This window comes from Bos indicus x Bos taurus, chromosome 13 (assembly GCF_003369695.1).
Source record: "Bos indicus x Bos taurus breed Angus x Brahman F1 hybrid chromosome 13, Bos_hybrid_MaternalHap_v2.0, whole genome shotgun sequence".
NCBI classification, from domain to species: domain Eukaryota; kingdom Metazoa; phylum Chordata; class Mammalia; order Artiodactyla; family Bovidae; genus Bos; species Bos indicus x Bos taurus.
The window spans coordinates 48876453-49141181 of record NC_040088.1 but is presented as its reverse complement, the minus strand read 5'-3'; the positions used below and the strand labels follow the sequence as shown (position 1 = coordinate 49141181).

Sequence of the window (264729 nt, the reverse complement as noted above, 5' to 3'; positions counted from 1 at the left end):
AGCCTGGTGCACTGCAGTGCTTAGGAAAGATGTTTGAATGAATGAATGAAAAATCAATAACATTTGCCTTACACTGAGATGCTCCTATGTTGGGTGTATATATATATACACATATACATATATATATATACACACACACACACACACGCAATTGTTATAGCTTCTTCTTGGATTGATCCCTTGATCATTATGTAGTATCCTGTTTTTTCACCTGTAACAGTCTTTAAAATCTATTTTGGCTGATATAAGTATTGCTACTCCAGCTTCCTTCTAATTTCCATTTGCATGGAATGCCCTTTTCTATCCCCTCACTTTCAGTTTATATATGTCTCAGCCATGGAAAAAAAATGAAATAATGCCATTGCAGCAACATAGATGGAGATTATCATACTATGTGAAGTAAGCCAGGCAGAGACAAATATGTGATATCACTTATAGGTGCAATCTAAAAAGAAAAAAAGTGATACAAGTTAACTTACTTGGAAAACAGAAATACACCCAGAGACATAGAAAACAAGCTTATGGTTATCAAAGGGAAAAGGTGGAGGGAGGGATAAATTAGGAGATTGGGATTAACATATACACAACTATGTATAAAATATCAATAGATAATCAATAAGGACCTTTTGTATAGCACAGAGAACTGTACTCAATATTTTGTAATAATCTATAAGGGAAAAGAATCTGAAAAAGAATGGAGATTATATATATGTGTGTGTGTGTGTGTGTGACTATATAATGTGCATATCCTAAAGGAAATCAGTCCTGGGTGTTCATTGGAAGGACTGATGCTGAAGCTGAAACTCCAATACTTTGGCCACCTCATGCAAAGAGTTGACTCATTGGAAAAGACCCTGATGCTGAGAAGGATTAGGGGCAGGAGGAGAAGGGGACGACAGAGGATAAGATGGCTGGATGGCATCACCGACTTGATGGATGTGAGTTTGAGTGAACTCCGGGAGTTGGTGATGGACAGGGAGGCCTGGTGTGCTGTGATTCATGAGGTCACAAAGAGTCGGACACGACTGAGTGACTGAACTGAACTGAACTGAATGTGCATATTATTACGTATATCATCACATAGAATATCTTCTATTATTATATATTATATAATGATATATAATATGTTATATGTAATAATTGGCTTCCCTGGTAGCTCAGCTGGTAAAGAATCTGCCTGCAATGCAGGAGACCCCAGTTTGATTCCTGGGTCAGGAAGATCCACTGGAGAAGGGATAAGCTACCCACTTTAGTATTATTGGGCTTCCTTGGTGTTTCAGCTGGCATAGAATCCACCCACAATGTGGGAGACCTGGGTTAAATCCCTGGGTTGGGAAGATTCCCTGGAGAAGGGAATGGCTACCCTCTCCAGTATTCTGGCCTGGAGAATTCCAGGGACTGTATAGTCCATGGGGTTGCAAAGAGTTAGACACGACTGAGCGACTTTCACTTTCATATGTAATAACATATCATATATAATAATATATATAATATCATATATATATATATAACTGAAACTTTTTCTGTACACCAGAAGCTAACATTGCATTGTAAATCAACTGTATTTCAACTTAAAAAATTAATAAAAGTCCCTTTGGTACATCTCTGGTCCCCTTGCAGAACTTCTCTTCAGTGCCAGGCAACCTCACCTCTCTCTCCTTCCCTGCTCTTCACAGCTCTGGGCTGGCCTTTCTACTTCTGGCAACTCCCCAGCATCCTCCCCTCTGATACCTCCCTTCCTCATGCAGAGCTGCAGGTTCTCTCACAGCTGGCATCCCCACACCCAGCACCTCCCCCTAAGCAGACCCTTAACAACCTGCCTGCCTTCTAAAGCAGCTGGTGAAAAAACAAGGAACTTATCTGTCTCACAAATAAAATGGTCCCATCACTCATGCATGCACCATACTCCTGCTCCCGGGAAGGAGTACTCTTTGAAGGCAGGCCCCTTGCCTTTCACTTAGAATTCAGTATGCTCCATGTGAGTTTGTGTGTGTGTAGGGAGGACTATCGATGTCACACCTTTGGATATTTTGTGAGTCCCAGCGCAACACCCAAACCTCAGACATATTAATACTGAGTTTAAAAATGGGTGTGTTGGCAACAGGGGGAATTAAGTTCTTACTTTGTTTCCCGATAGAGAGAAGGCCTCTTAAGGGAAGTGGGATTTCCTAGACTTTGAGTAAGGAAACATAAGTTTTCTTTTCTTAAGACCATAATCTAATGAGTATAAACATTCATTTAGGCAGACTGTGTGACAGCTCTGTAATTCTTTCCAGTAACATGCAAAGAGAAAAAGGAAATTTCTATTTTGCTAGCTCTTTTCTCTTACCTCTTCCTAATATTCTCCATCCATTTCCCCTCCCTACACACACACACACACACACACACACACACACACACACACACAGAAACAGAGGGGAGATGTGTTAAAGTGAGCAGATAGAGAATTCCAAGCCAAAGCTGTGTGATTTACGGTTGATAAATCTATTTCTCTGTACCATTTTCTGCTTAAAAGCCAGTTCCAATAACTCAGCTCCTTTTCAAATGGACTTTGTGCAGTAATGTTGTGTATCTCCATTCCATCCCCTGGAACTTAATTTTTATTTGATTTTATTGATGCTGCTCGATTGGAATGTGTATCACTTGAGCCCCCATGGAGAACCGAGCAGGTGTGAGTTAAGCCAAGCATCTTTTGTTAATAGAAGTACACCCTGGGAGTTCATGGAGACGCTATAACTTCAATTGCCTTTATGAAAATTCTGTAAATTCCCGTGTTGTGAATTTCAAATGGAGCTTGGGAGACCAACAGCCTTTAATACCAGCCAAAGATATGGGTATTTCTATTACTGAAATAAATGTTCTGCTTTCTTTCTTCTAAAAAAATAAAGCCAGGTATTTAATTAGAATGTTAAGCCAGTAGAAAATCATATTAGCTTTAAAGTTTGGCTCTCGTAGCGAAAATGGAACTCTTACTGTGGTCAGCCTACAGAAAGATGACTTGGGGTTTCCCAGGTAACTTCTCTAGATAAAGGAGTGCCCACCCCACTTTCTTTGGGGTCCAGAATGACTTCTAGCATTGCCCATTTTCAGTCCAAATCTTCACACACGTTTATATTTGGAAACCAAGGAAACGGGAACAGATTCCCCAAAAATCTCAACTTAAGGGGGTGGTGTCTAAATTCTCCGTCTGCCTCTTAGATCAGCTGCTGCAGAGAATCCAGGGGTGAAGCCAGGCCCAACTTTCCTTCTGATTTGGGGCCAGACTCGGCTGATGCTGCCTTCTCCCAAGCTGGAAGGAAAGACGTAAGCTCGGTCTATTACAAAATTGCATGTGTCATTAGACAAAGATGTCAGAGTGCTTTATTTAAAACTTTGTTTTCTCAGGTTGTGTTGCCCAAGTGTATCTTGGCACAGACAACCTCAGCTTCAAAAATTCCAAGATCTATAAAGAGGTTCACATAGCTGAAGCTATTATCCTTGGTTATTTGCCATCACACCTTTCTCCCCTTCATTCTTGCAGAGGAGTGAAGTGATGACTGCATTTCTACTTAAAAAAAAGTCATTCTCTCCTTCTTGCAACATGAGATCTATTCTTGACAGAATCATTTGTCTGCTCCAAAAAGGAAAATGGGGAGTTCATGGTGATGCAGGACCCTTGGGGATTTTTTGGACAAAACCTTCGAAGTCAAAGCTCTCACCATTCCAGGACAACTTGCAGAAGTATTATCTAACAGCCTGCCCTGGTAAACTTGCCAAATTGCTTGTCCTTGGCTAGAAACCACGGGTGCTTGTTAGTCTTTTTTTTTCCCCCTATAGAGCAATAGAGCATCACTTGACGGAAGGTAAGCACCCTTGTGTGATGGCTCTGGGAGCTTTTTCAGGCTGGATAAACTCTTGTAAAGGACTTGTTTCACCTGCCAGCTAGACATCCTCACATCCACTTATGGAGAAGAACAGATGTGTCTTTTTTAAACACAAGTTTTGCTTGGTTTCCAATGCTACTTGGTAACTGAGTGGAGAAACAAAAAGGGCGTTGATTATTTTTTCCCCAAACTTTAGACTGTTATGGGCCATGGCTATTCTTAAGTGGAAAGGTTCTGATAGACTTGAGGATCCTCCTGTGCAACCACTTCCCTGGGGATGGTCCTCCTGGGCAGGGACTGAGTCTCATTTCCCAGGAAGTCCCCAACTCTGTCCATCAGCTCAGCACAAGGACTGGGACCAGGCTGAGTGTTGCCACATCTGTCCCTGGGACCTCTCTGTATTTCCAAGCTGCATGACCTCAGCTCCTCAAAATTAGCACAAGCAATGTTGGAATTTATTTTTGATGCCCTTGGCCACACTGAATAAGAACATTTGCTAGAAAATAATAAATCGGAATCCAAACAATGATGTTCAGTAATCAGTCAACAGGGAGTAAGAGATCCAACATGTTGCTTTCCTGAGGGTTTAAGATCTGCCACCAACACTGATTCTAAGTGACTCGTAATTCGAATATGCCAACAAAATGGTGTGATGCCTAAAAGGAGCCGTCTGTTGACTGGGGGATAAGGAAAAGAATAGGAGGCTATTCACAGGCCCAGCTTTGCCTGGTATACAAGTCTCACGAGTCAAATGCTCTCCTTCGACCAACTGGAGCCAAACCAGCTCAGGTACAGGTGGAAGAGAAGGGGCAACGAGTTAGGAAATCCAAGATCAAGGTGCAGAGCTCCCCTAAATGAGTCCTGTGCCCTCGGGTAAGTAACGGTAATCGTCAGTGTCCTTTCTCTCCACCAAGAGGTCTAGACAGGACCTGAGTGGCTCTTCTGTCCTGGGATGTGAATCTTCCCACATCTGTCTTCATGCTGTACTGCTCACGATGGCTGACCCCACTATCCTTCCCAGCTCAGGTCGCCCCAGGAAGGGAGTAGGCAGCCCTGGGAAGTCCAGCAGTCAGTGTGCTGGGCTTCTGGTAAGGGACCAGGGATCTTGGGCTTCAGAGAACACATACATGGGATCAGGAAAGCCGATATTTGAGGCTGGCTCCACCTCCCACCCAGGAAAGAAAGATGCCAATGAGATGCCTCCTCTCACTGGCATCTCAGCTACTGGAACCAACACACCCAACCTGGATCCTACGGCAGGAAGAGTTGACATTATCCAGCTGTGTCCTTATAGCACTCTCCCAGCTCCTGCCTCTCTCTCCCCTGCTGACGGCAGAAACGCTGGCTTTAAAACAATGTGAATTGCAATCCTTTAGGTAAACATATTCACATCTATGCCTAATTACCAAGCAACACAATAGCGATTATATGTGTTATAGACATTGTAATCCTAATGAGATCTATTCAGTGAAAACACTGTGCGTGGCCAGTTCGTGGATGTTCAGTCTTCAGAGATTAGGGGAAGGATTGGATTGCTTTTCTCATTTATCCTCCAGGCACCCACATTTCTAGATAACAAAACCTAAACCAGTGCTTCTCTGTTATTAATATGTAGAAGAATGTGAGAGATTTGGAGTTGTTGTTAAAAATGCAGATTCCTGCTCTGAAAAGAAATGATACAAATGAATTTACAAAACAGAGAATTCCAGACTTAGAGAATGAACTTATGACTGCTGGGGCGGGGTGGGGGGGTGGTGGCTGTGGTGGAGTTGAGGGTCAGGGGGAGAATGGTGGGAAGGAATGATTAGGGAGTTTAGGATGGCCATGTACATACACACGGCTATATTTAAAACAGATAACCAACAAGGACCTGCTGTATAGCACAGGGAACTCTGCTCAATGTTATGTGGCAGCCTAGATCGAAGGGGAGTTTGGGGGTGAATGGATACATGTATATGTATGACTGAGTCCCTTGCTGTTCACCTGAAATTATCACAACATTGTTAATCGCCTATACCTCAATACAAAATAAAAAGTTTTTTAAAAAACGTGCAGATTCCTGGGTGTCACCACCAGGAGTCCTGGGTTAGTAGGTCTGGGGAGGAGCCCAGGAAGGTGCCCTCTTAACTAGGATGCCAGATAAGTCCAGTGCTCTGTGGTCGGAGGAGATGACTCTGGGGAGATACAGACTGAAACCCTGCCCTTCTGCTGGCTCCCCTGACCTGAATGCCTGTCACCTGTTTCAGACCTTGGCTGGCTCTTGCCTCCCATCCCCAAGCTTAGAAAACACGAGTTTCCTGAGTTTCCAGAGCACCATCCTGGCTGTGTTGCCAAACATCTTCCCTGGTGGCTCAAGAATCACCTCCGATAAACTTGAGTTCCAGTCTTTGCTGTTACATCCTTTATCTTTCCTGTCAGCCTCATCGCTTATTGTACTGAGCTAAAAAGTGGTACCCAGCATGTTTCTACTGGTACATCATTTGTGTTTATATGGTTCAGTGGATAAATAATCTGCCTGCAATGCAGGAGACACAGGAGATGCAGCTTCAGTCTCTGGGTTGGTTAGGAAGGTCCTCTGGAGTAGGAAATAGCAACCCACTCTAGTATTCTTGCCTGGATAATCCCATAGACAGAAGAGCCTGGTCGGCTGCAGTTCATGGGGTCGCAGAAGAATCAGACATGACTGAGTGACTAAGCACAAGCATACACCCTAAAATTTCCTTTGGAAAAATGCCTACCAGTTCTAACGTGGGATTCCAGAGTCTCTTTTCACAGAGCAAAGACTCTAGGGGTTCCTGGGTTACCCCCACACTTCCTGGATGATGGCAACAGGGTCCTCTCTCTTCCAGGACTCAGTGGGAAGTTTGTAGGGAGGGAGCTGCCTGGGGGAGGGGAGTGGGGTCACTCCAGCCTCCAGACAGCAATCCCCTGGGCTGTTTCTCTGCCTGAGGCCTAATTCTTTTCTTTTTTCCAAGAATTCTTGGGTTTGTCCCATGGCTTTGATTTCTACTGCGCCCACCTGTTTCTTGGGATCAAGGTTTCCTTCCTTCTCTGGCTCCTAAACCTTGGGATCAGCCATAAGTACCCTCCTACTCTCCAGCTCCTAAAGTCAACCACAATCCGTTAATCCTTTTGAAGTTGGAAACAGCTGGAAACAGGCCGAGGGTAAAAAGGAGCAGAAACTCGGGATGTTAAGTCCAAAGTCTCCCAAGCTGCCTTGTCCTCAGGCCCCTGGGGTTGTAACTGGAGCTGAGTCTGGGATGATGACCTGGCTCCTCTGAGGCCCCTCCCTTGATGCCTGAATCCCAGGGAGGAAGGGGCAGGGAGCTAATCTTCCTCTATTTCTTTCTTCAACAGTCCTTCCTGTTTCAATTTGTTACTTACTCATTTCTTGTCCCCCCCATCCCCAGGCCCTCCAGGAAAGAAGAAAATTGGGAAAATGCAAATGATGGAATTTAGGGCTCCCAAAGATGCCCAGGAAGACCCCTTTGTACACTCATCCCTAATCATCCCTGGAGGATTGGTTTCCAAACACCCATGGATACCAGTATTCGTGGATGTGCAAGTCCCTTACGTACAATGACACAGTATTTGCCTGTAACCCACACACATCCTCCTGTACATTTTAAATTATCTCTAGATGTAAATGCTGGCAATACTTAATGCAGCAAATTCAAGTTTTGCTTTTTGGAATGTTCTGGAGCATTTTTGTCTTTTTTTTTCATAGTCTTTTAAGTTGATATGTTATATTTTCATTTTTTAAAATTTAACTCAAGAAATTCCCCCGTCCCCCTCCTTGAAGCATGTGGGATCTTAGTTCCCTGACCAGAAGTCAAACCCACGTTCCCAGAAGTGGAAGCTCAGAGTCTTAACCACTGGACTGCCAGGGAAGTCCCTGGAATTTCTTTTTCTGGAGATTTTTGATCCATAGTTGGTTGATTCTGTGTAAGAGGGATCCACAGATATGGAGGACCAAGTATACTAGATGTTGTCTAAGCACTACCCTTACTATTATAATTTTGCTTCCAACTACCTTGCTCACTGCTTATTTCTCAGTTTTCCTCCAAGATGCCCAGCACTTTAGTTCATACCATAGTTCTCTTTCCAACAGTCAAAAGCAACCTGTTTCTTAGCAAGTCGCTTTGCAATTTCCCTAAAAAGTATCCAGTTTTTTGACGCCACCTTGATCACATCAGATGACCTACAATGCAAGTTAACTCCTGTGCAGCTTATCGGCAGTAAGGTTAGCAGGACCCAGGATTGCACAGGTTCATGATCTCTTCCTGGGCAAGTGGTAATGTTACCACAGCAGTAGAATGAAAACCTTCAGCAGAAAAGATTAAATAGCTTAAGAACCACACTAATTGCACTGCTGCTGCTGCTGCTGCTGTTTCAGTCGTGTCCAACTTTGTGTGACCCCATAGACGGCAGCCCACCAAGCTCCCGCATCCCTGGGATTCTCCAGGCAAGAACACTGGAGTGGGATGCCATTTCCTTCTCCAGTGCATGAAAGTGAAAAGTGAAAGTGAAGTCGCACAGTCGTGTCTGACTCCTAGCAACCCCATGGACTGCAGCCCACCAGGCTCCTCGGTCCATGGGATTTTCCAGGCAAGAGTACTGGAGTGGGGTGCCATTGCCTTCTCCAACTAATTGCACTAGGAACCTACAAACTGTATCTTTAAGAAAATAGCCATTGTGGGCCTCTAAGAGACCCTCCCCTAGAAGTAAGACCAAACCTGTGTGGTTCTCACCTTGCGACAGTAGCAGGGCCTGGGGTGCCCACCTTCACAGCAGCCGACAGCCTCCTCTGCCTGCCCTGCCAGCTCTGTTTGGTTATAAATGTTGCCAGTGATGTCACTCTGTTGTCTGTGGCATTTTCAGTACTCCCTGAGAGTTGCCTAAGGGCTCTTGAGATCATTGTTCCAGGAACCATCTTTTGTCTTTATGCTGCTTTGGCTACAAAGTATAGTTTTGAGGGGCCTGCTCCAACTCCGGAGAAGGCAATGGCACCCCACTCCAGTACTCTTGCCTGGAAAATCCCATGGACAGAGGAGCCTGGTGGGCTGCAGTCCATGGGGTCGCTAGGAGTCGGACACGACTGTGCGACTTCACTTTCACTTTTCACTTTCATGCACTGGAGAAGGAAATGGCAACCCACTCCAGTATTCTTGCCTGGAGAATCCCAGGGATGGGGGAGCCTGGTGAGCTGCCGTCTATGGAGTCGCACAGAGTCAGACACGACTGAAGCAACTTAGCAGCCGCAGCAGCAGCAGCAGCTCCAACTCCCCTCAACCCCCGCCACCCCCCGCCCCCCATGCATGCTCAGTCCTGTCAGTACTCTTTGCAACCCCTTGGACTGTATCCCGCCAGGCTTCTCTGTCCATTGAATTTCCCAGGCAATAATACTGGAGTGGGTTGCCATGCCCTCTTCCAGGGGTCTTCCCAACCCAGGAATTGAACTTGCATCTCTGATATCTCCTACTTTGTCAGGCAGGCGGATTCTTTACCACTCACACCACCTGGGAAGCTCCAACCTTATTTCTTCTAAATTCAGTTCCTTTAGTAAACCATTTTTTAGAGCAGCGACACCTGTCTTACATTTACCTTGAACACACGTTTCAATAAATAATTTTGATGTGTCTTCATGATCACTGTAAATAGATTACAAGGCCTTTAAATCTTGAAGTTACCAAAAAGAAAATGTAGATTTTCATTTGCCTGGAAATAAGATGCCCTTCTAATACCCTTTCACCTAAGGTAGCCTGAATTCAGTGTTTACTAGTTTCTACAATCAGGTGTAGATACCATGTAGACTTCAGTTTCTGAGCTTCATGTTGATATCTTTATGAAACCATTTTATTTTCCTATCTTGTTCATTCACTCTCATGGTTTCTCTGTCTCCCTGCCTCTCTCTCCTCCTTTTCTTGTCACTCTTGGAGAGGATGACTAATTAAGCCTCTTTCTCAGTGACTGGTTAGTTTTCAGTTTTGTCAGTGTGATCCATCATGCTAAGATAAGAAGATATTTTATATTCTTAGAAAAAGAAATGAAAGAAGATACACCATATTAATAATATGAGCTTATCTACCTGTCAATATTTAGCACAGGCCTCAGTTACCTTGTCATGTGATGTGTGAGTCATCTGTTCTTAGCGATTATGACATCAAATCAGGAACACTTAGCTAGTGTGCATACAGAGTATACCCCTTGCTACTATGAATCACATACAGATCAAATCCTTGTTATAATGTTGATTGAACACTTATTTTCTTTATATACATTAGGTAATTTAAAAATCATAATAACAGCTAACAAATTTTAGCCAGTTTTTTATTAACTTATTTTATTTAAATATAGTTGATTTCCAATGTTGTGTTTCATATATTTATATGTATACATATATTTGTAGATATCAAGATACATATATGTGTGTGTATATATCTATATCATTCTTCTCTCTCTCTCTCTTTAATATCCTGTTAAACCAGCCATTGTTATTTTAAGGCTTGCTAAGTGCCAAGTATTCTTAAGCATGTGAATGCTTTTAACTCATTTAATCCTCCAATCATGCCCTAGAAGATAAATACTCTGATTATGCTCATTTTTTCAGGAAAGGAAACTGAGAAAGGTTACTGGGCCTAAGGTCATACAGCTGGGGCATGGTGAAGCCAAAACTGAAGCCAGGCATTCTGATTCCAGAGCCTGCAGGGTAAACATCCCCTGCCCTCAACATGCTGGCCCAGAGAGGAAAGAAATGCCATTCCCATTATACAGTTGAAGAAACTGAGGCTTGGAAAGATAACCTTGTCCAAAGCTGCAGATGTGCAGGAATAGAACAGAGATTTGAACTAAAAGCTTAAGCCCTTGACCGCTTCAGTTCTTCTTGAATTTTTCTCCTTCTCTGTCGTCTCTGGCTCCTATTCCTCCATTAGATCCCCTTGTCTCTTGAATATTTTTAAGACTTCAGGTGGAAAAGCCTCAGTGCTTTTCATTTATTCTCTTTAAACTTGCATATTTATCACTTACTTCTCAAGCGTATGTAGAAATAAGAATATCTGGTTTAAACAGGAAGGTTTTAGCAAAAAAGATATCAATTTGAAGGCGTTCTCAAAAAAGTTCTCAAATGTGCAAACACTTTTTTTTTCCATTTAAAAACTCTTCTGAATTAACATGGCAGAAAACTGGCCAATCCTCCTAGCTTTGAGAATCCTCCCAATTTCTCTTTAAAATTCTGGGGAAGATAAACAAAAAGATTGGCAGTGGAAACTAAAGCTGAGGAGACCGTATACAAAAGACCAGCCCAACTGTCCTCACCCAGAGGGTTCTATGGAAGAACAGGCTTTTGGATTAAAAGGCACACACTCCAAAGTCTGAACCAGAACAAGACAGATACTCCCGAAGGAGACTGGACAAGCTTCTGACTCATGCGTTCTGTTATGGTGATACACCAGGTTGGCATTAAGAAGAAAAATAGGCAGTGTCCCCAACTTTTGAATCTGTGAGAGCCACACTTCTGTCTCCTGCCTACCAAGGTCTGCTTCCTACCAAGGTCTCCTTCCTACCAATGTCTCCTTCCTTATTTTTACCAATTTCTTCAGCTCTTCACCTATGGCTGCAACAGTGGTAGAAGTTGGGGTTGGGAGAAGGGAATCAGGGTTTTGGAGAAACTAAAAGTTCAGCAGCTCCCAGTGGAAGAATCCTTTGCAGATAAAGGAGTATGTTGTTCCCAGAAGAAAACAAAATGGGATTAGGCTGATAAAACCTGAGAGGGTTCCAGAAGATCTGCCCTCAATGAATACTAGACTTGATGAACTGAGCTGGATTCTCCAAATCAATCATACTCTCCACCCTGCAGAGGAGGGAGGCACTTACCAGTGTCCAGACCCCCAATCCCAGGCCAGGCCATCCGACCTCCAGGTGCCACAAGCTGAACCCTCCTCCAGACTTGATAGGAACTGCCTCAGCTGGAAAGGCAGAGAAGACTACATCCTCCCCTAGTCATTACACATGGCTAACAACCCATACTGTGCTAAGGGGTCAGCCCCTTGTACAAGGTCAGACAACCTGTGGGACTGTTCACACTCCAGGGCTTCCCGTGGGCTCACACTGAGGCTGGACTTCAAATCAAATCAGCATGTTCACCTGGCTTCTCCCTCAGCCTCATCCTGGGCCCTTCACTGTCACACAGGTTTTACCTGCAAACTCTCACTAAGTCCCCTGCACAACAGCCCCCATCTCAGGCTCTGCTTCTAGGGACAATGGCCTCAGAAAATCTCCTCAACTAACTAATAGCCATCCTAAGCTCACTGAATATCATGTAAATAAAAATGCCACAAAAACATGTATACCTGTAGTTTTTCTCTATTTATATAGATTTCAAATTCAATTCCCCAAACTACACAGTCAGAATACTTTGTAACTCTAGAAATGCATTGCCAGATTATTTTTTTTGAAACTGTCCCAATAGTGCTGAGCTCCGGCCATGTTTCAGAGCCGAGAGAACAACAAAGCGGCCAGCCCTCAGAACCAGCATCGTTCCAAACTCTGAAGGTTATCGCCGCTGCTTTCATCTGTGTGTCTTGGATCGCTAACGTGGCTGAACATTCCTCATATTTGTTTGCTCACCGAAGCCCTTTCATAGGTGCATTTCCAATCTGAGAAGAGAATCACATGCCAGGTTTCCAAAGGTTTCAATGCCATGAGATTAATCTCATCATGTGTGAGGGCTTTTGGGTCCCATGTAAGACAATTCCAAGTTTAAAAACTGGTCCAAGTCATCAGGACTGTTTTTCCTGTGGAGAAAGGTTAAGGCAAAGCAGATGTGAAGTGGCCTCACGTCTCTTTTCTCACACTGCGTTATTTGTCAGGGAGTGTTAACTCCTGAACCTGCATGCAAAAAGAGGCTGAAGAAATCATTTAATAGTCATTAAAATGACTTTTCATGTCATTTTAAAAAAGAAAAACAAGTGTACTCCATATAACCTGGGCTTCCCTGTGATAAACGACCTCATTGGCCTTCCTCCCAAGGCTCCCCTGGCAAACCCTCCTTGTTTTCCTCACTAACTTGTTCCCTTTCTTCTCCTCAAGTGCCCTGAAGGTAGGCGTTCCCTCAGATCTCTGTTGAGGGGCCTTTGATGCTTCCTCCTCTACCTTCTCTTACGGTGATTAATGTACAGCATGAAATAAAACCATCCAAAGTGGTTTTACCAACTCTTTCTTTTCCCCTCAGAAGTGTGGAACTCCTCAGTTACCCACAAACACAGCAGGGCTCTCCCGGTGACGGGACCTTCACTGGGAGAAGACACACAGTTCACTAGGAAACCATGATGAAGACACACATTCGCTAGGAAATGCCACGGAGATAATGTAGGTGTTTTTATGTAATTCTTATACAACCTCCTGGCCACTGACCGGAGTGAAAGACAATTGCTTGCCACAGTCTAAGGGCTTCTTGTTATGGGCACAAAACAAGTTGTTGATACACTAAGCCCCAAGATACGGGTTTCTAGCCTGTGTTAAGACTTTAATTTACTTACCAATATCTAAAAACTGAGATTTCTTATCTGATTTCTAGATTCTCTTTAAAAATGATTTAACATTAGACTTCAGATTCCTGCATGAGTAGAATCTACAAAAACTTGGTAATGGCTTCCCTCTTTAATGAAGCATGTACCCTCCAGGTTACCATCGTCCGTACCTCTTCCTTAAACCTCCTCATACTTCTTTGCCTCTTTGCTTAATATCCTTTTCCCCTCATTCTATCTTTCCATTTTTCCTTCCTCCCATCCATCCATCCTTCCTTCCTTCTACCCATCTATCCATCCATCCTTCCATTCATCCATCCATCCAACCATCCTTCCTCCATCTTTCCTTTTTTCTTTCCTTCCTTTCTCCCTCCCTTCCTAATAAGTCTTTTCCTAGGAGTCTCTGCCTTCATGCTTCCTTTATCTTACCCCCTTTCATGGCACAGCCAATTCAGTTGTATAATCCTGTTTGCTATCACCTCTTCTGTAAAGGTTTTCCTGCCTGCCCACTATCCCTACTACCTAGTTAATCACTGACTGTTCTCTAGTTACTCTCTCTAACATATATATCTGCATGTATTCCTCTATAAATATTGGGCAACCAATGTCTGTTGACGGACTAGCATGCAATTGGCACTCAGCCGGGGGCTGCACATGTAAAATCAAATACAATATAGTCCATGGAAGCATGGACTGCGCAGTGTGTGGAAGGTCCACAGAGTGTTGTGGAGAAGGGAGGAAAGGCCCCTTCATCCAGGCTCTCCATCTGGACCAGGCTCTCCAAAGCAAGGGACTGGCTAGATCCGAGATTGGAAGGGCAAGGAACTATTTACTTAGCTAATAAATCTAGGGAAAGTGAATTTAAGGGGAGGACACCATAATCTGAGAAGGCACATAACCTAAAGGGAACTGCAATCAGCTCTTTCTTTTTACAGATAAGCATGCATTTCATGAGGTAGCAAAAAAATGAGACAAGAATCCTTTTAGCCCACTCTCTTTATTCAGAATCATGGTCTCCTTTGACTCCATTTTAACTGGTAGAATTGATTAAGGGTCACAATTAAATAAAAATGATTATATTTTAGAAGAAAGACAGTTTTTAACTTAGTCCTACATTTTTCATCTTATTTTTGTGATTTTATGTGCCTGTGGAGCCTGCTCTTCAGCTTTCTTTGGAAGAGTTTAGATGGGATTTTGGATTTTGGAAGCAAGAACACAATACAGGCCATTTTTAACATCAAGCCAATCATGCTGCTTTGTTTTCAGACACAAATAGAAAAATTAAAGAGAAAAGTTTTGTAAATGCAGTCAGTGAAAATCGGACGACTGACTTATTTGGGGTAAAATAAGTTCTTTGGACTTTTCCAAATTATGCTCTGAAAGTTACAACAAAAGCAAATTTGATTCCCCAAATCTTCTCCTGGGAATTGTTTGGCAAATATGAAATGTGAGTGAGGAAAAAATTCTTCACAAACTTCCAAATGGAGTTTTCTGCCATAGTATCAGGAAAATATTACCTGAATTTATCTTGCAGGCAGACTAGATGTTATTTTACCCCTTCTCCCTCCCCGCACCCTCCCCCGCCCCCGCGAAATCACTTTCATGGATTAAGTCAGAAAAAGAAGAGATTATTTTGTACCAATGATAAATTCTCCCTGGGGCTGGATTTTGGTTATCACTGCCCGAAGTATACATAACACACATTAACATTGGTGCTTAGTGCTTAAAATTTCAGGTTCCACCTCCAAAGTTCCAAATATATCTGCCAAATATGACAAACCCCAGTGAAAGTTACTCATTTTGAAAGTTTGAATGGCTCATTTCCTTGATGTTCTAAAAATAAGGACCCCTGAATTCTTTAGCCAAATGTCTTTCCTTTTGATAACTAGTAAACTTAAGGAAAGAACTTAAGAACTTTATCGTGAACATTCAAATACTCACAAAGGAAGGCGTGTACTCTAGCACTTTCCACGAGGTTGGCTACCTTGGCAATGACATGAGCAGTTCTCATAGACTGCTGGGCAGGGTTTTAGATGCTCACCAGTGAAAAACTCATTTTTTATTTTTCCTGCTGAATTCTTCACTGTCAATCCAGTATTCCCAGAGCATCATCCGTGCACATTCCAATCAAAATTTTTTAAGCTCATTTGTTCAGAAGAATTTTGACAGGGCTTCAAAGGTATTATGGGTTTGATTATAGCCCTGAAGTCTTGAGAAACAGTTCTGTCCTTCCATGCCATCTTTAACCACAAGTCAGTCATAAAGAAATGGTGTAGCACAGTGCTCTCTAGGGCAGTCGTAAGACACAAACTAAGGGGAAGGATTATGGTTTTCTTCGAGTCCATGTCCAGGAGTGGGGTTGCTGGGTCATACGGTAGCTCAATTTTTATTTTTTCAAGGAACATCCAGACTGCAGAGACGTGGATGGACCTAGAGTCTGTCATACAGAGGGAAGTAAGTCAGAAAGAAAAAACATGTATTAACACATATATGTGGAATCTAGCAGGTACAGATGAACCTGCTTGCAAAGCGGAAATAGAGACACAGATGTAGAGAAAAAAATGTCTGGACACAAAGCAGGGAAGCAGGGGTGGGATGAATTGTGAGGTTGGGATTGACATGTATACACTACTCCGTAGAAAATAACTAATGAGAACCTACTGCATAGCCAGGGAACTCTCTACTTAATGCTCTGTAATGACCTGAATGGGAAGGAAATCCAAAAAAAGAGAGGGGATATATGTTTGCATATAGCTGGTTCACTTCTGTGTACAATAGAAACTAACACAACATTGTAAAACAACTATGGTCCAATAAAAATTAAAAAACAAAACTAGAGGGAGGAAAAGGCCAGGATTTGATGTGAAACGTGTGGTATCAGCAGGTAAGACTGTCTAATTCTTGACTATAGAATTCAAGAAAAAAATTCTGGAATAGTTGAGAAATATCCTCTCAAATAAACTTTTGGCAGTCCTCAGAATGCATCATTCCCTGAAACTCTCCAGATTGTGAAGTTTGGTCAGTCAGTGATTAAGAGAGATACTTTATGTAAAATCATTTACAGTTTCTGTTAATATGTTCTAATATTATTTAGTATGATATGCCACAGAGAATTGCACTCTAATAATAAGATCTACCCATATTAAAATAGGGGCTTCTTAGGTGGTGCTAGTGGTAAAGAACCTGCTTCCCAATGCAGGAGACAGACATGGGTTTGATCCCTGGGCTGGGAATATGCCCTGGAAGAGGAAATGGCAACCCACTCCAGTATTCTTGTCTGGAGAATCCCATGGATAGAGGAGCCTGGCAGGCTACAGTTCATAGGGTCGCAAAGAGTCGGACATGCAAGCAACTTAGGCGTGCGTAGCATACATATAAAAATAAGGGTTTGTGTGAATCTGATTTAAATGCCATGATAAATTAGGAGTTTGGGATTAATATACACACTACTGTATGTAAAATAAATAATTACCAAGGACCTTCTGTATAGCACCGGGAACTCTACTCAGTATTCTATAATAGCCTATGTGGGAAAAGAATCCAAAAAAGAATGAATGTATATATGTGTGTGTGACTGAATCACTTTGCTGGACACCTGAAACCAACACAACATTATAAATCCCCTATGTGTGTGCTCAGTGCTCAATCACGTCCGACTCTGTGTTTGCATGGACTGTGGCCCACCAGGCTCCTCTGCCCATGGAATCCTCCAGAAAAGAATACTGGAATAGGTTACCATTTTCTTCTCCAGGGGATCTTCCCGAGTCAGGGATTGAACCCACATCTTGCATCTCTTGCACTGGCAGGAGGATTTTTTTACCAAGCATCACCTATACTCCAATATAAAATAAAAATTAAATTAAAAAATAAATGCTTTGATAGCTGAGGTGGGGGCTACATGTTTGATCAGTGTTCTTAGGCATAAAAAAGTTGAACGCTTGTTCTCTGTAATAAGCCTGGCTTCAACCTTGATATATAAGTGAGCCTCATCAGATTTGTGTTTTGGCTGCCATCTTCAGTTGCCTTATAGAAAAGAAATATTTTTTTAATGAGTATTTTCAAGAGTGACAAGCTGGTTTTGAAGAGTCAGGTGATGCTGATGGCAGAAGATGATCCCCTAGTTCTGCTCATACCTGAGCCCAGGAAGCAAAATGCTTTGTGTATATACCTGTGTCAGCCTGAAGCATGCCACTGTTTAATGGAGACTTCGATAAGATTTAAAGTAGTTCTACGATTCTCTGATTTCTTTATTTTTGACTGGGCTGGGTCTTCTTTGCTGCGAGTGCTTTTCTCTAGTTGAGGCAAGCAGGGGGCTATTCTCTGGTTGTGGTGTGGGGACTTCTCATTGCAGTGGCTTCTCTTGCGGACCACAGGCTCTAGGCATGCGCACTTCAGTAGCTGTGGCATGTGGGCTCAGTATTCGAAGTTCTGCGGCTCTAGAGTGCAGGCTAAATAGTTGTGGCCCACAGGCTTACTTGTTTCATGGCATGTGGGATCTTCCTGGACCAGGGATAGAACTGGCGTCTTCTGCATTGGCAGGCAGATTCTTTACCACTGAGCCACCAGGGAAGCTTGATTCTCTGATTTCTTATTTGTCATTGGACTAAACTTCATTGTCAAACAATATAGCCCACCAGGCTCCTCTGTCCATGGGATTCTCCAGGCAAGAATACTGGAGTGGGTTGCCCTGCCCTCCTCCAGGGGATCTTCCCAACCCAAGGTTCGAACCCATATCTCTTACATTGGCAGCTGGGTTCTTTACTACTAGTGCCACCTGGGAAGCCCATACATATTAATATCAACACACAAATACATAGTGTTTTTATTTTATAAAAGTAGTGCTATATATTGCCAGAGAAGGCAATGGCACCCCACTCCAGTACTCTTGCCTGGAAAATCCCATGGACGGAGGAGCCTGGTAGGCTGCAGTCCATGGGGTCGAGAAGAGTCGGACGCTACCAAGCGACTTCACTTTCACTTTTCACTTTCATGCATTGCAGAAGGAAATGGCAACCCACTCCAGTGTTCTTGCCTGGAGAATCCCAGGGACAGGGGACCTGGTGGGCTGCCAACTATGGGGTCACACAGAGCCGGACACGACTGAAGCGACTTAGCAGCAACAGCAGCATATATTGCACATTTTCCTGCAACTTGCTTTATCGTTTACGAGCTTCTCATGGATGATCCCCGCTGATCCATAAAGACAAATAATTTCTTTTCAATTTAAAGAACACCAGAAACTTAAGATTCTGATTTAGTTTGCATTAGGTAAGGGGCGGCAGCCGAGACGAGCTACCACACGTCCAGGGAGTGGCAGCTGCACAGGCGCAGGAGGGCCAAGAGGAGCTATTCCACGTTCAAGGTCAGGAGGGGCAGCAGTGAGGAGATACCCCTCTTCCAAGGTAAGGAGCAGCAGCTGTGCTTTGCTGGTGCAGCCATGAAGAGATACCCCACGTTCAACGTAAGAGAAACCCAAGTGAAACGGTAGGTTTTGCAAGAGGGCATCAGAGGGCAGACACATTGAAACCATAATCACAGAAAACTAGCCAATCTGTTCACATGGACCACAGCCTTGTCTAACTCAATGAAACTAAGCCATGCCGTGTGGGGCCACCTAAGACGGGGGGCTCATGGTGGAGAGGTCTGACAGAATGTGGTCCACTGGAGAAGGGACTGGCAAACCACTTCAGTACTTTTGCCTTGAGAACCCCATGAACAGTATGAAAAGGCAAAATGATAGGATACTGAAAGAGGAACTCCCCAGGTCAGTAGGTGCCAAATATGCTACTGGAGATCAGTGGAGAAATAACTCCAGAAAGAATGAAGGGATGTGGGGGGTGCAAAGCAAAAACAATACCCAGTTGTGGATGTGACTGGTGATAGAAGCAAGGTCTGATGCTTTAAAGAGCAATATTGCATAGGAACCTGGAATGTTAGGTCCATGAATCAAGGCAAATTGGAAGTGGTCAAACAGGAGATGGCAAGAGTGAACGTCAACATTCTAGGAATCAGCGAACTAAAATGGACTGGAATGGGGGAATTTAACTCAGATGACCATTATATCTACTACTGTGGGCAGGAATCCCGTAGAAGAAATGGAGTAGCCATCAATTTTGGACATCAAAAGAGTCCAAAATTCAGTACTTGGATGCAATCTCAAAAACGACAGAATAATCTCTGTTCATTTCCAAGGCAAACCATTCAATATCATCGTAAACCAAGCCTATGCCCCAACCAGTAACACTGAAGAAGCTGAAGTTGAACGGTTCTATGAAGACCTACAAGACCTTTTAGAACTAACACCCAAAAAAGATGTCCTTTTCATTATAGGGGACTGGAATGCAAAAGTAGGAAGTCAAGAAACACCTGGGGTAACAGGCAAATTTGGCCTTGGAATACGGAATGAAGCAGGGCAAAGGCTAATAGAGTTTTGCCAAGAGAATGCACTGGTCATGGCAAACACCCTCTTCCAAGAACACGAGAGAAGACTCTACACATGGACATCACCAGATGGTCAACACCGAAATCAGACTGATTATATTCTTTGCAGTCAAAGATGGAGAAGCTCTATACAGTCAGCAGAAACAAGCCCGGGAGTGGACTGTGGCTCAGACCATGAACTCCTTCTTGCCAAATTCAGACTTAAATTGAAGAAAGTAGGGAAAATCACTAGACCATCCAGGTATGACCTAAATCAAATCCCTTATGATTCTATAGTGGAAGTGAGAAATAGAATTAAGGGACTAGATCTGATTGATAGAGTGCCTGATGAACTATGGATGGAGGTTCATGACATTGTACAGGAGACAGGGATCAAGACCATCCCCATGGAAAAGAAATGCAAAAAAGCAAAATGGTTGTCTGGGGAGACCTTACAAATAGCTGTGAAAAGAAGAGAAGCAAAAAGCAAAGGAGAAAAGGAAAGATATAAGCATCTGAATGCAGAGTTCCAAAGAATAGCAAGAAGAGATAAGAAAGCCTTCCTCAGTGATCAATGCAAAGAAATAAAGGAAAACAACAGAATGGGAAAGACTAGAGGTCTCTTCAAGAAAATTAGAGATACCAAGGGAACATTTCATGCAAAGATGGGCTCGATAAAGGACAGAAATGATATGGACCTAACAGAAGCAGAAGATATTAAGAAGAGGTGGCAAGAATACACAGAACTGTACAAAAAAGATCTTCACGACCAAGATAATCATGATGGTGGGATCACTCATCTAGAGCCAGACATCCTGGAACGTGAAGTCAAGTGGGCCTTAGAAAGCATCACTATGAACAAAGCTAGTGGAGGTGATGGAATTCCAGTTGAGCTATTTCAAATCCTGAAAGATGATGTTGTGAAAGTGCTACACTCAATATGCCAGCAAATTTGGAAAACTCAGCAGTGGCCACAGGACTGGGAAAGGTGAGTTTTCATTCCAATCCCAAAGAAAGGCAATACCAAAGAGTGCTCAAACTACTGCACAATTGCACTTATCTCACACGCTAGTAAAGTAATGCTCAAAATTCTCCAAGCCAGGCTTCAGCAATACGTGAACTGTGAACTTCCTGATGTTCAAGCTGGTTTTAGAAAAGGCAGAGGAACCAGAGATCAAATTGCCAACATCTGCTGAATCATCGAAAAAGCAAGAGAGTTCCAGAAAAACTATTTCTGCTTTATTGACTATGCCAAAGCCTTTGACTGTGTGGATCACAATAAACTGTGGAAAATTGTGAAAGAGATGGGAATACCAGACCACCTGACCTGCCGCCTGAGAAACCTGTATGCAGGTCAGGAAGCCACAGTTAGAACTGGACATGGAGCAACAGACTGATTCCAAAAAGGAAAAGGAGTACATCAAGGCTGTATATTGTCACCCTGCTTATTTAACTTATATGCAGAGTACATCATGAGAAACGCTGGGCTGGAAGAAGCACAAGCTGGAATCAAGATTGCTGGGAGAAATATCAATAACCTCAGATATGCAGATGACACCACCCTTATGGCAGGAAGTGAAGAGGAACTAAAAAGCGTCTTGATGAAAGTGAAAGTGGAGAGTGAAGAAGTTGGCTTAAAGCTCAACATTCAGAAAACGAAGATCATGGCATCTGGTCCCATCACTTCCTGGGAAATAGATGGGGAAACAGTGGAAACAGTGTCAGACTTTATTTTTGGGGGCTCCAAATCACTTGGAGCCATGGATTGTGATTGAAGCCATGAAATTAAAGACGCTTACTCCTTGGAAGGAAAGTTATGACCAACCTAGATAGCATATTAAAAAGCAGAGACATTACTTTGCCAACAAAGGTCCATCTAGTCAAGGCTATGATTTTCCCAGTGGTCATGTATGGATGTGAGAGTTGGACTGTGAAGAAAGCTGAGCGCCAAAGAATTGATGCTTTTGAACTGTGGTGTTGGAGAAGACTCTTGAGAGTTCCTTGGACTGCAAGAAGATCCAACCAGACCATCCTAAAGGAGATCAATCCAGGGTGTTCATTGGAAGGACTGATGCTGAAGCTGAAACTCCAATACTTTGGCCACCTCATGCAAAGAGTTGACTCATTGGAAAAGATTCTGATGCTGGAAGGGATTGGGGGCAGGAGGGGAAGGGAATGACAGAGGATGAGATGGCTGGATGGCATCACTGACTTGATGCCATCGTGAGTTTGGGTGAACTCCAGGTGTTGGTGATGGACAGGGAGGCCTGGTGTGCTGCAGTTCATGGGGTTGGAAAGAGTCGGACACAACTGAGCAACTGAACTGAACTGAACTGAACATGTATTAAATTGGGGAAGAAATTTTTAAATCACACCATATTTCCATCTAGTAGCTTTAGTTTTCACTTATCAGTTGTTGGTTGTTTTTGTTTGTTTGTTTTAGGGCCGTGAGGCTTTTGGGATCTTAGTTTCCTGACCGAGAATTGAACCCAGGCCACAGCAATGAAAGCCCGAGATCCCAAACACTAGGTCATCAGGGAACTTGCTTATTAAGGTTTTATTTTACATCTTTCAAGGGAGAGGAAAAAAAAAAAAAAGATTTTTCATTTAGCTCTTGTAATTCTTTGTTAATTTATTTTTAGATTTTTTTAAAAAACTGCTGTGAAAAGGTTTGTATTTTCCATTTATCTTTAACTGGTTATCAGTAGTATGGTAGATTATATTATTGGTCATTATCTACCCCCTCCATGGTAAGAGAGGGTATGCCTGTTGTTGTGTCTTCTTGGAGATGAAACATGCTTACATGCTATCCCCACTTGGGTTGGCCATGTGACTTGTTTTGGCCATTGAATATATGATTAAAACACATCAAACAGAAGCTTGAGATTCAATTGTGTGTTTATACTTGTCCTCTTGAGCTTCTGCTCTCTGGCATGAACACGTCCAACTCTGGGCTATTTCTTCCGCCTAGATCCTGGAATGAGATTGTCTGTGAAGCAGACCTGCAGCCAACTCATAGCTTGGAGCAAAGTAGCTGCCAACTGTCAAGGACTGTGAAGGGTGTCATAGTTTGCTTTCAAGCTAAAGTGTTCATTTGCCACTTGCACGGATGCTACCAGAAGACATTTAACTCCTAGGTCAGAGACAGAAGATAGCAGCCAGAGGGAGTGTCAGCAGGTTCACCATATCTTCACATGGGGGCCCAGATGGATGCCTGAACACAAAGTCAGTTGCATTACAGGAGAGGGACACTGAACTTGAGATCCCACCATGTCTTCGCAGGCACTGAGCAAGCCTGCCCTGTGCCCCAGAGGTAGATATTACCTCCTCCCTCAGTCACTCTGAAAAGTCAATCCTGAGGAATGGCTGAGTTTAAAAAAAAAAAAAATCAGGGTTTTAAAGGCTTAGCGTACTCAGCAGGATATGTAGGGACATAAGAGATTCAAGGAATAATGTCTCCCATCACCAATCCTCGGTCCTTATGGAGTGTCAGTGAGAAATAAATGTTTCCTATTGATTGTATCAGGGTTAATTGATGCAACAAGAACAAAGAACCATCCATTGATATCTGTATATTTACCTCATATCTTGCCACCTTATCTTAATTTTTTATTTTAAAAAGTAATCTAGTATAGTTTCTTGAATTCTCTAACTATAACAACATCTTGTGCAAATAAAGTGAATTCTCTCTGCCCTCCCCCAGTATTTCTGTTGACTGTTATTGACCATTTTGTTTTCTTACCTTCAGCATTAACCCGCATGTCTAATTTTTGAGTAATAATGATGATAGCAAATATGGGACTTATTAAGCTTTATCTCTTCATCCCAAACTTACCCTTTGATGCTTTGCTTATGATACAGGGGATGGAATTTGGCAAACCATGTTTTGACTTTTAACAAATTGACTCCATGTTAAACTCTGCAGAGCCCACAAGCGGGAAAAGGAAGAGGGGATTGTTCCTTCCTGTTTGTTTCCTGGTGTCTTTTTATTTGCTTCCTATTCTGTGAGCATTATCCCATGAACAGTTTTCTAATGTGTGTAGAAACCACCTCATTTCACCCTGGACTCAGATATACAAGAGACATCTGCATTTCATTTCCATAAGGCCTTTCCCCAAGCTTCTAAGTTTTAATAAATCCAACCTCTCTTCTTGACAGCTGCTTTCTGCAGTTGCTACTCTGTGATCCCAAGTTCTCTTTTTGTTTTTTAAATTACGTTGTTAATTTGACACCTAGTTAATAATTCTTTATGTTAAATTCTCTCTGCTAAAATAACTGCCGTGGTTTCTGCCTCTTGACTGACCTCAGGTTGATAAAGGAATCTGTTTTCTGATTTTTAATGATGATGCTTTATCCATTTGCCTTTTAGCACTATGACTGCTGGGTTTTGGTTTTCAGTTGATTGTTGCTGAAGTTTATCAAGTGTGCTTCCTGCATATATTGAAAAAATGCATTTTTCTTTCTTGTTATTGTAGAAAACTAGATATTTTTCATAACGTAGAATCATCCTTATATTTCTGGAATAAATAGCTAATAATTAAAAGATTTGTAGCACTTACTACATATGTTCCAGCAATTTCATATGTATGAATTCATTTAATAAACCTATGTGATCATGGATCATAATTACATTGCCAAATTTGAATTGCCAAATGTTTATTTAGAACTTATGTTTAAACTGTAATTGAACACTATTTAGTTCTATATCTTGTATTATTATTATTTGTTCCCACTATATTATCACCACAGAACTAAAATCAATGCCTTACTATATAGTCAGTATCAGTATCTTGCAAGAATATGTGATTGATGCTTGTTGAATGATTAAACACACTTAATAGAGCTAAAGTATGTCTACTTTTTGAAAATTAACATTTATTCTGTAATATAAATTCTGATTTCACACATTTAAAAATATTTGTAAGAAATTAAAATACATAAAAATGGATATTGTTAATATTACTTAAACTAGATTTTTCTGGACATATGTATGCATTTCAGACCTCTAACATTTTAAAAATTGGTGCTTATCCTGTCTCCTTAAATGTCTTTTCATAGAGTTAAAATTCTCCAACATTTAGTTAATAGCAATAATTACTTTTGTATACTTTTGGGTTCCTGCATTTATGTTTGGGGATGTAGATTATATCAAAATTATTTCTTTTTCCAGAAGATTAAAGACAAATTAGTAGAAGATATGCATCAAGGGTTCTTAATGTATGAAACCATTTTCAACAAAATGCTTTTTATTTAAGTCAAAATTGGATTTCCATGGTTTAGAGCTTCAGGGTTTCTAAGCCATTGCTCCCACAGATTTAACATTTGAACTAGACATCAAAGGTTATCATGTGGCCCCTTCAAGGCACCAGCTAAAGGATTTGGCAACTGCTTTCTATGGTTTAGGTTTGCTTGAATCCTTCCCCAAAGCAGCTGTTGCTACATCATTGAGATTAAATTTAAGAACAAGATGTGTTATTATTTATGTGTGTTTTTTCAGTTGTATTTTAAAGAACTTCTGTGCACACAGGAGAATACTGGCAGACAGGTAAGTTAAAACATATCTTTTACCACCAAGGATTGTGCAATATAAGGGGGAAACAACATACAGACCCACTTATCATACAGAAAAAAACAATGTAGGACAAACTTTCTTTTGCAATCCCAAAGCAATATGAAAAACAACCTCTCACAATGAGGGGAGCACAGAGCTAAACTGGCACCCTGAGGATTTTTTCCTTCTTTGTTTTTGCTATTGTTTTACTTCTAGCTTCTGATTTTATGTGATTTGGGGGGTAATGATTGGGCAGTTATGATCATGATCACAAAGGATCTTTTTCTCACCTCCTCTTGTCATGTTTGGAAGCAATATTGTAAACCATGGTAATAGAAATTACTTTACTATTATTTATTTTTTCACCATCTCTGATACCCTAAAATTTATAATTCTAACTTTCATGAGAAGGAATAACATATATATGTCATATATATATTATATATAAACATATATGTATTTGTATATATAAGGGATATATATATATCCTTTTTACTGAAACAGTAGTTTTATAAAGTTTGGGCTGGATTTATCTGAAAAAAATACTCTAATTTATTATATAGTCTTTTTAATAAAGCTTAACTTTATATGCAGAGTACATCATGAGAAACGCTGGGCTGGAAGAAGCACAAGCTGAAATCAAGATTGCTGGGAGAAATATCAATAACCTCGGATATGCAGATGACACCACCCTTATGGCAGAAAGTGAAAGTGAAGTCACTCAGTCGTGTCTGACTCTTTGCGACCCCATGGACACCAGGCTCCTCCATCCATGGGATTTTCTAGGCAAGAGTACTGGAGTGGGTTGCCATTTACTTCTCCAATGGCAGAAAGTGAAGAGGAACTAAAAAGCCTCTTGATGAAAGTGAAAGAGGAGAGTCAAAAAGTTGACTTAAAGCTCAACATTCAGAAAACTAAGATCATGGCATTTGGTCCCATCACTTCATGGGAAATAGATGGGGAAACAGTGGAAACAGTGTCAGACTTTATTTTTTGGGGCTCCAAATCACTGCAGATGGTGACTGCAGCCATGAAATTAAAAGACGCTTACTCCTTGGAAGGAAAGTTATGACCAACCTAGATAGCATATTCAAAAGCAGAGACATTACTTTGCCAACAAAGGTCCATCTAGTCAAGGCTATGGTTTTTCCAGTGGTCATGTATGGATGTGAGAGTTGGACTGTGAAGAAAGCTGAGTGCCGAAGAATTGATGCTTTTGAACTGTGGTGTTGGAGAAGACTCTTGAGAGTCCCTTGGACTGCAAGGAGATCCAACCAGTCCATCCTAAAGGAGATCAATCCTGGGTGTTCATTGGAAGGACTGATGCTGAAGCTGAAACTCCAATACTTTGGCCACCTCATGCAAAGAGTTGACTCATTGGAAAAGACTCTGATGCTGGGAGGGATTGGGGGCAGGAGGGGAAGGGGACAACAGAGGATGAGATGGCTGGATGGCACCACCGACTCGATGCACATGAGTTTGGGTGAACTCCGAGAGTTGGTGATGGACAGGGAGGCCTGGCGTGCTGCAATTCATGGGGTCGCAGAGAGTTGGACACGACTGAGCGACTGAACTGAACTGAACTGAACTTTATGAAAATGACCTAAAATTCATACTGAGTTTGATTTATCTTGGCATGTGTGGTTTCTCTGTGTGTGTATCATTGTCCTAATGGTGGCAAAATCCTATAGTTTTGAAAACTACAAATATAAAGAGCTATTTTGATGACTGTGTAATTTTAGAAGCAAATTATGGCATTGAACTACAGTCTGACTATGTTGTGTATATTTTCCATTACTATCCTATATTTCTATCTCAATTTTCACTTTACCTTTGAATATAGATTCTTCTTTTCATAGATTTTCATGCATTATGATTTAGAGACAAGGAAATTAGGAATGCATATAGTTTATAGGGTGTTAAGTGACAGACATGAGGATCTATTTCAGGAAATTAAAATGGCAACCTGGGCAGGAATTTGTTTTTCTATAAATTAGATTTATTAAGAAATACAAATTTTCTCATTCATACCAATTACATGATATTTGGAAACGCTAGAAAGTTGGTAGTTTAAAATTTCACACAATTGACTTAAAGATGTGGTTTGTTCACAGTGAAACTCTCCGGAATGCTAATCACAGGATTAAACATAAGACATACTACCTATTTTTAATCTGATGTTAGTAGCCCCTTCATTGTGAGGTTTAAGAACTGTTCAATTTTCTGTACAGTTTTTGATTGTTTTTTAATGTCTTTTTATTTTTGTTATTTCATTCTTTTTAAAATGTTGATGCTATTTTCACAGGGAAAAAAAAGAGCATAAACCAAAAATTATGTTGGGCAAATGTTAATGAAAATTGACTTAAGGGTGTAAAATCGAAGTGGAAACTTTTCAGCTGAGAAGTCTTGAGTTTTGTTTTATTATCATCAAAACTTCTCAGATTTTATGAGAGCGATTGAAATCAGGAGATGATCCCGAAGGAAGAATTGGGGGGAAAAAGTGACAATGGAATATTTCAGTTGCACAGCAACATCTTTTCTGTTTTGAAAATAAATCTTTGCAGGTGTGGTTCCAATCTTGCTTTCTTGCTCAAGGAAGAATGTTTATCATTTTCTGAATTTACCAGCAACTGGTTGTGCTGAGGGCTCATTTATTTCTTACAAAATGTCGCTAACTCACTCCTGTCCTCTTAAATTTAAAACAGCTGCTACCCACTGGCAGGATCTAAATCTTAACAGAGACAGAATTCCAGACTCTCTGGATGCCTGTATTACACTCTTGTTAATAACAATCTCTGTCCATCAAGGTGATGAGAGGACAGTGTGGGTTTATACACATATTTTTTCTGTTCATATGTAAAAAACTAAAGCTTTTATTCTGTTAACAAAAAACCCAGGATCTAATTGAAAAAACCCCTCTCATTATTGGTGTCATTTGAAGCACTACAATTTAGTTTTGCTTGAAGCCTCCTAACTTCCAAAGTTATTTCCTTTCTGTGCAGTTATATTTTTAATATTATCTGGGAGTTAGAGTAGCTTAGTTACTGAAAGTAGCAGGGGATCCAAACTCAGTGTTAAGAGGTGAGGCAAATTTGGGGAAAGAAACATATTCTTTAGTTTTCAATTGTTTAGAACCTTATTTTCAGATTCCATTTTCACGTTGTAGAATTTACAATCTCAACATTTACTTGTAAAGAAGACAACAATTCCAACTTTTTCAATGACTGCCTTACTATTTAACATAAGGATTTTGACATAAGCTTTAAATACTGAATTTTTGAGTCAGAGATACAATACTTTTTTTTTTTTTTACCCTGTTTTTACCTTACCAGAAAGAAATAATTTTGTTTTTCTTAGGTTTTCATGCAGAACAACTGTTCAATTTCTATAAAGAGAGATTCATGTGTTTTGAAAAAGGCTAAAGATTTATTTTCATGCATAAGATAAATCCTTGAAAGAGACAGTAAAGAATTCAAAATGTACTTCATGTTCTACCAGAGCAAAATCCAAATCCTTCTTCCCTACAGTGAATTCATGGTTTCCTGCAAGATAAGATCTCATCCTATTAAGGACTTCATCTTTGAAGAAAAGAGAACATCGTCTCTCGAGGGAACTCCAGGATCATAATTCACAAAATCAAATATATTGATAAACATGGCTCTTACTTTAAAACAGTCATCCAAGTCTCTGGAACCTAGAGTCTAAACTATTGATGTTAAATTTAATATTATAATAATAACATAAAGCTGTTAAAGAGAACAAACAATTGTTTAATTATGTAAAAGTTTTCATTTTCATGAATAAAATTTAAATGCTCAGCAATCCTTAATTAATACATTTCCAATCCCTTTCTCAGTGACAAGAATTAACTTTGCAGTTTAATTCACCACTTTACCATGTGAAAAAGAAAGATAAAAAATAAGCCTCTTGGGAATGGGAAGAAAATTTCTAGTCTCTTACCAGCCAATCCAACTTTTAATGGGCACTCTCTGCCATCACCCCTTCTCCTGAAATTGCTGGCATTTCCACACTATTCCGCCCCATTGCTGTTTTACAAACATAAAACTGTACAGATCTGAGGTTTGGATTTCATTTCACCTTTAAGTGTTTGCCTAGATTTGTTTTACCGATTCATGTGGTTGTCCAGAACACACACACACACACACAAAGATTTTTAAAAAATAATAGACTCTGCTAAAGAAATATTCTAAATAGAAGGTGCCAAGAACCAAGTATAGCAAAAATTTTTTAATGTTTAATACTTTGCTTTTTACAGTGCCTGGGTTATCTTTGTATTTATTATTCACTCATTCACCAAAAATGTACTGAAAATCTAAAATCCACTGAAGATGGCATACAGACCCAGAATCTAGTCTTTGCCTAGAGGAACTCACAATTTAGTAGTAGGGTCAAAGTAAACAAGTAAGTTTCAAGATTAGATGGTAAATTTTCATGTCAAGGGTTGCATGGTGGTGTTGGGGAAACAATAAGACTTCTCAGAGGAGCTGACATCTGACCCAAGGCAGAACAGAAGGATAAGCAGAAGGTGGGATATTTATCCTTGGAAGAGAGATGACCACACCCAGAGAAGGAGTCTGGAGAGCTTGAGGACACAGATGCATGTTGTCCGAAGGTCCGAGTCAATGGTGACAGAGCAAACTGACAACAGAGAGATGGATTGCAGCCCAGCCTAGGAAAGCCTTTGTAGGCCAAATTAGAGTTAATACTTAAAAAAAAAAATTATTTTTTGGCTGCATCACGTGGCATGTGGATCTTCATTCCCCAACCACTGTGCCCCCTGCAGTGGAAGTGTGGCGTCTTAACCACTGCAGGGACTAAATAGTCTGGAGGCAAAGGATTTTAAGCAGAGGAATGACATAATCAGCTTTAAGATGATCAGAGATAGACTCCCTTAAGAAATAGTCACCCAAACCCTGATATTTGCATGCACCATTCAGATGGGGAGTAATTTGGGGAACTGAACCTGTAAGAGAGTGAAGCTGGGGAGGGATGGGAAGAGGCGGGTGTTGTGGAGCCAGGCACATTCATCCTGGGCTGCAACTGACCCCATGCAGAGTTCGGGAGCTGAAATGGCCATTCAAGGTTATCACATCTTTTTGTTTTTAAATTTTTTTTGCCATGCCCCATGATACGTGGGGTCTCATTTCCCTGACCAGAGGTCAAACCTGCACCTTCTGCATTGGAAGCACGGAGTCTTAGTCCCACCAGGTGGCCAGACCTCCTTACTCACAATAAGAAGTCACGGGATGTGAGCTGTCCTCAAGGAGAAGTCTAGGCTTGAGCAAGGCTGATTCCTGCAGGTGAGGGCAATTCCTGGTGAGGGACACAGCTGGGAGCCATCCCCAACCCGCATATCTGGCAGCTGGATTAGTGTCTCCATCCTGAAGAGGGAGCTAAGTGATGTGTCACAGAATCCACTACAGGGTTTTTTGGTTCAGTTCAGTTCAGTTGCTCAGTCTTGTCCGACTCTTTATGACCCCATGGACTGCAGCACGCCAGGCTTCCCTGTCCATCACCAACTCCCGGAGTTTACCCAAATTCATGTCCATTGAGTCAGTGATGCCATCCAACCATTTCATCCTCTGTTGTCTCCTCCTCCTGCCTTCAATCTTTCCCAGCATCAGGGTCTTTTCAAATGAGTCAGCTCTTCGCATGAGGTGGCCAAAGGATTGGAGTTTCAGCTTCAATATCAGTCCTTCCAATGAACACTCAGGATTGATCTCCTTTAGGATGGACTGGTTGGATCTCCTTGCAGTCCACGGGACTCTCAAGAGTCTTCTCCAACACCACAGTTCAAAAGCATCAATTCTTTGGTGCTTAGCTTTCTTTATAGTCCAACTCTCACATCCATACTTGACTACTGGGAAAACCATAGCCTTGACTAGACGGACCTTCGTTGGCAAAGTAATGTCTCTGCTTTTTAATATGCTGTCTATGGGCTTTTAAAAGTTGAAATATAGTTGATTTATAATGTTGTTTTAATTTCAGTCGTTACAGCAAAGTAATTCAGTTATATAAGTTAAGATTCTTTTCCCTTATAGGTTATTTCTACTTTTGCTTCATTGACTACACTAAAGCTTTTTTTTTTAATTTAATTTAATTTAATTTTTTAACTTTACAATATTGTATTGGTTTTGCCATATATCAATATGAATCCACCATAGGTATACATGTGTTCCCCATCCTGAACCCTCCTCCCTCCTCTAAAGCTTTTGACTGTGTGGATCACAACAAACTGGGGAAAATTCTTAAAGAGATGGGGATACCAGAGCACTTTACCTGTCTCTTGAGAAACATGTATGCAGGTCAACAAGCAACAATAAAACTAGACATGGAACTAGACTGGTTCAAAATTGGGAAAGGAGTACATCAAGGCTGTATATTGTCACCCAACTTATTTAAATTATATGCAGAGTACATCATGCAAAATGCTGATGAAGTACAAGCTGGAATCAAGATTATGGGGAGAAATATCAGTAATCTCAGATATGCAGATGACACCACCCTTATGGCAGAAGGGGATTCCTTGGTAGCTCAGCTGGTAAAGAATCCTCCTGCAGTGCAGGAGTGCAGGAGACCCTGGGTTGGGAAGATCCACTGGAGAAAGGAACCGCTGTCCACTCCAGTATTCTGGCCTGGAGAATTCGTCCGTGGGGTCGCAAAGAGTCAGGCATGACTGAGCAACTTTCACTTTCACTTTATGGCAGAAAACTAAGAGGAATTAAAGAGTCCCTTGATGAAGGTGAAAGAGGAGAGTGAAAAATCTGGCTTAAATGCAGCATTCAAAAAACGATCATTGCATCTGGTCCCATCACTTCATGCAAATAGATGGGGAAACAATGGAAACAGTGACAGACTTTATATTGGGGTGGAGGGTTCCAAAATCACTGTAGATGGTGACTGCAGCCATGAAATTAAAAGGCACTTGCTCCTTGGAAGAAAAGCATTGACAAATTTAGACAGTGTATTAAAGAGCAGAGACATTACTTTGCCAACGAAGGTCCATATAGTCAAAGTTGTGGTTTTCCCAGTAGTCACGTACAGGTGTGAGAGCTGGACAATAAAAAAGGCTGAGCGCCAAAGGGTTGATGCTTTCCCGCTGTGCTGGAGAAGACTCTTTAAAGTCCCCTGGACAGCAAGGAGACCAAACCAGTCAGTCCTAAAGGAATTCAACCCTGAATATGCATTGGAAAGACTGACGCTGAAACTGAAGCTTCAATACTTTGGCCACCTGATGTGAAGAGCCAACTCATCAGAAAAGACCCTAATGCTGGGAAAGATTGAAGCAGGAGCCGAAGGGGACGACAGAAGGGGACGATGAGATGGTTGAATGGCATCATTAACTCAATGGACATGAGTTTGAGCAAACTCTGGGAGTTGGTGATGGACAGGGAGGCCTGCGTGCTGCTGTCCCTGGGATCCCGAAGAATTGGACGTCACTGAGCAACTGAACAACAACAATAGGGTATTTCCTGCACATATTTCAAATTTTGTCACATCCATAATTTAGTCCCATGATACCCAATTCAGAAGAACTACCACATTTCTTCAATTTTTCTAAATTAAATCCAATCTGACTTAGCTTCTACCCTAGAGAGGCAGAAAATGCTACCATCAATCTACCTATCCATCTACTTTCCTCATTCCTATTTCCTTCCTTGGGTTGTACACAAACCACAAAACAATGCAGAAGCACCTCTCTAGACTTCAGTCCCATGTGGCTGCCACTCCTGGTCACCTCTGCCCATGGGTCTGTGCAATCCGTTCATAGATATAAAGCCTCATGCCTCTGGATCAAGTTTAACTCAAGTTTAATCCTGGGGTAAAATGGGGTTAGCTAGATGTTTCCAAATTGATTTGGAAACATCTAACTTCCTTGAACACACATACTCCTTGGGGCCCTGTGTATAGGTGAGCCACTGACGCAACCTACAACTCATGTGGATCCCTCCCCAAAAGCTCCCCTCCAGCCCCCCAACTTTCAGTCCCTCTTTCACCTTTGCAACTGTTCTTCAAGCATGGATCCTGGACCAGCTGCATCACCTGAGAAGTGCTTTACATTTTATTACTTATTTATTTTCATTTTTATTTGGCCTAATGGCATGCTGGTGATGGACAGGGAGGCCTGGCGTGCTGCAATTCATGGGGTCGCAAAGAGTCGGACACGACTGAGCGACTGAACTGAACTGAACCAAATGGCATGGAGGATCTTAGTTCCCCTCAGCAGGGATTGAACCCTTGCCCCCTTCAGTAGAAGTGCAGAGTCTTAACCACTGGACAACCAGAGATATCTCTGCTTTATATTTTAATAATTTTATTTATTTACTTATTTTTGCCTGTGATGGATCTTTGTTGCTGGGTGGGCCTTTTCTCTAGTTATGTCAATCGGGGGCTACTCTTCTTTGCGGTGTGCTGGCTTCTCTTGTCATGGAGCATGGGCTCTAGGGTGCACAGACTTCAGTAGTTGCGGCAAGTGGGTTCAATAGTTGTAGTTTCAGGCTCTGGAGTACATGCTCAATAGCTGTGGTCCACAGGCTTAGTTGCTCTGTGGCATGTAGGATCTTCCCAGATCAGAGATCAAACCTGTGTCTCCTGCATTGGCAGGTGGATACTTTACCACTAGACCACTCAGGGAAGCCCCCCTGCTTTACATTTTAAAGTTTACACAGCTTTCATATGTCATCAGGATGGAGAATCACTGTCCTAGATTTCAGAACAATGATGATAATAGACATGTTGGGAATGCATGTACCATGAATGCATTTTAAAGTATTTCAATGATTGAAGTCTATTACAAGTAGGTTTTAATTGTATTGAGAAATTATCGGTCTAGTTGCTTAATTAGCTGAGAAAATCTTCTTGGGAAAAGTGATCTTTATGGAGTATAACTGCTGTATATTCTGAATTTTCTTCCTGCCAACTGGCAGGGGGGTGGAGGAGGGGTCCTGTAGCCTGGCTGCCATTTTGGATAGTAACTTTGTGAATGTAGGTTAAGTATGACTGAGCAACAAAATGTGAAGAGCCTGAATCCCTGTCACCAGCATGGGTGAACTGGTCCCACTGGACTACCTATGTCCAGACATTTTTACACCTTAAGAGATTATCCTCAGGCTTGTTTAAGCCTGTTATCTCGGGGGTTTTATCTTGCAACCATACCTAATCCTGACTAATGTCAATGGCAGTACTTACCATATGACTAGACAAGAGAACCTCTCCCAAATAATAGACTAATTAAATACCCACATTCTATACAGCCTCAGAGCTCACTTTTAAGTATAATTTAAAGGTGACAAGACTACCATTTGTGGTATAGAACAAAATGTGAACGTGATAATTAACAGAATAATTAATTTTCCTTTTCCCATGTTGCTACCTGAGAACAGAGGCCAAGGGAAGGAAAGAAACTTCAGTGACTCTCTGCTGGGTAAGCCAGTGCATTCTGTGACTGCAGTTAAGACCACAGTCACATACGCCCGGCCATAGTGTGCACCTAGGCTTCTATTTTGCACTTCAGTTTTTCTTAAGTATTTTTTGTTGTTGTTGTTTAAATACCAAAAAGCCATATCTTATTGGAAAAATCTCTAATGAACAAAAAGTTTATTCTCTAGAAGACACATACAGACATGGTGAAAAAAATATAGCTATTGAAAATTATTAATTCACTGAGAGCATTACTGGATTTCTGAGCAAAGCTGCTTATTTTGCAGGTTTTATGGTCTTTCTTAACTCCAGGAGATAGTGAGGGACAGGGAGGTCTGGCATGCTACAGTCCATGGGGGTCACAAAAAGTCAGACATGACTTAGCAACTGAACAACAACAACAGTATCTTTCTTAAGCTAAAGACTTAAATGATCAAGCCCTTCACTTTGAAGATCTTCGTAAACTCAAGTGTCTTCAGGGGCATGTGGTAGATTAAATAGCACCCAAGTGAGGAGATGAGAAAACAGGAACCATCTCTGTGTCTTTGAACTGGGTTGACTGGGGGACTAACATCATCAGGGCCTTTGATTTTTTGGAAGAAGTCAAAATATTTGTTTTTATTTTTCTTTTTAAATTTTCTAATAATAAAGATTTTAAGTAATTTATTTTAATTGGCTGTGCTGGGTCTTAGTTATGGCGTGTGGTATCTTTGATCTTCCTTGTGGCAGGTGGGCTCTTTCTTGAGTTGCAGTATATGGGGTCTAGTTCTCTGACCCAAAGATCGAACCCTGGATCCCCTGCATTGGGAGTGCAGAGTCTCAGCCACTGGACCACCAGGGAAGTCCCAAGACTTGCTTTTTAAATTTTATCTTCTGATATCAATTCAAAAATTTAAAAATATTTAAATCGAACCAAATGGAACACCTCAGTGAGCTGAGTCCTATCTCAGTCTTTAAGCCTAGATGTAATTGGATCTGAGTTTGTGAAATCAGATTTTAAAATTTATTTTAATTTGGCCTTATTATATTGCTTTAGCTGATTACAAATTGCCTGAACCCAACATTACAGTGTTGTGTTAGCTTCTGCTATACAGCAAAGTGAATCAGCCACACATATACATATACCCTCCCTTCCTTGGATTTCTCCAGAAAGGTATTTAAGGCTGAAATTGGGAGTCGGATAACTTTAAGCTTGTGACCTGGGGCAAGTACTCAACCTCACTTTTACCCTCTTCTTTAAACAAGTAAAAACAGTACCTAGATTGAAGAGTTTTTGTGAAGAGTAAATAAAAATTTCACATAGAATGCTGACCAGTGATTTAGATGTAAGTGCCAAAAAGGCTGGCAGTTATTAGCAGAGGCAATCAATGATAGAACTTGAACTTGAAGAGAGACTAGATCTTTTCTAATAGATGGGCTTCCCACCTGGCACAGTGGTAAAGAATCTGCCTGCCACTGCAAGAGACACAGGAGACTTGGGTTCAATCCCTTGGTCAGGAAGATCCCCTGGAGAAGGAAATGGTAACCCACGCCAGTCTTCTTGCCTGGAAAATTCCATGGACAGAAGAGCAAACGTATTTTGTATTGGAACATTTTTACTGCATTTTGTATGTACTTCTTGATCATTTCCATTCCATCAAAGGACAGATGATGTTTATGTATGCCTATAGGTGTATCTAGAATCTCATTAAAAAAGAATTTCAATTTTGGGATGATATACATAAACATTTTATAAGCATGTAATTAAAGAAATTAACAACTGAAAGTTTTCTTAAATTGTTTTTTAACAAGGAAAAAACAAATATTGCTATTTTTTCAATGTGTAGAATTTTAGATTTTTTTCTAATATTTAGAATTTTGAAAAGTGCTAATTTTTCTATAACTCTGCTCCACAGAACAAAAACCTTCTTATCTACAAACTTTATAAATTTCTTTCATCTTATGATAGTGATCATTAACATTTGTGTGTGTTAGTCCCTTAGTTGTCTCTGACTCTTGACGACCACATGAACTACAGCCGGCCATGCTCCTCTGTCCATGGAATTCTCCAGGCAAGAATACTGGAGTGAGTTGTCATTTCCTTCTCCAGGGGATCTTCCTGACCCAGGGATCGAACCTGGGTCCCTGCTCCTGCATTGCAGGCAGAGTCTCTACTGTCTGAGCTACCAGGGAAGCCCAATTAAAACTTTGTATGATATAGTAAGGTAAACCATACAAATAATATCCAAGTCAGAAACTTTTATAAACTTTAATTACTTAAGTGTATTTTCCCTGAATAATACGTTTATTTTTAACCAGCCCAGATGTCAAGAGTTAAAGGCTAACAGTCCCTGTCATCTTCATCACTCTTTCCTATAAAAATACTACAGTATTTTCAATGAGAGTGTAAACAAACCATTGTTTCAGGTTTTATTTACACTCGAGCTGTCTGGCAAAATTCCATGCTTGATCTAGCTATTTGTCGTGATTCCAAGTTTTAAAAAGTGATCCTTTCTCTCTTCAGTACTTCCTCCTTGGCGTCTACTTCCAAGACCTCCTTTCCCCAGTCTTTATTTCTCCCCAAGACGTAGTTGTTTGAGTTACTTTTTAGGATAAAGTGTTATTTTCTTTCCTGACTGTAAGACTAATAGAAAAATCCTATAAGCCAGAAATAAATGTTTAACATATTGCTGTCGGTTCTTCGAGCTTTCAGTTTTCCTTTGACTAAGCCATCTTTTAACCAGAAAAGAGCATAAAATAGGAGCAGAGACCAGGGCTGGAGCAGGAAAATGTCACCAGGTGAGGAGGAGGTGGAAAGTTTACACGAGCGAAGACGCATAAATATTTTGTATATACAGATCATCGTCTGCTAAAGCTAATATAGTGGAACCGGTGCAAAAGTTGGAAATCTAGTAGGAAGAGGAAAGACTAAAAACTCAAGGAAAACGTTACAACAGCCGCCAGGACAGGGTGGGGTCGCGGGGCGCCGGTCCTGCCTCCAGTAGTAGCCGGAAGGGCGGACCCCCCAGGGGGCGGGGCCAGGTGGAGGGGGGTGGTCCGATTGGGGAGGAGTATACTGGGGGTGGGCGGGGCCGACTACTTGGGGCGGAGTCGGGGCGGGGCGGCATAGGAGCAAGGGCTGGTGGGAGACCTGAGCGCTCCCGGCGAAGGGACCGCAGCACCTGATGGACAGCAAATGGCTGCTTCCGCACGTGGAGAACTTTTAACGAACACGTGAGGGAAGAAAGGCAAAGTCTGTGGAAAATTTACCTCACAACTCTGGCGTCCAGCCCTAGCCCCTTAGCGACACCCTGTTTGCTGTGGGTCTTTGCCCACTCCCATTGTTGCCTCGCCCCCGGCCCCACGGCTAGAGCACAGCTCTCTCGAGCAGCCCCCGCCCTCGGCGACCTGGTTTGGGAAGCCCTCCAGGAGGCAGCCACGCGGGCCGTCTGCGCCTGCTCCGCGCCCGGGGCCCCGCGGCGGGGCGGGGCCGTTGAGGAAGGGGCGTGTCTCCCGTCGGCGCGCGGGGGGCGGTGCCCGCGGCCTGACCTGCCCAGGCGCCGGGTCCTCTGACGTCACCTCGCCGTGACGCGAACGCGGTAGGAAAACTGTAAGTTTCTGAGGATTCCTGAAGCTGCTTGGGCCTCCGGGGCTCCCCCAGCTGTTCGCACCCCGGGAGTCGGTGGTGGCCTTGGGTTCCGCCCCTGGGGCGGTCCGGGGAGCCGCCGAACGCGGTGACGGGACAGGTACCCGCCCGGGGCGGGAGCGCGCTCTCCGTGGCGGGCGGGGCGGCAGTGCGAGCAGGCGAGGCCGCGCCCGGGGAGACTCGCACGGCCTCCCTTGGGACCGCAGTAGAGGCCAGAGAACGGGGAGTCCAAGGGAAGAGCCTCTTTTCATTCTTCCTCCTAGAGAGGACTGAATTCGATCTGTCTTGGAGTTTGACATGTTGAGTCAGCGGTGCAGGGTTCCTGCAGAGACCCCCGCATATCTGGGCTTCCTTTGGGGTCCCAGCAGCTTCAAGATAGGTGAGGGCGAGCTGCAGGGATGGCCACTTGCTGCCTCAGTTTCCTTTTTGTGTAAAATGGAGGCATAGCGGCCTCTAACCTCCCTAATGGGCATCTCCCAGGGCCGGGAGCATTGTGAGAGGTAACCTTGCCAGGAGAAAACTTAAGACAGTCGGTTATTCTGAGAATGTGGTGACCAGAGGCCTTGTAGGTAGGGAATGTTTTCAAAATTTTGCCTTCTTTCCTTCTGCCCATCTAGTCACGGACAACACTTGAACCGGACCACAGATCTGAACTCTTGTCTCTGAGCTTGGTGGACAGGAGTCAAGACATCACTGGTATCAGTATCACAATGTTCTCAGCAATTAAAACGCCCCCTTGTCTGGTGTTGTAGAGAAAACTGAGCGTCCTGGAATGAGCACAGTATACTCAACAGACACACTGTGTTTTAGGGGTTGTTCTGTCAGTTTGGAATTTCACCTCATCATATGTTACTGTTTGACTTTCTTGGCTTGTCAGAGGTTGGTGCATTTTTGATGAGTTAGTGCTATACTATGAAACTTCTCAAATTCAGGAGCAAGTGTTTGTTAAGAACTTTGAAAGGAAGAATATTGGGTGCCCCTAGGGTGTATTTATTCAGGAAATTGAATACAAACATTTCTGTAAATTTAGCTCAGGGGCCCAATACCCATCCATCCTAGTTTGAAGAGCCTTAGAAAGCGAGGATTCTGATTTTTGTTTCTGATAGTTACTAGCTTTGTGTCCAAAGAGAAGTCACCCAAGCTGGGAACTTTTTCTCCCCAAAATGGGAGGTGATAGTATATGTACTGTTTGTTTTTTGAGGATCAGATGTGATCATGAAAATGAAAGGCTGGCTAAGTATTGTTATTAAGAAACTCCGGCTGGTCCTCTAACCTGGTTAGGAGATGTGTACTTTCAAAGTCAGGTTCTGAGTCAGAACTACACATAGAGCAGCAAATAACATGAAGTTGCCAACCTGGTGGAGCTCATGGTCCAGGAGGGTATCAGACATCAAAGAATAAGTACGTAATGTTATTTCAGATGGTGGTAAGTGCAGTGAAGTCAAGGAAGATAAGAACAACAGTGGGAGTACAGGGCGGGTTGTTTGACATGGGGTCCATCAGGGAATACATTGCAGAGGAAGAACCTGAGGTAATAAATTTTTAGGCAGGCATAATCGTAGCCGTAAACCCTAACCTAGAGCTAACTATGTGAGGCATTCTTCTAAACACTAAATTAGATTTTTACAACCTGAGATGTGTATTCATATCTCCATTTTTTGTTATAGAGGAGGATACCAGTGCACAGAAATGTTACACATGTGCTCATGGCTTCCCAGGTGACTCAGTGATAAAGAACCCACCTGCCAATGCAGGAGACGTGGGTTCTATGCTTGGGTTGGAAAGATCCCTTAGAGTAGGAAATGGAAACCCACTTCAGTATTCTTGCCTGGAAAATTCCATGGGGGGCTGCAGTCTATGGGGTCGCGAAGAGTCGGACACAGCTGAACGACTGAGCATACATGCTTGCAGACAGAGCTAAAATGTGATAGGGACAGTATTTGAATGTGGGTAACTCGACCTCAGAGTTCAGACTTCAGAGGATTGTATGGTACTGTCTTGCGACAGCAGTGGTCTGAGCTGGAAGCAAGCCTGAGGTGTCCAAGGCGTGGCAAGGGGAGAGTGTTTAGAACAAGGCAAGGAAGGGAGAAGGTGGTGGTAAGTGATACTGGAGGGCCAGCAACTAGGGGGACCCTTGTGGGTTAAAGGGGCAGGGGTGTGTGAAGACGCTACTCTGAATGTGATGGGAAACTACAGGGAGCCTTGCATCAAGGGGATAGCATCTAATTGCAGTTTTCTTGGAGGGAGAATTAGCAGTAGGGTTGTGGAATGGGGAGTATTGAAAGCGGGGAGATGGAGTCTCTTACTGTTGCCTGGGGAGAGATGGCAGGGGTTTGGGCTAGGGGAGATAGTTGGTGAGATGATGGTATATGGTCAAAGTCATAGTATACTTTTGATGCTAGAAGTTGGAGTGTGAGAAGAAGGAGAAGTAATGATTTCTCTGGTTTTAGGCTGAAACAGCTGGAGGGACAGTGGTGCTATTTCCTGAGAAGGGAGGAAGGGGTTTAGGAGGACAACCATGAATTCTGTTTTGGACAAGTTATAGATGCTCCATAGACATAGTAACAGGCTTCCCAGGTGGCACTCGTGGTAAAGAACCCGCCTGCCAGTGCAGGAAATGTAAGAGATGTGGATTTGATTTCCTGGGTTGGGAGGATCTCCTGGAGGATGGGATGGCAACCCACTCCAGTATTCTTGCCTGGAGAATCCCATGGACAGAGGAGCCTGGAGGGCTACAGTCCAGAGTTTGCAAAGAGTTGGACACAACTGAAGTGACATAGCATGCGCATGCATGCAGACATAGTAACAGCAGTCCCAGTGCTGGTAATAGCAGTAATCTCCATGTCAGTGTGAACTGTGTGTTTGGCTGGTTTTAAGCACTTTTACACATGTGAATACATATAATTCTTATGACAGTTTTGTGTGTGGAGGAGCCACTAAAGAAGCCTGCCATCTCCTAGCTTGGGAGTGATGGAGCTGGGATTCAGACTCAGGCAATCTTGTTTCAGAATCCGTGCAATTCATCCCTGTAACTCCCACTAGATTGACACATTGAATAGGCTCTTGGATGTAGGAATATGGAACTCAGAGGAATGGTCAGGGCTGAAGACACACATTTGTATTTCTGAAAAGAAAGCCTGCTTTTTTTCCTCATTGTCTTGATTCAACATCACAGTAATTCAACATCACATTAATCCAAAGCTATGCCCCAACCATTAATGCCAAAGAAGCTAAAGTTGAATGATTTTGATTCTGTGAAGGTCTACAAGACCTTCTAGAACTAACACCAAAAAAAGATGTCCTTTTCATCATAGGGGGTTGGGAGGCAAAAGTAGGAAGTTAAGAGGTATCTGGAGAGGAGAGGGTGTGGAGAAAAGGGAACCCTCTTACACTGTTGGTGGGAATGCAAACTAGTACAGCCACTATGGAGAACAATGTAGAGATTCCTTAAAAAACTGGAAATAGAACTGCCATACGACCCAGCAAGCCCACTGCTGGGCATACACACCAAGGAAACCAGAATTGAAAGAGACACGTGTACCCCAATGTTCATCGCAGCACTGTTTACAATAGCCAGGACATGGAAGCAATCTAGATGTACATCAGCAGACGAATGGATAAGAAAGCTGTGGTACATATACACAATGGAGTATTACTCAGCCATTAAAAAGAATGCATTTGAATCAGTTCTAATGAGGTGGATGAAACTGGAGCCTATTATACAGAGTGAAGTAAGCCAGAAAGAAAAAACACCAGTACAGTATACTAACGCATATATATGGAATTTAGAAAGGTGGTAACGATAACGCCACATGCAAGACGGCAAAAGGACACAGATGTATAGAACAATCTTTTGGATTCTGTGGGAGAGGGCGAGGGGGATATAATTTGGGAGAATGGCATTGAAACATGTATATTATCATACGTGAAAAGGATTGCCAGTCCAGGTTCGATGCATGAGACAGGGTCCTTGGGGCTGGTGCACTGGGATGACCCAAAGGGATGGGATGGGGAGGGAGGTGGGAGGGGGTTCAAGATGGGGAACACATGTACACCCATGGCATATCCATGTCAGTGTATAGCAAAATCACTACAATATTGTAAAGTAATTAGCCTCCAATTAAATAAATTTATATTAAGAAAATGCAAAAGTAAAAAATAAGTTTTTACTCTCTGTGGTGGGCAGAACTCTAAAAAAAAAAGAGAGAGTTACCTGGAGAAACAGGCAAGTTTGGCCTTGGAGTAAAATGAAGCAGGGCAAAGGCTAACAGAGTTTTGCCAAGAGAATGCACTGGTCATAGCACGAGACAGCTCTTCCAACAACATGAGACAGCTCTACACATGGACATCACCAGATGGTCAATACTGAAGTCAGATTGATTATATTCTTTGCAGCCGAAGATGGAGAAGCTCTATACAGTTAGCAAAAACAAGCCCCGGACATGACTGTGGCTCAGATCATGAACTCATTACAAAATTCAGGCTTAAGTTGAAGAAAGTAGGGAAAACCACTAGACCACTCAGGTATGACCTAAATCAAATCCCTTGTGATCATACAGTGGAGGTGATGAATAGATTCAAGGGATTAGATCTGGTAGACAGAATGCCTGAAGAACCGTGGACATAGGTTTATAACATTGTACAGGAGGCAGTGACCAAAACTATCCCCAAGAAAAAGAAATGCAAGAAGGCAAAGCAGTTATCTTAGGAGGCCTTAGAAATAGCTGAGAAAAGAGAAACGAAAGGCAAAGGAGAAAGGGAAAGATACACCAACTGAATGCAGAGTACCATAGGATAGCAAGGAGAGATATGAAAGCCTTCTTACAGTGAACAATGCAAAGAAACAGAGGAAAACAATAGAATGGGAGAGACTAGTGATCTCTTGAAGAAAATTGGAGATACCAAAGGACAGGGAAGCCTGGCATGCTGCAGTCCATGGGGTCGCAAAGAGTCAGACACAACTGAGTGACTGAACAATAACCACCACCACCAAGGGAGATGGGCACTGTAAAAGACAGAAACAGTAAGGAGCTAACAGAAGCAAAAGAGATTAAGAAGAGGTAAGAATACACAGAGGACCCTGATGCAGCCCTCAGATTATATGAAAAACCTCACCTCTGGAGGATCCCAGGTGACCATCAAGGACCCTACCCCACAAGGTTACTATAGTCAGATGGCATCAAGATCCTTCTGAGGGCCAAAATTTGTATGTGGGCAGATGCTGTTGTCAAAAACCGATTATGCTTTCTGGCAAATCACTCACCGTATATAAATCCGTATATGTAAACCCCGTGTTAATTTATTAAATTTCAGTTGGAAAGGAGGCATTGTGTATGATGAAATATATGTAGGGAGTCAGGCTGTCCAGTGTGCAAACTCCAAGGCAGTTGGTGTAATTGGATTCAGAGACTAGATGAGGCATAGAATACTACTCGTATGTGTGCAATTGCATAAATATTAAATTATGTTTTTGAAGTCCATTTTCATTCCTGGAGCTCAGATTTCATTTGCTATTGCTGTATACTTTATATACCCAAGGACATCGCCTCAGGGTTGTAAGCTCTTTAAGGAGATTTTATGCTTATATCCATGTATTATATAGAAAAATAAAAATTGAGTTTACTTAAAAAAAAAGAATACACAGAGGAACTATAAAAAAGGGTCTTAATGACCTGGATGACCACGATGGTGTGATCACTCACCTAGAGCCAAACGTCCTGGAGTGTGAAGTCAAGTGGGCCTTAGGAAGCCTTTCTACAAACAAAGCTAGTGGAGGTGATGAAATTCCAGCTGAGCTATTTCAAATCCTAAAATGATGATGCTATTAAAGTGCTGTGCTCAATATATGAGCAAATTTGTAAAACTCAGTAGAGGCCACAGGACTGGAAAAGGTCAGTTTTCATTCCAGTCCCAAAGAAGGGCAATGACAAAGAACATTCAGACTACTGTACAGTTGTGCTCACATGCTAGCAAGGTAATATTCCAAATCCTTCAAGCCGGGCTTCAGTAGCTTGTGAACTAAGAAATCCCAGATGTGCGAGCTGGATTTAGAAGAAACAGAGGAACCAGAGATGAAGTTACCAACATCTGTCCGATCATAGAAAAAGCAGGGGAATTCCAGAAAAACAACTACTTCTGCTTCATTGACTATGCTAAAGCCTTTGACTGTGTGGATCACAACAAACAGAAAAATTCTCAGAGATGGAAATACCAGACCACCTTACCTGTCTTCCAAGAAACCTGTATGCAGGTCAAGAAGCAGCAGATAGGACTGGATTTGGAACAATGGACTGGTTCAAAATTGGGAAAGGAGTACATCAAGACTGTATGTTGTCACCCTGTTTATTTAGCTTATATGCAGAGTACATCATGAGAAATGCCAGATTGGATGAATCACATGCTGGAATCAAGATTGCCAGGAGAAATATCAACAACCTCAAATAACCAGATGATACAGAGGATGAGATGGTTGGATGGCATCACTGACTTAATGGACATGAGTTTGAGTAAACTCTGGGAGTTGGTGATGGACAGGGAGGCCTGGTGTGCTTTGGTCCACGGGGTTGCAAAGAGTTGGACACAACTGAGTGACTGAACTGAACTGAACCAATCTAATGGCAGAAAGTGAAGAGGAACTAAATAGCCTCTAGATGAGGGTGAAAGAGGAGAGTGAAAAACCCAGCTTAAAACTCAGCATTCAAAAAACTGAGGTCATGGCATCCAGTCCCATCATTTCATGGCAAATAGATAGGGGAAAAGTGGAAACAGTAACAGACTTTATTTTCTTGGGCTCCAAAATCACTGTGGATGGTGACTGCAGCCTTGAAATCATAAAAGACACTTGTACATTGAAAGAAAAGCTATGACAAATCTAGACAGTATTAAAAAGCATAGACATCACTTTCATGACAAAGATCCATCAAGTCAAAGCTATGGTTTTTCCTGTAGTCTTGTATGAATGTGAGAGTTGGCCCATAAAGAAGGCTGAGTGCTGAAGAATTGATGCTTTCCAACTGTGGTGCTGGAGAAGACTCTTGAGAGTCTCTTGGACAGCAAGGAGATCAAACCAGTCAATCCTAAAGGAAATCAACCCAGAATATTCATTGAAAGGACTGATGCTGATGCTGAATCTCTAGTACTTTGGCCATCTGATGCAAAAAGCCAACTCACTGAAAAAGACCCTGATGCTGGGAAAAAAAGATTAAAGGCAGGAGGAGAAGAGGTGACAGAGGATGAGATTGTTAGATGGTGTCACTCATTGTACAGGAGTTTGAGCAAACTCTGGGAGATAGTGAAGGATAGGGAAACCTGGTGTTCATGGCATCTCAAAGAGCTGGACAGGACTTAGGGACTGAAAAACAACAAGAAGCCTTGAATGGCAAGAGGAGAAAGGAACACAGGCTAACTGGCCTTTCATTACTTGTTTCTGTTCAGGCAGCCCCTGTCCCATACTCCCTTTCTGTGAGGTTCCAGAGGGTGAGGTCTGTATTTCTTCTTCTCCATCTCTAGTCCCTGCCGTGGAGTAGATATTAGGGATGACTTTATATGCAGAACATTGGCTAGGTGTGAGGAGTTCAGAAATGAATAAAACATAGCTCTCCTCTGGAGGAGCAGAGTGTGCAGAAGGACCTGTGGGAATACAACTAGAGGCTAAATGCAGAAACGCATGCCGATGAGTTCATCCTGGAACATGCGTGAGGGGTGGGGCGGGAAGGGGTCAGAGGAGAGAAGGAATGCCTCAGCAATCGCAGGATCAATTCGAGGCTCCCCAGGAGTCTGTTTCAAGAAAAGAATGACTCGAAACCTAAGCCTAGTATACTATATTTGCATTAGTTTTATTTGGCAACTGTGTAATTATTGCCAAATGAAATACAATTTGATATTTGAATATCATGGTGGAGTGATGAGTTTTTCCAGTTCTATTACCTCAGTGTTGACAGGGCTCACTAGTGAAATAAAGGAGTTGGCCTGAAATGTTGCAGTTTGCATAACAGGACCACGGAGGGGTTGTGTGAAGTATTTAGGCAGGTTTCCACTGATTTCAGTGAATTGTGCCAAAGTTCCACACATTGTAGTAAGTTTGAGTTTCTCTGCTGATCCTCTTTAACATTGAGTTAGATTTTTTTGTCTGAGAAAGAGGATCTGGTGATATTTGTCGTGAGCAGAACTATAGATTACATCTCTTATATGTGGAACAATGTGGAAACGTAGGAATTTGAACAATACACACAAAAATAGGTATCGTATTTCCATGAGTCTCTTTCAGGGCCTACTATAATCTACACACATTTATCACATTGTATTACTTCCTAATATGCATATTTCAAATTCAAACCATGAAAGATTATATAAATTTATACCATTGTAGATTTCATGATTAATTTCCGAGCTTTTCTGCTACAACATATACAATTATATTTTGTTTAGCTTTTTTAGCTTTCAGCAGCAGAATTGATCTGAATAACAAAGTCCACCAGAACTCTAAACAGGAACCCACCACAAGTTTAAAAGTAAAAGATGTGCTGTCTCGTGTTGCAGCTCACTGAATTTTAACTCTGCTATTGCAGTATCTCTAAATTTAGTGGAGTTGATGTGATTATTATTATTTTTTTAAACCACAATTGCAGTTAGCTTCCTTAAGAACATTAGACATGGTATAAAGTAGAATTGTGTCTATTGATGGCCTATTGATGGCTCATGCTTTGTCATTTTTTAAGTTCAGGCTCTGGGAGAGCAGGCTGTTGGGTGCATGCTAAGTTGCTTCAGTTGTATCCAACTCTTTGTGAGCCCATGGACTGTAACTCTCCAGGTTCCTCTGCATGAGATTCTCTAGGCAAGAATACTGGAGTGGATTGCCATGCCCTCGTCCAAGTGATCTTCCTGACCCAGGGATCAAACCTGCATGTCTTACATCTCCTGCATTGGCAGCCAGGTTCTTTACCACTAGTACCACCTGGGCAGCCCTGGAGAGCAGGCTGACGGTTATTTGTATCAGGTAGCTCCCAGCAGAGGGGGAGTGGTGGTCAGCTATTGTATTTGATGACAACAGAAGTCATTCTCACACTGACCAGGTGAAATATAGCATCCTAGGTAACTTACTGTGATTCCTTTTAAAATTTATATTTACCTAGGCAAAATTAACGGGCTTCCCTGGTGGTTCAGATGGTAAAAAATCTGCAATGCGTGAGACCCAGGTTCGATCCCTGGGTCGGGAAGACCCCCTGGAGAAGGCAATGGCTACCCACTCTAGCATTCTTGCCTGGAGAAGTCCATGGATTGAGGAGTCTTTTGGGGCACAGTCTGTGGAGTCGCAAAGAGTCAGACATTACTGAGCGACCAACACTTTCACTACTATGTTAAGAGTACCAATGTAAGTAGATGGAAATTATTTCTTGTAGAAAACCATGTGTCTCACCCAGTGATGGTGTATACTAGGCATTTAATGTAATTCTTAAAATTCTGCTTCTTGTGGTTTCTTTTTGCATTTTACCATCAACATATATGTATTAAACATCTATAGTAATTAGCTGAATACTAATTTGTGTATTTTTACTTAATATTTTAAATGTTTGACTACATTTAATAATTTATGTAGATAAGTAGCACTTAATTTTGTTTCATTTCATATTTGGTTGCTTAGAAATCAAAATCTTGAGGCATGATTTTTTTTCCCATATAATCACTAATTAATAATAATTAGTAAGTCTGGTAGAGACTAAGCTTTGGTGACTGGTTAACTAAGTTGTTACCCCAGAAGAACTCCCAAGAAGGAAATTCTTAGAGAGAATTAAGCAAAAAAACAGCATGTTGATGGAAGAGAATTAAACCATAACTCCCTCCTGTACCTATAATTCTCCTATAGACAGCATTCTTTTACTGAGCTCTTATACTGCAAAACTGTTAGCTCCCAACTGCATTCTAATTTATCAGTCTCAGAATGTGGTCCACTGGAGAAGGGAATGGCAAACCACTTCAGTATTCTTGCCTAGAGAACCCCATGAACAGTATGAAAAGGCAAAAAGGTAGGACACTGAAAGATGAACTCCCCAGGTTGGTTGGTGCCCTATATGCTACTGGAGACAGGGGAGAAATAACTCCAGAAAGAATGAAGGGATGGAGCCAAAGCAAAAACAACACCCAGTTGTGTATGTGACTGGTGATAGAGGCAAGGTCCAATGCTTTAAAGAGCAATATTGCATAGGAACCTGGAATGTTAGGTCCATGAATCAAGGCAAATTGGAAGTGGTCAAACAGGAGATGGCAAGAGTGAATGTCAACATTCTAGGAATCAGCGAACTGAAATGGACTGGAATAGGTGAATTTCACTCAGATGACCATTATATCTACTACTGAGGGCAGGAATCCCTTAGAAAAAATGGAGTAGCCATCATGGCCAACAAAAGAGTCTGAAATGCAGTACTTGGATGCAGTCTCAAAAACGACAGAATGATTTCTGTTCATTTCCAAGGCAAACCATTCAATATCTTGGTAATTCAAGTCTATGCCCCGACCAGTAACGTTGAAGAAGCTGAAGTTGAATGGTTCTATGAAGACCTACAAGACCTTTTAGAACTAACACCCAAAAAAGATGTCCTTTTCATTATAGAGGACTGGAATGCGAAAGTAGGAAGTCAAGAAACACCTTGGAGTAACAGGCAAATTTGGCCTTGGAGTACAGAATGAAGCAGGGCAAAGGCTAATAGAGTTTTGCCAAGAGAATGCACTGATAATAGCAAACACCCTCTTCCTACAACACAAGCGAGGACTCTGCACATGGACATCACCAAATGGCCAACACCGAAATCAGATTGGTTATATTCTTTGCACCCAAAGATGGACAAGCACTATACAGTCAGCAGAAACAAGACCAGGAGCTGACTGTGGCTCAGATCATGAACTCCTTCTTGCCAAATTCAGACTTAAATTGAAGAAAGTGGGGAAAACCATTAGACCATTCAGGTATAACCTAAATCAAATCCCTTATGATTATACAGTGGAAGTGAGAAATAGATTTAAGGGACTAGATCTGATAGACAGAGTGCCTGATGAACTATGGACGGAGGTTCGTGACATTGTACAGAAAACCGGGATCAACACCATCCCCAAGAAAAAGAAACGCAAAAAAGCAAACTGGCTGTCTGAGGAGACCTCACAAATAGCTATGAAAAGAAGCAAAAAGCAAAGGAGGAAAGGAAAGATATAAGCATCTGAATGCAGAGTTCCAAAGAATAGCAAGGAGAGGTTAAGAAAGCCTTCCTCAGCAATTAATGCAAAGAAATAGAGGAAAACAACAGAATGGGAAAGACTAAAGATCTCTTCAAGAAAATAGAAATGCCAAGGGAACATTTCATGCAAAGATGGGCAATAAAGGACAGAGATGGTACAGACCTAACAGAAGAAGAAGATATTAAGAAGAGGTGGCAAGAATATACAGAACTGTACAAAAAAGATCTTCACAACCCAGATAATGATAATGGTGTGATCACTCACTTAGAGCCAGAAATCCTGGAATGTGAAGTCAAGTGGGCCTTAGGAAACATTACTACGAACAAGCTAGTGGAGGTGATGGAATTCCAGTTGAGCTATTTCAAATCCTAAAGTGATGATGCTGTGAAAGTGCTGCACTCAATATGCCAGCAAATTTGGAAAACTCAGCAGTGGCCACAGGACTGAAAAAGGTCAGTTTTCATTCCAATCCCAAAGAAGGGCAATGCCAAAGAATGCTCAAACTACTGCACAGTTGCACTCATCTCACATGCTAGTAAAGTAATGCTCAAAATTCTCCAAGCCAGGTTTCAGCAATACCTGAACTGTGAACTTCCAGATGTTCAAGCTGGTTTTAGAAAAGGCAGAGGAACCAGAGACCAAATTGCCAACATCTGCTGGATCATGAAAAAAGCAAGAGAGTTCCAGAAAACCATCTATTTCTGCTTTATTGACTATGCCAAAGCCTTTGACTGTGTGGATCACAATAAACTGTGGAAAATTGTGAAAGAGATGGGAATACCAGACCACCTGACCTGCCTCTTGAGAAACCTATATGCAGGTCAGGAAGCAACAGTTAGAATTGGACATGGAACAACAGACTGGTTCCAAATAGGAAAAGGAGTATGTCAAGGCTGTATATTGTCACCCTGCTTATTTAACTTATATGCAGAGTACATGATGAGAAATGCTGGGCTGGAAGAAGCACAAGCTGGAATCAAGATTGCTGGGAGAAATATCAATAACCTCAGATATGCAGATGATACCACCCATGTGGCAGAAAGTGAAGAAGAACTGAAGAGCCTCTTGATGAAAGTGAAAGTGGAGAGTGAAAAAGTTGGCTTAAAGCTCAACATTCAGAAAACTAAGATCATGGCATCCGATCCTGTCACTTCATGGCAAATAGATGGGGAAACAGTGGCTGATTTTATTTTTTGGGGCTCCAAAATCACTGCAGATGGTGACTGCAGCCATGAGATTAAAAGACAGTTACTCCTTGGAAGGAAAGTTATGACCAACCTAGACAGCATATTAAAAAGCAGAGACATTACTTTGTCAACAAAGATCCGTCTATTCAAGGCTATGGGTTTTCCAGTAGTTATGTATGGATGTGAGAGTTGGACTATAAAGAAAGCTGAGTGCTGAAGAATTGATGCTTTTGAACTGTTTTGTTGGAGAAGACTCTTGAGAGTTCCTTGGACTGCAAGGAGATCCAAACAGTCCATCCTAAAGGAGATCCGTCCTGAGTGTTCACTGGAAGGCCTCATGTTGAAGCTGAAATTCCAATACTTTGGCCACCTGATGCAAAGAGCCGACTCATTTGAAAAGACCCTGATGCTGGGAAAGATTGAAGGCAGGAGGAGAAGGGGACGACAGGATGAGATGGTTGGATGGCATCACCGACTCAATGGACATGAGTTTGGGTAAACTCTGGGAGTTGGTGATGGACAGGGAGGCCTGGTGTGCTGTGGTTCATGGGGTTGCGAAGAGTCGGACACGACTGAGAGACTGGACTGAACTGAGAGAGTGAAAGTGAAAGTCACTCAGTCGTGTCCAACTCTTTGTGACCCCATGGACTATACAGTCCATGGAATTTTCCTGGCCAGGATACTGAAGTGGGTAGCCTTTCCCTTCTCCGGGGGATCTTCCCAACCCGGGGATCAAACCCAGGTCTCTCGTGTTGCAGGCGGATTCTTTACCAGTAGAGCCACAAGGGGAGCCCCAGATATGAAATAAATACTGAAATGTTGTAGTGAGGCTATAGCTCAGTGAATCTAAGCTGGGGATGACTTTGTCCCCTCCCCCAACTTACCCTGGGGACATTTGGCAAAGGCTGGAGGCATTTTTAGTTGTCCCAACTCTGTATATGTTGGCGGGTTGGAGGGGGGGCACATTGCTCCTGGCATCTAGTTAGTGGAGGCCAGAGAAGCACCTCAATAACCTACAGTACCCAGGGCGACCTCAACATCAAAAAATTATTTAGGTTAGGAACTTCCCTCATGGTCCAATGATTAAGAATCTACCTTCCAATGCAGGGCATGGGGTTCAATCCCTGGTTTGGGAACTAAGAGCCCACGTGCTTCGGGGCAGCTAAGTTCACAAGCCACAGTGAAGACCCAGTACAACTAAAATAAATAAATAAACTAAAAAGGACTCCTTTTTTTTTTTTATTATCTAAGTTAAAATGTCAACGCTGCTAATGTTGAGAAACCCTGCAGTGTATAGCTTGCTTTCTTTTTCTCTTTTTCCTGTTGCTTTAGAAATTGAAGTAGTAGTTGTAAATGACAAACACCTGACTTGAACAAAAGATGTTGTTGAACTGCTTTTAGTTCTTTGGAGAGCTGAGGTCATTTGGTTCATTTATTGCATGGAAAAGAATTCTTGTAGCTCATAGCCATGTGGTGGTCAGTGTGTCTAGCATTTGGGGTATGATTTTAGGCATGACATTTTTTCCTTATTAAAATTAATTTGATTGGGGTATTATATAATCCTGGATTTTAATAGGTTTGCTCGTATGAATCCTCTTCATTTTTGTATGTATAGAATTAATTATCTCCCAGTTACATGGGTTTTTGTATGTTTGAAAAATCCTTTTCTGATTCATTTTCATAAGTGATGGTTATACATACTCCAGAAAATGTGTAGGGTATCCATTCCCCAACTATTTGACAGATCAGGAAACAGATTTAGATCAAATGACTTGTCATGTGTGTTATATAGCAAGTTAGTTACCAGACCAAAGTAGGTAGAGGCCTCAGAGATCTGGTTGTTAAGACCTTTTTTTTTTTTTTTAATGAATAGGAATGTGTATTTTTAATTAATTAATTTATATTTATTTACTTATGTTTTGGCTGCACTGCACAGCCTGTGGGATCTAGTTCCCCGACCAGGGTTCAGACTCACGCCCCCCACATTGGGAGCTGAGTCTTAACCACTGGACCACCAGGGAAGTCCTCTTAGGACATTTAAAAAAGTACTAGTTATGTGTATCTCTTTTAATCTTTCTGATAGTCCTGTGAAATAATTCCTATTTTATAGAGGAGGAAATGGTGTTCGGAGATACTGAGCAACTTATTCAAGGTCACCAAACACATCATAGAGTTTTTACTGTTTCCACCAAGCTGTACTGCCTCTCGTTGGATTCTTCTCTGTAAATGAATTTGACAGTTTCTGTATAAATTCACCAAGTCTCTGCCTAACCTTACTAAGTTAGGCCTCTTGACCCTGCAGGTGAGGGAAGATTCTCCTCCACCCTCTTTGGGTCTCTGGCTGGGCCTGAGGACTAAACTGACATAAAACAGATTAACAGGAGAAAACCATACACATTTTGTTGAACTTTGACATATACACAGGGGCCATCACAAGAGAATGAAGACCTAAAGAAGTAACCAGAGCCAGAAACTTTTGCACGTTTTAGACACACAATAAATTTGTGAAGAATTGACAAGACAAAGCTGGTGTGGGGCAGAGATAGCAAGTGGTGAAGAGATAATGGCAAGATAAGGGTTACTGTCATAAGATTTGTTCGTACAGCTTTCCCAGCCCCCAGTCCCCCACCTCTGCTGATAAGAATGTCTTCCTTCCTTCTGCTATGGGGAAGGTATCTTTCACTTGGGAGTTTTATCTCGCTCTCAGGAAGGACAAGAAGTCTCAGAGTGTCCTTCTGCACCTGCTATTTCTTAAATGTCTTTAATTCAAAATAATGTGTCAAGATTATTTTAGGGTGACATGGTTTCCTTCAACACCTAGTCAAATGTTCATGTTGGCACTTGAATCAATTAGTATTTCAGTGTTTGTAATCCTAAATTCTGAAAGAGATGGGAATACCAGACCACCTGACCTGCCTCTTGAGAAACCTATATGTAGGTCAGGAAGCAACAGTTAGAACTGGACATGGAACAACAGACTGGTTCCAAATAGGAAGGCTGTATATTATCACCCTGCTTATTTAACTTATATGCAGAGTACATCATGAGAAACGCTGGACTGGAAGAAGCACAAGCTGGAATCAAGATTGCTGGGAGAAATATCAATAACCTCAGATATGCAGATGACACCACCCTTATGGCAGAAAGTGAAGAGGAACTAAAGAGCCTCTTGATGAAAGTGAAAGAGGAGAATGAAAAAGTTGGCTTAAAGCTCAACATTCAGAAAACGAAGATCATGGCATCTGGTCCCATCACTTCATGGGAAATAGATGGGGAAACAGTGGGAACAGTATCAGACTTTATTTTTGGGGGCTCCAAAATCACTACAGATGGTGACTGCAGCCATGAAATTAAAAGATGCTTACTCCTTGGAAGGAAAGTTATGACCAACCTAGATAGCATATTCAAAAGCAGAGACATTACTTTGCCAACAAAGGTCCATCTAGTCAAGGCTATGGTTTTTCCAGTGGTCATGTATGGATGTGAGAGTTGGACTGTGAAGAAAGCTGAGCACCAAAGAATTGATGCTTTTGAACTGTGGTGTTGGAGAAGACTCTTGAGAGTCCCTTGGACTGCAAGGAGATCCAACCAGTCCATTCTGAAGGAGATCAGCCCTGGGATTTCTTTGGAAGGAGTGATGCTAAAGCTGAAACTCCAGTACTTTGGCCACCTCATGCGAAGAGTTGACTCATTGGGAAAGACTCTGATGCTGGGAGGGATTGGGGGCAGGAGGAAAAGGAGACGGCAGAGGATGAGATGGCTGGAGGGCATCACCGACTAGATGGACATGAGCTTGAGTGAACTCCAGGAGATGGTGATGGACAGGGAGGCCTGGCGTGCTGCGATTCATGAGGTCGCAAAGAGTCGGACATGACTGAGCAACTGAACTGAACTGAACTGAACTGAATCCTACTTTGATCAGACTTGAGTGGATGCTTCACTGAGCTTTGAGAAACCATAAGGTAGCAGTATTGGCTATTTAGAATTTATTTTTTGAGAACACTAAGGCCAAAAGCAGTGCAAAGACAGCTCTCAGCCATATTTGAGTATATTTGGGTCATGCAACCCTCTTGCACAATTCACTTTGCCTATCTGATTAGAGGGATTTCTATTTGGGATAGGATTCCCGTTCATTCTAATATTCTAATTAGAACCCTATTACTCTGTTTTGTTGTTGTTGTTCAGTCACTAAGTCATGTCTGACTCTTTATGACCCCATGGACTGCAGCTTGCCAGGCTTCCCTGTCTTTTACTATATCCCTGAGTTTGCTCCATCTCACATCCATTGAGTTGGTGATGCCATCCAACCATCTCATCCTCTGTCTCCCCACTTCTCCTCTTGCCTTCAATCTTTCCCAGCATCAGATTCTTTGCCAGTGAGTCGGCTCTTTGCATCAGGTGGCCAAAGTACTGGGGTTTCAGCTTCAGCCTTAGTCCTAGTGAATATTCAGTGTTGATTTCCTTTAGGATTGACTGGTTTGATCTCCTTGCAGTTCAAGGGACTCTCAAGAGTCTTCTCCAACACCACAGTTTGAAAGCATCATATCTTGATGCTCATCAGCCTTCTTTAGGGCTTCCCTCATAGCTCAGTCGGTAAAGAATCTGCCTGCAATGCAGGAGACCTGGGTTCGATTCCTGGGTTGAGAAGATTCCCTGGAGGAGGAAATGGCAACCCAGTCCAGTATTCTTGCCTGGAGAATCCCATGAACAGAGGAGCTTGACAGGCTATAATCCATGGGGTCCGCAAGAGTCCAACATGACTTAGCGACTAAACCAACAGCCTTCTCTAGAATACTGATGTCTCACATCAGTACATGACTACTTGAAAAACTATAACTTTGACTATACAGACCTTTGTCAGCAAAGTGTTGTCTTTGCTTTTTAATATATTTTCTAGGTTTGTCATTTTTCTTCCAAGGAGCAAGTGTCTCAATTTTGTGGCTGCAGTCACCGTCCACAGTGATTTTGGAGCCCAGGAAAATGAAATCCGACACTGTTTCCACGTTTCCCCCATTTATTTGCCATGAAGTGATGGGCCAGCATGCCATGATTTTTGTTTTTTGAATATTGAGTTTTAAGCCGAGTTTTTCACTTTCCTTTCACTTTCATCAAGAGGCTCTTTAGTTCCTCTTCACTTTCTGCCATTAAAGTAGAATCATCTGCATATCTGAGGTTGTTGATATTTCTCTCAGCAATCTTGGTTCCGGCTTGTGAGTCATCCAGCCCAGCATTTCCTATGATGTACTCTGCATATAAGTTAAATAAGCAGGGTGACAATATACAGCCTTGATGTACTCCTTTCCCAATTTGGAACCAGTTTGTTGTTCCATGTCCCATTCTAACTGTTGCTTCTTGTTCTACATACAGGTTTCTCAGGAGGTAAGGTGATCTGGTATTCTCATCTCTTTAAGAATTTTCCAGTTTGCTGTGATCCACACAGTCAAAGGCTTTAGTGTAGTCAGTGAAGCAGAAGTAGTTGTTTTTCTGGAATTCCCCTGCTTTTTAATACTGTGTCCAGGTTTGTCATAGCTTTTCTTCCAAGTTGCAAGTGTCTTTTAATTTCATGGTTGCAGTCACCATACCCAGTGATTTTGGAGCCCAAGAAAATAAAGTCTGTAACTGTTTCCACTTTTCCCCCATCTATTTGCCATGAAGTGATGGGACTGGATGCCATGACCTTAGTTTTTTGAATGTTGAGTTTTAAGTCAGGTTTTTCAGTCTCCTCTTTCACCCTTATCTAGAGGCTCTTCAGTTCCTCTTTAGTTTTTGCCATTAGATTGGTATCATCTGGTTATTTGAGGTTGTTGATATTTCTCCTGGCAATCTTGATTCCAGCATGTGATTCATCCAATCTGGCATTTTGCATGATGTACTCTGCATATAAGTTAAATAAACAGGGTGACAACATAGAGCCTTGTTGAACTCCTTTCCCAATTTTGAACTAGTCCATTGTTCCATGTCCAGTTCTAACTGCTGCTTCTTGACCTGCATACGGGTTTCTCAGGAGATGGGTAAGGTGGTCTGGTATTCCCATCTCTAAGAATTTTTCAATTTGTTGTGATCCACACAGTCAAAGGCTTTGGCATAGTCAATAAGCAGAAGTAGATGTTTTTTTGGAATTGCCCTGCTTTTTCTGTGATCCAGCAGATGTTGGCAATTTCATCTCTGGTTCCTCTGCTTTTTCTAAATCCAGCTTATACATCTGGAAGTTTTTAGTTCAGGTACTGTTGAATCCTAGCTTGGAGGATTTTGAGCATTACCTTGCTAGCGTGTGAAATGAGTGCAATTTTATGGTCATTTGAACATTCTTTGGCATTGCCTTTTTGGTATTGAAATGAAAACTGCCCTTTCCAGTCTTGTGGCCACTACTGAGTTTTCCAAATTTGCTGGCTTTTTGAGTGTAGCTCTTTAACAACATCCTCTTTTAGGATTTGAAATAGCTCAGCTGGAATTTCATCACTTCTACTAGCTTTGTTCATGGTAATGCTTCCTAAGGCCTATTTCATTCTCCGGGATGTCTGGCTCTAGGTGAGTGACCATAGCATTGTGGTTATCTGGGTCATTAAGAGCTTTTTTTTTTGTACAGTTCATCTGTGTATTCTTATCACCTCTTCTTAATCTCTTGTGCTTCTGTTAGGTCCTTGCCATTTTTGTGCTTTATTGTGCCCATCTTTGCATGAAGTGTTCCATCTTTAGCCGTTTTTTTATGTCAAATTGAGACAGTTCCTCTTACCTTTTCTCCCTGCTGACCTAAACCTCAAGCTGACTTGACTTCAGCAACAAACAAAATATGATAATGTAATGGTTGGGCTTGTTTTCCTTTCTGAAACATTTAGAGTTCATCATACTCTAGATGAGTACATACAACATTTTTGTGAGGTAGTAGGAGCTGGGTATAGTCACTTTGTTTTCTAGATTGAAAAATTGAAGATGAGATGATCCATTTACCCAGATAATTAAATTGCAAAGGTAGGATTTAGAATTTAGGTTTTCAGATTTTAAAAAACCAAGCCACACTGTCATTTCTGTTAGATCAAAGGGAATGTCTACTTAAGTTTTTGATAACTTATCTTTTTGTTTGAAGACTATTTGATGATATTCACTTCTCTCTCTTTTTTTTTGGCTACACCATAGGATCTTAATTTCCTGATCAGGGTTCAAGCCTGCATCCACCCCACTGCAAGGCATATTCTTAAGTACTGGACCACTAGGGAACTCCCCATAATGATATTCAATTATTGATACACATTTGACTAATTGGAAATATTAGTGTTTAATGAATTCATTGGCTGGATGCTGACCATTGATGGTATGAGATTATTGGTCTGGCAATCAGAGGAGAAGGAAAAGGATCCCTTTGTTAGTACAGTTGTATATTGGGCAAAAATGACTATATTTAGACTTAAAAGGTGAAGATTCTCAAGTTTCCATAAAATTGAATTATTATAACAAAAAGATTTTTCTTTCCTCCATGAAGAAAAATGGTAATAACCAAGTAACCCTCATATTTATTCTATTGTTGAAGAAAGAGACTACCCAAGTGTAGCTGGATGAAAGCTGAATTTCACACTTGCTGAACAAGGGAGAACTATACTTGCAGAATATGGTCCTCAAGACATGCAGAGACTTACGTAGGATTTTGAGGAAACGTGGAATTTTTAGGATTGTTTCTTTCCAAAATGAGTTTGGGACCCTAAACTTGGAGGTTAGGGACCGGCAAGCTATGAGGAGGAAGGGTCTTGAAGCAGGGTAGTTCCTAATCAGAACTGACTCTCCCAACTGTGTATGTAAGTGGAGATATTGATTAGCGTTTAAGGATTGCTTGATGGGGCATATTTAAAACCTGTTCTTTGTTTACTTGTTTCCAGCTTAGGACAAGAGCCAAAGAATAATCTTTTCCTGTCTTGAAGTTGGAGATTAGTTACTTTAAATTTTCTGTGTTTATGTCAAACCTTAATGTTAGCACTTGTGCTAATACAGCACTTGTGATTGTGCTTTTCTTCTGAAATTAAAAAAAAAAAAAAAAAGTGGAGTGACTATCATTTGTTTTCCTGCCTACCAGTTTCAAGATTCTGTGATATTTGGGATCCAGGCAGTCACAAGGATTTGTTTTATATAGTTGAAAAGGTAATAGTGATTTATGGATTACTTTAATGCTTTAAACATTATGGTGAAAACTGTGTTACTTTTATGTTTATCTTTCTCTCTTGTGGGGGTGTGTTGTGTCGTATACCTGCCAAAAGTAGTCCTGATGGATGCTGTATTATAGATCTAAAGTTTGTTGTTTTTGCTGTTGTTAGAGGTACATGTAGAAGGGATTACCTTTTGAAAGTTAACTAGCAATTATTCTTACCAACATTTTAGAATGTTTAGGATTATATTGCATGCCTTTTCTATAAGGTAGGCAGAATCATGTTAGTGTCTGTGAATCATTTTATCACAACTGCTATATCATAGTACCATTTTTATAAAGTATTTTGGTTTAGTGTTTATTTTAAAATATTCTTATACTTTAGAATGAAGTAAAGAGCTATTTATGAGTATTTCCAGGAACTGTGACAAAAAAGTAGGCCTTTTTCTAAATTGATCTCTCACAGTAATATTTTAGTTTTAAAAAATGTTTTCCTATGGAGATGTTAAAGTCAGAGGGCATTATTTTCCTAGAAGTTCAAGAAGGCAAAATAAGTTGTTGGTATACTTTATTTTTTGTATTGAAATTTTATTTAAAATGAAGAGGTGGCAAGAATACATAGAAGAACTGTACAAAAAAGGTCTTCACGACCAAGATAATCATGATGGTGTGATCACTTACCTAGAGCCAGACATCCTGGAATGTAAAGTCAAGTGAGCCTTAGAAAGCATCACTACGAACAAAGCTAGTGGAGGTGATGGAATTCCAGTTGAGCTGTTTCAAATCCTGAAAGATGATGCTGTGAAAGTGCTACACTCAATATGCCAGCAAATTTGGAAAACTCAGCAGTGGCTACAGGACTGGGAAAGATCCGTTTTCATTCCAATCCCAAAGAAAGGCAATGCCAAAGAATGCTCAAACTACCGCACAATTGCACTCATCTCACATGCTAGTAAAGTAATGCTCAAAATTCTCTAAGCCAGGCTTCAGCAATACCTGAACTGTGAACGTCCAGATGTTCAAGCTGGTTTTAGAAAAGGCAGAGGAACCAGAGATCAAATTGCCAACATCTGCTGGATCATCAAAAGAGCTAGAGAGTTCCAGAAAACCATCTATTTCTGCTTTATTGACTATGCCAAAGCCTTTGACTGTGTGGATCACAATAAACTGTGGAAAATTGTGAAAGAGATGGGAATACCAGACCACCTGACCTGCCTCCTGAGAAATCTGTATGCAGGTCAGGAAGCAACAGTTAAAACTGGACATGGAACAACAGACTGGTTCCAAATAGGAAAAGGAGTATGTCAAGGCTGTATATTGTCACCCTGCTAATTTAACTTATACACAGAATACATCATGAGAAACGCTGGACTGGAAGAAGCACAAGCTGGAATCAAGATTGCTGGGAGAAATATCAATCACCTCAGATATGCAGATGACACCACCCTTATGGCAGAAAGTGAAGAGGAACTCAAAAGCCTCTTGATGAAAGTGAAAGAGGAGAGTGAAAAAGTTGGCTTAAAGCTCAACATTCAGAAAACGAAGATCATGGCATCTGGTCCCATCACTTCATGGGAAATAGATGGGGAAACAGTGGAAACAGTGTCAGACTTTATTTTTCTGGGCTCCAAAATCACTGCAGATGGTGACTGCAGCCATGAAATTAAAAGACAGTTACTCCTTGGAAGGAAAGTTATGACCAACCTAGATAGCATATTCAAAAGCAGAGACATTACTTTGCCAACAAAGGTCCGTCTAGTCAAGACTGTGGTTTTTCCAGTGGTCATGTATGGATGTGAGAGTTGGACTGTGAAGAAGGCTGAGCACCGAAGAATTGATGCTTTTGAAGTGTGGTGTTGGAGAAGACTCTTGAGAGTCCCTTGGACTGCAAGGAGATCCAACCAGTCCATTCTGAAGGAGATCAGCCCTGGAATTTCTTTGGAAGGAATGATGCTAAAGCTGAAACTCCAATACTTTGGCCACCTCATGCGAAGAGTTGACTCATTGGAAAAGACTCTGATGCTGGGAGGGATTGGGGGCAGGAGGAGAAGGGGACGACAGAGGATGAGATGGCTGGATGGCATCACTGACTCGATGGATGTGAGTCTGGGTGAACTCCGGGAGTTGGTGATGGACAGGGAGGCCTGGCGTGCTGCAATTCATGGGGTCGCAAAGAGTCAGACACAACTGAGTGACTGAACTGAACTGACATGCTGTATTCACAGGAAATAAGCTCATCTTACTTAAAAAAGAATGGATGCTGTGTATATTCTATTTATATTCTGCCTATATTTCCATTCTTAACCTATAGCTTTTGTGTCTTCTACCATGCAGATGGGTACCATCCAGTGCTAAAGCAATATTTGTGATTTAGATAAAGCATATTAATGTGAAACCTCTTTGAAAATGTCAAGCATGGTCCTTGTTTTTGTTTACAGTCCAAGTTTCTGACCTGCTGTGAGAGCTAACCTTAAGAGGTTAATCTTCACCTAGTATCAAAATTGATGTTATAATATTCTTTATGAAAGAGCAGTTGATTAACTACTAAATGATACTCAGGTGTATTCATTCTTAACATTTTACTCTATAAATTTATTCTAAATAGGTAAGTTTTCTGGCAGAGTCTTCTGTGCCTGACTGTGGATTGATGTTTGTTGTTTAGTCACTAAGTCATGTTTGACTCTTGTGACCCCATGGGCTGTAACCCGCCGGGCTCTTCTGTCCATGTAATTCTTCCCAGGCAAAAATACTGGACTGGGTTGCCATTTCCTTCTCCAGGGAATCTTCCCCACCCAGGAAAGGAATCCGTGTCTTGTGTTTAATGGGCTCTCCTGGTAGCTCAATTAGTAAAGCATCCGCCTGCAATGCTGGAGACCCCAGTTCAATTCCTGAGTCCGGAAGATGTGCTGGAGAAGGGATAGACTCCCCACTCCAGTATTCTTGGGCTTCCCTTGTGGCTCAGCTGGTAAAGAATCCTCCTGCAATGCGGGAGACCTGGGTTCAATCCCTGGGTTGGGAAGATCCCCTGGAGAAGGGAAAGGCTACCCAGTCCAGTATTCTGGCCTGGAGAAGTCCATGGACTATAGTCCATGGGGTTGCAAAGAGTTGGACACCACTGAGCGACTTTCACTTCACTTTCACTCCTGCTTGGCAGGCAGATTTTTTTACCCCGAGCCACCTGGGCAGCCTGCCTGACCATGGTTATTGGGATTATTCCATAGTGTCTATAGTATGAAATAATGACTTTGAAATGTGGTTTTTCTCTGTGCACATGCAGTGAACAGTTGGGCTTTTATTGCCTAATGGTATGGTCAAAAAAGGAATCTTAGTCTAGGTGATCTTTTGTAGTAAATTGGGGAAAAAAACAGGTTTATGTGCTCTTCAATAAAAGCTTTGTTTTCTGGATTTTTCTAACATAATGGTTATAAAATGGTTTGTCATGAATTTAATTTACATTTCTTTGATTACTAGTGAGGCTCAACTTCTCTTTATTCACTTGCTAGCTACATGGATTTCATCTCCAGTTGCCAGATTTAGCAAATAAAAATACAGGACACTCTATTAAATTTGAATTTCAAGTAACAGTTTTTTAGTGTAAGTATATACTATGTAATTGTCAGGCCATACTTATACTGAATTTTTTTCACTATGTATCTTTAATTTAAACTTAATAGGGCATCCTGTATTTTATTTGACCACTTTAATTTTGTTTATCGGTGAATTGTCTGCTTGCTCTTACCCAATATTCAATTCTTGGTGTAGGGAGGCTATTAAATCCTTCCCCCCCTTTTTTTTAGATGTTGTGAATACATAATCCCAGTCTTTGGCTGTTTGTTAGTTTTGTCTAGAATGTCCTTTGTTGAATTTTGAGGTCCTTCATTTTGAGGCACTTGTTGTTATTACTTGTTAAATTCCATCAAAATTTCCCCATGGCCAGGTAAAGGTACACTTAAAAATACAAAGTCTCAGTTCCCTACAACAACAAAGGTTTAGTTCTTACTCATGACATGGCTGTGGCTGTGTTCCACACCCTCTGTTACATAAAGCCAAAGGAATAGGCTTTTTGGAGATGTTGCTGTTCTGTGGCTGAAGGGACAGCATGTGGCAGAATCAGGAGCTGGGACATGGCATGTATTGTTTTTCTTCATACTTTATTGGCCAAAGCAAACAAAATGGTTGAAGCTTGAAATCAGTCAGGCAAGAAGAATGGTCTTGAAGTCACGTGGCCTGCCCTGATGTCATTGGGATGTGGTGGTGGAATCTTCCTGTCTTGAGTCACACAACCTCCAGGTAGGTAGCTCACCTTAACTTGAAGGAGAGAAAGATGGACCTGCCACAGAAGCCAGCGAAGGAAGGAGGAGAAATGACAAGCTTTGTATCTACGACCAGACTAATGTGGTTGCTTTCATGCGGTGCTGATTGAAGGCAAACAGGCCTGTTGCATTTTTGAGAGGATTGTATTGTGGCATTGTCAAAGATGCCACAAGTTTGGCTTAGAAAAACCTGTGGTGGTTTGACACTGACATCTAAAGCAACCGTTGACCTCCAAATTGGCCACCAGCTCTTTGCCACATCTTTGGAGCACTTGCTTTTCTATATCTACTTCATATATGGCTAGAAAGGATGGCAAACAATGGAAACAGTGACAGACTTTATTTTTTTGGGCTCCAAAATCACTGCAGGTGGTAACTGCAGCCATGAAATTAAAAGACACTTGCTCCTTGGAAGAAAAGTTGTGACCAACCTAGACAGAATATTAAAAAGTAAAGACGTTACTTTGCCAACAAAGGTCTGTCTAGTCAAAGCTATGGTTTTTCCAGTAGTTATGTATGGTTGTGAGAATTGGACTATAAAGAAAGCTGAGCACCAAAGAATTGATGCTTTTGAACTGTGGTGATGGAGAAGACTCTTGAGAGTCCCTTGGACTGCAAGGAGATCCAACCAGTCCATCCTAAAGGAAGTGAGTTCTGAGTGTTCATTGGAAGGGCTGATGCTGAAGTTGAAACCAATATTTTGGCCACGTGATGTGAAGAACTGACTCATTTGAAAACAGCCTGATGCTGGGAAAGATTGAAGTTGGGAAGAGAAGGGGACGACAGAGGATGAGATGGTTGGATGGCATCACCAACCCAATGAACATGAGTTTGAGTAAGCTCGGGAAGTTGGTGATGGACAGGGAGGCCTGGCATGCTGCAGTCCATGGGGTCGCAAAGAGTTGGACACGACTGAGCGACTGAACTGAACTGAGAAAGAATCATGGAAAAAAAGAAAGAATCTTCCAGAGGCAAAACCAGCCTCTATCAGACACACTGACAAAAGGGATCCTCCCTTCCCCCCAGAGAACAGGACTGAGTTTAATTGAGGGCCTGTTTTCCCTGGTGGAGTGGGGAGTCTTTGCCTTTCTTGTCTAGCTGTATCTCATCATTGGTAGGGATATGTCTTTGCCATTCTTTACAGGGTGGGAGACTTAACTGCATTCATCTTATTTTTGGCCCATTGTGTATTGGGTGTGAGGGTGGTGTTAAGTCGATGTTAAGTCGCTTGCTCAGTCGTGTCCGACTCTTTGCGACCCTGTGGACTGTAGCACACCAGGCTCCTCCGTCCATGGGATTCTCCAGGCAAGAATACTGGAGTGGTATTTCCTTCTCCAGGGGATCTTTCCGACCCAGGGATCGAACTCAGGTCTCCTGCATTGCAGACAGACACTTTAACCTCTGAGGTAGTGGAGAGCAAAAGATACCTGTCTGTTAGTTTGTGGATCACTGGGCTGGGCTGGGCTGGAGCCACTTTGATATCTGTTGAAGAGATTATGCGTTGCTCAAAAATTGTAGACTGAGCTGAATCCAGTTTATTCCTTTAGGAAGATGACTGCCCAGAGTGGGAAAGAAGGTACCCTCCCACCTCTTGACATTTAGCTTGGCCTGTAGTCCCTATGTAGAAATTGTATTTCTTAGGCCTCTTGTAGGCATATGGACCACATGTCTGAATTTCGACCAGTAGATGGTAGTGGAAATAACGTGTGTGACTTCTAAATCATACTTGTATTCAAGTCTGCTTTAGTCATATTCTTTTCCCCACCTCCATGAGCAAAGTGTTGTAAGTCAGCTTCTGTCACAGAGACCAAGGCAGTGTTCCCAGGGAGTGGGGGAACTAGATAGAAGGAACCTCAGTGTCTGGACTTTTCTGGGACCACTTGTCTGTTCTGAACTATTACATGGGAGAGAAACTTTTCTTTCATTTGAGCCACTGTATTCTTGGTTTTGTCACAGCAGATTAACCTATAGCCTAGTTAATACAGATGGCAGTGAGGTAAACAGGAAACAAACAGGGAAAGTTAGATTTGAAATTGTTCTTAGTGATTTTTTTTTCAGTTGAAGCTTTTCATTAATGTATTCTTTCTACGAAAATTTATTTTTCAAATTGTTTAGCAAAGAGTTTAGAAATAAGCTCTTTTACTTGAACATTGTCCTCTGATAGTTATGATATATTCCTTTTTATTTCCTGTGCATATGTTTTACATATCTATATACAATTCTGTATCTTGATATTTTCATGTAATACTTGTTGTCTCTGTTGCTGTAGAGTTCTTATACTTGCACGGTTATTGCGGTGTTCAGTTTTACCGTGCTTTAAAGTAATTACTGTGGGCTACTATGGACTGAATTGTGCCTCCCCTCCAAGTCATGTGGAAGGCCTTAAACCCCCATGAGACTGACTGGATTGGACATTGGGCTTTTGAGGGGGCGATTAGGGCTAGATGAGATCTTCAGCTTGGATCCTGATCCTATAGAACTGGTGCCCTCACAGGAAGTGGAAGAGACCCCAGAGCGCTCTCTGCCATGTGAGAGCAGGATGGGAAGGAGGCTGTCTGGAACCCAGGGAGAGAGGTCTCATCAGGACCCACCATGCTGGGCTGTGGTCATAAAAATACCCAGAGAGTGATGGTGGGGGGCGGGGGGTGGTGGTGTGGAGCTGTGATGGGCTGGCGGCCTCTTCTGGGGGAGGGATAGGGTCCTGCCTCTTGATAAGGTTTCAGGTTACACAGGTGTATGCCCTTGTCAGAATATATTAACTAGTACACTGAAGATTGGTGTGTTTCATGCATGTTCAAAAGAGGGGAAAAAAATGTAATACTCAACTTGAGTTAGGAGTTATGTGAGTGCTGAAATATTTAGAGGGAAGAGAAACATTTGCAACTTAGCAATGCATACAATGCATTAAAAAAATTCAGAATGACTGGGTAGCTCAGAAATCACCAGGATTTTGGGGAGAACAAATTTATGTTTGCAGGCAAAATCCAGATCTCAAAGGATCGAGTAGTCAAAGGGAATTGTAAAAATAATGAGTTGAAGCTGTATTACAAGACACTTGACTCTGAAGAGAAAGGGGCAAATAGGACTGGCAGGAGAGAGGCAGATGTCTGGGGAGGAATATTAGTTTTCTTTGTTCATTTGTTTTCTTTTTTTTTTTTAATTAATTTTATTTTTAAACTTTACATAATTGTATTAGTTTTGCCAAATATCTTTAAAAAAAATTAATTTATTTGGTGCTGCTGCTGCTAAGTCACTTCAGTCGTGTCCGATTCTGTGCGACCCCATAGACGGCAGCCCGCCAGGCTCCCCCGTCCCTGAGATTCTCCAGGCAAGAACACCGGAGTGGGTTGCCATTTCCTTCTCTGATGCCTGAAAGTGAAAAGTGAAAGTGAAGTCACTCAGTCGTGTCTGACCCTCAGTGACCCCTTGGACTGCAGCCTTCCAGGCTCCTCTGTCCATGGGATTTTCCAGGCAAGAGTACTGGAGTGGGGTGCCACTGCCTTCTCCGTCATTGGGTCCTAATTGTAACAAGTGGGATCCTTGTTGCGGTGTGTGGACTTAGTTGCCCCATGGCATGTGGAATCTTGGTTCCCTGACCAGGAATCAAACCTGTGTCCCCAGCATTGGGAGGCAGATTCTTAACCACTGGACCACTAGGGAAGCCCCTGTTCATTTGTATTCTGATGGGAGAGATTTGAACGTGTATGTGCTGTGGAGGAAAAGCCTGATGAGAAGGGGAAGGTAAAGGTGAGGGGGTGGAAGTGGATCAGGGATAGGGGAGATCCCTAAGGAGAGGGGCTAGATGGCGTGTTTTAGAGCTCTGGTTCAAAGTTACCTTTGGACAGGAAGAGGTACATCCTTCCTCCACGCTGCCAGGAAGGAGGTAAGAGTGGGTGTGTGGCCGTTGTTAGGGGGATGGAGGAAGCTGAGGGAGTCTGACCTATTGACCTCTCTTTTGTTCCTGTGGAGGTGATGTAATTTACTGAGTGGATGGGAGAGTAAGAAGTGTGAAGACATGGATGAAATTTTTTCTGTGGGCGGAGAGCGAGCCCTAAGAAATGGATGGGCTACGGATTGGGAATGGATTGGGAACTCCGGAAAAATGAATGTCCCCTGATAGGGGACCGTGTGTTTGCGGAGCCCCCAGTCACCACAGCTGGGGCTTTTCATAACACTGATTTCTGGATGGCTGGGGTGTGGGACTAAAGAAGTAGATCCTTTGATTTGATTAGGGGAAGGACAGGCCAGCAAGAAAGTTCAGAGTTTAGGCAAAGGAGTGGCTGCAACATGGGGTGATCGGATCCAAGATGACAGTGCACAAGAGGTAAAGCTTGGGGCATGGTTGGTGGGTCAGGAATGAAATCAGAGAGAGGTGTGGGGAAAAACTGGAGCCCTAAACATACTTCAGATCAACTATGACTTCTTCATTCCTTCAAAAATATTGAACATTTTTCTTCCAAACACTGTTCTCAGTGGTCTGGCTCCTGAGATCAAACAGAGATCAAAACAAAGTCTGTACCCTGGTAGAGCTTCCTCCTAGCAGGGAGGTAGAGAGATAATTTCGGATGGTAAGACAGTGTTAAAGAGAAAAACAAAGATGGGTCAAAGGTCAGCAGGTGACAGTGTGAGCAAGTGAAGTGACTTCTGGGCAGACTTGACACGGAAGGCAGAGCTCTGGCCAGGGCTGGGAATCGGGAGTGAGGCGCGGAGAGGGGCATGTGGCGTCCAGGCTTCGCTGCGGACTTAGGATTTGATTCAGGTGTCCTGGGAAGGAGGACACCACCAGTCAGAAGAGGGACCGTCTGCCTTCTGAGGGTTCATATTGGCTGCTTTTCCAGGAATTGATTGGCAGTGGGAGGCAAGGAATCTGGGGAGCCAGAAGGAGGAGGTCCTGGGCCCCGCAGGCAGCATGTGGAGTTGAAGGTTTGAGTAGCCGCGTGCTTCCTGATGAAGGATCCCGGACTGTGCTCCTTTAAGCAGACGCGCCTGCTCCACAATAGGCATTCTTTTCAGTGGAGAAAGGCCCGACCCTGACCCTGACCCTGACCCTGGCTTATTCCGCACCCTTTCCTGTTTTTGACTCTGCTCCCCGGCAGCTTCATTATTCATTCTCCCCTTTTGTCCTCACCTCATCTTTCAGATCTGATGCACATTGTTGTCTGCTTGGCCAAGACTTCCTCTAGACTTAGGTGGTCAGACCTTTTCGTTGCAGTCTGATTTCAGGCTTCAGAAGACGTCCGTGGAGGCCTAGTATGTAAGACAGGTCAAGTGCAGTGCCCGGCTCCTCACAGCTCTTCTCTGACCCCTAGAGCAATCAATCCTGAGATGCCTCCAAAAAATGCCTGGTGTCCCCTTCACACTGTGGAAAAGCCCTGCCTTGAACCGTGGTGCTGTCTCTTGCACAGGCCCTTCCTGGGTCACCTGGGGTCGTGCTCCCAGCTCAGCTGTGCCTTCTTAATCCTCCGGCACCTCCAGCCAGAGGGAGTCTGGGGACCTCCAGTTACAAAGTAGCGTGCTGAGGGCACTCAGAACTATGAAGCGGGCATGGCATGTCTTCCCAGTATTAGTTTTACTTGCTGGCTGTTACTTGATTTACTAAATTTGCACAGCAGAGATGGATGGAGTTCTAATAATAAGCCATGAATTCTGTCTTGCCTTCTCACCAAATCCTTATATTGACCCTAATTAATAGAATGGTAAATGCCTTTTTATAACAAAAGAGCATAGATATGTTATGATATAGAATATACCATTAGTGGGAACTCTTTAAGAGAAAAAAACACCAGTTTGAGAAATTTAAAGTTTGCCTGGGCTACTTAGGGGCTGGACTTTCAGTCTTGTGAGGATTATTTGGCCCATCTGCTCTGCATTGGGAATACGTTGGTAGACAAGGCTAGAGCTCCCTTTGTATGGTGGTGGATTTTTGTACTATGTTTTTGCTTTTATTTTTAATGGAGCTATCATAATATTTTTGTTTGGTACGGAGTAGGAACTGGTCAAGATAGAGTCTTGGACATTCAGGTTTTTCTGATTGAAGGTAAAAGTATGAGTATTTTCCTCCTCTAGTCAAGTTTCATTTTGACCAATATTGTTAAAGTAAGCATTCAGTTCAGTTCAGTCAGTCAGTTCAGTCGCTCAGTAGTGTCCAACTCTTTGCGACCCCATGAATTGCAGCATGCCAGGCCTCCTTGTCCATCACCAACTCCCGGAGTTCACTCAAACTCATGTCCATTGACTCGGTGATGCCATCCAGCCATCTCATCCTCTGTCATCCCCTTCTCCTCCTGCCCCCAATCCCTCCCAGCATCAGAGTCTTTTCCAATGAGTCAACTCTTCGCGTGAGGTGGCCAAAGTATTGGAGTTTCAGCTTTAGCATCAGTCCTTACAATGAACACCCAGGACTGATCTCCTTCAGAATGGACTGGTTGGATCTCCTTGCAGTCCAAGGGACTCTCAAGAGTCTTCTCCAACACCACACTTCAAAAGCATCAATTCTTTGGTGCTCAGCCTTCTTCACAGTCCAACTCTCACATCCATACATGACCACTGGAAAAACCATAGCCTTGACTAGACAGACCTTTGTTGGCAAAGTAATGTCTCTGCTTTTGAATATGCTATCTAGGTTGGTCATAACTTTCCTTCCAAGGAGTAACTGTCTTTTAATTTCATGGCTGCAGTCACCATCTGCAGTGATTTTGGAGCCCAGAAAAATAAAGTCTGACACTGTTTCCACTGTTTCCCCATCTATTTCCCATGAAGTGATGGGACCAGATGCCATGATCTTCGTTTTCTGAATGTTGAACTTTAAGCCAACTTTTTCACTCTCCTCTTTCACTTTCATCATTGCAGCATTATAAAAAGGATTTGCAAGTGATGGCCTATTAAGGTCAGTACTCAAAACAAGGTCATTTGAGGCCACAAAATAGTTTGGCTCTTTGGATTATTTTAAAAACCAGAATATCGCCTATTTTAAAAGCTGTCATGTTTCTTCTGAGTTGAGGGTGGATCTTTAAGTGTTAAGATGAAAAATTTCTTTCTTTGGATTGTTTGCTGTTAAGAAATTGATTTTGGGCTAGGAATTCTTCATCGTCCTGCCAAATTATCAGGCTAATGAGAACAAAGATTTGGTCTCATGAATGCATCCTGAGCTAAGAGTCAGTTATTGTGCCTGCTATATAACACTTCATAACACTGCATCTTTGATATGACTTGGAGAGCATATTGTCTGATTATCCATACAGGACAGCATCAGGGTTGAACTGGGGGAGACTCCTTGGATGTTCTGTCCCAATATTGTTACCTGTATGTGGCCACCTTAAGTTAATAAAAACAGGAACTCTCGAGTCTGACAGTTCTTAAGTCTGTTTAATCCCATGACATGCCACTTCTATCTGTACAATGGGAATGGCAACAGAGCATCTGTTTATTTAGTGCAAGTAGCTGCACTGAGATGATATAAAGAAAAATTATATATCTGATAATCTACTTGTACCAAGAATTTATACAGAATGCTTATAACTCAGTAATAAAAAGGACAGATAACCCAATTTAAAAATTGGCAAAGCTGAATAGACATTTCTTCAAAGAGGACTTACAAATGGCTAGTAAGCACATAAAAGATGTTCAACATCATTAGTCATGGGGTATGCAGATCACCACAGAAGATAGCCGCCACAGCCACTACCTGACTGTAATCAAAGATAGGTGATGAGAAGGGTTGATAAGAATGTGGAGAAGTTGGAATGTTCGTACATTGCTGGTGGGAATGTATAAAGGGGCAGCCACTTTAGGAAACAGCATGGAAGTTCTTTAAGGGTTAAAATGTGGAATTACCATAGTTACACAGCAATTCCATTCCTAGGTATATACCTCAAAGATATGAAAACACATTCACACAAATACTTGCACATGAGTGTTGATGATGCAATTATTCCTTCCTAACAGTTAAAAAGTAGAGACAACCCAGATGTCCATCAAGTGATGAATAAACAAAATATATCCATGCAATGGAATTTTATTCAGTAATAAAAAAGGAAAAGTGCTGATACATGCTGTAACATGGGTGACTCTCGAAACATCATTGTATATACCTTGATTGCGTTTGTATGAAATGTCCAGGATAGGTCAGTCATAGGGACAGAGAGTAGATTAGTGGGCTGGGGTGATGTATAAGGAGTTTCTTTTCGGGATGATGAAAATGGTCTGAAATGGTTTGTGGTAATGGTTGTACAACTCTGTGAATATACTCAAGTCAGTGAAGAGTGTACTTTTAAAGGGTGAATTGTAGAGTAGGTGAGTTACATCTCAATAAAGCTGTTAAAAAAAGAATAAATGAGGTAATACGTAGGGATATACTTTGAGCTATTTGAGAAGATACTAGTAATATTATAGTTTGACTGTAAGGCTTTTAAATAGTAGCAGGATGACTTAGTTATTTTTCATCACTTGCAGGTCTGTGATTTTAGGCCATGACTCAACTTTATAAGGCCATAACTCAGCAATATAAAATGTTGAAAATGTCGAAGCATAAAATGAAAACTGCTTGGCTTACTATTTTTATTTAATAGGATTTTCTGAATCAGTTAATTGGCAATAAGTAGAATGTGTCATTAAGGAATTAGGTTTTAGAGTCATAAAATTTTAGAGCTGAAAGAAACTTTAGAAGTCGTCTATTTGAGCCACCCTCATATTGTTTTGTAAGTAAGAAAACTTGAGTCCTACAGAAGCTAACTGAGGTATCCGGTCACAGAGTTGAGTAAGTGCTAGAACTGAGTCACTGTTCTTTGTTGATTGTTGTTGTTTAGCCGCTAAGTCATGTCCAACTCTTTTGTGACCCCATGGACTGTAGCTCACCAGGCTCCTCTGTTCCATGGGATTTCCCAGGAAAGAATACTGGACTGGGTTGCCATTTCCTTCTCCAAGGAGTCTTACCAACCCAGGGATCAAACCCATGTCTCCTGCGTTGGCAGTTGGGTTGTTCACCACTGAGCCACCAGGGAAGCCCTCTCTGTTGATGACTGTTGGTTTTAGTGCTATTACAGTATCAATAGCAGCTATTTCAATGCTTTCTTTGGTGACTTCCTTGGTGGTCCAATGTTTAGGACTCCACGCTTCCACTGCAGGGAGCAGGATTTGATCTCTGGTCCTGCAGTCCATGGCAACCAACCCCCACACCCTCCTATACATAAAAAAAGCAAAAGAAAAAAACCATAAATACTTACTATTTATGTGCTTTGCATTGTTGGGTACTTTATGTGTGTTATCCTGGTTAATCTGCCCAACAGTCTGTGCAGATGATTTGTTTCACCTGTGTGTGAGGGTCCTGTTGCTGCTGTAACAAATGAAACAAAAACATAATGGCTTGAAACAGCGCAAATGAATTTTCTTCCAGTTCTAGAGGTCAGAAGCCTGAAATGGGTGTCCCCGAGGGTTCCTAGTGGAGAAGGCGATGTCACCCCACTCCAGTACTCTTGCCTGGAAAATCCCGTGGATGGAGGAGCCTGGTGGCTGCCGTCTATGGGGTTGCACAGAGTCAGACACGACTGAAGTGACTTAGCAGCAGCAGCAGCAGCAGAGGGTTGCTAGGGCTGCTTCCTTCCTGGAGGCTTTAGAGAAGGTCCATGTTCTTGTCTTTTCCATCCTCTAGAGGCTGCCTGCCCTTCTTGGAGCACCTCCTCCTTCCATCTTCAGTATAGGAACAGGTCTTTCAAACACGGTTCTCAGGTTCTGACTCTTCTTCATCCCTCTTCCCTTTCAGACCCATCTCAATTATCCAGGATACTCTCTTTAATTTTAAGGTCAGTTGTTGGGACTTGCGATCTTAGTTCCCCTTGTTATGTAACCTACCATCTTCACAGGTTTCAGGGATTAGGATGTGGAAATCCTTGTGGGGAGGTGTCATCATTCTGCCTCCACAATCTGTTACGTAGGGAGTTTGAGGTTCAGAGAAGTTAGATAGATAGTCCAGGGTCTCAACTCTTGTATATGAAGGAGCTCGAGTTTAACCCAGTCTATTATGTAGCATATCTCTCACAATGACCCAGCCTTTTCCACAAATGCCATTTGATCCTTTTCCACAAATGCCATTAGGGTAAGTAGGATGGTTGACAGTTTTCAAACAGTAAATAGTTATGTCTTCATAAAGCAAAATCCCATTTACTTTAGCAGTATCAAGAAATAGGCTGTATTACTATGAAGCAATTAAAAGTGTGGTAGAGAATTCTATTTATTGATGTGGGAAAGTCTTTATGACTCCTCAAGACTTTCGGTTCATTACCCCGTCTCCCCTCTGCCATTTCTCTGTATTGCTGAGTTCCCTTGGTCGGTCATCAGTCCTTCCTTATCCAGCCTTCTCCCACCCCAGTTCAGTTCCTCACCTGCGGATGCCCACCATTCCTTTGCACTCCTTTGATCTCCTCCTGTCTGGTAAACGCTCAGGACTGAATGAACCCCACTACCTGCCTGGTTTTGCGTTAATGACCCACTTGGCTGCCTCACAATTGGCAGCAGTCTCCCCAGGTGTCTTGTATCTCCCTGCCCACAGCGTCCCTCCTGCGGGCTTCCAGACCTTACCCTCCTGTGTTGCTTGGCATGTCAGCAGTTCTCCATGCAGGGACCTCAGCTGCATAGTGCTTCCTTTTGGGAACCCTCTGCCTTTTTCACACCACCCTTTCCTGGCTTTCCTTTTCCCATTCTGGCTGGTTCTTCTCAGTCTTCTGTGCTGGTTCTTCCACTTCTGCTTCACTTCTCAATGGAGTTCTTCAAGGTTTAGTCCTCTTTTATACTCACCTTGCCCTTTTGATTTAAAAATGATCTATTTGAGTCAGTCTTCCATATTTGTGTTTCTCACCCTCGGCACTAGTGACCTTTGGGGTGGGATGACAGTCTGTTCCAGGGCTGTCTTGTGCATTGTAGAATGTGTAGCAGCATCTCTGGCCTCTACCCTCTAGATGCCAGTACACCTCCCTCTGTCCCCGATGTGACAATCAGAAATGTCTCCACTCATTGCTGAGTGTCTCCTGGGGGATAGAATCACCCCCAGTTGAGAATCACTTATCAAGTCTGAAGTCCCTTCTGAGGATCAAAAGATGATGCATTTTTGGCAGCCTTGTGCATTTTGAATTCTCGTAACAAATTTAACAGAACCAGAATGGACTCTTGTTCTTTCTGTGGATTTCCTGTCCTCTAGCTTTCTTCATTTCAGATCATTTATGACCTTGCAGGGCATTAGAGGTGGTTTGGCTTTTGTTCCGAGTGAACTTGTAAGCCCTCAGAGAGTTTTGGGCTAAGAAATGGTAGGATCTCACTTAGGTCAGATCTTTGTTGAGAGTAGACTGTGAGTTGAAGGGTTGAAGCAGGAAGACTAGTTTAGAAACTACTGTGGTGATCCAGGTGAAAAGATGGTAGGAGCTTGCAAACGGTGGTAGAGGATGTGGTAAGCAGTGGTATCTTCATAATTCTAAAAGGTACATGCACCCTGATATTCAAAGCAGCACTGTTCACAATAGCCAGACAAGGAAGCAACCTAAATGTCCAAAAACAGAGGAATGGATAAAGAAGATGTAGAATATATGTGTGATGGAATATTATTCAGCCATTAAAAAGAATGAGATAACGCCATTTGCAGCAACATGGATGGAACTAGAGATTGTTATACAGAGTGAAGTAAATCAGAAAGAGAAAAAGTCAGAAAGTAAATTATCAGTTGTATGTGGAATCTAGAAAAATGATACAGATAAACGTATTTGCAAAGCAGAAATAGAGATATAGAATAGAGAACAAATTTATGGTTGCCAAGGGAGAAGAGGGGGGTAGGGTGAATTGGGAGACTGGGATTGAAATATACACACTGCTGCTGCTGCTGCTAAGTCGCTTCAGTCGTGTCCGACTCTGTGCGACCCCATAGTCGGCAGCCCACCAGGCTCCCCCGTCCCTGGGATTTTCCTGGCAAGAGTACTGGAGTGGGGTGCCATTGCCTTCTCCAATGCGTGAAAATGAAAAGTGAAAGGGAAGTCGCTCAGTCGTGTCCGACTCTTAGCAACCCCATGGACTGCAGCCTACAAGGCTCCGCCGTCCATGGGATTTTCCAGGCTAGAGTACTGGAGTGGGGTGCCATTGCCTTCTCCATATGCACACTACAATGGCACCCCACTCCAGTACTTTTGCCTGGAAAATCCCATGGATGGAGGAGCATGGTAGGCTGCAGTCCATGGGGTCGCCAAGAGCTGGACACGACTGAGCGACTTCGCTTTCACTTTTCACTTTCACACATTGGAGAAGGAAATGGTAACCCACTCCAGTGTTCTTGCCTGGAAAATCCCAGGGACGGGGGAGCCCGGTGGGCTGCCATCTATGGGGTCACACAGAGTTGGACACGACTGAAGTGACTTAGCATAGCATAGCATAGCATGCATAAAATAGATAACTAATGAGAACCAACTGTATAGCACAGCACAGGGAACTCTACTCAATGGTAGGGTGGTGACCTAGATGGAAAGGAAGCCTAAAAAAGAGGGGATGCGTGTATACATACAGCTGGTTCAGTTTTCTGTATAGCAGAAACTTAACACAAACATTGTAAAGCAACTATACTCCAATAAAAATTAATAAAAAAGAAGTGGTATCTTTGGTTGAAGCCTTAAGTACCAGTAGCCTTCAGAAGAGGAATGCATTGTGTCATCATGAGAATATCTTCATGTGATTTGTTTATCATGTATTTTCTAAGATCTCAAAGGAAGCAGATGTTGGTGGATCAGAGTGAGAAGAGAGTAGCAAGAACCCAGGCACTTACATGTTTACTGTCCTCAGTATGTACCTTAAAATATGCTTAATTCTGAATTCTGTTATAGAGGGTGTGGATGTCTCAGGGCCATCTCTTAAGAGAGTGCAGAGGATACCTGCTCTAGCCGCTCCTGTCCCAACCTTGTGATGTGGTGGAATTTGAATTGAAATGGGTGAGGCCTTGGGATGAAAGGGAATTCCCTGGCTGGATTTTAGCAAAAGGATGGGAGTAGGACTGGAAGAGGGAGGTTAATGATTTATGTGAATGTTTATGCACATCATGTCTTTATCAGGTCCAGCTAGTATCAAGAGCTAAATATGTTTAAAATCACATTTGAGAAAAAGGAATAGAGTGTACTCTTTATTGGATTTGTGGGGAAAAAAAATCATTAACTCAAGAATTGGAGCAATGACAGACTCCCCAAAGAAAAGATCACCAGTTTGAATATATAAAATTTAAGACTTTTTCACAATGAAAAAAAAATAATATAACAGACTGGAGGAAATGCTCATATCATGTGTGACTGAGTGCTAATTATCTGTAATACCTGAAGGATTCTCTCAAACTTAATGAGGAAAAATAATGTCAAGATTTAGTATATTAGTGGACAGAGAATTTTAGCAGATTAATAAGTAATACAGTTAGTGATAAAAATGGGTAATCAAAGAAATGCATTTTAAATCAGCCTTGAGTTATCCCTTCTCATCTCTCAGAAGTACTGAAGTTCAGATAACTCCCTGTTCTAGTGAGGTTTTAAGGGACTGGGGCCATTTGCTTGTTACTGTTTCTTATGCTGTAGCTACTTCCTGCTGCTGCCTTTCCCTCAACATGACGCAGCGATTTCAGACTCCTCTCTTGTCCTCTCTCTGTCTTCTTCCTGAGCTCTTCCCTGGAGAACAAATGTTGGGGGGGGCCTCCCACCCAAGTCAGTGCTGCCGCTGAGCAGCCCTCTGAGTGGCACACAGCACTGCACTGCAGTCTGGGGTGTGTGAGTCACCCCTGCCACTTGCCTGGGGTTTCTTGAGCTTAGGGCTGGGCAGTTGTGCCTCAGAGCCTTGTACACAGTAGTTGTTCAGTAAATGGTGAATGAAAGGATTGAAATTTGATGAATGTTTTAATGGACTGCGGTATGTTTTAGTGGACAGTCGTGTTAGTTCCATCATTCTAATATGGTCACTCTAATTATGAGTATAATTTATGGCGAAATTTTGTAACCAAGTACAAAATGGTATATTTAGCGTGATTTCAGCTGCATTTGAAAGCTTTTATAATATGGGATTACCATGTACACAACAAGCACACATTGCTATATATAAAATAGGTAATCACCAAGGACCTACTTTATAGCACAGGGAGCTCTCTTCAATACTCTGTAATAACTTATATGGGAAAAGAATCTGCAAAAGAATATATATATATATATATAACTGAATCACTTTGCTGTACATGTGAAAGTAACACAACACTGTAAGTCAACTATCCTCCAGTATAAAATAAAAAATTTTTTAAACACTTTAAAAAAGTAGTATACAAAATGAAAATTGAAAGATTTTAAATTGTAGGTAAAATTTAGTTTTTTTTTAATATATAAAGATAACTCTTTGATCTTTATGATAAGATGTATAATTAAAAAAATCAGCTGGCAGACTTGAACTTCTTCCCATCCAAGGCTAAACTCTTTGTCCTGTCCCATTATCTAGTGTATGTATCAGGAAACAACTGGGCCTCCCTGGCCTCCCTGGAATGTGGGCTCAGAAGGATGGCTGCATTTATGTGAATGTGAATTAGGTCTCCAAACATATTTGAACGTTTACTATGCCAGGATGTATACAGCTTGAGAGATATTTTCATTAAAAATTAAAAAAAAAAATTGATTCCTTCTTGTAGGTGTATATATGGTACTTAGTACTTTGCAGTTTATAAATGTATTTGCATTATCAATGACCAGTTTTATAGCTTTTGATGATGTCAGGTATAAATGGCAATTGACTTTTTTTTAACAATTTAAAAAATAATTTTCTTGATTTATTTTTGGCTGTACTGGGTCTTTGTCGCTGTGTGGGCTTTCCTCAAGTTGGAGCAATCAGGGGCTACTCTTTCACTTGTGGTGCACAGGCTTCTTGTTGCGGTGGCTTCTCTTGTTGCAGAGCACAAGCTCTAGGTCACGGGGCCTTTAGTAGTTGCAGCTCCTGGACTCTAGAGCACAGGCTCAGTAGTTGTGGTGCATGGACTTGGTTCCTCCACGGCATACGGAATCTTTCCGGATCAGTGTTTGAACCCATGTCTCTGGCATTGGCAGGAGGATTCTTTACCACGGGACCACCAAGGAAGCCTAGCACTTGACTTCCGTAACAGGTTTTGAATATCTATTAATACCGTCTGCTAGTGCTTGAGATCTCTAGTCTTTCCCATTCTGTTGTTTTCCTCTATTTCTTTGCATTGATCGCTGAGGAAGGCTTTCTTATCTCCTCTTGCTAGTCTTTGGAACTCTGCATTCAGATGCTTATATCTTTTCTTTTCTCCTATGCTTTTTGCTTCTCTTCTTTTCACAGCTATTTGTAAGGCCTCCCCAGACAGCCATTATGCTTTTTTGCATTTCTTTTCCATGGGGACGGTCTTGATCCCTGTCTCCTATACAGTGTCACGAACCTCTTTCCATAGTTCATCAATGTAAAGAAATAGAGGAAAACAACAGAATGGGAAAGGCTAGAGATCTCTTCAAGAAAATTAGAGATACCAAGGGAACATTTCATGCAAAGATGGGCTCGATAAAGGACAGAAATGGTATGGACCTAACAGAAGCAGAAGATATTAAGAAGAGGTGGCAAGAATACACAGAAGAACTGTACAAAAAAGATCTTCATGACCCAGATAATCACGATGATGTGATCACTGACCTAGAGCCAGACATCCTGGAATGTGAAGTCAAGTGGGCCTTAGAAAGCATCACTATGAACAAAGCTAGTGGAGGTGATGGAATTCCAGTTGAGCTGTTTCAAATCCTGAAAGAGGATGCTGTGAAAGTGCTACACTCAATATGCCAGCAAATTTGGAAAACTCAGCAGTGGCCACTGGACTGGAAAAGGTCAGTTTTCATTCCAATCCCAAAGAAAGGCAATGCCAAAGAATGCTCAAACTACTGCACAATTGCACTCATATCACATGCTAGTAAAGTAATGCTCAAAATTCTCCAAGCCAGGCTTCAGCAATATGTGAACCGTGAACTTCCACATGTTCAAGCTGGTTTTAGAAAAGGCAGAGAAACCAGAGACCAAATTGCCAACATCCGCTGGATCATGGAAAAAGCAAGAGAGTTCCAGAAAACCATCTATTTCTGCTTTATTGACTATGCCAAAGCCTTTGACTGTGTGGATCACAATAAACTGTGGAAAATTGTGAAAGAGATGGGAATACCAGACCACCTGACCTGCCTCCTGAGAAATCTGTATGCAGGTCAGGAAGCAACAGTTAAAACTGGACATGGAACAACAGACTGGTTCCAAATAGGAAAAGGAGTATGTCAAGGCTGTATATTGTCACCCTGCTTATTTAACTTATATGCAGAGTACATCATGAGAAACGCTGGACTGGAAGAAGCACAAGTTGGAATCAAGATTGCTGGGAGAAATATCAATAAACTCAGATATGCAGATGACACCACCCTTATGGCAGAAAGTGAAGAGGAACTCAAAAGCCTGTTGATGAAAGTGAAAGTGGAGAGTGAAAAAGTTGGCTTAAAGGTCAACATTCAGAAAACGAAGATCATGGCATCTGGTCCCATCACTTCATGGGAAATAGATGGGAAAACAGTGGAAACAGTGTCAGACTTTATTTTTCTGGGCTCCAAAATCACTGCAGATGGTGACTGCAGCCATGAAATTAAAAGACGCTTACTCCTTGGAAGGAAAGTTATGACCAAACTAGATAGCATATTCAAAAGCAGAGACATTACTTTGCCAACAAAGGTCCGTCTAGTCAAGGCGATGGTTTTTCCAGTGGTCATGTATGGATGTGAGAGTTGGACTGTGAAGAAGGCTGAGCACCGAAGAATTGATGCTTTTGAACTGTGGTGTTGGAGAAGACTCTTGAGAGTCCCTTGGACTGCAAGGAGATCCAACCAGTCCATTCTGAAGGAGATCAGCCCTGGAATTTCTTTGGAAGGAATGATGCTAAAGCTGAAACTCTGGTACTTTGGCCACCTCATGCGAAGAGTTGACTCATTGGGAAAGACTCTGATGCTGGGAGGGATTGGGGGCAGGAGGAGAAGGGGACGACAGAGGATGAGATGGCTGGATGGCATCGCTGACTCGATGGACATTGAGTCTGAGTGAACTTCGGGAGTTGGTGATGGACAGGGAGGCCTGGCGTGCTGTGATTCATGGGGTCACAAAGAGTCGGACATGACTGAGCGACTGAACTGAACTGAGTGCTTGAGATACAGCATGCCTTTAGGGAAGCCCTTGTCTGGCAGGAATAATAGACAGCCATCATCAGTGTGGAGATTATGACAAGGAGACAGGAGAAGTGTAGTTCCGAATCTCCTATTTATTTTTGCATCCTTTCTCATGTGACCCTTTCTGTGATCATCCCTAGATTATAGATTGCAAAATAGATAAGACAAGCTTTATATTATGTTCAGCTCCACCCAACCTGCCACATGGTCTGTCTCAAAATTCATAGCTGTACAACTATGTCTCGTTTTATATTCTGGGTGAAAGTTGATGATTAGAGGAATGAGATGGGCTAAGAGGTCATTACAGTGTTCCAGACAAGAGGTGATGGCTTATATTAGAGCAGAGATAACAGACATGGATGGGAAGGAGTGTATTTGGAACATGTTCCTATGTAGACTTAGTGACAGCTTTGATATGTGGGGGTAGGGAGAACGAGGAATTGTGGATCAGTGCTTCTCAATTCTTAGTGTGAATGTGAATTGCCTGGGGATTTTGTTGAAAGGTAGATCCTGATTCAGCAGATCTGAGGTGGGGACACAGATTTCTGGGTTTCCAGGAGATAAGCAACATTGTTGGTCATGGACCAGTCGTTAAGTGGCAGGGGTGAGTTAACTTAAGTGTCAAGCTCCAGTGACTGGAAGATGATGTGAATATCTCAGATGGGAAACACTGGAGAAAAGAAAGGTTGAGGAGGATCTGGAAGGTGGAGTGAAGTCCTTGTGGAACATTCAGGTTGAAAATTACAGATAGCTGAAAATTTGGAGCTTCAGCATAAGAGAGTGTTAGGCCTAGAGATACAAATTTGGAAATCAGTTACAGTTAAGTAAAGGCACAAGAATGAACATTACCTGCAAGAAAGAGATAAAGGTATTATTAGAAAATGTGCTTATTCTGTTTGCTAGAATTTTAATGTTCCATTTAAGTTACTTTATAAGCCAGCAAGAGGAAAGAAATTGGATAGGTGAGCTTCCTGCATGTGAACCAGCTGTGGGTATAAATTCAGAAGTGGACAAATCTTCTTTGGAAAACCCCTTTAATCCTCTGTTTTGACCGTAGACCAGGTTAACTGTTCCTTGCTGTGCTGCTTCTGTTTAGTTGCTAGGTCATGTCTGACTCTTTGCGACCCCATCGACTGTAGCCCACCAGGCTCCTCTGTCCATGGAATTCTCCAGGCAAGAATACTGGAATGAATAGCCGTTCCTTTCTCCAGGGGATTTTCCCAACCCAGGGATCAAACGCAGGTCTCCTATTTGGCAGGCAGATTCTTTACCACTGAGTGGGAAACACGAAAAGTGGGTAGAGTGCAGTGTGATGAATACAGTGGTGGGGAGGGGTAGCAGGGACCCATGACTCAATGGGAGGACACAGGACAGCTTTCCTGAGAAAGTAGTGTTTAGACTGAGACCAGCAGGCTGAGTGGAGGTGATCATAAAGAGGACAGGAAGGGTATAACAGCAATGACTTGGAGGGGAGAAGGCCCTGCAGGTTGAAGGAGCCTGGTGTGTCTGGACTGCAGAGTGAGAGATGAGGCTGGAGAGGATCCATGACAAGGCCCATTCCCTTGGGACTTGGTCGAGGGAGTGTGGAGGGAGAAAATGATGTATTTTCCAAAGGAAAAAGTGGTTCAAACAATAGTCCTATGCATATGGTTTTATAAGGCTTTTATGGACTGGCCTAGTAATGGAATGACTCATAGAAACATGGTTCCCGTCGGAAAATGTTTTGGGTTTCAAAAATTTAGTTTAACTTGCAAATTTTTTTCACTGTTTGGGAACTACTTGCATAGGCACATACCTAGTGCTGTTTGTTATTTGTGCTCCAACTGCTTTCTCTGGTATTTATCTGTATGGCTACAGTGTTTACTTTACACCCTCTGATAGGAATCAAAAGTATCATTCCACAGATCAAGGAACAGATTTAGAAAATATATGGAAATAAAAATAGAAATCTTATTACAAATTGTTTGGTTTTTGGAGTTTGTCCCTTAAAGTTAAGGATTCCTCTGTAAACTATATTTGTATAGTGTTGTGTATATGACAATATGAAAAATGAAACTGACATGAAAACTGTTATAAACAGAAAGTAAGAGAGATTGGTATGGCTTCTTTATTGAAGTCAGATGGAATGCTTAAGGTAAACAGTACATGGGTAAAATACCTACCTTTTAAAAAATACTTTAATAACCATGAACTTTAGCTTATCATCATCAAAATTATCATCATTATCTTCATTACTGGCTATTGTTATCACTAGAAATACTAGATTTTTTAAAGCAGAAGAGACATGTTAAGTTCACTCCCTTTATAAATTAGAACTACATGAGCTTCATTTTGTTTAATAAGGCAGAACTTTAGGCAGAAACTCCTTCAGATTCCCAGGTCTTCAATTGGCTAAGATAGTAAAGAACCTACCTGCAATGCAGAAGAGCTGGGTTCGCTCCCTGGGTTGGGAGGATCCCCTGGAGAAAGGAATGGTCTCTAATAGGCAAAGTTAATGTTATTTACACCCATCTTGTGAAAATCTTTCTTTCTATATCAGAATGCTTTCAGCTGGTAAAAAACAGGTGACTGAGTTGTAAATGGCTTAAAAAATAAGTAAATTTAATAATCTCATATAAATAGAACTCTGAAAGAAAGATGATTTTGTAGTTGGTTCATGTAGCAGCTAACTGCTATCGTTAGGCTCTTTGGATGTTTCTGTCTTTCTGTTCTGCCATCATGGTTGAGTTAGCCTTTGTCCTCTAGCTAGCTTATCCCTTTCTAGTCTTGAGGTGGCAGGCAGCTATAGCTCCAAGATTTACATCTTCGTATCAAAGTATCCAAGATTGAAACAAGAGGTGCTATAACAAAATGCTATGTAGTGGGTGGCTACATTAATTCGGCTGCTATAACAAAATGCTATGTAGTGGGTGGCTTAAACTACAGACATTGTATGTCTCACAGTTATGGAGTCTGGGAAGTCCAGGATCAAGGTGCCTGAAGACTTGATTCTTCATGAGCTTGCAGACAGCTCTCTGTTTTCTAGTTTCCTCACATGGTGGAGAGGAGAAATAACCTCTCCACCTTGTCTCTTATTTTATGTGGACCATGAAATTAAAAGATGCTTACTCCTTGGAAGGAAAGTTATGACCAACCTAGACAGCATATTAAAAAGCAGAGACATTACTTTGTCAACAAAGGTCTATCTAGTCAAGGCTATGATTTTTCCAAATAGTCATGTATGGACGTGAGAGTTGGATTATAAAGAAAGCTGAGCGCTAAAGAATTGATGCTTTTGAACTATGGTGTTGGAGAAGACTCTTGAGAGTCCCTTGGACTGCAAGGAGATCACACCAGTCCATCCCAAAGGAAATCAGTCCTGAATATTTATTGGAAGGACTGATGCTAAAGCTGAAACTCCAGTGCTTTGGCCACCTGATGAGAGCAGCTGACTCATTGGAAAAGACTCTGATGCTGGGAGGGATTGGGGGCAGGAGGAGAAAGGGACGACAGAGGATGAGATTGTTGGATGGCATCACTGACTCAATAGACATGAGTTTGGGTAAACTCCGGGAGTTGGTGATAGACAGGGAGTCCTGGAGTGCTGTGGTTCTTGGAGTCGCAGAGTCAGACACAACTGAGTGACTGAACTGAACTGAATCTCATTATGGGACTCCATCCTCATAACCTAACGAACGCTAATAGCCTCCAAAGACCTCACCTCCACATACCATTACAGTGGGGATTAAGGCTTTAATATATGGTCTTGGGGGAACATAGACGTTTAGACCTTAGCATCTTTGTTTCTTTTTTGAAAAAAAAATTTTATTGGAGTAAAGTTGCTCCAGTGGTCATGTATGGTTGTGAGAGCTGAACTATAAAGAAGACAGAGCATCAAAGAATTGATGCCATTGAACTGAGGTGCTGAAGAAGACTCCTGAGAGTCCCTTGGGCAACAGGGAGATCAAAGCAGTCAATCTTAAGGGAAATCAACCCTGAATACTCATTGGAAAGATTGGTGCTAAAGCTGAAGCTCCAGTATTTTGGTCACCTGATGTGAACAGACGACTTGCTGGAAAAGACCCTGATGCTGGGAAAAATTGAGGACAGGAGGAGAAGAGGAAGTCAGAGGATGAGATGGCTGGATGGCCTCACCAACTCAATGGACATGAGTTTGAGCAAACTCCAGGAGACAGTGAAGGCCAGGGGAGCCTGGCATGCTGCAGTCCAGGGGATTGCAAAGAGCTGGACACGACTGGGCAGCTAAACAACAGCATAGTTGCTTTACAATGTTGTGTTAGTTTCTGCTGTATAGTAAAGTGAATCAGCTCTATGTTTACATATACCCCCTCTTTTTGGATTTCCTTCCTATTTAAGGAATGACCTTTATTTATTTATTTTTTAATTTATTTTTAATTTGAGGGAAATTGCTTTACAGTATTGTGTTGGTTTCTGCCATACAACAACACGAATCAGCCATAATTACACATATATCACCTCCTCCTTGAGCCTGCCTCCCCTGCCTCCGTCCCACACCTCTGGGTCATCACAGGGCGCCAGGCTGGGCTCCCTGTGTTATGTAGCAACTCCTCACCAGCTATCTATTTTACACGTGGTCATAGCATCTTCCTTACGTCTTTTTCGTTGTTACTGTTAAAATATTTATTTATTTGCTGTGCCCGGTCTTAATTGTGGCACACGGGATTTTTAGTTGCAGCATGTGAACTCTCAGTTGCAGCTGGAGGATCTAGTTCCCTGACCAGAGTTCAAACCCTGGGCCCACCTGCATTGGGAGCGTGGAGTCTTAGCCACTAGATCACCAGGGAAGTCGCTTATGTGTTTTTATCAGAGTGAAAAAAAGTAGCCTCCCAGAAGACTTGACTTCACTAGCCAAATCTACATCCTATATCCCATTTCTAAACCAGTCAGTGGCAGGGGGTACAAAAGTCCTGTGATTGGCTTTGACTACTCAGGATTCATGGTCCACCCCCCGCCTTCCCTGAGAAGAACACAATTAGGATTCTGTTATCCAGGATGGAAAGTGGACTGGGAGGCAGCCCCTCTTGCCCACCATCCCTTCCAAGCCCAGCTTCTCTGCCTGGGCTCTGAATCCATTCCTGCCTCTTGGAGGACCTTATTCTGTTGATCATTTTTTACTCATCTTTATTTCTAGTCTGTATTCTCTTTGTCTTTAAGCTTATTGGAAGAAGGGTCTATGTGTGCTGTCTCCATTTCTTTTCTTCCAGTTTATTCCTTAAATCTCCTGTAACTTGAGTTCTGCTGCTCCCCTAATAGACCCCCCCTCTGACATGATCAGTGCCCACCCATTGCCCAGGACTTTGCCAGCATCATTAACTAGTGTTGGGTGAGACCAGAGCTTCTCCAGATTCTCCAGGTTTAGTGTATTACCAGAATCATTTGGAGGGTGATGGAAGTACAAACCCCTGGTTTCCATCCTGAGTTTCTGAGTCAGTTAAGTCTGAGCTGGGGCTTGTAGAACTGAGCTTACTTAACATCTCTGGTGGTTTTCTGGTAGTCATGTATGGATGTGAGAGTTGGAGTATAAAGAAAGCTGAGTCCCAAAGAATTGATGCTTTTGAACTGTGATGTTGGAGAAGACTCTTGAGAGTCTCTTGGACTGCAAGGAGATCAAACCAGTGCATCCTAAAGGAAATCAGTCCTGAATATTGATTGGAAGGACTGATGCTAAAGCTGAAACTCCAATGCTTTGGCCACCTGATGAGAGCAGCTGACTCATTGGAAAAGACCCTGATGCTGGGAAAGACTAAAGTTGGGAGGAGAATGGGATGACAGAGGATGAGATGGTTGGATGGCATCACCAACTTTATGGACCTGAATTTGAGTAGGCTCTGGGAGTTGGTGATGGCCAGGGAAGCCTGGCGCACTCCTGTTCATGGAGTCACAAAGAGTCGGACATGACTGAGCGACTCAACTGAACTGAACCTCTCTGGGGACATTTGATACGAATTTTACTAACTACTACCTTCTTTCTGAGTTTCAGAACTCAAAATCAGACCTGCAATTCTTATTCCTCCTGTGTTCTCTTTCTCTTTTTAAAGTTGATGAATGGCAGTGTTCTTTTTCTCAAGTAGGAAACCTGAAACTCATTGTAATTCTTTATTCTTCCTTACCCCCATCTACAGTCAATTCATGTTCCACACTCTAAATATCCCTCTGAGCGCATCGTTTTGTCTCCCTCTCTATTGTCTCTGCTTTAGTTTGAGCCATTTCTTTTCACCATGTTGCTATCATGCTCTCCAAAAGTGCTTGTCTAGCTCCAATCTCAGACTTTCTTGTATTTATACTTCATACTTGAGCACAGTGAGTTTTTTTTTAAAAGATGCAAGCCTAATTACATTATTCCTGAGCTCAAAATTCTTTGGCCTCCCACACCTTCTAGATAAAATCCAGACTCCCTCCCATGCAAGCAGAGGGCTTCAAAACCAGGTCTCTGCCTGCCTGTCTAGTGTTTGCTCCTCTTCCTTCTCCACTCTTCCTGGGCTTTAGGACTGAACTGGCCTTGATTCTGAGTTCTCTTGGGCTTTTGGACCTTTGCCTGAAACACTTTTCTCCCTTTAGTGCTTATCTTCTAGAACTTAGCTCAGGGTTACCTCTCCTATCGCCCCACTTCCCTGGTCCCTTTTCTGTCCCTGGAAATTAGATGCTCCTTTTCTGTACAGCCATGAGGTATGTAAATTGTACTCATTTAGCTGTTAAACACACTACTCAGTTCTAGAGGTTTATTTGGTGCTTGTCCTCCTCTAGACTATGATTTCTTTAAGGACAAAGATTGTACTTTTCTTGTTTCTTAATATAGCTTCTAACATCATAATTAATTAATGTTTGTTGAGTGATTGAATGTTAAAGACTTTTCAGTGATAAAAGCTGGTCATAAAACCCAGTCTGGAAAAGTTAGGACCCACTCTGGGGAACACTTTGGAAGGTGACAAAAACACTGTAGACTTCACATCTGGTTGGATTTGTTCAAGATTCTGGAGGAATTGGTATTTCTTGGAGTCTGTGACAGAGTGGGCATGGGAGTTGGTGATGTATTACAGCAGTCACTTCAGTGATGTTGTCATTTTCATTTCTTTTATAACTTGGGTGAAATCTGGAAATAAAATTGCTCTTAAGAGATCTTTAGCATATTCAGAACTCTGCCAGTAAGACAGAAACATGTGGTTCCAAACTTTCCTCATATACCTACGTCTGTATCTGTGTTTACATAGACATATTTGTTTATTTCTTGTTCTTTGAGAAGTTTATGCAAACTTAAAAACAATTTGTGGTCGTCACAAGCTGCCATCTTTGTGATACATAAATTTTATTTCTAAGTTTTAGATGACACCACCCTTATGGCAGAAAGTGAAGAATAACTAAAGAGCCTTTTAATGAAAATGAAAGAGGAGAGTAAAAATGTTGGCTTAAAGCTCAACATTCGGAAAACTAAGATCATGGCATCTGGTCCCATCACTTCGTGATGGGGAAACAGTGGGAACAGTGGCTGACTTTATATTTTTGTGCTCCAAAATCACTGCAGATGGTGATTGCAGCAATGAAATTAAAAGACACTTCCTCCTTGGAAGGAAAGTTATGACCAACCTAGACAACATATTACAAAGCAGAGACATTACTTTGCCAACAAAGGTGTGTCTAGTCAAGGCTATGGTTTTTCCAGTGGTCATGTATGGATGGGAGAGTTGGACTGTAAAGAAAGCTGAGCGCCGAAGAATTTATGCTTTTGATCCGTGGTGTTGAAGAAGACTCTTGAGAGTCCCTTGGACTGCAAGGAGATCCAACCAGTCCATCCTAAAGGAGATCAGTCCTGGGTGTTCATTGGAAGGCCTGATATTGAAGCTGAAACTCTAATACTTTGGACACCTGATGCGAAGAGCCGACTCACTTGAAAAGACCCTGATGCTGGGAAAGATTGAGGGCAGGAGGAGAAGGGCATGACAGAGGATGAGGTGGTTGGATGGCATCACCGACTCAATGGACATGGGTTTGGGTAGACTCCAGGAGTTCTTGATGGACAGGGAGGCCTGGTGTGCTGCAGTTCACGGGGTCAGAAAAAGTCGGACATGACTGAGCAACTGAACTGAACTGAAGTTTTAGAAATTGAATATTTAATTGACCATAAATGTATTATGGTTTTCATTTGTATTTCCCTAGTGACAAATGGAGAAGGAAATGGCAACCCACTCCAATGTTCTTGCCTGGAGAATCCCAGGGACGGGAGCCTGGTGGGCTGCCGTCTCTGGGGTTGCACAGAGTCGGACACGACTGAAGTGACTTAGCAGCAGCAGCAGTGACAGATGACATTGAGCATGTTCTCATGTGTTTGTTAGCCATTTGTAAATCTTCTTTGGAGAAGTGCCTATTCCAATCCTTTGCTAATTTAAAATTTTTTAATTATGAAAATAATTTGGATTATATAATTGTTTACCTTCTTATTAAAGATTTACAAGTTCATTATAACTGATACAAGTCCCTCTTCAGGTATGTGATATATGATTATTTACTCCTGTCTGTGTTTCTCCCCCCACTTTCTTTATAGTATCATTTGCAGCACAAAAGTTTTTAATTTAGATGTGTCCCAGTTAATCTGTTTTTTCTTTTGTCACTTGTACTTATGGTATCATATTTAACAAACCATTGCCTAATCCAAGACCATAAAGAATTACTGCTCTTTTGTCTTCTCAGAGTTTTGTAATTTTAGCACTTAATTTGAAGTCTCAGATTCATTTCTAATTAATTTTTATGCAAGAAAATGTCCAACATTGTTATTATTTTTTGCATGTGGATATTCAGTCGTCCCTACACCATTTGTTGAAGAGGCTGTACTTTGCCATTGTTTTGGATGGCACAGTTTGTCAAACTAGATTATAAACGTAGGAGTTTATTTCTGAATTCTTGATTCTCTTCCATTGTTTTACATACTTGTCTTTGTGTCAGTACTGTACTGTATTGATCACTGTAACTATATAGTAAGTTTTGAAATTGGGAAATGTGAATCTTCCAACTCTGTTCTCCTTTTTCTAAGCCTGTTTGGCTATTCTGAGTTCTTTGCATATCTGAATTAGTTTTAGGATCAATTTTTCCTTAAATAGCTGCAGAAAAAGGCAGCTTGGATCATAGTAGTAATTGTGCTGAATATATAAATGAATCCGGAGTATTGACATCCAAACAATATTAATTCTTGATAACCCATGAATATAGCATGTTTTATCTATAATTTCTTCCAACAATGTTTTGTAGTTTCCAGTGAGCGAGTCTTATACTATCTTTGTTAAATATATGCCTTCTGAGTACTTTATTCTTTTTGAAGTGATTGTAAATGCAGCTGTTTTCTTAATTTCATTCTTTCACTTTTGATTTGGTCATTGCTGTTGTATGCAAATAGATCGAATTTTATTTTATTCTTGGATGCTGCAACCTTGCTGAACCTGGTGACTTGTGTTTAATTTTTTTTACTAGATTCCTTAGAATTTTCTGCAAAATCATATTATCTCTGAATTGTTGTTGTTTAGTTGCTCAGTTGTGTCTGACTCTTTGCCACCCAACAGACTGCAGCACGCCAGGCTTCCCTGTCCTTCACCAACTCCTGGAGCTTGCTCAAACTCATGTCCATTGATTCAGTGATGCCATCCAACCATCTCATCCTCTGTCGTCCCCTTCTTCTCCCACCTTCAGTCTTTCCCAGCATTAGGGTCTTTTCCAATGAGTCAGTTCTTCGCATCGGGTAGCCAAAGCATTGGAGTTTCAGCTTCAGCATTAGTCCTTCCAATGAATATTCAGGACTAATTTCCTGTAGAATTGAATGGTTTGATCTCCTTGCAGTCCAAGGGACTCTCAATAAGTCTTCTCCAACACTACAGTTCAAAAGCATCAATTCTTTGGCAGTCAGCTTTCTTTATAGTCCAACTCTCACATCTGTATATGACTACTGGAAAAACCATAGCTTTGACTAGACGGACCTTTGTCGGAAAAGTAATGTCTCTGTTTTTTAGGTTGTCTCGGTTGCTGTCTAGGTTGGTCATAGCTTTTCTTCCAAGGAGCAAGCATCTTTTAATTTTATGGCTTCAGTCACCATCCGCAGTGATTTTGGAGCCCAAGAAAATAAAGTCTCTCACCGTTTCCATTGTTTCCCCATCTGTTTGTCATGAAGAGATAGGACTGGATGCCATGATCTTAGTTTTTTGAATGTTGAGTTTTAAGCCAGCTTTTTCTATGAATAGGGACAGTTATACTTATTCCTTTCCAACTCTGGGTGCTGAGGTTTTTTTTTTTCTTACCTAATTGTATTGGTTAGAACCTGGCGTGAAATGTTGAGTAGAAATGGTAAGAAATAGGACTTTATTTTCTTATTCCTAGTTTTAGGAGGGATACATTCAGTGTTTTTCTATTCCTGATTTGTTGAATGCTTTTTATGACAAGAGGGTATTGGATTTGGGGAAATACCCTTTCTGTCTGTCGATATGATCATGTGGTTTTTATTTTTTATTTGTATGGTTGATATAGTGATTTTTTGTGTGTGTGGTTTGAGCTAACCTTGCATTCTTAGGGTAAATCCCACTTGGTTGTCTTCTATAATACTTCTGTATATTGCTGGATTTTAGTTTGCTAATATTTTGTTGAAGATTTTTGCCTCTGTAGCCATAAAAAATATTGGTAGTTATTGCATGATATCTTTTTCTAGTTTTGGTTATCAGAGTACTGCTGGCCTCATAGAAGTGTTATCTCCTTTTTTTTTTGAGGGGGGGAGAATTTGTCAATGATTGGTATTAATTCTCATTTAAATGTTTGGTAGAATTCACCTGTGAAGCCTTCTGAGTTAGAAGTGTTTTTAATCACCAATTCAGTCTCTTTACTTGTTTTAAGTTTATTCAGAGATTCTGTTTTTCCTTCAGTAAGTTTTAGTTTTTTGTGTTTTTCTAGGAATTTGTTCTTTCCTTCTAAATTATCCAATTTGTTGGTTTACAGTTGTTCATAGTATTCCTATGCAATATGTTTTATTTCTGTATGGCTAATAGTAATGTCTTTTTGTTCATTTCTTATTCTGGTAATTTGTGTCTTCTGCTATTTTTATCTTGATCACTATAACTAAACGTGGGAGACCCAGGTTTGATCTCTGGGTTGTGAAGATCCCCTGGAGAAGGGGATGGCTTCCCACTCCAGTATTCTTGCCTGGAGAATTCCATGGATAGAGGATCCTGGTGGGCTGTAGTCTATGGGATCACAAAGAGTCAGAAATGACTGGCAACTAACACTTTCAAAACTAAAAGGGTGTTAACTTTGGGGATCTTTCCAAAGAAACAGCTTTCGTTTTCATTGATTTTCTATCTTTTTTCTAGTCTCTATTTCATCTATTGGCACTTGAATCTATATTATATCCTTCCTCCTGTTTGCTTAAGTTTAGATTGTTTTTTTTTCTTGGCTCTTAAGATGAAAGATAGGTTATTAATTTAAGATCATTCTTCTTTTCTAATATCAGCATTTACAACTATAAAATTTCTCTAAGCACTGCTTTCTTTATCTATCAGATCAGATCGGTCTCTCAGTCGTGTCCGACTCTTTGCGATCCCATGAATCGCAGCACGCCAGGCCTCCCTGTCCATCACCAACTCCCGGAGTTCACTCAGACTCACGTCCATCGAGTCAGTGATGCAATCCAGCCATCTCATCCTCTGTCGTCCCCTTCTCCTCTTGACCCCAATCCCTCCCAGCATCAGAGTCTTTTCCAGTGAGTCAACTCTTCCGATGAGGTGGCCAAAGTACCGGAGTTTCAGCTTTAGCATCATTCCTTCCAAAGAACACCCAGGACTGATCTCCTTCAGAAGGGACTGGTTGGATCTCCTTGCAGTCCAAGGGACTCTCAAGAGTCTTCTCCAACACCACAGTTCAAAAGCATCAATTCTTCGGCGCTCAGCCTTCTTCACAGTCCAACTCTCACATCCCTACATGACCACAGGAAAAACGATAGCTTTGACTAGACGAACCTTTGTTGGCAAAGTAATGTCTCTGCTTTTGAATATGCTCTCTAGGTTGGTCATAACTTTCCTTCCAAGGAGTAAGCGTCTTTTAATTTCATGGCTGCAGTCACCATCTGCAGTGATTTTGGAGCCCAGAAAAATAAAGTCTGACACTGTTTCCGCTGTTTCCCCATCTATTTCCCATGAAGTGATGGGACCGGATGCCATGATCTTCGTTTTCTGAATGTTGAGCTTTAAGCCAACTTTTTCACTCTCCACTTTCACTTTCATCAAGAGGCTTTTGAGTTCCTCTTCACTTTCTGCCATAAGGGTGGTGTCATCTGCATATCTGAGGTGATTGATATTTCTCCTGGCAATCTTGATTCCAGCTTGTGTTTCTTCCAGTCCAGCGTTTCTCATGATGTACTCTGCATATAAGTTAAATAAACAGGGTGACAATATACAACCTTGACGAACTCCTTTTCCTATTTGGAACCAGTCTGTTGTTCCATGTCCAGTTTTAGCTGTTGCTTCCTGACCTGCATACAAATTTCTCAAGAGGTAGATCAGGTGGTCTGGTATTCCCATCTCTTTCAGAATTTTCCAGTTTATTGTGATCCACACAGTCAAAGGCTTTGGCATAGTCAATAAAGCAGAAATAGATGTTTTTCTGGAACTCTCTTGCTTTTTCCATGATTCAGCGGATGTTGGCAATTTGGTCTCTGGTTCCTCTGCCTTTTCTAAAATCAGCTTGAACATCAGGAAGTTCACGGTTCACATATTGCTGAAGCCTGGGTTTATCTATACCCCATGAATTTTGGTATGTTGTATTTTAACTTTCATTCATCTCAGGGTGTTTTCTAATTTCCTTTATGATTTCTTCTTTGGTTCATTGGTTATTTACCAGTATATTGTTTTATTTCCATGTATTTGTGAATTTCCAGAATTTCCTTCTGTTACTGATTTCTGATACGCATTCCATTGTGGTCATAGAACATTCTTGACGTGATATTAATCACTTTAAATTATGAGGGCTGTTCATGGTCTAGAGTATGGTCTGTTTTAGAGAATGTTTAATGTACACTTGATTGGAATGTATACTGTGTTGTTGGGTGAAGTGTACAGAGATCTGGCAGGTCTAGTTGGCTTATAGTTTTATTCCAATCTTCTATTTCTCTATTGATTTTCTTCCTGGTTGTTCTATCCAGTATTGAAATGGGATAAAGAAATCTCTCATTATAATTTTTGAATTGTTTATTCTTTCAGTTCTTCTTTGCTATTGTTGTGGTTTTAAAGTCTGTTTTGTCTGATTCTCCTATGGTTGCTGTTTGCATAGTGTGTTACTATGTATCTTTCTACTTTCATCAAACCTAAAATGTGTCTCCTATAAACAACATATGGTGCAATTTTTAAATGCAATGAGATAATCTCCAACTTTTGGTTGGATTGTTTAACCTGTTCACATTTAATATTATTGATATGGTTTGATTTAAACCTGCCATTTTGCTTTTTGTTTTCCATAGGTCTTATGCCTTTCTTTGTTCTTTTTTTTTTTTTTAATTTTATTTTATTTTTAAACTTTACATAATTGTATTAGTTCTGCCAAACATCAAAATAAATCCGCCACAGGCACACATGTGTTCCCCATCCTGAACCCTCCTCCCTCCTCCCTCCCCATACCACCCCTCTGGGTCGTCCCAGTGCACTAGCCCCAAGCATCCAGTATCGTGCATCGAACCTGGACTGGCATCTCGTTTCTTACGTGATATTTTACATGTTTCAATGTCATTCTCCCAAATCTTCCCACCCTCTCCCTCTCCCACAGAGTCCATAGGACCGTTCTATACATCAGTGTCTCTTTTGCTGTCTCGTACACCGGGTTATTGTTACCATCTTTCTAAATTCCATATATATGCGTTAGTATACTGTATTTATGTTTTTCCTTCTGGCTTACTTCACTCTGTATAATAGGCTCCAGTTTCATCCACCTCATTAGAACTGATTCAAATGTATTCTTTTTAATGGCTGAGTAATACTCCATTGTGTATATGTACCACAGCTTTCTTATCCATTCATCTGCTGATGGACATCTAGGTTGCTTCCATGTCCTGGCTATTATAAACAGTGCTGCGATGAACATTGGGGTACACGTGTCTCTTTCCCTTCTGGTTTCCTCAGTGTGTATGCCCAGCAGTGGGATTGCTGGATCATAAGGTAGTTCTATTTCCAGTTTTTTAAGGAATCTCCACACTGTTCTCCATAGTGGCTGTACTAGTTTGCATTCCCACCAACAGTGTAAGAGGGTTCCCTTTTCTCCACACCCTCTCCAGCATTTATTATTTGTAGACTTTTGGATCACAGCCATTCTGACTGGTGTGAAATGGTACCTCATAGTGGTTTTGATTTGCATTTCTCTGATAATGAGTGATGTTGAGCATCTTTTCATGTGTTTGTTAGCCATCTGTATGTCTTCTTTGGAGAAATGTCTGTTTAGTTCTTTGGCCCATTTTTTGATTGGGTCATTTATTTTTCTGGAGTTGAGCTGTAGGAGTTGCTTGTATATTTTTGAGATTAGTTGTTTGTCAGTTGCTTCATTTGCTATTATTTTCTCCCATTCTGAAGGCTGTCTTTTCACCTTGCTAATAGTTTCCTTTGATGTGCAGAAGCTTTTAAGTTTAATTAGGTCCCATTTGTTTATTTTTGCTTTTATTTCCAATATTCTGGGAGGTGGGTCATAGAGGATCCTGCTGTGATGTATGTCAGAGAGTGTTTTGCCTATGTTCTCCTCTAGGAGTTTTATAGTTTCTGGTCTTACGTTTAGATCTTTAATCCATTTTGAGTTCATTTTTGTGTATGGTGTTAGAAAGTGGTCTAGTTTCATTCTTTTACAAGTGGTTGACCAGATTTCCCAGCACCACTTGTTAAACAGATTGTCTTTAATCCATTGTATATTCTTGCCTCCTTTATCAAAGATAAGGTGTCCATATGTGCGTGGATTTATCTCTGGGCTTTCTATTTTATTCCATTGATCTATATTTCTGTCTTTGTGCCAGTACCATACTGTCTTGATAACTGTGGCGTTGTAGTAGAGCCTGAAGTCAGGTAGGTTGATTCCTCCAGTTCCATTCTTCTTTCTCAAGATAGCTTTGGCTATTCGAGGTTTTTTGTACTTCCATACAAATTGTGAAATTATTTGTTCTAGCTCTGTGAAGAATACCGTTTTTAAATAAGCGAATCTCTTCCAGTGTGGTGTCTTAGCTCCTTTAATAATTTTAAAATTAAACATTTTGAATTATTTCATTAGTGTTTGTTCTAGGACTTTCTATACAGATCTTAAAAGAATCTACTTCTGATATTTACCTAGTTTCAGCAAAAGACATTTCAGTATAGCTGTTTCTTTCCCCCCTCTTTTGCTACTCTTGTTATTCATATTATGTCTGTATATTTTAGAAACCCAACAACATATTGTTATAATTTTTACTTTATATAAATCTTTAAAAAAAAACTTAAGTCTTTTAAAGCAGCTAAGAGAAGTAAGGAGAATAGGTACATATTTATGGAGTTACAATAATTTTTCTATTTTTCATTTGCTTCATGTATTCTGTGGATTTAAGTTACCATCTGGTGTTATTTCCTTCTCTAATGCAGCTTTGCTCTCATCTCTGCTTCTTTTTTTTTTATCAAATATATAAAACTTTATATCTTATTAGCCCAACAATACAATTGTATACTTATTGTTTTATTGAGTTGCTCTTTAAATCAGTTAAGAGAAGGGAAGGAAATGTATAGTTATAGTTTTACATAATTACCTTTATTGGCAGTCTTGTTTTTTGTGTGGATTCAAATTACCATTTGGTGTCATTTGCTTTCAGCCTGAAGAATTCTCCAGTATTTCTTATAAAATAGATCTTCTAGCAACACATTCTCTCAGTTTTTGTTTTTCTGGGAATGTGTTGCTTTCACCTTCATAGATGAGAGAGAGTTTTGTTAGACATAAGATCTTAATTCACAGTGTTTTATCTTCAGCACTTTGAATACTCAGTCCTACTGCCTTCTAGTTTCTTCTGCTTCTGATGATAAGTCAGTCAGCTGTTAGTCTTATTGGTATCCCTTTTATGTGATGAGTCATTTTTCTCTTGCTAATTTCAAGATTTTTTTCTTTTTTCTTAACACTTTGATTATATTTTGTCTGGGTGTATATCTCTTTATATTTATCTGGTTTGGAGTTTGTTGAACTTCTTAATGTATAGATTACTAATGTTTTCATCAAATTTGGGAAGATTTCAGCCTTTATTTAAATCTTTTTTCTGCCCCTTTCTCTTTTTCTGTGATGGTCTGTTCACTCCTTTCATTTTTTTCGGTCCATCCTTCAAATTGTACAATATCTATTGACTCATGTATGCTGTTGAGTTCCTACAGTGAATTTTCCACTTCAGTTATTGTACTTCTTCAGTTATTGTACAATTTCAGATTTTCTATTTGGCTCTTTTTTTATCATTTTTATATCTTTATTGATATTCATTGTACTTTCTTTTAATTCTTTTTACATGATTTCCTTTAGTTCTATGTGAAACTGAAAGTTGCTCAGTGGTGTCCAACTCTTTGCGACCCCATGGACTATACAGTCCATGAAATTTTCTAGGCCAGAATACTGGAATGGGTAACCTTTCCCTTCTCCAGGGGATCTTTCCAACCCAGGGATCGAACTCAGGTCTCCTGCATTGCAGGCAGACTCTTTACCAGCTGAGCCACAAGGGAAGCCCAGAAGTACTGGAGTGGGTGGCTTAGCCTTTTCCAGCACATCTTCCCAACCCAGAAATCAAATGGGGTCTCCTGCATTGCAGGCGGATTCTTTACCAACTGAGTTATCAGGGAAGCCCAACTTATTATAATAGCTGATTTGAAGTCTGTATCTGTTAAGTCTAACATCTAGCCCCTTTAAAATCAATTTATATTGCCTGTCTTCTTTCCTGCAAATGGGTTTTCTGTTTCTTTGCACATTTTGCCATATTTGTTGAAAACTGGAAAATTTAAATAACACATAGCAACTCTGTGGACTTATCACCTTGGAGCTGGGGGTTAATGTTGTTTGCTTAGTTATTTATGTATTTTTTACTGACTTGGCTGAACTGACAACGTGAAGGTATTTCCCTCAGTGGACAGCATTGGATGCCTGTACTCAAATTTATTTTCTTGTTTTTTTCTTTTACCTTCACTACTTAAGGGTCACCCCTTGGTTAATATAAACCACTTGTTGTTTTAAAGCTGTGCTTATACCCTCATAGCCAGTTAGACTTTTACTCATTACCATTAGATGTGTGTGTTGCGAATGCTATCCTAGTTGAAAGAATTTAGGTATTACAGTTCATAAAGGAAAGACAGGACAAATTCTTGCAGTTTTTCTTTGACTTAATGGTTTTTAAGATATGTAATTGGTTCTCTATCATTTCTTGAAAGTGACCAATTTTTTTAAAAAAATCATAAATTCTTAGAATTAAACATATTTGATGAGTTTTAATCCATCTCAATTATTGTCATTAATGAAGCTCAAATTATTCCATCTTTGCCCAGTGGAAGCCTTTTGAAATTGGCTCCTGAGTCCCAGAATTAGCCATTTCTCTAAGAAGCTCTGGTCTCTTAAGGAATGCTCAGTGATGCTGGTTTGGTCTTTATAGGCCTTTTCGGTCATCAGAGCTCAGAAATATACGCACATATTTAAGATACAATAAAATACCTCACATGTTCATATTGATGCTTCCAATAAAACTCTAGACTACAGTGCAATTGAATCTTCCTTTTACATCTCCTTTTGTCTATGCCAAGAATCCTGGTTTTGAAAGATTTAAGTAATTATAGAATTAGAAAATCCCATAATCACTCATTTTTATCCCATATTACACATGCAGCAATCTCAGAATGACAACAGTAATACTACTGAAAACATGATTATTGAAAACATTAAAAAAACACATTTTTTATGTTCTGTCACCATCTTTATAGCACTTAGGACTGACAATGTCTTCTGAGACATTGTTTGTTTAGCAAAATGAAATGTTTGCCAAGTAGCACTTTAGAACACTTTATCTTTCTCAGACTTCCTGTTAGAACGGTGATGAAAAAGAGAAGGAAGACATAACCTTGTTCCTTAAAACCTGGGTTGTTGGGTTATCTGGTATCATTCTGGTATAGAAAGATGTGGCCCTAAAATCTGAGATTTTATTCTTCTTTAAAGGTACTGTTAATGATTTGACTGCATGCTTCCTGAGATGAAACTTTCATTTTCTACTTTTATCAGGGAGTAGCTTCCATGGGGTGGAGGTGCTTGACACTTCTGATGGTCTCTTACCTAGTGTATTTGGTTGTGCAGAGAAATGCAAGTAGCAGGAGATATAGCTGTCTATGCTATCATAGCTTTTGTGAGTGCACGATAGATAGATGATAGGTAGATAGACTGATAGACAGATGATAGATACACAATAGAAATAAAGAGAGAAAGAAAGAAAGGGCTTTCCTGGTGGTTGAGTGGTTAAGAATTTGCCTGCCAGTGCAGGTAACACAGGTTCGATTACTGGTCCAGGAAGAGGCCACATGCCACAACTAGAGTTCGCATGCTGGCACTGAATGGCCTCACATTCTGCATCTAAGACCCAGCACAGCCAATAAATAGAAAGAAAGATGGATAGGGAGAAAGAGATTTTATGTTAAGGAACTGGCTCACATGATTGTGGGAGCTAGCAAGTGTGATACTTGTAGAGTAGGCCAACAGGCAGAAATTTTAGGTAAAAGTTGATGATGTAACCTTGAGTCAGAATTTGCAGGGCAGTTCAGCAGACTGGAAACTCAGGCAAGGTTTCTTTGTTGGTCTTGAGACAGAATTAATTGCTTCTTCCTTGGGAAAGTTCAGTCTTTACTATTAAGGCCTTAAACTGTTTGGATGAGGTCCCCCATATTATGGAGAATAATCTGTTTGAAGTTAGCTGGTTGTAATTGTTAATCACATCCACAGGACCTTCACTGCAACATGTAGACTAGTGTTAGATCAAACTAGCCAAGTTGACACATAAAGTTAACCACCACAGTTGGGTTAACCATTTATTACCCAAACTGAAGATTCTTTCTGAAAATAAGTACTAAAAAATAATGAAATAATATGATTTTATTTGTTGATTGACAGATTATTTTTATTTGAGCTATGGTTTTTCCAGTGGTCGTGTATGGATGTGAGAGTTGGACTGTGAAGAAAGCTGAGTGCCAAAGAATTGATGCTTTTGAACTGTGGTGTTGGGGAAGACTCTTGAGAGTCCCTTGGACTGCAAGGAGATCCAACCAGTCCATTCTGAACGAGATCAGTCCTGGGTGTTCTTTGGAAGGAATGATGCTAAAGCTGAAACTCCAGTACTTTGGCCACCTCATTCGAAGAGTTGACTCATTGGAAAAGACTCTGACGCTGGGAGGGATTGGGGTCAAGAGGAGAAGGGGACGACAGAGGATGAGATGGCTGGATGGCATCACTGACTCGATGGACGTGAGTCTGAGTGAACTCCGGGAGTTGGTGATGGACAGGGAGGCCTGGCGTGCTGCGATTCTTGGGGTCACAAAGAGTTGGACATGACTGAGTGACTGAACTGAACTGACTGAAGAAGTTATTTTAAAATAAATTTATTTCTGAAAAATATTAACATATTTCCATGTTAATATAAAAAACCCAAATCATTGAGACAAATATCAAAGCAAAACAAAACTGTTTCATGCTGAATTTTTTCCACTTTAAAAAGAACATAAATAGAATTCTCAGTAAAAGTTCATATGCATTATTTAGTTTCTTCATCGTAATTTGTTTGTAGTCCTGGGTCTCTGTATTTTTCTGAAAGAAATGTAGTTTTGAAACATGGTTGTATTATTTTTGTTTCCTAAAATTGTAGTCTTCACAGTTTCATTTTTGATTACCAAGCTTGAAATTGTTTATTTTTTCAATAGTTATTACTTGCTGTAAATCATAAATTTTTAACTTTGAGAGTATAACATCTGTGTAGGTACTAAGGTACCTGGTAAGTTAAAGCAAATTCTACTTAATTGGGGTCATTGTAAATTATTTTTTTAAATAGTTTAACATGAAAATATTCTAGCCCGTATATTTTCATAGGCACAGTCTTTTTTTACTCTATTTAGAGTACCTTTATTCAATGAAATTTTTACAAGAGAAAACTTGTCAGATAAGTTGTATCTGACAAAAAAGTTAGAAATCTTTTTTGAACATTTTACCAAATTTAGATGCTGCTGTTAATAGATTGTCAGCATTTGAAATCCATTTTATCCTGGTACAAAATATAAACATATCTAAGTAAAAAGCCCTGGTTCTCTGTGTAGATTAAATCTGAATTAAAGATTTCCAACTAACTGAACAAAATGAAGCCAATATTTATTTTTAAAATTTTTAGTGGAGTATAGATGCTTTTCTGTATTGTTAGTTTCTACTGTACAGCAAAGTAAACCAGCCACACATGTACATATATCCCCTATCTTTTGAATTTCCTTCCCATTTAGGTCACCACAGAGCATTGAGTAGAGTTCCCTGTGCTATACAGTAGGTTCTCATTAGTTATTTTATACATAGTAGCGTATATAAACATCAATCCTGATTTCCCAATTCACTCCACCCCCCTTCCCTCTTGTCCATATGTTTATTATGAAGCCAATATTTAAAGTGCTCAACTGAAAAAAATTCCACGCTATTGATGATTTTACTGAGTTTTAAAAACCTTAAAGATTGGTTTTTAAAACTCAGTAAAATCATCAATAGCGTGGAATTTTTTTCAGTTGAGCACTTTAAATATTGGCTTCATAATAAAATCTGGGAGTTGGTGATGGACAAGAAAACCTGGCGTGCTGTAGTCTAGGGGGCTACAAAGAATCGGACTTGACTAAGCAACTGAACTGATAGCAAAAAGAGAAAATATGTACTGCCACGTTGGAGTAGTTTTTATTCAACATCATATTTGTCAAAAAATATTCTAGTTCACTTTCTTTAACTGTGTGTGTGTGTGTATATATAAATATTTGTCAGTGTTGTTTGGTAGACTGTCTTTGGTGAATGTAATTGTGGGATGTGTTTGCATCTACTTAAACGTCATATATTGCCATTTACATGGTATGGTTGTGAATTAGGTGTTAATCACAACCATATTCAAGCTAGTTTCTGTTCTGTGCTTTATAAATTAATAAGAACATTGATTTTTACTCTGTGATAGTGTGCTCAACCAAAGTTTGTGTTATCACTGTAAAATCAAATACAGTGTCTGCTCATTATTTACGATTTCCATTTTGTGAATTCTCCCTGCTCACAAAAAAATTAATTGAAACCCTCAAAGCAGTATTCTTGGCCCTTTTCTGGTTATTTAGGGCCATAGTAACGTGGCACCCCACTCCAGTACTCTTGCCTGGAAAATCCCATGGATGGAGGAGCCTGGTAGGCTGCAGTCCATGGGGGTCGCTAAGAGTCAGACACGACTGAGCGACTTCATTTTCACTTTTCACTTTTCATGCATTGGAGAAGGAAATGGCAACCCACTCCAGTATTCTTGCCTGAAGAATCCCAGGGACGGGGGAGCCTGGTGGGCTGCATCTCTGGGGTCACACAGAGTTGGACACAACTGAAGTGACTTAGCAGCAACAGAAAATTTGAGTTGCTCAACCTACTTGTTCCCAGCTCAGGTAAAGCAAAGGTTTCTTTCAGCTCTCACACTCTCACAGTATACACCTTTCAGGGTGCCATTTTTTTCTTTTCTTTTTTGGTAATTTCACTGTTTACAGTAGCTCCAAGGCATACTGTTGAAGTGCTATATACAGTGTTCCTAAGTGCGAGAAGGCTACTATGTGATGTATTTTACAGAGAAAATACATGTCTTGCTATGCTATGCTAAGTCACTTCAGTCGTGTCCGACTCTGTGCGACCCCATAGACGGCAGCCCACCAGGCTCCCCCGTCCCTGGGATTCTCCAGGCAAGAACACTGGAGTGGGTTGCCATTTCCTTCTCCAATGTGTGAAAGTGAAAAGTGAAAGTGAAGTCGCTCACTAGCGTCCGACTCTTAGCGGCCCCATTGATTGCAGCCTAACAGGCTCCTCCGTCCATGGGATTTTCCAAGCAAGAGTACTGGAGTGGGGTGCCATTGCCTTCTCCGATACATGTCTTAAATAAGCTTTATTCAGGCATGAGTTAGTGCTATGGACTCTGAGTTCAGTGTTAATGAATCAATAATATATATTAAATATAGTGTCTTTATATAGAAACATGTAAAACACAAGGTTTTGTTGATTAATTGATGAAACTGTTGTAGCCAGAGGCTCACAGGAACCTAACTCTGTGTTTCCTCTAAGAGCAGTAGTTTGGTGTTTGCTAGTTAAAGTTCAAAAGCATCAATTCTTCGGCACTCATCTTTCTTCACAGTCCAACTGTCACATCCATATGTGACCACTGGAAAAAACCATAGCCTTGGCTAGATGGACCTTTGTTGGCAAAGTAATGTCTCTGCTTTTAAAAATACTATCTAGGTTGGTCATAACTTTCCTTCCAAGGAGTAAGCGTCTTTTAATTTCATGGCTGCAGTCACTATCTGCAGTGATTTTGGAGCCCCCCAAAATAAAGTCTGACACTGTTTCCACTGTTTCCCCATCTATTTCCCATGAAGTGATGGGACCAGATGCCATGATCTTCGTTTTCTGAATGTTGAGCTTTAAGCCAACTTTTTCACTCTCCACTTTCACTTTCATCAAGACGCTTTTGAGTTCCTCTTCACTTTCTGCCATAAGGGTGGTGTCATCTGCATATTTGAGGTTATTGATATTTCTCCTGGCAATCTTGATTCCAGCTTGTGCTTCTTCCAGCCCAGCATTTCTCATCATGTACTCTGCATATAAGTTAAATAAGCAGGGTGACAATACAGCCTTGACATACTCCTTTTCCTGTTTGGAACCAGTCTGTTGTTCCATGTCCAGTTCTAACTGTTGCTTCCTGACCTGCATACAGGTTTCTTAAGAGGCAGGTCAGGTGGTCTGGTATTTCCATCTCTTGAAGAATTTTCCACAGTTTATTGTGATCCACACAGTCAAAGGCTTTGGCATAGTCAATAAAGCAGAAATAGATGTTTTTCTGGAACTCTCTTGCTTTTTTCATGATCCAGCAGATGTTGGCAATTTGGTCTCTAGTTCCTCTGCCTTTTCTAAAACCAGCTTGAACATGTGGAAGTTCACGGTTCACGTATTGCTGAAGCCTGGCTTGGAGAATTTTGAGCATTACTTTACTAGAATGTGAGATGAGTGCAATTGTGCGGTAGTTTGAGCATTCTTTGGCATTGCCTTTCTTTGGGATTGGAATGACAACTGACCTTTTCCAGTCCTGTGGCCACTGCTGAGTTTTCCAGATTTGCTGGCATATTGAGTGTAGCACTTTCACAGCATCATCATTTTAGGATTTGAAAGAGCTCAACTGGAATTCCATCACCTCCGCTAGCTTTGCTCGTAGTGATGCTTTCTAAGGCCCACTTGACTTCACATTCCAGGATGTCCGGCTCTAGGTGAGTGATCACACCGTTGTGATTATCTAAGGCCCACTTGACTTCACATTCCAGGATGTCTGGCTCTAGGTGAGTGATTATACCATCGTGATGATCTGGGTCATGAAGATCTTTTTTGTACAGTTCTTCTGTGTATTCTTGCCACCTCTTCTTAATATCTTCTGCTTCTGTTAGGTCCATACCATTTCTGTCCTTTATTGAACACATCTTTGCATGAAATGTTCCCTTGGTATCTCTCAATTTTCTTGATGAGATCACTAGTCTTTCCCATTCTGTTGTTTTCCTCTATTTCTTTGCACTGATCGCTGAGAAAGGCTTTCTTATCTCTCCTCAGTAGTGTTGGAGAAGACTCTTGAGAGTCGCTTGGACTGCAGGGAGATCCAACCAGTCCATTCTAAAGGAGATCAGTCCTGGGTGTACATTGGAAGGACTGATGCTAAAGCTGAAACTCCAATACTTTGAACATCTCATGCGAAGAGTTGCCTCATTGGAAAAGACCCTGATGCTGGGAGGGATTGGGGGCAGGAGGAGAAGGGGATGACAGAGGATGAGATGGCTGGATGGCATCACCGACTCGATGGACATGAGTTTGAGTGAACTCCGGGAGTTGATGATGGACAGGGAGGCCTGGCATGCTGCAATTCATGGGGTCGCAAAGAGTTGGACACGACTGAGCGACTGAACTGAACTGAACTGAATTTAGCGTTCATGATGACTTTGTAGAACTTAATTACTGTGACTAATGAGAACTAACTATAGTTTTATCTTTGTTTTTGAACTTCTTAACTGAATTGGAATAGCAGCTATGCAGTGTCAGGTGTACTACATAGTACAGAATAAACTTCCAAAGGCTCTATGTTGATTCCATAAATTGGATGAAAACAGTCAAACCATTTTTGGAATTAACTGATTTCTTCTATTTGATGTATTAATATCTCCTCACAACTGATAGAAAGCTGGCATCATTTAACTGTGAATTTCTTCTCTATTAGAGCCAAGAGAATAATAATTGTCAATTAACTTTGTAAACAAGATACTTTGTAATCAGAACTGAGCACCATTAATCTCAAGACCAGTCATTTGATCTAAATGAAGAGTCATGGTTTGTAGATCAATATTGTGTATAAAACATTTTTTTCCATCTGCTTTTCTTAAATTAATACCTTCAATGTAGTTACAGCTGGGGCAGCAGCATTGACTATTTCTCCCACCTCCACCCAAGACTGAAGGAAGGATTGAGCCGTCTCTTGGCTACTGCTGTCCAAGTGCACTTCCCTTTTCTGCTCATGGTTCAGATGCTGACTCTGTGAATGAGATGTCAGTTACAGCCCATCCAGCAATGGGTTACTGCTCAGGGTCTTCACATTTAACCACAGGCTAAATTGACAGCTAGGCTAAGGGTGCAGGCATCTCACACTGCTCAATGAGATCAGGGCAGAGCGTGGAAGTAAATGTTCTGGCTTGCTATAATGCTCTCATTAAAAGTCACCAGGAAGTGGAAAATCCAAGACAAATAATAAATTGGATGGGACATTGCAACAATGGACATAAGTTGGGACTGTCTCAGTCAAAATGCCACACATGGATGCTTTACCAGGCACGTGTCTTCTCAAAAATCTCCTAATCCTCAACTCCTGGTTACTGTTTTCCACTCACCAAGGCTGTGCCCTCAATGTGATTCACTTGTTTGTGACCAGTTAGTAATTTCCACAGCATTATGCACATGGAAAAGAATGTGAAGCATTTTTCTTAGTCAGTTTTATTCATTGTGGTACTCCTTTTTTGTCTAGAACATTTTCTATTCATCTTAAAACTTGTATTAAATTTTGCATGCCTTCATTTTTAAACTAAAGATGTAATACATTTATGAAATTGTTCCTCACATTAGTTCTTTTGTAACCTTAAAAAATACCATACTATAATTTAGAGTGAAATTTGAGGATGAAAGGAATACAGTTGTTGCTTATATTTGATAAAAATGGATTATCCGAATATGATTGTGATAACATTTTATATTATATTTAATATTTATATTTGATTTATATTCTATTACAGGACTAATGAAAAGGATTCACCATATCTTAGGACTTTTTATGGAGCCTTAAGAGACAGGTAAGTGCCAAGCATTTTTTGAAAAGATACATTTGAAACATTAAATAATTTGAGTGTATCGGTTCCTGACAAAAATAGGCAAAGGAGTATATTTTACTTAAGCAATTTACCTTTTATTCTTCTCAGTAAAAATAGTGTAAATACCATGTTTACATTAATTTAATGTAACATTCTCTGGTATCCAATAAATCACACTTTCCAGGGAGCCTTAGATTTATTTTCTGTAATAATTATAATGAGAACATTGTTAATAAGATGAACAAGTTAGGCATATTTCAGAACTTAAAGTCCTAAAAAGAAATCATTAAATGCAAAGTGGTGCCCTGGCTTGGATCTCAGGACTGAAAAAAGACATTAGTGGAAAAACAGGTGAAATCCAGATAAAGTCTGTAGCTTAGTCAATAGTAATGTACCAACATCCTTTTCTTAACAGAGACAAATGTACCATGGTAATGTAAGATGCTAACTTTAGGTGGAATTTGGTAAAAGGAACATGAAAACTTTATAGTACCTTTGCAACTGTCCTGTAAATCTAAAATTATTCCAAGGTAAAAAGTTTTAATTAAAGCCAAAAAATCAAGATTTATTTGAAAATTATACTTCTATAGGAAATTATAGTAGTAGCTTTTCTGTGTAACAGTTTGAAAAATCAAAATGGCTGCTTTTAGAAAAACCCAGATTCCATGCAATAGAGATGCAGGGAAATATGATACTCTAGGTTTCATTTTACAGTTCATGGGAGGTGTGGGATTTCGTTTTCTGGACATTGACCTGGTGTCCGTGAACATCTCCTTGAACTCGGTTATAGACTTGCTCTTCAGTTCCTTTAAGGTACATATGTGTTCTTCAGTGGTTTAGTACAGCTCTTTCTATTAATATAAGCAGGACCCTTACATGGTTCACAGACTACTACGTTTTTCTTTTCTTTGGTATATCTGTTAGAAGCAAAAACACCAGTGATGTGACTCAGTGGTTTGGAGTTGAGATCCTTTTAGGGTGGTTTTGTTCAGTCATAGCTACTTGAGCTTCTAGGTCAAGTGCTAGACACAGTTGACCTGTCATGAAAGAGTATGAATAAAGATGAGCATAACTCTTACATAGCCATTTCTGTAGTTGAGCTGAAATAATTGATTGCTGTCAGATAATTGAAATTCTCAGTTTCCAAAATGAACTCTAGCATCTAGCAGTATAACTCTTTTAAATTTCTATAAATATTAAAGGACTATAAGAAAGAAGCTCTGTAGTTTGCTGAAACTATTATATAACTTTTCATTAATAAAATTAAATAGCCCTGCTGGCCTTATAAATGGTCTCCTGCTGCTGTTGCCAACTTTAGTGATTTTAGTTAAACTTAAATTTCATCAAGGGAAATAGAAATATATTGTACTTAGAGGATATAGACATTTAAAACAACAGACCCAGACCTGAATGACTTTTGCAGAATAATCATTGGCCTTGAAGAGTTCTTTTGCTTGATGATATTTTTTCAGAATTGGTGTTATCAATATCATATCAATAGACTTTGCATCTTTACTTCCTAATTATGTAACATACTTGTGCCAGCCTTTGTAGGAAAGTTTTTAAAAAGGGAGGAACATTCTTTTAGGACAAGTTGAAATTTCATTATAGTTCACACAGACAAAACAAAAAAGTCTTTTTATTGTTTTTCTGTGCTCAAAGAGCATTAAAAATGTTGTTTCTGGAAACATGCTTTACCATTCAGCTGGCTGGCTGTCGTTTTACCTAACGTATAAATGAAGGTAGTACATAGGTACTGCATACTTTCTGTGTACCCTTTTTACTTTTTGTTTACGATGGTCTCATTTAATCTTCACAAACACCGATGAGCTAGTTTGGAATTCCCATTGTAGATGAGGTCAGAGGATAAGAGATGTCTCCAGGCCAACCCTGAGGGAGTGAGGAAGAACGACTCGGTGCCCATGGTGTTCAGTACCTACAGTCTGGTTCCTAATGTTACCAGCTTCCAGGGAGCCCTGAGTCCAAGGACACATGGTAAACTTCCCATTACTGCAGCTTGTCTGGGTTAAGGATGTCTAATCCCTCTGGTGACCTAGAGCAGAATCCCCCAGGGTTACAGGCGTGGAGTAGAGTCTGCTGGTCCCCATTCCAGCCTTGCCTTGGCTCATCCTCTGGCTCCTGAGCTTGTCAGTTGTTGTTCTCTGTCACCTGATTAATTGCCGAACACTCACTCATTGTGTGCTCCATTGATCAGATGCCAAGAACTCTTGGCAGCTCTGCGGAACATGATCTCAGTGTGCCTCCTGGTCAGTGCTGGGCAACTTGAAGTGGTTAGTGGGGGTGAGAACTTGGATTCAGAAGCCAGGACCTGTGCCAGAAGCCAGGGATGGGTAATTGAGTGGCTGGCACGTGAAATGGAGTGCTCCAGACTCATCAGTAGTCTGGGAGGCAGAAGGGGAACTGCACATGACTTTGAAAGGTGGTCTTTGAAGATCTTGATGGCTGGCTGTGGATTTTGTAGTTTGTAGATATAAAATCTAGTTGCTTTTTGAGGAAGAATGAGAATGTTGCCAGCTTATTCATTATATTGCTCATTACACTGGGCAGAGATCTCTCTGTAACTTTTACCCATCAGTTCCAGCTGTGTCCTTCTGTGGTTCTAAAACTCCAGTCCTTCTTACACTTGAAAGCATAACATACAAATACAATTACAAAATCTCGTTTGCAGTCTCCTCTTCTTCAGTCTCAGGAAGTTGCCTTTCTTTAGTCAGTTCATGACTGCTTTCTCCATTTTTTCTCTATGTGATCTCCTGTATCCTTCACGCTAAATATCATCTGGCCCCCTTGTTTATTTCTTTACCTCGATCTTTCCCATGAGCTCCAGGCTCCTATCTATGTCCCCCTGTCCAACATCTCTATTTAGAAGTATAATAAAATTTCAAACTTAATGGATCTGCATAGAACTCTTAGACTGAAACTTCTGGCTGCTGCCAATGACAGTGGGATCTGTCACTGACAGTGTCAAGTTGAAGCTTATCAGCCTCAGCTTTTCAAACCCCAGTGTATATATGAATCCCTTGGGTAGTTTGTTAAAATGTAGATTTTGATTAAGTCTGTCGTGGGGCCCAAGGTTCTGCACTTCTAACAAGCTCCCAGGTACTGATAATGCTGCTGATCCATGGACCCCACTCTGAGCAGCAGGGAATGTAAGTGTGTTCAGAGTAAATGCTTGTCAAGACAGGTCTGGGGCTGGGGGAGGTAAATGGAGTCCTGCAGGTCCCTCCCTCATCTCACCATTGTCCCATCCCCGCTTAAGAATCATGTTATATACAGCAAAAACTAGCACATATTGTGAAGCAACTATACACTAATAAAAGTTTTTTAAAAAAAGAAAAGTAGAATCATGTTTCTAAACACACAACTCTCAGTTATGCTTATAATTAAAAGGAAATTTAAAAAGTGGTATCCGTACTATTATTTCAATTTAAATTAACAAAGGTGTGTGTGTGTGTGTGTGTGTGTATACATGTATATGCTTAGCCAAACTCTGTGAGGACACATGCCAAATGTTAACAGTTGTTAATCTTCTAAGTGATAGATTTACAGATGGCATATATTTTCATCTTTATATATGTGGCCTTTTCCAATTTTCAGTAGTGAGCATAATTTTCTAGATATAGTTTATGATGATTAATGTTATTACAACTGTCAGGTATACTCCAGCTTAGTTCATCACAACGTCGCCTTGGATGAAACATTTGCCTTCTACCACTCAATCACCTCTCTTCACCCTTCCCCCAAACATCTGCTCTTTTTTTTTTTTCCCTCAATAAATGTATTAGCTCTTTAATGGTTTAGTGAGGGCTTCATATTAGGGCTGTAGTTCAGTATCTACCAATACAGTTAATAGAATAAGGGTAATTAAATAAGTACTTTTTTATATTCAATTTTTGTAATTTTTTTGTGTGTTCAATTAAAAAAAGAACTAAAGAAATACCCTTTTTCTCGCCTCTCCCTCCTAGGAAGGTGAGCTCAGCAGGTTTCTTGGAGGGAGCTTAGTTTTCCTTTCAACTTTAAAATTCAGTAACCAAATTTAAAAGTGAAGTACCTGTCTCTTGCTATGGAACAGGGAAGGAAGTAACAAAGATACAGGATAGAAAAGCCTGATATATTTAAAATCTCACCTTCTTAAAAAGGTGAGTGTTGGACAAAGAAAGAATTTCTGAAATACACATAAAGGTGCCCCCGCAGATCTGGTAAACACCAAACCATGCATGCATAGGATAAAACTTGCAAAAGCTTGCAAGGACAATCTCCTGAGAAATGAAAAATTACCAGGTCACTGTAAGAAAAGCCCTAGAGTAAAGGTTGCTCTATACAAACCCTAAAAGAACTTAAAACTAAGCCTCAAAAGAATCATATTAATCCTCAAGTATCAACTGCCAGAAACCCAACACTTTTTAAACAAATACAAGAAATCGAGCATTCAGCTGCATAAAATTCACAGTGAATTTCATCCAATCAAACATCATAGATAAACAAAGAAGCAGGAGAAAAATCCCATAACTAGGAGCCAATAGAAATAGACCCAGAAACGACAGATGATAGAACTAGCATACACGTACTTTAAAATAGCTATTGTAAATATGGTTCGTGTAGATAGACATAATGAGAAATGAAATAAAAGATAGAAAAAAAATATTGGAACATTAGAGATTTAAAAAAATACAGTATTTGAAATGAAAATTGTACTAGTATGGGACTAAGCACAGATTAGATCTTTCAGGAGAGAAGTTCAGTGAACTTGAAAACATGGTGAGAATTTAACCAAAAGCATCGAGAGAAGAAAGGTTGAAAAAGTATGCCCATCTCCACCATGCTGCTGCTGCTAAGTTGCTCAGTCATGTCCGGTGCTTTGCAACCCCATGGACTGTGGCCCATCAGGCTCCTCTGCCCATGGGCTTCTCCAGGCAAGAATATTGGAGTGGGTTGCCATGCCATCCTCCAGGGAATCTTCCTGACCCAGGGATCAAACCCAAGTCTCTTGCACTGCAAGCAGATTCTTGACCATCTGAGGCACCATCTAATTCTATAACGGAGAATTATTATATATTGTATCGCCTGTTATTGCCTGTATTGTAACAGGCAATACAAAGAAGCAAATGACATACATATTGGCAGCGTAGAAATAAAAGGTCTTTATTTGTAGACAATATAATCATGTATAGAGAAAATGCTAAGAAACTCCAAAAAATCGCTAGTATTTGTCATTTAATTTAGCAAGCTTGATGGACACAAAGCAGATACACAAATTTTGAAGTGAAAGTTGCTCGGTCATGTTTAACTCTTTGCGACTCGACTATACAGGGTATATGTAGTCCGTGGGGACTGTATAGTCCATGGAATTCTTCAGGCCAGAATACTGGAGTGGGTAGCCTTTCCCTTCTTCTCCAGGGGATCTTCCCAACCCAGGGATCGAACCCAGCACTTGCACATTGTGGGCGGATTCTTTACCAGCTGAGCCACCAGGGAAGCGTAAGAATACTGGAGTGGGTAGCTTATCTTCCTCTCCAGTGGATCTTCCCAACCTAGGAATTGAACCCGGGTCTCCTGCATTGCAGAAGGTTTCTTTACCAGCTGAGCTACCAGGTATAACCAAGATACACAAAATCAGTTGTAATTTTATATACCAGCAATGAAAAATTAGAAATTGAAAGTCAATATTTGTATCAAAAAAGAACGGACCTGAAAAAAGAAAAAAAATTCACAAGAACAATATTGGAAGGTTTCTAGTACCTAATCTCAGGACTTCCTCTGCATTTTAAAGGTCCTTCTTTAAAGCTACAGTGATCAAGGCAGTGTTCGTCTAAGGTAAACATATACGTCAATGGAATAAAATAGAGAATCCAGAAATAGATGCACACTATTAATGGTCAGCTGACTTCTTCTGACAGTGATGCCAGGTTAATTCAATGGGGACAAGATAGTCTTTTTAACATATGGTACTGGAACACCTGAATATTCAATGTAAAAAAATTAACCTCAACCCTTACTTCTTCTGTATATAAAAATAACTTGAAAAGAATCATGGATCTAAATATAAAAGACTAACACTATAAAACTTCAAGAAAAAATTGCAGGAGAAAATATTCGTGAACTTGGGATAGGCAAAGATTTTTTTGGGCCCAAAATGCATGAACCATACAAGAAAAATTGACAAATGGGATTCCTTCAAAATTTAAAACTTCTGTTCTTCCAAAGAGATCGTTAAGAAAATGAAAAGGCAATCTGTAAACAGAATATATTCACAATACATATACCTGACAGATGACTTGTGGCCAGAATATATAAAGAACTCTTAGAGCTCATTAGTAATATGACAGCCCAGTTAGAAATCTAGGCATAAGAAAATAACAAATGGCCAGTTTTGCATAGGAAAAGGTCTTCAACATCATTAGACATCAGAAAAATGTAAACCCAAACAATGAGATACCATTGGATATTCATCAGAATAGCTAATACTTAAAAAGTGTTAGAATGGACGTTTCATATTTTGCTGGTAGGAAATCTAAATGATAAACCATTTAAACAGTTTGGCAGTGTGTTATAAGTTAAGCATATTAATACTGCATGATCCAGCAATTTTCTACTAAATGTTTACCTAAGAGAAATGAAAACATGTTTAAACACATACTTGCACAGAAATGTCCATGGCAGGTTTATTCATAATAGCCTCAAACTGGAAGCAACTTGAATTCCATCAGGTAGTGAATGGATGAACATGTTGTGGCATACCTGTGCAGGGGTATACTACTCAGAACTTAAGGTAGTAATACATTTAGCAACATGAATGAATCTCAGAAACATTATGCTGAGTTCAATAAGCCAGACACAAAAGAATACAAGCTCTGTGATTCCATTTACTACCCACAACTATTATACCAAAAATACTAGGAAAAAAAATTTAATCTGTCGTGACAATAAACAAACACATTGTCGTTTGCAGCTGAAACTGGAGTGTGATTGACTTGGATGAGGCACAAGGGGACCTTTTGGTTTGGTCCCTGTGTTCTATATCCTGACTGTGGTGGTGATTATATGGCTATATATGTGTTTATAAAATTCACTGAAATGTACACTAAAAATGTACATATTTTATTGTATATAAACTATATCTCAATAATGTTGTTTTGAAAAAATTCCAAAAATTTGAATGTTATTTTACTAACAACAGGTTATTGGTGGTGGTTTAGTTGCTAAGTCGTGTCCAGCTCTTGTGACCCCATGGACATTAGCCTGCCAGGCTCCTCTGTCCATGGGATTCTCCAGGCAAGAGTACTAGAGTGGTTGCCATTTCCTTCTCTAGGGGATCTTCCCAACTCAGGAATCGAACCCAGGTCTCCTGCATTGCAGACAGATTCTTTACCAACTGAGCTATAAGGGAAGCCCAACAAAAGGTTAACTTCTGTCTAATGTTAGAAGACCTCTGTGTAAGGCTGAGTTGACCCCAAAATTCCATTTAGATAAACCAGTATACACAATATAAATAATAATACATGAGTTAAATATCCTTAAACATGAAAAGAGAGTAGATAAATCAGTTTAGTTAACCTATGATTTGATTTATTGGAATGGGACCCTAGCATCCTTGGAAGTCATTGACATATCTTTTTAATTTCTTTAATTGATAATATCTTTGGCACTAAGAAGAATCCAGCTGAATGAAGTAATTATGAACAATCCACTCTTGGTTTTCTTTTATTGTTCTTTTCATTTTTTTTTTAACTGATAAGACTATGTGGAAGATATTCCAGTGTCCCTTAGAATCTGTTCTTGCTTTTAGGAGTAGTACTCCTAGATTTTGCCTGAGCACATACATGGCTGTCCTTCTAAAATCAACATTTCTCTGCTTCTCTTTCAGCAGGGTGTGGCTTTGGACTAAGGAGAGGTGACTGGTGATGTGTTTAAGGTTACCTCATTAAGGACAAGCCGCTTAACCTAGATTTTCTCTTTTCCTTTCCTGCTGGCTAAGGTGTAACATCAGGCACAGCAGACTATGTCAGTCCAGAGATGGAAGCCACGTGGAAGTTGATGGACCCAGCCTGGGTTCCTGAATGATCTTGTGACCACGCCTCTCCCTGTACCCCACACTGGGACAGGAAAAAGAAAAGTCTGTAATTTTGGCTGTTGTATTTTTGAGTCTTTCTGTTATGGCAGAAAGTTTATACCCTAAGACAAATTGGACAAATTGGAAAGCATTTAAGATTTTTAAGTTTTTCTCTGTGTGCTGTTTGGTCATAGCTAATATATTTTGCTGTGTATTCTCAAGTAAAATAATTTCTAAAATAGTATATGATTTCATGCCAATAGTTCTTTTTGACCCAGTAGTTATTTAGGAGAGTGTTTCTCAAATTTATGAGTTACTTTTAAACTTTAGGTACTAATTATTAGTAAATGGAGACACAGCATTCAGCTTTTCTAATTTTTAAATGTGTTTATGGGCTAATTTATGATCAATTTTGGTAAAATTCCACAGATCTTTTTAACGAAGTTGCCTTCTTGGTAAGATACCAAAATATTTATTTATTGTGTTACTTAACTTTTCTGTAATTATTTTTTTATCTGATCTAATAAAGGTTTAGAGATTTAAATCAGTGATTTCTTCCATTAATTTTTCTTTATATTTCTGTCTGTTCTGATATCTGTGTTCATGTGTTACTTAATTGTCAGCAGCTCAGTTGAGAATTGTACCTTTTATCAGAATAATGTGACTTTTTTCCTAATTTATATCTTATGCTTTGTGTTTTAGCTGACATTAATATGCTACTTTAGTTTATATGTCCCTGTATTTCTTACTTTATCTATCCTTTCTTTATCTTTATTTATATTTATCCTTTATTTATCTTTCTGTCATTTCTTTAAGATATGTTTTCTATAACTGGAGCATAGTTGGATTTTTTTAACCTATTGGGAAGAACCTTTGTCTTTTAACAGATATTATAACTCATTTATATTTATTATCAAAATTGATCTTTAACTGATTTTATTTCATTGATCTTGTTTTTGTTATAATGTCTTTGGTTTTTCCATTATGTTTTAGACTTTTTACTGTTTGATTTAAATTTTGTTTTTGTTTAATTTGGTTTTGAATTTTGCCTGCTTTGAAATATTATTTTTTAAGATTTTTTGAAAACTTAAATCTATATAGTGCCTACATAGATTTTTCCAGGGGGAAAAAGAAATTGAAAAAAAAATCAAATGAAGTTAATATATCAAATTTTATATTTGATGAGACTGTGTTTGGGATTATTAAATATAGTGGATTTCATGGTGATGGGTGGGGAATATTATTTACCGATGATCTTGTTTTCTGTGCTGTCCCTGTCAGTTACTGTATCCACAGCACAGGGCATGGCATTTACATGCTCACTAATGTTTGCTCAGTGTCAGAGTCTGTCCTTCTGCTCAACACTCTGATAGGCTTTTTCCCTACCTTGGATGCTCCTAGCCCTTTGACCTTCTCAAGTGGACGTCATCTCCATTCTGTCTCTATAATAAGTGTGCTTGTATATGGGGCTTTCCCATGTTTTTCAGAGTATACTTGAGGACTATTTAGGGAAGTGGCTCTTGGAGGACATGCAGCCTTGTCTTGGAAATAGTGTGGAGGGAACAAGCCTGTAGCAGTTGCAAGAGAGAATATCTTTAAGAAAATAATGAGGTTGCTAAGTTACTTTGCGAGGGAAGGCTTGTCTTTCTCATATTTTTTTAACTGATAATTATGTAGCTGGACTACCAAGATGCAGGGAGTGAGGGGAAGTCAGCTCTCCAGTCTCTCCAGGGCTGCGGGTCAGGGTGAAGTTCTTGGCCAGCGACTCATGTCTGTGTGGTATGTGGAAAGCAAATGGGCTGAGGCGGCAGGAATACTGTTATTCTAGCTTTGGTTCTGTTTTCCTTTGTGACCATGGCAAACCTCTCAGCTCTTCTGGGCCTCAGGCTCGACCTGTTAAATGAGAAAGATGACTCTCCAAGATGCTTTCTAACTTTGAAACTCCATGCCTGATCAGGGCACCAGGGATAACCAGGGGATTTCCACTTGACAGCATTTTTATTTTTAATTTCATTTAAGTAGGGAAGTCAGCTTCATTTCATCTTGTACAGTCAAGAGGAATAAATCACTTCTCTTGCTGCCTTGAGTAAGGAGAACTAGAAGGGTCATGTGTGACTCGTGTACGTATGACCTGACCTAATATTAGCAAGTGACACACACGGTGGTGGACTGCCCCACTTACAACACCTGGAAGTGATCTGGTGATAGAATGACTCAGAGGACTGTGAAATTACCATCTTTCCCTGAGAAAACTGAGGTGTTTATTTAGACTCCCAGAAGGTTCTTGCCTTTGTCCCTGGTGTGTGTGTGTGTGTCTTGAGACTGAGGGTCCTGGGAGATAGATCCGCCGTGTGACCTTCAGCTGTTACAGACCATGGTTTTTGGCCTTCCCAAATCAACAGAAGTTGATAAGAGGCTAGGTGAGAAATTCAGGCAAGGCTTTATTGGGGCCCCTGCTACAGCTGAGGGCAGAGAAAATAACATGTGCCCTTGCTTGCTTCCTGAGGTGGGTTGAACTAGTTCCTTATATGGGGTGAGGGTAGGGGCAGCAGGTCCAGGAGTTGGGCCAGAGGGATGGCTTAGGTGTTTTGCCCACCCCTTTGGTGGTGTTGCGTGCAGGGAGCATGTGTGCAGTACCCTGCTTTTGGTCCCAACACTCTGCTCTTGCTCCTCCCTCCTCAGAAGTGGCAGTTGGGTTCTTTTTGGTCTTTGTGTATCTTCTTGTCCATAATTTGCCCTAGCTATGCATGCACACAGTTATTTTTAGTCCCTTATAGTTTTTTGTATTTTGTGGCTTGAGGAGACTTTTGTCCAGGTGTGAGCCCTGTAGCAAAGGGTCCCAGGTCCCAGCTTGTCTCACAAGCAGGCATCAGACCTGAAGGTCACAGTGCAGATCCTTCATTGATGAGCTCCTGAGTGATCCAAAAGCTGTTCATACTGAAATCTTGTTTCACAAGGTCAGCAATGGGGGCTGCCCAAGCTGGCTTTTTGTCAAAAACTGAGCTGGGCATGATCACAAGTAGGGTAGGCAGAGAGAGTTTTCAGATAATGAACATGTCACAATTGTGAAAGAGCAAGGACACAGCACTGACTGAATGAAATCTGTGCAACAGTCAAAGGGTGACTGTTTCTGAAGAAGGGCTTTGTTTTGGCTCAGTTCTGGAGGATGATTCCACAAAGGCGCCATCCAGAACAGTGTGGAGAAAAGATCATTGCTTCTCTTTGCTGTAGTCATCGCTCTGAGGACTAAAAAGTTATTGAAAAGTTTTATTTTCCGCTCTAGAAGAGCTTCTGGGGGAGAAAAAAAGAGAATCATTTCATTTCAGAAATGCTTTTTTTTTTTCAGTAAATAGATGCTGTGAATAAGTCAAATAAAATGCAGAATAAATTTGAAACTTGGATAAAAAATGTAGATGATAGGCTTTTATTAAGTGCCACTGTGTGGTAGGCCTCTGGGGTACAGAGACCAACATTCAGTAGCCTCTCTTCACAGGAAGTGAACTTGAATGAGGCTGATAGATAGATGGCTAATACTATGTTTCCACTGCGTTTTTATAGAGCAGTTACTCTGGAGATGCTGCATCAGATGCCGAGACTACAGGTGAAGTAGATAGAGTCTCTGTTCTCAAGACATTTAGAATTCACAGTGAAATGCATCACCAGGTATGCAGAGCACCAGTTGTGCAGAGACATGTAGGAAGACATCAGTAGTTAGAATGCACAGGAGAGAATGATACAGGAAATTTGAACCTGCTCTAAGAAAAGAACTAAGCAGTCTCAAGGCACCTGTTCCTTCAGTGGTTGTTGTAAGCTGTGCTCATTAACTTTCTGGCCCCAGAGGTACACATTCCTGATGTTAAAAATAATAATAGCCCAGAATTGTACAGTGCTTTGCTTTGTGTTGGGCACAGTCTAGTGCTTTACGTACAACAACTTGTTGTTCAGTTGCCAAGTCACGTCCAGCTGTTTGAGACCCCCATGGACTGCAGCACACCAAGCTTCCCTGTACTTCACTGTCTCTCAGAGTTTGCTCAAACTCATGTGCATTGAGTCAGTGATGCCATCCAACCATCTCATTGTTGCCCACTTCTGCCTTCAATCTTTCCCAACATCAGCGTCTTTTCCAGTTAGTGGGCGCTTCGAATCAGGTGGCCAAAGTATTGGAGCTTCAGCTTCAGCATCAGTCCTTCTAATGAATATTCAGAGTTGATTTCCTTTAGGATTGATTGGCTAGATCTCCTTGCAGTCCATGGGACTCTAAAGAATCTTCTCCAGCACCATAATTTGAAAGCATCAATTCTTTGGCACTCAGCCTTCTTTATGGTCCAACTCTCCATGCATGACTACTGGAAAAACTATAGATTTGACTAGACGGACCTTGGTTGGCAAAGTGATGTCTCTGTGTTTTTAATACACCGTCTAGGTTTGTCATAGTTTTTCTTCCAAGGAGCAAGCATCTTTTAATTTCATGGCTGTATTCACTATCTGCAGTGATTTTGGAGCCTAAGAAAATAAAATCTGTTACTGTTTCCACTGTTTCCTATTTGCCATAAAGTGATGGGACAGATGCCATGATCTTCATTTCTTGAGTGTTGAGTTTTAAGCCAGCTTTTTCACTCTCCTCTTTCACCCTCTTTAAGAGGCTTTTTAGTTCCTCTTCGCTTTCTGCCATAAGGGTGGTGTCACCTGCATATCTGAGGTTATTGATATTTCAGCCAGCAATCTTGACTCCAGCTTGAGCTTCATTCAGCATAGCATTTCGCATGTTACCCTGCATGTAAGTTAAATAAGCAGGGTGACAGGATACAGCCTTGACATTCTCTTTTCTCAGTTTTGAACCAGTCCTTTGTTCCATGTCTGATTTTACCTGTTGTTTCTTGACCTGCCTACTGGTTTCTCAGGAGGCAGGTAAGGTGGTTTGATAGTCCCATCTCTTTAAGAATTTTCACAGTATGTATATACAAACTATACAAATTATACCTAGAATTTTTTATTTGAAATTATAGAAAGATCCCTTTTGATCAAATACTATCCCCCATTTATTTACAGAGAAAGGCTTTCTTGAATTATAAATATATCTAAAAGAGATCACATTGCCTCCCACAAACACTGAATCCACAGCTCTTTGAGGTGTGGTTTTCTGTTCAGCTTAATGTCCTCCTGGTCAAATAAGAGGCTGCTTTCTCTGTCTTCTCATCTGTTGAAATGTCTGTCCCTTTTTACAGCACTAGAGGTCTTTAATTTATAAGCTGGATTTGTAAATTGCAGGGTCCCAGCTGGTTGGGCCTGTGGTCCTTCCATGCCTGAACCACAGGAGGCCTGCTATTTGCTTCTCTGAGGAAGTTAATAAGAGCTTTTGTGACCTGGTTTGAGTACAATTTACAGGCGCCCATTTAGGTGATCTGGAGGAAGAAAAATGGGATGAAAAAGTCAAAGTTATGATTGTGAACAAGAAGGAAAGTTAGAATTTTAAAACCAGCATCAAAATGGTACAGACAAAGAATTAGAAGTTAGGAAGAGCCTAGGAGGAGAGGTTTTTAATTAGAGCAACCCTCAAGACATTGGAAATTGTTATGATGGTTTTAAGTAGGCAACTCTTTGGCCTTAAAGTGAATCCACAACTTGACTTTCTGTATGTGGTTTATGAGATATAAACACACACAGAGTGTGAGGCAAAAAGGTAATTGTTTTATGTAAAGCTGTTTTGATGTATGGCTTCTTTTATATTGAAAGCCTCCTTGGATCTTAATTAAATACATTGAATGGTTTTAAAAGTTAATAAAATTGTAAGGAATTTTTTTTTTTTTTTTTTTTGCACAGACAGTTATTTTCAGTTTGGTGAACAGGACTATCATTAGGAAGATTGTTGAAAGCAGTCTGTGATATAAAGCTTGAATGGTGTTAGTAAAGAACAGGAGCTTTAGAACCTCACTTGGACCCTATCTACAAATAAAATAAACTTTTTCATGTAATACTGAAATCAGCAATGCAATTGAAAATACAATAATACTTTGTATAATTTTATTATTCTATTTTGCTTTCTTTAAAATTAATTTTATTGATACAAGGAATTCATAATTTTTTTTTAAAACCTTAAACATGAGATTTAAATTACCTTTGACCATCTCAGTCCCAGGGTCATCTCTTGCCATTTATTCTTCCAAATCTTGTTCTGAATACTTAAATACATGTATTTATATGTCTAGAAGAGATACTTGTGTTTTGTGTAGGTGTTAAACAATAACCCACAAATGTATTACGTTTTGCTGGTTCACTTAAGTGTGACCTTCCATTATACCTTTTGTGTTTAACAGCAGTAATGTTGCTGATCACAGCTGACATTTACTGAGTAGTTACTATGTGCTAGGCAAGATGTTTAGCATCTTTCATGTGTTTTGTCTCCCAGTCTTCATAATAGGCTTCAGAGGTGAGTAAAAACTGATTTTATATGAGTAAAATTCCAACGTTATTCTATCTCACATTTACATTAAATTACTGATGTAATTTAATCATCACTCTTTAGTACAACTTCAAAAATAAAGCAGAATGATTGCTTTTAATTGTTAAGAATATAACTTTTATTTCTGTGAGATTCATTCTTCTGTGCCATTGGTCTCTCCAGCCAGCCCGAAAGGTATGTGTCTCTGCTAAGCCAGAGGCTGGGGGTATGCTCACCTTTCAGGAATGAGCTGGTCATACATGTGTCATGATTGACTCATCCTAAAGGAAGAACAGACACCCCAGACATTTCCTCAGTAGTTAATGATTTTCAGAGCCCATGCCTGTGATGATGTCCTTATTTGGGGGTCAATTATAGGGTACAAGTCCTAGGTGTGAGCAGGATTTTTTTTTTAATTAATTTATTTTTGCTTGAAGGATAGTTGCTTTGTTGGTTTATGCTGTACATCAGTGTGAATCAGTCATAGGGTATACACAGAGGTTAAATTTTGAAAGATGCTTTTCACCGTGCTCTTGGCCATGCTGGTAAAAGCTACAGTTGCAGAAACTCTGATCATTTTTATGGCAGTTTGTAGACAGGGAGTGGTTGTTGGGTGGGTTGAGGAAAAAAAAATCTGCTTATTATGTGTACTCTGAGTTTAGAATTTGGATAAAGATATTTTCAAGATTTCTTGACAAAATAAAGATCTTTACTATGTGGGACAGCTGTCAGAAGGTTTAGATCTCAGCTCTGCTGCTCAGCTAGCTGGGAAAACTTGAAAAGGCCACTTAGTGATATTCAGTGAAATGATAATAATATCCATTTGTGTTGTTCAGTTGCTAAGTCATGTCGACTCTTTGTGACCCCATGGGCTGCAACACGCCAGGCCTCTGTGTCCCTCACTATCTCCCAGAGTTTGCCCAAGTTCATGTCCGTAGAATCAGTAATGCTATCCAGCCATCTCATCCTCTGCTGCCCTCTTCTTCTTAATATCCACTTAGTAAAGTTGAGGTGAAATTACATGGAGTGTCTTATACATTGTGAAGCGTTGTGTGAATGTGCAAATATCGGGTGATGCTTCTGTCATTTTGTCATCTGAACTGTTGTCGAGGTCGTCTGCAGTTTGCCTTTTTCACTGTTGCCTCTGTCCTAAGAATGTAACTGCTTTCCTCTGTCCTTTATTCCATGGAAGAGAACACCGTATCAGAGCTCTGTAATCTTCAGGGTGGGAGCTGGGGCCCTATTGCTGAACGTGAAAGTGTTAGTTATTTAGTCGTGTCTGATTCTTTGCAACCCCGTGGACTGTAGCCCACCAGGCTTCTCTGCCCATGGGATTCTCCAGGCAAGAATACTGAAGTGGGTAGCCATTCCCTTCCCCAGGGGATCTTCCTGACCCAGGGATCGAACCCAAATCTCCTGCACTGCAGGCAGATTCTTTACCGTCTGAGCTACCAGGGAAGGCCTAAACAAACATTGAAGTACAGCCAGCATTTCTTCAGGCCTAGTGTAAGAACTGAAAAGATCATCTGCAGTAACTCATGGAAGAGACATACCCAGTGTCCCAAGAAATATCTTTTCATTGTAATTAATACATAGTGTTTGTAAACATTTTGGCCTTTTTGTCTTGAAAAGTAAACAGGTGTTAATTAATATCTGTCTATATAGGAAAGTATTTGTTAATAAATTCTGTTGCAGTAGAACATGGTTTGAAAAAACCATCAGAAATTACCTTGCTGTGTCTTCTTTTTGGTTGCAGCACTTAAATTATCCTCAAATCTCATCATTCAAAGAGGGCATGAGGTTTTTTTATGTTTGTCAGAAGGAGACATGGGGTTAAAATGATGAAGAGACCTTCCAAGTCAGCTCTCAATTCTGGATAAGGAGAGAGCACCATTGATTTTCCATTTGGTCTAGTCTGTGATGAGAACTGATCCTTGCTTAGAAGCTGTGAAAATCTCAGTTGCTCTTTGGGTGACCTGCCGTTCACTGTGTGTGTGTGTGTCTCCTGTGTGGGTGTCCTGCGTGTGTGTGTGACCTGCCACTCACCCTGTGTGTGTGTGTGTCTGACTCTTTTGAGTGACCCTTTTGACTGCAGCCTGCCAGTCCATGGGATTTTTAGGTGAGAAGATTGGAGCAGGTTGACATTTACTTCTGCAGGGGATCTTCCCCACCCAGGAATGGAACCCACATCTCCTGCATTAGCAGGCAGATTCTTTACCACTGAGCCATCAGGAAAGCCCACCAGTCACCATACAGGATCACTACTGGTATAGTTTGCTGCTTGAGGAAGATATGTGTACTTTGGAGGAGGCACACTGCTGAAAAAAAAAATTCTCTGGTTTTACTGTTCCCTCTTCTGGATAGTTCCAAAAACCCAAGCCTTTTAATTTTCATTGGTGATTTGCTTTGTCATCTCTGTATTCACTTTCATTGGTTTCTTGACCTACTCTTTGTGGTAGACCGTCCCTAACCTGGTTATACCAATGGAAAAAGTGAAATCTTATTTCAGGGTAACCTGTAAAATTCCATTCCATACTTTAGACTTAGACTACTGAAGATATTTTCCCCTTCATTTTATCTTACTCCCCCTATGTATTCTTACTGTCTTGAGCGCCATGGGGTTTTTTAGTTGTTTGTTGTTGTTTTATTTTTTAATGAATCTCCTTCAGACTCACTATTTATAGAAGCTGAACATTTCCTCCTTTCTCAGAGGCAGTTGTGGCTAGAGTAGCTTTGCTTCTTGAGATCCTAACCAGGGGGGTCTCTGAAGGAGTCCAGAATCTGCAAGTCACACTTGCTTTTCCATAATTAGCAACTAGAAATATTTTAATGTGCCTTGACTATACCTAAGCAACTCTTTAAAAAAATAGTTTGCAATCAGTTGAATTCTCTAAGCTTCTGGCTTACAATACAGAAGAAACTTCTACAGAGAGTAGATAAAGGATGGGGTAAGAATTTTCCGATTTGATTGCATATTATTTATTGTGGAAAGAATGTTTTCCCTACAGACTGACTAGGAACAAGATGTTTAAACATAAGCCAGGGTGGAGACCTGTTTGTTTGGTCAGCTTCAGAGGAGCCACGTTTCTCTACTTGTGAAGAGTCTGCCAAATCTTCCATCCTCCCCACCCCCGCCTGATTCTTCAAGTTTCTTTGGGACTTTTACTTAGGGCCCTTGTTGGATAAGGCAGTGATGGAGTGCATATGTGGCAGTTAGAAAGGCTAAAGGCTTTTTTTCTGGAGGGACATGATTTTATCATGTCATCATAAATTTATGCTGTGCTGTTTGTGTGTGTGTGTATAAAATGGCTTTTTCCCAGGCCCCCTCTGTAGTTGGCTTGTGTATTCACATAGCTGGGTGGCTGCAGGACCTCATTTATCACACAGGCAGTGGGAGCGGGCACGGAGATATGAAAGGGTTACTGTTCACATTTCCTGTGTAATTCCCTCTGATCTTACTGAGCTGTAATTCCTCTCTTGATGTTAAACATTCCCAGGCTCCTATAACCTTCTCACCAGTTTGTGCTAGCCAAGTTTGTCCCAGGTGATCATGTATGTAGGGGGACCTCCTGCTTCTAAAGATTAGAAACCCCTTCTTGGTCCATGCGATAGGCTAGCTGTTCTCATTAATTTGCAGCCCAGAAGAAATGCCTTTGATTTAAAACAAGAACAGAGCACTAACGGATTAGTTTTAAAATTCACATTAGCAGCCAACAACCAAATCTGTTGTCATATTAGATTTAAAAATCTTCTGATTCCTGGACTGGTGAATTTCTAGGTAAACCAAAGCCCTATGGATCTAGCGGAGATTACCTTTTTCCTTCTAAAAGCACATTTGAAAAGTGGGTTCTGATTGGAAAAAGGTAAATTTTGATGCCACCATCTTACTTTTAGCTTATGTGATCGGTAGAGTGTTTTTAGTTATGTCATGTAAAGCCACTTAGCTGAAATGGCAACATTTCTGCTTCAATTCAGGACGTAGTAGCTGAGCGTAGGGTGGTATTTATTTTCTACTTTTTGTCTGGTTTTTAAAGTATATAGCAGCTCATTTTTGTTCCACAACTTTTAAAATGTATATTTTTGTGGTTGGCAAAAGGTTTTCTATTTTTCCCTTTCCCCCTAAAGTTTTGGGAGCAAATGACATGTTCCTGTGAAGCACTGTATGTGTCAGCAGCTACTGATGGATAGGGACACAGTACCTATTCCAGCCCTGGCCTCATCCGTGAGGAGCTTCCCTCTAACACAGCTCAGGGTAAGTCTGCTCCTGTTGCTTGGAGCACATTGCCGTGTTCCCACCGTCCAACTCGGGAACCTAAGGATTCAGGGATGGACAGAAATGAAACATTGTCTCTTGGAAGGGGTTTCTAGGATAATTAAAGTTTGCCAGTGTTTAGGCCAAGTAGACTGTTTACATGGCTTCAGGTAGTGAGATAAAATACTTTTTATGCACCTTATCCATGGCTTCCCATGGAGGCAGGTAGAGGAACTTTTAGATTGATTTCGTTTGGATCTGCCTTAGAAAGCCAATGTGACTCGTTGTTGTCTCTCATTCTCCCTTCAGTTTCCCAGAGCCTGAGGTAGCCTGTCACACGGACGGCTTTCAGTAGAGGTTTGTTTGAATACATGTGAAGTAGACATTACTTGTGTAGATTCTAAATTGGTCTGTATGTGTGTCATTAAGCACGTGTCTAATAGTTTAACTCTCACTTTTCCAATTCGTCTCTAATGATAGATCCTGTTCAGAGTTTTTTGTTATTAGACAGTTAATTCCTCACAACAGTCTGTGTCCAAGTCCCTAAGTGCTTTCCACCTGGCTGGCTAACTGTGGCACTGCTCAGTCATAGAGAAAAATGACATTTAGTCACAAATTACTTAAATTATAGGCTGTTAATATTTCCTAAAACCAGTAAGCCCATTTATTATTGTAATGATGGAAGAATGCTTATATTTTCTCCCAAATAGTTATTCCTTAGGACCGTCCTAGAGCACTGAATAGTAATGTTAATCAGTGGACAAATACTTAGAGAATGATGACGTACACAGCATCGTGCCTGGTACCATGTGTTCTGCAAAGATGTGTACGACCTTGGTCCTACCACCTCGAATCTAGGCTTCTCCACAAATAGGTGCTTTACACCAGTCAGCGTAAGGCCATCAGAATGGATATGGGCCGAGAGCCCTGAATGAGAATCAGGTGAGTCCTCTTTCAGTGCATTAGATGCAGGAGATGCAGGTTCAGTCCCTGGGTCAAGAAGACACCCTGGAGAAAGGCATGGCAGCTCATTCCAGTATTCTTACCTGGAGAATCCCATGAACAGAGGAGCCTGATGGGCTACAGTCTGTGGGGTTGCACAGAGACTGAGCACACACGCATATATGCACACACTGGCACCAGGCACTCTCCCGTTTACAAAGATAGGAATGTCAACATGCACATACACATACACGTGTGCGTTATACATATATGTTATCCCCTTAGTAACGGCTACTACCTGGTCTGGACTTCGTAATTTATGTTAACACACCAGTATTTCTTTATGTTCTCTTTTTAAATCACTGCTTGAGACTACTACAAATGGTGTTAATTTTATATTTGTAATTCTCGTTGGGTTTTAATCACGAGTAAGAGTCTAAATAAGCATTTGTTAAATGAACTAAAGGACAACCTGTGTGTGCATGTTTTGGCTTAATTATATACAAACAGTAGCTTATTTAGTAAGATGAAAATGGTTGGTTTTCATTGCAGCAACTTGGTTGAAGTTTGTCATGTTTGGAAAATTGTTTTATAGTATCTCTGAGAATATTGGCCTTTTTATCTCTAACAAATAATTTTACCTTATAATGAACTTTGCAAATTACTTCTGAGTAAGACCTGGGTCTAGGCTTCCTTTTCCAGTTTGGTAGTAGAGGCTAGACACAGGACATTGTGAGTCCTGCAACAGCCTAGGTAAATTACAAAATAACATTATTTTAGTGATCTGTTATTACATAATTAATTGCCTCAACACTGAGTGGTTTGTTCTGGATAGCTCATGGTTCTGTGGGTTGGGAGTTCAGACAAGTCTCAGTTGGGTAATTTTTCTATTCCACATTGCACTGACTAAGATCACTGGATGGTATTCATTTGGTAGATGGATTAGATGCTCTGGAGGATCTAGGATATCTTTATGCACGTATATGGTGTGTGGACAAAGGTAGAAGATGTGTCTATATGACCTTTTTAGCAGAGTCTCAAGGGAGTCAGACTTGTCCTGTTGTGGTTTAGGACTCCTAGAGAGAATTTTCCAAGAGATGGGAAGGATGATGCTATAGAGGAAGGTCTAAAACTGGAAACTGGCCCCACATCACTTCTACCATATTGTGTTGGTCAAAGCAGTGCCAGAGCCCCCCAGTTTCAGTGAGATGCGACATAGAGTGGCCTTTCAGTGGAAGAGGTATCAGAGAATGTGTGGCCATCTTACTCTGCTACAGTTCACCCTCTGGCCACAGATGATTTACATTCCTCCTATATTCTAAATGTACTCAGCCCCTTCTGAGAATCCGAAGTTGTCATCCGTCTATGGCTTTATTCTCAAGCTTCAGGTCCAGGACCTTGTCATTTAAGTCAGGTCCAAACGTGCAGAAAGCTCGCCTGGTGTAGTTGCCTCAAGAGACAAGTTATTTATTCGGCATATGTTAGAGAGGCAGGCATAGAATCACTGCAATAAGCATTTCCATTCAGAATCAGGAAGCAAGAGGTGCATAGCTTTCACTGGTTCATAGTAATTTTGAAATCCTAATGCTGTCATTTCTTTACTAACATTATTTTTACTCCCTGGAAATGATTATCCATGGCTCCTGACTTCACCCTAGCAACTCTGAGTCATCCATCATTTTATATAAAAAATGGTTCATGTTTACAACTGGATAGTCTTGCCAGCCTTGCTTCCTGCTGGCAGAAATTTGAGAGTTCGGAAGCATCTTTTCAGTTTTTTTCTCTTTCTGTTCCTGTCAGCCCTATATGACATAATTCTTTTAAAAACTTTGTGAAATTCCTGTGTATCAAATTATAGTCCACTCTGTTAGACAGAAGCCACATTCACATTTGTTTTGAGATATATTTTTTTCTACTTCAGACTGTGAGTAAAGGCATTATAAGATGATACCCATAAGATTCTGTGAAGCTTTTCTGTTTGAAAGAGAGTCCAAAAGGGACACCCTCAAAATTCCTATAGGTTTTTTATCTAAAAAAGATAGTCTTATGAGGCACACACTCTTAAGATTCTTAGAACTGAATTAGATATAACATGTAATCATGGTATTTTACAGTCACATTCTAGAAAGTTTTGTCCCAAAACCATGCTTTACTGACAGCCCTAAACTTGACTTTTTACTTTGAAGCTATATCTTAGTTTTCTGTCTAGGCAGAATGGGGACGAGGAAATGTTTTGTTTTAGAAAAGAGCAAGTCCTGGCTCCTTAAATTCCTGAAAGTGAAATGGTTCTTTTATTAGCTCTAAATTCTGCTTGAAAATGGAAGAGTTCTTTTGTTAACTTACCTTTCTCTTTGAATCCCGTATTATACTAGGCTAAAAGAGACTAATACTTTGACCTTCTGCCTGGCAATCTCCTTAGCCAAATCTACCACTTTATTGGGCACGTTTTCTCTTTTCTTTTTTATGCAAGGAATAGTGTTGCACAATTTCCACCACCATGTAAGAGGGCTTGTCATTTCTCCATCTGTTAACATTTTCACTAATGTCCTTCAGGCTTTCATTAACAGTGTTTTTAAGGACCTCCCTGTTTCTGCTCACCACTTGGTCCCAAAGCCAATGTCAGTATTTTAAGATTTTTATTACAGAGCCCCCACTTCCATGTGCCAGTATCTGTTATGATTATCTAATTCTGTTACAAATTACCTAAAAACTTACAGTCTTAGAAAAACAGTCATTTTGTTGTACTTCACAGTCTGTAAGTCAGTGCAAAGGGCAGGCTCAGCTGGTGGTTATTCTTCATGTAGCATCAGCTGAGGTTAGTTGGTGGCATTCAGCTGAAGGATGAGCTGGTTGCAAGTCTCTAAGACAGCTTCATATTTACATTTCTGGTACTTTGATAAGAATCATTCAAAAGCTAATTTTGGCTGAGGCTGTCAGTCAGAGTGCTTACACCTACCTTCTCCAGGATGACAGTCTTACTATAGTTAAATGATGGTAACAGTAGCACAAAAGACAGGAAGAAAGGAATAGATATCTTCTGTTGTAAAATTCTTATTTCTGAAGTGGTAAAATTGTCTGAGTCACCAGGGAAGTCCAAAATATTATTAAAACTTAGGTTGTGGTAAGTTAAAGCTCTGTAGTTTAAACACCAGAGCAATAAAACTGCAAAAGAAACAGGTACATCTAATAAGCCAACAGGGAAGATAAAGTAAAATACTAAAAAATATTCAGTCACAGATAAGGCAAGAAAAAATGCGAAAAGGAAACAAAGAATAGATTAGAAAATAGCTAGATGATTATTTCAGATTCAGCCATATAAATAGTTACATTACGTATAAATGATTTAAATGCTCTGAAGACAGATCATCAGGCTAGATAAAAAAGCAAGACCTAACTACATACTGTTCACAAGAAATCCTATTCAAATATGAACACAAGTTATGAGTAAAAGAATTGAAGAAGATATACCATGCAAACACTAATCACTAAGAAAACTGGATTGGCTATATTAATTACAACAACAGGCTTCAGAACAGAGACTATTACTAGCAATATTGAGACATATTTCATAATGATGAATCAATTTATCAAAAAAAATAACAATCCTAAATATCTATGAGTCCATTAACAGAGCTTCAAAATACTTGAAATAAAAATTTACAGAACATAAAGGATGTTGTTGTTCAGCCGCTCAGTCATGTCTGACTCTTTGCAACCCCATAGACTGCAGCACACCAGGCTTCCCTGTCCTTCACCATCTCCCGGAGTTTGCTCAAACTCATGTCCTTTGAGTTAGTGATACCATCCAACCATCTCATCCTCTGTCATCCCCTTCTGCTGCCTTCAGTCTTTCCCAGCATCAGGGTGTTATCTGATGAGTTGGCTCTTTGCATCAGGTGGCCAAAGTGTTGGAGCTTCAGCTTCAGCATTAGTCCTTCCAGTGAATATTCAGGTTGATTTCCTTTAGGATTGACTGGTTTGATCTCCTTGCTCTCCAAGGGACTCTCAAAAGTCTTCTGCTGTACCACTATTCGAAGGCATCTTTTTTTAAGTGCTCAGCCGTCTCTGTGGTCCAGTTCTCACATCCATATGTGACTACGGGAAAAACCATAGCTTTGACTCTACGGATCTTTGTCAGCAAAGAAATGTCTCTGCTTTTGAATACATTGCCTAGATTTGTCATAGCTTTTCTTCTAAGAAGCAAGCATCTTTTAATTTCATGGCTGCAGTCACCATCCAAAGTGATTTTGGAGCCCAAGAAAATAAAATCTTCCAATTTTTCTCCATCTGTTTGCCATGAAGTGATGGGACCGGAGGGATGCCCGTGGTCTTCATTTTTTTTTTCCAGTTTTTAAAAATGTATTTATTTTTTGTTGAAGGATAATTGTTTTACAGAATTTTGTTGTTTTCTGTCAAACTTCAACATGAGTCAGTCATAGGTGTACATATATCCCCTCCCTTTTGAACCTCCCTCCTATCTCCCTCCCCATCCCATCTCTCTAGACTGGTACAGAGCCATTTTTTGAGTGTTGAGTTTTTAGCCAGCTTTTTTCACTCTCCTCTTTCACCTTCATCAAGAGTCTCTTTAATTCCTTTTCACTTTCTGCCATAAGGATGGTGTCATCTGCATATCTGAGGTTATTAATATTTCTCCTGGCAGTCTTAATTCCAGCTTGTGCTTCATCCAGCTTGGTGTTTTGCATGATGAACTCTGCATATATGTTAAATAAGCACAGTGACATATACTGCCTTGTTACCCTTGAACATAAAGGATAAATAGGCAAAACTACAGTTGTAGTTAGTCTCAAACACTTCTCTCTCAGCATTTGATTTATAAGTAGGCAAAATATTAATAAAAAAGAAATCTGGAACAACACTGTTAACCCGTTGGAGTTAATTGACATTTATAGAATCTTGCACTCAACAATAGAAGAATACACATTCTTTTCAAGAACACATGAAATTTTCATCAAGGTAGGTCATATGTTAGATCATAAAACAAGTCTCAATATATTTTAAAAGATTAAAACTATGCAGGACATGTTCTTTCACTGTTTCTAAATTGTATTAGAAATGAATAGCAATAGAATATCTAGAATTCCTTCCCCAAATATTTAGAGATTAAATAGCACACTTTTAAATAAAGCATGGTTCCATGAAATTACAAGAAAAAGTAGAAAATATTTTTAACTCAATAAAAAATGAAAACACATGGGAACAATATTTATGCACCAAAAGCTGTGATTAGAGGAAAATGTATAGCTTTAAGATACAGATGTTAAAACAGAAGAAAAGTCTGAAACCAGTTATCTAAGCTTTCACTTTTGGAAGCTGGAAAATTAAAATGAACCCAAAGTAAGTTGAAGGTAGAAAACAAGAAATAGAAATCAATAAAATAGAATATTATAAAACAGACAAATGATGGAGAAAAATTGGTGAAAACAAAAGCTTTTTAATCGATAAGATTAGTTGGCTCTCTTTAGTGGCAGTTCAGTGCCTTCCATATATTCCTAGATATAAGAGGTTAAAATTTCCATGTCTCTTAAGTTCTAGACCCAAAAACTGGTGTCTTATCATAGCCACCATATTTTATTGGTCAAAGAGGCCATTCAGATTCAAAACTTGGAAAGTACATGTGTACCCACTTCTCAATGGGAGGAGTTTCAAAATATTTGTGTCACTCAAGCACAGTCATATTTTTGAAGAGCTTATGAATGAAAAGAATACTGAATGAACTGAAGTAACAAAAATGGAAGAGCACCTATGAGATGAGACTGTTAGAAGTCCTCTTTCCTGAGTGTGTGTGCTCAAAATGAACACTGGCTAAGGATCAAGATTGCTGTATAAGAGACTCTATGAGGGAAAAGAGAAACCGTGGAAGTTTTGGTTATCACATAGTCTGACATATTGAACTGGAACCTGGGGAGTCTTCAGACACACAGCTGCTTTTCCCCATAGGTTGTTTACTGAGCCTTGAGACAGGATGGGAGGTTGGCAAGTTGAGCTGGAAATATGCAGTGATGTCTTCTGCAGTCTTGCAGTGCTTAGGAGACAGTCTCTTTGTGGTAGGGTTAGGGTGCAGCTGCAATAAGCACAATTAATTTCACCTTTGAGATGTTTTACACCAGAAGTAAAATAATTAGATGGACGTGAACAGCTCCTTACCCTACCAGTCTAATAGAGGGAAGGATGGACCCTCACTGGGAGAAAATAATGTCAGCCACAGTTTTATGGCTATTACATTCAAAATATTGAGAATACAGTAAAATGTTATATGACATGTAAAAAGTAAAAATATATATATATGTTCAAAGAAGATAAATAGAAGCAGATCTGCCAGTGATACAGATCTAGAAGTTACCAAACAAATATTTTATAGTTGTTGTAAATGTGCTAAAGGAAATGAAGCAGTTAGAAAAATGGATGAAAAGATGAACAATATTAATAGAAAGGTGGAAATATTTAAAAAATAATCAAATGGATATCCTAGGGCTGAAAAATATGACATCTGAAATTAAGATTTGAGTTTAAGAGCAAAGTAGGCACAACAAAAAATAAATAACTAGAACTAGTGAACTAAAGGACAGTTCAGTGGGAAAATGTACAATCTCAGAAAGGAAAAAGAATGGAAAGAACAAAACAGCTTAGGAGACATAAGATCAAGTCACTTCATCTAACGTTCATGTGGTTGGAGTCCCCAGAGGAGAGAATGAGAAAAGCAATATTTGAGAAAATAATGACCAGAGGTTTTCCAAACTGATTAAAGATAGCAATCCACAAATTCAAGGAGCACAGGAAACTTAGTGAACCCCAAGCAAGATTAATATGAAGAAAATCACACCTAGGTACAACTTGGTGAGACTTGTGAAAACCAGCTATAAAGAAAAAATCTTGAAACAATCGAAGTAAGCTCCACTACCTTCAAAGGAACAGCAGTAAGGTGGCTGACTGTCCTACAGACATTATTAAAACCAGAACATTAAGGAATGACATCCGTAAATACTTGCAGAAAGGAAAAATACTGCCAACCTGAACCTCTGTACCCAGCAAAAATATTTTTTTAATGAAAGCAGAAAAAAAATGTTTTTAGACAAAAGGTGGGAGATTTTATCACAAGTAGAACCATAGTGCAAAAATACTAAAGGAAGTTATTCAGTCTGAAGAAAAGTGATCCCAGATGAGCCATAGGACCTCAGGAAAAGTGAGGAGCCTAGGAAAGCCTATGAATAAATATAAAAGATTTCAGACCATTGAAAGCAACAATATTAATGTTTTGTGGGGCTTTAAACATAATTAGAAATGAAATATTTAAAATCAGTGGAACAAAGGGTTAGTAGGTGTAAGTGAAGTTAAACTAACATTTTTTTGTCTAACCCAGGAAGTGGTAAAAGTCATCTGAAATCAAGGAAGTATTTTTAATCTCTAAGATAATTGCTAGAAATATTACAAAGATGTTTAAACAAAAAGTTTACCAAAGGTAAAATAAAATAATTTAAAAAATTGGGTATCAAAAAAAGAACAGAAGGAATGAATAGAAAGTTAATAACATGAAAGTATCTTTAAGTATAATTAAATTACATAAATTGGCTTCTTCTTCCAATTAAAACCAGAAATTTTTGGACTAGATTTTTAAAAAAAGACAACAATGTATAGTTAAGACATAAGACATATTTCACATAAAAGGATATGGAAAAAAATAAAAGGTACACTATAACAAATACTGACTAAGGAAATCTTATATGTTAATATCAGACAGAGTAATCCTTACGGAAGAATGAATTATGGAATGCTCTATAATGATAAATGATCAATGCAGTAGGAAGACAGAACAGTGCTAAATTTATATGTTCCTAACAGCATAACTTGAAAATACATAAAGCTAAAATTGACAGGACAAAAAGGAGAACAGATGAATCATAGTTGCAGAATTTTGCAACCTTCTTTCAACCACTAGTGTAACAAGCAGATTTTTAACATGATTGTTAAAAGTGTAAGGTGATAGAATATTTAAACAAGGTTATTAACTTGACCTATTGCTATTCATAGAATATTATTCCCAACAACTGCAGAATACACATTCTTTTCAAGCATGCAAGGAATTTTTACCAAAATAGAACATGTACTAAGCCAAAAAGCAAATCTCAACAGATTTCAAAGGATAACATATAGTATATGTTCCGCAGTAGAATTAAATTAGAAATATATAACTGAAACATAAAAAAGCCTATATTTGCATGGAAAATAAATAGTATGCTTTTAAATAATCCAAGGGTCAAAGAAATACAACCATGGTCAAAATATGTTGAACAGTATCAAAACTTGTGAGACACAAAGTAATGCCTAGGGAGTATTCAGTTCAGTTCAGTCACTCAGTTGTGTCCGACTCTTTGTGACCCCATGAATCACAGCACACCAGGCCTCCCTGTCCATCACCAACTCCCAGAGTTCACTCAAACTCACGTCCATCGAGTCAGTGATGCCATCCAGCCATCTCATCCTCTGCCGTCCCTTTTTCCTCCTGCTCCCAATCCCTCCCATCATCAGAATCTTTTCCAGTGAGTCAACTCTTCTCATGAGGTGGCCAAAGTACTGGAGTTTCAGCTTTAGCATCATTCCTTCCAAAGAAATCCCAGGGCTGATCTCCTTCAGAAGGGACTGGTTGGATCTCCTTGCAGTCCAAGGGACTCTCAAGAGTCTTCTTCAACACCACAGTTCAAAAGCATCAATTCTTCGGCGCTCAGCCTTCTTCGCAGTCCAACTCTCACATCCATACATGACCACTTGAAAAACCATAGCCTTGACTAGACTGACCTTTGTTGGCAAAGTAATCTCTGCTTTTGAATATGCTGTCTAGGTTGGTCATAACTTTTCTTCCAAGGAGTAAGCGTCTTTTAATTTCATGGCTGTGGTCACCATCTGCAGTGATTTTGGAGCCCAAAAAGATAAAGTCTGACACTGTTTCCACTGTTTATCCATCTATTTCCCATGAAGTGATGGGAACAGATGCCATGATCTTCATTTTCTGAATGTTGAGCTTTAAGCCAACTTTTTCACTCTCCACTTTCATTTTCATCAAGAGGTTTTTTAGTTCCTCTTCACTTTCTGCCAAAAGGGTGGTGTCATCTGCATATCTGAGGTTATTGATAGTATTGGATAACTTTAAATGCATATGTTTTCAACATAAGGTATAATTTTCCATCTCAAAAAGCTACAAAAAGATGTGCAAACTAAATTCAAATAAACTAGAGAAAGCTCAGATTAAACAATATGTCTTTTTTTTTTTTTAATATGATGCTGTTAATTTGAGCTTTCTCTTTCTTTCTTAGTAAGCGTTTGTCAGCTTTATTAACATTTTCAAAGAAACACAGCATGTGAGATCTTAGTTCCCTGACCAGGGATTGAACTCAGCACGCCCCGCCCCTCCCCGCTGGCATTGGAAGCATGGAATCTTAACCATTGGACCACCAGGGAAGTCCCTATAACTTTGATCTTACCCCCAGATTTCTTCCCTTTCCTCCCCAGGAATTTAAACCTGGCTTTTGTAGGTAGTGCCAGTTTTGTTTTGTTTTGTTTTCCACAACCATCTCAAGAAAATTTTTTTTTTAATTTTTCTAAGTCTATAGATTTTAAAGGGAGGGTGATGTGTTCCTTTGCTCTCCACTGTCAATTCAGGATCAAGGTGCCACCTTGTGTGTCAGTTCCTTTTCTGCTAAGTCTTATGCTGCCATCTCCCATTTCGAAGGCTTGTTATTGGTTGATTTCCAAGAGGGCCACCACTCTAACTTCCTCAATCATGTCAGCATCACACTTGAAACTGTCCTTTGCACACCACACTGTGTGATTATATCTGTTTCTTCTAATTCATGTTTTGGGATTTCTGATACTCAGAACTCATTATTCTTTAAGTTGCTCAGTTCTGTCAGTCAGAATCATTTAAAGATCTCAGATGCTGAAAGCCCCTTTCTCTTCTCTAACTTTTTTCTTTTAAGCCCTTAAATTCAGATATTCTTCATTTATGTACTGTTTCTCCACCTCTCCTTCCCTCCCTAACTTCCTTCCTCTCTATCACAGTAAATGGCCTTGTTATTGACCTTAACTCCCTCAATTTTACACCCTTACACACAATAATTTTTATCCATATCCATCACCCATCCTTTCTTCCATTTCTAACCATGAAGAAAGAACAATTTCTCTTCTTAACATGGCTAACTCTACCTTCTCTTGACTTTGCTTCATTATTAATCCCTTTTCCTTCCTTTTACTCTCATTAAAAAGAAAATAGTAACTCTTATTGAAGATTCAGGTTTACATTCAAACTATGCAAGGCCTCTTAAAAGAATAATGTTTGATAATTAATTCCATTTCTCCTTTTTCTTTAATTCTTCCATTTTTTTGTTTTCTTTTATTGCCCTCCTGAAATTTCTTTCTAAGATCATGAGTGACTGTTAAGTTATTCTTAGTCCTCCTTCTGCTCTGAAAACACAAGACAGGGTGCTTCGTTCTTTGGCTGTTCTTCTTTGACTTCATTGATAGACATCAGTTTTTTGTGGAAAGCCTGCTTATCAAATAAATAAACCTTTTGGAGATAAGTAGACTTCCCTATTGACTTGCTATAGCAAGAGTGACCACACAGATATGGGGGTAGGTAGGGGGCTGCTTTAGGAAACGAGTGTAGGGTTTTTATTGATTATGTTTGGGCTTTCAAGTTCTAGGGTGAGATGCCAGAAGTCAGGTGAGTCTTTTGGAGTGGTCAGTTTCTTTAAGGGATGCACACAACGCATGGTTGTGATTGAAAGGCAAAGTCTGTGGAGGCTGAGGATGCTGCACTAGTGACTGTCTGACTGGATGGTGGTAACTGGTCCAGCTCTCAGTCCTGCCTACCTTATGGGGTGGTTATTCTGGTTCTCATTTTCAAGCACACTTTTATTGTATTTTTGATTTTTTAATTCCATTGCTGTTGCCCTGGTTTCTTCTTATCCTGACTGTTGTAGTAACAAAACAGGTCTCACTGCCTTTTCAGTCTTCTTGTAGTAACTCTAAAAGCAGAACCATCTTTCTAGAATATAAATTTGAATGAGTTTTCTACTGAAAACCCTTGATGGCTCTTTTTATGTACAAGATAAAACCACATATACTGAAGGTAGTATTTAGCCCTTTCACAGTAGGACCTGGAGCCCGCATTGCAGTCCTTGTTTGTCTGCTGCTCTGTGGGTCTCCTGTCCCTCTCTCCCTCCTGCTTTCCCCTCCCCCTACCTCCCCCACCTACTTTTCTCATCCTCTCCACCAAACAATGCTCTTGTTACAGAAGCATACTGACTTTCCCAAGCTCACACACTGTATTGTGGCTTCTGTGCCTAAAATATAGTTTTTGTTTCTTCTTGGAATATTGTTTCCAAACCTTACCTTTATCTGATTGCTAAAAGTCCTATCTCTTTTAAAACTGAATTTAAGTGTCACCATTACAGACTATTGGAGAAGGAAATGGCAACCCACTCCAGTGTTCTTGCCTGGAGAATCCCAGGGACGGGGGAGCCTGGTGAGCTGCCGTCTATGGGGTCGCACAGAGTCAGACACGACTAAAGCGACTTGGCAGCAGCATTACAGACTATGTTACTTTGCCAGGACTACATAACAAAATATTATAGACCAGTGACTTCAACAACAGAAATCTGTCTGCTCAGTCTTGGAAACCAGGCCTCTGAGATCTCGGTGTCTGCAGGCTTGATTTCCCTGGGGCTCCTCTCCTTAGCTTCCAGATGCCCATCATTTTGCTGTGTCCAAATGTGGTCTTTCTCCTGGTGTGTCTCTGTGTTTCCTAACTTCTTCCTACTATAGGACACCAGTCACATTGGATTAGAGCCCACCCTAAAGGCCTCACCTTAGTCACCTTTTAAAGGGCCTTATCTCCAAATACAATCACACCCTGAGGTTCTAGGGCATTGGGGCTTCAACACATTAATTGGAGGGGGGAAGGGATTGGAAGACACAGTTCAGTCCATAATACAAAGCCGTCACATATGTTCCCTGTAGTAAGTATGGATGTGAGAGTTGGACTGTGAAGAAGGCTGAGCACCGAAGAATTGATGCTTTTGAACTGTGGTGTTGGAGAAGACTCTTGAGAGTCCCTTGGACTGCAAGGAGATCCAACCAGTCCCTTCTGAAGGAGATCAGCCCTGGGATTTCTTTGGAAGAAATGATGCTAAAGCTGAAACTCCAGTACTTTGGCCACCTCACGCGAAGAGTTGACTCATTGGAAAAGACTCTGACGCTGGGAGGGATTGGGGGCAGGAGGAGAAGGGGATGACAGAGGATGAGATGGCTGGATGGCATCACCGACTCGATGGATGTAAGTTTGAGTGAACTCCGGGAGTTGGTGATGGACAGGGAGGCCTGGCGTGCTGCGATTCACGGGGTCGCAAAGAGTCGGACACAATTGAGCGACTGAACTGAACTAACACCCCCTGCCCCCTCCAAATCCAGTAGCACTTTGTACCATTTTTAGCATTTACCGTGTGTGCCTTGATGTGGAGTTATTCATGTTTGTCTGTCTCTGGTGGTTTGTGGGTTTCCTGAGGACGGGAGCTATATCTTAACTCAACTTCACCTCTCCCTGCTGTCCATGATATAGTACTGAGTAGGGCTTGATTGGTGGCTAGATTTTAAATGATCTATTGTAAATCAAGCTTAAATATATTATTTTCCAGAACTTTTAGGAGATTGACATAAAAACATAGGAAGAAAATGTTATACCTCCTATTTTAGAAGTCTTTGAGCATAGCTTGAATTTTTATTTTAGGTTCTTAAATTATACCTAAGTATCAGTTTTCTAGAACTAAATATAACTCTTATGATCTTTAGGTGCAGTCATCTAATTAGCTTCTGTAAGCTACCTATCAATTCTTTCATACTTCCATTACATTTGTTTTCAGATAAAAATGAATGCCATGTCTCAGCCAGCACTGAAAACGTGAAGTTTAGAAGACATTTGCTAAGTCGAGTCAACTCATGTAAGTCCACCCACATCGCTCAGCACCAGTTTAAGACTGATTTAAAATGTGAAGAATTAAGTTCACCACCTTTGATGATTTCTCAAGGCTCAATTGTTCAGAATATCTTATAGTTCCCTTGTATATTGAATCACTGGTCTTGGAAGATATTGGAGAGATGATTACTCACTAAATCTCATGTGCTTGTTGAAAATATAATGTTTAAATTCAAGATATTACTTTAAAAATTAGAGTAGCACCTCATGACCAACCTTTATTTTGTACCAAGTCTAGGTATCAATTCCCAACTATGGGCCAAACTTAATGTTTGTAAAATGGTTTTCCATTGTAGCAAATATATTTTCAGTTTCTAAGTCTGGCTTTTCTGAATATGTTCTTGATAATTAAAGGGAGATGTTTAGTAATTATCACTGGAACCATAAATACATAGCTATTTATCCAAAAACCTAGCTTTGAGGTGTCATCTTAACCAATCCCAACTATTATAATTATCTCCTCATGGTCTTTGTCTTCATTCTGTCGTCTATCCTATTTTTGCTGCCTTATAGATATGCATGTAGAGCCACTCCAATAATTTAAAAACCCTTCAGTGGCTCCTCGCTCACTGCTGATAGAATCCATGCCTTTGCCGGCATTCAGAGCCCTCAAGCAAGCTCCTAAAATGTCCCCATCTTTAGCCAGCTGAGCTTTCTTCCTGTTCTCTGAAATCTCCTTGTTGTTCTTGCCTCTACATCTCGACTTGGACTGTTTTTGTTAGTGTTTCTCTGTAATGTCCCCTGCTCCTCCCTTTCTGGTTTCTCTGCCTGTTGAAGTCTTGTGCAAACCTTCAAGGTTGAGCTCAGGTGTGGAGTGCTCCACGAAGCTTCCCCTGATCACTCTAGCTAGAAGCATGAGCTTTCTTTCTCTCTGCTGACTTCACCCAGGATTTTCTTTATCATTGTTTCAGCATATTTTACCTTGCCACGTCAGTGTGTGTGTGTGTTGGTGTCTATCTTAGGACCAGAAAATCAAACATTTTGTCTAATGTAGTTTTGTCTTGCACAGCGTTCAGCGTAGCCTTTAACGATGCTCAGTATTTGTTTAACAAATTAAGAATGTGCCTGGGCTTTTCTCCCATCCTCCCCTCTATCTTACATCCTTACAGACACACATGGTCCATATTCATGGCAACCATTCATCCTCGTCTTGTCCCCCTGGCAGACCACCATGCTGCCATCTTGCCCTGGGAAAACTGGCCGTGGTGTAATTAGCAAGACACAGTCATTTCCCAGCCTCAGAAATAAACTGTGGTCCCAAAGTTCATGTCCAGTTCCATTGTTTGGAATGCAGAAAAAATTTTTCCACAAAAACAGTTATAAATAGTCATTAAGTTTCTCAGTCTGCCCTCCCAAGATTGTTTAACTCATAAGTACTGGTGCAGCCACCACATATCACACTGTTTGTAGAGCAGGGATCCCCAACACATGGGCCACTGGTACCAGTCCACAGCCTGATAGGAACTGGGCCAGACAGCTGAAGGTCAGCCACAGGCAAGTGAGTGAAGCTTCATCTGTGTTTATAGCTTCTTCCCATCGCTCCCATCGGAGAAGGCCATGGCACCCCACTCCAGTACTTTTGCCTGGAAAATCCCATGGACAGAGGAGCCTGGTAGGCTGCAGTCCATGGGGTCACGAAGAGTCGGACACGACTGAGCGACTTCACTTTCACTTTCACTTTCATGCATTGGAGAAGGAAACGGCAACCCACTCCAGTGTTCTTGTCTGGAGAATCCCAGGGACGGGGGAGCCTGGTGGGCTGCTGTCTATGGGGTCACACAGAGTCGGACACGACTGAAGTGACTTAGCAGCAGCAGCAGCAGCATCACTCCCATTATTGGCTGAGCTCAGGAAGGCAAGCTCAGGGCTCCCACTGATTCTGCATTTTGGTGAGCTGTATAATTATTTCATTATATATCACAATGTAATAATAATAGAAATAAATGTAATGTGTTTAATCACCCAAAAACCATCCACCTGCCCCATTCTGTCAAAAAATTGTCTTCCCCCAAACCTGTCCCTGATGCTGTAAAGTTTAGGGACCGCTGTTGTAGAGAACCTCTGACTCTGGATATGGAAGCATATCTCTCATGTCCTGGAAGCAAAATAGGGACTTCTTGGGCAGCCTGAGCAGTAGGAAGTCTGAGCAGGGGCTCTGGCAGGGCGCCCCCCCACCATTAAACACCCTCATGACAGGAGCTTTTGGGTTTCCAATATTTGCATAAGAAACATTTAGCTCTAGGTCACTGGTACTCTCATGAGCTCTGAACTGAGGGCAAGGAGGCTCTTGTTCTGCTGACCCTCCCCACAGTAGATGAGGATGGTAAACAGTGCTTCAGTTGTCTTGTCACATGGGGGGTCATTTTTAATTTGGGTGTCTGGGAGTTGACGATATCTTTCTTGAGCTTGGCATGATTTGTTTTATGAACCTATTACACCACTTCACCCTCATTAGTGTGATCTCTTTTCTCTCACAGCCTGGCAACTTATACAGTAATTTCCCACAGTTTGCATTTAATGGAAGGAGACCATTGTCTGCTCATGGACCAAGTCTAACTCATAATCGTAACTGAAGTTATGTGCAGGAGGAATACGACCTTTAGCTTAAGCATAAAGCGTTTAATAACCACCCACACATGCAATAACATAACCCCAGTTCTGCGGGATTGTGCCAATAGCCAGAGTCACATACACCATACTTATTGGCACATAATTCTCCAGCATCTCATTGAAATTTGAAGCAGTAGTCTAAATTATGCTATGCACTTTAATATTTTTAGCATTGAATTTGATAGTTGCTTCATTTTTCTGGTAGCAGACCCATGCCTGCTTCCTGACAGGAGCAGCTATCCTTGCTCTGAATTTGTGCTCGTCTCCTGCCCGTTTCTGCAGCCCCCCACCTCCTCTCTGGGCCCATCCCCTGCTGGGGTTGGTCCATGAGCACCCGCACCCCATCTTCACCCAGGGGAGCCAGCAGATAGGAGATGAAAGGAGTTAGAATTTTAGTTCTCCTGTGACACTGACACCCCAGGTAATCCTGGGGGCTGATGTGGGACGAGAAGGCTGCCAGGGTATCCACACTCAGAACTCTCAAATTTTGCATTAGTTGAACACATTTCTCATCTCTTTGGTGTGTTTTAAATAATTTATGTTTGGCAACAGTGGGCCTTGTTTATTAGATGGCAGAGAATAAATTCAAGATGAGATGTTTTGATGTGACCTGTCTCCTTTAAAAAAGGATTCAACATCATGGATTAAAAAAAAAAAAAAGAACCACTCTCTTGGCTGTTTTGTAATAGTGCTTATGTGACAGCACTTTCTGCTGTGGCCTTGTTTGCCTGTGACAATTTATTGTTGTGTTGTCAATAGCTCCACTTTTTTACTATATAAAACTTAGGTTTTTCACTAATCATCCAAATGTTTAACCAGATGATGAATGGTCTGCTTAGACTTGAAGGAGCCTGTACAAGAAAGGGGAGAGAGGAGAAATTAAATCTGTTGAGTACTGCTCTGCACCATGTCCTTTATGTGTCTTTTAGGATCTTAACTCCATTTTACAATGGAGGAATTTGGGCTTGAGAAATGTTTAAAAAATGAATCTGAGGTCAGAGGTCTAGTCGGTGATAGATCTGGGTTTCAATCCCAAATCTGATCGTCTCACTAATTGAACAGCCTGATCCTACAAGCCCATGTGCCTTTTATTTGTTGAGAAAGATCAGTGACTTGAAATTGGAGGTTGGAGGCAGATTTGGGTGTAGTAAGGTTCTCCTTCCCCACTGACAACCAAAGCTGCTCTCAGGTTCAGTTCCCTTGGCTGTCCTACGGGACTAAAACCCGTTTTACTGACCATTTGATACTGTTGTGAGAATAATAAGCTAGTGAATTTCGGTATGATTTTATAGGTATAAAACCCAATGGAAGAAGAGAGATTTTTAAGTCAAGAGAAAAACTAGTAAAAACCTTAAAACATTAAATGAGATGACTTGGACAGATTTTGTGGTATTTCACATCTTAACATTGCTCTATAAAGCTTCCAAAATGACATTTGTCAGTTTTATAATCCCTACCACCATCATGTGCAAGCTGCATCCCTGAATTAGGTATCTCATCCCTGATTTAGGTATCTCAGGTGCAGCGGAGAGAGTCCTGGCAGCATCCCAGGGACCCCCTTTCATTCACCAGAAGAGATGATTCATTTCTGCACCATATCAAACAGGTTTGGACTCTAGTAGATACTGAAGAAATGTTTGTAGCCAGTGAGGACCTGGAAAATTCTCAGGCTGTTGAATAGTCATAGATGTGTCAGACTAGCAATAATGTTAATGTTCTCAGAACAGTTTATATTTTTGAAGTTTTTAGTAAGCCCAAGTATGAAAGTCACATTTTGTAAACGTGCTTTCACAGAATTGCTGTTCAAAAGTGGTTCCAGGTTTCTGGGCACCTTTCATAGATTACAGGATGGTGAATACTGAAAGACAGCTCTGAGCTCTGAGTTGTCATCCAGTTACGCTTCTTTCAAGTATACAGAGAAGAGATAAGAAAGGTAGGGAACTCATTAAGTTATAAGGACAAGACTATGAATGAAGTGTCTGTGAGCCTGGGAAGTACCAAGGTCATGTCCTAGGCTTAACCCAAACTTTTACCCCATTAAAGCCCTAGGTCTAAAGATAAATGCTTTCAGAAGACCAGCTGAGACCATTGGAAGGATGGTATTAGAACAGTGCTCAGATATGGATCGAGAAGTCTGCACTCAGTCAGCCTTGGAGCAGATGTGTGTAGGACTCTTCCCCATCTGCCACACATCCCAAGAAGGGTCCCTGGTCCTGAGGTGCTGACTCCCACTGCTTCTTGGGCCAACCCTGAACCTGCTTCCTAGGTGTGGTGGCTGGAGGCCTCCAGAATGGGAAAGGAGACCTAGGAAGCAAAGAGTGCACACACACAGCAGACACTGTGGCCCAATTTGGTCCATCGCTATGGACCACATTTGGCTTGTACAGTGTTTGTTTTCAACATGAATAACATTATTAACTGGTGTTATTCCAACTAGTTTCTAATTGGATTTTCTGTTAACCCCTTTAATGTGCACACCCAGATTTCTGGGTTTTCTGGAAAACTGTAAGATGTGACAGCTTTAGGCCTGCCATTCGAAGTGACTGTCGTCCATTAGAGCTAGTGAGGAGCTGCCTCTATGAGATGAGTGAGAACTTTCCAGGTCTCACAACCTACCCCCTGCAACCCCTGCCCTTCACTATTGGTTTTCTTTAAATAGAATTAAGAGGAAAGTTAAATGTTACCCACTCTGCCATTTGTGTTAAAACTGAAAATAACAGGTTGAGAGGATAGCATGTTTCAATATACCTGAGAGACTGTTATTCTCCTAGGACTATTGTGTGTAACAATGTACCATAAACTGGGTGGCTTTAAACAACAGCAATTTTTACTCTCACTGTTTTGGAGGCAAGAAAACTGAAATCCAGGTGCTGGCAGAGCCTTGCTCCTGCAAAGGCCTCTTGGATCCATAGCTTCAGGTGGCACCACGTGTTCCTTGCTTTGTGGCTGCATCACTCCACCCTCTACCCCATCTTCTCATTACTGTCTTCCCTGTGTCCAGCCTTTCTTCCCGTAAGAACAGCCATCATATTGTAATAGGACCTACCCTATTCCAGGACAGGGCTTCCCTGTTGGCTCAGTGGTAAAGAATCTGCCTGCTAATGCAGGAGACATGGTTCGATCCCTGGGTTGGAAAGATCCCCTGGAGAAAGAAATGGCAACTCACTCCGGTATCTTTGCCTGGAAAAATTCCATGGACAGAAGAGCCTGGCGGGCCAGAGTCCCTAGGGTCACGGGCTTACGACCTCAGCATAACATTTTGGGGAACACAATTCAGCCCATAACTGATGGCGTGTTTCTTGGTGGAGCACAGAATAGTTGTTTAAGGGCAGAGGTCCTTGGAACAAAGTACCTGGAGTCATACTTATACCTTGTTTGCTCTCTCATCTGGGCAGTTGCTCACCCTTCTCAGTGCCTCCTCGCCCTCATCTGCAAAATGAGGATGAGGGTACCCACCTTCCCCCTCCCACCTTATAGGCTTGAAGTGAAGACAGACCCTATAAAGCCCTTGGAACAGTGCGTGGCACATACTCAGTTTCAATGAACTGAACTATTAATTATCTTCATTGTTATCTGTGTTTACTCAGACACAATTTCTATGCATACAAGGAGTTTCTATGCCAAAAAGCTATTATTTAAGATAGCATTATGAAGCAAACCATGGTGAAAGTAGGAATAAGAGATAGAAATGCTTCATGAAAAAAAGTAAGTCAATAAAAGAGAGTGCGAGAGACTGGAATATTAATACGATTTATTTTTCATACAAATAAAATAATTATAATACATTAATAATGTTTAGCCTCCTCGTGCTGTTGGATTACCTGCATGGCTTCTAGATGCACTTGAAACTGATAAAAGACCCAGATAGGAACTTTAGACTCAGAGGCTCAAACGTTGACTGTGGGCTGGGTGAGCACAGTGCCCCGGAGGTGATATTGGAGAGCTTAGTCCAGGAGGAGCATCCAGAGACACAGGACTTCTAAGCATCCCTCTTGCTTCCTTGGAAGCATGTTATTACTCTCTCCCTCTTTCCCATAAACCCTTGCATTGAAATTATCCTGGTATCCAGGCTCTAGATCAGAGATTGAGGCTAAATAATTATTTACATTTAAACCTTACTTTTCTTTCAAAGGGAACAAATATTTTGAGATACATTATTTTGTTTTTCCACATAACTTTTATGCAAGACAGCCATAAAACTTGAAGTTTATTATAAACTAAGAGCCCTGATAGAGAAGGTTTAAAGAGATGATAAGACTTTTTGAAGTCCCTGGATGAAATTTGTTCTGCAAGTTAGGGGCTATTGGGTTTGTAAAACTATAGTACATATATATATATAAAATCTTTCTCCAAGGTACACTGCCCTGAAAAATGAGAATATTCAGATAAAATCAAAGTATCTTACCTAAATGGCGAAAGGGACATATGGGTGTATGATTTGTGATTTTATTTTAGTAAAAGAGGTTAGGCTGTTTAATTTTTGGCAAAGAAGTGGTATTGTATCATTCAACTGTTAGTAATTTGGAACACTTCAATTAAATGATGAATTCATCAGAACTCCTTCGGTTGCAAATGCATGAAGGCCAGCTCAAGCCAGCATATGCAAATCAAAGGAACTTAATTGTTTATATAACTATGGTTTCCAGAGGTGCATCTGGCGTCAGGCATGACTGCAGCCAGGAACTTAGATGATCTCAGCTGGACTCTTTCGGCTCTGCCGGTTTCTTTGTTCGTCATTCTCCAGACAGCATGTGATCAGTAAGATGACTGGCCGGCAGCAACTTGGGACTGTCATCTTCCCAGTTTAGCAGACCCAATGGAAAGATAATTCATTGGGCCAAATGCCTCACTACCTGCCTTAAGGAAGATGCGAATCAACTCTCCTTAACCCCATTTGATGAATGATCACTGAGTCCTAGCCAAGGACTTGTATTCCCGGTTCTGCAGTAGAGGAGTGTGTGTGTACCCAGGGACTGAAGGCCCCCCTTGAGTCTCCTGGAGTGAGAGAGGCTTTCTCCAAAGGAATTCAAAGAAGGGCAATGGAAGCAAGTGCTCAGCAGACCAAAACTATAGTGGCCTCAGACTGTGACACACGATGTGTGAAGTCATGTAAAGACTGTAGGTTCTGATTTTAAGATGCAAAGAATGTTCTGCCTTCTCTTATTACAAAATCCATCCAAAACGAAGGAAATAAAAAATTCCAGCTCTATCTTTGATAAAAGGTAGATGACATCACTAACCCTAATCCACTGACGTGAACAGAAAGTTGTGATGCTGTGACTTAGCAGAGGAAGGTGAAAATCTGAGCTCCCACAGAGAGTAACAGGAAAGGAAACAGTTTTGCCTTGCAGAACCTTGGGAGGTCCTGTGATTACAGTTATCAGGTCAGGCTGGAGGAATAGTTAGAAACACAGACTCAGTTGAAAGTCTGTAAAAGGACCAGTTGGACACACGGGTCCTTGTCTCAACCCAGCTGGATACCCACCTTCCCCAGAGGATGAGACGTTTATTCTCTGGAGATGTTGAGTCTTAAGAGAACCTAGGCTTGGGAACATGGGAGCTCCGAGAGTGGGGTTACGTAGACATCTGCCCTGCACTTTGAGCACCAGGAGCCAAACTTCTAAGTCCCCATTCAGGTGCTAGGAGTTTCTCTAGAGAAGCTAACTGTTTGCAGAAAAACTCCTTACAGGGGTTCCCCACAGGGAAAACCAGCTGGCTGCTTTTCAATAAAGAGCACCTTCAACAAGCTCAGTCCACAGACAGAGCTGCCATCTTGCTTTGCTGGTAATTTCCCACTTAAATGGAAAAGACAGCCAAAGATCAACAGATATGTGGAAATGCCTCCCACAGGAAAGCAGAAATTAAGAGCAACAGAGAACTCTAAGACAGAACTGTAGAGACAGAAATAGGAAACTTAAGAAATGGACTAGAAGTACTGTCTCTGAAAATGTGAGATTTTGCATGGATAACAGAGTCCTTTTTAAAAAGGAGAAGAAAAGAAAGGAAAATTAAAGAACAAAAAGAAACCCACAAAAATTAAGAATATGATGGTTGAAACAAATTTCTTACAGGGATTGCTTATTTAACTTACGTGCAGAGTGCATCATGTGAAATGCTGAGCTGGATAAAGTACAAACTGTAATCAAGATTTCTGGGAGAAATATCAATAACCTGAGATATGTAGATGATACCACCCTTACGGCAGAAAGCAAAGAACTAAGGAGTCTCTTGATGAAAGTGAAAGAGGAGAGTGAAAAAAGTTGGCTTAAAACTCAACATTCAGAAAACTAAGATCATGGCATCCGGTCCCATCACTTCATGGGAAATAGATGGAGAAACAATGGAAATAGTGAGAGACTTTATTTTCTTGGGCTCCAAAATCACTGCATATGGTGACTGCAGCCATGAATTTAAAAGACACCTTCTCCTTGGAAGGAAAGCTATGACCAACTTAGACAGCATATTCACATTACTTTTCCAACAAAGGTCTGTCTAGTCAAAGCTGTGGTTTTTCCAGTAATTGTGTATGGATGTGAGAGTTGGATTATAAAGAAAGCTGAGCAACGAAGAATTGATGCTTTTGATCTGTGGTATTGGAGAAGACTCTTGAGAGTCCCTTGGACTGCAAGGAGATCCAGTCATTCAATCCTAATAGAAATCAGCCCTAAATATTCATTAGAAGGACTGATGCTGAAGCTGAAACTCCAATCCTTTGGCCACCTGATGCGAAGAGCTGACTTATTTGAAAAGACCCTGATGCTGGGAAAGATTGAAGGTGGGAGGAGAAGGGGACGACAGAGAATGAGATGGTTGGATGGCATCACTGAATCAATGGACATGAGTTTGAGCAAGCTCTGGGAGATGGTGAAGGACAGGGAGGCCTGGCATGCTGCAGTCCATGGGGTCACAAAGAGTCAGACATGACTGAGTGACTGAACTGACGGACTGACAGGGATTGACATAATCCAGAAAGTTCAGTCACTCACTTAATCCAAGAGAAAATGGGAGAAAGTTATCAGAGAAATAATACAAGACACTCTCCCAGAATCCAGAGAAGAAAAATTGTCATATACAAAGTATTCTGCATAAGAACAAACAAGAGACTTCTCAACATCAGTACTTATGTGTAAACATAAATTTTTGAAACAGTCTCTTAAGGGATAATTTTTATCATTAAAAAAGTTGTGATACTGTGACTTAGCAGAGGAAGGTGAAAATCTTCTTTTACCTCAGAGTTACTGTCAAGTATCTCTAAATAATTTCCTTAGAGATATTCCTTAGAATATTCCTTTGTAATATTCCACTTACAAATTTTACATTATTTAAACTTATTTATATCTTTTATATAATCTAAAGTATGCCTTCAAATTTGTGTTTTAGAGATTCAGAGTATTTTATGGTGCTTATTTTAGTTCCTTATTGTTTTATTCACTCAAAAGATAATTGAATAATCTTTTCTCAAAGCACTGTAAAGTTTATATTCCTTGTTTTATATGGTAGTGCAACATCTGGTCCATAGCTTTGTAGTCAGTGACAATAAATAACTGATTTAGAAACTCACTGGTATTAAGGTATGTGATAGCATGATCTGCAAAATGTTGGCTGTTTTTTCTTTATCCAGCATATAGTGATTTGAAGTGACAAATGTTTGGCTCTTATTTTTATACGTGTATATTGTTGTCTAGTCGCTATATTGTGTCCAACTCTTTTGCAACCCCATGGACTGTAACCTGCCAGGCTCCTCTGTCCATGGGATTTCCCAGGCAATAATACTAGAGTGGGTTGCCACTTCTTTCTCCAGGGGATCTTCCTGACCCAGAGATTGAACCTAGATCTCCTGCTTGGTAGGCAGATTCTTTACCACTGAACCATCAGGTTATCCTTACACATGTATAAAACTATTAATTATGAGTAACACAATATCTATGTAGGATATTGGGGGTTTTTTTAGTTAAAAAAAATTGGACTATAATTGCTATACAGTGTAGTATTTGTTTCTGCTGTACAGCAGTGTGAATCAGCCATATGTATACATACATCCCCTCCCTCTTGAGCTTCTCTCCCCGCCCACCCTCCAGGCCATCACAGAGCTGAGCTCCCTGTGCTTTACAGCAGCTTCCCACCAGCTATCTGTTTTATACATGGTAGTGTATATATGTCATTGCTACGCTATTTAAAATAGCCAGGACATGAAAGCAGCCTAAATGTCTGTAGGCAGATCAATCTATAAATAAATTGTGGTACATATATACAATGGAATACTACTCAGCCATAAAAATGAATGAAATTGGGTCACCTAGAGTCTGTAATGCAGAGTGAAGTCAGAAAGAGAAAAACAAATATTGAATATTAGTGAGTTGAGAATGTAGCATGAAATATTACTTTTTGTCTTTTATCAGTGAAGAAGATAGTCTCGAGTGTTATTTTCTTCCAGAAATTAGAAGCATCAAAAGTTAAAATTTAGCAGACATGTTTTCCACATTTTAATTAGTGTGAATTAATTTAAAATTGTTAAAATTAATATTTGAAAAAATAATATTTTTAAGATTCAGTGCATACTGACTGTATAATAAAATATAGTTTTATGGTATTTTTTTAGATGGAAAGTTTTCTCTAAATTGCATTTTGGTTTTTAAAACATTCTGAAATTTAGTTTGTAAATATTACAAAGAATTGAAATTTCTTTTTTTTTTTTAATTTTTTTCTTTGTGTTCCTTTTTTTTAAATTTATTTATTTTAATTGGAGGCTAATTACTTTACAATATTGTAGTGGTTTTTGCCATACATTGACAAGAATCAGCCATGGTTGTATATGTGTTCCCCATCCTGAACCCCCCTCCCTCTTCCCTCCCCATCCCATCCCTCTGGGTCATCCCAGTGCATCAGCCCTGAGTACCCTGTCTCATGCATCAAACCTGGACTGACGATCTGCAATATAGCTCCCCTCTTTTTGGATTAGTTTTGAACGCCTAATGAAATGGAAGGCAGGTTTCTTTTTCCCTTAAAAAGGGCTATATTTTATTCCTTAATGTACTATAATGAGAGCAAAATAATATAGAAAAATCAAGAAATGAAAAAGTGCCAAGATCCTTCTTGCCAATATAACTTTTTAGAATTGTGCTGAGTTGCTTCTGCTGTAAAAACCAGACTCACTTGTCTATTATGGATTCTCCAGGTAATGACATTTTGTAGAGGATTTTTGTAGTTCTTTTGGCTCAGCAAGGTCAAGAATTTTAAATTAGAATTACAGAACTGGAAGGCATCCTCATCTTCATTTTACAAATGAAGGAACTGAAGTCCAGAGGAATCATGATTTATCCAGGGTCACACACTTAATAGTGAAGGTTGGATGAGAATCATGGCCTCCTGGCAGGCAACTCAGTGATCTTTGTAAAAGACTCTTTGGGTTTATTCTCACCACCATCACATTATATGCAGTGTTCATAATTTATTGTATTAGGCCCAAGTAGCAGGTTATGAGTTTGTGTTTAATTTTCTGAAGCTAAGTGAGCATTTAGAATTAGGAATATTGACAGTGACCAAAAAATAAATAAAAATGGCAAGAAGCGTTTGGAAGATCTCTCATCCAGGGTAGAAGATGTCCCTTGATTAGACTCTGGCCCTGCTCTCCAGATGAAAATTCTTTGTACATTATTCTCTAGGACCTGAATCTATCTACTGGAAGGTTCTCTGCTCATCTTCTTCCAAGCCCACAGTTACGTGGTCCTTGAAAAATATACCTCTTTGGGGGCTATTTGGGCATTTCTGGTAGCTCAGCTAGTAAAGAATCCTCCTGCAATGCAGGATACCTGATTTCAATCCTTGTGTTGGGAAGATTCCCTGGAGGAGGGCATGGCAATCCACTCCAGTATTCTTGCCTGTAAAATCCCCATGGACAGAGGAGCTTGGTGGGCTGCAGTCCATGGGGTTGAAATGAGTTGGACATGACTGAGCGACTCAGCATGCAGCACATACTGGGGGCTATGTAACCTTTTTCCCTACTCTCTGACCTTGCAATTTTGGCAGCTTGCACATTGTTTGCAGAGTCAGCCAGCGGCTTAGAGGCAAAGCTTGTGAAGTTTTGGGGCTTGTTGTGCCCTCAGAAACTTTGGCTTCTAATCCGCCTTCTTGTAGTTGACTCCATTTGCCAGTAAGAGAAGGACTGGGTGTCCCAGTCTGGCAGGGACAGTCTCAGTTTATATTAATAGTGCTCATGCATATTAAGTAATAATGCCCTCTTTCACTCTCAAAACTATCCCAGCTTGGACAATAAATTATGTACTGTCACTCTAGCCAAAAGAGCACACCAGAGGATCCCACACCTAATTTATTCCTTTGTTTCCTCTCTGCAATTCCCCTGTCTCTCAACTTACAAGGGTCCTTGGTTGGCCAATTGAAATAGGTTTCATGGGAAGTTCATGTGCTCATCCTGATCTACAGCAAGGCTGACTTCCCTCCATTCACAATAGAAAATGTAAAAGGCCATTTTTGCTCAAAGCATTTTTCAGTCTCCTCTTTTACTGTGTATAGTCCAGAAGCAATCAAATTTTCTAACTCTGGGAGCCTCCAGATTTCTGGATTCTCTGCTCCCTTTCAGTTTTGCCCTCAGACCTCTTATTTCTTGCCCATGCAGATTTCTTTCTTGTAAATTCTCAATAAATACAGCAAGTAATAATGTTATTCTAATGTTCTGCTTTCTGTCTCTTTTCCCTTACAGCTATAGGCTTAGTTGGCCTTCCCAGGTGGTGCTAGTGGTAAAGAACCTGCCGCAGTGCAGGTGACCTAAGGGACACTGGTTCGATCCCTCGGTCGGAAAGATCCCCTTGAGGAGGGCATGGCAACCCACTCCAGTATTCTTCCTGGAGAATCTCATGGACAGAGGAGCCTGGTGGGCTATAGTCCACGGGGTCCCAAGGAATCAGACATGACTGAAGCGACTGAGCACACATGCATAGTCTTAGTTAGACACTTGTTGGGCCTTTGAAGCTATCTCATGCATTTTCAGAAATTGAGGTATAATTTACATACAATAAACACACAGCTTTCAGTTTAATGAGTTTTGACAGTTGTATACCCCCATGTAAACCACCTCCAAGAATAAGATAGAGAGCATTTCCATTATCCCTAATGCAAGCCGCTTTCTAGCTATTTCACTTTGATTTGCTCCCTCTGAGGCACAACCACTTTTATGACTTCTGTCACCACGGATTCCTTTCCACAACCCAGCACTTGTATTAATATTAAAAGTTTTGTGACTGGGACTTCCCTGGTTATCCAGGGGTTAAGACTTTGCCTTTCAGCGCAGGGGTTGCAAGTTTGATCCCTAGTTGGGGAGCTAAGATCCTACATGCTTCACGGCCAAAAAACTGAAACATAAAAGAGAACAATATTGTAACAAGTTCAGTCAAGACTTTAAAAATGGTCCACATCAAAAAAAATCTTTTTTAAACAATTGATTAAAAAAAGAAAATTTGTGACTGTGTGACATGACTGTTTCTGTCTTTTCCTTGGTTTCTCTCTTTCCTGCTGCTGGGCCTCTAAGCAGTTCTCATCTATTTTAGATTTTTTGTTTGGCTTGTACTTCACTTAAAGGTAGCATTTTTTATGTTACTTGGGAAAAGCTAAGTGCTATAGTAAATGAACTACAAAAAACATAATAGCTTCAACCTAATTAAAATATATTTATTGCTATTGAGCAGTACACTGAACGTGTTCTTGATCAGTAGATGATGGTCTATATCCTGGACCTTTGAATCCTCCAGCAACTGAGAAAGGAGCAGGAACCCACCTTACCTGCTTCTGAAAAGCCTCAAACTGAGGTCTGACATTCAGTCCCCTCCCACTGATGTTGTTTTACGGGAAAACTATGCACAAGACCACCTCTGGCACAAGAGAGAAGGGTTTGGAATTGGGGACTCTGGCTTGGCAGCTACTTGGCAATGACAGCTCCATACCATGAACTGAAAGAAAAGTCTGTTAATTGTCTACAGGTAACAAAGGTCAGCATCAAAACTTTTATTTTCTTTTAGTGACATAATACTGTATTGCTTTTCTTTTTTTGTCATGTTAGTTTATGTAGTATATCTTTTTATGCTTTTCAAATAAACATGTTAGTATTAGAAAATTTTTAAAAATTGTATTGCAATCTCTATGATATAAATGTTCAAAGCAAAAGCAATTTATTTTCCTTACATTATTCTGGTGAAATTAAAATAATCACTGGCCATAAGCAGATATAATTTAACTCTTAAAAGGTAAAGATCCATGATATCACCATGTCTATTCAGTATTGTACCAGAGATCCTAGCCAGCAGAGTGAAATGTTGCAAGTGGGTGAACCTTAAAAAAAAAAAAAAAAAAAGATGTAGGAATGGAAAGGAAGAAAAAAATGGTCACTATTGGTAAATAATAAAGAACAGAAATGGTATGGACCTAACAGAAGCCAAAGATATTAAGAAGAGGTGGCAAGAATACACAGAACTGTACAAAAAAGATCTTCATGACCCAGATAATCACGATGGTGTGATCACTCACCTAGAGCCAGATATCCTGGAATGTGAAGTCAAGTGGGCCTTAGAAAGCATCACTACGAGTAAAGCTAGTGGAGGTGATGGAATTCCAGTTGAGCTCTTTCAAATCCTGAAAGATGATGCTGTGAAAGTGCTACACTCAATATGCCAGAAAATCTGGAAAACTCAGCAGTGGCCACAGGACTGGAAAAGGTCAGTTTTCATTCCAATCCCAAAGAAAGGCAATGCCAAAGAATGCTCAAACTACCACACAATTGCACTCATTTCACACGCTAGTAAAGTAATGCTCAAAATTCTCCAAGCCAGGCTTCAGCAATATGTGAACTGTGAACTTCCAGTTGTTCAAGCTGGTTTTAGAAAAGGCAGAGGAACCAGAGATCAAATTGCCAACATCTGCTGGATCATGGAAAAAGCAAGAGAGTTCCAGAAAACCATCTATTTCTGTTTTATTGACTATGCCAAAGCCTTTGACTGTGTGGATCACAATAAACTGTGGAAAATTCTGAAAGAGATGGGAATACCAGACCCCTGACCTGCCTCTTGAGAAATCTGTATGCAGGTCAGGAAGCAACAGTTAGAACTGGACATGGAACAACAGACTGGTTCCAAACAGGAAAAGGAGTACGTCAAGGCTGTATATTGTCACCCTGCTTATTTAACTTTTATGCAGAGTACATCATGAGAAACACTGGGCTGAATGAACCACAAGCTGGAAGCAAGATTGCCGGGAGAAATATCAATCACATCAGATATGCAGATGACACCACCCTTATGGCAGAAAGTGAAGAGGAACTCAAAAGCGTGTTGATGAAGGTGAAAGTGTAGAGTGAAAAAGTTGGCTTAAAACTCAGCATTCAGAAAACGAAGATCATGGCATCTGGCCCCGTCACTTCATGGGAAATAGATGGGGAAACAGTGGAAACAGTGTCAGACTTTATTTTTCTGGGCTCCAGAATCACTGCAGATGGTGACTACAGCCATGAAATTAAAAGATGATTACTCCTTGGAAGGAAAGTTATGACCAACCTAGATAGCATATTCAAAAGCAGAGACATTACTTGGCCAACAAAGGTTTGTCTAGTCAAGGCTATGGTTTTTCCAGTGGTCATGTATGGATGTGAGAGTCGGACTGTGAAGAAAGCTGAATGCCGAAGAATTGATGCTTTTGAACTGTGGTGTTGGAGAAGACTCTTGAGAGTCCCATGGACTGCAAGGAGATCCAACCAGTCCATTCTAAAGGAGATCAGCCCTGGGATTTCTTTGGAAGGAATGATGCTAAAGCTGAAACTCCAGTACTTTGGCCGCCTCATGTGAAGAGTTGACTCATTGGAAAAGACTCTGATGCTGGGAGGGATTGGGGGCAGGAGGAAAAGGGGATGACAGAGGATGAGATGGCTGGATGGCATCACTGACTCAATGGACGTGAGTTTGAGTGAACTCCGGGAGTTGGTGATGGACAGGGAGGCCTGGTGTGCTGCGATTCATGGGGTTGTAAAGAGTCGGACACTACTGAGCGACTGAACTGATAATTGTCTATGTAGAAATTTTACAGAACTCTGCAGCTAAATTCTTAGCATTAACTAGAGAGTTTAGCGAGGTTTTTGGATACAAGATGAGTATAGAAAAGCCAGTTGCATTTCTGTGGACCGCCAACAACAAAAAAAAAATAGAGGAGGTAATTTTTAAGAACATTTTATTTTGAAATAATTAACATCCTATAACATCCTAAACATGGTTTAACTTCTCAAGCTAAGAAATTAACATTGATACAATAATGTTAACTGAACTATGCCTTTATTCACATTTTCCTCAGTTTTTCTACCCTTGCCCTTTTCTCTCTTTCGTGATCAAACTCCATGTAACTGTTAACTCTAGTCTATTTCAGTTTACATCAATTTCTTGCTCTTTTCTTTCTAGGACCTGGCGCTTGGAAGGACAGTGGTCTGATCTTTTGTAGAATGGACCTCAGTTGGGGTGTTTGTGTGTGTAAGTCACTCAGTCATGTCTGACTCTTTGTGACCCCATGGACTGTAGCTTGCCAGGCTCCTACGTTCATGGAATTCTCCAGGCAGGAATACTGGAGTGGGTAGCACTCCCTTCCCTAGGGGATCTTCCCAACCCAGGGATCAAACCTGGGTCTTCTGCATTGCAGGCATATTCTTTACTGCCTGAGCCACCAGGGAAGGGGTTTGGCTGATGTTTTCTCATGATTGTATCACATCCTGTCCACATGACATCACTAGCGATGTTAATCTTCATCATTTGGTGTTGTCAGGTTTCTCCACAGCAGAGTTACTACAGAAAGGGCAATTTTAAAAATATAAAGTTTTATGATAGAGGCACAATATAAACAGCATTTGAATAAATATAGTGTCAACAACCTTTATTGACAAACATAAACTTTTATCGAAAGACGTTAACTACAAACCAGCTTAATGGAGAGAAACACTGTATTAATGGTTTCTAAAACTCATTGTTGCAAAGATGCTAATTCTCTCAATACACCTAGAATCAAATTCCTAATAGACTTTCGGATTTTAACGTTACTACTACTAACAAAGGTCCATATAGACAAAGCTGTGGTTTTTCCAGTAGTTATGTATGGATGTGAGAGTTGGACCATAAAGAAGGCTGAGTGCTGAAGAATTGATGCTTTTGAACTGTGATGTTGGAGAAGACTCTTGAGAGTCCCTTGGACTGCAAGGAGATCCAACCGGTCAATCCTGAATATTCATTGGAAGGGCTGATGCTGAAGCTGAAACTCCAATACTTTGGACACTTGATACGAAGAGATGACTCATTGGAAAAGACCCTGATTCTGGGAAAGATTGAGGGCAGGACGATAAGGGGACAGTGGGGAACAAGATGATTGGATAGCATCACTGACTCAGTGGACGTGAGTTTGAGTAAGCTTCGGGAGTTGGTGATGAACAGGGAAGCCTGGCATGCTGCAGTCAGTGGGGTCACAAAGAGTCAGACATGACTGAGCAGCTTAACAACAACAATTAGTGTTCATCTTTATTGTTATTTTGGTGATACATAACATTGTAATGATGGCCTTAGAAAGCAGCACTACGAACAAAGCTAGTGAAGGTGATAGAATTCCAGTTGAGCTATTCCAAATCCTGAAAGATGATGCTGTGGAAGTGCTACACTCAATATGCCAGAAAATTTGGAAAACTCAGCAGTGGCCACAGGACTGGAAAAGGTCAGTTGTCATTCCAATCCCAAAGAAAGGCAATGCCAAAGAATGCTCAAGCTACCACACAATTGCACTCATCTCACACGCTAGTAAAGTAATGCTCAAAATTCTCCAAGCCAGGCTTCAGCAATATGTGAACCGTGAACTTCCACATGTTCAAGCTGGTTTTAGAAAAGGCAGAGGAACCAGAGACCAAATTGCCAACATCTGCTGGATCATGGAAAAAGCAAGAGAGTTCCAGAAAACCATCTATTTCTGCTTTATTGACTATGCCAAAGCCTTTGACTGTGTGGATCATAATAAACTGTGGAAAATTCTGAAAGAGATGGGAATACCAGACCCCTGACCTGCCTCTTGAGAAATCTGTATGCAGGTCAGGAAGCAACAGTTAGAACTGGACATGGAACAACAGACTGGTTCCAAACAGGAAAAGGAGTACGTCAAGGCTGTATATTGTCACCCTGTTTATTTAACTTATATGCAGGGTACATCATGAGAAACGCTGGACTGGAAGAAACACAAGCTGGAATCAAGATTGCCGGGAGAAATATCAATAACCTCAGATATGCAGATGACACCACCCTTATGGCAGAAAGTGAAGAGGAACTCAAAAGCCTCTTGATGAAAGTGAAAGTGGAGAGTGAAAAAGTTGGCTTAAAGCTCAACATTTAGGAAACGAAGATCATGGCATCTTGTCCCATCACTTCATGGGAAATAGATGGGGAAACAGTGGAAACAGTAGCAGACTTTATTTTTCTGGGCTCCAAAATCACTGCAGATGGTGACTGCAGCCATGAAATTAAAAGACGCTTACTCCTTGGAAGGAAAGTTATGACCAACCTAGACAGCATATTGAAAAGCAGAGACGTTACTTTGCCAACAAAGGTCCGTCTAAGCAAGACTGTGGTTTTTCCAGTGGTCATGTATGGATGTGAGAGTTGGACTGTGAAGAAGGCTGAGCACCGAAGAATTGATGCTTTTGAACTGTGGTGTTGGAGAAGACTCTTGAGAGTCCCTTGGACTGCAAGGAGATCCAACCAGTCTATTCTGAAGGAGATCAGTCCTGGGATTTCTTTGGAAGGAATGATGCTAAAGCTGAAACTCCAGTACTTTGGCCACCTCATGCGAAGAGTTGACTCATTGGAAAAGACTCTGATGCTGGGAGGGACTGGGGGCAAGAGGAGAAGGGGACGACAGAGGATGAGATGGCTGGATGGCATCACTGACTTGATGGACATGAGTCTGAGTGAACTCCGGGAGTTGATGATGGACAGGGAGGCTTGGCGAGCTGCAATTCATGGGGTCGCAAAGAGTTGGACACAACTGAGCAACTGATCTGATCTGATATGATCTGAACATTGTAATTCTGAACTTAAACGGTAAAGGAGTGGTCCAAAAATTGTGAAGACAAAGTGTCTTTCTTGCCTTTTATTGTGACTTAATATGAAATTATAATAATTAAGCCAGTGTATGGTACAAAGATACACAAATTGGCCAATAGAAAGAATTGAGAATTCAGAAACAGATCCATCTATATATATGGGGCCTAGATTTATAACAAAACTGGTATTATAGACCAGTGGGGGAAAGGATAAATAGATTTTTCAATATATCAAGTTGGGGTAAGAGATGCTCATGTGAAAGAGTATGTTATTTAATTCCTATGTCATATCACACACAAAATGGGAAATGGTTCAATTATAAGTTACAAATGAATAGTTATAGTTAAGTTTAATTATAAAATTAGAGGGCTTCTCTGGTGGCTCAGACAGTAAAGAATCTGCCCGCAATGCGGGAGACTTAGGTTCAATCCCTGGGTTGGGAAGATCCCCTGGAGGAGGGCATGGCAACCCACTCCAGTATTCTTGCCAGAAGAATCTACATGGACAGAGGAGCCTGGTGGGCTACAGTATATGGGGTCTCAAAGAGTCTGACATGACTGAGCAACTAAGCGCACACACATGAAATCAGAAGCACAATTCAGAAAAAAACAGTTGAAGAAAAAAACTACCAAAGGAATGTAAACGAAATTGGAAGGAGTGCAAAGGAAAAGAAATGATACAGAAAAAAAAAAATGAGGTCATAGAAATGAGTGAGCCAAGTCAAATACACATTGAAAAGATGATGTAATACCTGTGATTTTAAAATATCAGTGTTTACAATATGCCAGAACTGCATCGTCTATTAACTTTTTTTTATCCTTAGTTACATGCCAGAAATCTAAAAGTGATCAATAAATTATTTCAGTGATCTGTCTACTGGCAACTCCATTACTCAGTCATTTTTGGAAAACAAAGAATTGGAAACATCTGACTTTGTTTTTTTTTTTTTTTTTAAATTTTATTTTATTTTTAAACTTTACAATATTGTATTGGTTTTGCCAAATATCGAAATGAATCCACCACAGGTATACATGTGTTCCCCATCCTGAACCCTCCTCCCTCCTCCCTCCCCATACCATCCCTCTGGGTCGTCCCTGTGCACCAGCCCCAAGCATCCAACATCTGACTTTGAAGGGGATTTATTTTTACTTTCTCAGTTTGAGGACGTTTATCAAAAAAGGCTTAACTAAGATTTACCAAATGACTGTTTTGTTACTCTTTTACTTAGAGGCACCTTGTTTAGCCCAATATACTTACAAAGTGTTATTTAGAAAAATGAATTTTAATATATATTTACTAACATGCAGTTGGTTTTTAGAGAAACTTTTTGTCTTAACATGTATCTGAAATGTGCTTTTATCATCAGCACCTTGAAGCTGTAATATACATCACTCAATTTAGGGAAAATGATTGCCATTTAATCTCATTGACAGAGCTTAGTTGTCAATTTTAAACTCATCTTCCAAATCAGACTTCCTTCTGTCCGTAAAAATCCAACTTGATTTTTCAGCCCAAATAAATATGTTAATGTATGTCTCCATGACAACCATCACACAGCTGAATTCTAATTCTAATGTAGATAAATAGATAAGCACAGAGACTTACCACGTGTTGCCTGGATACGGTGATACTGCTGCCTTCAAGATTTCTTGCTTTGCACTCACTAAAGTCTCCTAGAGTTGAGTTGTGTATCTTTTACAATAATAAAAGTATTGGAAGGTAAGGTCCTTAAGTAAAAACACTCTCACTACTGCTTCATTCTACTATGTATCTGAATTTGTAATATACTAACATGGGCCCACATACTCCGTCCCTTAATAAAATATGTATGTTTTATGTATGATGGGGATAGAACAAATCCTTATTGTGGTGCTTTGATTAAAGGAGCACTTACAGGCTTGGCTTCCTGGAGGGTTTTTACATTCCAGGGCAGTGCACTAGCCAGGATTAAGTGAGTGGTCTTCATTCCTTTTATAAAGTGGGAAACGAGTGATTCTGAAGGCGGGGTAGAGAAGAAGGCTGATGTGGTACCTTAGCTTCAGGTACACTGCAGAAAGGATCAGTAATAGGAAGATGAGGATCTGGAATTTGATTGCCTTTAAACAATCTGTGCCTACATATCTCTTAGTCATCATACGGTTCCAATTTGTAGACTGTTGATACTGAAGACAGGAAGAGCAGGGCCATCATATATCTAATTGTAAATACAGGACACCCAAACTAATGAAATAAATCCCATTTTTAGAGAGTAAGCTCTTCTGAAATAAAAGACAACTAGAACCTGCATATTCAAGGGGCATCCTGTGTGTCAGTACCGAGCAAAATTGTTGGACTTGAGGTCAAGAGCCATTCCTTTTGGGAGCCAGGCAGATATGTTGAAATTTTTATAAGGGGGAAATTATATTGGCCTCAGCTTTCAATCAGTGCAAGAAAATGGAATATACTTTAAAGATTTGGAAGGAAAGATTAAGTAACTTAGAGATTGTTATCTGTCTAAACAATCCTTCAAGTATAAGTCAACAGGCAAATAGTTTTGAACTTAAAATTTTTTCAAAAATTATTCCTTTGGGCCTTTATGAGGCAATAATAGAGAACAGATTTAAAAAACAAAAATGAAAGAAAGAAAAAAAAACACACACACAAAACCTGACTTTGCAGAATAAAGATGTATTTAGAGATGCCAGAACAGGATTTGGCAAGACTTGGATTTCCTTGTCCTACAGTGGAGTGTGCGTGCTCAGTCACTCAGTTGTGTCTGACTTTTTGTGATGCTATGGCCTATAGGCCACTAGGCTCCTCTGTTCATGGAATTTTCAGGCAGGAATATGGAGTGGGTTGCCATTTCCTCCTCCAGAGGATCTTCCCAACCCAGCGATTGAACCTGCATCTCCTGCATTGACAGGTGAATTCTTTACTACTGAGCCATCTGGGAAGACTTCCTTATCCCAGTAGTAGAAGTTTTTTATTATTTGTAACAGACTTTGACAGATGAACTCTTGTGTCCTGATGGTATTACCTATGAGAGAACTTATATATTTCTCAGGCCTTTGGTTTTCTGAGAATTAGAAAAGAATCATGACTTTTCAGCAGTCTCATCATTGATGGAAAGGGCCTGAGACAGGATGTTTGAGAGGGTCAGCCTCATAAATGTACTTGTTTGCATACATATCCAACTATTACAAGGATAAAGTAATTAATGTTTATGGTACCATTCTCTAAAGGTTAGTTCATGATGAAGTACAAATCTTGGGCACGGACTTTGCTGACACTGAATGCTATTATTTAAAAAAAAAAAAAACAACTTTCTAAAATACATTGACTTTGCCTTTTTCTAGGTTAAACAAGTCAAATACCTTATACCTTGAGCACTTAATTTTGAAATCTCTGAATATGTTTGAGTTGGTTAGGAAAGTAAAACATAACACTGCTGTCCCTTTGAAATAAAACTACGAAGGTTTTGAGCTAAAGTAAGAAATAAGTATCCTCTGTTCTTTTTGAGAAGCATTATATTTTTTTTTTTCCAGTTGTTGAGAGGTTCAGTCTTTAAACTGAGTTTCCTATTGCCTATACTTTGGTATTTCTAGTCTCAACTTCTGTGGTTGACAGCAGGAGATAGGAAAAATGCAAGTCTGTAATAAGTTTATCTTCAAGAGAGCAAACAGTGCTCCTTGCTACTGAGACTGCAGCCAGGGTGTTGGATATTCAGGCCATGAATTGAGTTCTTCAGTTTGATTACCCAGAGGAGGCCAACTCATATTCACAAAGCATACAGACCTGCCAGGTAGATGATGAAGCTTTATTAATTTTGCTTCCCTCAGAAGAAAAAAAGGATTGTGCAGCAACTTCTTGAGTAGAAAGTGCCTATGTAGGAAATAAAAAATCAATTCAGAAAAATGTATGGACATGTAGAAAAGAAAAAAAAAAAAAAAAAAGAACTGGAGTCATCTTTAGCCCAAGATCCACAATGAAAAGAAAGAGGTTGGATCTTTTGTTTCTTTCATACGTAAGTATATCTGATAAAGGATGAAGGGTCATTGATTTGAACAAGTTAAGTTTACCCAAATATGCTGTATTTCTTGATCTTACTGTGAGCAACTCCTTGGATAAGGTTTCTTCAGAAGGTGTAGAAACACTTGACCAAAGAATTGTTAATGAGCCTAAGACTCTATTCCTCAGCAATGACCAAGTAGAAGAATTTAAAGCTTATTTCAGTGAGAAATGTCCATCCTTAAGTAAGGTAGAAGTGGAAGAGGAAGAATACAAACCAGTGATTGGTGTTAATAAAGAGGAGCAAGAGAGGCAAGTGAGGCAGAAAGTGGAAGAAAAGATGATAAAACCCAAAGGGCCTCAGACTCAGCCTTCTCCTAGTACTGATGAGGCACACACACACACAAAAAAAATCAAGGAAATCACAGAAACTAAAAAGTTATGAAACATTTTAAGTGAATAAGAAAATAACACTGATGAAGGGAAGTTAGTTCACCAAGGCCACCCATGCAGCAGTCCATTGTGAAGGACACAAGGATCAAGACAATTCCAGATAGGAGTGGTCACATAGAACCCCCTTCCTGCCCCATCACAGTATACTTACAGTGAGTGGATTAACAAAATTTTTCTATTCCATTTCCATCATGTGTGTTCTTGGACTCTTTCCATTCCTTTATCTCACTGCCAAGTCATGGAATCCTTGTCCCATTTTTAGAAGTTCTTGTTTTGCTTAGTGTATAGAAGGTAAATAAATACGAGTATTTTTGAATTGAGATTATCAATAAAATACCTATTTCCCATTTTTAATAAAAGCACAACATCTAGGAATAAAATTAACCAAAGACATGCAAAAATTTCTACTTTGGAAATAATAAAACATTACTGAGAAAAAGAAGCCTTGAGTAAATGAAGCAGAATGACAGGTCATGGATTGACTCAGTTAGATGACAGTTCTCCCCAAACTGAGCTATAGATTTAACTTAATTTCTGTCATAATCCCACAGGTTTTGTTGTTGTTGTTGTAAAATTAACAAACTGATTCTAAAAGTTACATGGAAATATAAAAGACTGAGAATATCCCATAAACAATTTCAGAATCATAGCTGAAGGAGTTGACTTCATAACATGACCATAAAGATGCAATCACCAAGACAGTGTGGTGCTGCCATAAAGATCCACGGGCAGATTGATGCAACTGAACAGAGAGGCTGGAAGAGACCCACAGTTACATGGTCGTTGGATTTCCAACAAAAATCCAAACCCATTGGGGAGAGGAAAGTTTTTCAACAAATGGTGCTGGAATAACTAAATATCCATTGGGAAGAAAGGAATCTCAATTCCTACCTTGTGCCATGCACAAAAACTAATTTGAGATGGATCACATTACAAAATGTAAAAGCTCAAACCATAAGGGTTTTAGAAAAAAAAGCATCAGAGAATCTCTTCATGCTTTGCAGGTAGGCAAAGATTTAAATGTAGAAAGCAATAACCATAGGAGAAAAAATTTATGACTTAGACTTTATCAGAATTAAAAAAAAAAATCTTAGGCTTATCAAAAGACACTTATTGTTAAGGAAAAATGAGGAGCCACAGATTGGGGAAAATATATTCACAAAACCTGTACTTGTCAAGGGTATGCATAGGTAAAGAATTCATACAACTCCATAACAGAAGCACAGATGATCAGAAATGAAAAAGTGGGGTAGGGGGACAAATGCTTTGAAAAGCCACTTTATAACACCAGCACTCCACAACAGAAGATATTGGGATGGTCAGTGAACCTATACTCAGCAGGGAAATGCAAGTTAAAATGATGAGATGCCCACCTGCATGGCTGAAATTAAATCGCTTGGTAGCACCAAATTTTAACAGGGACGTAGAGCAACTGGAAGTCTTATACACTGTGCAGGAGGGTTAAATGGTACAATGTCTTAGGAAAAAGATTTGGAAGTTTCTTAAAAAGCTAGACATACTTTCCTGATGACTCAGCAGTTCTACTCCTAGATATCTATCTACCTAAGAAAAAGGAAAATATAAGTTCACAAAATAAGATGTACACAAGAAGTACATAATATATGTAACTTCATTCATAGTAGCCAAAAACTAGAGAGAGCCCCCAGGTGTCCATCAGTAGGAGAATGGATAAGCAGACTTGTGTACTCGTAAAGTGAAGTACTACTCCAAGAGAAAGAAGGCGCTGATACCAGCAACAGCATGGACGAATGTCATCATACCTAACTGAAAGAAACCTTATTCAAAAGAATACATACAGTTTTTCTCCAATTTTATGAAGGTTTAGAATAAGCAAAATTTGTGAGAGAAAATAATAAGGGTGGTTGCCTCCAGGGAATGGAGCAGGGAATGACTAGAATGGTTATGAGGGCTCTTTCTTTGAGGTGTGATTATGGTTTGGGTTATAAAATACATACATTTGTAAAAACTCATGGGATGGTACACTTCTGATTGGTACATGTTATATGCAAATTTTGCTCCAAAAGAGAGGCGGGGGGAAACAGCTTTAAAAAATATTTCCAAAAGAAAAATATTTCAAGAAGATACTATTGTATATCCACCAGATTGGAGAAAGTGGTGGCAAGGCAGTGGGGCCCCCGACCCCTCTGTCCCCTCTGGTGGTGTCAGTTGGATCAACCGTGAAACAGTTTGTCAGTATTAACAACTTGTGCATATACAAACACAGCAGTTCTACTCCAAGGCATAAAAGCTCTTGCAAACATACACAAAGAAACTCGTATGACAGTGTTCTTGAAAATCAGAAAGAAGTTGGATAGCCATCAGCAAGAGAAGACATAGATTGTCCCATATTGTAGCATACCACCACAGACGAACCTCATGAACATATGAAAATGATATGATTTGAACCAGTATAATTCCATCCCAAATCTTGCAAAATCAAACAATAATTTGATTAGGGATACCTATGGTAACACTAGAAAGGAAAGCAGGGGAATAAAGTTCAGGATGTTTGGGTAGAAGGCGTGGCAAGAAGGAGTGGGATTGGATGGGAAAGGCCGAAAAACCGACTTCAGAGTTATTAGCAATGTTCTGTTCCCTAAACTCGGTAGTGGCAAGACAGGTGTTCATTTTATTATTTTTCTTTACAACTTACACATACGTTAAAATGCTGTTTGGTGTATATTTGATATTTAATAATTTCATGAAAGATAATCTGATTTTTATTTTATTTTGAACCATATTTATGTGTACAGTCCAGTGGCACTGAGTACATTCACATTATTGTGCCATTCTCACCATCATCCATTTTCCAAATTTTCACCTTCCTAAATGGAAACTCTGCACCCATCAAACACTGACTTCCCATCCTCCCCCTCCCCACCCCTGGCCCCTGGCATCTACCAGTATACTTTCTGACTCTGAACTTAACTATACTAGGTACTTCGTATAAATGGAATTGAGTAGCATTTGTCTGCATCTAATGTATAATGCATTTTTAAGGGTAACTTAGTATTGTCCTACAAACAGACTGTACCTTCTTTTTTTTTCCTTCTGTGCTCTACAGTAGACCCTAACCAGCAATCTATTTCATACATATTAGTGTATATATGTCAATCCCAGTCTTCCATTGTACATTTTAAAATTAAGTAATCTTTGAGCATTCTTTATTAGCAACAATATAATACATACAGTTTAAGAAGTTGTCATTCTGATATCATTAATTCAGTCATTTATTCAAATGTTTGTACATAGCCTGATAGGGCTACAATATTGGTTAAGCCTTTATTTGGAGGCTAAGGTTTCAGAAAGTGGAAGTGAAAGTTGCTCAGTCGTGTCCGACTCTTTGCGACCCCAAAGGACTGTACAGTCCGTGGAATTCTCCAGGCCAGAATACTGGAGTGGGTAGCCTTTCCCTTCTCCAGGGGATCTTCCCAACCCAGGGATCAAACCCAGGTCTCCTGCACTGCAGGCAGATTGTTTACCATCTGAGCCACCAGGGAAGCCCAAGAATACTGAAGTAGGTAGCTTATCCCTTCTCCAGGGGATCTTCCCGACCTAAGAATTGAACCAGGGTCTCCTGCATTGCAGGTGGATTCTTTACCAACTGAGCTATCAGGGAAGCCCATGGTTTCAGAAGCTGTATCCTAAAATAAATTAGAAAAATAACTGAAATCTAAAATGATTACAGTCTTATAGGACAATTTTGACCTCAATCTCCTAATGCTAGTCCAGAGAATGTCTGAAGGCATGCTTTTAAGAATTGAAATGTCCCCTCAACTGATCATTGACCAGTCGTTAGGTTTACCTTACAGTCAGGTCATGGAGAATGCCTCCCGTAAGTTATCTTCTCAAAATGTAACTGTGATCAAAATTCTCAGATGCTCTGGCTCACACTTAGACCTTGTTCTTCTGTTGAATCTTAAGCAGTTTCAAGGTATTTATGGATTTTTTCATATCAACATTTCCTGCAAAAGTTTGTGAGTAATTTTCATTAAATGAACTCACCAGAAAATAAATGTTGAACTCTGTAGCTCTAACATGGTCCTAAATTCTTAGCTTAAAGTGAAAAGGGCTTACCCCAATCCTTAACTTTTTATAAGTATTCAGACATTCCTTTGGATGCCAAATAATAAATTTATAATGCTAGGTGCCCAGCAAGATGACAGTCCAGTTGCCTATGTACAGTACTTAAATAAACCGATTGCAATTCCACAACCTTATTGCTTCATTTATCAAAAGAAGTGCCAGAGTTCTGAAATCTTTTGTAAGGAGAGCAACTTTGCTTGTGTGAATTCTCACAGGAATTACCAAGAATATTATGCCAATTCAATCCTAAGTATTGAAGTTAGAGTTCTAAATGACATTTAATAGTATGATTTATTTTCTATCTTAAACTTTATAGGTCACAAAAACAAGATCCTATCCTTTCATATTGCTTTTTATTGTTAAAGTGGCTGAGTGATGATAAAAATCTAAGCTTAAGAACTGTCAGATGATTTATGATATTTCATTTATTTTTCAAAGGATTGAGGTGTCACCAGTAAGCCCATTAGAATTGTAGGTTTAAAGTTCCTCAATTTTAAAAAAGACCAGCTGCATAAACAAGTGTGTTAGCTTTGTAATTTAATTCTGTGTGATTTTTTTTAATACTTCAAAGTTCCAAAGGAGGCAGCTTTTCTTAGGTCATAAATACTTATTTATGTCATTATGATCTCTAACTTTCAAGTACATTTCAAGATCTGCTTTTTAAAAAATTGATGTTTTTATTGTGTTCTTTACAACCTCAAAACATTTCTCCTTCTGTCGACCTGAATGTGCCTTTCTTCATGGGCTGACATCAAAAATGTGGAATGTGGATGAACTAGAGAAAAACTACTTTAAAAAAAATCAGAATTCTGTAGTCAAGATGGATCATCTAAACTATCTTTTTGACAGAGTGCTGTCAGCACTGTAAAGCTTTTTTTTTTTTGGTTATTAGATTTTAAATTGAGGGTAATTGGTAGTTCACAGCAGTTAGAAGAAATAATATGTACCCCCATGTGCAATTTACATGTAAGAGTTTCTCCCAAATGTAATATCCGAGATACTAGCATCAATGCAATCCAGATCCTGGGCTTCCCTGATAGCTCATTTGGTAAAGAATCTGCCTGCAGTGCAGGAGACCCTGGTTCGATTCCTAGTTCGGGAAGATCCCCTGGAGAAGGGAAAGGCTACCCACTCCAGTATTCTGGCCTGGAGAATTCCATGGACTGTATAGTCCATAGGGTCACAAAGGGTCGGACTTGACTGAGCGACTTTCACTAATGCAGATCCCACTCAAATTTTCCTCATTTTACTTGAACTCATTTGTGTATGTATATATTTAGTTTTTATGCACTTTGTATCTCATGTATAGCTTCTTGTGTCTGCTATAGTCAGGACCCACAATAGTTCCATCACAAGGATTTCTCTTGTTGCCATATTATAACCACACTCACCTACCTCCCTCACTTCCCAGCCCTAACCCTGTCAACCACTACTGCTACCGCTAAGTCACTTTAGTCGTTTCCGACTCTGTGCGACCCCATAGACGGCAGCCCACCAGGCTCCCCCGTCCCTGGGATTCTCCAGGCAAGAATACTGGAGTGGGTTACCATTTCCTTCTCCAATGCAGGAAAGTGAAAAGTGAAAGTGAAGTAGCTCAATCGTGTCCGACCCTCAGCAACCCCATGGACTGCAGCCGTCCAGGCTCCTCCACCCATGGGATTTTCCAGGCGAGAGTACTGGAGTGGGGTGCCATTACACTGTCCTCTATTTCTATAATTTTGTCATGTCAATAATACTATATAAATGGAATCTTAGAGTATATAACCTTTAGTATTGACTTTTCCATGTAGCATAATTCCCTTCAGATCCATCCATATTGTGTGAACTAGTAGTCTGTTTCTGTTTATCACTGAGTGGTATTCCACCAAAATTTAGTTTTCATATGTACATGCATGTAAAATATGAGATCATTAAAATATCAGTTTAAAAGTGGTTTAAGACATGTTACAATTAACCTACCCATTAAAATTCCAGGTAAGTTTTTAGTATCCTCATCGTCATTTCCATTGGTCTTGTCTATGTCTTAATGTACTTAGACCAGGTCGATTGCCAGCTGTACACTGAAAACATATTTACAGTAGAAAATAAAAGATAGTTCTATTCCCTAACAATAACTGATTCTAATAAAAACTGGCAAGATTGGATAAAAGACAGTAGCTGCTACCATGTAAGACAGGTCCTCATTTTGATTTCAGCAGATTTACTGTTTAGTTTCTTTTTTTCTTTCATTCAGTCTATGATTACCCAACTCACTCTTTTCATAAAGCTTATTATACAAGTAGCTCTCCTTGCCCTTATGCTTGTGTGTGTTAAATGTGATAAGTAAAGCTGTAGATGAGATCTCCTAGGGAAAGACTGTGAAGTGAGACCCGATGTTTACCTTGAAGGGCTCCAAGACCGAATGGCCAAGAAATGGTCAGAAAGGCAGCAGGAAAAAAACAGGGGCTGAAGCCAAGAGGAAAGAGGGTACAAAGAAGAAATAGCCTCAGTTGACTCTTCTTCCCCACTTTGACATGTGGTAACAGTGCTCTGGATCTCAGGAAGGCCTTCTGCATTCAGGCATGGTTTGAATGCAGAGAGTTCACTTCTCAAGGAGTGCTCAGTGGGACTATGGAGCCTCAGGAACTAATGTGAAAGAAGATCTAGCCAGGCACACTGTATGTATAAGGATAAATGTACCTGCCAGCACCTTAATTTTGGTCATGAAGACAGTTTCAGAAATCTCTCTGCATCCCGATTATTATCACTGCCATCCATGTGTACCATAGTTGTGTGGATATACCGTGACATGGTTATCAGTATTGGAAGAAGGCATGATGTACCAGCATGGCAAATATATTTTAAGAATCACTCCTGTGTTTCATAATGGTTACCGTGACTGCATAAGCCACAGTTCCTTTTAAAATGCCTTCATGATACTTAACTTTCTCACATGCAGTTAAATAATATAGTTAAGTCATTAATTGGGAATGGAAAACACCCTTCTATCATTAACACTACCTCAAAATGTAGAAGTCTGAAAATGGCTCATGATGCAGTATCAAGAAGTAAAATGCTTTTTTTACTTTCAGGAGAAGGCAATGGCACCCCACTCCAGTACTCTTGCCTGGAAAATCCCATGGATGGAAGAGCCTGGTAGGCCGCAGTCCATGAGGTCGCTGAGAGTCAGACATGACTGAGTGACTTCACTTTCACTTTTCACTTTCCCGCCTTGGAGAAGGAAATGGCAACCCACTCCAGTGTTCTTGCCTGAAGAATCCCAGAGCCTGGTGGGCTGCTGTCTATGGGGTCGCACAGAGTCAGAAACGACTGAAGCAACTTAGCAGCAGCAGCAGCAGAGGACATAGGCTATAAAGGTTCATGGTGAAAATGAAGAAGAGTAAGTCAGATGAGGACTAGGAGAAGCACATAGAATAATTATTTTCTGAGATTTTATCACTTGAAAGGTGTTAGGTTTGGACTTTGAGTTCTGTTTTTTTAGAAATATAAAATCTCAGCCCCAAATCAAGATCTCTGCATTTTAGACAGAAACTCATGATCTGTTTTAGAGTCGAATTTTCCTGTTGCCCAAGTAAAGATGGCAATGATTTAGTAGCATCTCATGGATGTTACAGGCTTCCCTGGTAGCTCAGCTGGTAAAGAATCCGCCTGCAAGTTCCCCTGGAGAAGGGATAAGCTACCCACTCCATTATTTGGGGGCTTCCCTGGTGACTCAGATGATAAAAGAATCCTCCTGCAATGTGGGAGACCTGGGTTCGATCCCTGGGTTGGGAAGATCCCCTGGAGGAGGGCATGGCAACCCGCTCCAGCGTTCTTGCCTGGAGAATCCCATGGACGGAGGAGCCCGGCGGGCTGCAGCCCATGGGGTTGCTAAGGGTCAGACACTACTGAGCGACTAAGCACAGCACACAGCAGGATGTTATATGTGAATTACTGAGTGTTGACTATGTGATAATCAGAACCAAAAGTTAAGCATATCTTTGGATTTGTAACCTTGATGAAAGTGAAAGAGGAGAGTGAAAAAGCTGGCTTAAAGGTCAACATTCAGAAAACTAAGATCATGGCATCTGGTCCCATTACTTCATGGCAAATAGATGGGAAAACAGTGGAAACAGTGACAGACTTTATTTTGGGGGGCTCAAAAATCACTGCAGATGGTGACTGTAGCCATGAAATTAAAAGACGCTTACTTCTTGGAAGGAAAGTTACGGTCAACCTAGACAGCTTATTAAAAAGCAGAGACATTACTTTGCCAACAAAGATCCGTCTAGTCAAGGCTATGGTTTTTCTAGTAGTCATGTATGGATGTGAGAGTTGGACTCTAAAGAAAGCTGAGCACCAAAGAATTGGTACTTTTGAACTGTGGTGTTGAAGAAGACTTGAGAGTCCCTTGGACTGCAAGGAGATCCATCCATTCAGTCCTAAAGGAAATCAGTCCTGAATATTCATTGGAAAGACTGATGTTGAAGCTGAAACTCCAATACTTTGGCCACCTGATGCAAAGAACTGACTCATTGGAAAAGACCCTGATGCTGGGAATGATTGAGGGCAGGAGGAAAAGGGGATGACACAGGATGAGATGGTTGAATGGGAGTTGATGATGGACAGGGAGGCCTGACGTGCTGCAGTCCGTGGGGTCGCAAAGAGTTAGACATGACTGAGCAACTGAACTGAACTGATGTTTCAGTAGTCATTATTTAGGTCATATTTGCATACATATACATTTGAAAAATCTTAGTCCATTACAGAGTGGTAAGCTTTTTACACAGTAGAATAAGGAAAATATTTTTATGGTTTTTACTTAAGATTCTAAATACTCTTTTTGTCAATAAATGTAAGTATGACCTTCATGTTGTACAAATAATACTGTTTTGCATTTTCATCTCAAGTTTTAAAATTCAATTATCTTTTCCAAGTGTGATGAAGAACATCAACAAATATTCTCTTCTACACACTTTGAGAGAAATAACCATAAACCTCATACAAGAATAATGCAAAGGTTTTATTAGAAAAATTTTGCACATTGACATCAGAATCATAATTTCCAAATTTGCCTTTAAGGCTTATTTTTTAAAAGTCAGCATGGATGCTACTTCTAGAGTCTGTTTCATAAATGAAGTTTGTTAATCATGAAATTTTTTTTCCTATATCAGGCAAAATATGATCTTTCCTTCAAAAAGTGCTTGGGCAAACTAAATTTCAGTATTAGTTATTTAGAGTAGCATTTTCACAGTTCACTGTGCACTTGTACTAACTTTTTATTTGCAGGGTGTTTGCAATCATTTATTTATACCATAGCTATGAGATAGATACAAGATTAATCAGGAAAGATAGAACAGCTGTGTTTATTTCCTACCTTGCTCTCCTTAGAGTTCTTCAAAATAAAATGTGTTTAAGGGCAAATCTGAAGTAAAGACTTCAGTGTGTGTACCTCTTACCATTAGGGTGATATTAAGTGGAATGGTAAACACTTAACAAAGGTAAATCAACTAGACCTAAGAGCTACATAAAGAGCATTCCACTCACCACGAGCAAGGTACACATTCTTCCCAATGCATATGGCTCCATCTCCTCGATAGACTACCCATTCGGCCATAAAACAAGCCTCAGTAAATGTAAAAACGATCAGAATCATAAAAGTATGTTCTCTGACTAAAGTAGAATGCAGTTAGGAATAAATAGCAGAAGGAAATTTGGGAAATTCACAGGTATGTGGAAATTGAACAGCACACTCCTAAGTAGCCAGTGAGTCAAAGAAGACATCACAGGGAAAATTAGAAATACCTTGATGTAAAGTAACTTAACACATTATTGACTGGGGGATTTTTGCAGAAACTAAAGCCCTTGGCTGGCAGTTTGTTAACCTAAGTGACTTTTGAAACACTTCAGTCAAAGGCTGCTGCTGCTGCTGCTAAGTTGCTTCAGTCGTGTCCAACTCTATGTGACCCCATAGACGACAGCCCAGCAGGCTCCCCCGTCCCTGATATTCTCCAGGCAAGAACACTGGAGTGGGTTGCCATTTCCTTCTCCAATGCATGAAAATGAAAAGTGAAAGTGAATTCGCTCAGCCGTGTCTGACTCTTAGCGACCTCATGGACTGCAGCCTACCAGGCTCCTCCGTCCATAGGATTTTCCAGGCAAGAGTACTGGAGTGGGTTGCCATTGCCTTCTCCGTCAGTCAAAGGCACTCAGTAACAAAAGATGCATTAATACCTCTCTGGCCAATAAGTTGTTACAGTGTAACCCACCAGAATTTATAGGATGCAACTAAAGAAAACAGTGTTTAGAGGAAAATTTATAGCCATAAGTGCCTATATTTTTTCAAAGACCACATGTCACATGATTTTATTTATATGAAATTTCCAAAATAAGCAAATCTACAGAGACAGAAGATAGATCAGTGATTTCTAGGGACAGGCAGTGGGGCAGAGTGATAGAATATTTTGGCATTAGATGGTGGAGAGAGTTGTACAACTTTGTGAATGTATTAAAAACTCTAAAATGTACAGTTTAAAGGGTGAATTTTATGATATGTGAATTATATCACAAATATGCATGCTAGGTAGCCTCAGTCATGTCTGATTCTTTGCAGCCCTATGAACTGTAGCTGTGTCTGTCCATGTGATTTCCCAGGCAAAAGTATTGGAGTGGGTTGCCATGTTCTCCTCCAGGGGATCTTCCCAACCCAGGGATCAAACCCATGTCTCCTGTATTAGCAAGTGGGGTCTTTACCACTGTGCCATCTGGTAAGCCCACAAATACATCACAGCTATAAATAAGTAAGCAAGCCCCTTCTTGGGTGTCCTGTTCCTTTGCTAGATGCTTCAGGTGCCATGTGAACCCAAAGGGATGTGAACCTAGCCTTCTAAAGCTGCTTGTCTGTTGCGGGTAGTGAAAGTGAAAGTCGCTCAGTCGTGTCCAGCTCTTTGCGACCCCATGGACTATACAGTCCATGGAATTCTCCAGGCCAGAATACTGGAGTGGGTAGCCTTTCCTTTCTCGAGGGGATTAGACATGAGCTAAGTAAAATTACAGTTGTAGTCGGTGATCTGAGGAAAAAAGATACGTGTTCGTTTTTTTTTTTAATTATTTGAGCCAGGTCTTAGTTGCAGTGCCCGGGATCTTCTATCTTCATTAGCAGGATCTAGTTCCCTGACCAGGGATTGAACCTGGGCTGTCTATATTGAGTGAGGAGTCTTAGCCACTGGATCACCAGAGAAGTCCGCAGTACTTGTTCATTATTAACTGGGGTATCTGAGCTAGACGAGATCAAAAGACATTCTCCTAAGGGGGAGTGACACTGTCTTGTGATCTGAAGGACAAATTCAGATTATGGAAAAGAAAATCAGCATCGCAGGGAGAGGCCCATGTATGTAGATTGTTGATGACAGAGCCACTGTGTGGAGACTGAGAGAAGGCCAGTGTGGCTGGACAGAATAGGGGAGAGCAGTGCAGGGTGAGGCAGAGAAATGGGCCAAGACCAGACCATGTAAAACCTCATGGACGTGTTAAGGCGCGTAGTGGTTTTCATTCTGGGTGGTGCGCGCTGTGCTGTGAGAGCATCGCTGTGGCCATGTGGGCTGGAGGAGCAGTAGAAGCAGGTAGAAGAGTATCCAGTGGTCCTGCCAGGGGGCGATAGAGCAACTGATGCCAGGTGATTGGCAGTAGATTTCAGAAGTGGAGATTTCTGAACTGAGTGACTGACACTTTCACTCTTCACTTTTCAGAAGTGGGTGTATATGGGGGCTTTTTAAGAGAGAAAATTGATATATTTGGTGAAAGCCTAGAGATGGGAAGTGAAGGAGAGGGGTACAAGGCATGGCTCATGATGCTGGGAAAGTGAGGGTCAAAGAGCCATTTCTGAACTGAAGATTTTCCTCAGTCACACTGTGTATGAACAACTTCAAGTAACATGAATGGATACTTTTTTTTTTTTTGAAAACTAGATCTTTCTTACCAAGGCAGTCACATGTTATGTAAAGCTATGCAATCATTGAAAAAGCAAGAGAGTTCCAGAAAAACATCTATTTCTGCTTTATTGACTATGCCAAAGCCTTTGACTGTGTGGATCACAATAAACTGTGGAAAATTCTGAAAGAGATGGGAATACCAGACCACCTGACCTGCCTCTTGAGAAACTTGTATGCAAGTCAGGAAGCAACAGTTAGAACTGGACATGGAACAACAGACTGGTTCCAAATAGGAAAAGGAGTACGTCAAGGCTGTATATTGTCACCCTGCTTATTTAACTTATATGCAGAGTACATCATGAGAAACACTGGGCTGGGTGAAGCACAAGCTGGAATCAAGATTGACGGGAGAAATATCAATAACCTCAGATATGCAGATGACACCTCCCTTATGGCAGAAAGTGAAGAAGAACTAAAGAGCCTCTTGATGAAAGTGAAAGAGGAGAGAAAAAGTTGGCTTAAAGCTCAGCATTCAGAAAACGAAGATCATGGCATCTGGTCCCATCACTTCATGGGAAATAGATGGGGAAACAGTGGAAACAGTAGCTGACTTTATTTTTTGGGGTTCCAAGATCACTGCAGATGGTGACTGCAGCCATGAAATCAAAAGACGCTTACTTCTTGGAAGGAAAGTTATGACCAACCTAGGTAGCATATTAAAAAGCAGAGACATTACTTTGTCAATAAAGGTCCATCTAGTCAAGGCTATGGTTTTTCCAGTAGTCATGTATGGATGTGAGAGTTGGACTATAAAGAAAGCTGAACGCAGAAGAATTGATGCTTTTGAATGGTGGTGTTGGAGAAGACCCTTGAGAGTCCCTTGGACTGCAAGGAGATCAACCAGTCCATCCTAAAGGAAATCAGTCTTGGGTGTTCCTTGGAAGGACTGATGCTAAAGCTGAAACTCCAATATTTTGGCCACCTGATGTGAAGAACTGACTCATTGGAAAAGACCCTGATATTGGGAAAGATTGAAGGCAGGAGGAGAAGGGGATGACAGAGGATAAGATGGTTAGATGGCATCACTGACTCAATAGACATGAGTTTGTGTAAACTCCAGGAGTTGGTGATGGACAGGGAGGCCTGGCGTGCTGCAGTTCATGGAGTCGCAAAGAGTCAGACACGACTGAGTGACTGAACTGACTGACTGATGCAATTTACTGATAGCAAATATTTAGGGAAAGTTTAAAAAAAATTGAGGAAACTAGACACATGCCAAATGAGTTTTACCCTTGGAGTCTCTTGTGGCCTAGCCTGCATCTTCAGGGTCTTATAATGTACTTGGCCTTGCTGATGGTCCCCAAAGATATAGAGATCATCTGTCATTTGAAGTACCTCATTTTGATTTAAGTATTGAAAATAGATTCTGAAATTATTTTCTGGCAAGTAACTACCTACCAGTGAGGAATAACTGGAATGAATTCAGTTTTAGCAATTCTTATTTCCTTGGCCAGCCAAAGTCTTAAAATGTCAAGTTCTTCAGAGATGTTTTTATTCTGCAGTTATATGGAGTGATAATGTTTTATTATAATTTCTAAAAGCCACTTCAGCAATTTAAGACTACACAGAAATAAATTTTAATCTATACCCTAAAATTTTTTTCAAATGACCTGTGAAGAGTTAGTTATTTGGGCATTCACTTGCATTTGGAATGTCAGCGTACAGAACCAGCAGGCAAAAACCTGATGAAGAAAACAGATCATGCCAAGAGGCTGTGGTTTAAATTTTACCGTAACATTACAAGAAAGGTGTCACTGCTTATAGTGTTTATTGCTGTGTGTGCGTTAGTCACTCAATTGTGTCTGACTTTTTGCGACTCCATGGACTGTAGCCCACCAGGTTCCTCTATAGCCATGAAATTCTCCAGGCAAGAAAATTGGAGTGGGTAGCAATTCCCTTCTCCATGGAGTTTTCCGGACCCAGGGATCAAATCTGGGTATCCTGCATTGCAGGCAGATTGTTTACCATCTGAGCCACCAGGGAGGCCCCATGTGTTTATTGCTAATGTATCAGTAATAGACAAACCTTACAAACCTATAAATGCCCTTTGTATGCAGCATAGCAGGAGGCAAATTTAAGTTAGGAGAATTTTAAAAAGTCATTTAAAGAAAATAGTAGTGACCTGCCTTTTACAGGCCTCTTCCAGGGCATTTTCGCTAATCTTTGTCCTCATGGGCCAACACACACAGGAGGGAGTCAGACTGTTGTTCACACATTTTCCATGAAGCTTACATTGATTTAAATCAAGTTTCCATTTTTCTTACTAGCAATATAGGCTCCATCTAAGGATTAGCACTTTACTGAGAAGCATTAACTGTATTGTTTTCCACGTGTGGAAAACTGTATTGTTTTCCATGTGTTCTTACTCTATTGTGCATTTTAATTTCTGAGAATTATTCTTAAAATGGGAACTTTAAGTAGAGAAGAGGGAAATTTTGGAGGTTAGAGGCAGTTGTGATTAAAAGCAGAACCTAGCAGAACCTACTACCTATCTTGAAACCTCAGCTTTACCATTTACTAACTGTGTGAACTTAGGTAAGTTATTTAACCTCTCTGTGCCTAATTCCTTATACATGAAAGGGTGATTATAACATATTCATCCCAAGGCTGTGGTGACAATTAAATAAATTAACACACATTTAAAATACCTAGAGCACTGTTTGGAAGATAGTAAGCTCAAAATAAATGTTAGTTGCTGCAGCTGTTATATTGATAGTCTTGTCAATATTTGAATTTTAATAGCTAACTCTCACCTGTAGAAGGGGGTGACAGAGGATGAGATGGTTGAATAGCATCACTGACTCAATGGACATGAGTTTAAGCCAACTCATGTCCTAGTGTGCTATAGTCCATGGAGTCAGACACAACTTAGCAACTGAACAACAATAACAATTCTCACTTGAAAATTCAAATATTATAATTCAGTTATGGTGGTTGTTTTTGTTGAATATTCATATTTTCTCTGGCTGCTTTCATGCCACCAGAAGAAAGGAAAAGCTATATAGAGACTGTAAGGTTCATAAAACGGAAAATATTTACTGTATGATCCTTTACATAAAGCAGGTTCTATTGCCTGGCTTGTGGGGTTATTAGTTATGTGATTGAATGAATGAACTATCCTGCTTTGACAAAAGATGTAAGCTTGCATAGGAAAGTATATGACTTTAGTTATCCTTGTGGCCAGAACACTTCTTTTGTTTTGATTTGATTTAGAAAAAGTATAACTTTCCAGTTTGGTTTCAATTTTGTTGAAACTAACATACAAGTTCATGAGTAGACTTAACTGTAGTAGATTGCATAAGTGTAGACATGCCAAAATACATACTTATTCAGTAAAAAGTATTAAGACTTGGATTTCTCTCAAGAATTGTCAAAACAAAAGTTCAGTTGTGTGCATTTGTATGTAAGGATATTTGCCATCTCATCAGTTCAGTCGCTCAGTCGTGTCTGACTTTTTGTGACCCAGTGGACTGCAGCACACCAGGCTTCCCTGTCCATCATCAACTCCCAGAGCTTGCTCAAACTCATGTCCATCAAGTCGATGACACCATCCAACCATCTCATCCTCTATTGTCCTCTTCTCCTCCTGCCTTCAGTTTTTCCCAGCATCAGGGTCTTTTCCAGTGAGTAAGTTCTTCCCATCAGGTGGCCAAAGTATTGGAGTTTCAGCTTCAACATCAATCCTTCCAATGAATATTCAGGACTGATTTCCTTTAGGATGGACTGGTTGGATCTCCTTATAGTCCAAGGGACTCTCAAGAGTCTTCTGCAACACCACAGTTCAAAAGCATCAGTTCTTTGACGCTCAGCTTTCTTTATAGTCCAACTGTCACATCCATACGTGACTACTGGAAAAACCATAGCTTCGACTAGATGGACCTTCGTTGGCAAAGAATGCCATCTCATAAATATTTTAAAAAGATTATTGAAAAAGAATTCTGAAACACTGTGCTAATAAGATGAATTTTACAGTAATAATATACCTTAAGAGTATCATGTTATAATCCCACTTCAGGAATTACTTGTAGTTAGTTTTCTCAAGGCTTTGGCTGTGTGACTCAGAACCTAGTATTTCCATGGCAGCCAAAACTCTGGAACTCTTGGCAACTGAGCCTGGAGCACATATGCTTTGATTTTGTCACACGGGTCATTTAAGCAAATAACCTTATCTTCTTTCTTGATGCAATTTTTGACGACGTGGATCTTTTTTGTTTGTTTCATTATATAACCTTTATTAAGGATCTGTTTTGCTCTTGAATATCTGTAAATCTTGCAACTCCTTTTGTTTAGGTTTACATCTTTCAAAGTATATTCATGAAATACTTTTGAAAGATGTCTCTCCTCCAGGGCCCCAGGGCTACTGGGAACAGGACAGGGTTGGACCCTGCCCTTGGAGAGTGTCAGGACGATAAATGTTAAATTAATGTAAGTACCATCGGTGTTGGGAAAGAATTAAATTGTGTAATGGACTCATAAACTAAGAAGACCTAAACTCATCAGGGGAAGTCAGAGAAGATTGCTTCTTTGGATTCTTTTTTTTTTTTTACATTTTTTTAAGTTTTGTACTATATTTAAAAATCTGTTCTCAACCAATGTCTGTTGCTTAAGCTGAAATTATTTTGGGTTTAGAAAATGCATTGAAATAAGAACTTTAAGAAATTAATGGCCCCCTTATTGATTTAGGCACAACCTACTAATTAGTATTTATTGATAGACATTAGATGGTTGAATGATGAACCTTGTGCGTTTGATTTTGACAGAAAATTTCTAATTAAGTGTAACCATCACGGTAAATTTGAAATGAGGAAAATACAAAGTGAGAAAAGACTGCCATTTAGTTTGTTAATTACCATTTGAAAATCAAAATACCTGTTTATCCTTCTTGAACAGAAACATGTTTAAAAGTGGCATCTGTCTTAATTTTTTCTCTCTTCTGGAACAGTTTTGTTTATAATGTAAAATAGATGGTCACACAGTTTACATGTGTGTGTGTGTGTGTGTTTGTGTGTATGCATAGGCCCTGTGTTTATGTATATGTTGGTGTGTGTATAAACACACACCAAAAATGTACAAAGAAAAAAGGGACTTTTCACCACCCCAAGTCCTAAAGGTGACCACTGTTGACAATTTGATGTTTCTCTTGGGAGTACAACTCTTTTTTTTTTTTAAAGACAGATGGCATCAGAGTATGCGCACTGTTCCACAATTTGCTTCACTTAAGATTATTTCCTGCACGTCTTTCCCTGCCAGTGTTTACTGAAGACCACCTGCCTCTCCAGATCTACTTCACTCTTGTTGTTGTCATTGATAATGTTATTTTAAGTAGTCCATCCACAGGGTAAAATATTCAGAAGGTTTACAAAAGAGTACACAGTGGAAGTCAGTCTCTCTCAAATGTGCCTCCCAGTTCTCTTTCCAGAGGCAGCCACCCTTAGCAGTATCTTATCCTCTGGGTTTTTTCCTTTATTTTTATGTGCTTTTACTTGGTGCGCCTAAAATTAACCCCCTGCGCAGTCATTTATAGGGAAGCGGAATGCTTAGTGAATTGACAGCAGCAACCCATTGATCTTGTAATGTCAGTGTTTAAGACTGCATATCAAAATGAGAAAAGACCCCATTAGTTGGATTTCAGTTTGGGATTTCATGCCTTATGATTGTTTGGAGGCTGTAATCTGTAGGTGTACAGTCTTTGCCAGTGTTTTAGCTCCTTAGTGCGTAACTGAATGTTCCCAGCAGAAGCCCCACAAGGCCCTACGTGGCCCAGAGCACCTCCTCCCACTTGCCCTGACCTCACCCACACATGTCTGCTGTCTCACTGTCTAGGCTGTGAATATAGCCCCAGGTCTTGGGTGACCGAAGAATAAATGGCCTTGTTGCTTTTGTTTCAGAGCTAATGGAGGGATTTGTGGCTAATCTCTGAGATGCCTATGGTTATTTTAATCTGCAACCACTTGGGTTAACTTCATTCCTGAAACTTAATTTTGATAGTGCCAGAGCCTGAGGAGGAGAGAGGTGTGGCTAGTGGGGACAGTGGATTAACGGGGGTATGGGCAGCGCTCACTCTGCCTGAGCCAACCTGGGGCTGAGATGTTATTTAGTGAAGCACTTTTCCCTGTTAACACTGGGTCTTTTGTCAGCTGCTGACACTAAAGTAGCCTAATGAACAGAGATTGTCTAGAAACCCCTGCCTCTCAAACTGCACCAGAGAAAATGGGGTGATAACATGTTTTGGGGAAATGGAAGTAAGACTGGGTTCATTCTTGAGAGTGGCTATGTTGACAGGCTTATGGCCTGAGAAGCCCTAAGCTGGTAATTCCTATTTATGGGCAGTATTTACCTCTGTATAAAATACGTTCCTCAAAAAAACACACTGAAATACATAATGCTGTATAAGAAGATTCTGTCACCAGAGAACAAGTTAAAAAAAAAAAATGCAGTTCCTTAATACATCATGCCTTTTCACATAGATGTATGTGTAATATAAATATTATATCTTTTATAAATATTCTTTAATTTTATTATTTTTCTTTACAATGGAAGACATATATGCCTCACTAAAGTCCACTGTTGGAGAAAGCAATGGCACCCCACTCCAGTACTCTTGCCTGGAAAATCCCATGGATGGAGGAGCCTAGTAGGCTGCAGTCCATGGGATCGCTAAGAGTCGGACACGACCAAGCAACTTCACTTTCACTTTTCACTTTCATGCATTGGAGAAGGAAATGGAACCCACTCCAGTGTTCTTGCCTGGAGAATCCCACAGACGGGGGAGCCTGGTGGGCTTCCGTCTGTGGGGTCGCACAGAGTCGGACACGACTGAAGCAACTTAGTAGCAGCAGCAGCAAAGTCCACTGTGCTTCCAATATAGGTTAAAGATTTGCCCACTTAAAATGTCCTGAACGTTTGCCATCTTTGCATAAATTTATATAGGTCACAAGGCTTACGCTCCTTGTCACTAATATAATCACATTCACTTTTTAAAAATTGTGAAAAAAAAGCATAACATAAAACTTATCATCTTTCCCATCTTTAAGTGTACAGCTCAGTAGTGTTAATTATATTCATATAGCTGTGCAACCAATCTCTAGAACTTTCTCATTTTGCAAAACTGAAACCATAAACCAGTTAAACAATAAATCCCTGTCTTTCCCTCCCCACAACTCCTGGCAACCACCATTATACTTCCTGCTTATATTAATTTGACTACTCCAGATATAGCATATAAGTAGAATCACAGAGCATGTGTCTATTTTCTCCCCCTCTGGCTTATTTCACTAAGCTTAATGTCCTCAAGGTTCATCATACTGTAGCAGGTGTCAGAATTTCCTTCCTTTTTAAGACTAAACAATATTCCATTGTGTGTGCATACTACATTTTGTTTATCCATTCATCTGTTGATAGGTAACTTGGGTTGCTTCTTGGCTATTATGAGTAGTGCTGCTATGAATATGAGCGTGCATATATCTCTTTGAGATCTTGTTTTCATTTCTTTCGCATATATGCCCAGAAGTGGAATTGCTGAAGCTTATGGTAATTCTAGTCTTTAGTTTTTTGAGGAACTGCCACACTGTTTTCTATAGCAGCTGTACCATTTTTTATTCCCATCAACAATGTACAGTGGTTCCAACTCCTCCACATCCTTGCTGACAGTTAAAATTTCCCATTTGGGGGGATAGTAGCCTACATCTTAATGGATGTAAGGTGATATCTGATCATGGTTTTGATATGCATTCTTCTATGAATAAGTAATATTGAACATCTTTTCATATACTTTGTGACTGACTATATGTATCTCCTCTGGACAAGTTTCTGTTCACTTCCTTTTCTCATTTTTAATCAGTTCATTTGGTTTGTTGTTGTTGAGTTGTAGGAGTTCTTTATATATTCTGAATATTAACCCTTTATCAGAAAAATGATTTGCAAGTATTTTCTCCCATGCTGTAGGCTGTTCTTTGACTCTGTTTGATTGCTTTCTTCGATGCACAGAAACCTTCAGTTTTTATATAGGACAGTTTATTTGTCTACTTTTGTTACCTATGCTTTTGATATCATATTATTCATATTTACCTTTAATCTTTTGAGCTCCACTAATTTTTCTAAAATACAAGAGCAAAATGTATTGAAATATTTAAATAATCATAAAACCATTGCACAGACATAGTTGAACACAACTTCAGAATGAACACTTGGTTGCCAGTTGGCACCATCATACACTGGCTTAAAAAATTGCTTCCCTGGTGGTACAGTGCATAGGAGCCCGCCTGCCAATGTAGGGGACACAGGTTTGATATCTGGTCTGGGAAGATTCCACATGCCATGGAACAGCTGAGCCCATGCACCACAACTACTGAGCCTGCACTCCAGAGCCCACAAGCCAGAACTACTGAGCCCTCATGCTGCAACTACACTAGCCCATGTGCCTAGAGCCCGCTTTGCTCCGCAGCAAGAAAAGCCACCACAATGAGAAGCCCGTGCACTGCAACTAGAGAGTAGCCCCGCTCTCCGCAACTAGAAAAAAGCCTGTGCAGCAATGAAGACCCAGTACAACCAAAAATTAAAATGAGTAAATAATTTTTTAAAATTGCTTCACTCGCTGATGTGACACTATACACTTGGAGCACAAAAAGCAGTTTGAGATGCAAATAAAAAAGTGTGAAGGAATAAATTTGGGACCATGGTCAAGTACATGATAACAAAGGATTAGAAAACACTACTAATCAGATCCTTTGATTTGGAGTTCCTGTGTGTACAATGAACCTTTGTAGAGAGGCTTGCAAGACAAAGGCCGCCCTACTTCTTTCCACCCTCTTCTGTTTCTCATCTTTCCTATGAGGTGATGCCTCATAGTCAACACCTCTAAACAAATAGAGATAACGTGAAAGCTTTATTCAAAGCCTAACTTTCAAATTTAGAGAAGTAGAAGATGCTCTTAAAATATTTAACTTCATTTAGCTCACTTTAAATTTTAATAAGCTGTTGCCATTAATCAACAAGAAGATCATTTAACAACCAGTTGATGGTTATTGACTGCTTAGACAACTGGCAATGCACACAGAGTCTGTAGGTGTCTTTCTGGCTGTAGTAGAGAAGGGAAGAACTGGCTCTTAACTGATTCTCTGTATCTTCTGAGATATTTAAGGAACCTGGAATTTAAGTGCTTTTTATTTCCCTCCCATGCCATTTCTCTTTCTAAAATAATGTTGCCATTGTTCCTGTTTTCCCCCCACTTGCTTTTTCTTTCTTGTGTGGTTTATACTCATTCCTCTTTCCTCTGCTTGTCAGTCCCACGAGGATGTTTGTAGCTCATCTTGTTGCCTGACTTTCCCTTCCCACCCACCCAAACTCATCATTCAGTGTCCTCAACCCTCCCCTCTCTTGCAGCATTTATAGGATTAAAACAGGCCCAATGGTGGGCTCTAGAGCAGTAGTGCTCCACGTTGAGAAGCCCTCATGCTGCAACTTGAGAAAGCCTTCACAGCCAAAAGTAAAAAGTACATATAAAAATTAAAAAAAGAAAAGGTTGGAAGGAGCTGCTTTAAAAAAAAAACAAGCCCAGTGGCGTCTCCATGGATATCATTCAGATTTCCGGTCACTAACACACAGCAGATACTTCCTAAGTACCAGGTCTGGTGGCTTCCTCTTTCACCTGGTGCCCAGGTATTGGTCAAGCAACTACCAGAAAATCCTTAAGCTTCACTGTGGCCTCTTGACATCTTATCCTCCAAACATCTAAAGAAAGCAGTTTGAGCCTTAGAAACTTAAGCAGAAAAAAGAAGCTACTGAGATACCCACTCCCCTTTATGTACTTTTAGATGTGAAAGTGAAAGTCGCTCAGTCACCTCTGACTGCGACCCCATGGACTATACAGTCTATGGAATTTTCCAGGCCAGAATACTGGAGTGGGTAGCCTTTCCCTTCTCCAGGGGATCTTCCTAACCCAGGGATTGAACCCAAGTCTCCCACGTTGCAGGTGGATTCTTTACCAGCTGAGCCACAATGGAAGCCTGAGAATACTGGAGTGGGTAGCCTATCCCTTCTCCAGTGGATCTTCCCGACCCAGGAATTGAACCAGGGTCTCCTGCATTGCAGGCGGATTCTTTACCAACTGAGCTATCATGGCAGCCCCTCTTTTAGCTATAAATACATCGAAATAGTTATGAGCAAGCCTTCAGTTGGTGAAATAGACAACTGAAGACAGCCCATTGCAGATAAGACTCATGATTCAGTATTCTACTCACCTCAGGATTTTCCTCCTTAAATACAGCTTTGTAACAGATACAGAATTTTCTGCAAAAGCATTCCATGTACACTTATTAAACTTTTCACTTCAGCTTTAGGTGAGTGAGGAATTCAGGTTATTGAGTGGTGACTTAGTCCTAGCAGTCCTCTGGCACATGATTTTGTTATGTGAGAGGATGCAGTAATCTTGTTTGAGAAGGTTTATTCATTAACAAAAGGTACCGAAATAAATTTAGCTGGGGTCATAGCATTTAATTTAATAGTATTACAATAATAACTACCATAATTAGTTTCAGATTTGCCTTCCTTCCCAGAGGACAAGATTTTTTAGTTTTTTGATGCCTATTTAAAGCATGAGAATGACAAGAAAATTAATGTCACGACCTTTAGAGCCTGTTTATGGTTTTTCCTAGTCATACCCTAAAGGATTCAGGGAGTTGTGTGCATCTAAAATAAACCACTTAGTAAGGACAAGTAAAAATTGGGTTAATTGGGTTCACCTGATCCTCAATTGTAGCACCTCATCGAAGACCCCCATTTCATCTTAGACAAAGGACCACCCTTTTTGCACTATAAAATTATCTCTTAAACTACACCTGTACATTCTGTGATGTCTTAAAAAGAGAAACTTTTTTTTTTTAAGGCCAGTTTAGAATTTCTTTCCCTCCTATAACTTTATCTGGCTTGTCTTTCTCAATTAGGAAATCACTTTGTCTGTCCACTTTCCTAGCAAGAATGGGCTGACACCAACTCATGGGCTACGTTCCCTGGCCCTCTTGCCCACTTCGTGTAGGTGATGCAGGGCAGACGCACGGACTTGTTTTCCCTTCTCTAGTCTGTCAGGGACTTCCTGTAAATGATCATTCTTCCAGATCCTCGAGAGATGAAACTTGGTTTTCATTTTATTGTCAGAGTTTGTGTATTTCAGCAAAGAGAAATATTTGTCTATTCAACTAGAATTAAGAAAACTATCTAGGTATGCTGGAGTCTTTGAAGCTTTTGGATAGTTGATTGAAAACTTGTGGCAAATTTAGCAAATAGTGAAGACTTCCCTGGTGATCAAGTGGCCAAGACTTCACCTTCCATAGAGGGGGTGCAGGTTCTATCTCTTGTCAGGAAACTAAGAGCCCATGTGCCTCATGGCCAAAAAACCAAAACATTAAAAAAAAATAGAAGCAATATTATAACAAATTCAATACAGACTTTAAAAATGGCTCACATTTTTTAAAAAATGGCAGATAGTAGTTTGGAAGCACTTTCATGCATCATTGGATAAGTCAGTACAAGTTCCTTGAATGACAATATGGTAATATCCATAACAATTTTAAATTGGCCCAGAAATTTCTTAATGTGACTTCACTGTTCAGATGGACTCACACGTGCTAACAGGGTTGTGAGTATATGAATGCATGCCGAAGTTTTGTGTGTAAGAGCAGAAGGCTGAGAATAGTCTCTTTGTCAATTGGCAGGTGGCTGGTTAATAAACTGTGGTTCTTTGCAGTGAGGTACTATACAATCTTTGCAGAGAATGAAGGGGATCCATGAGTATTGACATGGAGAGCTGAAAACATATTAAGCAAGAGAGTAGCGGGTGTAATCTGCTCAGTTTGGGGAGGGGAGAATGGGTGATACAGCCTGTTTGTACACTTGTTGGCTTGTCTACATACAGACTGTTACTAGAAGGATTCCCTTGGTGCTAAGAATTGTTGCCTCCAAGTAGGGAAGTTGGGGTGACAGGACAAGAGTCAGGCTTTTGTTCACTTTGGTTTTGCTTTTTCCGTGTTGAAGATAATCATTTTTGAAAACCTAAGTGACAGACCATAGCCATCTGTGACAGGAAATTTAAAAAATTAGGTAATGCTGCAGAGGTAAACCTGCGACTGGGGTGCTCCAGGGAAATGGTGAAAAAATTATTTTAGAAGAGGAGAGGCTTCCCTGGTGGCTTAGACACTGAAGAATCTGCCTGCAGTGTGGGAGACCCAGGTTCGATCAATCCCTGGGTCGGGAAGATCCCCTGGAGAAGGAAATGGCTACCCACTCCAGTATTCTTGCCTGGAGAATTCCATGGACAGAGGAGCAGGCTGCAGTACGTGGGGTACATGGGGTTACAAAGAGTCTGATACACTTTGTGAAAAGGAAGAAAAATCATCAGAATCATTTATGAAGTAGTAGTTCACACACAAAAAAACATGAAAAACTACAGAACATAGATGAAGTTAGCAGGAAACAGCAGAGCAGTGGGTTTGGTTGCTTTTTTAATTGAGCAGTCTTTATAAAGGTAATTGATGGGATTTTAATTCAGTGTGGACCCTAGAGAAGAAAAGAGCTAGAGATGGGACAGGGCTAAGAGAGGAAGGGGCCATCCTGGCAGTGCTGTGGGGAAGTTAGAATTCCCCAATACAGGCAGGTGGTAGAAACACTGAGTTGGCCAAAGAGTTCTTTCAGGTTTTTCTTTTAACATCTTATGGGGATACCCAAGTGATTTTGGCCAACCCAGTAGTTGTTGAAAGTACACCAGTTGGTCTGTGGTGATGCCACCAAAACTCTTTGGTGCTTGGAAGCCAAAAAAGAACCTGAGAATCCAAAAATGATCTCCAAAGTCTTCAAAGTAGATCTGTTTTCTCTAAACCTAGAGATGATTGTCACTGAAAGTAGATAAGAGTGGTGAAAATGATCATTTCAAAGTAATAAATTAAATCCCAAATGGAGAGTAATACTACCACCAGGCTGATGGAAGGAAGCAAAATACTGACCAATCTCACAGTGTGTGTAAGTGACAGCCTTTTTATTTAATGCAGTATGTCATTTGTTACCAAACGGTACAGTTCTCTTTTGAAATGCTTTCATCTTCATCATGATGGTAACCTCACAGGCCTGAACAATCCATTCTTTTAGCATTGAGAATCCAGGCTGGAAATTCCAAAGATGCTCTGTTTGGTATAGAAAGAGGCAACTGTTTTTCTTACACCTTTATCATTCACATTTGAATGAATAAGGAATGGAAGAATGCCTGTTTGTTAAAACTTGCCTAAAACTTGGGTCGTTTTAGATTTAACTAAAATTCACTGAGGCCTTTTAACAGGAAAGCAGCAACGTCAAATTACTGCTTTTATAGATATTTTTGGGAATTATTGTTTTCTAGGTTTATTTATTTGGAAATTATTGTTTTTAGCAGTTAATGACACTTAAAAATGTTGACATATATGAAACATCCGAAGCCTGCTACTAGAGAAACTGAAGACACTAGGATATTCTTTACCTTTGCATAATATAATTTTTAAGTCATTTTAGGAGTGGGTCAAGTCCTTCTAAAAACACGGCCAGGCAATCTGTAGAGATCGAAGGAAATGTATTACTGAAAAAATTAACCTAATAATTTATCTGTCACTCTAAGTTATGGAAAAGTATAGTAGTGGCAAAATTAATAAGATATTACTTCACATTTCAAAAATCACTATTCATTTTAAAAATAACTCCGAATTTTAGAAGCCCATCTGTTGAAAATAAAAGATTCAAGTGGTATGAAAAGTACTTGATGGGACCATGCAAGTATTGTTAAATAATTTTTAGCAGTCTTATTTTTACAGGATTCTTGACATATATTTATCCAATAATCATTTGTTAAACCTTATTACAAGCCAGTCACTTCTAGGTTCTGGAAATACAAAGATAAATATGGAATTTTTGTCCCTGATGTCATAAAACTTGCAAATTTAAAGGGAATATGGACAGAGTTAAACAGATGCTACTTTCTAAGAGAGCCAGTCAAAGTGTGTTGGAGGATAATGGACAGATCAACAGAAATGTCTTGAATTGGCCAGGTAGACATTGCGGAGGAAGTGAGTAGGAATTATGTAGCAAGGCTGGGGCAAGAAGGCGATTCCATGAAGAATTGTGGAGGCGACTAAGAGCCGGCCTATAACGTGACTGTTGAGATGCAGCTCTTAACAAATGTAGTGGTGACAGCCACACAGGCTAGTGTGTGAAATCTTCGTGCTGGACTGAAGAGGTCTGGCTGTATCTCGTGGAAAACAAGAAGCCACTGATGGGCTTGAAACCTGGGGAAAACATGATGATCATTAGATCTGCATGAAAAAGACCCTTCACAGACTACTGGGTGAAGATGTCCAGTGGAACTGAATTAAAACACTAAAAGATAAAGTTAAGGGATTTTTCCAGAAAGAGCAAAAATAAAAGAAGTAAAACATGTAAAAAAGGGAAAAGAGGTTTAACAGTCCAGGGAGGGTAAACATCTGAATAAGAAGAGTTCAAGGGGAAAAGAACAGAGAAAAATATATTAGGAAGTCTCAGAAAAATAATTGAAGAAAATATCCCAGGATCTAGAGTTTCCAGATTGAAAAGGCCCACCAGCCACTTGGCAAATGGTTGAAAGTAGACTAAGACACTTCACTGTGAAATTTCTAAACTTTGTTTCCATAGAGAGAAAAAAAAAAAAAGATTGCATATAAAGGATCACAAATAGCTTCAGGTTTCTTAACAGCAACATTAGAAACCAGAAGACAGTGGAAATTTCAACTTGGAATTCCATGCTCAGGAAAATTATTGAGCAAGCATGTTATTGATTGAGGATAGAAATAGAGATAAATCTTCATCTTTCACAGTGGGGCACCAGTAGATACTGCCTAACACTGAACAGTCAAGAAGTAAGATTATAAGCATGTTATTGACAGAATAGAGGTATAAATACCAGAACAGTCAGCTCTAAGAATTCAAAGTGCTTATTTCTGGGGAAGATAAGATGAATAAATCCTGGGGATCTAATATACAGCATGGTGACTGCAGCTAGTAATACTGTGTCGTGTTCTTGAAATCTGCCAGGAGAGTAAACCTTAAGTGTTCTTACCACAACTTAAGTATTCTTACCACAGAGGGGTGAAAAAAGTAACTTTGTGAGGTGATGGCCAATTACCTGACTATGGTAACCATTTCACAAAGTCTGCCTGTGTCATCACATTGTACACATTCAGCACATACAATTTCGTTCGTCATTTAATTACACCTCAATGAATTTTAAAAAATTTAGTTTTGGAAACAGGAACTGCCTTTAGTTTGCAGGTAGCCAAGTGGAGCTGTGTATAATAGTAAGCTGAGAACATTTCACCGTGGAATTTGGAAACTAGAAATACAAATTTATAGGTGTGGTTAGATCTCAGGAGTTGAAGTAATTTTATAGAAAATCTGTTGAAGGGAGAAAAAAAAAGATCTAAGGCTAGAACATACTTTCCTGGTATGTTTTTATTAAGGTAGAAGAATGCCCTCCTAAATACTGTAACCTGCCTGGTCTGGTCACGTGTGGCGCACATGTGAAAGAGCGCAGATATCAATGTGTGCTCCCACTTTAAGAGGGTAAATGATTAGATCTTACCATGGAAAATAATATGACTTGTATTTCAAAGTCTGTTCTAGTATATTCCTTTGTTTTTCTTGGAAATGCCAGAGATAATAGTAACCTTTTTTTTTTTTTCCTTTTGGAAGAATCCTGCAGACCTCGACTACCATAAGTAATACCTTGTTTTTTAAATAGTTCTTTTTTAACCAAGTATTGTCAACACATAGTATTCTAGTTTAATCCTTTCATCAGCCAAATGGGTTAAGTAATATTAGCTCTCCCTTTCTAACATAAGGAAACTGAAACAGACAAAAAGATTCAGTGACTTGTTCAGAGTCACATGGTGAGACATTTTGGTTAAAAGTATACATCTCCCTACTCTGTTCGTGGATCCTTCTACAACTTTTGAATGCATTGCACAGCTGAGATGGGACTAGAATGGGGTCCTGAAAACTAAAGGTCAGTCTTGTCTTTTAGGGTTTTTGTTGGGAAACTGCAGTGAGTATCTGGTAAGATCACCGAAGCAACAGATCTAAAATCAGGGGAAATTGGGTGACTGCCAGACTTTCCCCAATTCTCGGTAGAAAAGTTGCCTCAGAGGGTCTTAAACAAACTAGTCCCCCAGGATGACTCTGTAAAGCATTTACTGGCTGACATTCAGAAATATCTGAATTTAAAGAGGCACTGTTTTATTGAACTTGATAGCAGTGTGCAACCATTTGGGCGGAAGACGATTGTCAAAGATATTAATGAAATATTAATATAAGCAGTTAATTTTCAAAGTGGGTCAGAATTTATGCTGTAGATTTTCTTTCACCTGTTCTAATTCTTTCCCACCAGTTTGAGAATTTTATAACATTTGTTTCTTAAAATTATTTGTTCCGTAAGTAAGACAAATTGAGATAGGAATAAGCATTTGGTTATAACTGAGCAAATTAGTCAGAATTTGGGTACTGGTGGCTCAGACAGTAAAGTGTCTGCCTGCAATGCCGGAGACCCAGGTTTCGATCCCTGGGATGGGAAAATCCCCTGGAGAAGGAAATAGCAACCCACTCCAGTATTCTGCCTTGGAACTCCCATGGACAGAAGAACCCAGTGGGCTACAGTCCATGGGGTCACAAAGAGTTGGACACGACTGAGCAACTTCACTTCAAGATTATATTATTTTGATAAAATTGAGCTTTAAGATACTGGGTCCTCTTATTTATATAAAAATCTTAAGAAACTTGAATTCTAGCAATGCTTTAAAAAGGTTATTTTTTTAAAATCAATGAAATATAGTACAGCTGCTTTAAAAAACAGGCAGTTGCTTGTAGTTATACCACTCAGCAGTTTCATGCTAGGCAGTTTCACCCTAGAGATATGAACATGTTTATTTACACAAAGACTTGGACACAAATATTTATAGCAATTTTATTCATGAGAGCCAAAAACTGATCACAGCTCAGATGCTCAGCCATGGGTGAATGGATGGACAAATTGCATTCTAGTCATAGGATGGAATCCATTCAGCAACAGAAAGAAATGATCTGCTGATCTACATAATAAAATGATAACATACTGTTTGATTTATATGAAATGATACAAAATTCTAGAACAGGCAAAGCTAATTCATGGTGACAAAAAGTGTCAGTAGTTGCCTGGGGCCAGGAAAGAGAGGTGGGGATTGACCATAAAAGAGCACAAGGGGACTCTTTCAGATAATGAGGGGACTTTTGATGTTCATGTCTATATTTCTTGTAACATAACTGGGATTTTGTTTTCATTGGGTATGGTAGGGTTACAGACAGAGCCAACTGCCTTTGAAAGAAGAAGTTATTTCTTACAGTTCCCAAGAGAGGGGGTGTGCCAGGCATTCAGGGCCACATGGGAGGTTCCAGGGCTGGTCAACAGGGAAGAGGGATGGGCAAGCATGGCCTGATGCCTTTATCGTGGTCTCCCTGGGAAAGGCAGGGTAGAGCAAGAGATCATTTTAGATTGCCTAGTTTGAACAGTTTCAGTGGTTTCAGGCTACATGATAGTCCTAGCTGTCCAACACCTGGTCCTGGGGTGGCTGAAGCCTGGGAAAATGTTGACTCACGTGTGAAGTTCCATAAAGGAGGAGGTTGGGGATATGGACTTGGCATTGAAAGGTGTGCTCCCCAGGGTTTGTCTAGGATTATCTAGCCCTGGAAGTGGCATGCTTCCCTGGTGACTCAGTGGTAAAGAATCCACCTGCCAATGCAGGAGATGTGGGTTTGATCCCTGGGTCGGGAAGATCCCCTGGAGAAGGAAATGGCAACCCGTTCTTTGCCTGGGAAATCCCATGGACAGAGGAGCCTGGCGGGTTACAGAGTCATACCCACCTTAGCAACAAAATAAGAACAGAAGGGGCACTCTGTCCAGCCAGCCAGCCCCTAGTATATCAGAACATTATAAATTGCAGAAAAAAGACTGATTGCTACACAGATATATATGTCTGCTGTATGTAAATTATACCTCAGTAAAGTCGATTTGAAAAGTTTTTTAAAATAGTGAAGTATATGGTGAAATTTCATGTGCCCATGAAATTAAACAGGGTAGGAAAATTCATCCTCAAATGCATTAAACATTTTGAAACAATACCCATGTCCGTAAAAGGACAAGGGCAGCACTGAATACTTCACAGGTTTTTTCGGGCTGTTCCTTCCACTTCCTCCGCTGGGTCATGACCCTTTCCTTAATTCAGTGAAAAAAAAAAAAAAGGCAGCTTTTTCACTTAGATAATGTCTGGGGTTATACAGCCTCTCTGAGTCCTTTGCTGCCATATTGCTAAAGTCTGTGATGACAGTTAGGGCTGGGTAAACAGCTTCGAGCCAGCTTCTCCTTCAGCGTTTCCAGTGACAGAGTTCAGTGTTTCATACAGCACGTTACGGAGTGGTTTCCTAGTGGAGCATAAGTGGTCACGGAAAGTGCTGCCTTGTGTTCACATGACATTGGTTTCCTTGTACCTGGTCTCCCTTCCTGGTTGGACTGTGCACTCAGGTTACATAGCATTCCTCTCATCCTTCTTCCATGTCACTTCTCTTCAGATGTTTCAAGATGACTTTCAGATATTTCAAGATGACTATCATTTCCCGCTGAGTTCTTTCATTTCCCAAGTTCACTCCTTTCCCAGCTTATCTAACTCACTTTTTTTCATTTCCTTGGTTCCCATTCTTTATTTCACTGATTTTCCTTTAATTCTGATTTCCAGCAACAAACTTTCTCTATTTCCATTGACTTGGTACACACTTGTACAGGCGTTCACGAGAGAGAAAAGTGGAGGCAAGATAGTGGGAAAGGAAGACTGAACGCAGTAAAATAGGAGTGTGTATATGAGTTTAAGAACCAGACACACCTGGAGAATCAGTTCTGGCTCATCCTAATGACCTCGAGCAAGTTACTTAATTTCTTTGGGCCTCAGTTTTTTACTTGAAAGATTTTGACAGTGCTGATTCTCTCCTGAGGATAGAGGGGTGTGTGTGTGTGTGTGTGTGTATCACTTTGTAGGTCTAGCATGTAGTAAGCGCTCAGTGTAGAAGAGGGCAAGGTGTTTTCTGTAAATTCACCAACTCTAGCTCTAGCCTCAAACCTAAAATCTGTGGGCCAATCACTGTGCAGTGCTTTAAAATCCAGAGCCACAAGATCACTGTAAAATCAAAACTGGAGGAAGGCCTGGGAGAAGAACAGCTGCCTAGTCAGTGGTAGGTTAGTAGTGTTATCTTAATATATAAAGAAGAGCCTGTTACAAGTAACCAATGGCTATACACCCAAAGACTTTTCACCTTGTTCAATTTTTTCATGCTTTATGTTCTTCTGACCAAATTCGTTATGTTATGGCATCTATCTGAATAGCAATGTTTATTCTGTAGGAAATAGTTCCCCTGGAAATAACTCCGTAAAATTAATCAGATAATATTAAGTTCCCTTAATAATCTAGAGTAACTCGACATTGCAGCTCTGAGTGGTGCCCAAATACACACACAAGAACACACTTTTAAATACATACTCCCACTCTGGGTTAACGGTAATAAGCTTATGGAACATGGAGCAAAGTTTTTTCATATAAGATTTTTTCATGTAAGATTCTTTCTAAATGTATTTTTAGGAACCTTGTCAAGGCAGTATAGCAAAGAGAAGGCATGATGTACCTTAGGTTTCCTCAACCAGGAATAAATGGAAGATTTCCATTTCTAGCACCATTGAGCTGTCACTTCCCATATAACCAATTCACCTAATTTTCATTTTTAATCAACTCAGTTTAAAAATGACATATTAACTAAAATGAAAAGTAACCATATGAGTGATTTATAAAACATTTTGTCTTGCTATAATCGATGGCGTTCATTCATTGCGTTCTTTAATTTTTGTTCCTTTCTGATAAATTTTTCTACTTAATGTACTTTTCAGCATGCAAGTAAGAAAAGCCAGGTTATAATGATCAGAGATTCTCTGGACTGTGAAGGACACAGTGGCTGCTAGTGCTGTATCATGGTACCCTGAGTCAAGATGGCCTTGGTTTTGCTTGTGTAATATTTGAAAAATGCTGATAGAACTTATGTGACTTTTTAATGTATCTTTTCCTCTAGAACATTTATATAATGACCTTTTATTTCCAACCCAATCAGAGGATACAATATTGTGATTCTTCAGGTGCTTTTTAAAATAAGCATTAGGTGTATTTATGACACAATTTTTTCATTTTTCATAATTACAATAGAATTAAATACTATCATGTCTTATGTGGCAGAAGATAACAGACTCCATTTTAGTGAATTACCTATTTTAAATACCATGATATTGGGGGGAAAGTATTTTAATGGCAATCCTTATCTAATATAGCATTCCAGAGCAATTAAAATAAAACTTTTTGTTCTGCTTTTTTTTTTCAATTTCAGAGACAGTATTTTTTCATTGGGGAAACTTAGTAATATATCCATAAGCATAAGGAAAGTTAAAGGACTGCCCTGATGGTCTAGTGGTTAATAATCCACTTTCCAGTGCCAGGGACACAGGTTCAATCCCTGGTCAGACAACTAAGATCCCACATGCTGCAGGGCACCTAGGCTCACATGAGGCAGCTACCGAGCCCATGCACTGCAACTAGGGAAACCTGGGCACTGCAGCTAGAGAGCCCACGTCCTGCAGTGAAGACCCAGCTCAGCCAAAACTAAAAAGAAAGGGAAAGTTAAATAGCAGTTTAATTCCTCACTCAGAGGTAGCCACTTTTACTGTTTGGTAGTTTCCCTTATGTGAATATTCAGGGAAATAATTGAACCATACCACTCCATAACCAACCCCTCTCATACAAAAATGTGTAGTAAGCATTTTTCATAATTTTAAATATCCTAAGAAACAGTCTTTATAATAGTTTCATTATAAAGATAGATAGACAGATAGATCCTCATTTACTTAGGGACTTTATATTTTGTGTGTATATTAAATGGTACCCTGAAGAATTTTAAAAAGGTAACGTGGATGATGATAGTGAAGATGGTAGTATGTAGCTCTGCACATTTATCATGATTTTCTGAAGGGTAAGGACAGTCTGGATCAAAAGGAGTGCAGAACTATAAGGCTTAGGGTGCATCTTGCAAAAATACCTACCAGTTTGCATGTACATCTCTGCAGACTTTTTCCAAGCATGCATTTTGTTTGTTTTTGCCAATTTGTAGGCAAAGAAATTTTATTTTTGAAATTTGCATTTATTTAATTATAAGGCTGAACATTCTGATGATTACTAGTTTGTCCTCTTTCATGTTTCTGGAGTCTGCTAGTTTTATGTTTTATGGAGAGGTTTCTCATTATTTATACCAGATCCAAGCACAAGGACCCTGTCTACCATGTCCTTGCATAGTCACACCTCAAAGACTGTTAAATGAATAACTGTATAACTATATATCTGTTGTGAGTTTTCTGATTTTTCCCAATAAATTTGCCTTAATTTTTGACAGCTATTTTAAGATGTAACTGGCATACAAAAATTTCACATATTTAAAGTGAAATTTGATGCAGTTTGCTGTATGTAAGTAATGCCTGTGACACTGTCACCACAATCAAGATAATCAATATGTTGTTCATCCTAATGGGTGGATATATGTTCCTCATGCCCAAGTAGGTACTTCATTCCAACCCTCCTTGTTTCCTTGCGCTCAGGCAACTATTAATCAGCTTTTTGTCACTATAATATGCATTTTCTAAAAGTTTATAAAACTCAGGTCATAAAATATATACCTTCTTTTATCTGTCTTCTTTCATACAGCATGATGTTTTTGCAGATTCATCCGTACTGTAGTGCAGATCAGTAATTTATCCTTTTACATTGCCAAGGAATGTTACATTGAATGGGTGTATCACAGTTTGTTTAAACTCTCACCTGTTGTTGAACATTTGGATTGCTTCTGGTTTGGGGCTACTATAAATAAAGCTGCTGTGAACATTCTTTGTGAACGTGATCTTTTTTTCTCTTGAATAAGTAGGAAGGGATTGGCTGAATCATATGGTAGGTGTATCTTTATCTTATGAAGAAAATGCCTGACTTTCTTCTAAGTAATTGTACCGTTTTACATTACCACCAGCAGGGTATAAGACTTCCACTTCCTCCTCATTCTTGTCAGCACTTGGTATAGTCTTGAGAAATTTTTTAGCCATTCTAATAGGTTTGTGATTATATCTCTTTGTGGTTTTAATTTACATTTCTTTAATAACTAATGATGTTGAGCATCTTTTTATGTCCTTATTTGCAAGCCACATCTTTTTTTTTTTGGTGAAATATTTCTTTAGATCTTTTGCTTGTCTTTGAAATTGCATGTTTGTGTTCTTATTATTAAGCTTTGAGAGTACTTTATTCTGGATATAAGGTCTTTCTATGTGTATTATTTACAATCATTTTTCTCCCACTCTGTGGCTTGTTTTTTCCTTCTCTTAATAGTGTTTTTTAAAGAGCAGAAGTCTTTAATTTTGGAGTCTACTTATTAGTTAGCTACTCTGTGGATTGTGCTTTAGATGTCCCATATAAGATATCTTTGCTTGATAAAAAACCAGAGTGCTTTAGAAGTTTTGTAGTTTTAGGTTTTACATTCAGATATGTGATGCACTTTGGATTTATATGTGGTGTGAGGTATGTCTCACAGTGTTGTTGTCATTTTTTGCATATGGATGTCCAGTAGTCCAAGTACCATTTGTTAAAGTGACGCTTTTTCCTGTGTTGATTTCCCTCTGCACCTTCATGAAAAATCAGTCAGCCATATATGTGTGGGTTTATTTCTGAACTCTGTATTCTGTTCCATTGATCTATTTGTTTTTTTTAATATAAATTTATTTATTTTAATTGGAGGCTAATTACTATACAATATTGTATTGGTTTTGCCATAACATCAACATGAATTTATCTTTAAACTGTCTTCATACTTTTGGCTTTATAATAATCTTGAAATTAGAGTAGTATTTTCCTTCCACTTTTGTCTTATTTTTAAAAATGATTTTGGCTATCCTAAGTTCTTTGCATTTCCATGTGAATTTCTGCAAAATGTCTGTTGGTAGTTTTATTAAGCTTATATTAAATCTATAACACCTGTTTGCAGAGAATTACCATTTTAACAATATTGAATCTTCTGACCTATGAACATGGTATATATCTCTCCATTCACTTAGGTCTTTAAAAATTTCTCTTATCATTGTTTTGTAGTTTTCAGTATTTTACATCTTTTTGTTAGATTTACCCTCAGTTATTTCATATTTGTGATGTCATTACAAATAGTATTTTAAATTTTATTTTCTGATTTATTGTTTCAGTTTCTGATTGTTATTTGTATATGAAATGTAATTGATTTTTGTATATTGGTCTTGTATTCTTTAAGCTTGTTGAACTCAGTTATTTTTATAGATTCCATTGAATTTTCTACATAGACAATCATTCCATCTGCAAATAAAGACTGTTTTATGTCTTGTTTTTCAGTATGGATGCATTTTATTCATTTTCACTTTATTGCACTGGCTGGAACTTCCAATGCAATATTGAATCAACGTTGTAATAGTAGATATCCTCCTCTTGTTTGTAAATTTAGAGGGAAAGCATCCAGTTCTTTTCTGTTTGGCATGATACTAGCTGTAGATTTTTCACAGATATCCTTTTACCAAGTTGACGAAGTTTCCTTCTATTCTTATTTTTCCAAATGATCATTTTTTAATGGATGTTGGATTTTGTCACATGTGTTTTCTGCATCTATTGATATGATCATACAGTTTTCCTTTTTTCACTTCACAAATACAATGAATTACATTGATTCTGAATATTAAACAAGTGTGCATTCCCAGGATAACCTTACATGGTCAAGGTGTGTCATACTGTTGGATTTGATTTGCTAACATCTTAAAATTTTTGCATCTGTGTTAAGGAGAGATTTTGATCTGGAGGTTTCTTTCCTTCTCATGGTTTTTTGTCTGATTTTGGTATCTGGATAATGCTGGCTCATTGAATTAGGTAGTTACAATTCCCTCCTTTTCAGTTTTCCAAAAGAATTTGCTTATAATTGGTATTATTTCTTCCTTAAATATTTGTTAGAATTCTCCAAAGAAACTTTCTGGACCTACAGTTCTTTGATGGGTGATTTTGAACTAAAACTTCGATTTCTTTGAAAATACAGGGCTCACTTTTTGAATGAGCTTTGGTAGCTTGTGTCTTTCAGAATAATTATTCATTTTATTTAAATTATCAAATGTATTGCCAGGTATTTTTAAATAGCAGTGATATCTGTAGTGGTGTCACCTCTGTCATCTAAAGGGTTATATTTCAAAGAAATTTGAGTATCAAGACAAAAACCTTATATGCTTACCATGAAGTTCCTGTTTCTAGTATTGAAATATTCCTTTCTGTGTATAGATCTATATTCTAATCAGGTATCCTGTTCCTTCTGCTTAAAAGACATCATTTTACATTCCTTGTAGGTGGGCTCATAATGAATTCCTTTAGCTTCTGTATGAACAAAAATGACTTTGTTTCTCTCCTATTTTTGAAAGATAGGTTCTATGAACATAGAATTCTAGATTACAGATTTTTTTTTCTTTCAGTACTTTAAACATGCTGCTCCACTTGTCTTCTCAGTTGCATCACCTCACTTTAAATTTTTCCTTTTTTCAGTAGTTTTGGACAGTTTGGTCATGATATGCATTGGTGTAGTTTTCATGTTTCTTGTGCTTTAGGGTTTGGTTTTTTTTTTTTTTTTTTTTTTAGCTTTTCAGATATGTTTATAGCTTTATTCAAATTTGGAAGTTTCTGCCACTATTTCTTAAAAAATAATTTTTTTGATTTTGCATGTCTTTCTTCTCCAGTTACTGGATCTATTAGGTGGCTTAAAGTTGTCCTAGAGCACAAATGATGATCTGTCCTGATGATCTGGTTTGTTTTGTTTTTTTCTTTTCACTCCTTTCTTCCTGAGTTTCATTTTGGACAGTCTCAATTTCTATCCCTCCAAGTTTTCCAGTATTTTTCTTCCAACACGTCTAATATGCTGATAATCCTATCTGGTGTACTTTTTAATTTTATGTATTGTAATTTACATCTCTGGAAACTTTATTTGGGTCATTTTTATATCTTTCCTGTTCATACTTAAATTTTTGAACACATGAAATACAGGTTATACACTTAATGTCCTTGTCTGCTATTTCTAACATCTATGTCAGATCAGGATCAGTTATTATTTTTTTCACTGTCACTTGCATTTTCCTACCTCTTTGATAATTCTTTGTCAGCTGTCAAAATTCATGTCAGCTGAATTTTACTTTGTTGGATGATGGATATTTTTGTCTTTCTATAAATATTTTTGAGCTTTGCTCTTAATACACAGCTAGGACACTTGGAAATAGTTTGATCCTTTTCGGTCTCTCTTTAAGATATGTTTTGTAAAACCAAAGAAATGCTTAGTATAGGGTCAATTATTCCCCCTTACTAAAGCAGGATTCTTCTTCATACTCTACCCAGTGTCCCATGATTTCAGAGATTTTCCAGTCTGACTGGTAAGAGCAGGTGATATGCCTGTTCTTCCGTGAGTGTTCGGCACTGTGGATCTTTCCCGGCCTCAGGTGGTTTCCTCCATGGTATGTGCTTATAGGTGCACAAGTGAACACCTGATAAGGACGCTCTTCATTCCTTTCTTTCCTTCTCTCTCCAGCTCTTTTCCTCATTACTCTGGATGTTTCCGTCAACGTTCTCCTTTCCTGTAACAGAAAACAAATGTTTTCTCTCTCTCAAAAGTTCTTTGTGACTTGAGGGTCACTGTTTTGAAATATTATTTCACGTATTTTGTCTGTGTCTTGATTGTTTCAGGAAGGAGGGAAAATCTGGCCTCTGTTATTCTGTCTTGGCTGGAAGTAGAAGTCATGCCCTTTTATTTTACCTAGTTTTCTACTTTAAAAACATTTAAAATTTTCACTGGAAAAATTCATCAGTCTCTACCTTAATGTCTTTGTCTTTGGCATCATACTTAGAAACATGGCAGTTTTTGAAGTGCACAAAAAATATTTACCTGTATTTTTCCAAAGACTTTGTCTTATTTTTATATACATTTGCATAGCTTATTAACATGGAACCCACATTCTATATAATTTGGAAAATATCTAAAATGGAAGGGAAAACAACTCTAATTACATCACCAAAACAAAAGAAATATACATATTAACATATTTCCTGTCATGCATTTTTCTGTGCCTTTGTTTTTAGCTGTAATCCTAGTGTGTCGGTCATTTGGTGTGTTCATCCAGTATATTATATCATCAGTATTTACCATGCTGCTGCATAATCTTCAAAATTGCATTTTAATGACTGAATTATGTTTCATCAAATGATTATATTGTAGTTATACTTCCTTTACCTACATTGTTAAACATTTTAGTTATTTCTTAAATAGAACCTAAAATATAATTATCAGGCAGGACATATTTAGGGAACCTCAGCTTTGCCTACTTGCACATTTCCCTGACACCAGGAGGGCAGGGAGATGGATACAATTCACTCTTAATGTGTCACATTACTCCCTCTCCAAGCCCATACCTGAGCAGTCAGTAAAATCCTGTGTCTATGAGAAAGGAATAAAACTTTAATTCCTAATAGTTCACTCCATTTCTTATTACTCATATAAATAAAGACTTTTTATTTAAAAAATAAAGCTTGTAATTTATGTTTTTGTACATTTTCACATGGCATCTCAGTTCTTTCCTAATTATTACTTGTCTTGGTTAATTTTAGGACAGCTGTTATTCAAGTCAACGACATCATCATGCAGAGTTCATTTTCAGTACCACCGAAAGATCAAGGTAAGATAAGCTATGCCAGGGAAAATGGTAATGTGTGTGTTATAAGGAGTTTTAATTGATAAATTTAATGTCACTGCCTACTAACCAAACGGTGACTTATTTCTGGAACTAAGAACAAAAATTCTAATTCTATATGAAGGTTTATTTATTTTGGTAAATTACTTGAGTGTCTATGGAACCATGGTTTATAAATGACATTTCTGCTTTCCTGGAGACTGATTTCCAGTCCTAAATATTCATTGGAAGGACCGATGTTGAAGCTGGAACTCCAATACTTTGGCCACCTGGTGTAAAGAACTGACTCATTGAAAAGACCCTGATGCTCGGGAAGATTGAAGGCAGGAAGAGAAGGGGACGACAGAGGATGAGATGGTTGGATAGCATCACCGACTCAATGGACATGAGTTTGAGTAAGCTCTCGGAGTTGGTGATGGACAGGGAAGCCTGGCCTGCTGCAGTCCATGGGGTTGCAAAGATTCGGACATGATTGAGCGACTGAACTGAACTGAACCCCTTTTCTGAGAGCAGGGTCATCTCATTCCACACAAAATTCGCAGAGCCCAGGCCATCAGCCAGCAGCTAACTGGTGTTCAGATCAGATAAGATCAGATCAGTCGCTCAGTCGTGTCCAACTCTTTGCAAACCCATGAATCGCAGCACGCCAGGCCTCCCTATCCATCACCAACTCCCGGAGTTCACTCAGACTCACGTCCATCGAGTCAGTGATGCCATCCAGCCATCTCATCCTCTGTCGTCCCCTTCTCTTGCCCCCAATCCCTCCCAGCATCAGAGTCTTTTCCAATGAGTCAACTCTTCACATGAGGTGGCCAAAGTACTGGAGTTTCAGCTTTAGCATCATTCCTTCCAAAGAAATCCCAGGACTGATCTCCTTCAGAATGTACTGATTGGATCTCCTTGCAGTCCAAGGGACTCTCAAGAGTCTTCTCCAATACCACAGTTCAAAAGCATCAATTCTTCGGCCCTCAGCCTTCTTCACAGTCCAACTCTCATATCCATACATGACTACAGGAAAAACCATAGCCTTGACTAGCCAGACCTTTGTTGGCAAAGTAATATCTCTGCTTTTGAATATGCTGTCTAGGTTGGTCATAACTTTCCTTCCAGGGAGTAAGCATCTTTTAATTTCATGGCTGCAGTCACCATCTGTAGTGATTTTGGAGCCCAGAAAAATAAAGTCTGACACTGTTTCCACTGTTTCCCCATCTATTTCCCATGAAGTGGTGGGACCGGATGCCATGATCTTTGTTTTCTGAATGTTGAGCTTTAAGCCAACTTTTTCACTCTCTACTTTCACTTTCATCGAGAGGCTTTTGAGTTCCTCTTCACTTTCTGCCATAAGAGTGGTGTCATCTGCATATCTGAGGTTATTGATATTTTTCCCAGCAATCTTGATTCCAGCTTGTGTTTCTTCCAGTCCAGCATTTCTCATGATGTACTCTGCATATAAGTTAAATAAACAGGGTGACAATATACAGCCTTGACGTACTCCTTTTCCTATTTGGAACCAGTCTGTTGTTCCATGTCCAGTTCTAACTGTTGCTTCCTGACCTGCATACAAATTTCTCAAGAGGCAGATCAGGTGGTCTGGTATTCCCATCTCTTTCAGAATTTTCCACAGTTTATTGTGATCCACACAGTCAAAGGCTTTGGCATAGTCAATAAAGCAGAAATAGATGTTTTTCTGGAACTCTCTTGCTTTTTCCATGATCCAGCGGATGTTGGCAATTTGGTCTCTGGTTCCTCTGCCTTTTCTACAACCAGCTTGAACATCAGGAAGTTCACGGTTCACATATTGCTGAAGCCTGGCTTGGAGATTTTTGAGCATTACTTTACTAGCATGTGAGATGAGTGCAATTGTGCAGTACTTTGAGCATTCTTTGGCATTGCCTTTCTTTGGGATTGGAATGACAACTGACCTTTTCCAGTCCTGTGGCCACTGCTGAGTTTTCCAAATTTGCTGGCATATTGAGTGCACCACTTTCACAGCATCGTCTTTCAGGATTTGGAATAACTCAACTGGAATGCTATCACCTCCACTAGCTTAGATGTTAAATGAGGTTGCATAGTATTGCCTTAAAAAAAGAAAACTTTAGTGTTTTTTTTTTTAACTTTACAATATTGTATTGGCTTTGCCAAACATCGAAATGAATCTGCCACAGGTATACACGTGTTCCCCATCCTGAAACCCCTCCCTCCTCCCTCCCCATACCATCCCTCTGGGTCGTCCCAGTGCACCAGCCCCAAGCATCCAGTATCGTGCATCGAACCTGGACTGGTGACTCGTTTCATACATGATATTATACATGTTTCAATGCCATTCTCCCAAATCTCCCCACCCTCTCCCTCTCCCACAGAGTCCATAAGACTGTTCTATATATCAGTGTCTCTTTTGCTGTCTCGTATACAGGGTTATTGTTACCATCTTTCTAAATTCCATATATATGTGTTAGTATACTATATTGGTGTTTTTCTTTCTGGCTTACTTCACTCTGTATAATAGGCTCCAGTTTCATCCATCTCATTAGAACTGATTCAAATGAATTCTTTTTAATGGCTGAGTAATACTCCATTGTGTATATGTACCACAGCTTTCTTATCCATTCATCTGCTGATGGACATCTAGGTTGCTTCCATGTCCTGGCTATTATAAACAGTGCTGCGATGAACATTGGGGTACACGTGTCTCTTTCCCTTCTGGTTTCCTCAGTGTGTATGCCCAGCAGTGGGATTGCTGGATCATAAGGCAGTTCTATTTCCAGTTTTTTAAGGAATCTCCACACTGTTCTCCATAGTGGCTGTACTAGTTTGCATTCCCACCAACAGTGTAAGAGGGTTCCCTTTTCTCCACACCCTCTCCAGCATTTATTGCTTGTAGACTTTTGGATCACAGCCATTCTGATTGGCGTGAAATGGTACCTCATAGTGGTTTTGATTTGCATTTCTCTGATAATGAGTGATGTTGAGCATCTTTTCATGTGTTTGTTAGCCATCTGTATGTCTTCTTTGGAGAAATGTCTAGTTCTTTGGCCCATTTTTTGATTGGGTCATTTATTTTTCTGGAATTGAGCTGTAGAAGTTGCTTGTATATTTTGAGATTAGTTGTTTGTAAGTTGCTTCATTTGCTATTATTTTCTCCCATTTTGAAGGCTGTATTTTCACCTTGCTAATAGTTTCCTTTGTTGTGCAGAAGCTTTTAAGTTTAATTAGGTCCCATTTGTTTATTTTTGCTTTTATTTCCAATATTCTGGGAGGTGGGTCATAGAGGATCCTGCTGTGATGTATGTCAGAGAGTGTTTTGCCTATGTTCTTCTCTAGGAGTTTTATAGTTTCTGGTCTTACATTTAGATCTTTAATCCATTTTGAGTTTATTTTTGTGTATGGTGTTAGAAAGTGTTCTAGTTTCATTCTTTTACAAGTGGTTGACCAGTTTTCCCAGCACCACTTGTTAAAGAGATTGTCTTTAATCCATTGTATATTCTTATCTCCTTTGTCATAGATAAGGTGTCCATATGTGCGTGGATTTATCTCTGGGCTTTAGTATTTTTAAAAAGTATTTTAAAAATATTTATTTATTTTTGGCCGCACTGGGTCTTTGTTGCTATGTGTGGGCTTTCTCTAGTTGCAGCAAGTGGAGGCTACTCTGTAGTTGTGGTGCCGAGCTCCTCATTGTGGTAGCTTCTCTTGTTGTGGAGCATGGCCTCTAGGGCAAGGAAACAGTAGTTGTGACCCACAGGCTTAGTTGCTCTGTAGTGTGTGTGATCTTCCCAGACCAGGGATCTAACTCATGTCCCCAACATTGGCAGGTGGATTCTTAACCATTGGACCACCAGGGAAGCCCCAGAGTATTGGCTTTACCGAAGCAGAATGACATGTGTTCTAGTGAGAAAGATGGATACAAGTATATATACATATATATTCATGCACACATGTGCAAACATAACATACCTATACAGAGAGGGTATTTTCTTATTCATTTTTGACCTAGTTTTTCCTATATACCCATTTTAAAAAAGAAATGTAAAAGAAACAAATTCCCATCCATATGATTTTTTTAAATGAAAATCATGATCTCTTAACAAGAGCTCCTGGACCTTTTAGAAAAGCAGTTTATGGGTACAGATAATCATTTTTGAGTAAAGAGTAATTTAATTTTCCTCAGCATGCAGAACAAACAAAACCTAACCTTTAAGAGGAATTCAAGTCTTTCCCTGGATAGAAGTTTTGATACGTGTGTGAGAAAAAAAACTGCCTTTAAATGATTCAGAATTGGGCTTTGCTTGTGGAAGATGCAGGCTTCCCTAGTGGCTCAGCGGTAAGGAACCCACCATACAGGAGATGTGGGTTCGATCTCTGGGTCGGGAAGATCCCCTAGAGAAGGAAGTGGCAACCGACTCCAGTATTCTTGCCTGGGAAATCCCATGGATGAAAAGCCTGGCAGGCTGCAGTCCATGGAGTCACAAAGAGTCAGACATGACTGAAGCAACTACACAGCAACAACAGTGGGAGGTGTAACTGTTAGTGCATGGAAGGAATTTGCTTTAAAGAATCCTTAACTGGAGAAAACATTCTCTGCCAAAGTGAAAGGTAGTGTCATAGCTATAAAGAGCGTGGGATGTTTGAAAATCATGTCTGCCCCTGAATTGCATAACCTCAGGTACATCACTTGACCTTAACTTTCTCATCTATAAATCTATAAAATGAAGATAGTAAGTCCTACCCTCTAGGTGATGTGGAGATGAAAGGAGATAATATATGTAAATCACCCCAGACGTTGCTCGCTGTAGAGCAGGCCCTTATGAGATGATGCCGGCTCTTGTTCTTAATGGTGGTTATTAATATCCAAGTGCCCTCCGCCTGTAAAGGCTGATGCAGTGAGATGGGCAGAGCTCCCTCCTGCTTGGGGTGGGTGCCTTGTAGCCTTCAGAGGCCAAGCGTGACCCTGAATTAAATTTAATATATGAATGCTTAAAGCTATTTCGGGCTTCCCTGGTGGCTCGGTGATAAACAGTCAGCCTGCAGTGCAGGAGCCGCAGAAGATGCAGGTTCGATCCCTGGGTCAGGAAGATCACCTTGAGAAGGGCATGGCAACCCACTCCAGTATTCTTGCCTGGAGAATCCCATGGACAGAGGAGCCTGGTAGGCTACAATCCATGGGGGCTGCAAAAAATCGGACATGACCGAGCGACCTAGCACATATGCATGAAAAGCCATTTCAATCCAAAGCAGGCAGAAATGAGATTTTGTATCATGAGAAATTATATAATTAATTAAAATAAATAAATATAAACTGATTATATTGGTCAGAAAAAATAGTATCATACATATGAGGCCTAAGAATTGCCCAGTTATTCTTGAATTTACTCATTTATCAAATGTTTTCTGTATGTCCTAGATTGCTATTAAATTGTTTAACAAAGAAAAATTGCAGATTTTTAAATTATGGTTTTGTTTATATTTCTTTCATCAAATATAATTACTTATGGAACATGAGAAGTTTGCTGAGCATATTTCATTTATTAATTAAATGCTGAGTGATTTATGTCTGTCTATAAAGTATGGTACTTTTGAATTTCAGACTTGTAAGCATGTGTGGATGCAAACACAACATGCACTAATGTATGAAATTCAAGTAGGACATCACAGCAGAGTTGTGGGGCTTAAGAAAACCCATGGCATCATTTACTATCTTCTAACAAAATTTCTTACAATGGAAGCAGATTTAATGATCACATAAAGTGGAGGGTGAAAAAGTTGGCTTAAAGCTCAACATTCAGAAAATGAAGACCATGGCATCTGGTCCCATCACTTCATGGGAAATAGATGGGGAAACAGTAGAAACAATGGCAGACTTTATTTTTCTGGGCTCCAAAATCACTGCAGATGGTGACTGCAGCCATGAAATTAAAAGACACTTACTCCTTGGAAGGAAAGTTATGACCAACCTAGATAGCATATTCAAAAGCAGAGACATTACTTTGCCAACAAAGGTTCGTCTAGTCAAGGCTATGGTTTTTCCTGTGGTCATGTATGGATGTGAGAGTTGGACTGTGAAGAAGGCTGAGCGCCGAAGAATTGATGCTTTTGAACTGTGGTGTTGGAGAAGACTCTTGAGAGTCCCTTGAACTGCAAGGAGATCCAATCAGTCCATTCTGAAATCAGCCCTGGGATTTCTTTGGAAGGAATGATGCTAAAGCTGAAGCTCCAGTACTTTGGCCACCTCATGCGAAGAGTTGACTCATTGGAAAAGACTCTGATGCTGGGAGGGATTGGGGGCAAGAGGAGAAGGGGACGACAGAGGATGAGATGGCTGGATGGCATCACTGACTCGATGGACGTGAGTCTGAGTGAACTCCGGGAGTTGGTGATGGACAGGGAGGCCTGGCGTGCTGCGATTCATGGGGTTGCAAAGAGTCGGACACGACTGAGTGACTGATCTGATCTGATCTGATCTGAAGACAGTACTTACCAGGAACTATGCCAGATGCTATGAGGAATCCAAAGATAAATCAGACAGAAGACTGTGCTATTATAAAACACAAAATCCTCGTAGAACAGCAGACATGATATGGTATACCTGGAGAACAGTTGATTGAGCCAGAAGTTTGAGGCTGGTCAGGAAACATGACCAGACGTGGCATTTGCTCAGGACATGAGCACAAGTGTAGAAGACAGAGAATGGGGGTTAGGGGGTCAAGGGACATGGATTAAGCTGGGAGAGAACTAGATGAAACTCATTAGAAATTCCAGTGCCTTCTATTTAAATGTTTCCTGATTTTGGATAAAGAATTTTAACATTGTAATATCACTCAGATAGTTTGTACTATGTTAAAAGCTTTCCCCTATTATAATAGTGTTGATATTATCCCTTTCTGTGTGAAAATATTATTTACAGAATCTCTAGAAGTTCATCAAATGTATTTTGTTACAATTTTCTATCTTTTCATATTTTCAGGTTTTGGAGATTTATGGTTTTCCCAAAGCTTTCTTTTTTTGTTTGACATTTTCAAATGAGGAACTAAATGTAAGGACATGTATTTTGTGTTGGAAAACAGCAAACTGTAGCAAGTGATTAACCATGTTTCTGGGGTGGGGAGGAGGAAAATTACATGCTAAGGCCAGCTATAGTGGTAACCTATACTGTAACTTTGTTGAAGGAAAACACCACTGGGATTGAAAATGCAAATGGATTTGTTATTGATACAGGGAAACATACAAATGAGCAACCTTGCCAAATGTTCCTTTTAGAGGGACAGTTTATGTTTTTTATGTGCCTGGAAGACGTTGACTGTGGTTTGCCAATTAAGCATGAGTGTTAAGTCCCCATACAGTTAATTAAAACAAGTCCCATTCTTCATTGGTCAGGAAAGAGCCTTAGGTCCAGGGGAGGGCTGTTTTGCTGGAGTCATTCAGAACTCTGAAGACTTTTGCCAGTTTCACCATTCAGTCTTGCTGTTTCGTAGGGAAGACGATTGTGAGTAGAAAGGTCTTACAGAAATCTTCTAACACTTTTCTCAGCTCTGTCATAACATTTATATTGTTTAAACATAGTTATCAAATTGTGTGTGCTGTTTTTATTCAGTAAGAGTAAGAATAAATGGAGCTGAGAAAATGGCAGATGCTTTGAGGCAAGATGTAGTGGGTCTTAATGACCCCCTTTGGAAACATCGCAGTTAGCTGAACATGCTCTGTACAACTCCTACTAATTTTCAAAACCTGTGCATTATTTAACTGTGAAGCCATAACCATTACTGTCTATCATGTGAATTCAGATTTAAAGCTGGTAAAAAAAAAAAAAAAAAAACCTTGGATTTTCTGATTCAATAAACTACTATAAAAAATAAACATATCACAGCCTAAAAATATATTCTTATGTCTTACAGACATAAAAATATGTACTTACATCTCACAGAAGTAAATGTTTTGGTATTAGTGAATATAGCATTTCAACTAAAGGAATATTTGGGATAGCTAGTTAATAATATATATATGTATTTTTAAGTTTAGGAAAATAATCTTACTTATTTTAGACTCTTAATATCAGGGGTGTGTGTGTGTGTTCAGTTGCTCAATTAGGTCCTTTATAAACTTCTTCATGAATTCTCTGTCTTTGGTGAGCTTTAAAGCATCCTGGCATATAGTGGTTTCTCAAATGTATATTAAATTTTGTTTAAAAGTGCTTGAAACTCTCATTTTTTTCAAAAAAATCTTATTGCCTAGATGCTATGAAAACACTGTAATCTGTTTTTTAGTGAAACACCAAGCTGAAGTTCTCAAGTCTATGTGTTTATTTAACAAATATTTTATTGCCTTTGGAGAGGCAAGGAGCAAAGAGAAACAGGAAACCAAAGTAAGATCCACTCTCTTATAGCTCAGATTCAGTGAATAAAACTGGGCTGTCTTTCCAAGCATTTTACTGTTTATGAGGATTCAAAGCCTTTGACTGTGTGGATCACAATAAACTGAGGAAAATTTTGAAAGAGATGGAAATACCAGACCACCTGACCTGCCTCTTGAGAAACCTATATGCATGTCAGGAAGAACAGTTAGAACTGGACATGGAACAACAGACTGGTTCCAAATAGGAAAAGGAGTACGTCAAGGCTGTATATTGTCACCCTGCTTACTTAACTTATATGCATGAGAAATGCTGGACTGAAGGAAGTACAAGCTGGAATCAAGATTGACGGGAGAAATATCAATAACCTCAGATATGCAGATGACATCACCCTTATGGCAGAAAGTGAAGAAGAACTGAAGAGCCTCTTGATGAAAGTGAAAAAAGAAAGTGAAAAAGTTGGCTTAAAGCTCAACATTCAGAAAACGAAGATCATGGCATCTGGTCCCATCACTTCATGGGAAATAGATGGGGAAACAGTGGAAACAGTGTCAGACTTTATTTTTGTGGGCTCCAAAATCACTGCAGATGGTGATGAAATTAAAAGACATGAAATTAAAAGACACTTACTCCTTGGAAGGAACCTGGATAGCATATTCAAAAGCAGAGACATTACTTTGCCAACAAAGATCAGTCTAGTCAAGGCTGTGGGTTTTCCAGTGGTCGTGTACAGATGTGAGAGTTGGACTGTGAAGAAAGCTGAGCGCCGAAGAATTGATGCTTTTGAACTGTGGTGTTGGAGAAGACTCTTGAGAGTCCCTTGGGCTGCAAGAAGATCCAACCAGCCCATCCTAAAGGAGATCAGTCCTGGGTGTTCATTGGAAGGACTGATACTGAAGCTGAAACTCCAGTATTTTGGCCACCTCATGCGAAGAGTTGGCTCATTGGAAAAGACTCTGATGCTGGGAGGGATTGAGGGCAGGAGGAAAAGGGGACGACAGAGGATGAGATGGCTGGATGGCATCACTGACTCAATGGACATGAGTTTGGGTAAACTCCAGGAGTTGGTGATGGACAGGGAGGCCTGGCGTGCTGCAATTCATGGGGTGGCAAAGAGTTGGACACGACTGAGTGACTGAACTGAACTGAACCTGAAAATGGTTTGTTGTCTTGTTGTCTAATCACAGTTTCATTCTTTGAACATAGTACTGGGGCTGTTTCCTAAGCTCCTCTCCTGGTTTTTCTTCTCTCCTCCCCTCTCTTCTCAGTCTGGGGAAAGAACACCAAGCTAAGAACTGAACTCTGGTTCTTCTGCCCTTTTTTCTGGGTTCTTTGCTGTGCTATGCTGTGCTCACTCAGTTGCATCTTACTCTTTGCGACCCCATGGACTGTAGCCTCCCAGGCTCCTCTGTGGAATTTTCCAGGGATCAAACCCACATCTCTTGCATCTCTTGCATCAGCAGGTGAATTCTTTACCACTGTGCCACCTGGGAAGCCTCTGGGCTCTTGGAATCTTGGCTGAATCAGTGAGCCTCAGTTCATTCTTCTTTCAAATAGGGATAATAATTCTTGCCCTGAAATAGTCAAATGAGATAAGATACCATTGATACTGTTGATTCTCATCATTCACAGTAGTTACATTGTGTAAGGTCACAGGAACACTGAATTAACTAAAACTATACCATGGCTCCCAGGGGAAATGCAGGGTTAGGTTCCTGTGAGTCTCTGGTCACCATACAACATTTTCTCATCTATCAATATAGAACCTGCTTTTATGTATGTTTCTGTTCAAAGACACCTCGCTGAATATATCTTGTTGATTCCTTGACATGAATTTACCTCACAGAGACAGCATTATAACTCATGCCTGAACAACACTTATCTGACACACGTGTTTTCTCCATTAGGTGCATCAGACTCTTCTAATCCATAGGGACACCAGACAGCATATCAGCACTATTCTCAAAAACTATTTTAGACAGTGAAATCACTAACAATGGGGAAAAAATACCAAAAAAATGTGGCACTAAGTAGACAGCAAAAAGAACACTTGTTTATACCATGGAAGCTGAGGCAAGGCAAAGTGTCCACCACCACTGGGAATGTGACTCAGATTTGGAGATTATAAATAAATTTTAGCAAGCAGGTAAATTTACAAATAACAGAATCTGCAAATGAGGATCCGCTGTGTAGGAATGCCTTTTGTAAACTCTTAGAGCACAATATAAATCTCAGAATAAGTTGCAGAATAAAACTTCTTTTGGAACTCACATATTATAACTTTGTGCAGTGTTGATATTATTAATGTGAAGTTAATCAAGTAATAATATGTTATTTGAGAGCAGCTACAAGTTCTTAGCCCAGTAAAGCTACAAAAACAGCTCTTACTGTGAACTCTGTCTCTTCAGCACTCACATTTAGTGCACAGTAGCGATGAGAACCACTGTAATTTGATGCTTTGTGTTTAGTGGTTAACGTGGCTTTGTGACCTCATTATGAGGAAGGGGAGGGAACATTCCCTATGTTTTACCAAAATATTATGTTTCTAAATATGTGACATTCATATGGAAGTATTTTGATCTTAACTAGCAGTGTAAACGCTGTTCTTGGCCTTTTGGTACCATTTTATGTTGCAGACCAAGTACAAATTGACATTTTCAAGCTGGTTTTGGTTAACTCCTTAGTGTTGCAAATTGGAACTTTCCAATGTAATAACTTCTGCAAAATACCGCTGTGAGTATTAGTATGTTATGCTGTTGACAGAAGTACAAATGGAAAACACACACATACCTATGGAAGTTTCCTCATAGGACAAAATGGAAATGACTTGGGTGGCCTAAGCCTTATCAGGCAGACCTCATACTGGGAGTTATTTTCCTAGTTGAGATAAAATACTAGAGTCAGGAATATTCTTCTTAGTAAATTTGGATTAGGACTATTTTCATCATTGGAAATCGCCAGACTTCCTGTGCTTCAAACACAGACTACCATCAGATTATCCACTCAGGCCTGGATCAGTGTCACTGTAGCCACTTGGCAGCAGAGTCTTTCGGAAACTCCAATTAACCATGTAAATATATTTCATAGCATCACCTCTCACTTTGTCAGGACCCCCGCTGCCTTTCTATCATTAACATAAATGCAGGTGCAAATAGCATTTATGTACTTTGATAGGAAGCAGTTGGAAACATCTCACCGTGGGACCCAACACTTTGAGATTGTGTACATCTGTTCCAATAATGTATGCAGCCCCAGCGACACGAACACAAGGATGCGAACATCTGCCCCCGAGACCGTTTGCCATATAGCAGATGCTAATGTCTTTATTTATGCAGATGGCTGGCGTGACGAGCCGAGAAGGGATAAAAGGGAAGAAGTTTGACAGCAGTATTTCGATGTTATGAAGCCAGGAATATAGGTTAGGCATTTTATGTTTGTAAAAGTCTACTACTAATAAATGGGGAAAAAGTGGAAACAGTGACAGATTTTATTTTCTTGGGCTCCAAAATCATTGTGAATGGTGACTGCAGTCATGAAATTAAAAGATGCTTGCTCTTTGGAAGAAAAACTATGACAAACCTAGACAGTATATTATAAAACAGAGACATACTTTGCTGACAAAGGTCCATACTGTCAAAGCTATGGTTTTTCCAGTAGTCATGTATGGATATGAGAGTTGGACCATAAAGAAGGCTAAGCACCAAAGAATTGATGCTTTTGAACTGTGGTGCTGGAGAAGACTCCTAAGAGTCCCTTGGTCAATAGGGAGATCAAATCAGTCAGTCCTAAAGAAAATCAACCCTGAATATTCATTGGAAGGACTGATGTTGAAGCCGAAGCTCCAATATTTCGGCCACCTGATGCAAAGAGCCGACTCATTAGAAAAGACCCCGATGCTGGGAAAGATTGAAGGCAGGTGAAGAAGGGGGTGACAGAGGATGAGATGGTTGGATGGCATCACAGACTCAATGGACATGAGTTTGAGCAAACTCTGGGAGATGGTGAAGGACAGCGAAGCCTGGTGTGCTGCAGTCTGTGGGGTTGCAAATAGTCTGACACAACTTAGTGACTAAGCAACTACTACTAATAGGAATAGAAATTCATAAATCTTGTCATGCTTTGAGTAAACATATTGTTGTTTCTTTAAATTAATTCACATCAAAACCCTAAAAACATTTATAGAAATTCCAGCACTTAAATCAGAAGCAGCAATTAATGATTATTTTTGTCTTGATAAAGTAATTTTAAATGGTTTTGAATGCCTTTTGCTAAGAGTACTGAAAAAATTGTGCTCTTAAAAAAAAAAATTACAGTACTACTAAGAGAATCTTGTGATGATAGTTCTTAAAATTGGAGAAAAAAATAAAAATGTCATTAGTTTAAATATATTGAGTTGGCCAAAAAGTTCATTTGGGTTTTTCCATAAGAGGTTACAGAAAAACCCAAACAATCTGTTTGGCCAACCCAATAATTTATAAGATATTTCATGAATATAAATTCAAATTGAATACAATAAAATTTGAAGTATTACATATTTTTAATACTTTGGTCAGTCAAAAATTTTTTATTTAAGCTGTATTCTAATATTTCCAACTAATGACATTTAACTGTAATTTATATTTTTATTAAAGTAAATTACCAAAAAGTTTATTTTTATAACTCTCCTAAGGATCTGCTTTACAGCTTCTCACACAGGAAAAAGGTGAAGGAAAAACTTGTCAACCAAAAATGAGACATTTCCAGATTTTATTTTCTATTCTCATTCACATACACACAAAAGAAATCACAGAATCTTCAAAGATCTGTAATATCAGATTTTATCTAGTTAGCAGTTCTCAAATATTTTAATTTCAGGCCCCTTTACATGCTTAAAAACTACTGAATATTTGTTTATGTCAGTTGTATCAATTGGGATTTACCATTTTTGAGATTATAAACTGAAAAAATATGTATTTGTGGATTCATTTTCAAATAACAATAATCTGGGCTTCCCTGGTGGTCCAGTGATTGAGTCCGCCTTGCAATGCAGGGGACACCAGTTTGATCCTTGATCTGGGAGGATCCCACGTGCCTTGGAGCAGCTAAACTCACGCACCACAACTGCTGACCCTGTGCTTCAGAGCCTGAGAGCTGCAGCTACTGAAGCCTGCGTGTGCAGAGCCTGTGCTCCTCAACAGGAGAAGCCTCGGAAGTGAGAAGCTCCCGCTCACCACAACTAGATAAAACCCTCAAGCAGCAGCGAAGACCCAGCACAGCCAAAAATAACTAATAATAATAAAATAACAACAGTAATCTCATTACAGCTTAACATATTTTGTGTAATTGGCTGTATTTTCCAAAGCAAAAGAATTAGAAGACTTATCACTGATTTACATTTTTTGCAAATCTTTAAAGTCTGGCTTCATTGAAAATCATAAGAGTCTCCGACTCTTTTCTGGTCCTGTAGCCAGTATGTTGTGATAGATTGTTTATATTGGAGTGTTTGAAGAAAATCTAGCTTACAGTAACTGGAAAGCGGGTATTTTAATGGCCTTCTCAGACAATTGTGGATATTTTTCTTTGCTACTAGACCAAAACACGCCAGGTAACTGTAACAGAGCTTAAACAAGTCAAGTAAGGTAACAGCTTACCATGTAGCTGTAATGTGAAATTGAAATTGTATTGTATTCTTGTATTCTATTACATTTTGGTCTGTATGACACTTGAATCTTTTGCTCATTCATGCAATGTTTATTAGAGAGCATTAGAACTTCCCTGGTGGTCAAGTGGTTAAGAATCCGCCTTGTACTGTCAGGGGCACTGGTTCGATCCCTGGTCCAGGAAGATTCCACAGGCCAAGGGTCAGCTAAGCCCATGCACCACAACTACTGAGCCTGAGCTCTAGAGCCTGCAACTCACAACTACTAAAGCCCTTGTACCTCCAGCCTGTGCTGGGCAACAAGAGAAACCACTGTGATAAGCCCATGCTTCACAAGTAGCCCCCACTTGCTGCAACTAGAGAAAGCCCTCACAGCAGCGAAGAACCAACACAGTCAAAAATAAATAAATAAAATTAGAAAAAGAAAACATTAGTTCACTGAATTACACAGGTCTTCTATATATGCCATTTTATACAGTATTTTGGAAATCTTATCTGTTAAAATAAACACCAGTCTTGTCTAGAGAAGGCAATGGCACCCCACTCCAGTACTCTTGCCTGGAAAATCCCATGGACGGAGGAGCCTGGTGGGCTGCAGTCCATGGGATTGCTAAGAGTCAGACACGACTGAGCGACTTCACTTTCACACATTGGAGAAGGAAATGGCAACCCACTCCAGTGTTCTTGCCTGGAGAATCCCAGGGACAGGGGAGCCTGGTGGGCTGCCGTCTTTGGGGTCGCACAGAGTCGGACACAACTGAAGCAACTTAGCAGCAGCAGCAGTCTCATCTAAAAACCTACTAAGTATAGGAAAGCTTCAGGCTCTTGGGGATGCCTTTAAATTTTCCAAAATTCTAATGCTGCTCGAAATAATAATTTTTATTCTTGACCATGAGTACAGCCAGATGTTTTCTCTTGTAATGACAAGCTTCACTCATCCACTTTTGAGAAAATGTCTGCCCAGTACCCAGCACTGAACATGATCTCTCAACATATGTCTGTCAGATGTTCTTTCAAGTAAGGATGGTTATTCCAATGAAGAGCAGCTAGTTCAGCTTCAAACCATCCACGAGCATTTTTCCTCAGGGCTACCACCATGCCTCTGTGCCACGGAAGTCATGTCCTCATGCAGGATTTTATAAAGGCATATAAGCTCAAGGTCTAACAAAACTAAATTTTCGTCCTGCTTTTCTGTTGTTCTGCCGAGGGAGCCTGGTGACAAAGAATGCGGCTGTTTGGACAGTTTGCTGTCACGTCCTGAGTTCATCAGTTTTACAGTTACATCCTCTGTCCCATCAATGCATTGTGTGCAGAGGTCAGCAGTGGGGAAAAGGCAAGTGACATCTTATTACGAGCAGGAAAAGAGAGTGGGGAAAGCCTCCCGGGTCAGCAGACTGTACTTTGAGAAACAGTACTCTAGAAAAATTCCCGCTTGGTAAAAAGAGGATGTTCAGGCCCATAAGGATTAGGATTTCACGCAGGCTCATCCCAGCAGCGAGTGAAAGAGCCAAAGCCAGACCTCTGCTCACGTCTGCACATGTAATCGACTTGCTCCCCTGAAAAGGTCCCCACCACCAACAACCAAAAAAAGAAGATTCTAGTTCTGTCAAGTTCACTAAAGGTATAGGACTTACCACATGAGGAATGTGGAAGTTCTTTCAGCATTTTCAGACATTTTCATTCAGTTATAATATTCTTCAATGACCTCAATTTTGGAAGCAGATGGAATAGAATTTGAAAAAAATCTGGAAAACTTAAAATTCTATCTGAAATTATAAATAATATTCTATCTGAAATTATAAAAAGTAATTAATGACTTTTTCCTTTCATTTTTGCGCATATTAAAAAAAAAAACCTCTTATGTCAGTGCCTAAAAGTGTTATTAAATAGACTGTGTAATTAATGATTTTTAAAAGTTTCACTTTGGTGTAAACCTAGGCTGTTTGTTCACCAGAAGCTCTGTTAAAGAAGGCCACCATGGAGTTTGGGATTGACACATACACACCACTATGAATAAAATAGATAACCAACAAGGACCATATAGCACAGGGGACTCTGCTCAGCACTCTATAATAGCCTATATGACAGAAGAATCTAAAAGTGACTGGATATATGTATAAGTGACTCATTTTGCTATATGGAAACTAACACAGCATTGTAAATAAACTATATGTCAATGAAAATTTTTAAAAAGAAAATAATATAAAAGAAGAAGGCCACCACCCTAGAAGAAGCCTGGCATTCAAGCACATTGTGAAGGAACTCTTTCTGTGTAAATTTCCTTAAAAGTCTTAAATTTCCTGTAAATCTCCAGCAACCATGCTGTTAGAAAAGGAAGCTCTTTGTCTCTCCTGATGGTTACGTTCTCTGATTGGAAAAAGCTGAAAAGACTAACTGTCTCAACATAGAGATGGATGGTGTGGCACTCACAGTCATTGGAGGAGACTGACATATTAACAGAGTCATCGGCAAACCCCTTCATACATTCAGTGTGTTGAAATGGAAGGAGAGCAACTTTGGGGCCAGACAGACCTGGGTTCAAACCCATCTCTCCCCTGCCAGCTTGTGACTTGCCAGAAAGATTAAGTGTCTGCATCTGTGATCCAGAATACTATGATCAAGAGCTAGTGGAAGATGAAGTCAGATCGTACTTTGAGTACCGAATCTGACCCATGATGGAGGGATATTTTAGTCCTTCACTAGGGGGCTTATGGTTTAGGGTAAGGGAAGACGCCTGTTGATAAGTAGAAACAGGGAACATATTATATACTCTACCTGTGGTAAGAGTTCTCAGAAAGAAAAGAAAGGAGATAGGGCAGTAGCTTGAAAGGGAGAGACAGCCCAAGGATTATTTACAGTTGTTGATTTTGTTTGTATAGTTTTGTATCCAGCAAAAGCACAGGAGAAAGCAACACAGTGTAGCTAAGAGCTATCAGGTCGCTCATCTAGTAAATAACACATTGTATGATGGCCGTGTACCAGACAGGAACTGGGGGCCAAGGTCCTGACAGTGAGCTTACCTTGTAGGAGGAGGAGACAATCTCATTATAAAAATAAGTGCTGTGAAGGACAATTAAAGTAGAGAAAGAAAAGAGCTGTGTGTGTGGCTGAGCACTGCCTTTAGGTGGGATGACCGGGGGAAGCCTCCTGACTTCAGGGGTCTCACTGATGGTGAAGAAGCCCTGAGGCCACAGAGGGTCCTGGAGACACGTGTGGGTGCAGCACAGCATTGGGAACACCCCATTTCCTGATTCAGTTCAGTTCAGTCACTCAGTCATGTCCGACTCTTTGCAACCCCACGAACCACAGCACGCCAGGCCTCCCTGTCCATCACCAACTCCCAGAGTTTACCTAAACTCATGTCCATTAAGTCAGTGATGCCATCTAACCATCTCATCCTCAATCGTCCCCTTCTCCTCCTGCCTTCAATCTTTCCCAACATCAGGGTCTTTTCAAATGAGTCAGCTCTTCACATCAGGTGACCATTTCCTGATACTAAGGCATATATCGTTTCATCTATCGTGTTGCAGGACTTCAGATGAATGGTGCATATTTAGAGCAATAGAGATGCTTGCTCCTGACCCCCTACCCCAGAGAAGATAGACTTATTTGTGTTGTATCATTAAAGAGGGGAGTGTAGAAATAGGAAGAAGAGACAGTGATCTCTCTGTTCCCCACAAGGTCTCAGACACTTTAAGCTGCTATAACAAAGTACCATGGTCAGAGTGGCCTCTAAACAGCAGAAATTTATTTCTCAAGTTCTGGAGGCTAGAAGTTCAAGATCAGGTTCTAAATGGTGAGAGCCCCCTTCTGGGTAGCAGACTGCCATCATCTCATATATCCTAACAGCAGAAAAAGAGGAAGAGAAATCTCTGGAGTCCCTTTTATAAGGCATTAATCCCATTCACGAGGGCTGCACCCTCATGACCTACTCATCTCCTAAAGGCCCCATCTCCTAATACCCTTACACTGAAGGTTAGAATTTCAACATGTGAATTTGGTGGGGGCGGGTAGCGGGGGTGGGGGGGAATGAGTCACCAATATTCATTTCATTGCAAGGTCAATGCCACAATCACTGACAAGGGAGAGAGATGGGGATAGGGTGGGGTGGGGCAGAGGGGTGAGGCTTCAGAAAGGCAACAGGAACAACCTGGCTGGTCCCAGTGAAGAACTGAAGGAAGTCTGTTAGGATAAGAAACAGACTGTGGAATTGGTCTGCAGTCTGAGACTGGAAACCTTGCATTTATGATGTTGTCCAGTGTTCACAATGGCTCGGTTTCTCTGGCTCCAGGCAGTAGGTAGTGGGAGCGGAAAGTACAGGGTGGGACCAGTCAGGGTAAGCACTGTTGAAAGACACCCATGGCATTCTGGGAGTATCCGTGGATGATCAGGCATGAAACCTGATCTGGACTGGGAGTATCTACCTAAGCACACAAACCTACAGAGTCTCAGGGAAAAGAGAGCAGGTGGGTTGTGTCATCATTTCATCCCCTCAGGGAAAATGAGTTAACTCTTACACGTTCCTAACCTGGAGATGAGAGTAAATGTTTCCTTCAGCCAGCTCTCTAGTTGTATCCAGAGAACAAGAAAGATACTGACAGAGGAGAAGCTGGGCAGACTTCAAAAGAAAAAGAACCCAGATTGGTTCTATAGCTTTCAAACCTCTGATGCCTTCATTTTTATTCTTTATTTTTTTAGTGATTCAGGTCAGCATCAGCTGAACCTCAGAATCTGTACAGTATATGTGAGTTAGCCCACACAGAGCCAGGCTGGTCAACCTCATAGAAATAGTTCCCTGCATACCCAGGATCTCAGTGTCAGCAGTGTCTGGCACTTCATTTTCTTTCCAGAGTCAGTATCACAGGTGGTCTCTCTGTGTTAAGGTAAGATGTGCCTTGATTGAAGAAATGAGAAACCGTCAGTCCTTACTAATAAGCAGGAGTTTCAGGGAATAATTATCAACATAACTTAGAAATACATGGTGCTGTACATTTGGACTTAAAATCATGAACTATTTGACATAAAAGTTGAGATATAGAAAAACTTGCATTAAAAAAAAAGTCCTAAAACTTTGTGAGTCAAGGATAAATCAGAAGTGAAGATAGAACAAAACTCTGCCATAAAGCAGTGGAACCATTATTTCATTTTTTTAAAAATGCAGTTTGTACATTCTTTAAAAAGGTCTGTTCTATATACATACACCAAATCTACTTTTGTAGTAATGGTATAAAGATAAGAATATCCTTGTGGTTCCAGCCCCTTGCTTTTAACTATACTGCAGTTGAAACATTGTGATCTTCACCACTTCAGTTGCATAACCAGGGTGTTTTGACCAAAGTCAAGCATAGTCTGCACACACCCAGTTTGTTTCAACTGTCTGCATGTTCTGATGTTGAAACCCTGTTCTTTCTGTTTATCCCACTAAGGAAAAGGTTTTCTTCACCAACTGTCATCCCAGATAGTAACTGTTCCAACTGATATTGAAATACAAGATGTAAACAGAAGGGGTCCGTTTTTAACTTGTTGGTGGAAGATTTCTTGCCCTGAGAGACTAACTCACTAAAGCTGTTTTGCAGGAGATGTCTCCCTGCTCCCCAGCCCTGTGGAGAAACTGCTGACTCAGAAGATGTTGGAATCTCCTGGAAAGACAACCTGTACAGGTATATTTGTTTCTGGGAGTTTGGACTTCAGATGAAATGATGTGCTGCTTTTACCGTGATGAACTTCAGTGAGCAATGCCTTCTCAGATTCAACTGCATATTTACAATTCTGGTAATATTAACAATGAAAAGAATAGTGGGGAAATGGGCTTATCAAGTATCTCACAAGTTGCCTTTGCCCTGCTCTGTATCCCCCAGTGATCATTAGCTTTTAGTTAAATTCTGATGCTGCTCAGTCATTTTTAGATTTGGGTAAAGATACCAAATCGACTGTTTTATAATAGTGAATGAAATCTTGTGAACACTACAGGTTTTTTTTGTTTGTTTGTTTTGTTTTGCGAAAAAGAGAAATAACTTCATCTTTCTCAAAGCATTAAAAATAAGACTATCTCACAGAGTTTTCAACTGTTTTTCATCAGAGGCACTTGAAATTCATAATAGTTCCCCCTAGAAATAAGGACTGATAAAGGGGGGCTTGATTAAAATGAAGGGGAAAGTCACTGAAATCAAGCATTATTAAACCGTATTTTAAATGATAGAGCTTTTTAAATTTTCTTTTTATTTGGGACATTAATTATATGACTTGAAAAGAATAATTACCTGCTTGAATTTAACAAAAACCACATTGTGTAACATTTTTTCTCATGTTAATATTTTAGGTAATTGGCTTTTAAACTTGTTCATAAAGAATGCTTGTTTTCTCCGACTTTGTATTTGTTCGATTTTATGGGCTGTAGTTCCTCTTTGGGTGCCAAATTTTTATTTCTATACACAAGCTATCTTAAACATATTTCTTAATGATTTCTCCAGCAAAATACTGAAATTCACAAGCGCTTTCCAACTTTGGTTGCTCTGCCCACACCCTCGACCACTCACATGTTTTCTCTCCCAAAATGAAAAACTGCATGTCCGTCGCTCTCACCCTTCTCCCAAGATGTAACCAGAGTTCCTAGTCCCTGTCCCTCACAGGACCCCTGAGACCTGGGCTTACCCCACGCCCTGAAGGTCTACCAGAGGAGGTGCTTTCTTCCCCGCTAAGCTGGAGAACAAGAGCAATTAGTATCAATAGTCAGTATAAACAAAAGCAGAGGAGAGTGGCCCCAGAAAACTGCTCTTTGCAATGCACATCTGTTCACTCCTATTCACTAAATACTGTTAATCTGATTAGCACTTTGTCAACTCCATGCAAAAATGGGATTGGGTGGGGGAGCGGAACAGGCAGGGAAAAGAGAGCCTGGTAGGCTGGATCAGATGAAGCTGCCAGAGTGGGTGGCCCCAGAGAGGCAAAAAAGAAATGCTTTACAGGTTTACTGGGAGAATCATTCACAAGGAATAGTTATTTCTTCCCATTTCCCTTCATTTCCCTCTCAACAAAGAAATACACTTTTAAGGATTCAGTACTATTTCCACTGGGCTTCCCTGGTGGCTCAGTGGTAAAGAATCTGCCTGCCATGCAGGAGACACTGGTTCCATCCCTGAGTCAGGAAGGTCCGCTGAAGAAGGAATGGCAGCCCACTCCGGTATTCTTGCCTGGGAAATCCAATGAACAGAGGAGCCTGGCAGGCTGTATAGTCCACGGGGTCATAAAGAATCAAACATGACTTAGCGACTGAACAGCAACAACGCTGTTTCCATACGATTCATGGTCAAGATTTGTGCTTTTTTTTTTCCCTCCCACCAAATATAAGTGTCAGGAGCCTCATACTTCTTGGCAAGAGAGAGTAGAAGACAGAGGACTTCCCTGATGGTCCATTGGTTAAGAACCTGCCTGCCAGTGCAGGGGACACAAGTTCAATCCCTAGTGCAGGAAGATCCCACCTGCCCTGAAGCAGCTAAGTCAGGGCACCAAAACTAGAGACAGCCCTATTGCAGCACTGAGGACCCAGTGCAGCCAGAAAAGAGAGAGGGAGCAAGAGTAGAAAACTAATGTCTACTGCGAAACTGATGTGTGGTAGGCCCCACCCTGGCATGTTTATGGATACTTTTTTCATTTAATCCTGACAGCAACCAGATACAATTATGCACACTTTATAAATAAGAACACTCAGGCTGAGAGTGAGTGACTTTCCTAAACTATGAGACAGAGACAGGAGTTGAACCCACATCTGTCTGAACCCCCAAACCCATGGTCTTCCCACTAGAGACTATGATGGTGGTCATTACCATGGATGCAGCTTCCAGGCAGCAGGTAGAACTGGGAAGAGCCTTTGGTGTCACCTGGGCCAAGCCTTGAATTCCAGTCTGTTACCTGCTGGCTTTGAAATCTGTATCTGTAAAATGCACATGAACAGTAATCCCTAACTCAGTGGATTGTGGGGATTAAAGGAGATAATGCATCCAAAGTATTTTGCACAGTACCTGACACGTGAAATATGCCTTATCATTGGATTAATGTTGAAGAAATAGCATTGAATAGTGCTAGGAAAGAAAAGGATCTCCTGTGCTCAGAAAAGAATTCTCTTCCTTGCTAAGCTAGGCGATGATGAGCAAGACAGCTCTCAAAGCCCATGCTGAATGGAAGGTGCCAGGACATCCCTGGGGTGGCTGCAAGAGGGGAGGGAAGGGAGCTGGCTGGGACCTCAGTTCAGCAAGGGCAAGTGTACCAAGGAGGATGGACTCAGGAAACAAGATCACCAGGTGGGACTGTCTTGCTTTCTCATACAGTGTCGGATTTCCTGAACTAGGGGTCCTAGTAGAGTGATTCTGTGAAGTCTGAGTGCTGTGGATGTGTAGACTAGAGTGGTCTTGGCATCCTGAATCCTCAGAAACAAAGAACACTGTGCCTATGCTGCCAGCATGCTTTACAGCACTGTCTCTCCCGCCAGCACTCAACACAGCCCTGTGGACGGCGCCGCAGAGCCTGGAGGTGCCTGGGGGAGCCAGTGGGCGATGGCTCCACGTGTTTATGGGTTTTTCAACAAAATTAAATTGAGCTCCCCCCATGTTCAGAGGCCTTTCTTTCATCTCGGACTTCTCCAGGGTTTCACCATACTGGTTTTAACCAGAGACCATCCTGGGAAACAGTTTGAACCCCAACTGGAACTTATTATTGGAAAGCCAAGTGAGAGGGAGAACAGGGATGCCAAGCAATAAAACTGAAAATAGAGTTTCTCAGTTTAATACAATTAAAACCTAAACAAGCCCTAAAAGTTTGGGCTCTTTTGTGGCCAAGAGTGCTTGGCAGCACTCTTATTCTGGGCCTAGAGCCAGGGAGCCCTGTGTCAAGAGCAGGGACCCTCTTTCTCTACCTGTTCTCTGCTCTGGACTTAGCCATGGACCTCGGTGTCTCCCTAGATGGAGTGATGGTGGAACCGTGTCCAAACCAGCCAAGGGTCGAGTGGGAGCAACTTTGTTCAGAAGCAGCACCCTGCGCCTTGGTTCTGCGGGTGGAAATCAGGAAGTGAGTTATTTGCAGCTGTTGGAGAACCGCCTGCCTCATGTGCTTGTCTCTTAACACTGTCTGTACAGGGGCATGTTGTGAAGCAGCCGGATGAGGCTAGCTTGGCTGTGGGCTCATGGACCACTGACCTGCATCTTCCCTCTGCTGCCTCTCACGTGCAGCCACACCCATCAGTTAGACCTGGTGGAGGAGATGCACGCAGGACCCACTTGGTCCTTGCTCCAGACAAATAGCTGGCCGCCTTATTGGATTCCTCAGAATCCTATGGTTAATAATTGGTAAACTCAACTTTGAATATCTGCTTCAAGTGCCTCTTAGTTTTTCATCAGTTCTCTAATTAGTGGGCTGTTGGAAAGAATCTTTTAATGGTCATTGAAGTTTGGGGATATGACAAGCCATTTCTACTTTCAAATTTTTCCCCCCCTCCTTAAAATTTAGAGATAATACTATATTTTAATATAATATATAAATTATAATATACTGTAAAGTATCATATATTTTGGAGTTAAGGGCAATTTTGTAAATACTTTCCCCCTTTTCAATTAATTAACTTTATTAACTAACTTCATTTATTTGTTTATTATTTCTGGCTGTGCTGGGTATTCATTGCTGCACAGGCTTTTTTCTAGCTGTGGCAAGCAAGGGCTACTCTCTAGTTGTGACGTGCGAGCTTCTCATTGCAGTGGCGTCTCTTGTTGCGGAGCATGACCCTTAGGGCATGGACTTCTGTAGTTTTGGCTCTTAGGCTCTAGAACACCGGTTCAGTAGTTGTGGCCCACAGGCTTAGTTGGGATGTGGGGTCTTCCTGGATAAGGAATCAAACCTGTGTCTCCTGCAATGGCAGACAGATTCTTCACCACTGAGCCACCAAGGAAGCCTAAAAATTTTCCCCTTCTTGAGGGGAGGATGAAGAAGTAGAAGCCCATTGTCCACATTAGAATCAGATGGATATGGACTTCAGCTGTTACTTAACTTCCTCAAGCTCTTTTTGCTTAATCTGTTAAGGGGGACAGTAATACTTATTTGTAGAGTTTGCATAAGGATTCACTTAAGAGACCCAGCACAGATTCTAGACCATAATAAGGACTCACTACCACCTCGTTTTCCTTTAATCCACAGTTAGATCAAATTCTCACCGACTGTAAATGTCACTCTTCAAAATAATTATTTTTAATACACTTAACATATTAAAAACAGCCCACATATAAAATCGTAATACTAAGTATTTGCATTGTAGAATTGTGAAAAATTAATTTTACTGAGTGAGCCTTTCATGTTTCCAGTTAATAAAAGTCCATGTTTAGTACCTGGGAGTCCTGTGAGCCTCTTTAACTGTGTTATGGGTAATTTCGCAGGATTTCCAGAAATGATGAATGTCAGTGGAAATTTCGACTTACCATTTAGTGCACAGTTCTCTGAAATCTGTGATTTAGTAGGTGACAGGTGAGGGGTTTTAGATCACACCATCTGGGAGAGAGGCCTTGTAAATGTGTCGTGGGATAAACCACTGTTGCAGCCGCATAGCTGAGAAAGACTTGCTACAATCGTACCATTTCAGTGTTTTAAAAAACTTCATGGCATTTTCAGCTTCTCTAAACACTCTTGTTGTTCAAACTACTTTAAAAAAAAAAAAAACTTGTGGTTTTATAGCAAACTGACCTTTATTGCAAATCGCTTTGTTTTACGTTTTTTAAGATTTTGTTGTTGTTATTGTGGATCACTTTTAAAGTCTTCATTGAATTTCTTACAATATCATTTCTGGTTCATGTTTTTGGTTTTTTGGCCTCGAGGCATGTCAGGGATCCTAGCTCCCTGACCAGCACCCCTTCATTGGAAGGTGAAGTCCCAACCATTGGACCACCAGGGAAGCCCCTGCCTTGTTTTATTTTAAGGAGCCAAATGTTGGGAGAGATGGTTCTCAGCACTTCAGTTGTCCTTGGGAGATAATGAGCTCTGATGCTTCCCAGGACTGAACCTTGAGGGGTGGTGATGCACTGCCTGTCAGATGACTCAATTACTTCTCTTAACCACTAGCAATTCTTATCCTTAAGTAGGCAAGGAAAGGAAAAACTTGAAATGTTCTCTCTGACATCTGGACATAGTCATTTATGAACAGACACACACTTACCCATCACCAACATCCCCAGAGATACTCCTTCTGCAAAATGGATCCAAAAAGGAAACTTTCATTTGCCTTTCATTCATTCAACAAATATTTATAGGTACCTTCTCTGTGCTAGGCATAGCGAATATTCAGTGGAAAATATGCATTCATCTCATCCTACCCTATAGTTACCCCCACCACTGTGCCTTTACCCCAAAGGCCACACCCCAAGACTAGTTTCTTTGCTTTCCTTTGAGAGATATTCTGTGTATACACGGGGATTAGTTTGTGTGTGTCTCTCACTACTTTAAAAAAAATATCCAAGTGATAGTATCTCACACCTTGGAGAGTGTTATGTATCAGTCTAACTCATTCTTCTTTTCTGCTGCTGCTTAGTATCCCATTGCCTGATTGGCTGACTGTTGTATTTGTACCTGTATTAGTACTTTGTTTCTGTTGCATGGTTGGCTATTGTATTAGTACCCTCTTGCTGAACATTTGAGTAATTCCTAAGGAGTTTTCCCCTCTATTTTTATGGCCTTGCCCTCTTTTTCCTGCTATGATTTTCTTCTAATGCATCATTTCATTCCCTATCACCTCATCATTAATGATTCTGGGAGAAGGGACTCAACATCACCGTCATGATCTGTTCCACACCTATTCCATCTGTATGGAATTCCCAACAGATCCAGGCAAGTGTGAGTAAGTTCAGTTTATCCTGTAAGGCCTTATCCTTTCACCCCACAGATTTCTTCTGATTATTGATCATGAGGCTAATTGATACACTTTTCTACCCCCAGGATCTACCTCTTTGAATTTCAGGGAACCTGGGGAAAACTGACTGTGTGGCAGGCCCCTTACCTGTCACCCCGGGCTCTGTCATCCCAGGCTGCTCACCAATCGGTATTCTCCCATGCTGGGATTGCAGTTACCCTAAAGTTTCCTTTGCTCCGGGACCACAATCAGCTTCCTTTTCCTGTGACTGTCATTGGTCTTCATGTGAGATTTTATTTCCACTGTAATATAGGAACTTCTGAAGATTCGTTGAAGCATATCTACTTTAAATGTATCATAATTAGCCCTCTCCCTCCCTTCTGGAGCAGCTCAATAAATATAGCTGGCTTCATTGCTAGGAACCTTAACTGTCAGAAGATTGCTTTCTTATACTCCGTCATAAAACCTGGGGAACCCCTTCCCAGCTGAAGTCTTTGGGGACTTTGAGGTGACCTTGACCACCAGTTGTTGCTTCAGCTGCATCTTTTGTTCTTTGTTATTTCTGCTCCTCGTCACACTGACAGAGCCATTCTCTGCTCTGAGGGTCAGTTTTTCCTCTTCTAGCTTCCTCCTCTTTTCTCTCTAATCCCCTTCTTTTCCCCTCTTTGTGTGTCTGTTTTCTTTAAAGTAATTTCTTCTTCAGAGCTTGCTTGTTTCTTTGTACCCCAATAGCATCATTTACCATTCTCTCTTATTACCTCCTCAGATGGTTAGTCATTTGGCCTCACCTCTCCCCTTTAACTTTAAAAGGTTTTTTGTTTGTTTGTTTTCCTTCTTTTTTAAAAAATTCATGGTGCTATCCTTATTCTGATGGTGGGCAAGTTAAATTGAAAAAAAGTATTCCAGAGATCTATTCTCTATTTCTTTTTTTAATTTTCAAAGTAATATGGCAATTTTCAGTTTGCCTTTAAATTGTGTTTTTCTTTCATTTACTGATCACTTTATTACAAGTATCACTTATAAATTTTACAAGTAATTATCAGATTTCTGAGTGTATCTGTAACCCTTTTCCAGGCCCTAAAGAGGTAAATAAACTCCCCATCATCAAGGAATTCACTTTTGTGGAGGGGGTGTGGGATGGGGACTGCAGACCATAATGTAATCCATGAGATGGAGCGAGTGTGCTGGAGGAGATGGAAATGGGAAGTGGGGCAGGGAGTTCAGAACAGGGCTACAGGTTTACTAAGGCTCTTCTCTTTACTAAGAGAAGAGTTCACCATGAAGAGGCTATTTGAGCAAAACTTGAAGGAAATGCTGCAGCCCTTACTGGGGATGATCTAGAGAAGCAAGTCAGGGTGGTGAGAGTGGCAGGTGTAAACCCTCTGGGATTCAGGTGTGTGGCCCCTGTGAGGATCAGCAGCAAGGCTGCTGTGCCTGGAGAGAACCTGGGGAGGAACTAGGTTGGAGCACTTCCAGGAGCCCAGGGCTCCAGGCCCTTGAGGCCCCTGCAAGGACTTAGGCTCCAGTCTGAGATGAAGAGCCAATTGGACAGACTTGAGCAGACAAGTGAGGTGTCTTGTGCTGCAATGCATTATTGTCACATATTGTATTTCAAGCGGACTTGAGACTAATTAAGGCCAGCATAGCCTTTCTTCCAGCTCTTCTTGCTATAAATACTGTGTATTCCATCACTTAGGAGTAGGAACTAAATAGAAATCACCCAGTGTTCCCTGTTCCACGATAGGTTGTATAGATGCAAAGACCATTGTGACTGTCAGTATAATTACTTAATAAGCTTTGTCACTTGGCAACCAAAAGCTGTCAATAATTTTAAGCTCTCTGTAAACTCTCTCAATCCTGGTTTAATGTATTTATTTACAGCTTACTTCAGTACTTCTTCTAAAAAGTTAAAAGGAGGTTTAACATGAAAGATGTTTAAATTTAAAAGCTGTGGAAATAGAACTTTAAAAATGAATTAAATTATGCAGGAAGATGAAGCAGATATAGCCAATCAGTTTAGGTGACTATTGTGAGGTGATCAACTAGTCAGTTTACCCATGAACTTCATGGTCACAAAGCCAAAAAGGAAAACAACAGATTACATAATTATCCTTGTCTAATTTTTCCAACCTTAACACAAGTCTTTTCCCTTCTTCCTCTAATGTATGCTATAATACTATGTGAAATATGTTTCTAGCATACTTTTTCTTCATCAAACAGTGATTACTGTCTAGAATAAGGTGATCAGTCAGTACATATTTGCTGAAAAAAATCATTTTTGTGCTAAAATTGTTAGTTCGCTCACTGTAGACATTAAAATCAAGGTGATTAAAATCATCAGATTGCCAGCAAACTAAGGGAAAAGCTGTATCATTTCATCTTTATACCTTTCACATGACATGACATGACATGACATGGCATGAAGTAGCAGGCAGTTGTATCCAACTCTTTGCAACCCAATGGACTGCATCCCACCAGGTTCCTCTCTCCATGGAATTTTCCAGAAAAAAATACTACAGTGAGTTCCATTTCCTACTCCAGGGGATCTTTGAACCCGAATCTCTTGCGTCTCCTGCATTGAGCAGGTGGATTCTTTATCAGTGTGCCACCTGGGAAGCCCTTTATACCCTTGGTAGTTCCTAAACAAATAGTTCTTCGATCCTCTTCCTATAACTCCAAAATTTAACAGACTCTGAAAACAGAAAATGTTATCAAAAGTTGGATATTAAAACACATTCAGAGGCAAAGCCTAAACTGAAATAAGAACTTTAAAAATCATTCCCCCCCTGCCCCCACCTTGTGAATGCCCATATATTTCACTACAGAAGTGGTAATAGGTTTAATTTGGGGTATTATGCAGACTCTGCAAGGTGTTATGTAACATCTGCTGTAAGCATTTATTACTTTTTTAAAATTTGAAAGTGTAAATTCCAAAGCACATCTGGCCCCAGTGGTTTCAGAAAAAAACCATGGGTGGCAGCCATCTCTAGAAAAGTGTGGATACCTGGAAAACACAAGCTGACTGATACGAGGTACTCAGAAATGAGAAGTTCTTCTGCAGCCAGGACTCAGGAGCTTGAGGCCTTAGGGGAGAAAACCAATGATTCAGTCCTTAGAAGCAGTGCATGGAAATGTTTCCATAATTGTCCCCTCAGAGCGGTAATCATGGCTTTTTGGGTCAGCCTAATAAATCTCAAATATGAAGTGTTAGCCTGTCAGTTAAAATTGTTCCCATCGGTGTCCTGGAAGGCCCTTTTTGTGTGATCCATGTATTTTTTATGTTGTCTCTGTGTCTTTACTTATCACTCTGTATCTTTTTGTTTTTCTTCCAACATGTGTGTAAGGTGTCACATCAACTTTTTTAATACTGGTGATTTAATTGTAAAAGCACACATAAACAGTTTGAGAGGTGTGAGAAGAAATTCACAAGTCACACGGGGAAGCAGCCACAGAGCCAGCATTCAGTCTGGCATGCATCCCTGTGTGCAGGACAGATGGCGCTGCCAGTGGGTCAAATTTGTCCTAAAACCGAGTAAGAAAGGAGGTTGGTACAAGAAACGTTTGTTTCCTAACAAAGATACAGTGGGATCCAATATGGGCTTTGTGCTCACAGAGCATAAGTTTAATAGGGAAAGCAAGACATTTATATGAAAGAAATAAGAGTCTGCAGTAGAACATGCCAGAGGGGATGTAGCCCAGAGCTCAGGGACAGGGTGGGGAGCACTGGCCTGTAAAAATAAATTGGAGTGAGGTCAACAGGGAGGATGGACTTGCAGAATACAAAGACAGTCCCAGCTTTCAGGATGCTCTGTGTTCTGTAGTAGAGATGAACAAATATAAATTACTGTGGAAAGTGGTGAGTGTTATGACAAGGGCCGTGGAACCCTGGAGAATAACAGTCATGAGTCCCTGGAAAGGTGGGCAGGAGCTGACCTCCATCTTGAGGAACACTAGCTCTGCACCCATGGGCAAGGTTGGGTGCAGGGATGCTTCCGGGCAGAGGAGATGGTTGGTTGCTTACCTGTGCTCTCAGCACAGGACAGTGACTCCAGAGTGCCTTTTTATGTTGTGTTGTCCTTGCAGGCGAACCAAATATCCCTCCTGGGGCGATTCACAGCGGGAAAGGCCTGCAGAATAAGAGTCAATTTAGAACCATCGCTCCAAAGATTGCGCCCCAAGTCTTGGCACCCAGAGTGCTGCCGGGCCCGGTGCCTTCACTCTCTGATCAGGCGAATCCAGGCCCTTCCCTCGGCTCCAAGCCCCTGGGGATGCCCCCACAGAATTATGCGCTGATGCAGGTGGCCGGCCAGGAAGGGACCTTCTCGCTGATCGCTCTGCCGCACGTGGCCTCAGCTCAGCCGATCCAGAAACCCCGGATGCCTCTGCCCGAGAACCTAAAGCTGCCCATCCCCCGGTACCAGCCCCCGAGACCTGGCAAAGGAGTCAGAAAGAAGCCAGAGCTCGAGAGGGGCTGCAGCAAATCTGCCCAAACCCAAGCAGCCCCTCCCCCACCTGAGCATCCGGAGCCCCCGCACAAGCCCAACCCACCCAAGGTGGCACCAGACCAAGCCCCAGCTGCGCTGACCAACAGGAGTGGCCACCAAGACCCCGGGCCTCCAGGGACCAGCAACCATGGAGGTTGGACTCCTCCTGCCACCCCAGCACTGGCCACACCAGAGGAGCCTTCCGCCGAGCAGGGCCTCCAGAAGAGTTCAGGAAGAGCGAAAGTTCCAAGCAAGAAAACCCCCAGGAAACCTTCTGCTGTTGCCAGTGAAAAACCTCAAGAACCGGTCGATGCCACCAAAGCCATTTTGTCATCACCAGGCGTCATTGGAAACGCGGTCCAGGTGCCCTCTTCCGTCCCCAGAGGTAAACTGCCCATCCTGCCCTACTCGAGAGTGAAGACCACGCAGGTTTACAGGAGCGGAGCCACCGTGAACACTGCGCATGTCCCCTTCCCTGGGCTCAGGACTGCCCGAGACCAGACGCCCTCCATCCCGGAAGGCTTCAGTGCGGCCCCACAGGTGGGGGACAGGGGACCTGCCCCACCGGCTCCTGGGCAGAGCCCCGGCAACAGTGCCTTCTGTCAAGCCACCAAGCCCGACCTTAACCATAAAACAAAACTGAACGGTGAGACAGCGAAGAGAAGAGGAAGAAAACGCAAGGGCCCAGACGAACTTTTGACATTTCAGGGGAAAAGGTGGAAATGTGTCCTTAGTTGTAAAGACAGCAAAGCAAGAGTCAAAAGTGAGCCCCAAGAATCCAGGGACCAAAAACCGGAGGCCGTGAAAAAATACCGGAGCATCATGCCCAAACCTGTCCCGGTCCTGCCAGCCCTGGCCTTGCCCCCAGCCACCCTCCAGCCCCCGCCACCCGGGAGCCTGGGACACATGTCTTTCGATCACTCCCTGGCCCCCAACCATCTGGACTGGAAGGAGGACGGCCAGCCCCCAAAGCCAGACTCTGCCTTCAGAAATGGGTTTTCCGGCCTCAGGAAGACTTGGCACAAGTGCCACGTGTGTGACCACCCCTTCCCGTGCAAGCAGCACCTCCGCGAGCACACGAGCGCATCCCCGGACAGCCGGCCCTACAGCTGCCGGCTCTGCAGAAAGGTGTACAAGCGACGGGGCAGCCTGAGCGCGCATGTGCGGCTGCACCATGGGGATTCCCGGCCCAGGAAGCTTGTGTGCTGCGAGTTCTGCGCCAAGGTGTTCGGCCACGTCAGAGTGTACTTCGGCCACCTGAAAGAGGTGCACGGTGTGGCCATCAGCACCGAGCCCTCCCCCTGTGAGCCGCAGCCAGGGGACCTGCCGAGGACCAGAGAGCAGACCCCTTGTGAGGTGGAGGGACTGGTGGACAGGTGAGTACGATGCGGGGTGCTGGCCAGAAGGAACTTTAAGATTCCAGATCAGGGTCGGATCCCACATTCCGGAAGGTGAGTTTGGAAAGACAGCCCTCAGATTAAGATTTCCGAAGTTAACTGCTACCACTTAACCTCTGTTCTGTGAGGAATGGCCTCATTTCTCTTTGGTCTCTGATCATTCATGATTTTTGACCAGCTTCATTCTCCATCAGCCAGGGCACAAGGGCCAGCTTGAGGGATGCTGGAGACATTCGGGCATGAGATTAATTTTGCATCTGAAATATGGAAGAGTAACTTAACATCTATGGTTATGGTCCTTTTGACGAGTAATTTCCCCCAAACTTTTATGCCCACAGAATGTATATTGAAAGAGCATCATTTGCCCCAATACTGGCATACCAGCTGGTGGGGACTCAGCCCGTCCAGGGCAGACCTGCCCCTCAGCACTTGGTCTGTTTCCCCCTGAGGCCAGGTAAGCTGTCTCCTACATGGTTGCCTGTGCGGTGCTTTTTTCCAGCACTGTAAACAAGGCAGCTGAATCATTTGAAAGCCTGTCAGGTGGGTCAGAGAGTCCTGAGTAAATCAAGAAAGCACCCTCAGTCTGTCCCTTTTGCTCTGAGTGATGGAGGGGGTTTCTGTAAGATGCATGCACATCAGTACCATGCACATCAAACGTCTCCCAGCACTTTAGAACCTCGGTCCCTCATCATCACCAGTTGTTCTGATGGTTCTCAATGCTTTCTGTTCACTTTCAGCTCAGTCTCTCATAGTCACTAAAAATAAGCTACACCAGTCCTGTTTCTTCCCGGCTTTTCTGGAGTTTCTCTGTGTCTCTTTATGCATTTCCATTCCCTTTTAGATACCTGTGCCTTTTCCTAAGGTACATAGCCACCTCCCCCAAAGAAACCTCACTTCTGAGTGGTTAATGGAGTCCGTTTGATTTTTAGGTAAACTGTGCAAAGTGCATTGGGTGCTTGGGGTTAGGAAGGGCCCCCTGAGGGGTGGGGACAGTCATCTCAGCTGGACCCAGTGGGTTCCTGCAACACTTGGTACCTCTTGCTCTCCTGGTGGGCACACCTGTTGCCATGGTAACCAAAGAACAGTTAGCTCTTGGAGGAGATGCATAAAGGGGGACCCTTTTGTGAAGTGGCCCTGCCAGCCTGGGAGGTGTGAGGCCCCACCACACAGGCCTGACATTGACCTTCTCCGGGGCCTCTGTCTCCCACACGGTCTCTACTCTCCCTGCCTTCAACCTCCTCTTTGGTGCATGGTGTATATGTCTTAGAGCCCAGAAGGCCAGGAGCTGTTAGGAGAAGTTTTTCAGTGAGGTCTGACACATTCTCTCCCCCGTTTCCAGGGAGACCAAGTCCAGCCTGGAAGAAGACCTCCTAATGAACCAGAATGACGAGGCCGGGTTCCAGATCAGATGTGGTCGCTGTCAGATCACTGCTCAGTCTCTGGCTGAAATCAAGTTCCACCTGCTTTCTGTTCATGGTGAGGAAATCCAAGGCCAGTTGCCAGAGGAGAGCTCACCCTCCTCCGGAAGCAGACCAGCTCACGGAGAACTAACTAAACAGGCTGCTCCTTTCTGGAAACGTCCTGAGAGAAGGAAGCTGCTCAGGCATCATCCCTCAGCTGGGGAGCTCTGTGCAGTCCCCAGACTGAAAAGACAACTGTACCTCCATCATCAGAACAACGTGGAAACCCTCACGAAACAGGAACGAGCCCAGCCAGGACCCAGTGAGCCCAGAGGCGACCCCCAGGGCCCCAAGTGTCCTGGCCCCCAGGCTGCCCTCCCCCTGCCCCAGTCTGGCTTTAACTGTGTCCTTTGTGTGCAGATACTAGGAAGCAAAGAAGAGCTACTTCTGCACTGGGAGCGGCAGCACAAGTGTGAGGACCCCCCCAAACTGTGGACAATTTTCAGCACGCTCTCCAGCCAGGGAGTTGTCCAACTTTCCAGCAAAACCGGAAAATGAAACACGGGGTCAGGAGTTAGGAAGAGGTGTGCGCTCTCAGCTGCCTCTGTTTCGTGGAGGTGCTTAAACACCAAAATCCAAAAAGTTACGATCAGCATTAAGTAGCAGAAGTGATTTTTGTACATAGTCTTATTTTATTATAGAATATGTATGTACATATGCTCTTGATGCATATTTTTCTAACATATACAGTTTTATTTGAAAATCCTATGTCCTCTGACTTTTATTTCAGATTCAATAAAAAGATAAATTTGCAGACTGAAATGAGGTCTATTAGGCTGTCCTTCAGATACAGTTTTTAGCAAAAATATGTGTTTATGTGTGTGTGTGTGTCCTGTGTTCATTCACATATTTTCTGTTTAAGTAGATTAATGTGATAAATTTCCAGTGGGCAAAACATTTCAGTCTCAACCCTGACATACTGTTGATCTGTATCAAATTCTCTGGTTTATTTGAATATGCCATGGAGCAGCATAATTAATAAGGTTCTCATCTATCATAATTGAAAATCCATGTTTTCAGGACTTTGACTTTTTAAAATTCTGTTTTCTTAAAAGCACATTCCCCTGAAGATGAGATGCCAGTAAGTCTTTATACCGACAAAGTGCTCCCTATCAAAGTCATCAGACATTTTTTAGGACTTCAGCTAATAGAGAGACCACTTTTTTGGGTAAAGAGTTATTCTCAAAAGGTCTTTTGAGGCAGAAAATTTACAACCCGAGGAATGAACAGGGTGCTTCAGCCCAGATGCCGAGGTGTGAGCTGCCTCTCCTCCCTCCCCAGGAAGTGCTGTCGTTCACCTGTCAGTTTTAGATGTAACTGTGCCTTTCAAGCTCAGATTCTCTTTGAAAGTCAAGAGTAAATGATTGCCTCTTAAATTCCTAGGATATTAACTAGAATCAGAAAAATCACTGTCGGAAGTCTCTGGCCATCCTGACTGCAAAATTGTTTTCTCGGAATGGGGGAATTGGAGCTCTCAAGCCATTCACGTCCCAGCCTTTGGCTGAAAGCGCCATACTCGTGGCCAGCCCAGTGCCCAAGGCTGGGCCAGGGCAGAGTCATAACAGTTTTCTGTGTTAAAGGAAGTTATCTAAACCGAGGAAGAACTAAATTCTAATTGACGAGCTAGTAGATCTTAAGTTATCTTTCTTAGTGTCTCATTTTGTTTATTTTTAATTGGAGGATAATTGCTTTACAATATTGTGTTAGTTTCTTCTGTACAACAGTGTGAATCAGCCATAAGTATGCACATATCCCTTCCCTCTTGAGCCTCTCTCCCACCCACTCCCCATTCTACCCCTCTGGGTCATAACAGACCACCACCACCATCGATCACGCTCTACCTGGTCTTAGATAATATCAGACCTATGCTGTGTGGTGTTTTAAGAACTCAGTCACAGGACAACTTTACCATTCAGCACAGCATCTAGTTTGTTTTTGGAAGAGTGGTCTCGAAAACAGTAAAAAAATGAGATCTACCATGAATACTACTTGAGTTCAAACCAAGAAACTTGAGTTTAGCTCTAAAGTGGCTCTTCAGCCCCTCTAAGCAGTGTTTTTGAAATACTGGCCAAGAAGGCCTCGGGCAGAGGACGGGTCTGGAGGATGGTGGGGGCAAAGGTGCGGGGACAGAGTACATCCACCCCGTATGTAAAATCGAAGTCCCCGAAGTCGCAGGGACTCTCTCACCTGTGGCCCATATTCTTGCAGTGAGGGTGAGACAGCAAGGGCTTAGACAGCCTCTGGAAAGAAAGAGAGGGTTAGGTTAGGACGGGGCCAAGAATGCCGCTGGGGAGATGCAGTTGGCTTATCGTGAAGTCCTCGGCCAGGCTCCCCTTCTCATCAGGGTGCTCCCTGAGTTACACTGGGAGTAGCCCAGTACCACCAAGGAGTCTCTGGCCCTTAATGGTGACACTTCCTCCATGGGAATTCTGAGAAGAGGGCGTCTGACTGAGGAGGTGGGAGAAAAGAGGGAATATTTTAGCTAAAGAACTTTGGAGGTTGGCCGTCCTTGGTGGCCCGGTGGCTGGGACTCCACGTTTCCAGTCAGGGGGCCCAGGTTCGATCCCTAGTCAGGGAACTAGATCCCGCGTGCCGCAATGAAGATCGAAAACCTCGTGCAGCCAGGATAGAAAAAAGAACTTTGGCATCAGCTCAAATTGACCAGCCAGGCGGAGGCCTTGCCTGACAAGCCTTCCTAGGGTGCAGCCGTGTTGCTGGTGCAGTCCCTGCCTATGTACAGAAACCAAAGCCAGTAGCGTTTGGAAGGTGCCATGAGGCTCACTGCCTAGGACTTACCTTTCTGGGCTCTACTACCCCTCCAGTAAGATAGGAGCCGTGACCCCACCTCGAGGCATCCGTGGTAAATGGTCAAGGCCACACATGTAAAACGTCGGGCATATACTCCGGCCAGGGAGTAAGTGGTGGCTGATATTTATTATTCTTTTGGCCTAACTTCCAGGAAGAGGTATGTAACGCCCCAGGAGGATCATGTAAAACAGCTCAGGTCAGCCTCCTGTCCAGAATTCAAGGACAAAAACAATGGAGAACCGCAGAAATCTGCATCTTTAAAAAAGTACATTTTAATTTTTAAATAATCAGACTGGGATTTGGATCACATGGAAGTTTGGTAAGTGTCTATTTAATCAGTGAAATAAGTGAAAATGTTAGTTGCTCAGGCCTGTCCAGCTTTCTGTGACCCCATGGACTATAGCCAGTCAGCCTCCTCTGTCCACGGGGATTCTCCAGGCAAGAATGCTGGAGTGGGTTGCAATGCCCTCCTCCAGGGGATCTTCCAGACCCAGGGATCAAACCTGAGTCTCCCGTATTGCAGGCAGATTCTTTATGGTCTGAGCCACAACGAAGCCCTTTTAATCAGTACCAAGAGGCAAAAGTCACTGAATTATTTCTATTCCAAGCTGCACGTTGGCCACAGATTCCCTTTATGGCCTCCCCTGGCCCTGATCCAGCTGTCAGCACAGACCCCACCCAGTGTCCTGATCTTGACAATGGACTTGTCATGTTCCCATGCTGGACCATAAACCTCCTGAGGGCAGGGACTGTGTCTTTGCTCAGCACATAACAAGGAACACTGCATGATATTTGTTGAAACAATGGATATGTGAGCAACAGCAACACAATCACCCCTTTCCCTTTCTATGACTAAACCCAGCTTCAGGAGCTCCTGAACTCACAGCCAGGAAGGCACAGAGGCAAATTTGGTCTTAAAAGCAGCACATTCATTTCACTTAAATGTCTTTTGCTTCTTGGAAAGTTGTCCTGGAGCCAACAAAACGAGAATTATTTTTTTCTTTTTATTTTGGCCCTAAATTATTTCTGAAAGTTACAGTGGTTTAGATTTGTATTGTTTTATTAGCTGTCACTTTTATTCATGTCCCCTTTTGTTTCTCTCTCTTTCTCTAGGCCTCTTCCGGCTCGAGCTCTGCGTCTCCTCTCTTAAGCTGCTCCTCATATGGAAAGCTGTCTCTTCATCACCACGCCGTAAATAATCCAACCTGGGTGCGTTCCATTGTCTTCCCGGCTCCACACTCCCTCCCGCCTCCAAGCTGCCCAGCTCCAGTTTTCTGTGGCCCCAGTAACAGGGTTGTTGGCAATAAATGCTCGGCTTCATTTATTTATTGGAATTCTCAGATCTGGACTGGTTTGCTCCATTCAAGCTGCTGACATGCTTTGTTAGGTACGTATTTTATAGACTCCCCTCCTTTGCACTGAGCTCTAAGAAAAAGGGCCCCAGTAAGGATGAAGTGGGATTTAACAGATTTTTAGCTTCAACTTTATACTGACTTCCCTGACATTAGAGAATCGGCAGCTTATCTGGGCTTGGAGTGCAATCCAATACATATTTGAACCACATCCACCTCTTCAGGAATGATCCTTGTGGAGGTGAAATGTTTATTGTAGCTCATATTTGGTCATGGTCATGGTAATCCCCATAATAAAAGTAGAACCTTGGTTTTGCAAGCATATTTTAAACTTGTGTTTGGATGTTAGCTGAGTGGTACATCACATCTTCCATGCTCTGAAGTGTGAGAATGTTTCAATGTGTTGCCTTAACCCTAGGAGAAAATTCAAAATCTACTGAAGGAAACCAAATGTGACAACTAAAAGAGAGGTAATGGTTACTTGATCTAATTTTGATGTGAAATATTTACCCAAGTTTGGGGTGTTTTTTTTCCCCCAATGAAACTTGCTTGCATGTTCAAAATTGCCCGCTACACCTTGCGGGTAGTTTAGCCATAAAGAATTCACCTGTAATTCATCCTATTGGATGGCAGTTCTTGCCTCTTTTAGTATGTTCCAGAAACAAAATTGCAAGCAATTAGCATCATAATAGATTATGTTTTGATAAATCAGCCACTAAGTACTACTCAAAAATGAAAGATTCTACCTTCTGTCATTAAATAGGAATTTAATCTCCAGCCAGGAGTTGCCAAGAGATTATCGTCAGATGTTCTAAGGGCATTTTCAGAAACAGCAGTGAACTTGATCTCATTATTGCCTGAGTTGTCATGCAGATCTTACTATAAAATTCTGGCCTCGAAGGAGACCAGGACCCTCCCTAAGCTCTGGCTGTTTCTGGAAGTAATCTCTAAGAGTGCGCTCTTAGGAAACTAACACACTTCATTTTCCTAGTCTCATCGAAATTAAAGCACCATTAAATTTTTCCTAAAACACTGAGTGAACCAAGCCTTTTTGATAACGGTTACAATTAAGGAAAGTTAAAATATCCAAGAAGACTAAGGTTTTTGAATGGTATTGAATGTGAAACGCTGGGGTAGGGGGAGTTGGGAGGGCAGCAGTGTAAAGATGTGGCAGGAGGAACTTTCTGATGATGAAAGGCCCAGTGGGGTGCTGTAAGGGAAGTGGGGAGCCTGGATCCAGAGTCCAGGCACCAGAATGGCACTAAGAGTTTGGTACCACCGCCACAGAACAAACCAGATTTGATGTCTGTGTCTATCAAAATGATGTCCAATGTCGGTCAAAATCATTTTAAAATGCACAGATCTTGTGATCCAGGGACTCCAGTTGTAGGAATCTATCCCACAGATACCACTGCACAAGTGCACAGACAGATATGGACAAAGAAAGTCACCCACCGTTATCAGTGAGCAAAGGATGTTGGAGCCATCAAGCCAGCATCCACCGCAGCCTCCCCAGTGATGCACCCCGATGGGATGAAGAAAGTCAAGATAGTGGCCCTAGACAGCTAAAGTGCATATCAAAGGAATGATTTCAGTGAGCCCAGACCTTGCATCTTCCCATACAGAGAGAAGTGCTAAACTCATTAACTTGAGATGTCTGGTTTTCTTCAATTAACAGTCATCATTGGATATTCTGACAACCTGGGTTTGTTTTTGCTCTTGTTTTGCAAAAACTCCTATATACCCCGATTCCTCCCTAGTAGTCCTTCTAAACAACCTGAAAGTCTGTCTCCCTGGCATCAGTCCTTAGTATGTCTACCCCCAAAAATGTAACTCTCAACTTCTAATTTGTGGATTTTTTTAGTCAGTGTAGCTATGTGAAGATGTTCGTGGCAGCATTATTAATAAGACCAAACAGGGACTTCCATGGTGGTCCAGTGGTGTAAGGGGCTAAGCGTGGTCCATGCTCCCAATGCAGGGGTCCCAGGTTCGATCACTGGTCAGGGAACTGATCCCAAGTGCTACAACTGAAGATCCTGCAGGCGCAGGCCACAGTGAAAATTGAAGATCCCATGTGCCACAACTAAACCCGCTAAATTTAAATGTCCATCAGAGCTGGTTTTGAAAAGCTACAGAGCACCATGTGACGGAATACTGTGCTGCAGGAGGAAAAATGGAAGTTGCAGTTTATGAGCCAAAATCTGTATTTCGTGCAGGGAGCAAGGTGCAGAATACGTGTAATGTGCTCTCAGATGCTTTTTTACAAAGGAGGAAGTAAGGGCGGGAAAAAAGGGGTAGATGTGTGCTTGTAATAGGCATAGAAGTCTTCTGGAAGGTGGCTTCAGGAAAGGGGTGCCAGGAGTTGGGAAGGAGGGACACTTCCTTTCGCATTATTAGAATGATTGGCTGCATCTTATTTATTTTTTTCAGTTGCAAAAAGGCTTCACTGGATTAAGCAGTAGCTGGGCTGGCATTGTCTGGGAAAGGCCTCAGCCACGTGAAGACGGGAAAAGCCATCTGACCCCTGAGCCAAGCCACTGCTGCCTGACAGTCCCACACCATGGCCCACAGGTATAAAAGTTCGATTTCCTAAAAGTAATATAGTCTATGTAATCATGCATTTTGCATCTTGAATGTTGCGTTGTTATGTCTTCTTTTAATTCTGGATCCTTCATACTACATTGATCTTATAACCCACCAGTGAGCAAACACAATCTGACCTAGACCGACTAGCCACCCCTCCCTGTCCCTGCGTGGTCCTTCCTGTGGTGATCTTGAGTCTCTGCTCTCAGGGGCCTGATGAAGAACCTTCACCTCTCCCCAGATTTGCATTGTGCAGGCCTTCTGAAGAATGGCCTCAAGCCAAAGAGATGACTAATGCTGGGAAGTTCCAAGGCTCTGTGGCCACTAAGAAGGCCTTTGGTGCTTCTAGAAGCATCCTGGAGGCTCCCGAGTTCCCTTTGGAAAAGGGTGAGGCCATAGCTCTCTTTACATCTCTGATTATTTATTAAAGATAAATTCCTGGATGTATATATTTTGGATTCAAAAGATATTTCTAAGACTCTTAATGCAGATTCCCAGGTCACCCCACCAAAGGGGATCACACCAATTTTCTCCACAAACAGTAGAGCATTTGCCTCCCCATTCTAGCCCTGGCCAACACAGAAAGCTATCTTTTACCTTTGTATTTTCCAACTTAATCTTTCAAAGTTATTCCACCATTATCTTGTTTTGAATTTTTTTATTATTAAGGAGGTGAACAGTCTTTAAAATTGGTCATAACATTTCTTCTTTTGTGATTTGTCTATTTTCTATTGATGCCTTCATTTAAAAATTAGGTTGTAGCTCATTTGTTTATTACCACTCAATGCTCAGGACTTCTTAATTGTCTAAATTCCTTTGTACTATTTGGTTTCTTAGCTCTTGGGTTTCAATTATTTTATGGTCCTTAGTTAGCTTTGACTTTCTTTAATTTTCTTGTCTTTTACATGTATCTTTTTAAAATAATGTCTAAGCTTTAAGTTTCTTTTCTTTTTTCTTTTCATTGTTGTTTAGTTGCTAAGTCGTGTTTGACTCTGCGACCCCATGAACTGCAGCACACCAGGCTTCCCTGTCCTCCACTATCTCCCTGAACTTGCTCAAACTAATGTCCATTGAGTTGATGATGCCATCCAACCATCTCATACTCTGTCGCCTCCTTCTCCTGACCTCAATCTTTCCCAGCATCAGGGTCTTTTCCAATGAGTTGGCTCTTCACATCAGGTGGCCAAATTATTGGAGCTTCAGCTTCAGCATCAGTCCTTCCAATGAATATTCAAGGTTGATTTCCTCTAGGATTGACTGGTTTGATCTCCTTGCTGTCCAAGGGACTCTCAAGAGTGTTATTCTAGTTACTTATTGTCATTGCATCTTTCCTTTTTCTTTTTTAGTTTCTGTCACTTAGGAACCCAGGGACCTTGCCACCCAGCTGGGTCTCACCCTGAGAAACTCTTTACGTTTCTATTGACTAGTTACTGACTCTGGGTTTGGGTTGAAATTGTCTCTCATTGCTCATCCTAATTCACATAAAACAGTGCAGCAGAAATCCAGTCCTCGGAAGAGGATGCAGATTCTGATGGCGCGGGAACCTTCTGGAACCAGCAGCCTTCTTCTCCCCTCCTCCCTCCCTTCTCCCTGCCCCCCAGCTCCTCACCTATGCTGAGAAGCCCACGTCTGGCCAATTTTCCTAAGGATGTGCGTATGACCCCCTCCTTCTCATTCTCCTGGCCTCACTGTCCTGTCAAACATCTGCCATTTGCTAGGCCTGCAGAGTAGCTGGGTCCTGAGGATAGAACATGGCTGAAGACAGAACTGGTTGGACTTCAAAGTCGTCTGTATCCTTCCATCATCTCCAGAGAGTGATGCTGAAATTAGATCAAGCCTCTCGTATGTCCGGCCAAACTCCTGCCTCCTCCATGTCAGACACCCAGCACCGCCGTGAGGACAAACGCTGCTTGTCAGGCAGCTGTCACTTGGCCCAAACCACTCAAAGGTAACACCTAGTTAATCACCTTCTCCCGTGTGTATTCCTCAGGGGGCCATCATTCTCAGTTTCAACGTGTTGGTATAAATAAAATCAGTCTGATTCCCCTTTTTACAGTGGCTTAAATCTGTCCCAGGTTGCCCAAAAAAGTATTTATGGAACTACTCACGGGTCCTCCAGGGAAATTTTTCACATCAACACACAGGCCTGAGCACCCAGCTCATGTGGAGACCTGCACCCTAGCCCACTTGGGGCTCCCAGGCTGGCCCAGAGCAGCACTGGTTTGGGAAGGTCTCCCACACTTCCAGTCACGTGGGTTTACTGCGAGGCATGGCTACTGGCTGTACTTTTCCACTTACACATGGATGGGAGCATAGGATCTGACTCTCTTGTTAACAGGAAAAGACACTGGGAGAGAAGGAAATTGGCAGGTACGGCCAACGAGCCTGTGCTTTCACGTTGCTTTGACTTTCATCATTACACTAAAGCACTACCTCAAACATCTTGATCATCACAGATGGAAAATAAAAACCTCAGTAATAATTGTTATAACTCTGAGGGCCTTTATTATTGGGCAAGAAGACGGCCAGCTCATGCCAGTTTGACAACAAACTTGTGCTTTTTCTGAGTTCAGGGGAATTCATTGGGGATTTTAGCCCAGTTGCAAATGGGAAAATTTCCCTATCACAAAATTCATTGCCTCCTGGTTGACAGTCCCAGGAGGGAAATCTCTGGGCCCCCAAGCTGAGCAATTCGCTCAAGGGTTGAGACAGTAGTAGGAAACCACGCTGTCTTGACCCAAGGTTTGCTCTCTGCTGGTGACAACAGAGAGTTTGGGGCTGCAGGGCCATCAGAAGCAGCCAATTCAGAAATAGCAAAAGGCCTTCTGCCGTAACAAGGAACTTAAAATAGGCTCAGCCAGACTTAAGCATACTCAGGCATTAATAGTCTTTTAACTTAGTGGGGGAAAAAAACCGCTGAATTTCAGTTGGTGGCGAGGCTGATAGAGGAGGTAGATGAAAGAGCTGCTTCTCCTGAAGTGAGCCTGTCTGACTGAATTTCAGGAAAACAGGCTAACGGCTCTCTTTCTACGCCTGCTGGCTGGAGGTGTGATTTGCATGGACCATGTTCGTCTGCTCTGCTCCACTGTGAGGTTTGAATTAAGCCTTTCACATGGGCAACTTCCCTGGCAGTCCAGTGGTTAAGACTGTGCCCTTCCACTGTAGGGGGCATGGCTTGGGTTCCATCCCTGGTTGGGGAACTAAGATCCCACATGCTGCATGTTGAGGCCAAGAATAATAATAATAAAATAAACTTTTCACACTGGGAAGTCCTATGGTCCAACTTGCAGCCAATTGTTAGCTGAGGGCTACCAACCTCCTACTAAGTACAGCCTGACATGGGTGCCCAGAGAGCCAGCAGCAAGCTCTTACATCATCCCGATAGTACGTCAGATTCAACAACATCTTCGAGAAAATGTCTTAAATGGACAACTCTTCTAGAAGACCATTAAAGTAACATTAGCAACCACTGAAAAATCTGAAGCGTGTAGAACATCCTGCCCCCACCAATACTGCATGGGCTGTATTATTCCCCCCCCTTTTAAATGAGCATTTAATCATAAAACCACGGCTTTATGGCCAAGCCATTCTGAAGACGTACCATCCAGGGAATGCAGGTGGAGACAACTCCGCCTGGCTCTGAGAGCCCACCTCGAAGCTGGGCCTCTCCTGGCTCCCAGTCCTGTTCTCTCCTCTGTGAGAAGCACCCTGCCCCCATTCTACTCTGCTGGTCTCACCTCTCTATCTGCCCCGTGGTTCCTGTAGCCACTCACACGTGGTCGCTGGAGGTGGGGCTGTCCCCTCAGAGGCCCCAGCTGTGCTCCCAAGCCAGCCGCGAGAGGCTGAGCCCTCCTCCTCAAACAGGGACATAGTTTTTTACTGGGTCCCAAACTGGGAGGTAGCCTTTGATTGCTTTCAGGGACGGTCTGTTCTTTGTTTAGTCTCTTTTCTGCCCGCCCTCAAGTCAAGCGCATGGAGAGGTGCTGGGGGCCACCCTGGCTCAGCCTCCCAGCCTCCTGTGAGCTCTGTGCCCCACTTCACCACTTCCGGGTGAGCCCTCAGTACCTGGACTTGCAGTCTAGGGGGTCACCCATCCCAGGCTCGCTATCACCCCCTGCCTGCCGAGCCCTCATTCTTATGCCCCGACATCCCCAAGACACCAGCAGGAGCTGCCCCCTTCCTGTTCCCAAGCCCATTTCCCCCCCTTATCTTGTGATTCATACAAATGGGCATGGAGTGGAGTCCCATCTTCATGGGTGAGTTTGTTGATGAAAAAAAAAAGCACAACCTGAAAGTTGCCAGTTATGTTTTCTTCACAGGTCTTACTAAAGACTCTAGCCCAGGGATCAGCCTTTCAGATCACTCTGAGGGACTGTTCCAGAGAGGGAAGGGCAGATATATAGCTGGTTTTGTTGAAGAAGAAAACATAGTCAAACATTAAAAGATGACTTACAAGAACAGACATCTCAGGTTAAGGATGATTTTACTGCCTTTCTGTGTATGGGAAGGTGCAAGAGTCTGGGCTCACTGGAATCATTCATGTGCATCTTCACTGTCAAGGGCCAGTATTTGGTTTTCTGCATCCCAAGTTCGCCTCACCAGGGGCGGCTGCAGCAGCTGATGGCTTGACAATGGGCAGTATTCCTTGTTTACTGGAATGGCAGCCAACATTCTTTGTCCACAAGTTCTTACCTCCTAAGGAAGGAAGGCTAAAATCCTCAACTGTCAAACCTCCTGTACCCGCAAGAAGCCCACTTTGCTGAGTTTTGCAAATATAGTGCTATCAAGTGATTTACACAGAGTTCAAGAGACAAGGTAACACTTGTACAAAACGTATGCAAAATGCACATTCGTAGTAATTTTAATTAAGGGGAGGCTGAAGAATGAGATTTAAAAGGAAACATTCAACCTACACATTCCCAGGATAAAGTGGGGACAGTGCTGGTTTCCAGAATAGAATGAACATTTAAGCAGTTCAGCTCTCACTGGATCACCTGTTCTGGCTCCAGGAGCGCCGGAGGGTCACTTCTGGTAAGTGAAATGCAGGCATGTTGAAACTCCACTGAATGTCTTCATGGAATCATCCCGCTATGGGGTTGAGGAAACCTGCTGAAAATTCTGGTTTTCTAGGTAAGTTGTGCTGCTCGAGTTCAAGGTGCTGTTTCTTTCATGGAACTTGATTAGCGACTAGTTAAATGGAGGAAGAGTTGACTCGTTGGAAAAGACTCTGATGCTGGGAGGGATTGGGGGCAGGAGGAGAAGGGGACGACAGAGGATGAGGTGGCTGGATGGCATCACCAACTCAATGGACGTGAGTTTGAGCGAACTCCGGGAGTTGGTGATGGACAGGGAGGCCTGGCGTGCTGCGATTCATGGGGTCGCAAAGAGTAGGACACGACTGAACTGAACTGAACTGAAATGGAGGAAAAGAGAGTCCACAGCACAGGTGACCACAGGGTTCCCACTGCAGACAGTCTGAAGCAGTTAAATGTGTGAACCACACTGTGTGTTTCTGGGGCTGTAGAAGGGATGACCTTGCTAAGCAGAAAACACAACACCACAGCCAAGGCCCCCTCTTTGATAAAATGTACATTCCCTTCCTGAAGTAGGAAGCATCACCAACTCAAAAGTCAGCCCAGGACCAGTTTCTCCCAGGGACTGACTTCTTCCGGGGAGGAGAGCAGGGCACGGCCCCACTGACCACGGCCAAGTATGATTTATTAGTGGAGGGAAGGTCGGAATTGAACTTCACCATTGGGAGTTACTTGCATTTGAAAGCAATGCAGTCAGCAGTCCATCTTTCAACACGGAATGTATTTTCTCTACTTTTCTATCTTTCTGATGAATGAAGGGCTTATGTAAGGTGAGGGATTGGAAGCATCAGCAGCTGAAGCTCTGAGTAGATCTGCTGGCCAGGTCAGGCTGGATGGAAAAACCCAGGGGCTAGTTCACATTGTTTCCCCACCAAATTCACTTCAACAATGAACCGCGATGCTCTCCCAGGTCTGCCGTGAACGGATAGGGCGAGTTCCCCGCCCTCCGGTTCTCCAGGCTGTTTTGAACAAGGTCTGCTAATTAAATTCAGTTGCTTGCAATTTTAATGTTCCCTGTTTTCCACAGAGCACAAATGTATTAAACTCATTTTGTCTGTCATCCAAGAAGAATTGGAACTTGCATTTTTATTACCAACTGACTTGTGTTCACCTTCATCCTCGAATTTTTTTGAAATGTTTACAATGTAATTAAAAACAATCAAGTCAAATTATCTGTATGAATTGGCCCCTCTGGGGAAAGATGAAGGAGCAGAAAAGGTGCCTGCGATGACATCATCTTTGCTGAGCATCGCTGCCTCCTCACACAGAAATACATCATGTAACTGGTCACCAAGAGCGTTATGTAATGTCACTGGTGATTTGACAATTACAGAATATTGTAATTAAATGTTCGAATGCTCTCATACGCTCTCCCGTTGCAAATGGTTCTGGAACTTGATTAATTTCAGCATTTAGAAGGGCCCTGGATTGGGTAATGTTGTTTCCTGCCATGCACACCTCCAGGGAAAACTGTGATCTGAATCCTGAAGTCAGACCCAGTTACACTCTTGCCTCTTCCCCACTGCAGCCATAAGACAAAGCGCTTTTTCAGTCATGGCTCAAGCAGGCTTGTCAGGTGTCTCGGGCTCTGCCTTCCTACTGCCAACCATGAAAAAGCATTCCCTGGGAACAGTCTCATGATAGAGAAGATAAATGATAAATGATAAAAATGATCAATCCACACAGGCAGGGCCACTGTGCGAGGTGCTAGGCACAGTGCTGACTCAGCATTGGGGCTTCCTGGACCTGGTTAGGAGCCTGACCGCGGGCTTTGATGGTCACAAAGAGGTAGGTAGCTGGGACATCATGGAGCAGAAAATGAAACCACTGTACTGAAATGTCAGAAGGGGAAAAAGGCTTCCCACAGAATTTGCCTTCGGGCTGACTGACTGCAGGAGCAAATCCTTAGATAAGCTGTCAAGTAAGAAATTAGCAAGCAGGGGCCACTGATCATGTCTCCTTATTTTTAAAGTTAGTTTTAACGACACCCCAAACATATAGAAACCACGCTCATGCCTTGAGTTTCTCCTCCAGAGAGTCGAACATTCAGTAATACTGCTCTGCAGACTTTACCCCTGACTTTGGTATTAAATAAACACCCACCAACAAATGAAAACCTCGGGGCTAATTAAGATCAAGCAAATGAGTTGTCAAAAGAAAACTGCCTTCTCTTCTCTGGAGGATGGTTGCCAGTCTGTTTGCTTTGGAGGATTTAAACAGCTTTGCTCTACTGGGCAATAAATGCAAACCCCAGATTTTCTGCAAAGAATATTGTTTTTAAGAAGGAGATTGGGGAATTCCCTGGTTGTCCAATGGTTAGGACTCCTTCAGTTCTGCTCAGGATGCAGCTTCAATCCCTGGTCAGGGAACTGAGATCCCCCATGCCACGTGAAGCAGCCAACAAACAAACAAACAAAAAAAAGGGTGATTGTTTTTTGCACTTTCCTCCCTAACTTAAAGTGGGAAGTCTCTGGCACACAATATAGATGCCAACCTCTTTACCTCTCTTAATTTGTAAAGCCATGGAACATTAGGTTCACAGCGTCAGAGGTGAGGACCAGGGGGGCCAGGCCATTACGATGAAGCCTGCGGGACTCTGAGCCCCTTGCCAGTTCTGACACCCAGTACCCCCACCCCACATGGGGTTGGCTCATCAGCATCAACTCTGCATAACCTGCCCCTTCTTGTTTCTCCTGCTGTCCAAGTATTAATATATCTTTAAGATGAGCCCAGGGGCTTCCCTGGTAGTAAAGAATCCACCTGCCAATGCATGAGACTCCAGTTCAATCCCTGGTCCGGAAAGCTGCCTTGAAGAACTGAGCCCGTGCACCACAACGACTGAACCTGTGCTCTAGAGCCCAAGAGCGGCAACTACTGAAGCCCACTTGCAGAGCCCGTGCTCTGCAGCAAGAGAAGCCACTGCAATGAGAAGCCTGCGCACCTCAACTAGAGAGCAGTCCCTGCTCACTGCAACTAGAGAAAAACCTGATCAGCAGCGAAGACCCAGCACAGTCAAAAATAAATAAATTTATTAAAAAAAAAAAAAAAAAGATGAGCCCAAATCCCTCTGTACAATTCCCCCAAGTTCAGCGGCTACTGTCTGTGGGGTCACAAAGAGTCGGACATGACAGAGTGACTAACATTTTCATTTTCTTGGAGCAATAATTAGCTCATCCTTTCTCATTCGTGCTGGTCCTTTATTAGCCAAGCAGAGCACGGCTGCCCATCATCCTTGGTGTTTACAGGGGGGTGTTACACTGGAAGTGACAATGCTTCCGAGGCACTCACTTCCAGAGGGAGGCACCACCGCCACCCCGGGGTCAGAAGGGAGATGGCTGCAGCCTCCTGTGCTGAACAGAGCCCGCCTGGACAGGCCTGGAGCTGGACAGCCCACGCTGTCCTCCCTCGTGTGTGAGCGGAGGTGTTGGAACATTCCAGAATGTCTAGCAGCCCTGCTCTGGGGTCTGAACAGAGACCACAGGAGCACCTAACAGCCCAGGGGAGGACATGGACCATTGCCATCCACCAGGAGGGCACGAGTCGGGGGGCCATCCTGAAAGGGAGGTCAGGAGAGGTCTAGGGGCCAACCAGGCTGCCCTGCACACGAGGGAAGGCAAGGCTGATTTCGTCCCCAGACTGAGGCATCTTCGAAAAGGAAGCGACTCTGGGCTCCCGCAGCCTGGAGAGCCGGTTGAACCCAATACCCGAGGTTCTTGTTAAGCTGGCCCCAGTCAGCTGGCAGCCCTGGGTACCACAGGGCAAAAGCTCTGTGGAGCACTGTGGGCAAGGGAGAGGGGTGGAAGGGGTCAGAGGACATGGAGGAGTGTGGAAAGTGAGTGGAGAAGCTGAGGGTCTCCAACAGAGAGGGTTGGGAAGGCCCAAAGGGAAAGGCCAGTTTGGAAGGACACCAGTGCAGAAGGACCCTTTATAAGGGGCTGTCCAGGCGGGGCTCAGGACCCAGCCTCCTGCTGCTTCTGGCCCCCAGGCCCCTGCCGGATTCAGCACGGTTTCCCTTTTCTTGTCTAAATTTATTTTTTGGCTGTGCTGGGTCTTCGTTGCTGCGTGTGCATGGGCTTTCTCTAGTTGCAGAGAGCAGGGGCTGCCCTTTAGCTGTGGCACATGTGTTTCTGATTGCTGTGGCTTCTGTTGTTGCAGAGCACAGGCTCTAAGGTGAGGGCTCAGTAGTTGTGGCACACAGGCTTAGTTGCCCCGTGGTATGTGGGATCTTCCTGGGCCAGGGATCAAACGTGTGACCCCTGCATTGGCAGACAGATTCTTAAGCACTGGACCACCAGGGAAGCCCTCAGCACTGTTTTCTGAAATAAGCGATGCTCAAGCTAAACTTCATGGCAAATAGGTGGGGAAACAGTGAAAACAGTGACAGGCTTTATTTTCTTGGACTCCAAAATCACTACAGATGGTGACTGTAGCAATTAAAAGACACTTGCTCCTTGGAAGGAAAGCTATGACCAACCTAGACAGCATAATAAAAAGCATAGACATTACCTTGCCAACAAAGGTCTGTCGGTCAAAGCTATGGCTTTTCCAGTAGTCATGTATGGATGTAAGAGTTGGACCATAAAGAAGGCTGAGTGCTGAAGAATTGATGGTTTTGAACTGTGGTGTTGTAAAAGACTCTTGAGAGTCCCTTGGACTGAAAAGAAATCCAACTAGTCAATCGCAAAGGAAATCAGTCCTGAATATTCATTGGAAGGACTGATGCTGAAGCTGAAGCTCCAATACTTTGGCCACCTGATGTGCAGAACTGACTAATTGGAAAAGACCCTGATGCTGGGCAAGATTGAAGGCAGAAGGAGAAGGGAACAACAGAGGATGAGACGGTTGGATGGCATCACCAACACGATGAACATGAGTTTGTGCAAGCTCCAGGAGATGGTGAAGGACAGGGAGGCCTGGCGTGCTGCAGTCCATGGGGTCGCAAAGAGCTGGACACGACTGAGTGACTGAACTGAACAAGCTAAACCAAATCTCCATCTTAGTGCTTCAGGGGAAAATCCCATTAGAACCTCCGAAGCCCAGTCGGATTTATTACTGGAGAGGGCCAGATCTGTGGGGATTGATCTGTTTGTTATGCCTGCACCTCCTCCCTACTCCCAGCCAGCCCCCAGCAACTGGCAGGTTTACGCTGAAACACCCTGAGCTGGGCTGAAGTGCAGCTTGCTGGAGATGATGGAGATAAAACAGGATTTAAAGGCAATGCATTTTCTACTGGGTACCCTTATCTGGATTAACTGCTCTGGGTTTTCAGCTGTGCGTGGATGTGAAGGATAATTACCGTCGCATGTTACCTGAGATTGCAGGGTTGTGTTCCAACTAATGACGCCACGAGAACCAAGCAGTTGTTAATATTTAATCAGTCTCTGGGCTTAACAATTGGATAAATGAGGTGTGTAATTACATAATTATAAAAGACATTTCAGATAGGAACGGCTGGTACTGGAATTAATACCAAAGGTAAGAGCTGGTGGAAATACTGTGCCAGGTCATTTCAGAAATATCACCAAAGATGACCCTTCAAGGGGAGGGTCTCCCTTAGAAAATAATGAACACAGATCAAAAATCTTTTCCAGCATGGACTTTTTCTCTTCAGTTCGGACTCTCTATGTGGAACATCAGGCCAAATGTTGTACTGATGTCACAGAAAACTATCCCTGGAATATTTAAACAGAACCCAGGAGGAAAGCTTCAGAATTTTCTTAATTGCATTCTAAAGGTGAGTGATGTATAATGGCTAAAGGTGCTGATGGAGTTTTGCATATCTATTTTTCATTGTTAGTTGGCATTTAGGAGAGGCTGCCCAGAAGTCAGGCAGTTTACCCATGAGCCACCTTCATGGGGCCGCAGCTCCCCATGCTGGGTGGCACCTGTCTACCAAGGGAGCAGCCCGCATTGTCTCTGCTGGGGGACGCTGCTGGCATCCTTGTGTGCTCTACCTGGGGCTCCAGGTTCTCTCTTGTGCTCGTGGCTCCTAAGTGGACAGTGCCATCCTAACTGGGGGCCTCCCTCCACTGCCAGTGCCTACAAAACACAGTTGAGAGCCCATTAAAAGTACCCAGCACATTTTAGCACCCAGCTGGAGCTGTGATCCACCAGGACGATGGCTGTTCCGTAATATGAGTCTGAGTGTGTGTGTGTGTGTGTGTGTGTGTGTGTGTGTGTGTGTGAAATTTATTATGGGAAAATCCATAGTCCTCTAGGGCCATTTGTCAAAGTTGCAAACTCAGCCCCTCCCCTGGCTGCATTCCTGCATCGTTTTAGAAATCACCCGGATTCACCTGGGCCAGCACCCTGAGGTGAGTTATCAGCAACCCAGTCCACCCATTCCACTCTGCCCCCCATCTGGCAGCCCAGCCTCCATCCCTCCTCCTGGGCTTGGGGCACCCAGGCTATGCTTTTCCTTCTTCCTGACCATGGGAAGGATGATTCCTAAAATCTCTTTTGTGTCTCACCTGTTTAGCAGCGTCCATCAGTATGTTCCAGGGCCAGGTGGGAGCAGAACCTTCTTTGATCACAACATCCTGACTCCAGAGATGAGAGATGACGCAGAGGAGGAGGCTGGAGGAAGGAAGTCTCTGCTCTGTGATTCCAGGCCTTCCCCAGCCTCTCTAGAGAGACAGTCCATCTCCCCTTGCTCTGGACCCTGCTGCCTCTGTGAAGCTGAATGGTGCATTTGAAAACTCCAGGGTGGGGTGGGGGCAGACAGATCCAAGTTTGGACTCTGACTCTGCCTCTCAATGTTAGTGTGAACCAGGAGGTAGCTTTCATTCCCACACCTTCACTTCATCTGCCTTAAGGATGGGCTGATTCTGCCTCAATGAGAGATTTATGGGGGGAACGGGAAGCCCAGCCCTGGGGCAGGTGCTCTGGAGACCTGGCATTTCTTCCCTTCTGCTGGCTGGGGTTATGTATTGGTGCCACAGACGATGAGTTCCTTCAAAGCAAGGATGCTTGGGTGCCCAGTCATATCCAACTCTGTGACCCCATGGACTGTAGCCCACCAGGCTCCTCTGTCCATGGGAGTTCCCAGCCAAGAATACTGGAGTGGGTTGCCATTTCCTCATCCAGGGGATCTTCCCAATCCAGGGATCAAACCTGCATCTCCTGCATTGACAGGCAGGTTCTTTACCTGGGAAGTCCTCCAAAGGAAAGACGGATGGCTGTTTATCACACTTCTTCCAAACTGCCTCTTTGGGCATCATTTAAGGGATCAGCATCTTTTGCCTGTTCCTGATGATCAGCTTGCTCTTCACCACACAGGATGCCAGTGACAGAAACTCAAATCAGACTGGAGGAGAGTTAGGGGAGGGGACGCCTCACCCAACTGGAAAGTTCAGGCAACTGCCTCCAGATGCCTGAGTGACTTTTTAAAATTCATTTGGCTGTGCCAGGTCTTCGTGTAGGCATAGGGCTCCTTCGGCCTGAGGACTCTCAGTTGGGGCATGTGGTACTAGTCCCCTGACCAGGGATCAAATCCAGGCCCCCTGCATTAGGAGCATGGAGTCTTAGCCACTGGACCACCAGGAAAGTCCCCCGAGTGATGTTATCAGGGCTCTGTCACTGGTTCCCCTCTGGTTGGGGAACCAGTGTTTATTCTCCAAACAGCACATGTGGCATTTGAACCAAGGCTTAGAACTCACAGCTGCGTGCAGCAGCTTCCTAGGAGGCCAGCAGAAGCGCTGGGGAGGATCCCGGGTCTCGGCTGTGGGTTTGGGCTACTGTCCCTGATCGCATGCCTGCTCTGGGTCTGGGACAGGATGGAGTGAGTAGTTCAGTTCAGTAGCTCAGTCATATCCAGCTCTTTGTGACCCCATGGACTGCAGTATGCCAGGCTTCCCTGTCCATCACCAACTCCTGGAGCCTACTCAAACTCATGTCCATCACGTCGGTGATGCCATCCAACCATCTCATCCTCTGTCGTCCCCTTCCCCTCCTGCCTTCAATCTTTCCTAGCATCAGAGTCTCTTCCAATGAGTCAGTTCTTCCCATCAGGTGGCCAAAGTATTGGAGTTTCAGCTTCAACATCAGTCCTTCCAATGAATATTCAGGACTGATTTCCTTTGCAATTGACTGGTTGGATCTCCTGGCAATCCAAGGGACTCTCAAGAGTCTTTTCCAACACCACAGTTCAAAAGCATCAATTCTTTGGTGATCAGCTTTCTTTATAGTCCAACTCTCACATCCATACATGACTACTGGAAAAGCCATAGGTTTGACTAGACGGACCTTTGTTGGTAATGTCTCTGCTTTTTAATATGCTGTCTAGGTTGGTCATAGCTTTTCTTCCAAGGAGTAACTGTCTTAATTTCATGGCTGCAGTCACCATCTGCAGTGATTTTGGAGCCCAAAAAAATGGTCTCTCACTGTTTCCATTGTTTCCCCATCTATTTGCCATGAAGTGATGGGACCAGATGCCATGATCATAGTTTTCTGAAAGTTGAGTTTTAAGCCAACATTTTCACTCTCCTCTTTCACATTCATCAAGAGGCTCTTCAGTTCTTCTTCACTTTCTGCCACGTTCATAAGGGTGGTATCATCTGCATATTTGAGGTTATTGATATTTCTCCTGGGAATCTTGATTCCAGCTTGTGCTTCATCCAGCCCAGCATTTCTCATGATGTACTCTGCATAGAAGTTAAATAAGCAGGGTGACAATATACAGCCTTGACGTACTCCTTTCCTGATTTGGAACCAGTCTGTTATTCCATGTCTAGTTCTAACTATTTCTTCCTGACCTGCATACAGGTTTCTCAGGAGGCAGGTCAGGTGGTCTGATATTCCCATCTCTTTCAGAATTTTCCACAGTTTGTTGTGATCCACACAGTCAAAGGCTTTGGCATAGTCAATAAAACAGAAATAGATGTTTTTCTGGAACTCTCTTGCTTTTTCCATGATCCAGCGGATGTTGGCAATTTGATCTCTGGTTCCTCTGCCTTTTCTAAATCCAGCTTGAACATCTGGAAGTTCATGGTTCATATACTGTTGAAGCCTGGCTTGGATAATTTTGAGCATTTCTTTGCTAGCATGTGAGATGAGTGCAATTGTGCGGTAGTTTGAGCATTCTTTGGCATTGCCCTTCTTTGGGATTGGAGTGAAAACGGACCTTTTCCAGTCCTGTGGCCACTGCTGAGTTTTCCAGATTTGCTGGCATATTGAGTGCAGCACTTTCACAGCATCATGTTTTAGGATTTGAAATAGCTCAACTGGAATTCCATCACCTCCACTAGCTTTGTTCATAGTGATGCTTCCTAAAGCGCACTTGACTTTGCATTCCAGGATGTCTGGCTCTAGGTGAGTGATCACACCATCATGGTTATCGGGGTCGTGAAGATCTTTTTTGTATTGTTCTGTGTATTCTTGCCACCTCTTCTTAATATCTTCTGCTTCTGTTAGGTCCATACCATTTCTGTCCTTTATTGTACCCATCTTTGCATGAAATATTCCCTTGGTATCTCTAATTTTCTTGAAGAGATCTCCAGTCTTTCCCATTCTATTGTTTTCCTCTATTTCTTTGCATTGATCACTGAGGAAGGCTTTCTTATCTCTCCTTGCTATTCTTTGGAACTCTGCATTCAAATAAGTATTTCTTTCCTTTTCTCCTTTGCCTTTAGCTTCTCTTTTCTCAGCTATTTTAAGGCCTCATCAGACAATCATTTTGCCTTTTGCATCTCTTTTTCTTGGGGATGGTCTTGATCCCTGTCTCCTGTACAGTGTCACAAACCTCCATCCATAGTTCTTCAGGCACTCTATCTATCAGATCTAATCCCTTGAATCTCTTTGCCACTTCCACTGTATAATCGTAAGGGGTGAGTAGAGAATCTCCTCAAAGCACCCAGGAACACACACGTGCTGGACACACAAAGTCAGGTGTCTGTTCCGGTAACACAGTCACCCAACTTTACTTGGATCCTTGCACGTAGGACAGATTTCAGATGTGAGGATTTCATCTTGCCTAAGCAGGGAGACTCCAGTTGGAAGGCCCTGGGTGGGGTTTGGAGGATGGAGGGGAGGAGGCCCTGATTCCATGAATCTTTTTTTTATGAGCGTGGCCACAGCTGTGGCGTCTCTCATTCTCCCAGGGCCCCGGGTGGGACTGACAGCCTCCGCCTGGAGACAGGGCCTGGCTGTGGGGGCCTGGGAGCTGGGGCTAGGCCTGAGATGCCTCCTCTCTGGGGCTGGCTCCAGCCCGAACCAAACTTATCAGTCAGATCCTTTTTCTCTCCGACTGAAATATTTATCAGGTTTGTTTTTTTTTTTTCCAAGGCCACTGGAACTCAGGAAATCTTTCCCAGCGCCCTCCCCTGGGACCAGAATCTCTTATCATGGAGCCCTGCTCTGGGGCAGAGCTGCTGCGGGGTGGTGGTGGCTCAGCTGGTTCCCGGGCCTGTGGGTGGCTTGGAGGTGGCACCACTGAGGAAGCAGAGAGGCTTCACAGGCCCAGTGTCACGCTTCGGGGGAGCTGCGTGGATGGGGCTCCCAGTGCCAGGGGCCGAGGGCTGAAGACAAGCTGACGAGATGGACTCTGACAGGATGGAGCTGTGATGCCTGTGGGAGCAAGACCATCCTTCCCTTTGTTTTCGCTCTCCTCTCTGTGCCCATCCCCTCCCCATCAATGACATCCTCCCCACCCCACCCCTCAACCCCCACCCCCGGCCCCGGAGGAAGTCAGCAAGTGTGGTGGGTGTTCCGAGTGAGGATCCTGCTCTCCCACCTGGAAGCTGGTGGGATATGGGGATGTTGGGGCTGGCAAGGCTGGGCTAGTCCCCAGACAGTCCTGTGTGAGCCTCCTCCCCACCCCACCCCACCCCCACCCCCACCCCCGCCCATCCCGCTATAGGGAAGCCCCGCTTAACCCCCTGAGAAGTGGACCAGGCCGCAGGACAGCAAGGAGCCACCATGCAGGGCGAAGCCCAGGCCGCCTATGCACCCACCCCCAGGCCGGCCCCTCTCCTCCCCTCAGAGCCAATCAGAGCAGCAGAGGAGGCGCCAGCAGCAGACACTGCGGCATCAAATCTGTGCTCAACTAAAAATGTAAATTGTAGGACTTACTTCCTTGGTGGTCCAGGGGTTAAGACTCTGCGCTTCCACTGCAGGGAGCATGGGTTCCATCCCCGTTGGGGAACTGAGATCCCACGTGCATGCCAGCGCAGCTGGGGGAGGGGGGAAAGGGAGGCGGGGGGCGGAATTGTTCCAAGGATGCTGCTTAGTACAATACATTTCGTAGGGCAGAGCACTGGAGCAATCGATGTGCCGCCTCGTTTTGCATGGGCTTTGTAGGTATTCACATTATTCCAGTGGATAATATTCCACTGAAACACACACGGTAGCAACCCCCACACTGTTTATGCTCGTTTGGACACAGGACTCTCCAGGAGGAAACCTGTCCCATAGCAGGACAGGGATAAAGGGAAGAGCCTAGAAGGGGAACAAGCTGAAATGGACCGCATCACCTGAAAACTCAGCACAGGGGAGCCAAGCTTTATCCCTCTGATGGACGAGGACGGAAACCAGCCCTATCTGTTGGGGAGGACTCTACTCCACAGCCCAAGTTGGTTCCCACCTGCCCCTCCCCTCCCCCTTTCCTGTGTCACTGTCCCCATCTTCTTCTCTCCCTCCATCTTCTTTAGAGACCTTTTGACGCCCAAAGCTGGTGGTGGCAGCCCCTCCCACGCCTGCCTTGACTGTAACCTGCATCGTCTTTTCCATCTGATGTCCTTGGACGAGATTTCTTCCATATTTCTCTCCAGCGCCGCCCAACCCACAGATGCAGCCTCTGCCTCTTCACCAGCCACCACACCGCCCCCTAGCTTTTGAAAGATGTTTTACAGGCAAAATTTCCCAAGAATTCTCGAAAAATAGTAAATCGCTAGTCACCCAAAGAATCTAGGAAATTTTCTTCGGCTCTTTGATAGAAAAAATTTTACTGCCACAGTCAAATTATTTGCCTGCTTCTCATTTTTCTCCTCATGCTAGAATATAAGTGCCCAGAAAGCAGCCCATTTATTTGACTTCACTTCTGTGTCCTGGAAGGTGCCTGGCATAAAGCAGAGCCCAGTACTATCTACTGAGGGATAGAGGAAACTTATCTTGACTTGGGTCAAGTTCAGTAGCCCCGTGCATTTGAGACTACATCACTCATTTGAGACGTCGCTCTCCACACAAAATGTGGTGATGCAATATTGCCTCTGAACTTGGGTGAACTTGGAATCAAAAGGAAGCTGTCCCCTTAATTTCCCATAACAAACAAAGAGACTTTGCTCCTTAACTCCCGCCATCCATCATTGGCGTCCCGCTCTGGGCGGGGGCAGATAAAATGCACTTGGCAAAGAGGGTCGGATGTCTGTAGACCATCTGCAGACCTTGAGGCAGGAGTTAATAAGCCACACTAACCAAGTTAGTTCTGGGCCTTTTGCTTTAAAAGCCTCATCCTACTTTCAATACAGAAGACCCCAAACAGGAGGCAAATGCTCATCTGGGAATTCCTCTTGAAATTCTCCAGGAGTTGGTTAATGATAAACACAGCCCTAGCGAGTAATGGTTCAAGGAATGCTTTCTCCATCACATATGTTCCTGGGTTGAACATTTCTGTTTGCTCTGGCTTCTTGAAGTGGGTTCCTAAAAAATATCCCCAAATATATTCATAGAGGCAAGACTCTGAGTAAAAAGATCAATCCAAAAAGGCATTTAATCAAAATCAGTTGCTTTCTAGGCTGAAGACTGAGAACATGGCCAGGGAAGGGGGAGAGGGGAAGAATGGATTCAAACCATTACCAACTCCAGCTCATTTCAGTAAAAACAGGCAGGAGGTTGAAAGCAAGTTTTAAAACTTGCTTTGAATTCTCCCAACATGACTCAAGGGTCATCATTCTGATGCCAATTTGCAATTTGTTTTTTAATAGGTGGATGAAAGCATAATCTCCAAATGAAGAATGAAGACATCTGACATGTGTGTGAGCATGAAGTTGAAAGGGGCTCTTCACCAAAATCTGGACAAATATTGGAACGCATATTTGGGGCAGGGAGGTAATGTCCAATGGATCTGTTGTATACTGCATCTGTGTAGTGAGGGTGGGGGAGGAAATAGGATTTAAAAACACAACCGTCTACTTCAGAGACTTGGGTTATAAAAGCATAGGTTTCTCTTTCAGGAGTCTCTGAAGTTGGAAAGTATGAATTACATACACTCATTAAAACTTTTTATGTTAAATTCAAAGAGTAAAATTAGAAGGCATGTTAATGATCCCGCCATCCAGCAACTGGCCAACAGATGTCAGAGCCTTATGGTTAAGAGATTACATGCTTCGAGCCGACGATTTACTGTATGCATCCCTGGCTGAGAGGAGGTGTAACAAACATATCATCAGACACAGAAAATATGCAGCCCTGGGAAAGGGACGTGCAAATCGGACTGCCAGTGATACTTTCAAAGCGGCACATTTTTCCACTAAACCGTTATTTCGGAGAGTTAGTGGTTTTTTTTTTTTTTTCCTTTCCTAAGAATGAAGAGTTAATCTTACCCAAGCTTAGAGCCAGAAACCTGTCATATGAAATCCCAGTGAAGACCGACATTCTTTCCAACTTCCTCACTCACTGTGGAGCGGAGTTTTCCAGTGCTGCCCAAACTAAGTAGCTGTCGGACGAAACGGAGCCATATGTCACCGCTCTGGGGGGCTCTGGGACTCCAAACTGGGGACAGCTCTTCCTGGTGTGCGGGTTTCTTTGTTGGGGGGGGGATTGCCACTTGGGGAGCATGAATAAGGAAACCTGAAAGGCTGGGAAGGGCTGGGCAGCTGGGGTTCCCAGTTTCCAGGACACCAGATGGTCACGGGTTTGGTCCTCTGTAACGGTGCCCAGCACACTGATGGAAAGTGTCTTGGGCTCTAAGCCCCACGCCTGCATATTGGGTGCTTCCCCCTCCATGGCCTCTCCCCTCCTCTGGGGAGAGGAAAAGCTGCAAGAGAGCTGTGAGCAGAGATGTGCCCATGAGAGTGGGAGAGTGCACCCAGCTCCCCATCATCCAGAGATGAGCGCAGGGAGATGGACACAGGCCGCCCCTTCTATCCCATCTTCTTACAGGAGCAGGGGAAGGGCGTGGTGACACGACTCTGCTTGGTCTGAGCGGCCCAGCTCCTGTCCCTTCTCCAGATTGCCTGCAGCACTTTAATTCTTTCTTTGGGGAACCAGGAAGGGCTCCACTGTTTTTCTGGTTTCCAGGGTGTGCTCCACGTGTTAACCAGGGCTGGTGGGAATGAAACCACTTTGCAGCGTTCTGGCAGCAAACACAGCTGCCTGACCTTGTGGGGACTGAGAGAATGGTGGATCCAAGAAACCAACCACAAAGCAAAATCTGGGGTATGCACCCTCCAATCACACACTTCCTGCAGAGGGGCTGCTCAGGCTGGAAACATGCAAATGAGGGAGAGTACCCAGGGCCAGGGGGTGAGTGCCTGCTCTCCTGACCAGCATCTAACCAGTACCTGCTGTGCCAGCTTCTGAGCCAGCCCCTGGGCAGAGAAGATGTACCCCCACCCTGGGGGGGTTCTCACAGTCTGGTGGGGAGACACACCTGATACCGGGGCCCCCCCTCCTCTGAGCTCAATGCTTCCCACCTGCCATCTGAAGTCCCTGTCCCAGCCTGCAGTGGGCAAGCCTCCAGCTGCCCCTTCACCTGACTGTTTCTCAGGAGGCTTCCCTGGGGTTCCAGCCAGAAGAGGAGACAGTCCTCACATCACCACTCAGATTCCCCCAGATGGTGGTCCTTCGCCCTGTCCCCCCACCCCTGCCCCCGATGACTGAGATCCATGAAGCTGGGACAAGGTAGAGAGGTGAGCTTCCTGGGGACCTGTGATCTAGTTTGAAAACTGTGAAGCAGCATCTTAAGAGGCCCCTGGGTTTGAAGAGTGCACTTCTCTATAACGCCCAGGATAGGCAGGGTTTTCAGGTGACGAACTTGCATCAGCATTTACTTGGTGGCAGGCGTTAGGTGCCCACGTGGAGAGTGACTGACTGGATGGGTGATCATCCTTGCTCCTCCTCCCAGGGAATCAGGCAGATGATGAAGGCAGAGAAGGAAACCATGTAGTTTATTAGAAGGGAAAGTGCTACAGAGAAAGAGGAATCAGGCAAGAGGGAGCAGACATGGCATAGTCATTATAAGCGTGACCGTGAAGGTGGCCATTAAAGCATGGACTTGGAGGAAACAGTCTCTCAGGTACCTGGGAAGTGCACGCCCAGTGGAGGGACAATGGCCCTGAGGTAGAAGCCTCATGGGCTAGGTGGAGGAGGGGAGAGTGTAGGACACGAGGCCAGGGGTGCAGCAGGCCAGCTGGGGTCCTGAGCTCTGAGCCAGGTGGGGCTCTGGGGAGGCGGGAGGGGATGCACAGGGTGAGGGCTGGATCTGTGGAGCGGGAAGCAAGGGCAGGCCCCACAGCAGCAATCCCAGCAGGAGGAGGCTCCTGATCTAGATGCCAATTCATGGTAGACTGGATGTGATGAGTGGAAGAAAGGAAGAAATCAGGGACAACGTCCAGGGCATCAGCCTGGGGGGTAGGAAGATAGGCTTGGCACCAATCAAGGGGGTGTGGCATTTTGTGGTGGTGATTGGGGTGATATGAGACACACATTAAATACCCATGTGACAGTGTTGGGTGGGCAGGAGTCTAGAACAGACAGAGGTTGGACTTCACAGGACAGAGATGGTTTTCAAGCTCCCAGAAGGCTGAGCTCACAGAGGAGTGGACATGGCTAAAAGAAGCCAGAGGAACCTGGAAACAGACAGGGTTAGACTCCCTTTATCTTCCAGAGTCCAGAGAAGTCTCTGTTCAAGGCTGCAGAAAGGGGTCTCCCAGCTCCTCGGGCCCTGGGAGATGGGTCCCCAGCCCACTTGGTCTTGTCTGCCGGGCTTCTTCCAGGTCAAGGGCAGCAGTGATGGCCTGTCACTGGATGTCCCAAGGGACCCGGGTGGGCGGGACGCTGCACACTGACCCACACGACCCCCAAAGCTGCCAACCAGACAGCGGTGCCCAGCGCAGCCCCATCCGGCCGGGGCTCCAGGCACGCAGGCAGATGGTCCCCACAGGTGGCAGCAGCAGCTCTATGCAGAATGGCCCTGCTACAAGCTGGGGTTCTTAAGCAGCCAGTCAAACGGGCTTCCCAGCAAACCTCCGAACCCGATTTCTTTCCTGGGCCAGACACCATGGGGATGAAGATTCCAGAAGATTCTTCCACCCACCCATCCTCTCCTCACTGGTGGCTGGGAGTTTGGGCTACATTCCCAGGTCCAGTTTCCTGAGGCATGAAGTCACGTTTCTCCACCAGGCCCCTGGAGATTCGTCTAGATTCTTCAATTCCCACATTGTTCTGGAGTAAACTCTGGTTACCTCAACCCACGCTGAGAATTCCTGACTGTGGACGTCCACATGTCTGATGTTGGCTTTTGTTTTTGTGATTATGAGACTAGAAAGGCTTTAGGTTCTGAACCTCTTCCCTGGGGTGGGAATGGTGAGTGACCCAGGTTCAAGAGCCCAGTTCTGAGTTTCCTTCACCTCTCAGTCAGGCCTCACTCTTCTCATCAATGAAATGGGAGTAATAATCATCCCTCACTCTTGGGGTTAGATGAGTTATAAGTGGCAAGTTCTTAGAATAGTACCTGACACACTGAGCCCTCATGAAATCCCAGGGACTATTATTAACCCCATAGGAGCATGACAAGTGGGCAGAGCCCTCTTGCCTGCGCTAGGTTGGAGCTGCAGTCAGAAAATAGAAAGTTCTGCATTATTTAAGCCTGGCCACCATGCATGCCAAAGCCTGGGTCATGTCAAACTGCAGAGCTAAGGCATCAAATGAGGACTTCTATCGAGCGACTGAAGTTGCTCTCTCTTACACTTTGAACCAGGTGTCCCGGGAGCAGGATGAATTAAGATAACTCAGCCAGTGAATGAAATCCAGGGTTTGGAATCCAAAGGGACAGAAACCAGGGCATCGTAAGACAGCTGGACAGGCAGAAAATTGTCCCCATTCTGGCATTTTCTTTTCATCTGCAGACTTCCCTACATGTCTTCAGGCATCTGTCACTTCTGGGGACCATCAGACTTGGCGGGAGAGACACAGTCCTTGACACGGGAGTCTGAAGACTCAGGGAACACGCGTTCACTGCTGTTGTTCTGAAAACCAGGTGGGCTTCTTTGCGCCTCGCCCCCCTAAGTTGCTGGCTGGAGGGGATTCAGGGGTCCAGAATGTATGCCTAGCCCCACAGCCACACGTCCCTGGCTCCAGGGAGCAGCTGCCTCACAGAATCGAGGGACATTCTGCCTTGGGGGGATCCTTGACTCTTCCTGGGTGTCTATAACTACCATCGTCTCACAATTGTAATTTCTGCTCCCACCTTATAGATTTCAACAGCCAAGCCTTTACCCAAGCCCCTGGGACCACCTGCGTGAAACTCCATCGAAGCACAAACGTGCAGGAAGGCATAGATTTGAGGTTCTAATTCATGTTTTTTCGAATAAATGTAAAAAACATAAGACTGAAATTAAAAATGCTTGTCTGGGCAACACCAAGGTCACCCAGGTTGCCTTGAATGGACCCTCATC

General features: G+C 41.4%; 1 protein-coding gene and 1 long non-coding RNA gene across 10 annotated transcripts; both read left to right on the top strand.

The window, feature by feature from the left end:
* The first annotated feature begins 38278 nt into the window (after positions 1-38278).
* ZNF438 (zinc finger protein 438) lies at positions 38279-236043 on the top strand. 9 transcript variants are annotated; one of them, XM_027559772.1, is made up of 11 exons: positions 38279-38388; positions 39042-39120; positions 106114-106170; positions 124821-124947; positions 125257-125304; positions 138819-138896; positions 143052-143147; positions 202004-202071; positions 221642-221725; positions 232027-233803; positions 235164-236043. In XM_027559772.1, coding segments are annotated over exons 6-11 (2646 nt in total). In that variant the 5' UTR covers positions 38279-38388; positions 39042-39120; positions 106114-106170; positions 124821-124947; positions 125257-125304; positions 138819-138894; the 3' UTR covers positions 235783-236043. The 9 variants fall into 9 exon arrangements, with proteins under 9 accessions (XP_027415573.1, XP_027415572.1, XP_027415577.1 ...); XM_027559771.1 differs by lacking the exon at positions 125257-125304; XM_027559776.1 differs by lacking the exons at positions 39042-39120; positions 125257-125304.
* A 21923-nt stretch (positions 236044-257966) lies between these two features.
* Positions 257967-260502, top strand: LOC113902832. Its single transcript, XR_003513924.1, has 3 exons — positions 257967-258169; positions 258501-258686; positions 260038-260502. It is a non-coding gene; the product is annotated as an uncharacterized LOC113902832 (long non-coding RNA).
* The last annotated feature ends 4227 nt before the right edge of the window (positions 260503-264729 follow it).

Bases quoted from the DNA above. Each gene is read 5' to 3' on its own strand.
- ZNF438 (XM_027559775.1), top strand. The intron at 143,148-202,003 runs GTTTGGACTCTA...GGTTAATTTTAG, and splicing joins TTCTGCACCATATCAAACAG to GACAGCTGTTATTCAAGTCA. The intron at 202,072-221,641 runs GTAAGATAAGCT...GCTGTTTTGCAG, and splicing joins AGTACCACCGAAAGATCAAG to GAGATGTCTCCCTGCTCCCC.